This window comes from Barbus barbus (genome assembly GCF_936440315.1).
Source record: "Barbus barbus genome assembly, chromosome: 19".
Classification (NCBI taxonomy): Eukaryota; Metazoa; Chordata; class Actinopteri; order Cypriniformes; family Cyprinidae; genus Barbus; species Barbus barbus.
In genome coordinates this window covers 7,385,010-7,613,416 of record NC_136747.1, presented here as the reverse complement: position 1 = coordinate 7,613,416, position 228,407 = coordinate 7,385,010, and the positions used below count along the sequence as shown (strand labels likewise).

Sequence of the window (228,407 nt, the reverse complement as noted above, 5' to 3'; positions counted from 1 at the left end):
AGATCTACTGTGAGTTTTAAATCGATGTTATATGCTTTTGTTGAAGCCATCAATTTGCATTTTTTGAACTTGTTTTAAATAATCATGTTTAACAGCAGAGTTCCTGGTGAAAAACTACATTACCCATGATTCTGCTAAACATATGCACCAATCAGAGAGCAGCATCGCGACAAAGCGCTTGAAGTGAACTCTCCCATGAAGCACTGCAAATGACGTAAACGATATGGTCTTCCTACACTCTCAAAATATTTAAATACTTAAAATAGTTTCTGTATGCATAATCAACTACTGTTTTATTTCTCCATCGTTTTAATTCAGTAATGTAATTTGCAATGCTTCATGGGATTGTAGCTTCATTGTAGTTTCCCTCATTAAAGCTGTCAAGTAGTTTCAACAATCTTGGGTATTTGTCTTTTTTTGTTAGATTTTCAAATACGTGTTTGCTTTCAAAGATTGTAATGTGATTCACCTTGAAGCTGGTTGGTTTGGTTCAAGGCTTTTTTTTTTATCTCTATGGGAGAAATAAATGGAAAAACCAACACCGCTGAAAAAGTGGATGGAAAAGTTGCTCTCTAGCAATGTATGAAGCACCATTCACAAAGAAGTCATATTCAAAAACCAAGCAGCTTTCTGTTGGTTAACATGGAGCTCAATGCAAAATCTGCTTGGGTAGCTTAATGTTTCACCCACACCCGAAATTCCCAATCATGCAAATTCTGATTTAAATGACTGAATTTTGCCCTTGAAATTATGCCAAACAACAGTAGCCTAAATATGATCACAACTTCTTGTTTCAAAACCTTACAACTTACTTCTGTGTAACACAAAAGGAGAATATTTAAAGAATGTTCACACAACCCTTTTCATAAATGTATGAAAACATGAGAATCAGTAAATTATGACAGATCTTTCACTTTTGGGTGAACTCTCCCTTTAAGAAAGGAAAGGGGTGTTATATACTCTCCAGGACTTGACAAATTATTCTGCAAGACAAATTATTCACAGCTTCTGGGCCTGTTTGACTTTAGAGGACATTTGAAGACATAACTCTGCATGACGGAAGCTCTTGCTGACTGTGTGAAGGGCACAGACTGTGATGAGAAACTGATCAAATGTATTGTGGGGACTGTAGGATAGTTTTGCATTATAGGGTTTGTAAAAGCTTTGAGATCTAGTACAAAAGCAGTCTTAAACAGTGAGCACTGCACGTGAATCAACAGAAAATTATGTTTTACTATAGATGAAACATCTGACTAAAATATGTATACGTATAAATATGTATATGTATTCAGCAAGAACACATTAAATTGATCAAAAGTGACAGTAAAGACATTTATAATGTTATAACATCTCTATTTTAAATAAATGCTGTTCCCTTTCAAGGGAAGTTCGAACTGCGTCCTCTAGGGGTCGCTATGGGGAACGCCGTCAGCGTGACCCGTGTCTGAAGCATACATACAAAAACACCACATGTTGGCCGGCGACAGCCTATGACGTCACTACCGGCGCGACCACAGTATTAAGGGGTGCCGGGAAAACACGTCATTCTCTTCTTCATCTTCAGTGACTGTTTTGTTTGTGTGCATTCTACTGGTAAGAACGTTTTTTTACTCTTATCATGGCGAGCACTAGCAAGGCGTTTAAGAGATGTGTGGATCCGTGTCCTCGTTATTTGACACCTGATGACACACACGATCTTTGCGTCTTTTGTTTGGGCGAGAAGCACGCACGCGATGTCCTCGAGGGGGAAATCTGCGTTCACTGTGAGCGTTTTTCTATGAAAAAGCTCCACTCTCATCTGTCTCTCTTTTCAAGGAAGTAGGGGCAGCAGTCTGCCTCCCGCGGTTGCCAAGGCACGGAGGAGAATGAGCTCATGGGGCTCGCAGGCGGATCTGGCTGATGAATTAGAGAGGGGGCTTTCCTTCTCGCGCTCGTTGGCTGCGAACGAGGGCGAGCCGTTGGATGACATCATCTGATCCAGCGGCTAGTGCTCTGCTGGGTTCTGCCCAGGAAGAGCAGGAGATGTCTGAGGGCGAAGAAGTTGAGACTGAGCCCTCTCAGTCCTCCTGCCCTGCATATGATGAGTTGTTGGAGGTTATGGAACGCGCCACAGCCAGGCTTGACTTGCCGTGGAAGCGGGCCAAGATGGTGGCGCCGCAGGGTCATCTTGATGAGCATTATCTCTCTGGCAATAGCCCCCCAGCTCGAGTGAGCCTTCCATTTCTTCCTGATCTTCTGAGAAGGAATGGAAAAAGCCGTTTTCCTCTCGCTTTCATAGGTTCCAGCAATCTAGTTATGCTAACATTGAGGGGATGCGTGAAAGCGGCTATGAGCAGATGCCCCCTATAGAAAAGACACTAGCTAGCTATTTCTCTATGGGCGAGACATCCTCTCTCAAGGCTCCCTCCTTGCCATCTAACCCCCTTCAGGATACATCTCGCTTAAATGGCAGGGCCTACGCAGCAGCAGGTCAGGCTGTCGCTTCGTTGCACACTATGGCGGAGCTTCAGGCATACCAGGCTGATCTGCTGAAAGACCTGGATAAGGGTCAGGGCTTGTCACCTGATGAGGTTGCTGAGTTACTGTACGTCGCACCACAGATTTGGCTCTCCGTGCCACTAAGCAGGCCGCCACTGCTATGGGCAGGTCTATGGCGGCCATGGTGGTAACGGAGAGACATCTGTGGGTGAACCTGGCAGATATTGGGAAGAAAGATAAGGGTTTTCTTCTCGATGCTCCAGTCTTGCCATCCGAGCTTTTCAGTTCCTCCGTTGAGACGGTGGTCGAGAAGTTTAGGGAGGCGAAGGCGTGCTCAGAGTAAGATTTGTCCGGACCAGAGTAAGATTTGAACATCTACTTATCTTCCCTCAGGGGGCCTGTCATCTGCCCTTATTTTCCTCTCTCTAATTCCCCTGCAACCACCGTTAACTCCGCCTGACCGTGGTTAGGTAGGAACCTCCTGGGTCCACATTGCAGTCTCTATGCTGGACCTATGATGTTTTGGTCAGGTTCTATGTTTCATAGAAACTATCTTACTGATGGTCTGGACCTGAGGCCTCTTCGGACTTCGCCTCCGGGACTGATCTCATGCGCGGGAACCATGTATGGGTGAGTACGGTCCATTTCTAAATCGGTTCGCTGGTCGCTGTGTTTCCTAAATTGCTAGCCATTCTTTGCAGTATTTCTGGGACCTGTCATTTTGTGTGATTTTCACCTTGTTAGGGTAGGGCCTCGAACGGCCACCTCTTGCTATCGACTCGTCGATACTAGATCCAGGCTAGGATGATAGCCCTGTTCCCGGCCTCATACATCTGGATCATGTGGCCAAGTCGTAGGTTTCTGTGGGAGCCTCCTTGGTCATCAGTTCCCCAGGTCAGCACTGCAATTCCAGGACCTGCGGGTCTTTTTACAATCAGTTTCTATGACTGGGACGCCTGCCACTGTTGTTAGGTTACCCACTCAATCATCACGCATTCTCTGAGTGAAGCTCCTCTCACTGAGGTGCTGAGCGGCTTTACTCTTTAAACGCCACCCTGCAGTTTGTATCACACTGCTCTTATGGTGAACCAGTGTATCACCCCCCTATTGAGTGGGCTTGAGTACACCCATTCCCCGAGGCATGAGTGAGAGGTATTTTTTGTGGGTCCTAAGTGCTACTGGCTCTGAGGAGCAACATCTCTATGCATGATCTAGGCCCCATTGTTTCTAAGAAACGAGGACCGGGGGTGCCGCTGCTCGCTATGCAGCCATATTGAGTTGTTAGACTCATCTCTACCTGAATGTCTGATCCCCCCCTTTGAGCTGGATCCCATTTCTCCTTGAGCCCTACCTACACCCTGCTAGGGTTTTAAGTAGACAGCCCACTCTTTGTGGTCTGGGTAGTCTCAGTCAGTCCCTCTCTGTTAGCCTTCCTAGGTGCATGGCTATCTGAGAATATATTCTCAGGTCTATGTGCTAGCTCAGGGACTGCTCCCCTTCCTGGGGTTTTTAAGTAGCGGTCTCCCTGAGCCCTTGCCTAGACTGTGCTATCTCCCCTGCTAGGGTGTAGTAAATAGCCCACTGTTGTGGCAGCCTCATTGGAGGGCTTACCAGGGTTTTTCAGGCTAGCTGTGTGGGACCAGCTGCTGATAGCTTCGTAGGGTTTCAAGTAGTGGTCTCCTTAGGCCCTACCTAGACAATGCTGTCTCCCCTGCTAGGGTTGTAAGTAGACAGCCCACTCTTCGTGGTCTGTGTAGTCTCAGTCAGTGGCAGCCTCATAGGAAGGCATTTCCAAGGCCCCTTTCGGTCATTCCATCCTCAGGGTGTGGCAGTGCTCCCCTTGCTGCGGGAGGGTTTGTTTTGAGCTTGCCACGCCTGGGCAGAGCAGGTCTTCCTCCGTTTTACTAAGGAACGGGAGTTAGGAACCTGCCCCTGGGCCAGTGACCATTCACTTTACTGTAATAAGTGTACTGAGTTCCATGACAGCATCATTAGACAGCTGGCTGCTTGCTGTCTCCCTGATGGGTCATCCGAGTGGGCTGAGCCTGGCAATACTCTCATCACCCTGTGGGATGGCTTGAGCATTGGCTTCAGCCAGGCGCCGGAGGACCCAGTGGTGGAGCTCTCTTCAGAAGCAACCTCAGCCTGTTAGCCTTAGGCCTCTTCTGCCTCACTGTTGAATTGCTCTTTTCTGTTTAGGCTTAGTAGTGCTCCCCTTAACCAGAGGGTCACATATGAGCACTTCTTGCATAAGCTGAGCGTTCGAGTTCCTCTCCGTTTGGAGGGTTGGGCCTCCGCTCTCCAGAGCTCTGAACAGTTCATGCCTTCCTAGTGAACTGTCTTTGTTAAGCTAGCATCGCTCCCCTCACTTACAGGGTCATCTATGAGCATACTGCTCTCTTCCGATCATCCAAATTTCCTCCCCTCTGGTGGAATTTTATTCCCCGCTCCATGGTCTAATACACCGAGGAGCCCGGGGAGGTCGGGCCATTCGTAGAACCACTCCCTTAAAGTGGGTTGTTCTCGAAGTGAACTTTAGTAGTGCTCCCCTCATTTTAGGAGGGTCACCTATGATCATGCTATTCCTCTCGGAAGGTCCTGAGTTCACTCACATTGAGAGCTGAGTTCTTCACTTCCCAGAGCTCCTTGAACCAGCAACATCAGGGTTCTAGGCCTCTGCCTCCCTGATACGCGCTTACCCTTCAGCATGACTGTAGAGAATCTATCTCCCCCTCTCAGCTGAGAGCTGGGTGCTGTGTCCCTTCTGCTATGTTAGCTACTTTTAGCAACCTGGCTGTGACCATGATGGTGAGTTAAGGACCCCTCATATGACAGTTTCTTCTATGAGAAGCACCGTTCCCATCTATGTGTGCTCTATGATAAAATGAACTTACTAAATTTAAAGTGGTTGCAATCAATTTATTTGAGCTACATTTAAATAAACAAATTTTGTTAAGTTAGTTATTAACTAAATTTGTTTATTTAAATGTTACTAAAATAAATTGATTGCAACCAATTACCTTAAAAAAAATTAGTAAATTCAATAAATATTTTTTTCAGTAGTATTAAGCAGTGTTTTCAACACTGATAAGAGTAAACGTTTCTTGAGAAGCAAATCAGCATATTAGAATGGTTTCTGAAGGATCATGTGACTGAAGACTACAATAATGAAGCTAAAAATTCAGCTTTGTATCACAAATGTAAAATTACATTTTAAAATATATTCAAATAGAAAACTTATTTTAAACGGTAATATGTACTTTTAAATAAAGGAAGAATAAATAAAAAAATGTTTATTATTATTCAGTCGCCACTTTAATCGCAGTACAATGTAGCTATTTTATTAATCCCAGTAGGTTTAAAAAAAGGCTAACATTTAAGAGTTTATTTGCAAAAACAGATTTTTAAAAATTTTCAAAAATCTTGTTTTTTATTTTGTTTTATTGTGTTAGTTAGCTTTATTTAATAAAAAAAATACAAAAATTACCTCATCAAAATAACCCAACTGTAGTTTGATTGAGATTAATTGGAATGCACAATGAAAAAACATGATTTTTGAAAACTGTTAAAAACAAGAGTTATCTGTTTTTACAAATGAACTCTTCATATATTTAAACATATTTCTCTAGGAGTTCATGATCAGTCTATTGAGAGATGAAGGCACTACTGCAAACTGAATCTAATCAAGACAGAGGGACAAGTGGAAGGTCCAGATAATGCACAACAACATAAGGACGAGAAGGTCAGGGTCTCCATCAGCTGCTTCTGCAACAGTGAAGAGACGACCCTGAGACGCTTCATATGACTAGTAAATAAGAAGAGATAGACACGGCCAAAAATGATTAGATCGTAAATTATTAATTCAAAGTTAGCTAAAGCGATAAAATACTAATAGGAAAATAAATCTACCCATATTTTTAGATTCTTTTCCAACAGATAACGGAATAGTTAACAGGTAAGCTGACTCGTGATGGTGTTTTGTGTACAGCAGAGGGCACTGTTTCACGAAAACCAGATCAACCGCGGTGAAAGCGATGCTTTGGCTGTGAAGAGCTCGGTGCTGAATCAGTTCAGGGAGATTGTTAACAAAGATGCTGTGTTAGTGTATATTGAATCTGGTCCTGTCATCTTATAATTGCTGTATTGATTGTGTGTAGGAGGTATACAGTATGTGGCGTCTGGCTCAGAGGTCTTACTCTTGTACTGCAGTTTAAGATGAACTGCTGCTGAATGGGGATGAATTTTAGCTGACCTTACGTTTATGCTGCAGATGCTACAGTCAGGTCTATTCAGCAACATTCACCACTAACAAACTACATAGTCATAAGTCTTACGTTGTGTGTCTGTCTACAGTGTTTGCCTATAGCATAGTCAATCATCAGTATAGAAATATGGAGATAATTCATTTGATGAGGGTGCAAAACACCGTTAGACTTTCAAAATGCAGTCACTGCAGACATTTGACCTCATTTTGAATCATGCTACAAGATATTCAAACAGATTTGCATGGGAGGTTTTATTTGATGTCTGTCTGATGCATTGCAGCCTTTATTTGATCTGGAGTGCTTTCAATATGCAAAAACAAAAACATTATGATGCAAAAACATGACCTTAATGAGACATTAGTGCTGTCACAGCTCTGGTTAAGGAAACAAAACTGATGTTGTAATGCGTGCTGTACAAGGAATCCGTTAGAGCAAATATAACTCTAACAAGGCCACAAGGCTTTGATTTTTTATAATTATCTATCTATAATTACAGACTTTGATGTCACTCAGCTCTGGAAAGTTCTCAAAAACACAATGAAAAGGAACCAAACCAAGCAAAACAAAAGCAAAGCTAGGCATGGCAAATAAATAAAACAAAATGCTTTTGTTTGCATAACAGATTTCTCGAAAAGAAAGCCAACTAAAAATGTTTCTGATTTCTCAAAACAAAACAAACAACAAACAAAAGTGAATTCAGGCAAAACTAAACAAAAATGATCCCAAAGCAAAACATTTTTTTGTTTGTTTTGTTTACAGCAGCATTCTGATTGCTCAAGAACAAAATAAAACAAAGTCAACTCAATCAAAGCAAAACCAAAAAAATATTTACAGCATTCCAATTTTAAAAAATTCAGATTTCTCAAAGCAAAGCAAAACAAACAAATGTTCACAGCATTCTTATTTATCAAAACAAACCAAAGTTAAAACTTTTGTTTATAGCATTCTGATTTCTCAAAAATCTAGTTTCTTAAAAATATTGTATTTCTCAAAAACAAAACTAAACAAAACAAATGTTTGTTCAAATTATTCCGATTTCTCATAATCTGATTTCGCAAAACCAAAGCAAAACAAAAACTTTTGTTCGCAGTATTCTGATTCCTCATAATCTGATTTCTCAAAATGAAACAAACAAAAACAACAAAACCGAATGGTTATGAACGGTACTACAGGTACGGCGCAAAACCACACAGCCCCACAATTATAACATGAATTTCATCATTATACAACCAGATGCCCCCCTTTAAAGAGGGTCTGCAACAAGGAAATGAACACTGTTTCCTATCTAATCCCATTTCCATAAACAGACCTGTGACTGGTATTCTGGTAAGACTTCATCAGGGATCATTAATACAGCATACTATGCAAACGTCACAATGAAAACTATTTATTTCCAATGTTCTATTGTTCTGCTTATATTAAACATGCAATAAATATGGATGTCCCCATGACTGGCATTGCTTACAACAATAATAAGAGTAATAGTTGCACTGCGCATGCTAATTATAACAATAGTAAACTTGATGAATTGATCAAATGTTCTTTGAACTACTACTTCTAAAATACATTATAAAAATGCATATTAATACTGTGCTTCAAAATGCTTATTTTCCTCAATGTTGGCCGCTATTGCTGGTAAAACAATCAGACCAATTTTTGTTCAGGATCATAAATATAGGTTTCCCCGTCTGCTTTAGACTTTGCAACATCTATTCCTGGAAAAAATAAGCTTTCTTTGGAAGCGCGGGACTGGGAATTCTTATGCTTATCAATCTTTCCTGGTATTTGGATTTATTATTTTTCCCGGCAGTAAAAAAAATAAATAAATAATAATACAGAATGAAAAACAGTTTTTTTTTTCCGAATATGTTTTAAGGAATGGTGAAAGTCGGAGTGCTGGTCTATGAGTGAGTGTGAGGTCAATGTATGTGACCCAGGCTAGCAGGATCAACATTAGGAATTTTCCCCACTCACACAGGGATAACACCAGCATCAGCGAGAATTACTCATGTCCAGGAGCAAAAGCAAGCATGGCTGAACCTCTGCAGAGTGGTTGTTGCTTTAATTCACTCTGGCAGGTTCGAGCCTGGGCCACCATTAATCCAATAGTACTCACTTTCCAGGTGACTATCACTGCCTTGTCAGCCCATTTAGATCTTCATAATCCATAAACCTCTTAATCCAATTGTGTAGCAGCATCATGACGTATCCCACACTGCTATCTGCACAGAGAAAACACTCCACATAAAGAGGATCCAGATCTGGGCTCAGTGTAAACATAAGAATGTGTTTAGATCCTACCTTTCCGATTGCTATCACTTTGTCTATTTAAACGGGGAATCATCTCAATTAAATCCAGTAAAGTATGGCGTGCCACAAGGATCTGTCCTAGGCCCTCTGCTATTTTCAATACACATGTTGCCCCTTGGTAATATTATTAGAAAATACGGGATTAGTTTCCATTGTTATGCTGATTATACTCAACTATATATCTCAACAAGACCAGATGAAACTTCTAAATTATCTAAGCTAACAGAGTGTGTTAAAAATGTAAAAGACTGGATGACCAATAATTTTCTCCTATTAAATTTGGATAAGACTGAGATATTACTTATTGGACCAAAAAACAGTACACAGAATCTCATAGATTGCAATTTGCATCTAGACAGATGTACTTTTACTTCCTCTACAGTCAGAAAATTGGGTGTTATATTAGACAGCAACTTGTCTTTTGAAAATCATATTTCTCATGTTACAAAAACAGCATTCTTCCATCTTAGAAACATTGCCAAGTTACGGAACATGCTACCTGTTTCTGATGCAGAAAAGCTAGTTCATGCAATCATGACCTCTAGACTGGATTATTGTAATGCACTGCTAGGAGGTTGTCCTGCATCTTCAATAAACAAGCTACAGATAGTCCAAAATGCAGCTGCTAGAGTCTTTACCAGGTCAAGAAAATATGATCATATTACCCCAATTTTACATTCTCTGCACTGGCTACCTATTAAGTTCCGTATCAGTTACAAAATATTACTACTTACTTTTAAGGCCCTAAATGGTTTGGCTCCTGTGTACCTAACTAGTCGTCTATCACACTACAATCCATCCTGCTCCCTAAGGTCTCAAAACTCTGGACTCTTGGTAGTTCCTAGGATAGCAAAGTCCGCTAAAGGAGGTAGAGCTTTTTTGCATTTGGCTCCCAAACTCTGGAATAGCCTTCCTGATAACATTCGGGGTTCAGACACACTCTCTCTGTTTAAATCTAGATTAAAGACACATCTCTTTAGCCAATCATTCATATAATGTATCTCATAACCTTGTACTTCAGTTAGATCTGATCAAATGCACATTTTCATTCTTTTGCTTGGGTTGAACACATAATTTCTTTGCTTAGTTGGAACAGCAGCTATGCTAATTTTTCTCTATTACCTTCTTTGTTTCAGTTTGGATCCAGCCCTTACAAAGACCTGAGATGAACGAACACCTGAGAAGAGAAGATGCCAACCCCCCCAGAGGATCTCAGATGATGCCAACCCTCAGACAACATACAAAACTACCAAATTTTGCATTACATGACATTAACTAACTGCTTGATTTTTACCGTACTTAGTACATTTCTGCCATATGGACGTCGCCACTGTTAAGCAATTACTAAATATAATGTAGAAACTTTAATTTTCTGTAAAGCTGCTTTGCAACAATTTGCTTCGTGAAAAGTTTGAATTGAATTTCCCATGATTTTAAATACATAAATGAACATTCCCATAAATCACATTTCAGTAAATTAAAGAAAACATATTGTATATTTTTACTGTAACTTGAGTAACAGGGCTGAATGGTTGACAACATTATTCTATTCTGATTGATCAAAAACAAAACAAAGCAAAAGAAAAACGTTTGTTTACAGCGTTCTGATTAATCAAAAACAAAATAATAAAAAAGCAAACTTAAGCAAAGCAAATGTTCACAGCTTTCTGATTTCTCAAAAATGAAATGAAACAGGATTTTTACACGGCACATTTTTTACAATAACCTGGTAACAGGGTTGAATGGTAGAGCTTGAATTAATGTTATTCTAATATTACTGATATATTATTACAGTATTTGTTAATATTTTGATTTAAATTATATTTTATTTTCTTATAAGTTCTGGTAATTTTGTTTGGCATTTTTATATTAGTGTTTTTTATGTCAATATTGTTTTCGTTCAATTATAGTTTTAGTTTATTTGCAGTAATAATCAGTTATTTTAGTACTTCAACTAAACAAAATAAAAAAATGTGTTTTTACATATTTTATATTTTATCTTTATTTTATTTCAAGTTTTAATAGTTTTTGTCTTAACTATAGTAATTTTGGATGCAGTTAAAACTACAAATAAAAAAGTCATAAATATGTATATGTAGACTTTAATGTGAATTAGCCATCCTACATTATTTTTATGTAGAAAAATATATGATTACAGCGGGATACAGCGAAATATCACTTTTTAGGCAGTACATTTTAAATAAATACTTAATAAATATTACATTGAATGTAATATCAACTCAAAAGAATATTATAACCCCAAAATTATAAACGTTAAAGACCCCTTAAGTGAGAAAGGTCAAACCTTTAGGCAATCTTTATGGTTTCAAATCTGCACATGTTCCCATTTTCAGGAAAAAGAAGCCTGAGGAAGACAGTAAACAAGAATACTGTAATTGTGTGTGTCTGGTCAGGATGTAAGTTCATTAAGCCTCCTAATAACCGCGTGTGATTATGCCGTGTAACTCGTGTTTTATCCGGTCGTCTCCATGGTTACACACCTGCGGATCAGGTGTGTAACCATGGAGACGCGCGCGACTTGAGGAGGCTGGATCTGGAGCGCGCCGCTCGCTCGTCAGTCGTTCGACGCGCTCTTCTGTGGATGCAACACCGTCCAGACACATCAAACAAACCAAAACAATGACATTATCTGCAACGACACGACAGATACACACCATTATCTGACCAACTGAACCGATCCCGCGCCTCTTTCTGCTCGCCGTTTGCCGGTAAGTGTTTGGATAGGTTCGCATGATGCATTTAATAATTATTATTATTAAGGCAAAGCTGCATTGTCAGCTATCATGCTTGAGTCGATTATGTTTTATTTAAATGCATTTGTTAATAAAACTGAATTTGAGAAGCAGTGACATTCTGTGCATTGCATGAATGTTTCAAAACCTCTCGTGCTGCATTTATTTTCACTCCTGCCTCTGTGGTCTATTTCCATCAAGCCTCTGCTGTATGCCTTTTTTATTTCTAGTTATTCCCCTTTTAGTTTAAATGAGATCTGTTTTAGTTTTATGATTAATTTTGGGTGTAGGCTACTTTAAAATAGGACGAAATATGATAATGTCAGTTAATAAGAAGAGGCAATTTGCGTTAAAAGGTGCATTGAAGACCTCGCATTAAACTTAAAACCTTCATTTTGCCATTAAAGACATTATTTAAAAAAATAGATAAATAAATAAACAGGCAATTCCGTGCATATATATTCTGTAGAAGTTTATGGACGTTAATGTTCACAAATTGTTCCTTATTCACTGATATTGAACATATTTTAAAGTAGACATTTTAGCATCCTTGTGAGTTTTATACAAGGATGTATTGAATTGTGGCATGTGCTAGATAAATATTTACAGCATTGAATCTGTACACATAATAGCTTCCTTTTATGGAAGATCAACAGAATCCAAGCACTGACATTTTAAAATGAAACCTGTATCTCGGTGGCTGATAATGCACAGCTTATGAGCTGATAAATGTGATTGATTTATGGCGGATCTGTTGATTGTTTGGTTTGTAAAGTGACTCAATTTGAGCTGTTGTTTAGGTTGTCTGTATCTGTATGTCTATTACTGGAGTGGTGATCCCTGTGAGATACGTTTGAGTCGATACGTTAAATCCATAAAGTGTCTGAAGGCCGTAAGGGTGGGCAAAGGGCGGTTACACCTTTCACTGATTTAAGTACATGGCCCGTTTGAGAGAGCTACGGGAGGGCATTAATCCGATTTATAGGTCTGTTCACAGCTGCCAGACTATTTGGTGCCTACGCACTGATGTTCGGTCAAAGGCCATGTTGAGTTTAATAGGATCAAGAAATGCGAGGCTTTTCCCAGCAAATGAGCTCATTAATGCTCTAATATGTCCAGATACTGAGAAGTGCCATTCAAATACTATGGTAAAGCCAGGTACAAGCCCAGAAGGATGGAGAATGTAAGAATTGTTGTGGTTCTTTCCTGGGCCCAGATTTTGTGCTTTTTATACCAGGTTATACTTATTTGTGCCCTGGGCTCGGATACAAGCAGGCTCCTGATGGCAGTAAATCTGTGATTTATAGTTTTTTTTTGAGCTCGGTTCAGAGAGGTGCTGATTAGATTCTGTGGTACGTTTTGAGGCTGTGCTTCTGTGGCGTTTAGCGGCCATCCTGTGAAGTGTCTTTCTGTTCCTGTCAATGAGCCGTGATGTTCAAATTATGCTCATCTTTGTGAATGCACTTGGGCACTTTTTTGGCAAATGCTACTGTGACATTTTACTTTACATCTACAGTTTGGAAATAGACTATTGGTTACTTAAAATGAGTATGTTTATAGAGACAATTGAATAAAAAGTTACACTTTAGATTAGGGAACACATATTCACTATTAATTAAGAGTTTTCCCCTCAATAAACTCCTAATTTGCTTCTTATTGATGGTAAGTAAGGTCGTTGTATGTTTAGGTATATGGTTGAGGGTATCTAAAATATGTTCATGCAGAATTAATATGGCATTAATATGTGCTTTGTAAGTACTAATAAACAGCTAATATACTAATAATATGCATGCTTAATACAGTAGTGTTCCCTGATCTAAAGTATTACCAATATAAATTATAGAGATAAGACATATTTTATAAGTGACATGTAGGTCAAAACATTATACAATAATTTTCAAACGTTCGGAATCAGTAAAATTAATATTTTTAATGTTTTTGAAATAATTATGCTGATAATGTCTGCATTTAAATGATCCAGGAATATAGTGAAATATTTTTACAATTTAAAATAACTGTTTTCTATTTGAATATATTTTAAAATGTAATTTATTCCTGTGATCAAAGCTGAATTTTCAGCATCATTTATCCAGTCTTCAGTGTCACATGATCCTTCAGAAATCATAATAATATGCTGATTTGCCTATTATTGCTGATTAATTATTATCAATGTTTAAAACAGTTGTGATAATATTTTTGTGGAGACTGAGATACAAACCTTATATAACAGTATAAATGTCTTTACTGTCACTTTTAATCAATTTAACCCATCTTTGCTGAATAAAAGTATGATTTTTTTTAATAAGCTGTCCAATGCTGCCACTAGGGGTGCTATAGCAAACATTGTTATGAATTATTGTCGTCTTCTACAGTCAGTTTTCTCTTTAAGGTCAACAAATGCCATTAGTTTAAAGAGAATCTTGCTTGTTTAGTTATAATGTCAACATGTTTATCGCTAGCTACCTGAACATTAACATATAGTTTAATGGCAAATAATAGCCTAACTCTTATCGCCCCCATCAGTACTGAGATTGTGGTTCAAGAACATGTTAAAGTCAACCTGAAATGTTGTTGGCAACTCATTTTACTTCTGTAATCTGACATATTTTTGCGAACCAGGATTTTGCAAAACAAGAACGAGTAAATAGAGCCAAATTTATCAACCGTATACTTGAAATATGTTGGCTAAGCATTTATGTCTACATTTTCATGTGACTAAGGTGTTTTTATCCATACTGTTTATGCAATTAACCTAATATGACCACAAGACTCTTAGAAGCTTTTGGTGCACTTTGAATACAAATCATGTCTTTGTTTCCTTACAGTGAAAGGTAAACATGCCCCATCTTTCTCCAGTAATTGCAGCATCATAACACTAGGATTAAACTCACAACCAAAGGGCGCATTAAATATGCAGCTACTCTGCGGTCGACTGCAACCCTTATGCTGAGTGCTGCTTTAGTCCTCTATCATTTCCTCACTCGTGCATTTTCTGGCTGAATTTAGAGGGATTTGATAATCAGTGACGTACAAGGTCACATATAAAACATAGAGAGCGAGAAGAGAGTGTGAAAGTGAGAGTGTGAGAGATAGACGGGTGTAAATCAGTGTAAGTCTGCTGTGCGCTAACATGAATCAATGTTCCCCGACCCTCCACCTAAACTGAGGAGCTCACACTCACCCGAGAGAATTCACTTCATCACCCACTGCGAAAAAAAGAGAAGATGAGACGAAGAAGAGAATGAGGGAAGGAAGTGAAAGTGAATTATTGAACTGTTTTAATTTAACATTGTTTAACCAGGCTAGTCAATTAAGAACAAGATGCTTATTAACACAAGAATATTGTCATCCTGAAAAAGGAAAGGGAGACAATTAAAGGAACAGTTCACCCAAAAATGAAAATTACTCTTTACCCTCAGGCCATCCAAGATGTTGATGTTGATGAGTTTCCATCAGAACAGATTTGGAGAAATTAAGCATAACATCATTTGCTCACCAATGGATCCTCTGCAGTGAATGGGTGCCGTCAGAATGAGAGTCAAACACCTGATAAACACATCTCAATAATCCACAAGTAATCCACACCACTCCAGTCCATAAATTAATTTATCTTGTAATCTGAAAAGCTGCACTTTTGTTAGAAACTAATCCATCATTAAGGCGTTTTAACTTTAAACCATCATTACTTCATCACTTCTGGCAAAAATATGAGTCCATATTCCATAGTAACGCTTTCTCTAGTGAAAGTCCATCCCCTGTTGTCCTCTTACAGTATATCAGAATCAACCAACATGTTTGTTTAGAACTGTTTTAGACTGTTTTCGCTCATGAATTGTGCTTGACCTATGCATATTTCTCTCCTGATTCAGACAACGTTACTTGCTTAAAGTTAAAAACATCTTAATGATGGATTTATTTCTTATAAACACGCAGCTTCTTGTTTCACAAGACATTAACTGATGGACTGGAGTGGTGTGGATTATTGTGATGTTTTTATCAGCTGTTTGGACTGACGGCACCCATTCACTGCAGAGGATCCATTGGTGAGCATGTGATGTAATGCTAAATTCCTCCAAATCTGTTCTGATGAAGAAACAAACTCATCTACATCTATGACCCGAGGGTGAGTAAATCTTCAGTAAATCTTTTTTTTTGGGTGAACTGTTCTTTAATATTATATTATCTGCAAGTACAGCTTCTTTGTGTGACAGATTGAAATTGAAATTCAATGCAATAGCTTGGAAAAGAGCAGAAGGAGAAATATTGGGTTTGGAACATTTAGGTATGAAAATAATGAACGTTTTTGAGTGAACTGTCAATTTATATGAATGTAATACATCACATCAGACATCAAATAGAAGGAAATAAACAATGCATAATGCAAGAAACATAGAGTACTGTTTAATTGAGAACAACTAGATAAGTTACAATAATAAACAGAGAATATAAGAGCTGCCAAAACACAGTTTATATGTAACTCCTTCCCATTCTGTCTGATAACTGTGTCAGCACCATGGTTAAATGAGAAGCGAGAGATTTGGAAGAGGGCTGAGAAAGGAAGCAGTGAGGGAGGAGAGCAGGAACGTAGGATGACAGGAACAAGAAAAGAAACACGGAAGGACCATTCATTGTGCTCATTTGCGTGCTGCTACAGACGAGATTGGGTTTTCATTTTAACTAAATGTTCTGTATCTCTTTCTAGTTTTTGTTCTTTGTATCTGTGGACTTTTGTGGATTTAATGTCCTGACACGGCCTCTCTTTGTTCCCTTTCCCTCTCTTCCAAAACACTGTCCTGAGGTAATCAAAGCTCTCTCTTTCATTGCAATCCGAGTCAGTGTTGGGGAAAGTTACTTTTAAAAGTAATGCATTACAATATTGCGTTACTCCCTAAAAAAGTAACTAATTACGCTACTTAGTTACTTTTTATGGAAAGTAATGCGTTACGTTACTTTTTAAATATGAGCAGGGCTTGATTGTTTTTAATATAAGAAGTTCTAATTATAGCAAATGTAAAAGTCCTTTCACACCAAAAAGTGTAATGAATAAACCTCAGACTGAAGGAAAAGTAAATTCACGTCTGTATAGAAGAACGCAGGACAAGAAGGTTCAACACTCTTCCGCAGTAAAAAAAACAATGAAGCACAATTGTTAGTTTATCTAAAGTCATTTTTGCTTATTAGTATGGTTGAACTGGATCATCAAAGGTCAGCAGCAAAGACATTGGTTAATAAAATGGGATTAGATACATTTGTGTTGTTTAACATATTCAGACAAGGGACAACCAAGCTTCTGCTGGACGCTTATTTCTGTCATGTTGCACTGGGTAGCACAATGAAATCTCATTGGTTGAAATTAGCACTCCACTTAGCTGTATTAATGCTACATTTAATCTAAAGTTAGATGTGAACTATTCCAACTTGAAATCTCAGACTTCCAACCATAATGACATTCCATCTCTTGTGAAAAAGAAGTGTGCTTACAGTAATAGTTCACCCAAATATGAAAATTTGCTGAAATTGTACTCGTCCAGGCCATCCAAGATGTACATGAGTTTGTTTCTTTCTAGGAACAGATTTGGAAAAATATAGCATTGCATCATTTGCTCACCAATGGATCCTCTGCAGTGAATGGGTGCCGTCAGAATGAGAGTCCAAACAGCTGATAAACAATCACAATAATCCACAAGTAATCCACACCACTCCAGTCCATCAGTTAACAACTTGTGAAGTGAAAAACTGTGATTTTTTTTTTCTGGGGGAAGCTTTGTTATGGATGATAGACTGTTATTTTAGGCAGAAATGACTATTTAAAGTTAAAATACCTTAGGGATAGTTCGCCCCAAAATGTTGTCATCATTTACTCACCTTCTTGTTCCAAACCACTAATTCATGGAGACACGAGCATTGGGGCTGTTTTGTCGAAGAATGCTGGCTATCAAACTGGCTATTGCTGGTTACTATTAACTTCCATAGTAGAGAAAAAAAAAATACTATTGATGTCAATGGCTAAAACATTCTTCAAAATATCTTCTTAGGCAATAGCATTTTTAAAGATTTCGGTCCCACTTTATATTAGGTGGCCTTAACTACTATGTACTTACATTTTAATTAATCATTTGATACAATGCACTTATTATGTACATACATGTTTTTACATTGTACTTATATTTTTTAAATACCTAAATGTAGTTACATCTGTAATTAATGTCAGTAATTACATTTATAATTACTCTGTTGACCCATCCCTTACACCTTAACCCACCCTTAAACCTACCCATACCTCCAAACCTGTCCCTAACCTTACCCATATCCCACCCCAATAGCAGCAAAAGTGTTTTGCGATACAATAAGTACTTTGTACTTATTTTTTGATGTAAGTGCATAGTTGTTAAGGCCACCTAATATAAAGTGTGACCAAGATTTCTTTACTCTGTGAAACTTTTATAATAAGAGAAAATAGACTCAGTCCTCCGTTAAAGCCTTAATTGAGTGGGAAATATTTCATGTCAGTATATGCAAAATGTTCAAATGCTGGTACATGGTAGTTTTTCGGTCCAAACTATTCTTTTGATTCTCTCTCACACACACAGCTAATGGTGTGTTAATGGAGGGAGTGTTTTGGGCTCCTTTTAGCAGTGTGTGTAAGCGAGCATGACTGTAGCATTACTCATGCCGTGACACAGCATAGCTCGTGCGATGAGAGAAACCTTATACAGACAGCATGTAGAGGACGGTGTGTTTGAGTTTGGCATTCACACATCTACTTTCTCGCTCTTCTCTCGGCCTCAAGTGTGATGTAGAACCGACCTGGCCTGAAATTTCTGACTTAGAACAGGAAATGAAATATATCCTTTCAAAAAATATACAGAAATAGAGAAAGAGGCACCATAACAATCATGATGTGCATTGAAGTGGGCGGTTAAACAAAATCTTATTTCATGCTATGATTTTATACCACCGTAACTATGTTTCACAATACAGTTATTTTTGTCAGGAAATTCAGCCCAGTACTTTATATAGTAAATAAAAATATGGTAAAGATATTTTTAGATAGTCAGATGAGTTAAATATTTAGTAAATGATAACATTGTTGTTCTCATTTAATTATTTTCCCATTTTTGGACGCAAAGCATGATTACTCTGTTGAGTCTCAGTGGAAGCACATCAAATGAATTCTGTATGAATGCGGGAAATCTCATCAATGCTTGCCAACCACAAATGTAAATTCACCTTTTTTTGCAACGTCACACTGTGTATTTTGACATTCCTCCATGTTTTTTGGTTGCTCACATGTGTAAATAATTTAAAGCATTTCTGCCCACTTATAATTGATAGATCTGTGGTATAAACATCTTCTGATATTTACCATCATACTGGCCCTCCATTTCTTAAAAATAAATGGGTACAACTTTATTTTAGGGTCTCTTTAACTTGTTGCTTATTAGCATGCATATTACTAGAATATTAGCCAGTTATTAGTACTAATTAAGGACATATTAATGCCTTATTCTACATCCCTAATCCTACCCAATACCTAAACTTAACAACTACCTTACTAAGCAGCCAATTAGGAATTTACTGATGGAAAAGTCGTAGTTAATAGCGAATAAGTGTTCCCTATTCTAAAGTGTTACCAATAAATGTTCCAAAAGCGTGTTTTTTTTTGTGATGCCATAGAAGAACCAAAAGAGCCATTTTTAGAACATTTTATTAATCTGAAGAACCTTTTTCCATTATTAAGAACCTTTTGTGCAATGGAAACATTTCATTGATGTTGAAGGTTCTTTGCGGAACTAGATGCCAATAAAGAACCTTTATTTCTAAGAGTGTGCATTATTTTTGGTGACACCTCCAAAGACCCTTCCTTATGCTGTCAAACCTTAAAATGTATCATTTGTTTTCAATAAAATAAGCACATTTTTTCCTCATCCAGTGGACTGATTAATAACTGTAATTACATGTATCCATTGCCCAGAAACTGACGAGGCCTAAAGCAATTATGATTTCAACTCTATTAACTGTAATTTGATTAATTGGTTACTCATGTGCTCCACGCTCACCCTGACGGCTCAGTGAAATGCAGTTGGTAAGGATTCAATGAACACATACACTTCTCAAGAAATCATGATCTTTGCTTCTCAGTGAAGACAGAAGTGTCTTGGTTTTAAACAAAGAGGAGTCCAGATGGCTGAGATTTTTGTCAACGTCATCCCAAAGAGGTCATATAATTCATCTTATCTCTCCAACCCATAAAAAGAAACGTAAGGAGATAATGTGTTGAGCACAGGTCCAAATTAAGAAATTCCTGTGTGGAGAAGTGGGTTAACGGGCCAGTGATGGATGGGCCGCCCCGTTTTCTCCGGTGACTAATGACGACCTCTTCACTTCTCTGAGATTTGGGCTCCTCTGCTGTGGTGAGAGTGATTGAGCGTGTCTGGGGAGGGTCATCTTGGTCTTTGCTTCTCCGCTGAGCTACTTCTAAAGGACCGTGTTCTGCTGAAGTCTACAAAATTGTTAAAACACCCTTGAGATGACACCAGCATGCATTTCCAAGCTGGTTTTTGACAGATTAGTGTTGGTCCAGCTGGTGGATAACACGCAATGCCCCAGACAAAAAATGACGAAGGTGGCATTGACCCATAAAATTGAATATTTAGGGGATTCTTCTTTAGGGATTTTTTATTTGAAAACTGCAGATCACGCTAGTCATTCTCATAGTATTTAGTCTATTTAAATATCATTTGTTTAAAAACTTTATTTCAAGATTCGAGATTTTTATTTGTCACATACACAATTATACAGAGTATAGCCAGCAGTGAAATGTAGGTCAGGTCCACTCCAAGGACAGTGCAATTATATAGAATACAAATATTAAGGAAAAGAAAAGTAGAAAAAAATTAAAGAATAAAATAAAATATAAAAAATATAAATGTACAGTTCAGTATGTTGTTGACTTAAATAGTAATAAAGAGGAATGTGTAGTCCAAGTCAGGTTCTCGGAGATGTTTACACCGAGGTACTTGAAGCTACTCACCCTCTCCACAGGGGTCCCACTGATCATAAGAGGAGTGTAGGGCTGCTGCTGTCTCTTCCTAAAGTCCACGATCAGCTCTTTAGTTTTGCTCACATTCAGAGAGAGACAGTTGTCCTGGCACCATGATGTGAGTCTCTCTACCTCATCCAAGTATGCGGTCTCATCGTTGTTGGAGATGAGGCCCAGAATCACAGTATCATCAGCGAATTTGATAATAGATGTGGAGCTGTGAGAGGACACGCAGTCATGCGTGTAGAGAGAGTAGAGCAGGGGACTCAGGACACAGCCCTGTGGGGCTCCTATGTTCAGAGTGATGGAGTTTGAGGTGAACTGGCCAAATTTCACCACTTGAGGTCTGCCGGTGAGGAAGTCTTGAATCCAGTCACAGAGTGAGGAGTTTAGGCTGAGGTCAGTGAGTTTAGAAGCCAGCTTGATGGGGACTATAGTGTTGAAAGCTGAGCTATAGTCAATGAATAGCAGCCTTACATAATTCCCATTGTTGCTGTCCAAGTGTGTGAGGGAAGAGTAGAGGATGTAAGAGATGGCATCGTCAGTAGATCTATTTGGGCGAACTGAAGAGGGTCCAAAGTATCAGGTATGGAGGAGCAGATGTGGCTCTTCACAAGTCTCTCAAAAACCTTCATGACTATAGAAGTGAGGGCAACTGGGCGATAGTCATTCAGGCAAGAGGGTTTATTGTTCTTTGGCACAGGGATAATGATGTATTTTTGAATTAAAGATAGAAGTGAACAAACCAGCAAGCTGATCGGCGCAGGACCTCAGAACACGGCCGTTTATCCCATCAGGTCTGGCTGCTTTCCTGACGTTCACTTTCTTTAGCGCCATCCGAACCTCATCCTCTGACACGGTGATTACAGGATCATCGCTGCTCTGCCTGCTGCTTCCTGATGCGCTGGACGGCAGAGACGCGCCGCCGCCGTTGCAATCAAAGCGGCCGTAGAAGGTGTTTAACTCGTCGGCCAGCAATGGATCTGCTCTCACCTCCGCGGAGGATTTGTTTCCGAAGGCACAGATGGTCCTCAGTCCCTGCCACATCCGTCGAGAGTCATTGAGCTAGAAATGAGACTCAATTCTCTCTGTATCTGTGTTTGGCGGCTCTTACTGCGCGTCGGAGAGCATAGCACGATGCTTTGTACTCGCTCATATTCCCGGTCAAAAGACCCTCATTGTAAGCGGCAGTGCGTGTGTTAACCGCAGCACGGATTGTTCTGTCCACCCATGGTTTCTGATTAGAGAAGGTCCTTATAGTTATTGTTTCTGTAGCTTGCTCAGTTAGCGTGTTTACAAAGCTTAATGCTACATCCGTGAACTCGCTGACGTCAGAAGCGCGGAACATGTCCCAGTCGACATCAAGAGCCGCCTGCAGCATAGCCTCTGAGTGGGAGGACCAGCGCGTCACTACTCTCTGCACCGGGGGATCCTGAACGAGCCTTTGTTTGTATTCCGGTATGAGGAAAATAGCGGCATGGTCCAATTTGCCAAAAGCCGGTAGTGAGCGGGCTTTGTAGGCATTCTTGAACTGAGTATAGCAATGATCCAGTGTATTCGGTCCTCTAGATGGACAGGATACATGTTGATGAAAGTTCGGCATGACCTGCTTGAGGCTGGCTTTGTTAAAGTCCCCCGCGATGATAAAGGCAGCGTCAGGATGTTTGTTAATGTAGCCGATGAGCACATCGTGCAGTTTAGACAAAGCCAAGCCGGTGTCTGCCTGTGGTGGAATGTACACAGTAGCAACAATGATCGATGAAAACTCCTGGGGGAGATAAAATGGGCGGCAGATAATAGAAAGATGTTCCAGATGAGGCCAGCAGGAACGCGACAGAATGGAGATATTCCTGGGATCACACCATTTCTTGTTAATCATGAAACACACACCTCCACCCCTGGATTTACCGGCCCCTGCTGTTCTGTCCGTCCGAAAAACAGAGAAGTTATCACTTGGCATAACAGCAGTGTCCGGGACCATGGACGAAAGCCACGTTTCGGACAAACAAAGGATGTTACAGTCCCTAATGTCCCGTTGGAAACTAATCCTGGCTCTAAGATCGTCCATCTTATTCTCCAAGGATTGGACATTTGCGAGCAGAATGCACGGAAGAGGAGGACTGTGAGCCCTTTTCCTGAGTCTATCTCGAATTCCAGTGCGTTTCCTGCTGTGTTTCTTGATCCGTCACCTCGGGGGGTTAATGTTCATCTCTGCGTTCCGAAGAATCTCCAGAGGTCATGCTGGATTCGTGGCTAAAGTGTCCTGGAACAGGTTAGTGTAGCGGTTTCCAATGTCCAAAAGTGTTTCTTTGTTATAGGTGATCAGTGCCGACGTGAAATGTGTAAAAAGAGAAAGTAAAAGTAAGTAAAAAAGTAGATAAAAACACAATCTTAGCGGAGCGACCTGGACGGCGTCCAAACAAAGCGGCGCCATCTTGAATGACAACCTGTACAGTATGTGTTCAATTCTGTGCTATTTAAAAAGTATAATAAGATGTTGTAACTAGTGCTGTCAAACGATTAATCACATCCAAAATAAAAGTGTTTGTTTACATAATATATGTGTGTGTGTTGTGTATATTTATTATGTATATATAGATACACTCACATTTTGGAAATATTTACATGCATATACATTTATATATTTATATTCGTGTATTTTATATTATATATATATATATATATATATTTAATATATAAACTTAACATATTTTTCTTAAATATATACATGCATGTATTTGTATTTATATATACATAATAAATACAGTATACACAGCACACACATATATTATGTAAACAAAAACTTTTATTTTGGATGCGATTAATCGCGATTAATCATTCGAAAGCACTAGTTGTAACGTTTATCGATTGAACCTTGCAGTTGGATCTGGTATGGAAAACAATGACAAATATCAAGCCTGTTTATTGATATAATTATTATTTTTTTAATACCATTATTAATTGATTTCAATAACAAAACTATGCTGTGAATGTGTATCTTTAAGCTGAAATACTGTATGAACAATGAGCAAAAAGACTAAAGAAATTTCACGAATCTAAAGTGCACCTCACAATTGGATGAAAAATCACTTGCGGTTCAGTAAGAGAGTCAGTTGAGTAATGCCCATGAACGATTCACTGAATCTGATTCAACCCAATTACTCTCAGGCAGCAATTGTCATTTTCTTTTCCTGTAAATGTAGGCCCTAATAGGAATGCATTACAAATACTCTTATAAATATGAAAATGTATTTTTTGTGTGTAAATTAGTTGTAAATCTGTTGTACTGCAAACTCTTTCTTCACTACTGTAAGTGGCGTTACTGACAGTGCACAGTTATCAGCCACAATTGCAGTCCAGCCAAATGGAACATTTACTCAGATTTGGCAAAACCGGTACATTATGTGTTCATTTTGTGTCCCTCAGAGCTGAAGCTCCATTTCTTTTCATCTGGTACTGTAGACGTATTGTAGATTTATTTTGCATTGTCTAATTTCTTTGGTGTGAGATTTAGTTGGGTGGCGTAAGAGCATGAACCAGAGCCTGAAATTGAGTGTCTCATGCCATGTCTCATGTCTCATATTAATGTTTGTAACCTTTCATATAGACAAACATGGAGCATCACAGTCTTACTACTAGTTATGAAAAACAGTTTTAAAGTCTTAAAGGAGTAGTTCGCTTCCAATTATTCAAATTATTCCTTATAATTTACTCACCCTCATATCATCCAAGTTCATGTTTTTCTTTCTTCAGGCGAAAAGAAATTAAAGTTTTTGAGGAAAACATTCCAGATTCTTCTCCATATAGTGGACTTCAATGGTGGCTAATGGGCTGAAGGTCCAAACTGTAGTTTCAATGTAGCTTCAAAGGGCTCTACACGATACCATTTCCAGCGGAATAAGTGTCTTATCTTGTGAAATGATCGCTCATTTTCTAAAAAAAAAATAATTGTACACTTTTTAACCACAAATGCTCATCTTGCATTTTAGTTTTATTGCATAAACTATTTTTTTAAAGTTTTAAATAAAATAAAGATTATTGAAGTACTTTTAACAAGAAAATGCTATTTCAGACTTTCTACTTTAGTTTTTCACTTTTAATTCAATGTGGTATTTGGCGTTTCTTTATAATTATTTGTGAAATTTACCTGCAATTTTGTGAAAACTCTATAAAAGTAAAACATTTTCAGTGCTAGTGTAGATTCTAGATCTAGTTTTGATTTGTGACAGTGTAGTCAGTCACACTTTACACTGAGGATATTATCCTGACTCTCAGTCTCTAATGTTTATAGTTGCTGATTTAACACCAGCAGGTTTAAAGGCTCATAGCTGAGGCTATTTTTCTGCTTTTCGTGCTGGCAACACGTGGAACGGGGCCAAATTGGGCACTGGGTCTGGCACCAGCAGCATTACCAGCGTGTCTGTGTAAAGTGGTATTTGTGATTGAGAGAGTACAGTGACCCACAAGTCCTCGCTCTATTAAGTCCTGTCAGGACACTGTAAATAAACGGGACCCACTTCAACCGCTTCTAGTTGACCCCAAAAGTGTCAGGCTTTGTCTGCACGACGCGGGTCGACACGGGTGATGCCTTGCTGTAATACAGTCTGCACAGTGAGACGTTTGATAAAAGGTGCCCTCTTAATCTGTCTGTACTTATCAGCGCCCACAGTTTAGAGCTCGAGGCACGACGGCAGACAAAGCAGCTGAAGGCCACGGGTCGCTTTGATCGGCCAAGCTGCCACATTTCAGCCCATTGTTCTCCGCTCGTCTCTCCCAGCCATTCAGACCCCATATACACGCACCTAAATCAACATGATTGCTATGATAAAGACTTACCCTGCTTTCTTTTCATTTCATTTTCATTTCAAAGGAGTGTTAGTCCAGATCCAGCTCTAAATTATGATTATTATCACTCAGGGAGGCAGGCTGATTCATTTCCAAGAGGGAGCACTGCCACGAACCCAGAAACACTTGAGCTGATATGAGAAAGCGCAGATCAAAGCGGCAAGTGGAGAGCAGGGAGAAAGAGAATGGGAGTGCAGAAAACAAACATGCAGATGCTGTTCATGGAGAAGATAGAACACAGATTAGGCTACACTTTTTATCATTTACTGCTCAAATTCGCCAAGCAGCTGAACTTGAGGCAGCAATGCATTATGGGGAATTGTATGGTCACTGATTTCTGATTACTAGTGCTTTTAGAAGTCACGCCAGTCCTTCTTCTGAATCATTTATCAAGCTAGCATCATTCTGCACACATGAGCAAGAGCATTTCATGTCCTCATATGCTGAGCCAAGCCACATGAGAGAAATATGTGTGCTAATTTGAATCACGATTTGTGATGTTTGAAATCAACATCTTAGTGTTCATTTAAACGTTTATTATATTTTATGTTATTCTCACTTTAAAATTTAGTCGTTAGTGACATTTTTATAGCAAAACAGAAATTGTTATGGAGAGAGGGAAACAAAAGGATTGTTTTTGATTCACTAAAAAGAACTGATTCATAAGAGTCAATCGTTTCAGGAATCGCTCTGTATGGTTTTGATTCACTGAAAAGAAGCGACTCATAAGATGTCTCTTGCCATTATTGCATGGCAAACAAACTTTTTATTGCATCACGTTCAATACAGAAAACTCACGACTCAGGTAAATATGATTTGTGTTGCAGGAAATGCTGATACATAAATCCTTATGACATTATGAACATACTGATTCTATTTTAGTGAGTTAACTCAGGAAAATGGGATGCTTTGTAGAAATAGACTACCATTCAAAACTTTGTGGTCATTAACCTCTTGACTGTCAGCGTCACATTAACGGTGCTAATCATCCTAAATTAGATATCATTCAAAGGCTTAAACACTCAAAAGGAATCCTGTGAAAACTCACATCCAAACTCACATCCAAAATAAACGTTTATTTATTTATTATATTACATAATATATGTGTGTGTACTGTGTATATTTATTATGCATATATAAATACACACACATATATTTTGAAAATATTTACATATATTTACATGTATATACTTGTATTCATATAATTTATATTATATATAAATATATTTCATATATAAACATAACATTTTTTCTCAAATATATACATGTGTGTGTGTATATATATATATATATATATATATATATATATATATATATATATATATATATATGTAATAAATATACACAGTAAATAAACAAAAACTTTTATTTTGGATGCAGATAAATCGTTTGATAGCACTAAATTTTAGCAAGCTCCTTATGGGCAATATAAAGTGTCATACAAAATTTACTATATTTTATAATCAAAACCTTTTCTTTACAAAAAACATATTGTTGGAAACGTCTGAAAGCTCCATATTTGGTGACTACTTTGTGACAGAAGTAATGTTGTGACAGAAATGTAAAACTTTTGACACAAAAATGCTTTAAAAAAAATCAGTGGAGTTTGGGGGCTATTAATATAGGACGTAAACAAAATCTCAGTTTTTGTGATATCAACTTTAAATTTGAAACAAAACTTAGTTGACACATGGCTTTAATTTTATAACAATTTTAGATTCCAAAATATTTTTACAATTTTTATATTATAATTATTTATATTGAGTGTTAAGTTTTTTTATTTTTTGAAAGGAATTTTTTTGTTGTTGTTGTTGTTTTTTTTTTTTTTTTTTTACATTTGATTGTTTATTAAATTGACCTTTATTGAATTTCTTCATCACAGAATCCAGAAAAAAATGTATCGTAGTTTCCATATAAATATTAAGCATTGATAGTAGTAAGAATATTACTTGAGCAGCAAATCAGCATGATTTCTGGTGTGACACTGAAGACCTAATGATGCCAAAACTTCAGCTTTGCATCAAAGGAACTAATTACATTTTAAAATATATTCAAATAGAAAGGAGTTACTTTAAATTGCAATAAGATTTTACAATATTACTGTTTTAACGGTATTTTTGATCAAATAAGTGCAGCCTTGGTGAGCATAAGAGACTTCTTTCAATAACATTCAAAGGATTAAGGTCAGTAAGAATTGTTAATGATACACAGCCACTGAAATTAAGTATAGAGTAAAGACTCCTGGGATGAGATGTCAAACTGGAGTATAAAAAAGGATCATAGAAAGGATTGTTTCATAATTTAATTGTTGCATCTAACTTTTCACCCTCTGTCTTCCTCCCAGCCTCAGTCCAGCCCAGCGCCCAGAGGCTTGTGTAGGACCATGATGCTCAGCAGCTCAGTGGACGTACCCAGCCCAGGCGGGATGAGCGCGGTGGCGGCCCGGAACGTGTTTCGCAGTTCCAGCATCAGCGGCGCCATGTACAGCCTGGAGAAGAGCCCCAGCAGCATGGGGCCTGATGCTACAGGCCTGGCCGGAAACAAGAAGCGTCGCTCCAGCCTGGGAGCCAAGATGGTGGCCATCGTGGGTCTGTCACAGTGGAGCAAGAGCACACTGCAGCTCAACCAGCAAGGTGGGCAAGCTTTGAATACTCCAGCTACCCTGCTGTTCTCTGTCAGATATGCTTGCTGATTTCTTCACCTCTGTTTGCTCTCACTGTCGCTGCCTGAACAATTTCACGCCATGGTTTGTTATTTCTGGTGTGTAGTTTTTTCTCACTTCATTTCATTTTTCTTCACCCCCTCTCGACGTTCTTGTCCTTATTTGACTTTCAAGGTTTTATAAGGTTACCAAGTCTTGTCAGTCTCAGTCCTCAACTGTTTTGAGGGTCATATGCAAGACTGCATTATTACCGCATTTTCTGACTTGAGGATTTTTATAAGAAAATAGATATTATAAAACAATAAGCTACTTGATATTACATTAATGCAAATAACATTACAAGAGTCTCACACAACGATATCAGTCATTGTAATTTTATTCCAGAGGAAACACTCCAACCATTGCAAAAAAAATCATGCTTAACAATTTTCCTCCCTGTTTTCAGGTAGACATTACATTCCAGATACCATATCAAAGCAGCTGAACACAGCCAAGCTTCAAAACACACAAACTGAATAAAGTAAAAAATTTTCTTGTAAGTTATTTCAAAAAGTGAAACTTTCATATATTTTAGATTCATTACATGTAAAATAAAACATAAAAAAAAAAAAAATTGTTTTAATTTTGATGATTAGAGCTTACAGCTCATGAAAGTCAAAAATCAGTATCTCAAAATATTACAATATTTACATTTGAGTTTCAATTAATGACCATCCATACAGTATAAATTCTGGGTATCTCTTGTTCTTTGAAACCACAATAATGGAGAAGACTGCTGACTTGGCAATGATCCAGAAGACAAACATTCACGCCCTCCACAAAGAGGGTAAGTCACAGAGGGTCATTACTGAAAGGTGTGACTGTTCACTGAGTGCTGTATCAAAGCATATTAAATGCAAAGTTGACTGGAAGGAAGAATTTGGGTAGGAAAAGGTGCACAAGCAACAGGGATGACTGCAAGCTTGAGAATACTGTCAAGCAAAGCCGATTCAAACACTTGTGAGAGCTTCACAAGGAGTGAACTGAAGCTGGAGTCAGTGCATCAAGAGTCACCACGCTCAGACGTCTTCAGGAAAAGGGCTACCAAGCCACTTCTGAACCAGAGACAACGTCAGAAGCATCTTACCTGGGCTGTGGAGAAAAATAACTGGACTGTTGCTCAGTGGTTCAAAGTCCTCTTTTCAGATGAAAGTAAATTTTGCATTTCATTTGGAAATCAAGGTCCCAGAGTCTGGAGGAAGAGTGGAGAGGCACACAATCCATGTTGCTTGAGGTCCAGTGTGAAGTTTCCACAGTCAGTGATGATTTGGGCTGCCATGTCATCTGCTGGTGTTGGTCCACTGTGTTTTCTGAAGTCCACAGTCAACGCAGCCATCTACCAGGAAATTTTAGAGCACTTCATGCTTCCTTCTGCTGACAAGCTTTATGGAGACGCTGATTTCATTTTCCAGCAGGACTTGGCACCTGCTCACACTGCCAAAGGTACCAAAAGCTGGTTCAGTGACCATGGTGTTACTGTGCTTGATTGGCCAGCAAACTCACATGACCTGAGTTGTATTGTCAAGAGGAAGATGAGAGACACCAGACCCAAAAATGCAGATGACCTGAAGGCCGCTATCAAAGCAACCTGGGCTTCCATACCACCTCAGCAGTGCCACAAACTGATCACCTCCATGCCACGCCAAATTGAGGCAGTAATTAAAGCAAAAGGAGCCCCTACCAAGTATTGAGTACATATACAGTAAATGAACATACTTTCCAGAAGGCCAACAATTCACAAAAAATGTTTTTTTTTTTGGTCTTATGAAGTATTCTAATTTGTTGAGATAGTGAATTGGTGGGTTTTTGTTAAATGTGAGCCTAAATCATCACAATTAAAAGAACCAATGACTTAAACTACTTCAGTCTGTGTGCATTGAATTTATTTAATACACGAGTTTCACAATTTGAGTTGAATTACAGAAATAAATGAACTTTTCCACGACATTCTAATTTATTGAGATGCACCTGTATTTGTAGCAATAGCCAAAAATACATTGTATGGTCAAACTTATTGATTTTTCTTTTATGGCAAAAATCATTAGGATATTAAGTAAAGATCATGTTCCATGAAGATATTTTGTAAATTACCTACCGTAAATATATCAAAACTTATTTTTTGATTAGTAATATGCATTGCTAAGAACTTAATTTGGACAACTTTAAATGCGATTTTCTCAATATTTAGATTTTTTTGCACCCTCAGATTCTAGATTTTCAAATAGTTGTATCTCAGCCAAATATTGTCCTATGCTAACAAACCATGCATCAATGTAAAGGTTATTTATTCAGAGTTCAGATGATGTATAAATCTCAATTTCGAAAAATTGACACTTATGACTGGTTTTGTGGTCCAGGGTCACATTTTATTCCACCAAAAATTGTGAAAATATAGTGTTTTCTATCCGTTTTCTGAATTATGGAAAAGACAAAAATTAGATACCCAAAATTCCCTCTGTAAAAACTTTTGACTCTAATATGTCAAAAAAGTTAAACAAGAATTTTAAAAATGACATTATCCAGTGTTTAGATTTTTTTTACTAGAAATGTATGCAAATTAGCGCATATTTCAGGAAACAATGACTCATTTGCATATTTAAACCTAACATTTTAGAAAACTTGTAATACAAAAATTTTTTGCAATTATCAGTGTAATCAATCAGCTGGGTAAGGAAGGTGATAGCTATTAGTTATTTCTTTTACCCTATTCACCTGCGGTGTCTCACCATAATTACAAAATAAAAGTAACTGTAATCTGTTACAGTTACTGAGAAAAAATGTGTAATGAAATTACAGTTATTTAGGAAAATGTTAACGATTACAAAGGGGGTTACATCTGAATATTTTCACACACATACATACACACACACACAGATTTATCTGATTCCTTTCCCAAATTGCATTGACTGCTCTAACGTTTGAGACACTAATGTTTCAGGAGCTTAAGACACAGAATATGATTTTTTATTATTATAATCTTAATTAAAGTGAGGAAGGATTTTGAAAGTCTGACAGTAATCAGTGTTGAGTACTACTTTAAGGTTTACCCTGCCTGCATGTTTTAAAATGATTAACAGTTGAAAACATTAGTTAGAAATGTAGAAAAGTAATCAAATGTAATCAGTTACATTACTTTAATAATGTAATTGAAATAATTACACTACTTATTACATTTTAAATAGGGTAACTTGTAATCTGTAATCTATTAAATTTCCAAAGCAACCTTCCCAACAATGCTTTTTAGCACACAGTGTTACTCTTATGCGCACTTCCTCGTCAATAATATTAGCTAGAAACTATAGTGGAGCTTCATTGTGTTCCACAGTGATTTAATGAAAATATTTAATGGTAGTACTGGGAAAAAAATAGTTTCTGGATAAATATCTGAACAATTTGTGATCATGTTTCATTGGTTTCCATTATCTACACACATCTTTTTGGATCTTGCACCTATTACCTCTCTTTTTCAAAGCCCTAAGTATAAAACGTAGCTCTTAGCTTAAATCGTAGCTCTGCTCTGATAGCCTCCAAAACACTTCAGTACGGTCAAACACCTTTCACATTCTCCTCAGAAAGTTTATGAATTTAGTCATCAATTTGTGTTTAAATAGGTGCAGATGTACACGGAAGCCCCTTCATTAGCGGTTCTTCATCTGGTCTGCGTGTTTATTTGTGGCCGTAGGATATTAATGCTGTGTGTGAGTCAGCGGAGCATGTGTAGTTTGCACCCTGCTCTTAGTCAAGCGCTCAACAGGCTAACCTTCCCATCACCCTGCATGACTCATGGATGACAGCATGTGTGGCTGAGTAACACAGCATAACCTTGGCTTCTCCCAGGAATAAACCTGCATCTCAATTCTGTTTGTTTAGTTGGTGAGAAAGACAAGATTTCAACGACCTAGATTAGAGTCTGAGGACGCTTCTGTCATCCGCAGCCCACTGCTCTACCTATCTTTTTATATATTTTTGCTGTTGACTGTTTCTTCAGTTTCAGCACAGTTCAGAATTTAAGAACTGGCTCCTTTTTGATTCATGAGTGTGAATTTGAGTTGAATTGGCTACATAATAGGAATTCAAATTGCAATGACAGCACAGTCACCAAACAGAAGGATTTTATTTGTCCAACAGTTGTTTTTATTAATTTAATTATGCATGTTTGTTCCCTTCTATGAATAATATGTTTTTCTCAACTGATTAGATGTATTTCTCTAAACTGTCAAAACACTTCATTTGCTTTGACAAGCATTAGAGCATTCTGGGCAATGAAGTTTTATCCACCATGGGCCATTTTGTCCTATATAATTATTAATAGCTTATTAATATAAATTATATGTATGATAAATTGTATTACTAGAATAGTATTACTTGACTTAAATATACAGTGGAAACATTTTAATTTAAATTACATTATCGCTGTAACAATTGAGTGAAACATTAAACTGAAAAAAAGGATCCCATAGAAATAAACGTCTGTGATCACTGTGAAAAATGGAGAAAATTTAAGAATTGAGGGATGAATTGAGACTAGGCTAAGTATATACTGTTAAAAAAAATTTAAATGGTTAAATTATGCAGTAAAGTGGAATCAGAATCGAGACAAATGCACCTCTAAAGGCCTTTCCACAATGAGCGTGAAAAACCGAAATGAATTTCGGCCGCGATGACGTGCTGGAATAAAACAACAGCTTCCTATGGATGCTTCCACACAGACCGCGAACATTCGTGCACCGAAAAAGCAAATGGTTTTTTTTCGTCCAGTCCGACGAATCTTTTCAGTTTCGCAAAGCGAAAACACGGGCCGTCCAATAAGATTTGAGCAAGGATCACATGACCGGAGCAGCTGCTGTTGCATGAAAGGGTGAGAATGGTGGCGCTGTTTCGAAAACTAGTGTAAACAAACAAAGAAGAAGCGTATCCGGGGGATAAGGGAGTGGATGTTGAGTTCTTGTTATCGTTGGTATTTGAGAACAGATTTATTCTCACATGTTCTTCATACAGAATATAATTTCTAATAATTCTCCACTGAATCATGTGATCTGTTGAGCACCGTCCGTTTTCTTCCACGTTATGAGTCGTTCACTCTAGATCTTCCGTATTAAAAAATAAAATAGAGTGAAAAATTTTTCTACACATGAAATATGAATGTAAATACATGATTATGACGATTCTGTATGTGTTTTGTATGCAGCTCATGGTATTTCTATAGCAATAAAGGATGTTTATGACTAATATTAACAGTGTAGCGTTATTAAACATACAAAGAGTGCATATGTCTGCTTATTATTATAGAATCAAAATCAACTATAAATCACAATCGGAAGTCATTACAAGCATCCAGTGATGGTTTAAAGTGGGTAAGCAAATACATTAATTATTAAATACATTTTCAAGTGTAGCTTGATGCTAATTGTACTTCTAATTATATTTTAGGATGTAGCCTATTCTTGTAGATAGCTTGTGTTTCTGGTGTAGAACCAAACTTTATCTTAATTTAGATGTTAAAACCATATACGCAGATACATATCTAAGGTAAAATGCATAGTTGTTCGGCGCCCCCTAGCATGCAGGTGTGAATTAGCAGAAGGCAAACATTCATTTCGTGCTTGGTGTGAAAGCAACGTTTGCGGGCGATTCGCCTCGCTTTTTCGCATTGCGCTCAGTGTGGAAAGGCCTTAAGGCACTAAAATGCGAAAAGTGTCATTTGAAAGCAATAAAAATATCCCATAGAAATAAACGTCTGTGAACAGTGCAAAAATACAGTACAGTAAATAAAATTACCTTGGAGCAAATATAGGTGTTTTTACTGATGTTCTACATCATTTGGGAGTTACACACTGTTTAATCCATTATATTTTTGCAAGATTTTAAGGTTTTTCAGGGCCAATGCCGATTATTACAGATCAAGTAGACCGATAACCTATACTTTGAACTAATATTTATGTCTGGTGTAAAAATAAAAAAATTAAGGGCTCAGACTTTCTTTAAAAAACTTTCTTTAAATGCTTTTAAATTATTGTATCGGCAAATCGGTTCAGAAAATGACTGATACCCATAACCACAAAAATGCTTAATATCGGTGCCGATAATGTGCCAGATCGATAATTGGTCAACCCCTTTTTAAAAATTGGAAAAAAGGAAAAAATACTGCCTGTAACTTTGCTCTTTAAAGGCATCTCTCACCCAAAACTGCAAGATCTGTCATCATTTACTCACCCTGATGTCTTTCCAAACCTGTATGGCTTTCTTTCTTCTGTGGAACATAAAAGAAGATATTTTGAGTTTTTGTCTATATAATGGACGTAAATGGGGACCAGCAACATACTTCAAAATATCTTCTGTTGTGTTACACAGAAAAAAGTAGGTCATACAGGTTTTAAATAACATGAGGGTGAGTAAATGTTGACAGAATGTTAATTTTTTCAAACCTTGTGTCACTTAGAAAATTAGGATTTGTCAGCTTCACAAAGAGTCAGTTCTCTTTCTAGCTCTCTTTCTTTCTCTCTCTCAGTACCTTATGTTGTTGCTGCGTATGTGCGCTTTATAAAGGATGACCTTTTCAGTGCGCTGTCATCTCCCAGCAGGGCTGATGAGTCTCAAGGGCTGGATGTATTGTAGGTTTGGTGCTCCAGGGTTCACCTGTCTGGGGCATCAGGGCCAGCACCTCAGCACCCATCTGCCCTTATCCTGGATAACTGCTTTACTTTGCTCTGTCACATTTCCACTTCCACACACCATGGATTCCAGCCAAGCAATTTAATCCGATACTGTGGTGTGGGTCTTATTCAGCTCCGAGTCAGTGATGCAGTAAATGTGAGTGCATAAGCTCAGGGAGCCAAAAGACGGTGGAGAAATTGAGTGATGAAGGAGAATCGAATGGGTGATTGACTGACAAGACTGATAATAGACTTACTGTGTAAGTGCTTAATTTTACTTGGCTACAGGCCAGGATGCAGATGTAGATGTGGTAACAGTGTCAAAAAGATGTATATATATATATATTACAATAATATAATGTTAGTGGAATAAAAGGCCACTTAAATTACTTAAAGAGAGTATAAACTTATTTTGATGTATTGACTAACATACTAAAGCACATTTAAAGTACTTGATTATAATTTTACAGTTTTGTTGTTCAATATTTACTGTTAATATACTGTTAATATATTTGTTGTTAATATGAACTTTTAAAGTTAATATCCCAGGTTTATGCCAAGTTATTCATATTAACTTAGTTATTCATGCAACCAAGACGCTTACGTCCTTTCTATCTGACATGTATTTACAAACGATTAATTTCGAGCATATGGGTGAATCTCTGTCATGGCACCTTCACTTTCCAGCAGCACTGAACGGCTCTGGCAGGCAGGCATCACTGGCACCCGCTCCATCTCCATGACGACAGCAGGCGGCTTCATGCCACTCACCCGACCCTCGGTTTTTATTAAAACACAGCTGACAGCACTCCTTCCGAAATGAGCTGTCAATCTATTTGCTGTGGGGCCTGCAGGTCATGCTAATGAAGGGAGTGGACCTATATTTAGTTATATCTGAACATGACACTGAGAGGTAGAAAACACACACACACACACACACAGTTCCCTGCCTCCAGACTTCAGTCTTTTGATTACATGGTCTATCTGCAGAGAGGTCAGTCTGCATGTGTACATGCAGCAACAATTAAAAAATATCTCAGATGGAACTCAAGAACAAACCCTAAAACAGACTGAGAAACTTGATTGCATAATCCATTGTGTAAAAGAAGTGTGCTTAATCTTACTGAATGTGCAAATGTAGTGTACTTCAAAAATTAAAAGTATATCGGTATAGACCGATAGGTTCTAACTCAATCTCATATAATGCCATCATTATTTACATGGAGCAGATGATTGGTGTTTGCTTGATGTAGCAGTTGCAGTGTGCTTCAGAAACCCTCCACCTCCCCCAGCTCCACCTGTATAGATCTGCTACAGGGTTATTTCATGTATGTTATACACAGAGGTTATTTCATATATGTTATATGTGCAGCAGCAGTATTTCATAAATGCTCACAGAAGCATGTCTTTGGATGTTTTGGCAGTGGCAAGTCTCAGTACTTACTCTGCAGCAACGTAGAGCTATTTCCAACAGCCATATCACCCTGTAGCCCAAGACTGGTTGCCCACTGAAGCTAAGCAGGGTTGAGCCTGGTCAGTACCTGATGAGAGACCTCCTGGGAAAACTAGGTTGCTGCTGGAAGAGGTGTTAGTGAGGCCAACAGCGGGTGCTCACCCTGTGGTCTGTGTGGGACCTAACACCCCAGTATAGCGATGGGGAAACTATACTGTCAAACAAGCACCATCCTTCGGATGAGACATTAAACCGAGGTCCTGACTCTTTGTGGTCATTAAAAATCCCAGGATGTCCTTCGAAAAAGAGTAGAGTGTTACCCCGGCAAATTTGCCCATTGGCCTCCTAATCATCCTCATACACTGATTGGCTGCATCACTGTCTCCTCTCCACCAATAAACTGGTGTGTGGTGGGTGTTCTGGTGCAAAATGGCTGCCGTCGCATCATCCAGGTGGATGCTGCACATTGGTGGTGGTTGAGGAGATTCCCCCTTTCTATGTAAAGTGCTTTGAGTACCCAGAAAAGTGCTGTATAAATGTAACGAATTATTATTATTATTATTATTCCAATCTAGTGGAACAATACTAACATTGGAACACTAACATTGTCATATACATTACCAAACTCTCAGAGTTATTTTATTTTATTTTAATATTTTTGTAATTGCGGTTAATAGTAATTAAATAAAACTAAACATTACTCAAATGTAATCTTTAGGAAATATCAAAAACAATATCACTGATCATCATTTTTCATCATTTGTTGCATTTAACAAATTATTTTAGTTTTTAGAGTTTAATTTTTTTTTTGTCATTGATTTAGTCTATGACATTTTAATTCCTGTCATTTATAAGTTATCGGCCATGCTCCCAAAATCATTTTCAGGGTATTGTTTGGGCCACAATTATAATATTAAATCCATCCCTACCCTAATTATTATATTCCTGAAGATGTGGTTACATTTTTTTTGTTTCTTGAGATTCACCCAGTTAATTTGAATCCAAGTGTAGATTTTCACAGTATAAATGTATGCAGACTTTGCATCTCACATGTCCTACTTATAAATCATGCACTTTTGGTCTCCTGCATCATTTCCATCTCAGTCTTGTTTTATTCATAATTGCACTAATGCATTGTTCTCCATGGTTCACTGCAGCAGAAGCTAGAGAACAGCTTGTAGTTCTTAGGCAAGCAGACTTGTATTTTTTGTATTACATTATCAACCTGAAATTAGCCAATTACATGTTTTGTTCCATTTCTGTGGCTTAAGGTGTTTGCACAATAAACCTCCCACTCGGTTTTGCTCGGTTTCGCAGCCTTCGGTCAAAATGTGTCATTAAAATCAAATTGGACTGCTGTTACACACTCCAGATGACACGCCGATCAATATATTGATCACAAGGGTGAAAGCAGGTGTTGTTTTCTGTGTAGCGTCCTACATTTGTCTCCTGATAGACATCTCTTTCACAATGAGCACAGCTGGCCACAGCTTCACAGGGATGAACAGCCTCCATTCCCACCAGCAGAGGTGACATTAAGAAAATGGCATTGAACAGCTCTTGGACTCATTCATTGGCTTTGTAATTGTGGTTGGCCTGCTTCCATTAGGATCATGAATTGAATGTTTAGTGGCTCGTAGCTCCTCTTGAAAATGGCTAAACAAGATCATCAGCTAAACAAATGTATGGAATGACATCGCAAGGATACCAAATATTACACAAAGCAAAGCTAAGAACAGCTCACCCAAAAAAGACACTACTCCCTTTATTCAATATCAAGTCGTTTCAACCCCGGGTTACTTAAGTGGAACACAAAATAGTGCAGTGTTTCGTTCATTTCATTTCTGTGCACCTTGTTATTTCCACTTGAGTAACAGGTGCATTTCCTTTTTGGAGCTCGCCTTTATTCACTGCTATTCTTAGCAGGCATAAGAAGGTGCAATTGTGCACGGTGAGTTGGAAAGAGCTTGCTGGTATTGTTTTACAATGAGATTCAATTAAACTAATATTAATAAATGTTGTTAAAATGTATTTGTTGTTCATTTGAGTTCATGGCACCTAATGCATTAACAAATGGGGAGCATAAAACTGATAGTTCACCTAAAAAATTTAATTCTCACCTTCATGTCGTTCCCAACCCAGAAGACTTTTGTTAATCTTGTAAACACAAATGAAGATTCAAGATATTTTGAATAAAACCTGATAGACTTCTGTCCCTCTGTTGAAAGTCCTTTACACCAAAAATTTCAAGCTTCAAAAAGTCCATAAAGACAAAGTAAAAGCAAATCCATATAAATCAAGAGGTTTAATCCAAGAGACACAATCACATTTTATGATGAACAGATCTCAGCTTTTTTCAAATATAAGCATTGATTACATACATACAAGGAAGCTGAGACTTACATGTTATGCAAGAACCAATGAGGTTTGTTCTCGCATATCAAGCAATCAGCTTCATTAGTGTTTCAGAGATAAAAGTCTTACGGGTTTGGAATGACATGAGGGTGAGTAAATGATGAAGAACTTTCATTTTGGGTGAACTTTAACAAATCAGTTCAACAAATTGTAAAACATGCTTTATTGTAAAAGACACATAGAGACTGCATACAATACCCTGGCAAAATCCATAACTAATTAATACATTTTTCATTTTGTTAATTTTTTTACCTCAAAATGTCTCGATACTGCAGTGAAATGATCTCTAGTAATGCGTCCTTCTCCAATCAGTTTGTCTGATTAAACCCCGCCCCTTTCTCACAGTCGACTGCAAGCTTGAATTTAGATGATCAACACTCAGCACTACATTTTTTTTCATACTCAGATGCATGCCACAATATGGAGGAAAACATCTGTTGCTACTTCCATGTTTTTAAAACGTCTCTTTCTTTAGATACTGTGGTATATCATTTTAGCCCAATGACGAATGTAAGATTACTGCAAGTCTCAAGCAATACACATTATAAAGTTACAATTCTGTTATATCCTAAATAGAATACTTACATTGATCAGTGTAATAAAGTTTAAGAAAAAAAAATCAATGTGTTAACTGATTTCACAATGCATCTGTAACAATAAAAGCATAAAGTATTCAATTTTTTGCCATGTTTAGTCATACGGATCATTGCTTATTGTTGTAGTGAGTCATTACTCTCTGCTCCATATTCTGTTGACACAGGGCTCCACACTATTGTTAGAAGTGTTTCTAGTCTAAAGAGCTGAAATTCAGTCCTACTTGTGCCGTTCCCCTTGAAAGTTGGTTAGCATTCAGTGACATATTCGTAGACGTCATCTCGAAGAGTTGTACTCTCCTTGTGAGGCCCTTCACTGTTTTTACTGGCGTCCCTTACTGTCTGCAGTCTCAGACTCGCTGTGATGATCTTGGAAGCTGTTCTGGAGCAATTATTCCTCTCCATCCTCTTTCAGCCCTCCATCTTTTACTGTTCCCTTTATATGTTGACACCAGGCTTGACATGATAGCACAGTTCCAGAATTCGATAGCAATGGAATTTTTTCACTAGTTTTGACACCACAGCTAACTCTGCTAATGAACATACTTCTTCGTTTAATATCAACATATATTAACTTTGAAGCCCTGACATATTTCTCAAGCATTTTGTATGTGAGTGAAGGTCACAACCAGGGTCCAATAAGTGCATAAGAGTAGCATTTTGTGCTACCAATACTGTACAAAGACTGATATTAATTTTTTTTTTTTAATATTATTTTAGTATCGACAACTACTGAAGTACTGGTACTTCTGAAATCTCTAGATGATACATTTATGAGTTCCCGACACACTTAATATCTGTGTCCGACTCTTGCTTTTTAATCTTCTCAAGGGTGATGTGGACTTTACTGCTCATGCTCTTGCTTCCTGTCGCTGCCTCTTTCACTCCCTCTCTCATCTATCATTGATTTATCTTTCTTTTCTATCCCTTTGCTGTGTACTTAGCCCTCCTTTTCCCAGAGCACAGGTCTGTCTTATTGTGCTCTCATGTTGTAAATGTTTCATCTCTCTTCTGCCATTCTTTACTCCTCTTGCTTTGTTTTGCCGTCTATTCCTGGAAAGGCACATGCTGTGGGTGGCAAGGACCTCAGTGAGTAGATTAACCATAGGAAGAGCATTTTGAGGTGTCACTGAAACGAATATTGACAAACAGTAAGGAGATGTATTACACATTAATGCTGAACACACACACACACACACACACACACACACACTTTGATCTAAAGAAGCTTTTGTTCATAAATATACAGTACAAGCTCTGGAAAATGCTGACAAAACTCTACTGGGTGCTTCTTTGATGATGCCTAGTCAGATTTCATTAAATGTTACCTAATGATCCAATGTTTTCCAAAGTAGCGTTGTCTCAGAATTGAATTTAAAATGCCTTTTAAAACCCAATTTGAAGGTAGCAAACAGGATACAAAACTACACTTCAAATTTGAATGTAAGGAAGTAGAATTAAAATGACTTGAAATTTAAATAAATACATATACAGTAACTGCAATCTTGAAGTAGAAAAATAATGTCAAACTTTAAATGTTGGGTAACACTTCTTATTATTGACTAGTTGGTCATTAGCATGCATATTACTAGCATATTGGCTGTTTATTAATAATTATAAAGCACATATTAATGCCTTATTCTGCATGGCCATATTTTAGATCCCTTAATCCTACCCCACACCTAAACTTAATAACTACCTTCCTATTAATAAGCAGCAAATTTGGAATTTATTGAGGCAAAAGTTGTTACAAGTTGTTGATAGTTACATTGTGACTGAATGGTGGACTGACAAAATCTTTGTTTGAAAGTTTTGCCTTGAAACCTTGAAGTGTGAAAGTTTATAGGCCTTATGGACAGAAATAAATATGGATGCATGGATGTTTAAACCATGCAAATGCAAATGTACTGGAATTCAGATATTCACATTTCAACTTCCTGTGGGGCCTGCCCAATTCAATTCAATTCAATCCAATTCAATTCAATCCAATTCAATCCATGATATATAAAATAGAGCCAGTTCTTGAATTTTGTGCAACCCTGTTTTGAAAACTGTTAACATCATTAATCACTGTGAACAAAAGTAGCCACATTTTCTAAGGTAAACATTAAAACATTTTTGATATATTGATAATAATGGGAAATGTTTCTTGAGCAGCAAATCAGCATATTAGAATGATTTCTGAAGGACCATAATAGATTATGAAAATTTGACATAACAGGAATAAACTATATTTTAAAATATATTGCAATAGAAAACTGTTATTTAGATTTTTTATAATATTTCACAATATAACAGTTTTTACTGTATTTTTTTAATCAAATAAATGCAGTCTCGGTGAGCAGAAGACACTTCTTTCAAAAACATTAAAACATCATACCGACCCCAAGGTTTTGAGCAGCAATGTAAATGTGGTCTTTTGATTTAATGTTGACTTCTAGTTAGTGTTAAGAATAATAAAAGATGATTGCAGGCTCAGGTTGTGAGTAGAGAATGTGGCTGGCTGAGTCTGCGCTCTAACACAGAGCTGAGATCTGGGAATTGACTCAAGAACAATGCCACAATCGTACACAAAAGCGCTCGCAGGTGCTAAATATAGCGACGCAAGTGGCAACGAGCAAGAGATCCGCCAAACAGAATGAATCACTGCAAAGTAGCAGTCTGTCTGGCAGGCAGGAATGGCTCCATACGACTGTGATCACATTAGCAGACCTGCTTATGACAACTGAGGGCGCTGACTAACATAACACGATAAGCATCATTTCTCTCTTTAATGATGAGAAATTGAAACTAGGGCTGGAAAATAGTGCAATGCTGAGAACCAGAAAAAAGCTATAAATATATAGATATATAGATATTTGAAAGCTGAAAGCATGCCAGCAGCCTTGCCTGTCGACTGTGTATTGTATTTGCACTGGAGGTTTTGTTTTTGATCTTTATTGACTCCCAGTTTTCTATTTTTCGTGCTCTCTTCGTGTGTGCTCTCAACAGTGCTTTCCTGTTTTGCTCGGTCATCTCAGAGCTGCTGCAGTGAGATTGTTTAACTGGACTGACTGACCATATGTGAGGCTAGAGGACTGTAATGGGGAAAATAACAGGCTCTGCAATCATCATTTGCTGCTGTTGTGGCTAAACTGCTCCTTTTCCTGCACTTCAAGAGTTGTAGAAAGCATGCAAACATGGTAGGTGCCTGTGTGAATGTTACCCAATCTTGTGAACGAATAGACTTTTCTGGTTTTTGTACTTTTAGTTTTCTTATACAGCATAAACTTGATCAGCTGTCATGGTCCAAAAAGAACAACAACAGTACGGAAACAAAAAGGAAACAGAAAAAGTATTAATTGTCAGTGATACATTTCTGATACATGCGATATTAAAAGGTTAGTCAAGTTAAAAGATCACAATGGTTACATCTTGAAAGTATGCAGAACAATGATAAATATAAAAATTAATCAAATACATTACAATGAAAATGACAAATGGACTCTTCTACAAGTCACAGACAACATGATTACTCTTCTCAATACCCAACAGTAGTCCCTTGTTAAAAAAAAAAAAAAAATTGCTTAATTGTATCGAGTGTGCACTTCAGATAATAAAAGTGTATTTAGGTAAGTGGCATAAAGGCCACTTAAGTGTACACTTCACTATTTCATTCATTGTTTTTAACACATTTAAGAACACTTTTAAAAGGTACATTTTGTAATGATGTCCAAATAAACGTTTTACTTTAAAGTATTTTGATGTGTTGACTAATACTGAATCATATACAAAATAATGAGAAGATATAAATTACTAATAATTTGAACTGTATTGTGTTATTTGATAGTAATTAATATTACTAAATTGCAACTTCATTACAAATGTGTAATTACTATATGAATACATGACATATATACGTTTCAATAGAAATGACATTAAAGAATATTTTTGTTTATTGTAAATTCTTATCAGTACATTCAGCAGTACACTTCAGCAGGCACTGCAGAGAACAAAGAGCACACGTTTTTTTCCACACGCATTAATTTATTTGGAATGCCAGAAGAACACATATCCAAATCCGAACATATTCTTACACTAATTTGCGCTGCGCTTGGTATTGCGTTGGTTATTATGGAAGTAAGATGTTGTGTCTGTGTTCTTTAATTTGCACATTGTCAGTAAATCACTTTCCATGCCCATCAGTGTTGTTTTGGAATTGCGCTCTCGCGCTAATTTGCCCTGTTTAGTAAAACTAGCCCTGTCGATTCTTGGTTTTTAGTTACATGACTGGGGCAGAGACCTGGATGGCAAAACATCCATAGAATGGCAGCACAGGCCTGTTAATTTTCCATCTGTTTCAGGCCATGAATATTCGAAGATTAATTCTCAAAAGAAGAAAAACAAATACAGGGGTTGAACAAAATAATGTCAACACCCTTATTATAGGGGTTCATATAATGTGTGCAATTGCACTTTATTTTACAGTACGGGCACTTACATGTACTTACAGTGTACATACCTAAGAAAGTACTGGTAATATAAGGTAACTACATGGGGTAGGGTTATAGGTTTAGGGGTAGGTTCAGGATTAGTACCTAGTTTTTACCTAGTTATTGTAATTAATATAATAAGTACAGCATGTACATGAGTAACAGGACTGCAAAATAAAGTGCTACCATGTGTGCCATCTACAGAGAAAAACAAAGATTGTGATTATCTTTTCATTGTCTATATTCTCTAGGTTGTATATCAGTGTATATAGACTTTAGTACAAGCTCTTGTGAATTGTCAGATTTCCAAAAAAGACAAATCATGGAGGCCATTTAGCAGGAACATCTGTACAAGTATAACAGCCCAATTGTTTGGTGTTTTAGGAACAACAGGCTTTACGATTATGGCTGTGTACATAAAGTATGGCAAGACTTCATCAACAAAAAAGTGGGCAAAAAAACGAAAATGAACAAATAGGGATTGTTGTGCACTAAAAAGTTTTTGTCCAAACAACACAGAACTACTGCTTAAAGTGACAGCAAACCTCAATTTCCAACTTATAGACCCTGTTTCCACAAAAACATCCACAGAGAACTTCACAGACACCAGTGCTAAAATGTGAAAAAAATACGGTGTCATGATCATAAAACCTGGACAGTTTGTGCACCAAGATGAACCTCATCATCTGCCCTGGCAGCTCAGTTACCTGACCTGAATATTATCAAACGCCTGTGGACAGTTTTGGAGAGAGGAGTGGAAAGCAGATTCTTCCTTCAAGAAACTGGCAGATGGCTTTATAGACAGTATTCAACTGGAGACTATTAAAAAAAGATGTATCAGTCTATTCCCAGAAGGCTGGAATCTATATTAAAGGCAAATGGTGGTAAAGCACCTAATAAAGAAATATTGCCTACTTCCCAGGTGTTCACATTATTTTGTCCAACCCATGCATATACTGTATGAACAAACTGCAGGTTTTGGGCACTTCATATACAGCACCTGCCGCAGTATTTCAGTCACTAAAAACAGTGGGATATTCAAAATGCTTAAAGTAAAAACCGCTTGTATAAGTGATTTTAAAAGGTCAAATTAAGTGTACTCCTTATTAATGATGCATACTATATACAGGAAAGCAGATAAGGCCAAAATATGAACGCAATGCACTAAATTGCATGTATTTCAGTGTCTGTTATTACTCAAAACATCATAACAGCATGCAGATGTTGCTTTGCCAAAGTTCCTTCAATGCTGATGGTCTCTGTGTTTTATTTCTAATCATTTTTTTGGTACATCACTCTCTCATAACACCTTCATCCTCTTTTCTCTTTCCCCTACAAGGTAAGCGTGCAAAATAACTGATGGGTTGGATTTAGGAAATGAAGAGTGTTTGTTGTGAATACACCTTCCTTGTTTATCATAAATTGATGCGGATGCTTGTCGGCAGCTGTAGTTCAAGTTTACTGGCTGGTCACGCTTGTGTAACGTGGCACTTTGTTCCGAATGAGAACATATCTCTGGCTCAAGATCTACATTACTCACTGACGTTAATGAATCATTTAGGGCAGGCATGTAATTGCTAACAAATATCAATTCAATGTGTGTTTCACATCCCAGGGGCCGGTGGTCATTGATCCATAGTCGTATACATGGATGCCAAAGGAGTGAGTCAGCCAATGTGATTGCTCAGTTGCACAAACTAAATATATTTTGTTAGGTCGACCCGTGTGGAAAAAAGTGCACGGAATTGTACTGAATGTGCATTTGTAGTGTATTTAAAATCTTGAAAGTATGTTTTTAAAAAACAGTACGTGCAGTTAATATATGGTAACACTTTAGTTTAGGGACCTATTCTCACTATTAACTAGTTGCTTATTAGCATGCATATTACTAGCATACTGACTGTTTATAAGCTCTTTTAAAGCACATATTAATGCCTTATTCTGCATGACCATATTTTAGATCCCTTAATCCAACCCCATACTTAAATTTAATAGCTACCTTACTACCTAATAATAAGCAGCAAATTAAGAGTTTGTTGAGGCAAAAGTTGTAATTAATAGTTAGTTAATAGCGAGAATTGGATCCCAAACTAAAGTCTGACCTTACATATTTCAGTATTAAAAAAATAAAAGTCCACTTAAGTGTACTTAGAGTTGTCTTTCATGACTATGTTTCTTAACACACTTAAGTAGACTTTTAAAAAGTGCACTTTGTAATAATGTCAATTTAAAAGCTTTTCTGTAAAGTACAATTTAAATAATATCTTAAGCTTTTGTCATGCTTTAAAGAAGTATACTGTACATAATGCAATGTGTTGACTAACATACTTAAGCAAATTAAAAATTACTTGTTGTTATAGTTATCGTTATCATTACAGTTATTATCCATTGCTGTGGATTCTTATATAGTTATTGTTTTAGTTATCATCTGTTGGTCTGAATACAAATATAGTTTTCGTTATCGTCCGTTGGTGTGGCTACTAATATAGTTGTTGTTATAACTACAACAATAGGGATGTAGAATATGGTCATGCAGAATATGTGCTTTATAAGTACTAATAAACAGCCGATATGTTAATAATAGGCATGCTAATAAACAACTAGTGAGAATTGGTCCCTATACTGAAGTGTTATCGTAATTATAAATATATTTAAATGCATGATAAAGAATTTAATTTTAGTTCACCATAAATGCTTGTCAGTACATTCATCAGTACCCTTTAACCATATTTCAAAGATAGTATACATAATTATGAAATTAAGAAACTTAAGTCCTACTATAATGGGTCATAAAAGCACTCTTAAGTTTCAGGTAATTGCATAAATATAAATGCAAACCTATATATCTATTTGCATTAAACATGCAATTACATTGCTGAAAACATTACAATGTTACACTTAAGAATACTCATTTAAAGTAATATAATTCCCATTATAAGTCCTCTTTTTAAAAGTATTCTAGTGTACTTCTTTTTCCACAAAAGGTTTTGTTTAAGGTCTGGTGATATCTGGCTACGATTCTAATAGTTTCAATCCTCACAGTGAGGGATTGTCATACCACAAATCTGAGTTATAATAGGCTATTGATTTTAGAGATATGAACAGGCACAGAGTTGAAGAAAATTTAATTTTTTATCTCACTGGCTGACAGTACATGTAAATACGCCAGGAACTGACTTTGACCTCATGTCAAAAATAACATCCTGTACTCAGTGCTTTTACACACAAGAGGCCGGTGACTCAGACGATGCTGAATCATTTGTGACATTTTCTAAAAACACCCTGTTTCTGTAACCACATTTGGAAAAATAGCCAGTAGAATAAGCTTGGATTACTGTCGTTGAGTTTCTGAAAATCATTTCTAGTATATTAGAAGAATATACAGATATTTGTTTAGGACTTTCATGCTTAGGTTATTTTAGCAGTCACTTTTCATTCTGAGGAAGTACAAAATGTCACCTTAATTAATGAACAAATAAGTCTTAATGATTATGGCTTAAGCTGCAGAGCTTCATTTGTAACAGATCTATCCAGTGATAAATGCTGATGCAGCGCTATGATGCTTTGCAGAAGCTTTGAGTTATAGTACTGTGTGAGGCAGTGAGGAGGACAAAGCCAAATAGACAGTATTATTCCTAAACACAATAAGAACTAAAGATAACGTGAGGAAAGTTTGTCAAACGTTGATCTGTTTCTGCCTGTGTGTGGGGCACGTGCCTCTCTGCAGATCCTGGTTCGAAGTTTATTTTTAACAGTTTCCTGATCCTTTCTGTCTGATCTGAACTGTTTTTGTGGTGCATTTCAGCTTTGAATGTTTTGTGAATTTGTCACGATGTAAAGCAGCTTTGCAAATAAACCCTTCTAACATTATAAGGAGACCTTATGGAATAAAAGCCTTTAATAAAAATGACTTGAGAGAGAATGACTTTAGTGTAAATGCTTTCTGCCGTACAACAGATGTAAGACATATGAAAGACAGCAATGTTGCTTGCTGCAATAAATGTGAACAGGTTAGTGTTGATCCTAGTTATTGTTATAGTTATGTCCATTGGTGTTATGGGTGCTACAGATCACAAAAATCACGGTTCGGATCATATTACGTTTTTGAGTCACAGATCAAATAATTTTTTGGATCAGCAAAAAGAAAGAAAACAAATGGGGGAAGGGGGACAAATGTAACTTTGCTTTACATTTACTTGCTAAAGAACACTTAAAGGAGGCTACTTCTTTTCGTATTAATGTTATTAAAGTTCTCACCCATTAATGTGGATGCTAATATAGTTATTGATATAGTTATCGTCTGTTGGTGTGGATGCTAATATAGTTATCATTATAGTTAATGTCCATTGGTGTGGGTGTTAATATAGTTATCATGTTTTGTTGGTGTGGATGCAAATATTGTTATTGTTATATTTATTGTCAATTGGTGTGAATGCTTATAGAGTTGCCGTTACAAGTTGCCGTTTTCTATCTGTTGGTGTAGATGTTAATAGACAGTATCTCACAGAAGTGAGTACACCCCTCACATTGTTGTAAATATTTTATTATATCTTTTCATGTGACAACACTGAAGAAATGACACTTTGCTACAATGTAAAGTAGTGAGTGTCCAGCTTGTATAACAGTGTAAATTTGCTGTCCCCTCAAAATAACAACACACAGCCATTAATGTCTAAACCGCCGGCCACAAAAGTGAGTACACCCCTAAGTGAAAATGTCCAAATTGGGCTTTCCACCTCTAGAGGCTGCTCTCTCTCTGTATAATGACAGCAGACCCTTCTCAGCCGCTACAGCAACGGACGCAACCCGGAAAAACTATCGGCATGGATTTTTGCCGATAGTTCCAGCAATCAGCTATCGTGCCGATTAATCGGCAAAACCGATCAATCTGTCGACCTCTACTAAATTCCTTACGATTCCCAACTCTAGTGCCATGAGCTTTGGAAAACTGATGAGGGCAGCACTCTGAGGGGTGTGCGGTGCAAGGGGACGGGGACTAATGGGACACGGCAGAGGTGCAACATGTACACTCGCTAAAATGAAGCCTCCTCCTGGAACATGTTCAAAAACAATGGGAACAGCATCTCACTCCCATACACACTCTCACGTGCTAAATCCTGGCAAATGCTGCCATGACCGGTTGACATATGTGCCGAGAGACAGCGCTGCCAAAAAGAAGATCCATTTCACTTCATACCCTTTCTATCTCATTCCCTACTAAATCTCATCTGATTACGGCTCACTTCCTGTAACTCTACACCTTTTTTCGTACATTGAGCGTATCGTGTTTAATATGAGGTAAAATTATATGCTGAATTATTGGTTTCTACAGTAAACATCAATGTCATTAGACGTGTTGGCAGGTACTGCTGCCTGAGCGTATGTCAAGATGGTGTAGCCCAGAAACATGAGTGAATGTTCAACCGCCCGCAGCAGTAATGACTAGCGCAGTGCTTGCGCTTCCTACAACGTGCACAGATGGATAATTCGCCCTCCCCCTTCTTTAATTAACCCTGAAGTAATTATCCGCTATTTCTCATTCGTATCTTGTGAAGTCCCTATCGCCACCCATTCCCGCCCACAACCTGCACTCGATCACACACGCCCAAAAGGTTACCCAAACACCGGCTGACATTTAGTTACTGACCACTGTGCTGTAAAAGGTTGCTCAATGGTACGGTTTATATCAGTGCGACAACAAGATTTGCACTGTCCAAATGCCAGATCAGCTGCTGCTCTTAATGGCGACCATGCTTGTTGATTGAACACTATTTAAATTATATAACGAAGATGTCTAATTTGGAGATAATGTTCCCTCTACTGTTACACTCTCCGAAAAAAGCTACAAAGTTGTCACTGCGGTGGTATATTTTCAATACAATTTTGTACCTAAAGGGTCCATATTGGTCACTAATTTGTGCCTAAAGTTTACATATTGGTACCTAAATGGTACATATTAGTACTTTGTGAGAGGGTACCGCCACAGTAACAGCATTTGTACCTTTTTTCTGAGATTGCATGATTTAGTGAAGTTATGTCTGGTCACACGCAATAAGAGATCAATACATTGGCCAATATTTGTGTTTTTTTTAAAGATTATTGTTGATTTAAGATTATTGTTATTGGCTGGTAACATGAGGACTGAACAGTGATCTTTCTTTCTAGGCTTGGTTCCCGAAATTTGTGAATTTTGAGTAAATGTTTGTAAATTAGTAAATAGTAAAAAGTAAATATAGTAGGGCTGCATGATATATTGCATGCGATTGTCATGCGCATCTCGTCAGTAAAGCCGGTTCTGTGATTAGTAATAAATCTCCATCACCTGTTTTCAAATGGAGTGGCATTTAATACACAGAGCCGTAGTTCACCGACAAGCTACGCAATTCGCGCTCAGAATCGCAAATGAATCGCCTGCAATATTGAACGTGATACTGAGTAGCTTGTCAGTGAACTACGGCTCTCTGTATTAAATGCCGCTCCATTTGATGATTAATTCACATTTATTTTGATTAAATTCAGTAGATTTTTATTAGATTATTAGATTTTTAATATATATGAATTACAAATTTTGACTATTACAATATTTGGGGTTCGTACGATTTTTTTAAAAATTAATATTTTTATTTACATTATCATTTACATTGAGATCAAGCATTTTTTTAAACTCATTAGTATCGGCTCTCCTCAGCCTTATTTTATGTCAACTGTCATGCCAGTGTCGTGCAGTAGGTGGCAGATTTCTTTTTCCATTAGATTTGCCAACCGGCATTTGCCAAAAGGAAAAGAAGACGTTCAAATGTCCGCGTTCAGCCGTTATTAAAACAAAAAGACCAAGAAATGTGTGTGTGTGTGTGTGTGTGAGACACGCAAGAACCTATGAGGTCTGTTGTAGCGTGTCACACATGTTTGAGCTTCCGTGTTCAAAGTATTTGTTGCACACTTTTGTAACAATCACTCATTCGTTTATCGTTTACTTTTATCTGCCGTCAGACTATCTGATTCATCACTGTCATAGCGCATTGCTGTCGGATTTTCTAATTTGACTGACAGACTGGCATTCTGATCATGCTTTCTAAACTTAACCTTTATTTACCTTTATGCTGCAATTATTCTGCTTATTGTATATATAAAATACAATAATTTTGCATCAGTAATCGCATATTCTGCCAATGTCTTTATACAGTATGTGCAGAAATATCTAATAGGCCTATATATATACACACATATGTATATTAGTTTTACTCTCTGCACAACTCTGTATATATTGGATTGATTTTAATAACTTTTATGTAATTTTTGATTGTGCATCAAACACTAGGAATATCGGATCGGCAGATACTCAATATTCAATGACTCGGACTGGATCGGGGGCGCAAAAAACCTGATCGGGACAACCCTTTTAATAATAATTAGAAATGTTTTTTGAGTAGCAAATCAGCATATTAAAATGATTTCTGAGGGATCATGTGACACTGAAGACTGGAGTAATGATGCTGAAAATTCAGCTTTGATCACAGGAATAAATTACACTTTAAAATATATTAAAACAGTAAACTGTTATTTTAAACTGTAATAATATTTCAATACTTGTGTTATAAGCTTCCATTGCAAATTGCACAAAATCTCATCTGTTAGCCCAGGATAACTTAACCTTGGTGACACAACTGATTGAGCAGAATTTGCAATAACAATGTTCATCACAGAGCACCAAAGCTTTGAGGCATAATGACACATGAACAACAAACCTAAGATAAGTGACAACGCAGCACTGACTCAATATGGCAAGTGTCATCTGGCCCGAAACACTCTCACCCCCTACCATGGTACTGTACATTGAGTAATGCTGCAACACTGCCATAGAATAGCCGTGCTACATTACCCAGATGGACAGGAGGTGGTGAGTGGGTGGACTGGTCAGTGCCAGGCTGGAGGGGCATCAAAACACAGCATTAGGTCCAGAACATACGTTCACAGGTTAAAAACAAGACAAAGTGTGAATACTCAGGGTGTGTGTATTGGAGTCAAAAAGCGATTGTATATACAGTATAAATGGATTGAGAGCGTGAGGGAGTGAGGTTATCCTCCATGTTTACCTGTAGTTGTTTATCCAGTGTTGTGTTTGTGCAGATGATTACTCAACACTCAAGGAAACTGTTCCCTGATGCTTACAGATCAACACGCTGTTCGCTTTCAGCACTGGGAACATAAACAGCATGTTTTGGTACATTTCTTCACTGCATAAAATGATTTTACTCAGTCTTGTTTTAAAATAACATAAAACTAATTATATATATATATATATATATAATTTGTTTTATTTTTATTTTAAATATTATTTTATATTAAAGTGGCAGTCCATCATTATTTACTCACCCCCATGTTGTTCCAAACCTGTATTGCTATTGTCCTTCTGCAGAACACATGAGAAGATATTTTGAAGAGTGTTGGTAACCAAACAGTTTTGGTTCCCATTGACTTGTTTTTAGTCAACAACATTTATCAAAATATCTTCTTTTGTGACATGAGGGTGATAAAATGATAACAGAATTTTAATTTTTTAGGGTGAGTTTACACTTCAGGTCACTTAAATGCTGAATGAAAACAGCTTCACAACACTGAAACATCTTAATCTTATGAACTACTAAGTTAAAAAGTGTTTCTTTTTTCTTTCTGGTGTCCTTTCAAAAAGTAGGTGCATCATGCCCTTGAAAATAGACACAATGCATTTAAAGTTCTTTGTATGTGGCCACAAGCTCCACACCTTCACTGCATCTTTATCTTTGATGATGAAAGGCTCGGTGGGGATAAATCGATACGCCGGCTACCCATACGTACAAACACACTCACGCTATAACAGCTGCATCCCGCTCAGACCAACCACCTCTAATTAATGGTCTCTTAGAAACGACAGATGTTTTTATCACTACACCTTTCCTTGAATTTAGTCTGAGAGATTTAGTAAAGAGATCTCCATCAACAACTTCATGGATACTGTTGCTATGCGCAGTGCAATGTTGCTGTTGCAGCTTCAGCCAATAAGGGAGTCAGAGAGAGACTGGGCTCTAAAAAAGGAATCTATAACAAGGCTATGGAGAAAAGCTTCGGCAAATGTCAAGCTTGCCCAATTTAATGATATTGCTTGTGCTCACTCGTCATTAACATATGCAGCACGTCTGTAGCTATATAGCTACATCTGTGCTTTATATTACAAGATTTTGTATTTTGAACCTCTGTTGCAAACAATGTATAGCAAACAGCAGTAATGTTTAACATAGTAGTATAATTATATATGATATATTATGTAAATATAGTGTATATATGTCAGTGTTTTATATTTATATGCTACTATAATATATTAATATTTTGAATTAGCTTTTATATTTTCAGTTTTTATTGTAATATTAGTTGAAGTTTTATTCATTTGGTTGAGTGCTTGTCATTTTTGTTACCTTTCTTTTTTATATATTTCTATTTAGCTTATTTTTTTTTTATTCTATTTTAGTTTTTTTTATCTTCCAACATTTTTCTCTGAATAAACCTGCAATTATGAGTGAACTGGTCACAATTGCAATTCTGAGGTTTTATCTAATATTTATATTTTATTTCACCTGCATTTCAATTAACAATTGAAGTTAATGGTTTTAGTTTTAGTTTAACAATAACAACCCTGAAATATGTTAATATAACAATGTTATTTTTGCTGCAAATGTAATAATAAATATCTTAATAGCCATGTGGTAATATAATATAGACACAAAACAAAATATATAAATATGTATAACACATAAAACTACCATAATTCATAGCAAAGGTTTCGGTAGGGAACACTTATTCACTATTAAGTACGACTTTTTCCTCAATAAATTCCTAATTTTCTGCTTATTAATAGTTAGTAAGGTAATTGTTAAATTTAGGTATTGGATAGGATTAGGGATGTAGAATATGTTCATGTACAATAAGGCATTAATTTGTGCTTAATTAGTACTAATAAATGGCTAATATTCCAGTACTATGCATGCTAATAAGCAACTAGTTAAGAGACCCTAAAATAAGGTGTTACCAAAGTTTCAACTGCACAAGCCACATTAAAAAAGCTGGTCACACTTTATTTTAAAGATCCAATTTCTCGCCGTTAACAAACCATTAAATACGACTTTAGCCTCAATAAACTCCCAATTTGCTGCTTCTTAATAGTTAGTAAGGTAGTTGTTAAGTTTAGGTATTGGGTAGGACTAGGGATGTAGAATATGGTCATGCAGAATATGTGCTTTATTTATGTGCCATTATGTTAATAATAGGCCTGCTAATAAGCACCTAGTTAATAGTGAGAATTGGTCCCTAAACTAAAGTGTTACCAAAAAGCCCATATGCACCTGTGCTGATCAGTTGAATCCATTAATGTGGCAAGTTGTAACTTTTCTCAGCAATCATAAACAATAAAATTTTGGGTAACACTTTATTTTAGGGTCTCTTAACTGGTTGCTTATTAGCATGCATATTACTAGAATATTATCCAGTTATTAGTAGTAATTAAGCACATATTAATGCCTTATTCTACATCCCTAATCCTACCCAATACCCTAATATAACAACTTTCTTACTAACTATTAATGAGCAGCAAAATTAGGAATTTATTGAGGGAAAAGCCATAGTTAACAGTGAATAAGTGTTCCCTATTCTAAAGTCTTACCACATTTTGTATTACACGTCACTGTAACAAATTGAGCAAAATAACGTTATTCTGACACATTCTGCTCTGTATAAAGTTTTTACCGTCCAAATACCTTCACTAAAATATTTATATATTTTTTAATATTTTCCGATAAAATTGCTTGATTTAAATCGTGAATTTGCTTGTCTCATGTGTAATGCATTTTCCTGTTCATTTAAGTTCACGCTCTTAAAGCGCACACACTTCCAGCTCATTCATTCGTTCTCAGCATCTGTTTGGATTCTGTCCCCCTTTTCAGATTCTTTATTTTAAGTGGAAAGAGTCAGACCTCCCATGCCTTATGTAACCAGCCAACAGCGCAGATGCCTGAAATAACTCCAGCATACCATGACGTATAGATCTCTCAGAGGCATGTGCATGCGCAGCGCCACAAAATGAACACAAATACAATCATACTTCAACACACAACCACATTTTCACAATTATATCACATATATGCTCTCATGTGAACATCCATCGATTGAAATGTTTTTGTCAGTATTTATGCATTTATCACATATTTACTGTATGAGTAAGGAATACAGGATTTGACTGGTGATATATGCTCATATCTCCCGCAGGTTTGTGATCCAGTGCCGCTAGAGTCAGCATTGAGTCAACCACTTGAATATGCACACTCCTTGTATCTCATTGCCCAGCCTCCCGGCTGTCCTCCAGGGCTTTTATTACTAGTCGGAGCATCAGGGATAGATTGCTTTAATTAACACTCTCTAAATGCCATCGAAAAGAAAGCCCTATCTCATACTGCATGATATGGCACCTCTCTCCGATCCCTATTACATAATACTGATGTTTTACCCACACAACTGCATGATTGTAATAACATGGAGTCAGTACCACGCTGTACGGATGCTTCGATAGAGAGGGTGTCAATTATGTGGTATAGATGATGTAGTGAAATACCGTAATCATCAGCCAAAGGTAGCATTTACAGATCTTACTGTACTATAGTAATACATTTTAGATTTTTTTAGATTTATTTAATGCACTTTAACATAGGTTAATCCTGCTTTAAAGACACTATTGTTCATTAATAATTCATGTTTGTTCATAATTCATTAGTCCATTGTGAAAAGCTCAGAAAAAGGTTAATCCACGATTTCTACTCGAAGTATTGGGAAACACTTTATTTATATTTTTGACACGAAAATGTAGTAATTACACTATAAATGCATATAATTAAAGTCTGTGTTTCAGAGTCATCACATGTGGCTTTTTGGCTAGGTTTAAAGGAAAAGAGCACTTTTAGATAAACAAGGGAATAATAGATGGCAGGTGGAGGTATGGAAAGCAAAGTTCTTTATAAACCGCAGGATTGCTTGTAATAAAGATTTAAATGCAAAGGAAAATTCAGTATAGCTGACTGTTTCTGCCAATCATAAGTTAATTTAGAATATTTGTGATAACATAAGAAAAGTAGTGTAAATGTTTTGCCACGTGCTTGAGCAACTTAATATATAAATCTAGAAGTAGCCTAAATGCAAAAATAAAAAGCATTGAATAATGTTTTTCTGATATTTATTGCATTTAAACACGTCTATAAAGATTGTATTGCTGTAAAAAAAAAAAAAAAATCACAATGAAAAAGCATTTTCAGTAACAATGTTTGGAATTGAAATCAAAATAATGGATAAATGTTGTGTTTGTGGTAAATAGATGGATCAGTAGACTCATGTGTGAAATCAGGCTTGTGCTGTGTGTAAGCTTTTCTGCAACAATTGCACAATTGTAAAAATAAAAATGCACTGGATGATCAAACATTTAAAGCCCCCTCGTGAAAGAAGAAGGCTGCCGTGTTTACAACTGTGACGACGAACGCTTATCAGGGTCAACTAAACGCTGGATTTTCAAAAGTATGTGAAATATTTAATGTTCGTGGCATATAATCTTTAAAATACATCTGAGAGTTTCACACACCGGTTTGTTATTGTGGCAACATTTACACCCCCCGAAACATGACGCTAAATGAAACGAACTATGATTGGTTGTTTGACATGTCGGTCAAGAGGCCTCATGGGCGGGCCTTCGCCAATGGAAATGGCCATATATTCCAGACATTCTGGCTACGCAAGACTACAGCGTGCTTAACTTTACACGGCACAAACACAGAGAAGAGAAATGAGAGAGAGCAAAGAACTCTAGCAAGATATAGTCATTTTATGCGAATCCCCAGACTTTTATCTACACATCAAGTATTATAATTAGAAATGTATCATGGATTCACAATTCACCAGCACCCACTCCACAAAAGTGGCAAAATCCTCTCGGGGACCTTAACACTGCTCGCTCAGGCTTTTATAATAAAAGGTACAGTGCGAGTGGTCGGGAAAGTGTGTAAGGAGAGGGGAGGAAGAAACAAAACCAAAAAGAAAGAAAAATGCCACCAATCTTACTCAAGATAAGGGTCTGCTATTCTGTCACGCAGTGACTGTAGAAGTAAGCACTCGACGAAGAAGTAAAGTACTAAGTAATATTAAATAATAATACACAGGAAAACAAATGACCACATAAGCACAAATAATAGCAGACCACGGAACAGGGGAGAACACAAGACTTAAATACTAGAAAAGTAATCAGGGAGAACTGAAACAGGTGTAGAAGCCCTAAACACACTGCACGGTTTTCAGCTGTCCCAGATGAAAGATTGGTGTCGTGACACAATTGTGGCGATTTCTGTGGCCGTGGCTCCGAATCGGTTGTCCTGTGTCGTACAGTGAGAGAGGTTCAAAGACTGCCGTTGTCACAGTCTTGCGACCAATACGATTCAGCAGGATCATTGCACAGTGTGTTTGCTTGTGCGATCCACTCTTTCGCCGCTTCCACTTTTTTCAGCACACATAAAAACTACAACTGCTAAAGTGTGATTTATCGTGCTCTTTTTGTTTATCACTAGTGCATGCTGATGATGTTTTATTCTTCTATTGAAACATGCCTCGTAGCTTACGAGTCAATAGGTGTCATCATCGTACAGTCTACACACGTCGTAGCCAAGTTTATTAGATCCATGTCGCACAGTGTGACATGCAATGATCTTATAGGATTGCTAAAATCAGTACCGTTTCTAGGCATAGGCAAGCTAGGTGGTCGCCTAGAGCGCCACCAGCTGGAGGGGACGCCAATGAGCGCACGTACTGCCACTATATTTAACAGGGTTGTGATCAAGAGTGGTACGGACACCCTGAAATATGATTGCCGCCCCCACTGGATCCCCCGACATCATTGGGCTAGAGTACTGTCATTCTGACGATGCCTGTATGCCATTGGATCAGGGCGATGGCAATTGCTGCCAATGATTGTTGCATGCAAAGTTTGCGTTTGGATTTGGATCGCTCAACAATGCCATTAGATGGTTCTGTCAGTGTTTTGGCAAGGTAAAGCTTTTTTTGTGCCGTGCAAGTTCAAAGGGCAATTTAAAATATTGGTACATAAAAAGTGCACAAAAATCAGTATTTTGTTTAGGCAGTATTTGTGGCAGTCGAGAAATCGTGTTTCATGTGAAACTCGTCTAAAAGGTGTGCCATGTGCATTTTTGTACCAATGCATTTTTAAAGGTTTAGTGTGTCGTGTAATATTCCCATATGAAACTTTTTCAGCCAATGAAAAAATATTGGTGTAGTAAAATTCGCTAATTCACAAGGTCAATACATACTTTATTAAACTGCGGTTGAGGTGGTTGAGGAGAGACCCCCCCCACATGATTGTAAAGCGCTTTGGGTGTACAGCAATACACAATAAGGCGCTATATAAATGCATCATTCATTCATTCATATAGAGGGTGGAGCGTCACGTTATTTAAAGGGGAAGTTCATGCATCAATGAGTAATAAAAGCATTCTGATTACTTTTATGTCACTGATCAGGCTTTTATAGGCCTATGTAGTTTGGGGTAACAAAGGGTTTTATAGGTTTGACTGAAATAATAATGCATATTGTGCATAATAATGGGATTGTTACATAGAGCTATACAGGCAGAGGCTATAATGGTATCACAGATAACAAACTGTGCAAAATGTTTTATCTTAACAGTCAATTTACAAATAGGCCTAATGCGTTCAGATTTGTGGAACTCATAATGTCTCAAAAATAATTTCTGAAAAAGAAATCAGCTGACTGTGTCTGCTAGGATACTCACCAAGACGGGCATGTTGACATAACTTTTGTGTGAATTTGTCCATTCAAGCACAAGACTTGTAAAGAGAACTCAATATTCATATATCATTCGCATCTGTCTGGCTCTTGAATGTTTAAACTGGCAAGAATCAAATGAGTTTAGTTTAAACACAGGTAGCAACGTGTGCTGTTCAGGTCTCACCCACACACGCGTGCTATCAACACTTGAGTGATGACGGCATAAATTACATATTTGAGCATACGCCACTCGCATTGAACAAAGAGTGACTGGTTTGTTTTTTTTTTTAGGTTCATCGCTGTTGTTGTAATGTATTGGGAAGCCAGAAAGCTTATCCATAGACAGAAACATACATTAGCCAAACTCTGTCCATTTTACATGTTGTTATTTTTAGATGCGTTGTCAGATTTAAGTTGAACTACGGTGCAAGTGTGTGCCGAACCGTGGGTGGAGAATGATATGGTTCGAGTTTTTACCGATAACCATTGCACCCCTAATAGATAGATAGATAGATATATAGATAGATAGTTTCATTCATACTGGTAGCCAGAGGGCGCCCTCGTGCAGAAACTCCACATATGCATCACAGAAGTAATAGAACTGATAATGTTCCAGGAAATCCCTAATATGGATAAAGTCGCTATCACTGTAACTGAATAAAAAGAAGATAACACATATTGAATGATGAAACATAAGGACAATAAACACTCGCCTGCGACAATATATGGTTTATCTGTGTTCTTCAAGCCATCCAGGCTATTTTCATAATGATCATATATATTTGTAAGCCTTTGCTAATCGACATAGCCTTTATTACAGTATAGAATATACATTTCTGCCTCATTCTGTGATAAAAAGCTGCATCAGATCACAAAAGAAAGTTATTTCAAACACTCGGCTAATGTTGTGAAGTAAAAACAAGTTATACTGTTCTCTTTTGTTGGACGATATGGTTTAGATACGCTTCTCATTGCAAGTCATTTCAAGGGAGAGTGTGTTGCTTTTTCAAATGCACATTATAAGCGGGGAAGTGTTTCTTCATCTTGGCACTCAGGGTTGGCAAGTTTTCACAACAAAACCTGCCCAATTGCTACTCAAAACTAGCCCAATCATGTTTAAGGAAAAATTGCATTCTGGGGTGGTAAAATACACATTTTTTGGTGTTCCCCTGGTAAAATTTGCATTCCAGGGGCTAAATATCACGTTTTTTGGGGTCGCTTCAACCCACGGACATAAAAAACAAGGTAGCCCACTTGGCAACACTGCTAGCACGTGAACTCATTGGCACACACAGAAATTAAACACACAGAAATTATTTAAATGCAAAAACAAAAAAAGAAAGGTTCGATATTATATTCAGAATTGTGACATCCCTAATAGATAGATAGATAGATAGATAGATAGATAGATAGATAGATAGATAGATAGATAGATAGATAGATAGATAGATAGATAGATAGATAGATAGATAGATAGATACTTGGACAGAAAGATGGACAGACAGATAGGTAGATATACTATAGCAGTTCTTTAAGTGTAAAGGACTCATTAACAACTTTCATAAACGTTTGACATATTTCAAATGTCTTACTACCAAGCCGCAAGACAGGTGAAGTTAGAGAATAAAGACCGGTTAATGGGTGAGAGTTGTAGAAATGGAAGCAAACAAGCGAGCGAGAGGCCGACACAATGGGATCTTGGTGCATTGCAGACAGCATTACCATGGAAACGGGGTGGGGGAGAGAGAGAGAAAGAGTGTGCATGTGTGTGTGTGTGTGTGTGTGTGTGAGAGAGAGAGAGATGATGAGAGCATCAGAGGCTAGAGGATTAGAAAAGAAGGGATGGGGTCACTGCAGCTCCCAGGCTTCCTATGCACTCGGTGGTGGGTGTGTATGGACTGAAAGTGTTGGCTTGAAGAGGAAGACAGTGGGTGAAGCTAGTACATACTGGGCCACTGGGGGTTAATAAGATCAAGCTGGAGACGGGAAGTGCTTCTTGGTGGAGATTTGTGTGGTTGCACCTCCACACCAGTGAGAAAATAGAGCTGCTAAACATGATTATGTTTCACCAACCTGCAAAAAGCAGAAAAACCTTTTAAACCAGCCTAAACTGCTCTTATCTGACATCCTGACTGGGACAGGCCACCTAGCCAACTAAATACTCACCTGTGACATGAGTTAAACCACTTTAATTCTGCTAAGACCAGCTAATATTCTTAGATTGGTTTAAGCTGGTCTTTTCAGTAGGGACAGCCTAAACAGTCTTGAGTGAGCATTTAAAAATCAGATCTAATGTACACTGCTGAAAGTATGTGTGTTGCGTCCAGTGAAGGTAATTGGCTTGTACTCGCTGTCCTTTGTATATACACTGTTTGTGTCGGAAGACAAACAGAACAAGTAAGAGTGTAAATCAATGAGAAAACTGGTGCCTGTGTGTATATATTAACAGTGTGTCCTAGTGAAAGATGGAAGATGACTGTTTGCTCCTACAAATCAATGGCATGTTGCTTTTTACTTGTTAAGGCTGACAGGAACAGTTTTCTTAAAGAAATAGTTCACCCAAAAATTTTACGTACCCTCGGGCCATCTAAGATTTAGATGAGTTTGTTTGTTCTTGGGAACAGATTTGGAGAAATTTAGTGTTAGATCACTTGCTCACCAATGAATCCTCTGCAGTGAATGGGTGCCATCAGAATGAGAGTCCAAACAGCCAATAAAAACATCACAAGTAATCCTCACCACTCCAGTCCATCAATTAACATCTTGTGAAGTGAAAAGCTGCAAGTTTATGAGAAACAAATCCATCAAGACGTTTTTAACTTTAAATCTGTATTACTTCAGCCCTCTAGCCAAGTCAGACATTTCTCACAAAAATTGATTAACTGATAACACTCTACTCCCAGAAGAATGTTTTTGTACAATATGCATCGGAACAGGCCATGAACGGCTGAAGTGGTGAGATGTAGCCTGTCCGTGTCAAGATGATGACCACCTGGCTCTGAGCCTCTGAACCCACTGGCCATCTGCACAGCCTGACCTTCACTTCCCACAGCACAATGAGGATACCACAACCTTTCCCTTGTACCTCTACCTGGACACTCTCATTCCTTTCCATGTTTTATGGCAAAATAAGTACATTAATGCTTAGTTAAAATTAGTTAAATACAGCCTGTTGTTGTTTTTGGTACTATACATTTAAGACCTTTGATATGATGTGGCTAATCTCACTGCAAGTGAACATGTTCTTGCACAACATTGTGGCTCACACCATATTTAAAATGCTTTGTGAAGTTAAAGGAATAGTTGACCCAAAAATGAAAATTTGCTGAAAATGTAGTCACCCTCAGGCCATCCAAGATGTAGATGAGTTTGTTTGTTCATCAGAACAGATTTGGAGAAATTTAGCATTACATCACTTGCTCTCTAATAGATCCTCTGCAGTGAATGGGTGCCGTCAGAATGAGAGTCCAAACAGCTGATAAAAACATCAAAATAATCCACAAGTAATCCTCGCCATTCCAGTCCATCAATTAATGTCTTGTGAAGTGAAAAGTTGTGTGTTTGTAAGAAACAAATCCATCATTAAGATTGTTTCACTCTTATTCTTCTCCAGAGCAAATAAATAAATAACTCTCAGACAACTACTTTGTATCCGTGACTCTGTATTTACTGAACAGCTTAACTCAGTCACATCGCTCAGTGTTACACTTAAAAGGGTCCGTGATACGACATGAGTCAAATAACAATCACATTGTTACAAAGATGTTTAAACCATTGCTTCTGGCCAAAATATGAGCCTATAATCTATAATAACACTTCTTCCAATGATAAAGTCCATCTACTGTTGTCCCCTCACATCAAAATTTGTTTAGAAGTGTTTTGGATGGTTTTCACTTGTAAACGGTACTTGATCAGTGTCTATTTCTCTCCCGATTCAAACTTGCATTTTAGCTGGAGGCAATAGTTTGAAGTTAAAAACATGTTAATGATCGATTTGATTCATACAAACATGCAGCTTCTTGCTTCAGAAGCTGTTAATTGATGGACTGGAGTTGTGTGGATTACTTGTGGATTATTGTGATGTTTTTATCAGCTGTTTGGCCTCTCATTCTGACGGCACCCATTCACTTCAGAGGATCCATTGGTGAGCAAGTGATGTAATGCTAAATTTCACCAAATCTGTTCTGATGAAGAAACAAACTCATAATTTTCATTTTTGGTAAACTATTCTTTAATATGATATGGTGCGCAAACACAAGCGCTCAACACACACACTAGAAAGCTTCAGCCATTGTCCATTGTCTGCGCATTGTCTGAGCTTGTTGTCTGCTGCTCCACAGTTCCCCTTCCCTCGGCAAAGATATTCCTGACTACAGACTTAAAAATAGAAACCCCACCCTAGCACTCATCCCCTGCACCCGGTCTCTCTTTCTCTCTGTTTACTCTCTGGTTCCCCATCCCTCGCTGTCATCAACTTCATATATCAGTCACTGTCTCTCATCAGTGATGCTCATCGTCATGGAGAAGTGAGGAACAGTATATAATGTGTTACGGGTGTCTCCTGCTGAGATGAGAGGTCTAATGAGTCTCTTAGGCAGGCGTCAAGACAGCCGACGAGGCACAAAGCCAATTGAGAAACATACGCGTTCGTTCCCTGATGGAAAATGCAACATATCCTGCTATTGTGTCAAAAATGGACAAATGACCATGGCTATACTCAGAATAGAATTCTAGTGTAATATAACTGCATACTGCCTTACTGTTTTATAGTATTCAAGACTTAGTATGCTACATTGTCAAATCAGAAAAAAATTATATTATTTGACAAATTTTGTGTAAAAAATCTTTAACTTTTGACAGACTGCTCTGAATAAGATATATTTGGAGTGGAATACTAGCATACTGCATGCCGTGTTCTGTAAATACAACATGCAACATATTATGTTGTAATGATAAGTGTTTCAAGTATGCTTCACAATCAAACTGTGCATTTTGTTGGCAGCAAGTTACACACTGCACCATATACTGTATACATTCTGATATTATTGCTTCATAAAACAGTATGCAGTAAAGGTTTCAAACAATAGTAGTTACATTGAGAGAATACCAACATACTTTGCTGTGCATGTATATTGCGTACTATATTTACAAAAGTACTTGAAATGTGTAGTTTCACATTATTTTATAAAAAAAGCAGTCAGCACTGTAAACTGAGCAGTAAGGAGTTTTCTTACAATGTATCATAGTGCTATTCAAAAAAAAGTATTGTCGCGGATGCATTCTGTTTTACGTAGTATACAGTAGACCAGTTTTCATACCTTTTTGTGAAAAAAAAGTTTTGCGTATTGAACTGTTTACCAAAATAGGTGATAGAAATGCTAATTATTGTTAACATTTCCAATGTGTCAACACAATACATACTTACAATATTGTGTCAATACTTAAAATTTTAACGACAACAACAACAAAAAATAAAACAGTTTGGAAACACTTTTTTTATTGAGGCTTAACACAAATGAATTTGGTGCCACATAAGGTACCAGTTTCAATCGTCCCACTACTCGCTTCATTTTACATAGATTTGCGGATATCTGTGACCTGAAAGAAGAGAATTTGCAATATACACAAATTATATATGAAAAAGGCAGATTTCTTTTGTCATACACCAAAATGCACACAACAATACAAACATTCTTATTCGGAGTGTCTATACACTAAGTGCAAGTAGCCTGCCTTGTTGGCAGAGGCTATTTACACTAACTCCGCCCACCAACGTGTTTTCAACGTGTCAGTCTTCAGCTCCAGTGGTGCAGATGGTTAAACGTGTGTCATACTAGTTTTGACGCGATCGACCCGGGTTCGAATCTGCCTTTTGGCGAACTTTTGTTCTCCATTTCCAAATTTCAAATCACATCAGAAAAGCATTTTTTTTATATAAAAATTAAGGACATAATCAAAAAGTTGAAAATAAAGTATCGGGTAGGGTTAGGTGTAGGAAGGCCTTTTCTCCCAATAAGGTGGCATCCATTTAATAATTTGAATTAAAACTCAAATTGACTCTCAATAAGTTATTATTGCATACTGTTATTATAATGTATTACAATACTGAGGTGCAGATAATTGCCACTATTTGTAATAAATAGTATAAATTGCAGAAAATCCTGCTATTTTAACATAGTGTAAATATCACTAAAAAATACTGCTATTTTCACTGAGTGTGAATAGAATCCATTACTAAGTGCACTTAGGGACGACCTACTGCCGTCGCTCAATTTTATGTACTTAATAGGACTAGGTGTTACAATCTCCAACAATTCAGCATAGCGGTAGCCTTGACTACATTGGAGAAGTTCTTCTTAGGTTGTAGCCGCACTTCCGCTGGAAAAGAAACTCAACCAAATCTTCACACCAGTATGACACATCATCAGTAGTGTACCGCTCAGTATACTACACATACACCAGCCTTATACTGCATACTGCAAAAACAAAATGAGCAGTGTGATAGTATGCAATTCTGAACATACCAAAGTACCTCAGGTGAGCATATCATCACAGTACTCTCTCAGCAGTCCACCCTCATGATAAAGCTCCTGTCATATATTTCCTGATACATATTTAGTCTGTGAATAAACTGTTTATTTTGTGGAAGCCCCCTAATTAGATTCTCCTTCACATCAACGGCCGCTTCACATCACAGACCGCCCACGCTCAGATCTTCCTGAAATATCAGCCATTGATTAGTTGTGTCCTGTTGGGCGATAAGGCGGTATTTTTAGCTCGAGTTAATCTAAAATGTCTGTACCCCATGATATCTGTCTGGGGAGAGCAGGCTGTTGCCACAGATACCAGACAGAAGGATGTGTCTCCGGCATGCAGGGCACTTCTCTTTTTTAGAGATGCAGTCGGCGATGCGCATGACAATGTTGATGCGCTGTTCAGCATAGCTGCAGGTGGAAACAGGTTTTGTGTGAAGGTGAATATGGCGTGTTTGTGTGTGTCTGCTCACATGCGCTGCATTTCACTCTGAGAAACAGGTGGAGCACTCTTCGGTGCGCTGCCGTTCTCGGGATGGTGTCACGTGGACTTGGATGAATCTTTTTAGCACCTCTTGCCCTTAGCCCTTGTTCTAACCAACCCCATCCCTCGCTGTCTCCCTCTCTAAGCTGCATTCTTTAATATTTCATCAAAGTGTCCCAAAGGACAGACTCTCCCGCTGTTCTGGTATTTACTGTGGATCAGTAGCGAGAGGCTTCCTGGTGAAACAGGCAGAGTAGGCGTTTGGCTACAAGGGAATAGCTGTCGAATGACAAGGACTGAGGGGGGAAGAAATAGACAGGAGATAGAGCCATATATAGAAGGATATAAATGTGTTTTATAAGCATCTTGGAGAAAGCTTTCACCCCTCAGCATATGTTGCTTTCTATACATGGGCCAGGAATAATATGCATAGAGCTTTAGAATAATGGTCGGTTTAGTCAGAGCTGTGTATGTGTGGTTGTGTATGGAAGAATTTTGAGATAAAGTTTAAGAAGAAATAAAGTCAGACTGTGAGATATAAAGTTGCAACTGCAAGAAATAAAGTCACAATTGCGGAAAATCGCTTTTTTTTGCAGTTGTGAAATATAAGCTCAAAACAGAATCAAAATTCACAGTTGTGAGATTTTAAAGGTGCTGTATGTAAGTTTTTGACTCTACTAAAGCATAAAAATACCATAATATGTTTGCAGATATTTAACATCCCGGGTTGCCAGTTGGCCGAAAACATAGCATATTTAATGTCATCCATTGTCATGTGCTCTCGTTCCTGTTGGTGTCGTTAATCTGGCAACCTGCGTGTGCAGTCTGGAGGGGCCGGGTGAAAAAACCCCTGCAATATTTTGAATTTGGACTGCAATACCTAGTGTCAGCACCTTTAAGTCACCTTGTGAGATTTAAAGATGCAATTGCAAGATACAAAGTTAGTGAGATAAAGAGTCACTTTGCAAGATTTACAGTTTGGGATTTAAAATCACAGTTGTGAGATATAAAAATAAAATGTGAGATATGAAGTTATATTTATACAGTTACAATTACTTTTAGATCAAAAGTCGCATTGTGAGATTTTATGTGGCAATTGCATAATACCAATAGAGTCGTAGAGAGATATAAAGTCACGCTGTGAAATTGAATGTCATATTTTTAGATTTAAATATAGCAGTTGTGAGATTTAAAGTTACATTGTGAGATATTATAAAGTCACAATTAAAAGAAATAATTACCCTAGTTTACTCAAAGGCAGAAACAGGCAATGTGAGTAACAGTGACTGTCTTATGACTGTCATTTCTGAATTTCTTAATTTACTTTGGAGGAATAAAACAAACACATCGTAACCAGCCAATCAACCAATCAATATGAATTTGGGGCGGGAATATCTGTTTTATCAACCAATGGCAAATGGAGGAATAGTTGGGCAACTTGTAAAATAATTGCAAAAATAATTAAGACATGCTGGTTGAAACAAATTACACTCTTCATCTTTAAACAAAGACTCCACAAACACACACACACACACACACACACACAGAGACAGACAGACTGTTCCTGTTCCCTATAGGATCATCATCCCTGAACTCAGTGGCCACTTTATTCCACTGCAAACAGAGATTCAACTGTCACACATACGGTCCTGCCCGAGGGCTCAACACAGACACCGATCTCAGTGTCAACTGAATGTACACTTCCCTTTCACTACCTCACAGCCAGCCTGCTGTTAGTGTAAAATAACTTGTTCATATAAGTCAGCATCGTGCAGTTATTCCCTCCCACAAACCTGTTCTAAAATGTCACATATTATATTTCCCGAACATTTGCTTGCCACAGCGTCTGTGGTGTTTTAGCATCATCTGTCTTTCCACAATCACATGTAGTTCAGTTTTAATTGAACACCACAGTAAATGGTGACTGCGGTCTTGCAGTCTGCCTGTGCGTCTTCTTCTGCAGAAACGACACTGTTATGATTCATATCACTGTGTCAGTTTAGAACATAACATCATTTGCAGTCTAGCTGTTTTTTATATTATTGAACCTGATGTAGACATTAATTTCATATGTTGCTCCATCCTAAAGTTCTAGGGATGTTTAACCTGTTTCTTAAGGTTTTGACATCTCACTCTCCGAAATACTTGTTTCATGAGTAAATTGTGACATTCTGCAGTTATTTCATTATTTATATATATATTTCCCATTAATTCCCTTTAAAGGTGCCATAGAATGCATTTATGCAATATTTTAAATTGTTCTACATGTGCATTTACAAGGATTTCTCCCTAGAATGAAATGGTCTGTTATTGGCTTATTTGGAAGGGTCATGAATAATAATGTTGAGCTCTGCTCTGATTTGCTGTTTCACAGTGTGGCTCATTTCAGTAGCTCACACTCATATATTTCGATACTTTCTCTCACAGTTATATCATTGGGTATTTATACTGTATATAAAATGGGGGCATCAGACAGCCGCTATTAATATTTGGGGGACTGAAACTGCTTTCAAATGCACGATTGCTTTTTACTTTCACTTTCGCTTTCGAGATTTGCGATTGCACAAACTCTGTTTATATTATGGAGCGGCAGTACTTACCACACATTTTACAAGATCAGATGCTTGCCAGTGGTGCTCAGGATCTGTAAATCAGTCACCATCATCCTCAGTCATCTCTCCTTACTCTGTTTATGTGGTAAGTGAAGTCTTATGTACTGTAATGTAACAGGCTACCGCTAGCAAGCTTACCATGTCCCTTTAGTGCCTCGCGTTATTTTATTATAATGCGTTATTTGCTTTCCTTGTCTTTCTGAATACAGACACCAATCCATCCCTGTACTTCACATCCCCTGCACAGCCTGGAACATAACATTTACTTCCATTATTTTATTTCCGCTTGTTTCTTCACAATACCTGCAGAACTTCTGATGGTTCGGCGGGTGGCTGGCCTAGAACTTGGGTGGGTATATGCAAATGTTGGGGGCGTAACTATTAGTGATCCCGACTGTAACGTCACAGTCGTGTTATGTTCTGATTCGCCTATTTTTCAGTGGTCTTTTTTATTCACAAGATTTACATAAGAAGGAGGAAACAATGGTGTTTGAGGCTTACGGTATGTCATTTCCATGTACAGAACTGTTATTATTCAACTATGCCAAGGTAAATACAGTTTTCCATTCTATGGCACCTTTAAATGCTAAGAACAGTACTGTATGCATATATCAGAGTGTTGGTCCTGCGGCTCATAGTCTTATTGGCTCCTATCTGATCCTGGATGTAATTATGAAGTCATCATCACTCTCTGTTGCTCTACACCTTACATTACCTCTGAGATGTCATCTTTGGCACAGAATGGAGCACCATGTTTTTCTCTTTATCTCTTTCTTAACGTCAGCTGATCTGCAGCCTGTTTGTCTCTCTCTCGTCCAAACTCTCACTTTATATGGTGAGGTCAGCAGCTTGGCCGTCATTGCCAGGCTCTAACAGATTGCTGGATGCGCTTGTCTTGTGCATATTCCAGGTTTGTGAGCTGCTTGCCATCATTCTACAAACTCATGGACATCTGAAAGAGTTAGAGGCACGGTTGACAGAAAAACACCCCAGAGTCTCACACAGCCAGACCGTTGACTTAAGGCAGGGTACAACAGGGCTGACAGCACACCTCAAGAAAATGTGCTTTTCACTGTTCCCATAGTGTACAGTTACAGAAAAAAATTATGTTTTTATTGAACATTGATGGATCAACACATTTTGTGAATGCCTTTTTTATATAGCACTTTATACAATACAAAGTTCAAGTTCAAGTTTATTTGTATAGCAATTTTTATGATACAAATCGTTGCAAAGCAGCTCTACAGGAAATTAAGTTTCCACAATATGTTTATATACTGCAGAACCTTAATATATTTAACTTATGGCAAAATTTGGTAATTCTGTATGTTGTCAGAGCGTTGGCATCCTCTGAGGTCCTCTGAGGGGTTGGCATTATCTTTTCTCAGGTGTTCGGTCATCTCAGATCATTTAAGGGTTGGATCCAGACTGAATCTTCTGTAATTCCTAGTTACCATGGGATGTTAATCCCGTGGCAGAAACAGAGAAACAAATAGAGACATAATTAGCGTAGCTGCTGTTCCATCTAAGCAAAAATTATTCTTCTGCTACAGGTAACTACCCTTTCAGTAGTTTAGTGGGTACAGGATCTAATAAACACGTTGTTGGTTTAGATGCACTGATAAGTTTATTTAGCTCTTCCTGTCCTATAGTTGTAAAGCACTGCAGTTTTTCTTTGGGTGCGATGAATGAAGCTGAAGTACTAGACGCAGTAGAATCTACATTTGATATTGTATTTCTGATGTTACCTATTTTATCAGTAAAGAAATTCATAAAGTCATTACTATTAAACTGTGAGGGAATATTTAGATCGGGCGGTGTCTGTTTATTTGTTAGTCTAGCCACTGTGCTAAATAAGAACCTTGGATTGTTTTGGTTATTATCTATGAGTTTGCGGATATGCTCTGCCCTGGCAGCTTTTAGAGCCTGTCTATAGCTGGACATACTGTTTTTCCACGCAATTCTTTTATTAGGTTATTTGTGAATCTGTCTTTGGTGGCTGGAACAATAGTTCTGCCCGGACGATAACACGGAGCCATATAATTAATATCAGTAATACGCAGCATGCACGATACAAGGAAATTATCAGTAACATCATCACTTTGAGATACGATATCTATATCGGTAAGATCAATTCCATGCGATATAATTAAATCTAGCGTATGATTAAAACGATGAGTGGGCCCGGTGACGTTTTGCTTGACTCCAAAAGAGTTTATTAGGTCAGTAAACGCAAGTCCTAACGCATCATTTGTATTATCATCATGAATGTTGAAATCTCCGACAATTAGCAGTTTATCGACATTAACTAGTAGATCTGAGAGGAAATCTGCAAATTATTTTAGGAAATCTGTATATGGCCCTGGCGGTCTATACACAGTAGCCAGAGCAAGAGATAGGAGAGATTTCTTTTGCATATCTAACAGTGTAACATTAAGCAGAAGCATTTCGAATGAGTTAAACCTTCTGTATCCTGTTTTCTGAGTAACATTGAGAATATCACTATATATTGTTGCCACACCGCCCCATGACCAGTCTGACGGGGCTCATGTTTATAACAGTAGCTTGGTGGAGTAGCTTTTGGTTTAAGCCAGGTTTCAGTCAGGCAGAGTACATCAAAATGATTATCTGTGATCATTTCATTTACAATAACTGCTTTGGGTGCGAGTGATCTAATATTTAGGAGCCCAAGCTTTAAAAATAGTTTTTGTTCATTTATTTTGTGTTTTTCTGGTTTAATCACAATTAGATTTTTTCTAGATCCTGCATTAAATTTATATTTTGAGCTCGCTATTCGGGGAACAGACACAGTCTGTATAGATTGGACAATGCAAGTACTTCTATCTTTTAAGTGGGTAGAACAAAAGTCATCATAGTAGTCATTTGAGAATTGTCTTACTAGTCATATGGAGCGTAGCGTCCTGGAGATGTTGTCCGACAGGAGTTCCGCTCCGACTCTGCTGGTGTGCAGGCCATCAGCACGGAAAAGCCTAGGACGCTCCCAGAAAAGATTCCAATTATTAACAAAGAGCAGTTTCTGTTCTTTACACCATGACAATAACCATTCGTTTAAAGCAAACAGTCTACTGAACCTTTCGTGTCCTCGTCGATATGTGGGAAGCAGTCCTGATACGATGATCATTGTCGTGGGCGATGTGCTGCGTACCGTCTCGATCAGGCTCCTGAAGTCCCTCTTCAGTGTCTCCGTCTGCCGCAGCTTGGTGTCGTTAACGCCCGCGTGCAGCACGACAGCACCGATGCTCTCATTGCCCTTCAGGATCGCAGGTATCTGCGCAGAAACATCGAGAACACGAGCACCGGGGAAACAATGAGTGTGCACTTTACCTTCAGCTAACGTAGCACGGACGTGCCGGATGATGGAGTCTCCGACGATCACAGCGTCGCGTTCCGTCTCGTGGAGGGAAGCGAAGCGGTTCCGGGTGGAGATCTCGAAGACCGGAGGCGGCGGAGGGGGAGAGGTCGTCGCCCGGGGCCTGGCTCGCGTCTTCCGCTGCTGGTGCACCCAGGGTCCGTGGCGTCACGGTGCCGGAGTGAAGGACATCTGGGAAGATCGCGTCCTGGGTGCACAGGGTCTGTGCAGAGAAACACACGGAGTAGAGGTGGTTGGAGTGTTAGCAGCGTGCTGTATACTTACCCTGGACTTGTGAGCGTCAGCCCGGGATGTTTCCAGCGCGGCTCTCCGCTCTCTCAGCTGAGCCTGCTTCTCCACCAGGTCGCGGATCTGCTTCTCCACGGCCTCCAGCTCCAGCTGCACCGAATGCAGCTCGAATGTGTCCTCACCTGCACTCAAAAGGTAGACACAAATCCGCCATTTAAGCAAGTAAGAGTGAAACGATGGTAATGTGTGTGAATAGAGTATTAGCAATCTAAGCGAGATTAGCGGCAGCCACTCTGCCGATGCTAACGGGCTATAAGCTAATAGCAGACTCGAGAAATCAAAATAAAACTAGTAATAGCAAGGCGCTCTGATTGGTTTTGTTTTCCAGTGCTATAGGGGATATATTCACACGTTATAGAAACGAAAATGATAGTGTATAAGATTGTTTTTAAGATAGAATAGACGATAAAGAATCAACTTGATGGAGCTCAAACTCAAAACACGCAGTCACAAATCAGCGCATGCGTGACCAAGCACCAAACAGTTTCAAAGTAGCTTCACAGTAATAAAAAGGAAAATAACAGAATAAATGGTGCAGACAGTTTCAGATAAGAGACAGATGTTAAATTCTGCTCTAAAGCAGCTCTACAATGGCCACAGTGTAGTTATGCAGCAAAGTTCACTAGTATAAGCAAAAGGCACCCAGTATAGGTACAAAAACTGTACTTTAATGTTCTGAATAATATTTGAGTTAATAATTATTGAAAACAATCACTTCAGCAAACTTTTTACTATTTTCTGTTTATTTTGATAAATTTGGAAACATGTAATTGTTCAGTAAATACATACTGTCATTGCAATGTTCATTACAAATGCAAGAAAAAAATATTTTTTAAAAAGTAAAGATTCTGAAAGCTTTGATGGAAATCCCATAATAATTTAATATGACTTTACAGTAGTAACAAAAAAATGCATGTTTGTTATGAGTTATGATTTTTATGTTATATTTGTTTATATATATATACTGTATGTATGTATGTATGTATATATATATATATATATATATATATATATATATATATACTGTATGTATGTATATATATATATATATATATATATATATATATATAATATTTTTACATATTCTTCAGTTATTGAAAACCTGTTGATTGAATTACCTCAAACAAAACTGAAAATCATTAACAACACTTTTCTCTTAAAATATTTTCCATACTTTTATTGATTCTCATTTGCTACATTAATCTATTATATAAAAAAACATTAATTAGCTCAAATTAGGGCAGAATCAACTTTGTATTGCTGCCCATCCGCAGGGAGTTTGATTGACAGATTATCTGACCAATCAAAACACCAAAACATTTTTGACAAACAAACCAGACAGGAGAATAGATTATTGTCGGTGGACTTGACGTTGAAAAATGGTGTGTATTGATGTCTTTCCGTGTTTGAAACAAGTACCTTCTGATGTTCATTCATGTTTATTTAATGCTTTAACTGGTAAAGAGAAAGAGATGATCGGTTCACGTGTCGCTTTAACTGAGGCGCTACAGTGATCTGGCACGACACATCTATGAGCCACAAAATGGTATTTATTGTTTGAATTTCTTTTTTTTTTTTTAATTGTTTTCTTATCTTTCGGCGTGTTGTCAGTGTCGTCTTTGCTTCGTGATGTATTTTTCACTGCGTGAGAACCAGCCTGGTCTCATTGTTTTATACGTAGGTATTAATACGTAACATTTACAAGCACAAAACGTTTTTATTGATGCAAAAATGTACAATTTAGAGACATTTCAGCGTTTAAAATGTACAAATCGCTATGTATCTTTTATATCAAGATATTCGGATCAATCTTTTTATTATTTTATCAATAAGCGATTTAGATTTTAAGCCCTTATCCTACCTCCAAACCTTAACTACCCATTTTATAGCGAATATAAAAGGATGTAAAACGTGGACTCACTGGACTCGCTGCTCGGGATGGAGATGAAGATCGCCGAATAAAGGCTTGAATTTGGGTCTGTTCCTCGCAGTCGTATAGATTCTGAAGATTTGGATTACAGCGCACAAATACAATTGTTTCATCATGTAATTATGTTTAGTTTTCAGTGTATTTTATGGATCTGTTGTCAGTCACAGCATGTCGGAGAAAACGCAATTTGTGTCCCATGGCAAACAAAGTAAACATTACATGACAAGTAATGGTTAAACGATTGAAGAAATGTTATTTACTTTAAAAGTGTAGTCTTATGTAGCATTATGTAGGCCTTTTCTTGGAAACGAGCTGGCAGCAGAAATCACACAGAACAGAACGAAATATTATCGTTTCATATTAAGTAAATGAGTAAACAATTTAATAATGCAATTGAAAAAATAAGGCCATTGATATGACAACTAAAAACAACAATAATAATCAAATTAATGCCACGATTTCAATATTCATAAGGATTTATTTTTAGGTGGCATCAATACATCAGTATTGTACGTTTAAATGCTGAAAATACATAATTATTTGTACGTTTTAGTGCGTGAAAAAAACGGTAGTAAATGTGCGTTTTGTAGAACCACATTTTACGTAAAATGCATATGAATTATCATGAGATAACGTTGCAAGAACATGATATGTGGCACGAGAGTGGCATGGCTTGTCTGATATAGCAAGAGTAACTAAGGGTAACTTTGTGACGGGTCAATTGTGTCAAGATTCAAGCGAATTTTCACATGAAAGAATGTTTAGAAAAAAACACTGTGGTGAGTTTTTGTGTCATTTAGTGGTTTAAAGGAGAGTAAAAATCAAATGTGACCCTGGAGCACAAAACCAGTCTTAAGTCGCTGGGGTATATTTGTAGCAACAGCCAAAAATACATTGTATGGGTCAAAATTATTGATTTTTCTTTTATGCCAAAAATCATTAGGCCATTAAATAAAGATTATGTTCCATGAAGATATTTTTTCCTACTGTAAATATATCAAGACTTAATTTTTGATTAGTAATATGCATTGCTAAGAACTTCATTTGGACAATTTTAAAGGCAATTTTCTCAATATTTAGATTTGTTTGCACCCTCAGATTCCAGATTTTCAAATAGTTGTATCTCGGCCAAATATTTTCCTGTCCTAACAAATATCAATGGAAAGCTTATTTATTCAGCTTTCAGAAGATCCATAAATCTTCATTTCCAAAAATGTACCCTTATGACTGGTTTTGTGGTCCAGGGTCACAAATGTGGTTTTCAGCATGGTGCACCTTTAGCCCAGTTGAACCCCATATTCTGCCAAGTTTGATGTAAACATGAACTCTTTGAAAGATGTGAAGCCAAGAACCTGGTAAATAGCACTCATAATATCAACCCAATACTCTGCAAAAGTTTGGTTTCCCAGTGGGCAGATCAGAGCTTGCTATTTCCACAAGTGCTCTCAGTTTTTGTGTGCAGTATGCATCAGATGGTCAGTAATTTAGCTTTTTCTTATCACTTTTGGAGCTCAGCAGCATGGAGACCACCCTAGTGTGCACTTGGTAATGGATGTAGCACTTTATAACTCCCAGGTGACTTCCAACGCGAGCCCCTGGGAACATGAAACATGAAGGTTTTTAGTTTGAAAGTTAAATTTAGCATTGTTTATTATAACCTACTGTGTTTTTGATGAGCACTGTTACAAATTTAACCACCATTTTCATGTGATTTATCTCTTCTGATTTCCATATTTGGTGCTTGAGGACAAAAGCAAAAGCATTTGAGTGATCATCATGCTATGACTGGATTGATTGTTTGGCAGGAAAGTATGTCAGCTAAATTCAGCAGCTGTAAACAGCTGGAAGTCACGCAGAGTATGGGTACAGATGAGTTTACATTAGTACCCGAGTAAATGACTGCTGGTATGAAATATGACTAGACTATATAAGCTCAGCTGTCTTTTTCATAAACACTTGAGCTGTTCAAGCAGTGTGGTTTTACATGGCATTAAATTTTAGGAGTTTAAATCTGTGCCACTTTCCATTATACGTCAATATCTGTGACTTTTTTCAAGTATTAAAGGCATAAAGGTCTTGACTTTCCTGACTGTATTGTAATCATACATTACAATTTTAATATAATCGATTGAAATGATATTTAATTAATTACATAAAAAATATTTTTAACTATTAGCTAATCTCTCTTAACTAATTTCTCATTGCTTGTGACACCATTATTTAACATCATCAGATTAAAACGGTTTTCTTACACATTTTAGTGTTGATTGCATTCATGAAGCTTAGCCATTCAACTCTGCTACTCATAATTTGAATGACTTTTTAAAAAATGTTTATTGTAATTTTTGTTAGTTTTAGTCATTTTGTTGTCTTTGTCTTTTTATCCCATTTTTAATATGTAATTTGTACTCCAGTTAAACTAAATGAAAATGAGAAATGCTCATTTCACTTTGATTTTGAATCACGCAGTTGCTGCAGATTTGTCGGCTGCACATCCATAATTCAAATCTTTCATTCCACCACATCCCAAAGCTGCTCTATTGGACTGAGATCTGGTGACTGTAGAGGTCATTTGAGTATAAAACTTCAGCAGAATGTCTACATGCCTAAATGCATTGATTTGCTGCCATGTGATTGGCTGATTAGATGCTTGCAGTTGAACAGTTGTACCTAATAACCTGGCCAGTGAGTGTATATATTTTTAAGGAGTTCCAGCCCAGGAGTTTGGTGCCCTATTCATGTAAAATGCATATGTGTGTGTTTTTGTGTAGATGGTGGAACAAAGAAGCTGCGCAGCACCATCCGGCGGAGCACAGAGACGGGTATCGCAGTGGAGATGAGGAACCGTGTCACACGGCAGGGCAGTAAGGACTCAACAGATGGCAGCACCAACAGCAACAGCTCTGATGGGACGTGAGTGTGACCCACCACCTCACACATTTTATCACTTCATCCGAATGCGCTTAGATCTCACAAACCATGTCCACATTTCAAAAGAAAAAGAGATATAATATTTTGCATAAAATAAGCAGAAGCCTATTTTTAGTACTACAGCTGTTTAGTTTTATTTAGATCATAAATTAAAGCAGTACAACACTATTTTACAATTTTAATAATATGATATGATGACATATTTGTTTCACATTACAGCAGGAAATGTGTTTAATTGCCATGAAAATAATGTCACAATCTGGACTGCTACAACTAATTGATAAATAATGAGTAAATAATGTGTAAATAATGAGTTTTAATTAAAAAAGGAATAAAATGGTAACATTTTTATATATAAATATATATGTGCTGTCAAACGATTAATCGCATCCAAAATAAGAGTTTTTGTTTACTTAATATATGTGTGTGTGTACTGTGTATATTTATGATGCATATATAAATAAATACACATGCATACAGTATATATTTTGAAAATATTTCCATGTATATATTTATATTCATATAATTTATATTATATATAAATATATTTAATATATGAAAATAACATATTTTTCTTAAGTATATGCATGCATGTGTGTGTATTTATATACATACACAACACACACATATATTATGTAAACAAAAACTTTTATTTTGGATGCGATTAATAATTGTGATTAATCGTTTGACAGCACTATATATATATATATATATATATATATATATCCAATATATCAAAATTTTAGATTTTTTTTTTTATCTGATTAAATTGATTAATCAAAGAAAAAATCCACAGATTAATCAGTTAGCAATCTAGTAGCTAGTTGCAGCCCTAAATATGCTCAGATCTTGACATGTTTCATTAGACCCACTCATCACAGTAAATGATAAAGTAGCACTATATATTGTACTGGTTAGAAACAAACCTGCTTTGTATTGATGAGTTTGATTGATCACACATTTCACACATCACACCGGGTGTATTTCAGCTTCATCTTCCCCACCACTCGCCTGGGCCCTGAGAGCCAGTTCAGTGACTTCCTGGACGGTCTGGGTCCCGCTCAGATAGTGGGGCGGCAGACATTAGCCACACCGCCAATGGGTAAGACGCCTGCATACTGCCCAGAATACACTCAAATACAACAATTACCATCAGGTTCATAAAAAAGGGTTACTTTGCATTTTTATTCTGGATTCATATGAAAATGATTAATCATTATTACATGTAATAAGTTAATGTTTAAGTACATAATTATATTTATACATACATTTGTGTATTTTAAATAATAAATAGCTACTTTATCATTACACGTGCAATTAGTAATATATTCAAATACATGAGATACACGTTTCAATAGAAATGACATTAAAGTATATTTTAGTTTGTCATAAATGCATTCAACAGTACACTTTAACCATATTTAAAAAACAATAGAATTATGAAATGACATGAAGAAGAAGTGCTTTAAGCTAAATGCATTTAATTTAAGTATAATGCATTTTTATTGAATTGCAAGTACGATTAAGTGATTAGGTATTTGAAAACATTTAAGTTCAGAAACCATTAAGTTGATAATTAAATTAAAATCCTGTAAATAAAAATGGTTCATTAGCATTTTTGTTTTAATTGCATATTAAAATATGCAGTAATTGATTGGACTGCCAAACATAAAAAAATTTGGAAATAGACAAGAGCTCATGGTGACTGAACTGGAGTTACTGAGTTGTTAGACATAATAATATGTTTCTAATTCCTTCTTTTATGATCAAGACATGAAAACTCTCAGGAGTGGAGGTTGTATCTTGTTCTTTGTCTCCACCTGCTGTTGATTGATCCCATTGCAAGAAGGCTCTCATAAGCGTATGGTTTCCTCTGTGTAGGTGATGTTTACATCGGTGTGGTGGATAGAGGGGGTCAGTTAGAGGTCGAGATCATGCAGGCCCGAGGTCTGACCCCTAAACCAGGCTCAAAGAACATTCAAGGTAACCCACCGTTAAACATGCTTGAGTTGGATGATTTTATTCACATGACCTGTTAGGTAATAACACAGAACACTGTTTTATCATTCGGTGTTTTCTTCTCTATCAGCAACATATGTAAAGGTTTATGTCCTGGAGAATGGAATGTGTCTCGCTAAGAAGAAAACCAAAGTGGTGAAGAAAACCCTGGATCCAACCTTCCAGCAATCCCTGATGTTTGACGAGAGCCCGCAGGGGAAAGTGCTGCAGGTATTCAGTCAAAATCACTCCAGCTGTCCTTCACAAGCACTTTCTTCAGAAAACAGCATACTAACATCTAAATATACAGCGGTCCCAAAAAAGTATTTAAGGCCATAAAATGTTTTAACAGTCTTGCACAAGTCTTATTTGAAACACAGGTGTGTTTTGATACAACTGTCCACTGTTTTACACAATTCATATTTTGTACAGCCTTTGTAGTGTAAAATATAATCTTAAAATATTGAATGATCAAACACTAAAAAATAACATTAAAGCCTATATCAGATTAATTAACACAAATAGTAGTGTAATTTATGTGGTGTTAAAAGCTTGCTATATATATATATATATATATAGGGCTGGGCGATATGGCCAAAAAAAGGATCACAATAATTTTTTTCATATCAGTCGATATGAAATGTAAAATCTTTATTTCTTTCAAGTTTAAAGCCAGAACTTTACACCATTTGCTAATTTTCCTTAACAAAATAAATATCTAAATAAAAAAATTATTTCTTAGTTTCTGCATGTTCTAATGAGTGAAATTGTTTCAAATCAAGAAACCGGTTTGGGTTGCCTGATAATATTAATAATAATATCACTTTTTTGTCTCTTAGAAATGCACATTTGATAGTATCTTGAGTTAGGATGCAGAGGTACATTTTTGTTCATTTTTAAAATCAGTAACATCTGTAAAAATTGTACCAACCTCAGTTTTATGTGGTTAAGTTTTTTTTTTTTTTCAAATTAAGCTTATGATCTCCCATATTAGCATACATTTAAATCATGATAAACACAACTAAAACCACACATAAAACACCTCAATACCATGGTAAAACTATATGGTTTTTAGGTAGGGTATTTGTATGAAAAACAATAACAATAGTCTAAAACATTCAGTATAAATGCACACATGCTATAGCTTAATCACAAATACATACACTATAATTATGCACCATTACACCTGTAATACAATTCAACGTGAATATCCCACATTTCTGCCACAATACCATGGTGCAGTGAGTGTTACTACAGTAAATCCACGGTAAATGAGCTTGCGCCACGCGGCAGTTCGACTTTGATCCGAGCGAATAAATGGTCAATGTGACGCTGTTTCCTTCCGCTTTTGGCGCATAAACAATATATCGTACATTTATCAAACTCTTCATATCGTTTTATCGAGGAAAATTATATTGCGATAATTATCGTTATCGAATTATCGCCCATGGTTACTATATTGATATTAAATTTTTTTTTTTTTTTTTATAGTATTTTATGCTGACCAAGGCTGCATTTATTGATTAAACACACTGTAGAAAAGGTAATATAGTGAAATATTATTTAAAACAATTTAAAACAACTTTTATTTTTGAATATATTTTTAAATGTAATTTATTCCTGTGATCAAAGGTCTTCAGTGTCACATGATCCTTCAGAAATCATTCGAATATAATAAAAACATTTCTTATTGCTATCAATGGTGAAAACAAATGTGATGCTTAATATTTTTGTGGAAACTCTTTTCAAGATTTTTCAAGATTCTTTGATGATAAGAAATTCGAAAACAACAGCATTTATTTGAAATAAATGTTTTGTAACATTATAATATGTATTTACTACACCTTTTGCTGAAAGGGATCCTTGCTGAAAGTATACTTTCTTTAAAAAAAAAAAAAATTAATAAAAAAAAAATCTTACTAATCCCACATTTTTAAATGGTATTGGTTATTTACTTTTTATGGCGGAAACTTTTAATTTAAAATTATTTTAAAAAAAATTCGGACTGGTCAAAATTAAGACAAAACTATATTGTGACATTTTTAAATGTGTCCAAAAATGAAGACACACTTAAAAATGTAAAAAAAAAAAAAGTGTCATTGCATTACATAAGAAACTCAAATCAAAGTGCAAATGCTAAAGTATATTTAGGGCCCCTCTATATTAAACCTCTCCACATACTGATCTTTCATTTGTAACCTTTAACCTCTCCAGGTGATCGTGTGGGGTGATTACGGCCGCATGGACAGCAAGTGTTTCATGGGAATGGCTCAGATCCTCCTGGATGATCTGGATCTGACGTCAATGGTGGGCGGATGGTACAAGCTCTTCCCCACCTCCTCTCTGGCAGACCCCAGCATCGGCCCTCTGACGCGCCGGCTCTCCCAGTCCTCGCTTGAGAGCGCCACCAGCCCCTCGTGCACCTAGACACGTCCACGTCCCCTTCTAAATATGCCCGTCTTCTCTATCTCTACGTGTGTATCTTTGTTCAATATACCCCGTCACTGACCCCAAACACATGAACACACACCCTGATAGATACAGCCAACTCGCCCGGGGCTGGAACGCTCCTCTTTACCGATACAGATATTAAGAGTTGGATACAAATCAGGCGTGACACATATAACACACACACACACCCTCGCAGATGGATATGGGTGTAACCAGCAACATGCAGTCGTAGGGTTGTGAAAAATCAGTCATGGCTAGTTACAAACAGATCCACTGTCCGCAGGTCAACCAATAGGGGCATTTAATAAACCCGCCGAGAAATATTCCTGACAATGTAGCATTCGTGTTGACGTCACGTCACACAGGAAGCAGAATGGGTTCTCCAAGGCTAGTAGTTTCCAGACCCTCGAGGGTCAGTCATTTCTCTATGCCAAACCCGAATAAAGTTTTATTTTTTAAAAACCAAAGCAATTCTTAGTATCTGTAGTGTTATATTATAGAGTATGGATATGTAGCAGAGTCAGTGACTTAGATGAGATGCAAAAAACAAAGACATGCTAGAAAAACTCATAAGGTGCGGTCACGTTAGCGAAATTTTGTTGGCAAAGGAATCCATTTTCAGTTGTCGATAGTGTAGCGGCATATTAAGTCACTTTCATACCAAGCAATTTTTGGCGTGGCAATTTCGCGTGACCAACTTGAAGATGAACGAAACCTGCGTCGCGACTTTTTTTCGCCCCTTATGCGAAATGGATTCCTATAGAAATGACTGGAATTCGCCTGTAAAATTTCGGTAAATGTGATCGTACCTCTAGACTACATTCACAATTAAACTTATAAAGGGCAGGGCTTTACTCCACATGTCAGGTTATTTATTAGAAATGCACACAATTCCTGTCGCATAAAGTAGCGTATTCTTTTTTTTTTTCCTTTTCGGAGAGCTGAATAAATAAATATATAGATAGATATTTGTGTTTATGTATTTATCGACTGCATTCTGCACGTTAACTCGCAACCCTTGTTGAGCAAAATATGTAAAGTGCTACTTTAAGCTTGCCTTTAAAATTACGTAGACTTATAGACGGTAGGTTATTTATTTTGCTAATGTTTCAATCTCACTTTTTGTCTGAATAACACCATCTGCACCGAGTTGCAGACGTAGTCGAGGGTATCAAACCCTCTGAAGGAGAACCAACTGTCCTAAACCAGCAACCCTCATACACAGCTGCATTGTGGGATACGCCGAACGGTGTCCGCTGGCAAGCAAGAGAACTTTTCTTGTAGCAAGTAGCGAAGCTTTCTGGGAAGTTGGAGCCGCATTAGACTTTACCGCCTCAAGTAGTTTTGGGTTTCGTTCTACCAGCATTTGGAACTGTTAAAGGCCTTTCCCATTTCCTGTTTCTCTCAGGAGGTCACGCTGAACAAAAAAATACACACATGCAACAAAATGAGGACTGGTGATGGGGTCGCTCTCTCAACAGGATCTTGAAGCCCAAATCAAATGGTATTCTGTACCTTTTTTTTTTGGTCTGTCGACCCATTGTGACTATTCCTGTCCAATCAGCAGTCTTCTTTAGCTTGGTCTCCGAAGCGGAGTGGCTCTAGACAGTTTCTTCAGTCGATCTTCGGTGTTATGGAGACTTGTGGAAGGAAAGCAGCGCTGTAGGTAAAAAACTAAGTATTCATCCCACTCCTGTCAGTCTCCTAGATTTGTTTTCATAGCTGCTCTGAATATATCAGAGCCAGAGAAGGTACCTTACATATCATAGTATCTCTGCACCAGTTTATTCATGTCAAACCAGTCACATCTTCTGCAGAGGTGATGGCATTTGTGACTCTATCAGTAAGAACCAGAACATTATTCATTTCTAAATTCCCATATGGATAATTTGCCCAAATATTAGACGCTTGTGTAATTCAAACTCTCTTTGATAGAAGCGCGCAAACTCTATTGTTTGATTCTCTGGTTTGCATCATGATGATGTAGATAGATTTGCTTTCAAAGGCGGATTATGGGGCCGTCAGCAAACTGTTTCATCTGATTTATCATTTTGAATCGCATCAGCATTTGAAGTATTTTAGTATTGTGTTTCGTACATGCTGTTTTTTTTCTATTTGCCAATGTCACTGCTACACTGGTCAAGATGTACAGCAGAACATTTTTCCATTTATCTGGATGTTCATAAGAAAGTGTGCCTCACATTCAATACTTTCAAAATTTCCTAGGCCATTCCATCAATGCACTTTACATGCACACGTTTCAATGCATTTAATAAGATGTAGATACTATAAAACACTTCATTTTCGTAATGAATGGTCATGTTCATATAGAGATTTATCTTTAAATCCTGAGAAACATTTAGTCATTGCTTGTGTCTTTATTTATCTTTTCTCTGTTCATTTAGATGTTTTGCTTCACAAAGAGGCAATTTCAAGTTTTATTTTTTTTACGTGATTACAAAAACGGCTGAATCAGAAGACACGTTGTGCACACTAAATATATTTGCATTTTAATTGTTTCTGTAAGGCCAAAAGTATAAGTAGGACCAAAAAAAAGGGACTTTACACTTTCTTACTTTCATCCGAAACGGCAAAATATCTATTTTACCCATATCAGATTTAACATATTTACACTATTTTACTTTTTAGCCCGTCGCTGTTGTTCAAACTCGGGAGGTTTTGATTTTAAACATACAAAACGAGTTTCTGCTGTCTTTCACATACATGTCTTGCTTCTTTCGTATTTGCACAAGTTTTGTTGAAGATTGTGTTGCACCTTTGTGTTCTTCACTAACAGACAAATGTCTGTACATTAAATTAGGAACAAAAAATGACTTCTTAATTCTAATTTAAGATGAAATTGTATTACTGTACTGAAAACAAATTGTATTTGCAGCTGGATGTTTGTCCTTGGTAAACACATGAAATGACTATTAGATATTGATATTTTTTCTATGTGATTTTACGTACTTGGGAATTTGGGATAATATACGTGTCCCTTTACTGTACAATGAAGTAGTTACAAAATCTTACTGCTCTTGCATTTTTGAAAAGAGTCTGAATGCATGAATATTTGTACTGTACTGCTCTATTTTTTTCAGGTGTAGTGGATGGATGTAGTTTGTTGCAGTCCATAGCTAAACCAAATGCAACATTGACAAAAAAACTAAAAAAATTTTAGATTTGCCGCTTCCAGATTTCTGTGGTTTGGATACGTTTTGATATTTTAACATGGAAGGGGAACGATCAGATCTGTTTTGTTCTGACAGTAATCAGATACAGCTAGCAAATGCTTCTGTGATGTATTGATAATCTGAAAATACAAATCTTTGAGTATGATGTTGTAACTTCTGAATAAGAAACCAGAAAAAGTGGCTGGGATCTGTTTTGTTTAAAATTCTTGGTGTTGAACTACGTCATGCGAGACCACTTCATGCTTTTCAGTTCATACATGGTGAGGCCTGAAGAGTCTTTCTTGGCAGTTTTATGGCATGTGTAGTTTATGTGTGAGTGTAAGTGACACCAGCCTGACTGGGGAATGATCTTAATACACTGAACACAGATATCAATGCGATGTTATGATGGAAGCTGAATAAACCTGACAGAGCGTTTCTGTGTGGGCCAACAATCATAGCGGAAACAGTTGGAGGTGGTCAACCTGGTAGTCATGCTTACTTTTTTATTTGCATTCAGAAATGGACGGTAGATTGTAAAACTGAGAATGATATGTCAATTTGAGCATTTATTTGATTTGATTTTGCTTCGTCAGGTGCTGTATGATGTATATAAATGACAGATTGCTTTAATTTCAAATAGGAATGTAATCCCTTTACATCTTTCTGGGCCAGTTAAAGAAATAGTTCACCCAAAATGAAAATGTACTCACCCTCCGGCCATCCAAGATGTAGATTTTTTTCTTGGAGAAATGTAGTATCACTTGTTCACCAATGGATCCTCTGCAGTGAGTGAATGGGTGCCGTCAGAACGAGACTCCAAACATCTGATAAAAACATTACAATAATCCACAAGTAAGCCACAACACTACAGTCCATTAGTTAATTTGCATATTTCTCTCCTGATTCTGACAAGACAAAGAGAACTCATATTTTAGTAATGGTTTGAAGTTAAAAACATAATGATTGATTTGTTTCCTACAAACATGCAGCTTTCAGCTTCACAAGACATTAGCTGATGGACTGGAGTGGTGTGGATTATTGTGATGTTTTTATCAGCTGTTTGGACTCTCATTCTGACGGCACCCATTCACTGCAGATGATCCATTGGTGAGCAAGTGATGTAATGCTATATTTCTCCAAAACGGTTCCTATGAAGAAACAAACGCATCTATATCTCGGATGGCCTGAGTAAATTTTAAGCAAATTTTCATTTTTGGGTGAACTATTCTTTTAAACCCTTGTGAAGTCTTTTTTTGAACCCCTAATACTGTTATAATAACCCTAATACTTTGTTATGTTTGTGAACAAATATAAAGACTAATGAGGATATATTGAGCTTTTATCTTATTTTTGTAAAAAGAATGATCTTACAGAGTGGTTTGTTGGATGAAAGGCGGTGGCTTGTTTATTGCCTTACTTGAGAGATTATTATAAGGCTTAGACATGTTACTGAAGTGTTTTGCTTTAATATTATTAATGATACTGAAGTATCTCTAACTTGAATGTGCGTATTTAATATTTCATGTTATTGTATTATAAATCATATTTGTTTTACAGTGTCTGAGAGGGACAGAATAACATCTTTACCCGGTATGTGTTGATGTTTAAAGGCTTACATGAGCACAACATACCTGGTATCTAATTCAATCTGTTTGCTATCACAATTGATTTGAGCATTCAGTTTTGCTGAAAAACTAAGATGGATATCAGATATTAGTTGTGCCTATAGGTCAAATGTAACATTCAGTGCATGCCTGTTTTTAGTCATTTGCATTATTGAGATTTGTAAAATGATCTGGAGAAAGCATTGTGTTTTCTTTGCAGCATGTTTGTCTTTATTTTCTCAAAGAGCCATGTGGTGTCTTAAAATTAGGCTCTATTTTTTCTGATCACACATAACCAAGACATGGAATTAAAGGAAAAAAATGTACTTTTATTTGATTCCAATTATATGATTGCAAACTTGAATTTATTGTACTTTTGGGTCAGACTTATAAGACTCTCTTTGGCAATTGATTTATTTTACAAATGCAAAGACACTCATTTGTAGTCTGTTTTCTTATCCATGTAGCAAAGCTGTTAGCAGCTCTTTTGTTGTCACCATAAATCAGCCATTCATATTATTCATGACATTGTGAACAGCACAAGACATTGAGACATGCTCACCTTTGCAGACAGGTTTTCAACTTTCACAAGAGATGTAGCTACTTTGAAAATGATGTAACCCACTTCCGTTTAAGTCTTGCACTTTGAGAGAGCACGATCAAAGATTTATCAGAGCAGAAGTAGCCCCCAAAACTTAGAAAATGATTTGAGCTGACAGTGCGCTGCTGTTTTTGAATAACAGAACGGAAAAGAGAGCTGTATGGGGAAGCTGTAATTTTATACTTGTGCTTTGTAAATGTTTTCTATGTGCAGTATTTGATAATGTAAAACTGGTATTTTTGTGGTTTGTACGCTGCAGAACTGATTATTTAAGGTGCACGCAGTTTTGTAAGAAAAGGTTGGGAAACTTTGACAAAAAAAATCATTTTGACTGAAGCCTGTATCTGCATGCATATTGACTGCTGGAAGCTGGAGGTCAATAAATTTTATTTGAATCATCTCGTCTTTGTGTCTGAATGGAGTATAATTAAGGGGGGTTTTAATCGTATCCTGAACCATATACACTCTTAAAAATAAAGGTTCTTTATTGGCATCACAAAGAACCTTTACCATCCATGGAACCTTTTCATTCCACAAAAGCTTCTTTACAGTGGAAAAAAGGTTCTTATATGATTAAAATGTTCTTCACACTAAGAAAAAAATGTTAAGAAATGTTCACTGAAAGGTTCTTTTGGGAACCAAAACTCATTCTTCTATATGGCATCACTGTGAAAACCCCCTTTTGTAAGCTTTATGCTCGCCCACACCACCCAACACTTATAATAAGTTTAAAAACAAACTGATGTTTTATTTGGAAAATAAGGAGTTGGCAGATATTTTCAACAATGTAGAATAAATCAGTAAGATAGGCCTATGTACACTAAAGGTAAGTGTATGTTGAGTGCAATTTACTTGTAGGCCCATCACAACTGTAAGTAGGAAAATAAACGTGTGAATATGATCCACTGAAATCGGCGTGTGAAGTCTGATGGGGCCAGTCCCATGTTTTCCTCTTCCATGCTGAACCATGGTCTCCATTTGCGAGGCCCACAAATGAGTTTTCCAGGTTCCTAGTTGCACAAAGTGCAGGTCTGTTCCTCAGGGGGGTGCTGCTGTCCCGCTGCAGAAGGGCCTCTATTGAAAACGGGCTGCTAAACTTCTTTTCTGCCTCGGGGCGTTTGCAGGTTTCCCTGTTTTCCGTTTCATTCTTCACAGAGGAAATTTCCATGTTTTCATAAAAGTCAGGGAAGACGTCCCGCAAACCACTGAAGTGTCGTCGCAGTATCTTTGGGGTGATTTTACTTTCATCCACTTTCCAAAAGTTGCGCTTTGCATTTGGGCGTTCTGGATTTATAGGCACCTGCAAGTATGAAAACAAAACATTATTATAGAAGTAGCCTAATAATTACAATATGATGAAGAAGAAGAAGAACAATTACGTACCTTTACAAAGCAGTTGTTTGATGATAAACAGACTCTGATATTATTCTCAAGGCCTTTTCTGTCGCCTTCCACAAATAGCTTCACCTCATTCATTAACTGGTGGAGGAAAACAAGATACAATCAAACCAAAATATTATAGGCTAATAGCACGTTTCTGATTTTGATTTAATAAAGCACTCAAGAAAGTGCGTCATGCTTTTAAAATAAAATATGATAAAAGACAACAATGTTTGCATTGAATTAGAAAAAAAAAACTATTAGGCTACTCTATATTAGTCCACTGAATGCATTTCGGTTTGTAAAGGAGCGCAGTGATGGAGAACTCAACTCGTCCAATCAGAATTCGTAGCCAAACTATCTATTTTACACTGAGCGCATTAGCAGCTGTAATAAATTTGAACTTACCTTGTAAAACGTTAATTTCTTCTCAGGTGCGTTATGAATGACATAAGCGATCAGACCCAGGTAGGTCATCTTGTGCTTGGAGTATCTCTTGTATTTTCTTCTGACCAGCATGTCTGCGCGCTCTCGCTGCATCTCTGAGAATCTGATTCTGAAGCGACGATGAGAGTCTGTCGTGTAGTTTGTGGCCTCTATATGAAGCACACCGGCTATAGAAGATGTAGATGCCCATTCATCGTTAATGTCTCTTTTACATAATTGATGGAGGTGTTAACATGGGCGGACATGCCTGGACCACCACAGTCGATTGGCGATAACTGTTTTTTTATAGGCTATTGTAGGTCTAACATGCACAAGCATGAAATAGCTAAAGAGAATAAATACATAAAAATATAAACTCAATTTTACTGATAAAATCTTAAACAAACGTTTTATTAAATAACTACTTTGTATCATGCATTTCAATATTAGGCTATTTAACAAATAATAATAAAAAAACAATGAAATGATTGCTTTATGTAACCATTTTAGTTGAAATAAATACATATAGGTTAAAAAAAAGGCTAAATCATGCTCATAAGCACAATATTTTATTATCATCCACTTTCCAAAAGTTGAATTGTGCATTTGAGCACTCTGGATTTATAGGATCCAGTAAATATAAAGGGAGACGTTCATAATAAATAGCCAGGAAGAAGAATAATAGGCTACATATACATTTACACAACAGTTGTTTGATATGATAACGGTGATATCAGACTGATATTATTTTCGAGGACTTTTCTATCCCCATCTACAAATATCACCATTATTAACTGCATGGGAAAAACATACAGTAAAGCTAAAACATTGGTATACATGTTTCTGATTTGCTTCATTGAATAATGCAACTCAAATATTTTATAAATATAATTTGATTAAATATTTCATTAAATAATTACATTAATAATTAAATAAATAAACAGCTATAGGTAGATCATTAATAAATGGCGTTATATGATGCGATGCTTTAATGTATTATATTCTTAAGTGTTTTCACACAGTACTTTTTCCTGTTCCACAATTTGTATTACTCCTTTCTAAAACTCAAGGTCTTTTTACAAGCAGAAATTATGATTTAGACAAAAAGTTGATTTTTCACTAGTTAACAAAGAAATAAACCAATTGATTCAATCTGGTATAAAACTGCGAGTTCCCAACATCCCAGTGTTTATAGTCTTGAGACATGAATTCACACAATGGTGTTCATGTGCAAATTAAATACTTCATACAGTAACGAGTCAGTTTAACAGGCTAGTTCACAAGCTCTTTAACAGATCATCACACTTAGTTAATATGGACAAAACAAATGAACAGATAATACAGTGCAACAAAGTTCGTAGGTCGGGAAGGAGGAAGCGGGAACCGGCAAACATTTAAAGATTTAATAATAAAAATAAACAAACGGAAAAGTAATGCGGCAGCCCCTCACGGACGACTGCCGCACACCAAACACAAAATAAAGTCCAGGCCTTGGTCCTCTTTCGTCTTCCACTGTCGTCACTCCTCCTTTTATCCTTCCGGAGCTCCTCCGTGGGACTCGAGACCGGTGAGTGTCGCAGGTGTCGCTCATTATCATTAACTCCACCGGCCTCGCTCCGCTCCCACGGCTCTCGGCCCCGCCCCACTCACCACATACAGTAAATATTCTCTGTAGTTATTAATAAAGATATTATTTGTTTAATATGACTATATATCTTCTTACAGGCAGAACATTTTGATATTTACATTTATATACTTTAAATTTATTCCATATCAGCAGCATATAGATCCCAACTGTTCCCGTTTCAGGAACAAATACACTACAAAAACAAAAAAAACGTTCTTTGCTCAGGGCCCGGTTTTCCAAAGCAAGTGTCAAAAGTTTTTTTTTAATAAAAATAAACAACCAACTATTTGAGTTAAAACTGCTGTATGAACAGTTACTGTATCATTTAATAGTGTTTTAACACTATATTGCTCTGATCCTTAATCTCAAACAGAAATTAAAATGTTGCAGTGTTCTTCTACGGTTTTGAGTTTGACAGCTTCATTAGAAAATTATAACTGTCAGCACAGAATGTTACATCTGACCACCGCGCTAATAGTTACAATGTCTCTTTGACAGAGAGGGTCTAATTGTTAATATAGTTTACAGTTTGCAACTCAATCTGCACAAAGTACTAAAATGCATAATTGCAAGAGTGAAGCTCTCACGAGTGTTTGAATCGACTTTGCTTGACACTGACAGTATTCTCAAGCTTGCGGTCATTCCTGTTGCTTGTGCACCTTTTCCTGCTCAATTTCTTCCTTCCAGTCAACTTTGCGTTTAATATGCTTTGATACAGCACTCTGTAAACAGCCACACCTTTCAGTAATGACCCTCTGTGACTTACCCTCTTTGTGGAGGGTGTCAATGATTGTCTTCTGGATCATTGCCAAGTCAGCAGTCTTCCCCATTATTGTGGCTTCAAAGAACAAGAGATACCCAGAATTTATACTGTATGGATGGTCATTTATTGAAACTCAAATGTAAATATTCTAATATTTTGAGATACTGATTTGACTTTCATTAGCTGTAAGCTCTAATCATCAAAATTAAAACAAACAAACAAACAAAACAAAAAACTTTTGAAGTGTTTTACTTTACATGTAATGAATCTAAAATATATGAAAGTTGCACTTTTTGAAATAAGTTACAAGAAAAAAAAGAAAAAAAAAAAGAAGTGTTTTTCACAAAATTAAGAGACTGAGCTCATCCTCTTGGAGGATCCACTGGAGGGACTGCAGCCATCATTCATTTGGCCCAAACTGTAAGTAGGAAAATAAACGTGTGAATATGATCCACTGAAATCGGCGTGTGAAGTCTGACGGGGCCAGTCCCATGTTTTCCTCTTCCATGCTGAACCATAGTCTCCATTTGCGAGGCCCACAAATGAGTTTTCCAGGTTCCTAGTTGCACAAAGTGCAGGTCTGTTCCTCAGGGGGGTGCTGCTGTCCCGCTGCAGAAGGGCCTCTATTGAAAACGGGCTGCTAAACTTCTTTTCTGCCTCGGGGCGTTTGCAGGTTTCCCTGCTTTCCGTTTAATTCTTCACAGAGGAAATTTCCATGTTTTCATAAAAGTCAGGGAAGACGTCCCGCAAACCACTGAAGTGTCGTCGCAGTATCTTTGGGGTGATTTTACTTTCATCCACTTTCCAAAAGTTGTGCTTTGCATTTAGCATCAACTATCTAGGCTAAATTACACTGAGTGCATTGTCAGCTGTACAAATTTGAACTTACCTCGTAAAACGTTAGTTTCTTCCTAGGTGCATTTTGAATGACATAAGCCACTGGTCTCAAACTCAATTCCCGGAAGGCCACAGCTCTGCACAGTTTAGCTCCAACCCTAATCAAACACACCTGATCCAGATAATCAAGGTTTCCAGGATTACTAGAAACTTCCCAAGCAGGTGTGATTTGGAGCTGGTTGGAGCTAAACTGTGCAGAGCTGTGGCCCTCCAGGAATTGAGTTTGAGACCAATGACATAAGCGATCACACTCGGGTAGGTTATTTTGTGCTTGGAGTATCTCCTGTATTTTCTTCTGACCAGCATGTCTGGGCGCTCTCGCTGCATCTCTGAGAATCTGATTCTGAAGCGACGATGAGAGTCTGTCGTGTAGTTTGTGGCCTCTATATGAAGCACACCGGCTATAGAAGATGTAGATGCCCATTCCTCGTTAATATCTCTTCTTAACGGAGGGCGGACATCACAGTCCCATTGGCTTTAGGCTATTTAATCTTGTAACATTTAGCCTACAAGTTTGAAGATTGTAAGAATAAACTCCTAAATATAACAAAATGCAAATAAATGTACATTTTATTAAACAATTATTATTTAAATAAACCAAAAATATATTTTAGTAAATAATTCTTGGATTTATATGTATTAATTTGAATATTATCTAAATAAATAAGAGGTCCATAAACATTGCTACCAACCACAGAGCAATACAAAAGTTCTTTCTTCGCAAACAAAGCAGAACAATTTGATTCAATCTGGATCAAAACTATGAATTCCCAGCATTCCAGTGGTTTTAGTTATGAGACATGATTCACATGCAGTGTTAACCTGCAAATGAATGACTTAAGTGCTAAAGGGTTCATTTAACAGGATTGTCAACAGATTAAATTAAGACCCTTAACTCAATATGCTTTGCTTATAATTGATTTTCAACAGTAATCTAGCCTATTTTAAGCAACGCTGATAAAGCAATGTATTTCCATCATATGCACTTATCACAACTTTAGTTTTCGTGTATGTCTGCTAATGTTGTGGTAAATTCACCTTCCTCAAGGCACATCTTGTTTACAAAATGAAGCAGCATTGATTTGTCCTGGCATTTCAATGATTTGAGACGTCTAAAATGTTCAGGTTTATAGATAAAACATCTGGTAAAGCCATTCAATAAACGCATTGATATTTAGAAATGTCAAACAATGATTCATGTGACAAAGATTTGAAAACCCGCTTTAGTTTCCACCCTGGCCCTGTTTGGCCCTGTAGTCATGTGGCGGGTCATGACGCAGAATGAGATTGTGGGAGGACCAAATAATCCAGAGCGTGCTCGGCAGTTCGATTCATTTCACAGAATCGATTCATTTGAACACTTTTTAATTCATTCATTTTACTCAGTCTGAGAACATGTTGAAACTTGTTAGGCAAAGGGGAATTTCCACTATTTGTATTTTGAATGTTATTATTCCTCTTTGTCATATTTTAGTAATGTTAATTTGTTTAAACTGTAACATTCACTGTGTGTTCTGTTAATTGGAGCATGATTCTAATTATGAAGTAGATATAACAACAATCCATGTTATAAAACAAAGCTATTAAAGGTTAATGCACATGGCAGCTGTGTAATAAAATGGTCAAAATTGTTTGTTTTACCCCAAATAAATTAAAATATGAATAAAAATGCAAACTTTATAGACATGTTTGGATATTTGTTCAAGGATACCTTATTAGACTAGCCTACATAAAACTCCAATGGTACAGTAGGCTTTGTGTAGCCTAACTAAAGCAATTGAAATGGTTGAATAATTTGGATTTGCGAATCGGTTCGTTTGATTCATAGAAAAGAACGTTTCGAACAGAACGATTCTCTCGCGAATCAGACATCACTACGATCGCATGGCGAGGTTTGAGTCTCTCAGACACTCGAGATTATTTGCAGGAACCTTTCGGTAAGTAAAATGAAGGCGCAATCAATTTTAATAACGGCGCATTAGCCAAAACTGATGAAAATAGACTTGGTGAAGGACCAGAGAGCCGTGTATGATGAGCATTTAAGCGGATTGTGTGGCTGAGGGTGTTGCCCAAACCGGCTTTCTGTCGGAAATCATGGTTGGTGGTGTTATTATCAGTGTAGTTTTCGATTATTTTATTTGACAGTCGTGTAGATGTTAAGTATAATTTGCGTAATAATAGCTGTCTGTGGTTTGAATGTGCTTAACGTGGTATTTTGTGGTATATATAGAGACTAATGTCCGGAGGGACCAGGATAAACTAAATGTTACAGGATTTTACTAAAATTACAAGGACTATACACGGGTTTCCTATTAAAATGAGGCTAAATATGTTGTATTGTCAGTTTATAGGCCAGTTTTAGGGCGACATCTTGTAATTTTCTGTCCACGTCTCTGTATCGTTAAAGCTCCAGATGGGAAGCTACTGTTTGAGGTAACGTTACTTCTGAGAAAAATGTTATAAAACTGAAAAAATATTTTTTTTCCCATCATAATAAACCTTATGTGTTTTAGCAGCATTGCAAATGGAATAATCTTGAAGAATAACATCTTTGTATCCATATCCCATATGTGTAGCAGCATCTGGTTGGAATGTATTTCATCCAAGTCACTCACTTCATAGATTCATATTTTAAGGATTTGTGCCATTTACATAAGTCTTTTTGACTTTAGAGTGTCGCCGAAAAAGACTTTTTTTGGTATGCATTGCCTGTGTGTTTGTGTTGGGTCCAGCTGACATGATTGATGGGGAAAGTAAGACACCTATCCAACAGGTCATTCACAATTCAAATTTTTTGACACTAAATGATATGTGTTTGCACTTTAAGAAGGGGCATAAGATGTCATTTCAATTGGGTTGGGGTGTTTCTTTACAATATTTGAGTTTTTTTTTTTTTTTTTTTTTGCAAAGAATTCAGTTTCTGTTTATTCAATCACAAATCATTTTATATCTTCTGGCTACACTTTCAAGTATTTGTCAACTTTGCTAGTGTTGCAATTTAAAAAGATATTTTTCATTCCTCTCTCACGTTTTACTTTAAAGACTGGTGGCAAAGCTGTTTCCACAGAAGAAAATGTTTTAGCCGAGCAAATCAGCTGTTTTCATCAGAAATACATCACTTTATGCTCCCAGCCCATAAGCGATACATGTGGTATTTCTGTCTGCTTTGCACATTGTGTTTTTCATCCTCTGCAGTGGATCTCTTATGTGGTAAGAGAAAGACCAGCGAATTCTCAGGACCAAGAATCCTGCAGAGCTTTCCCCAAGAGGGTCCCGAGCCTCAAATAAATACTTCCACATGACCTTCAGTCCGTGTGCCAGAAAGAGCTGTTTCTGCACTCTGTGACGTACAGGATTCCTTGAGATGTCAGCCGACTGCTCTTTTTGCAGTGCGGTTTCAGCTATATGGGGCTCCCCTTTTGTTCGATTCCTTGGGAATTTTACTTGCCCTGGGCTGTGGTCTATAAAACTTGACCGCGAGGTTGTGGGGTGCGAGGGAAATTTAGATCACATCTGCCAAGCTGGATGACTATGACCAGGCACTAACTTCTTACATAAAAGGAAAGTCAAGTGGAGCTCCTTCCTAAAGCACCAAAGGTGGTTCTAGGAGATGGGGTCACAGAGCTCTTTAAGTCTAATCGTATCCGAAAAATCTTTGTCTATTCTCTCTAGGTTTGGGACTTTGGTACTTACCAGCCCCTGTAGAATGAAAATGAATAAACATGCTGCTATCTCCGGCTTTGAAGTATGTGCCAAAGTTGATGAGCATCAGCCAGCACTTGACCCAAACCGGATTCGGGTCATGCAATTATCTGTTTGATAAACAGTTGTTAGACACACACAGTGTGCCAGGGTGTATGCCAACTTGCATTTAGCTGTAGGTGATTTAGACTCATTTATGTTCCAGATGTTCCTCATTTATGAGCTTATTAGATGCAACTTTTGTGGTGCAGAACATTTAACATGCATAACACTTAGAGTAGCCTTAAAATCCCATTAGCTTAAATCAGACAGACTAGAAATATTATTAATATTAACTCCTATTGGCATTGCATGCATCCATTCTTGTGCATGATAACGTGCACAAAGACTTTTAAAATGACTGTGATTGACAGTTTTTTGCTGTTTCTCAGGTTTAGTTGCTGACTCAAAGCTGAAGTGGTTTTGGTGGTCCAGGTGGTTTATCTGGTGTTCGTTTGTGACTGAGAACTCTCTGAAGCAAGTATTCTTGCAGGTGCACATGAGCTTGGCGCATCCAGATGTGTTAAACTGGAAACCTCCAATTTCACACAAACAAATCGCATCACGCAAAACACACTCTAGCCGACTGGACTTCCATTGTGCGCTTAATTATTGGTCATCTGCCCATTAAAAGAGAACCAGTTAGGGACATTTGCTACCTAATTAGAATTGTACTGACTTCTGTTATTAATTTCCAAGAATATGTAATGTAAAATATATTAGATTATAGTTTTAAGATAACAAATAATTAATAAATGACCACATAATGAGGCTTTAGTGTTGCTTATCAGATTTAACAAAACAGAAACGTGCGTTATTAATTTATTCAATGTTGAATTGTTATATTGCAGCTCAGTCCTAATTTTTTGAGCAATCGTGCATGTTTCTTATCGCAAGCCTTCAACTTTGAAGATGTGCATGCACGGATGTGTATTTACAACATGCATAAACCTAATACAGTTTCTTAAGATAACTGTAAGAACATCCCACATCCTTTACATTACAAACTGTAAACCTTAAACTCTCAAACATGCAGCTGCCAGCAAATTTCAGCTGTTGCCAAGTAAACATAACTATGGTTTCGTTTTTTGGCAGGGGAGTCAAGCCATACGCTCCTGAGCTCCTACTGATGTGCTCTCACTTGTGCTAGAAGTGTTTAGCGTTGCTCTGACAACTCGTTGCCTACCTTAGTTGTGTTCTGTCTGCAAAGAGAACTAGAACTCTGTGTGACTTGTCAGTGTTTTCTACATGATCCCCCTCCCCAGACGTACCAACACAGTCAGCAATGAACATTTTAATAAATGCCACAAACTCCATTGGGGTTTTCTATCACAACATGTTCTCGTATTATAATTGCCCAGTAATTTGATGCATTCAGAGTTTATTTTACAGCGCCAGCTTAGTCTGCACAATATAGCAAAATTATGCAAGTATCACAAGCACAAAAGTGTACATATTACAAAGTGTTATTCTTATTTCAATACTTGAATGAGAGAAAATCAAAGTTTTAAGTTGATGCAAATAAGCAGATAATAGACTGTGCATGAAACTTATTTGGCATGTATGTGCACTTGTTTATGTACACAAGACGATGTGACGCTCTCATAGCAAACTAGTCATGATGTAAGCAAGCCACATGAGAAAAGACAATAAGAGGAAAGCAGAGCAGTGAACTCTTTCAGGTGTTTATTTACCTAGATGTTCTGAGGTTAATATAATTACCAAGTTGAACAAAGAGTTGGCGGTAGCCCTATTTAAGTTGTTTTCTAGTTTTTATTTTCATGTTAAATTGTCATTATCAGATTTGTGACATTACTTGTTTTGTAATGCTACACCAAAACAGTTGCAGAAATGCTTTCTTTTTCCAGAAACGATGTGAAATGTTTGTTGGTTTTATTATTATAATTTTTTTTTTATATACATTTCAATATATTTATAGCGGCTTCCCTGGTAACGGCTGTAAACAAAGCAGTGCTGCACTCATGCATGCTACTTTTTCAGACAATATCGGAAAAATGAAACGAAAATGATACTGAAACTTTTCTGAAAACTGTCGGTTCTCTTCAAAAAGCCATTCATATAAAACACCTGCACCGCGTTTTGATTTGATAACATCCAGTGCTCATGCATTCATTCAATGAGGTTAAAGCCTTTTAGAAAATCTAGCCTATTACCACTAAAAGTACACAATCGATACCAAGTCGATACCCCTGGAAAAAAATAACAATACTTCAACATTAACTCCTTTATTTAACATTACAAAACAGAACATTTTTGGCACATAGACACACACACCCTAATGCAAGCATTATTTTAAATTAACTGACATACTGGCAGGTTGAAAATATTTTTTAAACCATTAACATAAACAATTATTTAAACCAGTAATATTAGCCAATAATGTTAATAAGGATAATCCGTGGAACACAACGAATGAACAAGCAGTAAGCTGTCAGTCAGTCAGTAACTTTATGTGTGTGTCATGCACAGTGATCATGTGCAGCGCTCATGCTTTCAGCACTGCACGCTCTCATTTAAATCTCACACAATCATATTCATATATTGTCGCCATCTTCCACGTGTAGTTCTTCTGTGTGCTTGTAGGCATTTTTTCTTCTTTTCCCGTTGAGGACTGACTGAAACACTTCCAGGCATATGCTCTGCTTGCCCTCCACAGCTCCAGAAGAATTGCAGCCTCTCTAGTCGCTACCTTCGGTACCATCAATACTTGCACTACTGAAGAAAACAAGTACCGACAGGATTGTAAAATGTTTATACTGACTTGGTACCGCAGTATCGGTTCTCGTGATATCTCTACTTGCGATAAATCATGGTGACGGATCTTGGTAGGTTTATGTGTATTACAGCCACTGCACTAGCCATTATTTTTAATCGCAGGACCCGTAGGTGCACTCTAAAAAATGCTGGGTTGTTTTGACCCAGCATTTGGGTTAAATGTTTAACCCAACCTTCTGGGTAGTAACCCAACCGCTGGGTCAAAACAACCCAATTGCTGGGTTTGTCCATATTTTACCCAGCACTGGGTTGTATTTAACCCAGCATTTTTAGGGTGTGTGTGTCTGTATCTCTGCAGACATGTGCAGTGTAAATAAGGGGTTATCCAAGCATTACTGGCAAGGAAAGTCTCTTATACTTGAGTGTCCGTGTATGAGGTGTTTCTTGGAGGTTAGTACGTTAAAGAATGATCATGAGAGTTTTACGTACACCAGATGACATGTAAATGCAAAAACAAAAAAAACTGTTTCCATTGCAGTTTTGTGAAATATTCCTTTTTGAATTGCCTGAAAAGCCACCTCATGCGATCGTAAAAAAGTTTTTGCGATTTTATATGGGAGTTTCTGCAAAACTGACGTGTTTCCATTTGCAGTTTCAATTTGTGCAATTTGACGGGTAATGTAAACGCAACTAATAGTCAATCAGTTAGAAAATGAAATGCACAGTAAATTAAAGGAAACAAGTTGACAAAGTCTGAATCCAATATTTGGTGATAATACAGCATAATGTGAGATTTACAAGTGATTTTTAAAATGTATCATTTTTGAACACCAAATTAGGTAGAGTTTTTACACAGCACAAGGTTTTAACTAGTTCCGCAGATAATTTTTCCTTAATAGAAGTTGCAAACCTGTTGCCAACTCCCTAGTGGTCTTGCGGTTCAGTGAGCGAGAGTCTAATCCGAGACTATTCAGTCAGGAAGTGAATTTGTCTGACAGATTCAGTTGATGATATCATCCTTTGGCCATGATGCTACAGATTCAAGCACTGTGGCTTTCCTTAAGAGCACCTCAGGAAACACTGGTGGTTTCTTGTGCATCTGCTTTTAATTATGTTCAGCACATTAGTTGTGGACTGAGGTGCAGTAAGTGAAGTATTTGGCCAACACACTCCACATATCAGATAACAAACCTTAATCTGGATTTGCAGAGCTTCTGACTGAGCTTCAGCTTCTTCACCTTCATGAATCCATTGTTCCATGCATTCGATTCAGTAACCAAGATGACCGCTCTCATGACAGCCCTTGACTCTCACATCAAATGCGTCACCGTACAGAGGTCTCAAGAGGCCCATCTGGTTCAGGCTTGTTAGGGTGATGAGATGGAGCGTTAATTAATAGTTCATCATGTAAAGATGAATCATTCTGAACTCCAGTGTATTTACCATTAGTGGCCAGGATCTCAATGCACTAGGACTCTCTTGTGTCCTATAATCATTAATATTTGATTTTCAGTGTTAATGGAAGAAATATGCCCAGGAAATACAGTCTGAATCAAGGGCAGATGTGAAAGAGGACGTATAGAGGTTTTAAAACGTCAGCGAGCTTGTATCTCAACAAATCAAAATAAAAAATGAAACATGCTGTTCTAGTTTCTGGATCATACTTTGTGTTCATGAACCGTCCACAGACGTTTTCGTACTCATTGCGCACAAAAACGAAAAGAGTGGTCTGAATAAAAAAAAAAAAGTCAGATAGTCTGGCTACAAAGGTTAAGTAAAAACTAGCAACCAAAAGTGTAAAATGCATTAAGTATAGAATGCAATTTGCCAAATAAAATCTCCTCTAATTGGTGATATATAATCGCACATTATTTGAAAAGCCTGTGATCTCCACAGGAAGTTACACAACAGTGAACATAACCAGTGGTTTTGATTGTCTTGCATCCATTAACTTGAAACACCGGCGAAAGCAATCACTCTGTATGGACAGATCTACCTCCGATGTCGTATTGCTCTTTTACAGTGGCTTATTGTTCTCATCCCATGAAGTGGTTATAATAGAAATGCTTTTAATTAATCCAGTGGAGGGCCATGGGTGGCTGCCCGACTGCTGTGACGCAAGCCTGGGATTTAATCATGAGGAGACAGGGTGGGAAAACTCATTTGCCCCATGTCAGGCTGTTTTAAACAGGCAACACTTCTGGTGTTCAGTCAGAAAACTATTCACAAATCATGATGGAAGTTTAAAATGTATAAATGTTAAATATGAGGACCATGCTTAAAGTTTAAGTGTGTAAAATTTTGTATGCTACTTTCACAATTTAATGGGCAGTGTGTTTGGGGAAACCTGTTTGGAAACAGTCATTAGTGGTGATTGATATCGTGCTGTTTGTGCTACAGACATGATTGGTAAGATTTTTTTTTGGTAACATTTTAGTTTAGGGACCAGTTCTCACTATTAAAGGGTTAGTTCACCCAAAAATGAAAATTAGTTCATGTTTTACTCGCCCTCAAGGCATCCTAGGTGTATATGACTTTCTTCTTTCAGATGAATCCAATCGGAATTATATTAAAAATTGTCCTGGCTCTTTCAAGTGTTGGAATAGCAGTAGGCAGGTGTTTTTGTTCAACAGTCCAAAAGTAGTCAAAGCATGTGCATCCATAATAAAATGTGCCTCACACGGCTCCGGGGGGTGAATAAAGGCCTCCTGTAGCAAATCCATGCATTTTTGTAAGACAAATATCCATATTTAAAACAATATAAACCTCTTTTTCTTACTTTTGCTAATTGTCGTAGTTGAAGGCCATTCCGGCGGAGGATGTATGCGTCGTGCACGCGCCGGTGATTAGTGACAAACTCGGAAGCACGGAGGAGGGAAAACAAAACCCAATGCCGGTCACGAGTCAGAGGATTTTGATATAAGCCAAGAAGAGACTGCTTTTCCTTTGCTAAAGTAAGGACATTTTGCTTCCTTTGCTTCTGTAAACAAACACTGCTTTTTGCCAGATTCACAGGCGCATGTGCTACACCTGCGCCCGCCAGCATCCGCCAGAATGAAAAAAAGCATCGATTTGCTACAGGAGGTCTTTATTCACCCCCCTGAGCTGTGTGATGCACGTTTTAATATGGATGGATGCACTTTATTTGACTACATTTGGATTGTTGGACAAAAACACTCGCCCAAGCCATTAGAAAGCTTGAAAGAGCCAGGACAATTTTTAATGTAACTCTGATTGGATTCGTCTGAAAGAAGAAAGTCATATACACCTAGGATGCTTTGAGGGTTAGTAAAACATGGACTAATTTTCATTTTTGGATGAACTAACCTTTTAACTAGTTGCTTATTAACATATCAGCTGTTTATTAGCACTTATAAAGCACACATTCTGCATGACCGTATACTACATCCCTAATCCTACCCAATACCTAAACTTAACATCTACCCTACTAACTATTAATAAGCAGCAGATTCATGGAGGCAAAAGTCATAGTTAATGGTTTGTTAATAGCAAGAATTGGACCTTAAAATTAGGTGTGACTTTTTTTTTTTTAATGTTTTTGAGACTCATATAGTCACCAAGGCTGCATTTATTTGATCAATCATACAGTAAAAACAGCAATATTGTGAAATATTATTACTATTTAAAATAATTGTTTTCTATTTGAATATTTTAAAATGCAATTTATTTCTGTGATCAAAGCTGAATTTTCAGTGTCATTACTCCAGTCTTCAGTGTCACAACATCTTTCAGAAAACATTCTTATAAGCTGATTTTTTTGCTAAAGAAACATTTCTTATCAATGTTGAAAACTGTTGAGTGCTTAATATTTTTGTGGAAACGGGGATAGTTTTTCAGGAATCGTAGATGAATAGGCGTTGAAAATAATTTACTTGAAATGGAAACCTTTTGTAAAATTATAAATGTCTTTTACGATCACTTTTGATCAATTTAATGCTTCGTTCTTTTATTATTTTTTAGATTTTTGACTAGCAGGCAATAAACTGTTCCACAATCAGTTTAATCTGCTTTGTGATTGTACATTTTATATCTACTAAAATAAATTTGGGGAGAAAAAGATAATTGAATGTTAATGCCAAATTCATTTACTAAATGAAGGTCTCACAGACTCCCTTCCCCTCTCCTTTATAGTGGAGTCTGGGTCACTGACTGAACACAGACATTATCATGAGTCCAGCTCACACCCTGCATTACATTTGAAGAAAGTGTGTCATTACAAAACAATATCCACTAGGAAATTTGATAGCATGTTAGGATTACATTTAAAAGGAATAGTTCACCCCAAAATGAAAGTTCTGTCATTAATTACTTGCCCTACTACGTTCCAAACCTGTAAGACCTTCACTCATCTTCGGGACACACATTAAGATATTTTTGGTGAAATCCAAGAGCTTTCTGACCCTGCATAAACAGCAACGCAACTGAAACTTTCAAGGCCCAGAAAGGTAGTTAGGACATAATTAAAATGTGACTCATTTCTAAGTGAAACTGAATATTAAGTGTAAACATTTGTAGGGCAGTGCCAAAATGTTAATATTATTTCAAAATTGTCTTGTTTTTGCAAACACTGGTTTGCCTCCCCCATCTTTGTGTTTCCTTTCATTTTTATTTTTTGACTGTCCAGCTGCATTTCTCAGACAGGAAACCCTCTGACATCAGCGTGTTGTTTGAGAACTCCCAGCTGCAGACAGGGAATGTCCTATGAAAAAAAACAGCATTCAAAATATCCAGTTTGACTAGATAATGCGTTCTGACTTCCTTTGCTCTTGCTTAAACTGCTACTACTACTTTGTTAATCAGACTACGATAATGCAGGTGTATCAGGGTCATGCTGTCCTCTCACTGACCAGTGTTCATTGCGCACTGAAGTGTGTTTCATTGATACTTGCGAGACAGGATGAGGGATTTCCTGTGTTGTGATCCTCTTCCTTGCTCTGCCAAATGCGGGCAGTCCTGACCTTTTAGAGTTCTGTGAGAATTCGGATTCCTGCATTCAGACAGACCTCCAGACCAGACCGCTGGTGGTCTCCTAGGGGTTTACAGGAAGGCCAGATTGTCCAGCTTCTTGTGAAAGATGATCCCAGAGGACTATGGAGTTTTTTTAATGTGAATTTATGCTGCTTTAAAGCACTGAGAAATTTTAGGGTGCAATGAAATCTACTTTATCTGAAAGTGCTGAATATCAGTGAACCACTTTGCTAGCGGTTTAATTCTCACTTCAGCACATCCTAGTTTGTGCATGAGATTAATCTCCTAGTTGTTTTTATTGAATAAAATTATATGCCATTTCAGTCAAAATAAAATAGGCTTGAATGAATTTGGCATGACAAAATGCTGAGTACATTTTATAGAACATTTTCATTAAAACTATTAATAAAACATAAAAATGGTATATAAATGAATACTAATTTCTTAATTCAAAAGGAAGAGGTTTTTTTTTTTTTGGGCCCAGGTTGCTTACAGCAGATGTTTTCAGCATGTTACCTGCAGTTCATAACTTGTTGATTGCTTAATGTATCTTTTCATAAGGAAACCACTCGCCTATCTCATACACATGTTGTTCTGCTCAAATGCACCTGGAGGTTGTTGGCCTCTTCCTGTTTTCCTGTAAGTGGGCCTACTCGACGTCTTCAGCTGCGTTAAAAGACTGTTAGCAGCGAAACCCATGAGGTACATCTGAATGAGTCAATTTCCTTACAGCAGGAAAATGATAGAAGTGATGCAGTGGGGAAAAAAATTATTTGATCCCCTGCTGATTTTGTACGTTTGCCCACTGACTAAGAAATCGGTCTATAATTTAAATGGTAGGTTCATTTGAACAGTGAGAGACAGAACAACAACAAAAAAACCCCCCAGAAAAACGCATTTCAAAAGTTATAAATTGATTTGCATTTTAATGAGTGAAATAAATATTTGATCCCCTATCAATGAGTATGGTTTCTGGCTCCCAGGTGTCTTTTATACAGGTAAGGAGCTGAGATTAGGAGCACTCTCTTAACGGGAGTGCTTCTAATATCAGCTTGTTACCTGTATGAAAGACACCTGTCCACAGAAGCAATCAATCAGATTCCAAACTCCCCACCATGGCCAAGACCAAAGAGCTGTCCAGGGTTTTCAAGGACAAGATTGTAGGCCTGCACAAGGCTGGAATGGGCTACAAGACCATCGTCAAGCAGCTTGGTGAGAAGGTGACAACAGTTGGTGTGATTATTCACAAATGGAAAAAACACAAAATAACTGTCAATCTCACATCGTGGAGTTTCAATGATCATGAGAACGGTGAGGAATCAGCCCAGAACTACACGGGAGGATCTTGTCAATGATCTCAAGGCAGCTGGGACCATAGTCACCAAGAAAACAATTGGTAACACCCTACGCCGTGAAGGACCGAAATCCTGCAGCGCCCACAAGGTCCCCCTGCTCAAGAAAGCACATGTACAGGCCCGTCTTTTGCCAGTGATTCAGAGGAGAACTGGGTGAAAGTGTTGTGGTCAGATGAGACCAAAATCCAGCTCTTTGGCATCAACTCAACTCACCGTGTTTGGAGGAGGAGGAATGCTGCCTATAGCCCGATTCGGACGGTAATTGTTTCTCATATGGACGTCTGTAAAAATTAATTTACATATCACCTCAGTGATAAAACTCATGGATTCGGACGGCGATTTATTCACAGAGGAGGAGTGAGTTCTGTAAACCTGCGAAACAGAACGCGCTGCTCACGTGGCCAGTCACATGATTGTGTGCTGTAAATAAAATGAATTTTTTTGCCAAACGTCAGCCTCAAAACCTTAATGACTTGGAGAGGATCTGCAAAGAGGAGTGGGACAAAATCCCTCCTGAGATACCAAACCTGGTGGCCAACTACAAGAAACATCTGACCTCTGTGATTGCCGACAAGGGTTTTGCCACCAAGTACTAAGTCATGTTTTGCGACGGGGTCAAATACTTATTTCACTCATTAAAATGCAAGTCAATTTATAATTTTTTGAAATGCATTTTTCTGGATTTTTTTGTTGTTATTCTGTCTCACTGTTCAGATAAACATACCATTAAATTTATAGACTGATCCATTACCCTTCAAATTTGCGCAAATTGAAAATTCACCCAATAGAAACGCATCAATTTCACAAAACTCCCATATATCGCAAAAAAAGTTTTTGTGCTCTCCATGAGGTGGTTTTTCAGGCAATTCAAAAAAGGTATATATTGCAAACTGCAATGAATAGTTTTTTTTCCTCCACATTTACAGGTCACCTGGCATAACGTAAAATTCACATGATCTTTTTTTTTTTTTTTTTGTGTACTAGAACCTCCAAAAAACGCCTCATATGTGGGCGCTCTCAAGTATAAGGTGCTTTCCTTGCCATTAATACTTGGATAATCCCTTATTTACACTGCATTGTGGCTCCGACATGGCCACCGAAGCTTATCGCGGCCACTCTAGTCAATACTTGTTTATACCAGCTGCGCCACAGCACATGTCAGAAGCGTCCCAGAAGTGTCTCTCTGCGCTGATACGCTAAAGATGCATGCCTAAGTCTCCTTCGATTAAAAATAATGGCTAGTGCAGTGGCTGCGATTTATACGTAAACCTACCAATTCTGTCAAAAACGTTTTAGTCATATAACATCGGTTAATGGAAATGGAATCAATTCGCTATAGGTTTTTTATTGATTTATAAAATATCGCAAAAGCTTTGCGCAAATCTGTAATGGAAATGTGGCTTATGACAGTTGCTACAATTGCTGTCAGTTGCCACAAAAAAGAGACTTGTCCGTGAGTTTTAATGTATAAACCACCTCCTTATTCCTTAGGCCTAGTAGGAGTATGCAAAAAGAGTATTATGTGAAGTGATGCAACTAAACTATAAGTCACATGAAGCTGACAACATGATGAATGCAGTCCATCCGGATTTCATTCATACTATAAAGAACACATTCAAACTATATAGAACATACTGTCACAAACCAGTGGTAATTTTGTCGATGAATAGTTTGTCATTTTCATCAACAATCAAATGCCTTTCCCCATAGACTTCTATTAAATTGAGCCAGGAGAACTCAATAGTTCATCATGAAAATAAATGTCACATCATGTTATGTCTGTTAAATGAACAGCCCTGCCAATGTGCAGGTTGGTGTTATAGGTAAAAGGCCAGTTGAGGCAGACTGGGGTGTGATTTTGAAGCCAACATGGTGAAATGCAAACCAATATTCCTGAGACTAATGCAGACGGGGTAGTGTGTGATATACATCACTGTATAATGACTCTTAAGTGAAGGAGCCTTCTGCTTTCATGGCACCACAGTCATGACGACTCGCACGTAGCTGGACAAATTCCTGCCATGGTGATCCATGCGTCTGAGATTATTGGAAACAATCTGCACTATCCCTGTGGGAAGCACATAGCTGTGTACGTAGGCATAGAGGTGCAGATTTGCCCCAGAGGGCCCATCAGCTGCTGCGGCACAAGTACACCATATTCCCTCCAAATCTCATTTGTTTATCACCATGGATGGAGCTTATGAAGTTATGCCAGCATGGAGCTCCATGGATATGAGATGAAGATGATATGAGATGTCTTCAGTAAAGTCCAAGTGCTGTACATTAGTGGTCAGCTGATATCTGTACGGTAGTGAGAGTGATACAATGGCAGTCCATTAGGAAATACATTTGGTTTAATGCTTTAATGCTTGAGTTAATGAAACTAACCATTTTATAAATATGTAAACAATATTGTTTTATTTTTCAGAAATTCAGTTTTAATTTTTTTTCAATTAATACAAATTTATTATCAAAAATGGTCGTAATTAAATGACTACATAAACCTTCAACAATTGAATTAATCAAAATGTAATCAAATGAAATGAATCCCTTTCATTGTTTGGCAAACAACGTTCTGCGCAACAGAAATTTAGTTTTTAAATTAAAAAGTTTGTGATTTATTCCTTAAAATACTGTTTTAAGTTCTCTTCCAAGTGCAGCCCACATTAAATGGCCAACATGTTGTAAATGTAAAACATGATCTTGTTAAATATATTTGCAGAAAAGATGCATGAAATACAGTATGAAGGCACATGTTGTAGAAACTTGTCTTTAGATATATCCTATAAGTTCAGAAATAAAACTAAAATTAAAAAGTCTTAAATTCTCAGTCAATTCATATTCAAACTAACTAAAAGTATATCACATGTAGACATTTTTTTTTATCCCAACTGTTATTGTTAGCATATAGCAGAAGTATATTCTTCTATACAAAAGTATTATATTTCTGTTTTTTTTTTTTTTTACAGAGGTCGTGTTTTCGAGTCTCAGTACCAGCACATTATACTGAGAGCACGTTTTCTGCATTGTGGAAGCCAAATGGCCCAATAGTCACCACCTTGTTTCAGTAGCTGACACCAATACCACTGAAATATTGCAATTCTTGATACCAATTTCAATACCACAGCAAAAACTAATGCTCAAGTAAACAGTCATGGACTCTTCAATAAGATAGCTTGTGCGTTTCTGTTCTGATCTCATGTTTCCTGGTTAACTTCATCTTGTAATTTCCACCACAACAACTTTATGATGCAGTATTTTCCAGATCAACAGCCCAATGAATCCATAATTAATTACAGATTTTCCATCGCTCAGGATAGTGGTTGGTCTCTCAAACAAAGTTCACGAAGCTAAACTGAGTTGGAAACAAACCCCCACTCAGTTATCTCATATCCAGTGGCTCAGTCCGGTCAGGGCTAAATGCATCAGAAAACAGCTGCCGGAACTATTTATATAACATGCAGGTGACACGCAGCACATGGGCCAGTCACATCATCACTCGGAGCTGTTTGTGAGATACTATTAGCCTGGATTGCATGTCTTCAGAATCGGACCACAGGCTTGTCTCTGACACATTTCTAGTGTCACTTAAGTGGTGCTTTTACAAGGACACTGTTCTTCTGTTGTTGCAGAAAGGCACCATGGAAGTGTTTTTTTTTATGGCTTTCCCAAGTCTTCCAGGAAAACCATATGAAGGTTTGCGTGAGGAACTGGAATTTAAGTTGTTATTGACAGTCTTCCACCCTGCCACAGCTCTCATTCTCACTTTCATATCTTTAAACATCTTGATCGGTTGTGAAACACTCAAGAACAAATTATAACTGGAGGATGAATGTTTGTAATTATGGTATTTTCATTTTTAGGTGAACTATCCATGTTTCGTCCAATTTGGAGGAACAAATTGTTGGCTAAAAAAACGTTTAAAGTAGATTGTTCGTGTCATTAATGTCTCACTAATGTGCTCTCTAAATTGCATTCATGTCAAAGATTGTATTTATGAGTTGAATACACATGAACACAAGTCGTAATTATGAGTGGGAATATCTGAACTTTCTTTAAGCCCATAGTTTTAGTGTTAGTGGTGTGCCACTGAGAAAATATGGGTGACGCGATAGTTGCAGCATCTGTTAACAGTAAATTTATTAAGATTAATTATTGTTTTCCTCTAAAGTAAAACTAATTTGCATGTACATAATACAGTGTATTCTATAATGAAGAAATTGTAAAATTACGATACAATATATAACAATTTAGTTTACAGTACCTTCATAAATTGAATAAAAACTTAAAAGCAAAAAAAAAACACATTTTTTATCATTTTGTAAATGTAGTGTTTAAAAATTGTTAATAAAGAAAAGAGAGGCTGCTTCGCCGTCTTCCTCTGAACAAATCGGACATACCCAACATTGTAATTACAAATTCAAAAGTCGTAAATACGAACTTTCTCAGGAACGTCCCACCATAGGAAAAAACAGCTCTATTTAGTATGATTTTTTTTTTCACCTGAAACAGTGGAAAAAGCTTTAATTTAGTCAAATAAATTTGTCAGTTGATCTCGTTACGTGACCTAGCCTAATTAAGCAGGACTTGTATAAGACCAACGGCTTGATTTTAAGATCTGAATTATTTTCGCGCTCACTCAAGTAGACTCCCGTTTCTCAAGTACACACATGTCCTTCAGGAAGTTCACGTCTTCAACCTGACATTCAGAAGAGGCCATATTTTGGCACAGTCCAGACACTTGGTGACTGAATATAGCAACTCGACCTGCTCCAAGATGCTTCCGAGGGGCCAGTTTGTGTGACATGGAGAATCACGGCACCTGTTTATGTGTAGAAATTAGGGATGTAACGGTATGAAAATTTCTAATCACGATTATAGTGACCAAAATTATCACGGTTATCAGTATTATCACGGTATTGTTAAAATGTGCTGGAGATGTTCAAAAAGTACCGAAACATAAATCACTTCACCAAGTTTCATACTTAAAAATCAACAAAAAGCAAATAAAATGACTTTTTGTTTGCATAATCACTAAAACAATAACATTACCAATGAGGTCTGGATTTTAAATTACAATTTGACTGACACCAGTTTAATAGCATGTTCAAATAAATAATGTAAATGTTCAAATAAAGCTTTGAAAAAGTTTAACATAAAAGGTAGACCACACATTTCAGCCTTTAAAGAAAAGGGTTTAATTAAAATGATAATTAATAAATGATTATATGTATTTTATCGGCTCCATAAATAATCCTATATAGCATATCTGAATTGTTTAAATGTACATAAGTTTGTTTTTCATCAACCGGTTAAAATTTACAGCAGGTCATGCAAATTTGGTCAATTTTTTGGCCAGACAGAAACTGCACACAGGCTGAAAGTAAATAAGTGTCTGTAAATCCACTCTCTGGCAGCAGGTGGCGCTTTAGATGGAAAAGCTGAATTACAGCTGATTCCTGTGAACTCCGCGAACACTTCCTTTAGGTATTACATGGAGCGAAGATGAGAACAAAATGCCATCGAATTGTTTCTGAAGACAGTCAGATCCTTCAGAGGTACATTCATATGATTAATTCATTGATATATTAATTTGTATAATTCCCTTAGCACTCTTTTAAAACCTCCCAGCTTTTCCGCCCTATTTTCACTCAGAACGAAACTATTGTGCTGCTGTGCGCTCATGAGACTGTTACTGAAAACTCTGCTTGATGCCGGACAGTATTTATTTATCGCGAGTTGTTTAAATCACGGTAATCGAATACGGTTTTAATGATAATTAAAATATGAAACGGTAATACTAACCGCGGGGAATTTTATCATGATTTATCGTCAAACCGGTAATCGTTACATCCCTAGTAGAAATTAATATCTAGTCGTTGTGTTTTTAGTTCTTATGGGGGACCAACGTGACTGAGGACCATGTGTAAAGTGCCCTAGCTTGTTTTTAAACCCATATCGCCTCTTCATCTTTGACAAATTCCTCTCTTGCTTTCAAACATAAGTGTAATATATTTCCCCTTACTTTCCCGTCCCTTATTTGTTAGTGCCACCACACAAAGGTCCCAGTTGCCCACAGCAGCACTTACAATTGTCAGCACAAATATTTAACCAGTATTTGCAGTCTTATGGGACAAGAGCTGGTAATTGGCCTTTGAAGACAAGCGCAACACTGTCATGGTTACCCTCAGCACTGAAGTTCAGGGTTTAGCAGTGAATCTCACGCTGTTGTTACCTCAATAGCAATTGTTTACAGATCTTCATGAGTCTCTGTGTATCTCTGAATGTGTGTGACCTTTGTGTGCTGTTGACATAGCACAGAATCACCCAATTAACCTTACTCTGCATGAAGTAAACGAGTACAGCACCTCAGGGCTGGACCCCCGGTGGACCTGTCTTCTCAATGTTTGTTTTACATGCTGCTCATTGCTCCACACTCATATTACTACTTTGAGGGACTAATATGCACTCTTTAGGGTACATCGGTGTCTCATTGGCGGTGCTGTCCCAGTGACAAGCTGTTGTGCCCCTGAAGGTACTCCTTTTGACATTGCAGAAAAAACATAGTGAAAAATCCAGTGTATATCGACCCTCACAGCCTTGATTTTGTTCCTCAGTGAAGTTGTTCAAAGTAGGCTTATATTAACTAGTTTAAATAGGTCATTGTTGTTATTGTTTTATTCTTTCTATTGCTCCACAAAGTGAATGAAATGATTTGTTTGTGTATGAGCAATGAGGAATTTTAAAAGCGTGGATTACATTTAGGAAAAGTTTATTTTGAATAGAAGAAACGGAAATTAGGTTAAACTTCAGTATTAAAGTTTTAATTAATTACGAGCCATAAATGGTGGATTAGGATTACAGTTAAAGGCCTAATACAACTTCCCAAATTAAGTCTTTATGCGCCTGATTTTGAAGCATTTGCTCAGTGCTGCAGGAGCACAGAACTCAGATGACCATCTTTTACAATAATTCATTATTTACATTACATGTGCAGTACTTTTATAATAAGTTAGATATTTGAATAAATAAGTACTTGTTAAAAAAAAATGCTTAACACTGCCAAAATCAACACAAAAACACTGGAGGAAAGTGTGGACTCGGTGTGTTATTGTAAGTGACTAAGAAGGAATGTGACTGTCAAATTTTCATATTATGATGTTTTATCACAATATTGAATTGCATGACAAAAAAGGTTGAAAAGATAAACCTAAGTATTTTCCTCCTATGACTTAAAAAAAAAAAAAAAAAGCTTTGAATACTTAAATTTAAAAAATAGACTAAAAATGTAAACATGTTTCAGATATTTTAATATGCAAAACAACACAACTATAGAGAACAATATAAATAATCAGGACATCTTCAACCATTATCTAGATATCCTTTTCTAGACTAGCATGCGTTAGTCCAGATTAAAATGTAGAACTGTAAGTGTAAACAAATATTTGAAAATAAACTATGTATTTGGTGTTGAATGGCTGTTTGGAAACATGTAAATACTGTTTGACTTCTTTTGTTCTTCCATGACAAGCGGGTGTCAGAAACAAAGTTGTGCAGTGCTGTTTTTCCACTTTGGAAAACATGGAAAAATCTGAGCAAGTTTTCATGCTATTGAGAACATCAGACTGGGTAGTATATTGAGCTTTTACAATATATGCATATATTTTTATAGACCATATATAAGCAGGCAATGTCGATGTATATACAGTTTGATGTTGCAAGCGCGTGTCCATAATCCAAATTGTCCTAAATAAAAGACATGCTTTATATAAAGAGTTTCAAAATAGCTCATATATATATATATATATATGTATGTATGTATGTATGTATGTATATGTGGCTTGCCGTGTCAGGTGCTCTGACAGATACTTGTGATGTTTAATGCGTTTGAGCAATGTTTTCCTCAGTGCATAACAACTTCAATTTCACAGGTATATTCTCCATCTGTAAATGTTAGGAAGTCATGCAAATATTTGAATTTTCCTGTCAAGCAAATCTCCACTTATCTTCACAGACTTTAGTGAATGAGTGCCACTGTGCACATGCACAACAAACCAACATAATGCAATTAAAATATACATTTAGCTAAATATTTGTTGTTGGGCATTGTGTGTTGAAATTTAAACCTGCAGGTAAGTATATTTTATGATAGCACTAGCAGTAACTGTAAAGGGACCATTGTAATGGGGTAAATCAAATATAGGCTAATATAATTACTATACCTCAGGTGAGTGAATGTGTGTTCTTACCAGTTAACATGTGGCCTGTGCTTTTGTTTTTACTAATTTCCATTTTTAATGTAGTGATTGTAACGTCTGCTTTAAAAAGAAGTGGTTACATTCACTATATTTATTTTCGTAGCCTCCAATATACACGTTTTTAGGACAACATTGGGCAGAATATGAATTTTTTTTTTTTTTATAAATAAAATTTGCCTTTTTAACCAAATAGAAAATATTGAGAAATGTACCATATATTGCCATTCAGCCTAAAAAATGGGAGATTTTTTTTTTTTGTGAACAGATCAAAACAGCCCCTCTAAAGTTTTTTTTGGAGCCCAAAATATTTTGCTTCAGGACCTACAACTTTATGCTTTTAAAGGAGGATAAATTATTAGCAGCATTCCTCCCTTCCACCATACTTCTTGTCCTTTATTGGGGTTGTTTACAAGTCTTTTACGAAGCGCATACAGTGTTATAAATGTTAACCGGTTGATAGAAAAGAAACAAATGTGTGCTAACAGTACCATACGTATTCATTACCTCAACAAACCATATTACACCAAACCGACGTATGTCTAGGGACAAGTGTCACATACTGTAATTTTACTTAAGTGTGTGGTATAAATTATACACAGAGTAGTATGCGGTTTATATTTTATTCCAAACTATAATCAGTAAGCCACACAACGGCTCTTGCAGTGCTTTTATAGAAGCATTGTTTACAGTTAGTGGCATCGTGACGCTATCCGTATGGATGAGACTCGACTCAGTGCGTCTCTGTACCTTTAACTGCTGCAGACGCCACTGCTGAAGACACTCGTGTAGATCAGCGGGGAGCGCTCAGTAACTCTATAGAGTGCATGAGAGCAGCATTCATACGTTTGAATCTCTCAGCGTTCACCTGTACCAGAGCCAGAATGGATTGCAATCCATAACGCTAAAAATATTAAGTTAGCGACATAGTGTGGGTAAGTAACAGACTTTTTGATCAGAAATGCTGGAATCACTTTTTTTTTTTTTTTTTTTTTTGCAATTGTTGTTTGTTGAACATTTATTGCTTAGTTATTTTAATGATTCCTTTATAACCAAATTTTGCTAAGTTTTTAAATATCAAAAAATAATTTTAAACCAGCAGTGCATGTGCAAAAGAGTGGTGTTTAAACTCCTAAAACTAAATTAAAAGGTTTTATGAAGTTCATAAAAGCGCTATAAAAATGAAATGCTTTAAAATGCAAAAAAAAAAAAGTCTTGGAAATATACTCCAATTTTCTGCTTTCTGTGAAGCCTCATGTCCCTGTCAGCCTCTTGTTGCTCAATGTTTTGAGTATGCGTGAGTGGGATTGCGTGGGTGGGTTCGGGGACACTGTATGTAATCTGCGGTCACGCACTCACAGTTAACGTGAGCCGCGCTGTCATGCGTGTGTCATGTTTGTCTTCAGCAAACTGCCCTGCTTCTGTGTCTCAGTTAATTTTAGAGAAAACTAATTTCTTTTGTTTTTTTGTTTGTTTTTCTCCCCAATTCTTTTTCCAACAGCTCTGTCCTTCGGTAGTGGCTTTGTCCATGGCGTTCTTGCAGAGGACTGGAGATTACTGCCACGCTCAACATCTACGCGTCTAAACTTGGGGGGGAGAAAGAAAAAAAACGACCTCTAGATCCTTTGGATGCACGGAGACACTCTTTCTTCTGCCACCTGTGGTCCTGCCACCCGAAACTCCTCACAAATCTAATGGGGTGATCTTACCTCTCTGGCTACAGTAAGCCATTTGAGAGAGGATACAAGATATTAGGGACTTTGAACATCGAGGAGTCTTATTCAAGAAGAAAGATTAGAGACTGAACAAAACCGCAAAGAACATCCACAAAGTGAATTTGCTTGTTAACAGTTTGGAGGAAGCACAATGGCTCGGATGAACCGGCCGGCTCCCGTGGAGGTGTGCTACAAGAACATGAGGTTCTTAATCACACACAACCCAACAAACTCCACTCTGAGCAGCTTCATAGAGGTGAGAATTTGTATACCGTCTACCCCTGACACTTTACACCGTCTGTTTTCTCCCACCCTCTCGCTTGAATGCACACTCTTTTAGCCTATCTTAAGACGTCGTCACATGGCCCACTCATTCTTATCTTGCTGGGAAAGTGTGCGTGAACCATAGAGGCTCTAATGATAACGGCACATCCACAAAGCCTCCGTTTCCATGGAAACCCATCCCAGTGCTCCGTCACATGGCAGGGATGACGGACGGAGTGCGTTCATGGGCAGCTTACCTTACCCCCCCCCCATTAAAATAATTGCGTTTGTATTTTAGAGTGGAAAAATTATCTCAGAACGAATGGTGATTGTCTGCCTTTTTTTTCCTGAATTATTTTTTTTTGTTGTTCTCATCATGCTTTAGGATCTTAAGAAGTATGGTGCCACGACGGTGGTCAGAGTTTGTGAATTAACCTACGACAAAACTCCACTGGAGAAGGATGGGATCACAGTCGTGGTGAGTGCACATCTTCTTGATGAATTGTTGGAAAAAAAACTCCAACAGAGGGTGATCAGGACCCTGACATGCAGGGGAGGGGTCTTATGTCACCCTGAACAGGTTTATTGTATATTGAAATATAAACGCACCATTTACGTGATTAAAAGAGCACGAAAATCTGACTAAATCTCCTATGACGACATGCAGTGTTACATATCATTGAAGCTTAGAAAAGAACACGGCACTAAATTACCTGGGAAAACAAATTTTAGTGGTCATTATCAGTGTTGGGGGTAACGCATTACAAGTAACGAGAGTTACATAATATTACTTTTTTCAAGTAACTAGTAAAGTAACACATTACTTTTTAATTTACAAGAAAATATCTGAGTTACTTTTTTCCCATTTATTGACTGACAGTGCGCTGTGTGAACATGCTGTTACTGTAGTTCTATACTAAATGTGAATGTGCATTAATTCATCCCACTCGCAAAAAACAGATTTAGTATTCATCAAAATGAATTAAAACAGTGAAATGCAAACTCAGAATATGACGCAAACCTGCAATAATTAAATGTTAAACAACACAAATGTATCTAATCCCATTTTATAACCAATGTCTTTGCTGCTGACCTTTTATGATCCAGTTCAACCATACTAATAAGCAAAAATGACTTTAGATGAACTAACAATTGTGCTTCATTGTTTTTGTTTTTTATTGCTGAAGAGTGTTGAACCTTCTTCTCTGAGGTTTATTCATTACACGTTTTGGTGTGAAAGGACTTTTACATTTGCTATAATTAACTTCTTGTATTAAAAACAATCAAGCCCTGGTCATAATTAAAAATAACGCAAAAGTAACGTAACGCATTACTTTCCATAAAAAGTAGCTAAGTAACGTAATTAGTTACTCTTTTAGGGAGTAACGCAATATTGTAATGCATTACTTTTAAAAGTAACTTTCCCCAACACTGGTCATTTATACAAAAATATTTGACCCCAGAATGCCACCATCACCCAATCAGAATCAACCATTTCAACAAGCTGTATAAATAAATCATGTTAATCTGACATTTAAAGGGCCAGATGGTGAAAACGATGGTGAGGTAAGAGCTTCTGGTGCACTTCAGCAGTTATTGAAAGTGTTCTGTGTGAAAAGTGAAATAGCTCCCGGCAGACCTCCTTGACCCCCGCATACACTCTCTCTCTCTCACACACACACACACACACACACACAGACACACTATAGTCATTATAGTGAACGTTGTCTTCCAAGCAGCCACACGTGTTTCTTATTACCAACGTCAACGTTTCACTGTTGCTATGGTAGCTGCAGAGCCTGGTCTCTCCGTGTGGCCTCCGATCGGTCCCCGCCCACTTTCCCCCACCACCCAATCTTTCTTTTATACTTTTCCTCTTGACTTTCTCACAGCAAGCCTGAAAAGAAAAGAGAAACCCAAGGCAAACTGTTGCATAAGTCCCATGTTCACTGCCTTGTGTGTATATGAAGGACATGCTGGCTGTTAGACGCACCTCTGCAATCCCACAGCTATTTGCCAAATCCGATAATTCACTAAATATGTTAGAAGACACTTGCAAAAGACTGCTACGTGTATGACGCATTGGATGTCAGTTGCTTGCATTGGCCATCTAAATCATCTGCAGCTTCATGGTGAGCTCATGCAATGTCAGTCATGTGGCGAACGAGTTGCTGAGAAACTTTGTTGAAGCAAAAATCCCAGTGGGAACAATCAGCAGTGTTGTTTGCCTTTTTGTATTTGTGCGAGCACCTGCAACAAGGGAGTAGGGATGGGCAATATGGGCTTAAAAATATCACGATAATTTCTGGTATTTATTGCAATAATGATATCAATGACGATAATTCAGGGAATCTTATGCATCCACTAAGAGATAAAAAAAACGAGAGAAAAAAATCCTGTTTCTGTATAGAAAAGTATTAGGCTATGTTGGTGTTGTGAGCATTACTAAGTACACACATAATGTAATGACTATTTAATTCATACTGGAAGCCGGAGTACTGTACAGTCCTGACCAAACCAGTTCCAGACTGTAGAAGGAGCTCCTCGTTTAGCGATATAGTCCTCCTCAATTTCACATCAGTCTTCCGCGATGTCCCTCCGCACGGTCACGCACAGGAATATGTCAACAACTAGGCTCAATCGTTTTTATCGCTGGAAGGCTAATACTTATCGTTGTGAGAATTTTTACTGGTATATCGCAAATAAGATATCACCGCACCCTTTCAACTCAGACCGCCTGTACCAAGATCTGCGGGTTTGAGCAAGTGACCCTGCTACCTAATTCTGGATTCCCAAAGTAGGCCATGGCTGTTTACCCAACCTGCATTACATCAGCAGCCCTCCATCCTCTCCCAAAAGCTTTCTGAGGCATGTTTGCCCGGGAAATCAATAGGGCGGACTGGAGGGAAGTGGAGGAAGCGTGTGTGGCACGTCATTCGTGCTTCAAAGGCTTTTATATAAAGCCAGCCTCCTAGAGGCCTCGCCGGTCCGGCTTGTTTACTTGAATGGACTCACACCTGCTAGTGTTGAATGTCCCGTCCCTGCTGTAGTGTGACTGCATATCACTCATTGGTCCTTTGTGATAAGTGATATTTTGAGGCCTCTAAATGGCGACTTATGTGTCTGTACTGTGAGAAAGCTCTTTATAATTAAGGCCTGCCCTGCCAAGCCTCTCTGGACCACACGAGTGTGTGTTTGTGTGGGCATCTATGCCTGTGAAGACATGCCAGTTTGCATGCTGGTCTATGCTAGCCACGTCCCTCAGCAGCTGAACCACATCAAAGTTCCTCAGCAGTGTATAGGCAGGTAAACGGGAAGGGACGGGTGGAATTTTCCGGATGTCCTGTGAAGCATGATTGTGAATCGCCTCTCACCTTGAGGTCACGGGAGCACAGGAAAGCCACGAACGTATGCTAAATTTATGCCGTGTTCCACATGCCTCCCAGGCCTCACGCTTTGTCTCACTGACACAGAAGCATGTACCGCTTTTACCAACCAACCCTGGGAACAGGGACAGGGAATGATAGATGTAACAAGATGTACATTACTAGGGATGTGCTATACTGACAAATTATATCTCAATACTTTTTAGGATTTTTTTCGATAATGCCATTTTGCTTAGTGTGTTTTTATGATGGTACCTTGGCTGATTTAGGCCTGTCATGGATTAATATATGACACCAAAACCGGCAGTAGCTGGCGGCAAGTTTCTTAAACAATGATTCATTGAATCATTCACTCAAACAATTCATTCAAATCTGTGGATTTATTGAGAAACAAAGCAAGTGGTTGTCTTTATGAATGGATTGACTAATTGACTCATTCAAAAACAGATTAATTCATGATCGAAACACCACTTTGTTGCTCTGAGACATGCAAATGTTCTGCTCCGGCTTTGTTTGGGACTAATTTCATTGCCAAAACAGGAAAAAAAATCACACATACCGGGTCTCATTTATCAATCTAATGTAGAAACGAGCGCAGATCCGTACGCGCAAATCAATTTACGACAGATCTCACATGTGATATTTATGAAACATTCGTATGCCGCCAATCCCATCGTACGAAAGATCGTTGATAAATGTGACGGCTGAAAACAATCGTCATTTGAATATTACGCCCCTAAGAAGCCTCGCCCCTAGAGTTTACGACACGGAGAAACGTAACCTGGCCAAAAAGAGTAAGCAATCTCATGAAAGAGAAATTGATCTTACTCCAAAAACACCCGTTAACCTTATAATTGCAAACAATGGCATTAATTTATATGCATGTTAAATACCAGTAAATATAATGAAAAATTTATAAACGCTGTATAGATTTAATTCTCCTTAATCCACAACAAACCCTTTAAATTTAACTGCATTACAGAACAAGAATGAAAACAAAAATGAGTAGCTATAAAGTTTTATATTAAATTATGAAGTAAAACACAAATTAGGCTATAGTGGCGTTTATTATAAACGGAATACAACGTCAAGCTAAAATGAATTTATTCTAAACTAAACGGCATTGGGCTCACAAGCCTCTCATTCGTCATCCAAATGTTTCCATTTTTGCCGTGTAACATTTGGTTGCTAAACTGTTATCTATGATGTAAACAAGGCTTTGTACTTCACTTGAGTTCCAATATCCACGTAAAATATCATTTACATTTATGAATTTAGCAGACGCTTTTATCCAAAGCGACTTACATTGCATTCAAGTTACAGTTTTTACATTTTATCAGCTCTTACTTTCCCTGGGAATCGAACCCATGACCTTGGCGTTGCTAGCGCCATGCTCTGCTATTTGAGCTACAGGAAAGCTATCACCCTTCACATGTGCAATAAATGTTTGTTTCAGCGCTGAACGCTGATTTTAGAGTGGACCTTGTAAATTGTGCAATGTAAGATTTATGTTTGGTTGACTGCATTTTAGTTTGTTTAATGGCTGAATTGTCAATTAGTAACGCTGAAATGTTGTGTGCGTGTGAGGCACCTGCGTGATCGCCAATCAGTTAAATAAAATAATATATTATAGAAAACAAATAAAATGCATTGAGAGCGTCACAAAAACGAAAGTGGCCTATACTTGTCGCTCTGTTTTTTTTCTTTTGTTAATCTGTTAAGAGAAATATATTTTGTGTAGCCACATTTATTTTATTCATTTTATAATTTCTGTTTTTCTCCATTCACAGAAAGCGCTGCAGGTGCGCGATACGACGATGTGTGATTCCTCACGGTCTGTTGTTTATGCTGCTACTTGCGCAAATAAAGCTAAAGCCCTGAAAGGGAAAAAAAAAAAGCTTTTTTTGTCGACTTAATCAAAAATGCATTAACAAAATGCTGTAATTTATAGAATTCTCCGAAATCCTCTATGCTGCACGCAAGTTCAGGCTAACTCAAAAACTTGCGTACACAAGCTCAGACCTGACGTGAGATTTGATCGTAGCCACCGCTCGCGTCCATATTGATAAATTCCAAGTTTTGCGTAGAAACGACCATGCGCCCAAATTTCGGTCGTACGTTCGTTTCGTAAATGAGGCCCACTGTGTCTAAAATGTAACTCATTCAATATTAACTTCTTGTTTATTATAACAATATGGTAATTTCCAAAACCGTACTTCCAATGAATATTTGGAAAGAGCTTCTCAAAGTTGTGTGGAACTACTCTTGTCCTGTAGAGACCTGGTTAGAAGTACATAGTATATACAAATTTAATTCTACATCTATTAGTTTGTCCTTGTTGTTCCTTATGACGTAAGAGGGAACCAATGGTTGAATCAACCGTCTGGAAATACAGCAAAACACATGGAGAACAAAAAAAATAAAAGCCCTGAAATGCCATGTTTATTAATTACAGCAATAATCTGACATTAATCTAATCTCCAACTGATTAATTAGCAGAAGTTCTTATTCCACATTCCTGATGATATCATTAACAACAGTTCTTTATTATTGAATAAATGAGGTTTGAACAACAGATGTGCCAAAAAGTTACTACGGTGTCAAGAAACAATTGAAACTAATTACTCCAACAATGAGTTTTACTATGGTACACAAGCAGCCAGTTACGTTAATGTAGGGTGGACACATCCCCGAAAAGTTATTTCTGAATGGACCTCACTAACCCAGTGCTCTATGCTCCCTCAGCACCTTCACCATCTGGATAACCCATTTTTACAAAGAACCAAGTATAGAAGCATACAGAAAAAGCTAGCAGATTTCTTTTAGACTGTGAAGACTGATACAGTGGCCCCAACCAGTATTTAGACACTTAAGTCACATTTAAGAAGTCTTTGCATTAAATGCAAACCAGGTGGCATCTGTAAACAAATTCTGCACCAGCTCTTCTCAGAACTTCAGTTTTTTTGCAATTCACACAGGTGTCTTATTAGAGTAAACATGGGTGTGGTTCATCACATTTAACTCATGATCCACTAATGTTGGCCAATCACAAAGGGTTGCAATACTTAGCTTAAAAAGTGTTTGTAGTATATTTTGATGGCGATTTGTAGCAACAAAGTAGCTGTAGGTCATATATTGTCAAAGTTACCAAACTGAGGCAACATGAGCAAAAACAACCACTGGATACAACAAATCTGAGCAGTTTATCTATGCAGATGAGCAGCAAATCAACTACCAATGGGACTGCAGACAAAAGAGCTCTCTTGATCTGCTTCATGATGCAATATTTTGTCACTCACTTGAAATGGAACCATGAAATTGAAAAAATACTCCAAAATCAGAATGCATTGTTGCCAGTGTGAACAAGTCCAAAGTTTCAAAGTCAAAGCTTGTCTTTCTGTGTGAATAGGAAATGGATAGTTCACCCAAAAATGATAATCATTTATTCACCCTCATGTTGTTCCAAACCTGTATAAAATTCTTTCTTCTGTAGCACACAAAAGACGTTATTTTAAAGAATGCTCATAACCAGTCAATTGCCGGTAGCCATTAATAGTAGGGGGGGAACTATGCAAAGTCAGTGGCAACCAGCAACATTCTTCAAAATATCATCTTTTAGTGTTCAGCAAAAGAAAGCCATACAGATTTGGAACAACACAAAGGTGAGTAAAAGATGACAGAAGTAATTTTTCGGTGTGTGCTGATGTGAAGGTGTAACTTGTTCTTTTCTCCCCAGGACTGGCCATTTGATGACGGCGCTCCTCCTCCATCTAAGGTTGTGGAGGACTGGCTGAGTCTCTTGAAGAGACGATTTGTAGAAGAACCCGGCTGCTGCGTGGCTGTGCACTGCGTGGCTGGTTTAGGAAGGTCAGTATATGAGCTTACAGAAACACAATCGCATTGCCCTCAAGATGTAAACACATCTTTAACTAGCTGGTTTTTGCTCAGCCCTGGGAACTCAGGGGTAAATAGGTTCATTTCTTGTCTGGTGCCCCGTTCGAGACCTTAATCTGGAAAAGAATGTGCTCTATAGAACATTATGCACCTCTGGCCTCCCAAGAGACACGTCTCCTCTATTAACCGTGGATGAAGTTGATAGTCCCCTATGGGCTGAGCGAGAGGTACCTCTTCAGAGGCTTTAAACTGGTCAGAGTGCTTCGCCAAAGTCAACAGTCCCCAAAGTGCACTCACTCTGCTGCAGTCCCACTCTGGGGTGAGGGCCGAAGACAAAACAGGAAGTTGCTTTTTACAAACATGTGTTATTACTGTCTTCCTCAAAAGTGTGCTCTTTCCATGACCTTTATGCCAGACTGTCTATCCCACATGACTGGGATTCTTTAGCTATACGGGATGCTCCGAGTTACCTAGTGGTCGTCCCATGACTGAACCACGAATGGAAGCTGTTTTTACCATAACAAAATTCAGTGGGCACAATTTCATGGTAATGACAAAATCAGTCATTCTAAAAAGCAATATTGCACAACATAATGTGCTATTGCAGTTATAAATACGGAACAGTACGTCTCATAAGGAGCATCTACGGATGATGTATTTATGCTCTCTGTTGGCGCACATACGGCGACACAAAACACCCCAAACGTCGGCTGCAAAACAGCGAGTGACGTTAAAAGGAGGAGGAGGGGGTCTGGCCTTGCTGTTCTCATCTTTTGGGTGGTAAAACTCCATCTCTGACGCACTTCATCCACTTCCAAAGGAATCGGTCTCGACTTTTGAAAGACTGCCAGTGTTTTTTTGGCCTGACTCGTTTATTTTCATCTAATTCAGATGGCAACGCTGTTTAGAGCTGGAGTTATGCTGTAGGATTTGACTGTCTTTACTGTATGGTGTATGTTTGAAAGGGAAGCTTTGAGCGTTTAGTATTAAAATTTGCTCTGCTGTCTAAATCGACCTGAATGATCCCTCAGTTGTGGCTTGTTAAGGAGAGGTGCTGTTACTGTTGTAAGATATCAGATGTAAGATTTTCCACTTGGCGAGCGATAAAGTGGAAGGAAAGATCTTGCAGACGTTAAAGGGGGGAGTCACATGCAGAGACGAGAATAAAGTAGAGATTCGAGGGTGGGCTCTTAATATGACTTGGGGCATAACAACCACCCAGAACGACCTAGCAACAGCACTAACAATTGTTTTTTACACCTTTAGTATTGTGAAACATTAATTATTGTATGATGAATTAACTCATTGTAATCCCTCTTTCCAAAATGTGGCATTTCTCCATTAAACTGTTTTTCACTGTACAGTTTCTAAGATCTATCTGAGGTCATGGAACAATTGAGTTTTTCTAATGAGCCAATAAAGTTATGTGTGTTAGAGTTGCCAAGTTTGGTACCACAATAAAAGCTAATATGCTGTTAAACACTTTTTTTAAAAAATTATTATTATTAAATATTGACTGCAATTGATATAGATAAAATATTAAAATTGTTATACATTTATTTTAATTTACTTTAAATGTTTTAATTATTCATTTATACTATATAATATTTTTTTATTAAAGTAAATTCAAACTTCAAGCATAGCATTTGCTTAAATCTAGGGCAGGCAATTTCAGAGAGGCTAGCAATAGCAAGCTAGCTTTGAAAGCATAAGATCTCACTCTCCAAAGCCACGCCTCCTCCAAAACACATGACCGTACACAGGCAGACCAGAAGCTAACCAGCGTCACAATGAGAGACTGTGTCAACACGGTCAGATTACCTCATGTCTCATTCACCGGTGAGAAAACATTACAGTATGAAGCGCATAATATTATAATAATAACACCTTCCATTCTCGCCTGGTCTGCAGTAGCGTAATGGACCGTGCTGATGACGTATCTTGTCTGTGCGAACAGAGTGTGTGGAGGTATGCAAATACATACGTTGACAGGCAGGCAGGACAGCCTATCGTAATGTTCACACCGGATAATCTGATTGGTTCGAACATTTTATGATCCTACACCTTCCACAGATGATTTTAAATACATTTAGAGCACTAAATTTAGTGATTGCTATCGGGATGTGAAGAGACTTTCAACCAGCAGAACAAAAAAAACAATTTGAACCAAATTACCTACCCCACCTTTACTATTTGTACATTTAACACCACAAATATTAACAAACCGTTAAAACAATGGCAAGTATTTTTTAATTTAGTAAACTTGCATGTAATAGACAAAAAAACAATAAAACAAAGATGCAAATCAAGTGTTCAGTCCTTGACATGTTTTATAAAGCACGAATGCAAAAAGTACAAAAAATGGCTATTTTTACATTGCTAGTGTACTTCTGTGAGATCTCTCACAAACGTACAGCAGTCTGTTTAGGTCAATGTTGCACCTCTCTCAAATGTTTTTTTTTTTTTTTCTGCAGAGCTCCAGTACTTGTGGCCGTGGCACTGATTGAAAGTGGGATGAAGTATGAAGATGCCATCCAGTTCATCAGACAGTGCGTACATCTCTCTCTTGACTTCTTTCAAGAACCACGGACCTTGAGCTTGAGTCTTGACGTCAACTGCTACATTCATACGAGTGGATCTTAAACGCTAGTTCTGTCGCTTGCGCTTGCCAGAGTGCCTTTTGATAGCAAGGCCAAGCTGAAAGATTTCGACACTCAAAAGTTTCACAATTAACCCTTTAAGCTCCATCCTGTTTTATTTTCAATGCTATTTTCAGCCCAACGTGGGCTGGAATGAAATGAGATTGCCAGCCATTTTTATCTGCCTGGTTTCATTCGGTTGGAACGTGACGAATGTAAATCAACACGCTAATGCTTATTTTCTGTGTTCGCAGGAAGCGCAGGGGGGCAATAAACAGCAAGCAGCTGATGTATCTAGAGAAATATCGGCCCAAACAGAGACTGCGCTACAAACACCCGCACATTTTCAAGAACAAGTGCTGCATCATGTGACTGCACCCTCACCCTGCTGTTCTGAACCGAGCTGAACCTGACGGACTGGGCCACAACTGATGCACTTTGCTGATTTGCTATTAAAATACGAACTTATTCGGTCTGGATGAAAACCCCACTGGTGCCTAAAGTCCTCCTCACTCGGATTGTGGTGTGGATACTGCCATGGCTTTTCTGAGACTTGCGGCTCAGAGCTCTAAATGGCTAGATACGGTGAAGGCAACCTCTGACCTTTGACCCTGCACCAGGACTGACACCCTAATCTTGCCTCAAATGATCGTGATTGTCTGAAAGAGCCAGACGGTGTGATAATGTGAATCGGGGACAAAATTTGTGCTCTCTCACTCTCTCTTTTCTTTCTACCGCTTTCCTGCTCTGCTTGGCCAGGAGTGCGATTTTTAGACGACTACGGTTCCTTTAACACGTTCAGTTTTCCGCACAAATCTTTTTACAGGTGACCTTTTCCATGATGCTTTTGTTTTGTGAGCAAACAACGGTTAATTTGGACTAATGAAGGGCTCACATGAAAGATATTCCTATTCAGGTGAGTTCCAGACACTAAATGGTTTCTACATGAAGTCTGATGAATTTAACAATGGAAATGCTTATTATGCGTGCTTATGTGCTTAAACTCAAACCTTGTGTTTGCTGAAATGATTTTAATGTGTAAGGACTGCAGGGCTCCCTGGAGGCGATCTGGGATACTTGTCCATTCAGGTCAACAGAGATAAGATGGTGAAAAAAACGGCCCTATATGAGTGAATAATGAGACGAGACTGTGGTTTAAAGTTGTTGTTTTTTTGTTTTTTTTTTAAGAACACCTCCAGCTGCATAATACAAATAAAGGCTGTTGCAATCATGAATTTGGACTGTTTTTGTAATGCGGTGACCTCATAATGTGTAACAAGTTCACTGTTCAAATCAAAATATTGCCATACTGCCCTCTGCAGGACAAAGACTCAATGTTCTTGACCAGAGATGCCCAAATTATGAGTGACGAAAAATCTAACTTTCCTCTGTGGGCTGAAGGTGGAAGTATAAACTATATTAGAACTATAAATGTATATTATATATTAAAAGTTGAAGTTTTAAATGCATTTTTTTTTTTTCATTAAATGCAAAGATAGAACAAAATATATATATATATATATATAAAAAAAAAAATTCCATTGAAGCATATCTTTATTTGTAATTATTTTATTTAATATGGCCAAATGAAAGGTCATCACAGGCCAAATTTGCACTACTATATTTGCATTAACACTAAAAAAAATGGCTCTTTGGGGAACCAAAAATGGCATTGCTGCTAAAACCTGCTTTTGTAACTTTTGTTTTAAAGGGTGAATACTGCTTAACATTCATTACATGCCAAACATACAACCATTCTGCACTTAAAACATTGTTACATGTTTTCAATTCATTTAGAATGAAAACAAATTAGAATGTAAAATAAATTTCAAAACATGAAAACATCTAAAAAAATAATTTTGCATCACATTTTCACTTTATATATTAATAATTATATTAATAATCCCGTATACATTTCACGTAGACTCTTAATGATCCATATGCTCCGGAACTACCCTGCTGGCAGTTTTCAGGATGGAAAGTCTTCTAAACGCATACATATGAGCTGATCTGTACAATGAAAAATGACCAAAAATATTAGATGAGGCCCTAGTCATTCATTGACTGTCTAGCACATCAATGCCTTTATAGTGACTTCATATGAAAAAGTGTGCCTGCTTCAAATGAAAAACAGCCGTCAAGTACTTTACTGTGACTGACCTAAAGGTTCAGAAGAATAGAGATCAAGAATAAACCAGTTACATCAAAGCGGAAAATATGAACACGTAGCCTGGACATTGTAACCAAGCTAAATTTTACTTGCAAAATGAGCAAAGCATGAATATTCATATATGTATGCATATCTTTAATGTTTTTGTTACAACAGCAGCTTAAACAACAATATACAGTGATTAAGACCTAGCTCTTCTTTCCTCTATAAATTTTATTTAAAATATTGTTTAATATATAGCCTATGTTAACACAATATCTTTGACTCTGGCAAAGCTTGAAATCACTAATATGGGTTAACCAATCAATGGCTACATTTAAATGTTAATAACTGCTAATTGAGCAGTGCAGTGTAACAAATGTAAATGAACCCATCTTCCTATGTCTATATGCAGGCCAGTGTTTCTGTTTCAGTAGCTGCATCCATGCCAGAGTCCGTTCCTGATACGAAGCCTCCAGAGTCCTCGCTTTTGTTTTACTTTTGTGTCATTTCAATAATCTGTTCTTGGGGTCATTTATAAGCCTTTATTCTACACATTACTTGTTGACACAGCCCATCAACACTGAATTATGTGCCTGATCTTCACCAAACTGCCTGGTAAGTTCCGGGTCGCCTTTGTGCGGTGGAGAGATTTTGGGTGGATTTGAGGATGGCACGCTGGACTGGCTCTGCTGGGTGAAGTTTGCGGTTGCCGAAGAGGAGACAGACACAAATCGGTGCTGAACCGCACAGGTGTCACTGTGAGCAGAGGCAGAGATACATGTCTTTGCACACATGATATGCCTGTCAGATGTAGGCCATGCACCACATTCACCTGTAGGCAGGACAACAGCAGAAAATGATTTACATGTTATATATTATTATTTACATCTGTCATTATTAATGTTGTAGTTCACACCACAGCTATAACGATAAAGGCACAGAGAAACAATATCGTTGGAATCACTTCCAGAATTATTTTTTTTCCAGCTGATAGCGATCCAAACATTGACACCCAATCAGAATCAATCCCACTATCAGAATAAACAGGTGATATCATCTGCTGGTGTGGACTCTAATATCGTTATCTTTATAGTTATCGTTCTTGGTGTGAGCGGGGCTTTAGACTCCGTATCAATGCTTGAAGGCCATTTTGTCTAATTGGTACTGACCTGTTGGTATAAATGGGCCGTCCGTGCGATGCACAGTCTGCGTGTCTCATCAGTGGAGGCTTGCTTGGCGTCCCAGATTTTGTTCACACTCTGCTGGAAACAGTCAAATTTGCAGAGCTGAGAATGAACTTTTTTGAACTCCAGTCCATCCCTTAAAGTTCTGGTCGCCTTGAAATGTCCATCAAGCGTCTTTCTGTATAGCAGAGAAAACATGCAATGAGCAAAAATTAGATAATTGTAAAATGATTTACCACAAAAAAATGTATTTATATAATTAGCCTATAATCAACGTTTTTCTTACCTTAATTGCTTCATTTGGACATGTTTGATGTATCTCCGTAAAAGACATCCAAGACGCAGCTCAACACTCTTAAGTGTCTGATTGACGGTTCCTCTGCACAGGTTGTATATTCCAGAGGAAATGTTGTTATTTTGAAAAGCTCGATCCAGCTGCTGGAGGTTGTTTTCTTGAGCTTTGATGTCAATTACGAATGATGGGTCTTTCATGCTTGCATGAAGCAGTTTGTCACCGTCCTCCACGCTGTTCTTCATGTACTGCTCCTCAATGATGCCCGAAACTACAGAATCATATTTGCGAGTCTCTGGTGTGTTAGACTTCTGCAGTGATGGCTTTACTTGAGTCCGAATTTTGGGCAATTTCACAGACGAGGACGGACGGGTGTGGACAGAAGGCGGACTCTGGCGTTCTTCCACTAGCATAGTATAAACGTTTGTCTCCTCTACAGACTGTGAAATCTGAGGAAGAGCAAAAGATCTGACGAGGGACGGACGATGGAAGCTCTGAGGAAATGGACTCTGGAGGTCTTTCTGAACCATCGTCTCTTCAAATGATGTCTCTGTTCTAGCCATTGTCTGAGTATCAACTTTTGGTTCCTCCACAGACTGCAAAATCTGAGGAAGAGCAGAAGATCTGATGGGGGAAGGATGATGGAAGCTACGAGGAAATGGACTCTGGAGGTCTTTCTGAACCATCGTCTCTTCAAATAATGTCTCTGTTCTCGCCATTGTCTCCGCATCAACTTGTGTCTCTTCAAATGATGTCTCTGTTCTAGCCATTGTCTCCGCATCAACATGTGTCTCTTCAAATGATGTCTCTGTTCTAGCCATTGTCTCAGTATCAACTTTTGGTTCCTCCACAGACTGCAAAATCTGAGGAAGAGCAGAAGATCTGATGGGGGAAGGAAGATGGAAGCTCTGAGGAGGTGGACTCTGGAGGTCTTTCTGAACCATCGTCTCTTCAAATGATGTCTCTGTTCTCGCCATTGTCTCCGCATCAACTTGTGTCTCTTCAAGTGATGTGACGTTTTCCTTTTGCTCTATGGCAACGTTTGTCTCCTCGAAAGATCGTGTGATCTTGGGCAGAGCAAAAGTTTTGGCAGGGGCAGGAGGAAATGAGCCATCAGCAGATGGACTCTCGAGGTCTTTCGGAGCTGTGTCCGATGTTGCCACTGGTCTTTCTAGTGGCAACACTTCAACATTTGTCTCCCGTACAGGCTCTTTGACCTGAGGGAAAGCAAAATCATCTGCCTTGGGTTTCACAGGAAAGGCAGGCAATTTTTGCACCTTCTGCTGCTGAACTGCAGATCCATTTTGGTGCACAGGAGAAACAAAGACGTCTCTGTTCACATCTTGAGCCACCCTGCTCTCTTTCTGAGGTGTCTTGAGAGTCTTCATTTCCAAGCAGTGATCTTGAAAAGCCTTGTTGAGGTTTTCAATGGTTGCTGCTGATAGTTTTAGTGCCTTGCTCGTGGCTGGACTGCAGGAGGTCGATTTGGTGATGCTGTTCAACATGTTGATCAGGTTTGATGAATACGTTGTTGCAGCAGTTGAATTCGCCTTCAATTCTGCAACCGTGGGACAAGACGGCAGAGACTGGATACTTTTAACTACTTTGGCATCCAGATCTTTTCCTAGTTTACCTGAAAACAAACACATTTTACACTGTGAGCTATACCCTGACACAGAATTTTAGATCACATTGCAATCAAAGCGATTCAGATATGTTTTTTAATGAATGATGGGGTGTGTACGTGAGCTTACCTTTTGCCTTCACGGTCAGAACTTTTTTAGATGCAACCTCCTGCATTTTTCTGAAGTTTTCTCGAAGGCGGCTCACGTTGTATGCCATATTGGCCTGGAACTCATCAACAGTCTTCTGCAAGTCCTCCAGCCACTCCATGTTGACCATGGATTTCTCCACTTTTTCAATCTCCCATTGTAGCGATTCATCTGTAAGAAGTAAAACATAAGTATCATTAACTGTTATGTACAATTTAGATTATATTAAAAAGCACATCAATATATGGGTCAGGGCAGCACAATTAATCAAAACAACACTGAAATCGTGAATTGGCGACCGTCAAATCTCAAAAGCTACGATTTAATTAAATATACGCGCTGCTTATCAACAAAAGAGAAGTTTTAAGGGCTCTCTACGGCTTTCCGTCAAAAATGAAGGTTTAAGGTTGATTGTTTGTTTGCAAATTAAGAAAGAAACAATGAATATCATTATTAATTTTATAGTTTTAAACACTAAAATGATTAATAGTTCTTCTGTAATTTTTTTTATTTTACTAGCATGTTTTCTAATATAATAATACAATAACCCTAATTTCATATTAGGCTATATTCAACAATTATATTATAATAATTCAAAATTATTATTATATAGCCATATTGATATATATGTAATCACAACATTTTGTCCAAATTTTGCTGCCCTACAAACACGCACAGGAATCATGCCTTATTCTTTTTATTTATTTGAAGTGCTAGTTTTCAGAGTTTGTTTGTGAGGGCTTGAAGAATCAGGCCTGACCAGTGCTCTGAGTACTACATATACATAAATATATAACTAAAAACATATTACTAACGTATAGAGTTAAATCTCTCCAGCAGTGACTGAAACTCCTCCTGGCGCTCTCGGGCCCTGTATTGAAGGTCCAAGATTTTGTTCATCAGCAGTTGATGTTTCACAAGCCTGTCAATGTTACTGGAGGACACTTCCTCATCGGATGAGTCGAGAGATGGGTTCCTCAGCGACATCTCTGACATTTCATCCACAACTGAGGATGATGATGATGATGATGATGATAATGGTGTGTTTTTCTTAAAAGCCATCTCTGATCCTAAATGAGAAAGCTTCATATTCTACAGAGTACTGAGACGTTCAACAATTCTCGTTTACACAGTTCTGAGAGTGTTCACAGATCTCTGGTGAGCTGTTTGATATGATCTGAATGTCTGGGTTTTTATGAGAAGACGATTCAGCAGAATTGTCGAACTCGTTTAGATAGATATTCACTCTGCATGGTTCGCTGATATTAGTCGCATAGCAAGCGACAATGAAATAATGCTCCAATTCAGGTTTTATAGTGGCCCAGTGTGACATCATCATCGAACATTCCATAGTGACGGGTCTGGGTTACCATGGCAACCGGAGGCGCGAAAAACAACTGTAAAGCTTCCCCGCCGCCATTTTGGGATTTTAAATGATTAGGAAATCATCTAATTTTATAGCTAAAGTCTCCCGAACTTCATGAGCAGGTAAAGTAGCTAGTTCTTTAAAGTGTTTACCTGCTTAATTTAAAGTGTGAGCGAATTAAGTTCATCTTCATGAGCGGACAGACTAGACATTAGCCGAAATCTGAATATTATTATTATGTTTTGTGTTAAATGTTATATTATTGTTTTTTATTAGTAGCCTAGCTACTAACTATAACTAACTATATAATGTGCATCATTCAGCGCTAAAAAATCTTTGAAGCAGCGTGACGCAACATTATAAAAAACGTAATTCCTAATGTAAAAATGTAAAAATATTTGCACTTGTATTACTTTAACTGTTAGCTGTTGTTTCTCAGATTCTCCTGTGTGTGGACCCAACGAAACATTATATTTAAACATTTGTATCTTTGAGCAGCAGAGGATTATTGTCATATTTATTGTAACCAGATATATGTTCATTGTTAATGTTTCCTGCATAATAGCCAGCAGAAATACAATGTTGCGTTAGCTGAGTAAGTTAAATCAGGCTACCTAGGGTCATCTGTGTGCACTACATCGCTTAATTGTCCGCCAAATTACCATATGCATAACAGATAACGCTCGAAGTCTCAATAATTTGCAGGCATATTTATGATATGTGTATATATATGATATGAGTAAAACATACAGAAGTTGCTTTTTTGACGCGATCGACCCGGGTTCGACTCCGCCTTCTACCGAACTCGCTCTACTCTCTTTTTCACATCCCATATCACATCGGAAAGGCATTTAATTGCAATTAAAATGAAGGAAATAATGGAAAGTAACTTAATGGAAAATAACCTAAATATTGGTTAAGGGTAGGGTTAGTTGTAGGGGCAACATCCAGTTAATAATTTTAATACAAAATATAATTTGCACTCAATATGTTATTATTGTATACTGTTTTATAAATCAAATTCTAAACTATATCAGCCATTTCAGCTGGAAGATGAAAGCTGTGATATTAATTTTATCCACTAGGAACAGGATAAGGAATCTTCTAAGCCCAACCCCTTGAAAATAAATGCAATCAGTGTGTATAACCGTAGTTTCAAATTATTAGTGTGCATATAGAAATATGTGAAATGCTCATAGATCATTACATGTTTGTTCTTTTTTACATTTACCCCAATAAAGCACACTTGTCAAGTTTCCAGACATGATTAAATAGTGCTGTACTATGAAGACACCATTTTATGGTGTCTACTATACCTTCACTCAGTGTTGAAAGGTATAGTAGAGACACACTTTTCCAAAACAGAAAAATTATTTATTATTTATTTTATGATACAATTGTTGTTAGGTCTTAAGTAAACACATTTATAGTTACAAAGTAAGACAACAACAATATAGCCTAATAATAAAATAGTATTATAATAATAGCAATAATAATAATATAAAATAGCCTAATAATAATGATAATAAGCAATGAACCAAGATTACGTAATTCTTATTAAATCGTTGTCCCTTCCACTTCCAGCTTTCTCACGTAACTTTCAGAAGAGTGTATCAGTGCAGTATCATTAAAGTAACATTGAATGGCTGAGACAGAGATGAGAAATGATCATTCATCTTGTCCACCGATACTTCAAGAACTGGACAACATGTTATTTAAAAATAATGCAAGTATTAGGACATTACAGTGTGTATCACGTTTGGTGCCAATGGTCAAGAAAATCCGAGCCGAATTGGGCAAATATGTCGGCTCATCAAACGTGTCGGTGTTATAATACAGCAAAATGTACAGTAAAAAAAAACAAAAAACCGCTTGCCTATTGCCATTACCATGATATAAATTCTTGATATGAAGAATAATATTTTTTTACAAGTAGAAATGTAATTGCTGATGTCAAGAATTAAATATGACGTCATTGTTGATATCAAGAATTAACATTGTTAGTGGAAATCTAATTCCTGATATCAAGAATTAATATTTTAACTAGTAAAGATGGAATTGTTGATATCAAGAATTCATATCCTGAAAATGAATAAAAGTTAAAACGGCTTGCCATAAACCTGCACCGTCTGCGTTTTGACTGCCAAATCAGTTTTGGCCAATGCAAACAACTTATTGATCATGAGACCAACATTTAGGCAGCAAAACATTCAATCTACCTGAGGGAAGACATCTTTCATTGTAATACTGTTAAATAGAGAAAGAGAGAAAAAAATACATTAAAAAATAAATAAACTTCTGGTAGCCTATTCTTAAACGTGGACCTCATTATTAAAGTACAAATCCAGCACCACACTCTATAAGTTTTCTTTAACTGAAAAATATGCATTTTCATTCATTCAAAGGATATAGCTGCAATAATATTTTAGTTCAAAACTTTAAGTGCCATTGTTTTAAAAAAATATGCTTTATTGACTGACGTTTCATAGACCTTCAGTTGTTATGCTTTCAAATTTCATGCCATTTGTATGTAATATCACAGTATTTTCACCTCGTAAATTACTACACTTGTGAAGTCACAGTTCTATAATGTACAATTTACACAGGTCAATGACATTTTTTGTATGACATTAAAATTCTTTGTAGAATAATTGTGATTAAAGTAGATATTACTTCTTTTTAACTGCAGGCAAACAGCCTACATTATGGTACAGTACAAATATCTGCCTTATTCTGCGCCTTATTTTCTTAAAGAATAAACACATTTTCTACAAGAATACAAGACTATTTTCTCAAAGAATAAAAGATAAAGAATCACAATTGTCCCTTATTTTCCATTTCTGAAGTTACTCCAGAGCGGTATAATTCAAGGCTAAGTGTATCCCATCATGCACTGTTCTGGAAATAAATCGGGAGACTTTGTGCCGAGATCTCGCGAGAGGTCACGGAAACCTTTCCAATCTAAGTTAAATATTATAAATAATTAGATATTTCAAATAATTTGGTAGAAAAACAGTGTTTTTACATTTTATCGATGCAAAGATGAGCAGTGGTGATATTTATTTTGTACAACATTTGCAACTGCTTTTTATCATTTAATTAGAAGTACCACAAATGAAAATTATGTCATGTTATAGGGACTAATGAACAGACATTTAGAAGTTGATTTTAAAATGCAAAGTATTTAAAATTAAAATAAAGCTGTGTAAACACTTGCACACTAAAAGCGTGTCCCATTTAGGCAATGAGAAGTTGGACACACACTTGTGGTCTTCATCCTCACTTGAACACTTGGGCCAAACAAAGGAAATAAGTCTAAAATCATCCAAAATAAAAATGTAAAAAGGAAACAGAATCAAAACGTTTGTGATTAAGGCCTTTTATTGGAATCCCACAGCTGTAAACTATGACTGGATGAGGGGAAAAAGTTAGATTTTGTTCCTTTTGGATAGGTTTTGAATCGACTTTTAGTGTCAAATTAGCCATCAAACAGTAAAAAAAAATAATAATATTTTTCAGATATATATACTAAAGTACACTATACTTCAAGTAAAGCATCTTCTTAAATTAATGTTACAAAATATTTCTAAATAAATGCTATGCTTTTGAACTTTATATTAATCAAAGAATTCTAAAAATGTACTGAAGTTTACACAAAAACATCATTTTCATCATTTATAATATTCAGAAATGTTTTGTGAGCAGCAAATCAGCTGCTCAAGGTTTCTGAAGGACCGACTGGAGTAATGATGCTGAAAATTCAGCTTTGATCACAGGAATAAATTATATTTTAAAATATATTACGATTTAAAACACATTTTGAATTGTAATAATATTTCACAATATTACTGTATTTTTGATCAAAGAAATACAGCCTTGGTGAATATAAGAGAGTTCTTTAAAAACATTACAAAAGTTTTACTGACCTCAAACTTGTGAGCAGTAGTTTATTCATATTTCAATGAATAAACTGAGGTGAGTAAGTTTTATATAGGTGAACTATTTCTATAAAATTCCCTAAATCTCCATAAGCAGTGAAGACTAAGAGAGGAAGTAACACACACACCTGCTGTTTTCACAATTCAAGTTACTAAAGTACAGAAGTACTGATTTTAGCTGTCTTTGTTTTTTTTTCTCCCATCTGCATGTACTATTTGAGGAAGAGAAACTTTTTGGTTGGATACTGTGGCCGTCCTTCTGCAGTGATCTGTATTAAGTTCATCTGAGCTGGAAAAAGCTTTGGTATTTTAACCCAGGGGTCACTTAGGTTATATGCCCAAGAAATCAGCTTAGACTTTTTGCTAAATAAATGCTCTCTTGAAGTGCATACATTCATGTCAGATAATATGCATCCATCTTGCACAGACAGCACATTTGGGAGGAGAAAGTACTACTACTTCTCTTCAGAAAAGCTGAACTGGATGGAAAGTTGAGATTACTGTATGAAAACAGGAGGTCAGCTGGCCACAATAACAGGCAAAGATGATCAGGTAAGTGTACAGTATATTTACAGTGTGTTTTTAGATTTAAAAACAACTCTTGGTGAGTAAAATGTGGTGCTTGACTTCCAGAAAATGTTGATAATCAACAAGTTTTGTATTTTTGGACAACCCCATAACCAAAATAACTATTGAAAACACACATGGACACAATTACATATCAAATCTCATGAACCTGTCTTATTGTGTCCTTTTCCAGTCTAATTTGGCCTCAAAGCTGAAAGAACCGCATTGGATTGGACTACATGATTTGTATGCTGAAGGACACTGGATGTGGGTGGACAACACAACTCTCTCAGGAGAAGCGTACGAGTTTGAGTTCATAAATGCATCTTTTCCATGTTGTTGAGCTACTTCTTAATATCTGTATTGCAACTGAGAAATGTCCAATGGTTTGCTTTGACAGGTTCTGGAACAAAAGGACAACAGGTCTGTCTGAACCTGATAACTGGACACAGGAGGACTCAGATGGAGAAGACTGTGCTTTACAGATGAGGCTGTATGCTTGGGATCATTTGCAGCTCCTTTTTTTTCTTCACATTTTTGCTTTCCCATTACTTAGATAAAGGTTCATCTTTGTCTCATCGGTCCATAAACACAGTTCCAAAACTCTTCTGGCTCACCTTTGTGATTTGTTGCAAACTCTAATCTTGCCTTTCTATTTTTGGTGCTGGTCAGAGGTTTGCATCTTGCTGTGTAGCATCTGTAATTCTGTGTCAAAGTCTCCTGAGGACAGTAGATTGTCAGAGCATCACCCCAGCTTTCTGGAAGTTGTTAGTGATTTTACAGACATGTCTTTTAGGGTTCATTTTCACAGCTTTTATGATTTGTCTGTCATCAACTACTGTTGTTTTCTCAGCCGATCAGGTCGTTGTTGGTTGCTGGTGGTTTCCAAACTCTTCATTTCTCCATGCCCTTTGTTTTTGCTGTAGCTCTAATTGACTTCCTCTTTTCTTTTAGCATCCAAATTGATGGAGCATGGGATATGGACAGATGCAACAAGAGAAACCAAACACCTTGACACACAGGTACAAACACAAGGAACACAAACTTTAGGAGACTGAGAAAATGGTTCAAATTTAGTTTAGGGATCAATTCTCAATATTAAATAGGTCTTTACTGGCATGCATTTTACTATGGCTGTTATCTTACTATTACTAATAAGCAGCAAATTAGGAGTTTTTTGAGGCAGAATCATAGTTAATTTTTACATTATATTTAGGGCATTTAACAGATGCTTTATCCAAATATATAATGAGGACTATAGAAGCAATCAAAGCCAAGAAAAGAGCAATCATATGCAAGTGCTATGATAAGTCTCAGTCTGACACAGTAATAGTTAAAAGTGAGAATTGGACCCCAAACTAATGTGTGACCAAGAAAACATTTATATTTATATCTGTCATATGGAAGTGATTGAGTAAAGATCAGCTCCAGAGCAGCTGGAGTGTGTTTACACTCTAACTTCAGCTTTTACTTTATTTCCTCACTGAAGAAGAGCTGGGAGCAGATACTGTACAGAGAGGGGAGCAGATCTGATCATCATAAACAAACAGAGAGAAACAAGCGAGTAAAAGAAAGCGGAAGAAAAAAGTAGGCCTATTTTCACATTTGCAAACTCCCTTTATAATCACTAAAAAGCTGTGACGCTTCGTAGTTCCTGCACACTGAATCTATTATTTACATCGTCTCTACACTGTTATAATGAATGTCTGCTTTCTTGAATGAAGATCCAGCCTAACTAGTAACTACAGTACAACACTGCTCTCTAATGGTCAGAAACAAACATGCATATATTGAAACCAAAGCACTTTCACATTAGTGCTAAAAAATAACTACATCCAGCCTCTAATAATGTGTATTTGTAGTGTAGCCCACTGAATCGTTTTTATAGTATTTATATAAGTATTTTGCATTTTCAACAAAAAAAATATTTCGCAATTTCTGAGTAAAAGTGTATTCATAAAATTGACAATTCCAAACGATTTTAAATGTAGCCAATCCCTTGCAAAAACAATCTATTTGTATCTAAATTTATTTTAATATGGTTATGAAACTATTTCCACGTTACCAGCAGTGTGACGCCATGCGGGCGTGACTTAAGTTGCATGTCTCTGAAAGTTTGTGCCTTTGATCTGCTAGAAAAAGTCACTGTGTTTCTGCAGCTGTAGAAATGGCTCCGAAGAGACGCGTTTTCTCGTTTACATGAATCAACAGTTGAGTGAAGATTAAACCATTCCTGGAATTGTACTTTAATTGCACCCGTACTTGTACTAATGGTACGCGGCTACATCCATGCTCATGCTGAGGCTGAACTTCAGTCCTTTGATCCGGCTTTAAAGCTCATCCCACGATGAACTGCGCGACGTTTCCCAAGTATTCCTCGCTGGATTTGTTCTTCACGCTCATCGGCGCGTGCACGTTTCTGTTCGACATCGGCTCGGATCTGTGGGTGGCGACGGAGCTCTACAGGCGTGGAGAGTTCATGTGGTTCGGGCTGTTGCTGGGCTTCATGCTCATGTCATCTGTCCTCGTTCAGCTCTTCAGCTGGTTTTGGCTGCAGTATGATCGCGATCTGAAGGGCTTTGAATCTCAAGCGTCCTCCGGGAACGTGGTTTTGTTCAGTGGAGCGAAGAGAGTAAAATTGTTGTTTTTCCTGCATGTGTGTCAGCTGGGCTTCTTCATCAGGTGAGACTGCAGCTACTTCACGAGAGTATCACAAAAAGATTTATTTACCAACAACAACAAAAATTTCAGATGAAAACATTTCAATTAAGTGTTTTAAATAAAATGAATAAATTAGAAAATAAATCAAGTTTAGTGCAAGAATAAAATCTTTTATGTTTGTTTAAAGACTGATAAATCTTTAAAAATAAATTATTTTTGTCGCTGAATCTGGGACATTCCCATTATGTAACAGTCATGCTATCATTTATCTACTGCCCGATAACGGCGTGCACCAGCAGGTGCATAGTGACTTTTGTTATGTAGACTAGGTAGTGAGCTGATTTTCTTTCCTTTGAAATATTTTTTTGGTCAAAACATATGTAAAAAAAAAATAAAAAATCTTAAGATTTGCATCCTTAAATTCAAATAGTTAGATCTAGAGCCTACTTACAAAAAAACAACAACAAAAAAAGTGTCATTGAGCCTATATTCATATGCTTTCTCATAATATGGTACTAAAATGGACTAGAAACACATGGTAATGCACTGACCGCATAAATTATGCTGACATTTCCCCTGATTTCCTAATACATGTTGCTCTGTTTATGTCACACTGTTTAATTGAACATATTGTGACCCTGGAGCACATAACCAGTAATAAGTATGGGTCAAAATTATAAATTTTTCCTTTATGCCAAAAATCATTAGGATATTACGTAAAGATCATGTTCCATGAAGATATTTTGTAAATTTCTTACCGTAAATGTCAAAATGAAAATTTTGATTAGTAATATACAATGCTAAGAACTTAATTTGGGCAACTTTAAATGTGATTCTCAATATTTTGATTATTTTGCACTAGGGCTGCCACTAACGACTATTTTTATTTCGATTAATCTATCGACTAATTTTTCGATTAATCTACACGATTAATTTCCCGGAAAAAAAAAAAAAAAATTACTTAAAAATATTTTATTAAACCAAATGAAATCCAAATTTCTATGAAATCCAAAGCAAAAGTGAAGTGCAACAGAGTGCAAGAAGCAAGTGTCCATCTCATAGTCCAAATCACTGAAATCAAAGCTCAGTATTATAGTGCGAGAATGACAACACATCCACGTGTTCTAGTCTAATAATAATAACATTGTAATAAAAAAAACACTTTTTAAAGGAGCATTTACCAGAAATATTATTTACCAGAATTTATTTAGGTGAAAAATGTAAATGTGCAGTATTTCTGAAAAAACATTTTTTTTAAATATAAAATCAATTTATAAGATGCGTTTTATTATTAAAATTTAATGGAACAATTCAAATGGAATCCAGAAAATAATGGAGAACAGAATTTGGTACAGATAACACTGTAAAACTCAATTAGACATGCTTTTTGATTAATAAAATTTAACAGAACTGAATTTGGAAATAAAATTGATTTCATAGGGCCCTATAATTAATATTTTTTTGTGGTAATAAAAATGGATTTAAGTGAACAATAGCTTTTAAAATGACTTAAAGTTCATATATAATAGCAGTGATGGAATAATAATAAGTTCAAATAAAGTATCAAAAGCAAGAAATCATATGGTTTTATTGAACAAAACTGTTAAAAACAATGTATTCTAAACAATAGAGTTAATGTAGATTACGCGTTACAACAAAGGCCTGCAGGGGTGCCGACGGCCTGATGATTATTTTTACACATTACCGTTTAATATTGACCAAGCACCAATTCAAACGTACACTTAATCTAATATTCTTTAGGACAGAAAGGCTACAGCCACTGTAATTAAATGAATATGCGGACATCGAAACGTGTAAACTCAGAGGGGTTGAGCTATTATTTTCAAATCGCCATGTATTCTCCTGTGTTTGTGTAGATTTATAAATGATTTGCCTTACAAATCTAATGAAATGGCGCACGTTGCGTTCCCAGATGAACGTTATAATAAACAAACTCACAACAACATGCAGAGATGAGTATGAGACGCTCTACACATGTAAATGATAACAGTTTCTGTGGAGCTACTGTGAACGGAGCCGCTGTGAGACGCACAAACTTAACCTACACGCATGTAATTAAAGCGCATATACTGTGTGACAAATCGCGACAGCCCTATTTTGCACCCTCAGATTCCATATTTTCAAATAGTTGTATCTCAGCCAAATATTGTCCTATGCTAACAAACCATATTTCAATGGAAAGCTTATGTATAAATCTAATTTTTTTTTTTTAAATGACCCTTATGACTGGTTTTGTGGTCCAGGGACACACACACACACACATATATACATATATACATATACATATACATACAGTGGGGCAAATAAGTATTTGATACACTGCTGATTTTTCAAGTTTTCCCACTTACAAAGAATTGAGAGATCTGTAATTTTCATCGTAGGTACACCTCAACTGTAAGAGACAGAATATAAATAAAAAAATCCAGAAAATCACATTGTATGATTTTTAAATAATTAACTTCCATTTTATTGCATGAAATAAGTATTTGATCACCTACCAACCAGCAAGAATTCTGTCTCTCACAGACCTGTTAGTTTAGTGTCTTTAAGAAGCCCTCCTATCCTCCACTCATTACCTGTATTAATTGCACCTGTTTGAACTCATTACCTGTATAAAAATACCTGTTCACACACTCAATCAATCAGACTCCAACCTCTCCACTATGGGCAAGGCCAAAGAGCTGTCCAAGGACACTAGGGACAAAATTGTAGACCTGCACAAGGTTGGGATGGGCTACAGGACAACAGGCAAACAGCTTGGTGAGAAGGCAACAACTGTTGGCGCAATTATTAGAAAATGGAAGAAATTCAAGATGACTGTCAATCTCCCTCGGACTGGGGCTCCATGCAAGATCTCGCCTCGTGGAGTATCAATGATCCTGAGAAAGGTGAGGGATCAGCCTAGAACTACACGGGAGGACCTGATCAATGACCTGAAGAGAGCTGGGAGCACAGTCTCAACGGTTACCATTAGTAACACACTATACCATCATGGATTAAAATCCTGCAGCGCTCGCAAGGTCCCCCTGCTCAAGCCAGCACATGTCCAGGCCCGTCTGAAGTTTGCCAAAGACCATCTGGATGATCCAGAGGAGGCATGGGAGAAGGTCATGTGGTCAGATGAGACCAAAATAGAACTTTTTGGTATAAACTCCACTCGCCGTGTTTCACGAGTTCACACTTACATATAATAATAACGGAGTAAATGTATGTGTATTTGGCGTGCTGTCTAGGGGGAGGGCTCCGAGCTCAGTAATCATTCCCAAGCCCGGGGTACTCCCCTCGACCGGGGAGAGGGTACGAGCTCGGCATTTAGCCCGGACCCAGAGTGCTCCCCCAAAACGCTATTATTGCAGGGCAGCAGCCGAAGAGGGGCTTGATAACCCCCCAAAAAACTTGCATGGTTTAGGCTGAAGGGATGCTGGATACTGCTGTGGTAGTGGTACTTCTGTGGAGTCTGGAAGAGATGAGAGATGAGAGGGAGGTAGAGATGCAGGCTCTTGCGGGAGCAGTCACTGCTGCGGCAGTGGAGGAATATAGAAAAGGCTCCTGCGGGAGCAGTCACTGCTGCGGAAGTGTAGGAATATAGAAAAGGCTCCTGCGGGAGCAGACACTGCAGCGGCAGTGGAGAAATATAGAAAAGGCTCCTGCGGGAGCGGTCACTGCAGCGGCAGTGGGGAAATACAGATGGGTTTCCTGCAAGAGCAGTCACTGCAGCGGCAGTGGAGAAATACAGATAGGGCTCCTGCGGCAGCAGACACTGTGGCGGCAGTGGAGAAATACAGATAGGGCTCCTGCGGGAGCAGACACTGCGGCGGCAGTGGAGAAATGCAGATAGGGCTCCTGCGGGAGCAGTCACTGCTGCAGCAGTGGGGGAGTACAGACTAGGCTGAATGTAGTGCTGTTGGAATGAATGGAGTGGGGATGGGCCGTTAAAGGTGGATATAGGTGATGTTAAGAGGGGTTGGCTATGGAGGGTCTGAAGTTCGGGTTCCCAGGGATGTATGTCATTAGAGGGGTTGGCCGATTAGTGTTTGGTGAGGTTCCTTGATGTGGGAGCAGTCTGATCGAATATAGAGATGGGAGATGAAGGGGCGGCCTTGCGGGATGATGCGCATCGCAAAATTTAAATGCCCGAGAATGGATAGCAGTTCGCGTTTAGAACAGCTTGGGTTGGCTAAGAGAGCGGATGTTACTAGAATCGTCCTGTCAATTTTCTCTTTGGGTAGAGAAGCCTGGAATTTTTGTGAATCCAAACTGATACCTAAAAATTAGATTGAAGTGCTAGGGCCTGCGGTTTTATCTTGGGGGAGGGGGATCCCGAGCTCTGAAAAAAACATTTGAGTTGTCAGAAGATGCGCGGCTGGGATGGATTCGGGGGGTGAGATGATTAGAAAATATTCTAAGAGATGTACTAGATAAGGTATGTCGTAATTGTTCGAGAGGATCCAACAGACAGCTTCTGACAACATGTCGAAAATTTTGGGGCTGCTTCTGCAGCCGAAAGTGAGGCGGACGGAAAAGCAGATGCCGAATAAATGCCAAAAGTCTGGGTGGATGGGCATTACTTTAAAGGCAGAAGTGATGTCGACTTTGGCCAGCCAAGCGCCACAACCCGCGATTTTGATCAGGGTAATGGCTTGGTCAATGTCGTGATAGTGGAGGGAAAATTCTTCGAGCAGAATGAGGCTGTTAATGCTCGGGAACAGGGAATTGGGTGGTGATGATAAATCAATTATGAGGCGTTTTTTACCTGAAAATTTTCTGGTGGCTATGCCGATGGGGCTAACTCGGAAAATGTTGAAGGGGGGAACGTAAAAGGGGCCGATCATGAAGTTTGCGTCTATTTCTTTTTTGATTAGGATATTGACAGTTTCGGGTTCGGTGAGAGCGGACTGGAGATTGGGGCAGATGAGGCTTTGGGTGGGGAGATTTCCGCCGCCGGGGTGGAAACCGTGTGAGAGACCTGATATGACATAATCAAAGAAATAAGGGTTGGGGTGATGGAGCAGTTCTGTGGATAACCGAGAAACATTTACAGGAGTCGATAAATATTTTTTACTATTTTGATTTGCAGCTTTTTTAACTGGACAAATCAAGCGGGCGTGAGCACCGCCACAAAAATCACAAACATGCATAAACCGGCAGCGCTGTCTTGAGCATCTACCCGTATTGAACCTGATGCAGACCTGGCTGTCGGAGGAAAATGGGCGGTGGCGAAGTAAAGGAGATGGGTTGAATGAGACGTTTGGAATGCTTGGCACGTAGCTGGTGGATTTGGGCTGAGATGATTCTGGGCAGGGGGGAATGGATGGGTTGATGAAGGGGCATAAGGTGATGGAGTGGGAAATGGATCGGCAGACCGCGCATGTAATGTTACGGCAGCCTAAAAATATTCTGTTATGGAGTTCGGTGTCCAGGGCTCCCCAGTAAGGGGCTTGGTTCCACTGGGCCACTCGAATGGCGCATTTAGCTGCAAAGAGTTTGTGGTACGTATAGAAGTGGGAGCCTCCGTATGATAATGCGAGCTCGGCAACTATCGCGAGATAGTCGCAGAGCTCATGTCTCCTGTGGGGAAATTTGGTGCAAATATCTTCCGTGTAGCGGTTGAAAGCGATCGTGAATTCTGTGAATGATAAAATACGTGACGGGTTGTTAGCTGTGTTTTTTTAAGGTGACGGAGTTGGCTACGGGGGCTGGTTCCAGTGCGAGCGCATTTGGCGGGATGGGTAGGGGTGTGGCTGAAGAAAGTGAGAATGGACCTCGGGCGGAGGGAAGGGGAAAGTTAGCCGCCGAGGCAGCTAGCGGAGGCATGCTTGTGCTTGGGAAATTTCGAGGATCGGAGGAAAGGGAGGGGAAGAGAAGGGGAATGGTGGGCGCTGGGGCTTGCGCTGTTAGCGGCTGCATGCTCACGCTTGGGTAAGTTCGGTGAGCAGAGGAAAGGGAGGGGAAGAGAGGGGGAATGGCGGGCGCCGGGGCTTGCACTGTGGTTAGCGGAGGGATGCTCGCGCTTGGGTAAGCTCGGGGAGCAGAGGAAAGGGAGGGGAAGAGAGGGGGAATGGCGGGCGCCGGGGTTTGCACCGATTGCGGAGGCATGCTTGCGCTAAACGTTTGTGGTGGGGCTGCTGGCCATGGGTAGGGGAGGGGATTGGGAGTGGGGTGGGCCGGGGCTTTGGGTGGCTCCTCGCCGTTAGCAGAGGTGTGCTCGCTCTGACGCGGCGGCTTGTGGAGGCGAAGGCCAGCTCTTCGCCAGGATGGGTTACTAGCTCGGTGGCTCGAGGAGGAAGGTGGGGGCTGGTGGCAGCGGCATCCGGGGTGCGGCCGTGGGCTCGATTGTGATGTCCTGCGGAGCGCTGGTGTATTGGACAGCTGCTGGGGATGCAGGAGGATCCGTGGCTTCGAAGGAATTTTCGTTTGCAAACAGTTCTATTTCTGACATGTTTCTGCGAATTGGGTGTGCCAATGTTGGAAGACGAGAGATAATGACGGTAAGACTGCTTGGTTATTTATAGGGATTCTCTCTCGTGCTGATTGGATAGGTGGTGTAATTGCTGATGATTAATTGGCCGTGTTAATTATCTGCGCGTGCTTCTCCCGAAATTTGTTAATAAAACATCACTTGGAGGAAGAAGGATGAGTACAATCCGAAGAACACCATCCCAACCGTGAAGCATGGGGGTGGAAACATCATGCTTTGGGGTTGCTTTTCTGCAAAGTGGACAGGACGACTGCACCGTATTGAGGGGAGTATGGATGGGGCCATGTATCGCAAGATTTTGGGCAACAACCTCCTTCCCTCAGAAAGAGCATTGAAGATGGGTCATGGCTGGGTCGTCCAGCATGACAATGACCCCAAACACACAGCAAGGGCAACTAAAGAGTGGCTCCGTAAGAAGCATTTCAAGGTCCTGGAGTGGCCTAGCCAGTCTCCAGACCTGAACCCAATAGAAAATCTATGGAAGGAGCTGAAACTCTGTGTTGCCCAGCAACAGCCCCAAAACCTGAAAGATCTGGAGAAGACCTGTATGGAGGAGTGGGCTAAAATCACACTGCTGCAGTGTGTGCAAACCTGGTCAAGAACTACAGGAAACGTCTGACCTCTGTAATTGTAAACAAAGGTTTCTGTACCAAATATTAAGTTATATTTTTATATTGTCTCAAAATACTTAATTAATTTCCATTTTATTGCATGAAATATTCAAAAATTATAATGTGATTTTCCAGATTTCTTTTTTATATTCTGTCTCTTACAGTTGAGGTGTACCTACGATGACAATTACAGATCTCTCCATTCTTTGTAAGTGGGAAAACTTGAAAAATCAGCAGTTTATCAAATACTTATTTGCCCCAGTGTGTGTATGTGTGTGTCTAATATATATATATATATATATATATATATATATATATATATATATATATATATATATATATATATAAATAAAACTAAGCTAATAGTGTGCAGGGAGTATGAGATGCATAGATTAACTCAACATAAAGTGCAGTGTGCAGAGGTTTGAGTAACCTTACACCATCTGTTTCATAAAACAAGTTTACCATATAAGCCAGGCTTATTTTAGTAAGTCTGGCTTATTTTGAACCAAATCAACTGACAATAAATCAGACTAACTGAAATAAACCTGGCTTATTTGGTAAACTTGTTTTATGAAAGGGGTTAGGGTTACTCAATAAACCTCTGCATACTGCACTTTATGTTGAGTTAATCTATGCAACTCATACTCCCTGCATACTGTTAGCTTCATTATATATATATGGCCCCAGATCCCCAAAAGTGCAGTTTGTTTTCATGCCGATGTTCTAGCCATTAGGCTGCGGAAGCGTCTGCCTGATTGTAGCAGATTGAACAGTGGATTTCCTGGGAGGGTGAAGTCTTTGAGAATCATATCAGCCCTAGCTCTGCATCGCCTGATGTGGATGTCATGTAGAGAACGGAGATCAATTCTGGAAATACACTTAGCTGAGTGCACCACTCTTTGTAGGTCCTTTTATGGTCCTGTGCTGAGCAGTTCCTGTACCACGATAAAATGAGTCAGTATACTTTCTATAGCCTCGATATAGAACCTTTTCAGGATCACAGGGGAAACCTTGAATTTTCTCAGTAGTATCAGGTGGTATAAACGTTGTCTGGCTTTTTTTACTTGTGCATGAATGTGATGAGTCCAGGCCAGATCCTCAGTGGTGTGCACATTGAGGTATTTGAAGCTGCTCACTCTGTTCACTGGAATCCCACCGATGATGAGTGGGGAGTAAATCTGCTGCTGCCGCCCCTGAAGTCCACAACCAGCTCCTTGGTTTTGCTGACATTCAGAGAGAGACAGTTTGATTGGCACCATGATGTCAATTTATCCACTTCATGAAGGTAGGCAGGCTCATTGTTGTTGGTGATGAGGCCCATCACCACTGTGTCAATCCCAAACTTGATAGAAGTGGAGCTCTGAGGCCACACTGTCCTTATGAGGCCCCTGTTTTCAGAGTGATAGAGTTGGTTTGGATGTTTTTGATAAATCCCTAAAAAACCTTCATAATTAACGATAGTCATTTAAGCAAAAGAGCTTGTTGTTGTTTTTTGGCACAGGAACAGTGATAGATTTTTTTTAAAGGATGTGGGCACCACTGACTGAGCAAAGGACTAAAGATGGATGTAAACAAGCCAGCCAGCTGATCAGCACATGATCTCAATACACAAGCAGGAATGCCGTCTGGGTTGGCGGATTTCCTGAGGTTTGCATGCTTCAGAGCCTTACGAACCTCGTCCTCCGATATGGTCATCTTGCGCTCGTCACTGACACAGCTGTTCCCTTCCTCAGTGTAACGGACTCTTGGTAACACCAGAACAGTTTGCCTCGAAGCGCGTGTAAAAGATGTTCAGCTTCTGAGCTAAAGAAGAGTATGCAGTGGCAGTGGATGGTTTACTTCTGAAATCGTTACGCAGTCATTCAGTTGGAAATGAGACTCCACTCACACTCTTTACTGTTGTTTAGCAGCTTTCACTGTGCGCCAGAGAGCATAACACTCTGCTTTGTAATAGCTTGTGTCTCCCGACAAGACTGCTGCGCCATCTCTATTGCCTAAGCTTGTTGGCTAGTTTTAGCAGATCTTCCAGCCTCACTGTAGCTGGTTTAGCAGGCTGGTTTTCGAAGGGTTTGATCGCTTCTTTAGCTCAAACCAGCTAAACACCAGCTTGGCCAGGCTGGGAGACCATATCTTAAACCAGATATGTAAACCAGTTAAATGGCATAGGCTGGTTTTAGCTGTTTATTTTTCCTCCAGCGTGGCTTGAAGGCCGAGCTGTCACAGACAGCTGGATATTTCAATAAAAATATTATGGTATGGTTTAAAAACCATTGTGTTACTATTGTATAATGTACAAATAAAAGAAAACAAAACAAAACACTGCAATACCATTGTACCCTATTGTATGTATTTGTTTGGATAAAACTGCTGTTGTGAATATTCATATTTAGATCATCTTCTGTTTTTTGTTTTTTTCTTTCCATAGACACATATCAGCAATCTGGCAGGGTTTTCGTGTGTGGTGGCGAAAGGGGTGTGGGTCTGAGTATGCAGTTTATCTGACCCATGACCTTAGCATGCTGCGGCTCATTGAGACGTTCTGTGAGAGCACACCGCAGCTCACCCTCATGATGTACATTATGCTGCGCAGCAACCACGCAAGACTGGTCCAATGTGGGTAACCGCTCCACTTCTACTCTAATGATGCTTATAACCACTGCATTATAAAACATATGACATTCAATCAGCTCAAAAATGACTGTCCGCATGAGATTCATCCATTGTTTGTTAATACCATTTACATTAAAACTAAAAAAACTTCCTCCAAATTATGTCCAATTTCCTCTTGACAGTTAGTGGTCAAAGCACTTCCTCTTAGTTGAAGTCAGTTTTTTTCTAGTCTGATGTGAGAACATTGACTCGCAGGAAATGCAGTAATGTGTGGTTATCTGACCCACTTTTTAAGACAGGTTTAAGAGTGTACATTAGAATTCAAAGACTGTACCAATCTAGCTGATGTGTGTAGGGTGGGGGAGCAAAATGTCAGAGTGACAGTTGACCTAGTATCACAGTGAAGAAAAAAGACTCATTAAAAAAGGAATTCTTGAAACGAAAACCTGTTTCAGAAACGATGTTTCTGTTCTGCAGATGTGAGTCTGGGCGCCTCCACGACCTCTATAGCCTGGATGGTGGTGGATTACCATCGGTCGCTTCGTTCGTTCCTGCCCGACAAGGATAAGCAAGGTTGGTTGTCATCTGTGGTCTATTTCTTCTGGAACCTTTTTCTGATTGGCCCACGTGTGGCTGCGGTTGCTCTCTTTGCTTCTGTGTTGCCCTGCTTCATTGCGGCTCACTTCCTCCTCCTGTGGCCCGTCTTTGTGATATGGGCCTGGAGGCAGGGCACAGATTTCATGGACAGCCCAGCGGGGGAACGGCTCTACCGGGCCATCATAGGGCTCATCTGGTACTTCAGCTGGTTTAACGTGGCTGAAGGAGACACCAGAGACAGGAGTCTGATCTACCACATGTTTATAATCATAGACACCAGCATCCTGTTGACCACGTGGTGGTTGTACCGAGATGCAGAGATGACCCAGTCGTACGCCTTCAGTCTGATAATCTCCATCCCGCTTTGTTATGTCTTGGGCCTGTTTATAAAAGTTCTCTACTATTGCTGTTTTCACCCCAAACTGTGGCGGCCTGCAGATTTGGGAAAAGCTACATATGATATAACGGATGGAGTGGGGGCGCCTGTGGATGTTCAGGCTGACGGTGCTTCTGTTCAAACCATTAACAAGAGGATGGGTCGACATGCTGCTAACTTCTACACAACATACACCTCTTCTGCAGTTAAAACAAATGAATGTGAAAACTAATGCATCAGTACTGTAAAAATCAGTGGTATTTAGCTTGTTTGATTGTTACAGATACGTTATTACATTTGTAAATTCTTGGACATAGCGTTGTTACAAATGATGTTTTTTGGATAATGTTACTGTTAATCTGAGGTCCTTAATTTTATTTATATTAAATAAACTGCTCGCCCCAAAATAATTAAAAGAAAATTAAAGTTTGAAAGAACTCATATGTATATATATGTATGTATATGTATATGTGTGTGTGTATATATATATATATATATATATATATATATATATTAGTGCTGTCAATCGATTAAAAAATTTAATCGCGTTAATCACAGTCCTGGACTGTGATTAATCACAAGTAATCGCAAATTTAAAATACTAGGATTTACCTGTAAAAGTGTTGAAATAAAGAAATGCATTCAAGGAAGGTCCACGGACCAAGGAAACAGAACCTTACACATCTCCGCCAGGTATAAGACATAATCCTTATTCTTTTTTTCTTTTTTTTGCCATCAGCCTTTATACCGACAATAAAACGTTTACCAAGCCACATCTCTTCAATCCCAGTACACATTTACCCAACTATTATCAAGAGTATTTCTAAATAAATACAACAAAACATTTTCTTGTGACCTTACATGAAGTATTATGATAAAATACATTATGAAGAAGAATTGGACCTGTTCTGCAGGTGCATTAGAGCTAACATTAGCATCATGCTACAGACAATTTATGAGATTAATAGTACACTTTTACTCAGAACTCACTTTAAACCACCATCGAGTGTTTGTAATAACTTCCTTTTGCGATCACATGTGTATATATAGCCTACACTTTGGGTGGCCGCGGTACATTAGAAAAGTAGCCCAAAAAACCGCAACCCAGGCTCTGTAATTTTCCTGCGACTGTATTTTCAAAATAGCCCAATTGTGCAAGAAACCCGCGACCCTGGCAACACTGGTTCTCTGTTACCTTTATCACATATGAGTATACATATCTCTCTATCTCTCTCAATTCAATTCAGCTTTATTAGCATGACTGTGTAACACAATGTTGCCAAAATATTAACACATATAACAACAACAACAACAACATAATAAATAAAATCCATCTAAATAAATGAAAAGATAAAGTCAGTCAGTTTCTAGTTAATCATGTGTAACATCTAACATTGTGAATGGTTAATACATATTTAGCAGCTAGTGCAGCTGTGTTATCTTCTCCAAGTAAGAAGGGCATCTCAGTATCACTAAGTTCAGTAAATGATGGGATCAGGAAAATGGTTTTCCTCACATTGCGATATTTAGGACAAATCAGCAGAAAGTGTTTCTCGTCCTCTGTTTGCTGTAGATCACAGTGTCTACAGATCCTCTGCTCTCGCTCTGTCCATGTTTGTCTGTGTCTTCCTCTCTCTATTTCCAAATCATGGTTACTTAATCTGTATTTGGAGAGGATTTGTCTTTCTTTAAATGGTTTAATCAATAAATAATTGGCACATTTAGTGGTTCTGTTTAAGGTTGAGTAGCATTGGAGTTTATTTTGAAGGTCAAAGTGTATTTTTAGAGATTCATCATGAGTGTCTTTTAGATTTTTGTCAATTTCTTTAATAATGGTTTTGGGGTTGAAGCTGTAGTCAGTGAGGAGCTGGGTTTTATGGACTAGCTGAAGAGCGAGTGTGTTTAGAGGATGAGATTCTGCTGAGGTTTCATTGGCGAGGAGGACTTTATATCGGATTGAATCAGGATCAGATTGATGGAGGTAATGCCAGAACTGAACACATCTCTTCTGGATCTCAATCTTCAGTGGGTATACGCCTAATTCAGCTCTGCAGGCATCATTGGACGTACCTATGTGGACCCCTAAAAAGTTTTTGATAATTTCTAGTTGTAGTTGTTCTATTGAAGTTTTATCCCAATGTTTAAAATTTGTTATTGTCCCCAAATTTCACTCCTGTACAGTAGAATTTGTTTAATGATTGCATGATATAATTTAATCCATGTTTTAATTGGCCAAACCGTGACTTGATGGCATAAAATGCCCTCCGGGCCTTCTCATTCAAGACCTTCACAGCCAGACTGAAGCCCCTTGATGCAGAGATCTGGATGCCCAGGTAAGTGTAGCTGGGGCTGAGCTCGAGGAGTTCTCTTCCGTAACTGAACTGGTATCTGCTTTCCTGAGACCTGGCCTTCTTCTGGAACACCATGACTCTGGTTTTGTCCAGGTTGACCGTCAGAGAAAATGAAAAAAATGTAACTTTATACACTATAACTGTTATTCTCTCTCTTTCACTGCTGGTTATACCCTGTATAATTGTGTATGTGACAAATAAAAATCTCTCTCTCTCTCTCTGTGTGTGTGTGTGTGTGTGTGTGTGTGTGTGTGTGTGTGTGTATATATATATATATATATATATATATATATATATATATATATATATATACACACACACACACACACACACAGACATATACACACACACACACAAAGAACAAAAAAATAATATTTTTTAGAAATGTCTTATTGTTATCCATTCATACAGGTTGATTTTCAACAACATGAAGGATAGTAAAGGTGACACTAGATTTAAAATTTGGGTGAACTATTCCTTCGTTCAGGGTTTATACCATTAGGGTTTATTTTAAATTCAAAATTATTGGATTTTCCAATTATATTATGATTCCTTCATTTTTTTTTTTTTTACAAGAGTCTGTTGGTACTTAAGCAATGTACTTGTAAAAGATTGGATCTAAATGCAAATAAACAGTCTATAATGCTATATTATTGGTCTCATGTTATGTGAGTATTATACATTGTGAAATTCTGAAGGGGACTGTGAGTAAAGTTCATGCTTCTGGTCAACACCTCCAATCTAATTTTCACTATAAATGACTCACTGTTGTATAGAGGTCTTTTTTAGAAGTTCATGTAGTATTGTAACATTACCCAATAGTGAATGTTCCCTTAGGTAAGTTATGTATTTAGTTTTTGAGGCTCTAGTTTCACTTTGATGTCATTTATATGGAAATGCCTGCCATAACTAGTCTAGAGATATTGCTTAGCCCTTTCAAACATGTTTCTTGTCATGCTACATGGATGCAAACTAATACATCATGGGTTATGATGTTGCATCACTGTTCTATTCAGCAATAAGGGACTTTTTGACAGGTCTCCACTGAACGTTTTGTTGATGTATTAAACTCGGCCAGACTATTCAGTGTCCTGTATTGTGCTTCCATGTTTGTTTGTGCTCTTTGTTGTTTCCAAGTAACTATTGCCATGTGCTGCCTATAGAGTTACTTGACAGCAGATTTTGTTTACAAGCTTGATGAGAAGCGCAGCTGAGAATGTGTTTTCTAGATACTATAGGCTTAAGCAGCTAAAATAATTCAAATTATCTCTGGCACTTCTGGTATTCCTTTAGATCTCTGTTAGAGCAGTTAATATGTGCCTGAGGCAAGCTTCACTTTACATTAGGTTATGGCCATTCAATTTAAGTATTGAACTTTGGTGCATAGCTTATTTGTGCCATGGATATAAATGAGAACCCATATTGTGCTGATTACTGAGGATAGGTTTGATAATCCTTTCCTAAATAATTATTGATGATTTCTACCTGGTGGATAATAATGAACAATAATAAGGAAGAAATACCATTAAATTAGAGGAGGGTTTTGAGACCAAGTCGTAGATAGAGACACAGCAGTAGACTGTTTTAGGCCAGTAAATAACCACTCAGATCACCCACTTTGCATCAGGACTCTATTAACAGAGCATACTTTGTCAGATTTACATTTGTAAATTTTGTGCATTTGTTGCCTTTTATGCAAAGTTTGCATTCAAGATATACATTTTGGCAGTTCATTTTTGGCTGAGAATCACTGCATACCACCTGGGCTTTCTTTTTCCAAAATATTAGATTTTAGATTTAAATTAAACTTTGTGACCAAATATTTAGCTTTTTTTTCTCGCTAATCTCTATTATAGATCAGTGGGCATTTTCATACTTTGAACCGATCCGTGTGAGTCCGGTCACATGTTTAAGTGACTCACTACATTCTGAAACATGACTAATCATTAAAAGACGTGATTTGGGAGGAGTTATGAGTGAGTCTAAAGTTTACTTTCTGTTTCAAATGTTTTAGCGTTCTGTATGTATACATCCATGGCAAAGGGAGGTTTTTGTCTTTTTATTATCATGCTGTAAGGTTTCTCACACTCTGAATCATGGAGGAGAGCTTCCCTTTTCATTACTCTTTATTGGAATACCTCTTTACTTTGGTGGGACTCTTATTTTTCCTGCTGGATATAGCGCTGGACATTTGGACTGTTGTGTCATTTTATCAGGATGGGGCTTATGTGTATATGGCAGTGATGATCTTTCTGCTGCTGGGATCTTCAGTGCTGTTACAGGTGTTTAGCTGGCTCTGGTACTCTGATTCCCTGGATAAGATTGAGACTAAGGTGGAGAAATTTGCAAAGAGGCATTTATTGATCAAACCATTTCACTTCCTGCAGCTTGGAGTCTACCTCAGGTCTGTGACAGATTTACTTCTCTATTTTCCTTGAATACTCTTGTGAAAAAGAATACACAATAACTAAATACATATGGTTTGTTGATCAAAACTGATGAATTGATTGACAGTGAAACTGTCAAACTCTTCACAACTTCTAAACATTCTTTCATTGTGTGAGCCACCACATGCAAAATGATCCATTCAGTTATCAAAATCTGTCTGACGTGTATAATATATTCCATAAATATCTGACATGGAATGGTTTTAATGTCTGCTCTTAATGGCTTGCCTAATGGTTAGAGAGTCGGACTTGTAACCCAAAGGTTGCGAGTTTGAGTCTCAGACTGGCAGGAATTGTTGGTAATGTACTGCGCTCTTTCCACCCTCAATACCACGGCTGAGGTGCCCTTGAGCAAGGCACCGAACCCCCAACTGCTCCCCAGGTGCCGCAGCATAAATGGCTGCCCACTGCTCCGGGTGTGTGTTCACGGTGTATGTGTGTGCACTTTGGGTGGGTTAATTGCAGAGCACAAATTCCAACTATTGGAAATTCCATACTTGGCAGTAGGTCAATGTCACTTTCACTTTCAGAACATTTCCAGAAACTTTCCGAAATTTTTGGAAGCTTTCCAGGATTTTTGGAAACATTTGGAGTAGTACATTTCCAGGGTGGGTGGAATCGGAAATTTACCAGAAATTTCCACATTGTAATGAAATAGAATCACAGTCTTGCAATCAGCCAAGTTTGGAAGCATATATATGGAGTTTGTCTAGCACAATCACTACCATATTTGAACGAGGAATGTCACAACCCTAAACAGCAGCAGCTATAAATTTATATTTATACACTACATTTGTCTGTAGAAATTTTACATATAAACTGAAAATTTACAGTGTTGCTTGTTGTGGAATAGCAATAGGTAGATATGAAGAATGTGTGGTGTTGGTGTAGGTACAACAATAAAGTGGGTAAAATGAATAGGCAATGGTGAATAGTTTACATATAACACATTCCTACAAAAAAATGTACTGTATGAAAAAAAATATATATATATTATTTTTGTGTACTACTGTATTGATTTTTCAGAATATATTTTTATGTACTGTTGAAATTTCATATAAAAATGCAAAGTGATTCACAAACAAAAGTGACATTCTTTTATAGTGTAGAAAGCTGTCTGCCAGCATAGAAGTGTAATGAAGATGAAATTGCACAACACAATTTAATTTGTACATGAAATGCAATTTTGCATGAAACGTGAAAAAAAATATAAACATTTTGAGCAGTGTGGCTCACACAATGACAAAAACAGTTTTTATTTTGGTGGCATTGGCCAAGTCACTAACACAATAACTAGGTTTTGAAGCATGAATTAAGTATTTTGGGTAAATTCGTAAATTTTGCAGACATGCAATCATGTTCTGATGTTACAGCAAACAGTTGTGACAAATACACTTACAGCTTAAAGAATGCTGAGACCGTTTTAAAAATGTGCTAAATGCAATTAGATGTCTAGAGTGCTTTTTGGCCCACTAAGTCTTTATATGTATTTGAAATATGGTTAAATTAAGATTTGAATTATTGTACACTGCAAGTGCACATTCAGTACAATTAAAGGATTAGTTCACTTTTAAAAAAACGTTTGCTGATAATTTACTCACCCCCATGTCATCCAAGATGTCCATGTCTTTCTTTCTTCAGTCGAAAAGAAATTAAGGTTTTTGATGAAAACATTTCTCCATAAAATGGACTTCATTGGGACCCAAACGGTTCAAGGTCAAAATGACAGTTTCAGCGCAGCTTCAAAGGGCTTTAAACGATACCAGACAATGAATAAGGGTCTTATCTAGCGAAACGATCGGTCATTTCAAAAATACATAAAAAAGTTTGTTTTATAAGCACAAATGCTCGCCTTGCTCTGTTCTGTGATGCGCATTCGTGACGTCACGTAATACGCAATTACGTGGAAAAGGTCACGGTTGACTTAGGCGGAAGTACCGAGTCAGTGTTTACAAATGTGCAGAAGGAGGACCATATACACATATTCAAATGTCTTTGTGTCAGTTTATCGTTTAAAATGCCCATTTCGTGTGCGTATCCTGGGTGTTTTAATATTAAAAAGCCTACTGACTCGGTACTTCCGCCTACCTCAACCATGACCTTTTCCACGTAATTGCGTATTACGTGACGTCACAAACGCGCATCACAGAACAGAGCAAGGCCAGCATTTGTGCTTATAAAACTTAAACTTTTTTATTTATTTTTGAAATGACCGATCGTTTCGCTAGATAAGACCCTTATTCATCGTCTGGTATCGTTTAAAGCCCTTTGAAGCTGCACTGAAACTGTCATTTTGACCTTGAACCGTTTGGGTCCCAATGAAGTTCATTATATGGAGAAATGTTTTCATCAAAAACCTTAATTTCTTTTCGACTGAAGAAAGAAAGACATGGACATCTTGGATGACATGGGGGTTAGTAAATTATCAGCAAAAGTTTTTTTAAAAGTGAACTAATCCTTTAAAGGCATCGTTCACCCAAACTCTGTCATCAGTTACTCGTGTCTTTCTAATCTCTTTTTTTCCATCTTCGAAGCACAATTGATATTTTTAATGACACTTTTCACCCAAAACTTTGAGAAGTCAGTATGTTAATAAAGACATTGCAAACATAATTTATATGAATTAAGGAGTTTAATCAATTCTTTCTTAAGAGACACAATCACTGTATATGATGAACAGATTGAATTTAGGCTTTTATTCACATATAAACTTTGATCTATATGCATAGTTATAATCAAATATGGCAATTGGAAGCTCAAATATACATTGCTTGATGTATGAGAACTAATGATATGGCATTTATATTTGTATTTGCCATTTGTATTTCAAAGACACTTTGTGTTGCATGACACTTATGGGTTTGGAATGGCATGAGGGTGAGTAAATGATGGTGGAACTTTCATTTTTTGGTGAACTTTCCCTTCAATATCAACATTAATTCAAAATTAAATAGAGCTATTGTCCTTATCCCTAGTTCAAACAACTAATTTGGGTTATCATTTAAAAACAAACTCAACGGATGTGATTGAGAACTGGCATAGGAACAGGATTCAATCTGTTTACATGTCTAAATAAAATGTGGCCTCACTGTTGTTTATTTAATTTTTTTTTTTGTTGTATTAATTGCCACCTTGTGTTCACAGGTATGCTGGGGTGATAGAAATTTCCACAACACATTTTCTTCGGCACACTAACAGTTTCACAGAGGGTGTAGCTGTGTACCTCAACCATGATCTTCAGATGCTTCGTCTATTTGAGACATTTTCTGAAAGCGCCCCTCAACTCACACTCATGATGTCTATAATCCTACAGAGAGGAGAGCTGGAGCTTATGACAGGTCTGTCTCGGATCCAGACCACCTACTTTTTTTCAGATCATAATTCCTATGTTTCTAAACCACTTAAAGCAATAATTAACCCATAATGGAAAATTCTGTCATCAATTGACTGTCTTTGTGAGTCATTGGTTTATTCACTCAACCAATTCATTCCAAACATCGAGCAATGGCACTACTGTGTTGCTCAGAATCTCTAGTGATGGAGAAATAAAGAACTTTGAATTAATTGAAGCAATTGTTTCACAAAATGATTCACTTTTTTGAAGCAGCTGAAAAGCCACACAAAAATTCAGCTCAAACATACAATTGAAGAGTATGAAATATATGAGTATAAAAACTCCAATTAATCTCAATCAAACTGCAGTTGGGTTATTTTGACTGGGTAAAAAAACAAAACAAAAAAACCCGCTAACTAACACATACAAGACAAAGACTTAGACTGGAATTCCTTAGGAGACCTTTTAACTGCTCTCTGGTCATCACAGAACATGCCTCTTGTTCTCCATAGAACTACACAGAGACTTTTTCATATGCACCTAAAATCATTTTAAAAGACTTGTAACAATTTAAACTTATCTTACTTTAAGTCCTATTGTTACCAAAGGATTCTTTTCTTGGGTAAACTGGTTAAAACAAGATTACCCAAGAAAAGAATCATTTGGTAACAATAGGACAATTCAATAAAGCATGTGCCAAACATAAGTATCTCAGGGATTCATTGCATGTATTACTAAACATATAAACTTCAAACAAACATTGTTCAATCCTACAGCACAAATAACAGCATATTGGAAGGTAAATAAGTAAATTGAGTCCAAAAAGGCAAACTCTATTATGAGTGCTATAAAGGCAGAGATATCCAAATACCATCCATCAGAGTCCACAACAAAGAAGCAGTCCAAAAAAAGCAAAGAGTCCAGCAAAAAAGAAGAATTTTCAATAAGAGTCCCTCATATTCCAACTCAAAATAGTATACAAATATAAATAACATTACCATGACAAATATATAAACCAACAATTATCACTGCATTATTAGCAATGTTTGAAATAATTAGAATATCTGAAATGAACAGTTTCTCTGTTTTGTGGCCGTGTCACAGACTTTAATTTTCATTTTAATGAAACTGATCTATGCATAACTCCATATCATGTATGTAACCCACACAATTGACTATCATGTTAATCACATATTATGTATGTATTTTGAATCGTTATTGAATAGCTGAAGGATTCATATGCGTGTTTGGTATGTATGAGTTTGAAAAATCATGCTTTAAATGTTTCTTCCAATCAATCCAAACATGTTGATTTATTGATTGGGTAGAGGAACAGAGCAACACCCCAAGCAAGGACAGAATCTAATTGGTCAAGACGTCCAGATGGGACGGTCCGAAAGCTGAGTTTAAAAACTCAGGACACCATCAAACTCTCTTGGTCCTCTACTCTTCTCTCTCCTCTTCTTTTGACGCTGCTCTTTGAGCGTGCGCTGGCCCACGTGCTAGCTGCTACCACAATGAGAAGAAAACCAACCTAGTCTCTTTACATCCCTTAATTCTTTGACTTAAATTTATTTTCTTTTCCGTTGTGAGTTTCGTGTACTCAGTTAAGTTTTGCCGCCATGCCTTGTCTCCGAGTTCGAGTCTGTGACCGCCTCAAAACTTCTACCAGCCACAACTCCATTGGCTTCCCAAGACGTTCACGACTACTGAACTCTCAACCAATCAGCCACTTCGGGGAACCCCCTTTCCTGGTACAACATGACAAAAGGGATTCCCTTAGCAAAGCAAGCAAGTAACCTCCAGGTTCTAACTGAATCGGTGCAGTTAATATAAATGTTAGCCTCATTGAGAAACTCAATGCGAGGGTTAAATAAGTGATTGATGGTTGTTCAGGTCTATGCAATAGCACATATTGCTGTAAACTTGGGATATCACATTTTCATTCTCTTAAACTCATCCTTTCCTCGCTTTCTCTCTTTCTGCAGCGTGTGTTCATGTGTTAGATTCGTTTACATGTCTTAGATTTATCAAATAAAGCCTTATTTATATTGAAGAGAAGTATCTTGTGTTTTGTGCTCACAAGTTAATGTCTTAATCTGCCGATCTTGTTACTGTGCTATTTAATAGTGTTTTCACTATATTTTGGATTTTAATATCCAGTGCAGAGTTGATGTTATATGGCTTGGTCAATGAATCGCTGCCGCCTCAGTGATCAGCCGTGAAACAGTGATTCTGTTCAAATTCCCAATAAAATCATAAATGATTCCCTTTGAGCTAAATTAAACTATTTCTTTAAATTACATATTAATATTACTTTATTATGTTACAGTAACATGCAATGGTAATTTGTTTCAGGTTTAAAAATCCTCACATCGGCTGCTGCAATTGCCAGTAGCGTTGCTATGTACCACCGCTGCATGCGTGCCTTTCTTCCTGAAAAACACAAGATGAGTTGGATCTCCACTGGCGTCTACTTCCTGTGGAACTTGTTGGTGATTATTCCCCGTGTAACTGCTCTGGCACTCTTCTGCAGTGTATTGCCATGCTACATCATAGCTCACTTCCTGTCCCTGTGGATGCTGCTGCTTTTAGTGGCCTGGAGCCAGAAAACAAATTACATGGAACATCCTGGTTGGGAATGGCTCTTCAGAGCTGCTGTTGCACTCATCTGGTACTTCTGCTGGTTTAACGTATCAACAGGAAGCATAAAATCAAAGTCGATTTTCTATTATAGTTTCATGGCTTTGGACACAGTGATGCTGCTGGGCTTCTGGTGCTGGAAGGTGTTTGAGAATGCAGGCTGCTGGAGCTCCTTAAATCCTTATAAAGTGATCCCGACACTACTAGGTTTGTACGTCATTGGAATACTAGTGAAAATGATATACTACAGATGGTTTCATCCCAACGGTGATAAAGAGAAAATCACTGAACCCACTGAAGAAGGGCAGTTAAGACTAGCGGCAGCATGTTATGATATGGAGACAGACTCGAATGCTAAAGCTGCAGCTCCTGCTCCTGCTCAAACTTTCACTGGAGTTCCCAATAGACATAAGAAAATGGCTGCTAATTTCTATTCTTAGTTCTTGGTTCTACTTTTAAAAGACTATTCCCATATCCTCCTAATTTCATCATTTTTATTTGTAAAAATGTATTTATAGTCTATTTCTCTACACAGAATACCTCCTTTTTGTACATATGTTTTGATAAAATAATTTTAAATTATGTGAATATATTTTATCTTTCTGAAAAAATAAAACATTTTCTCATCTCTTTAAAGAGTGATCTAGTTTCTGTTGTGTAAATAGAATCAATAATATATGTTACCTTTGTTTGAGCCATTCCTGTTAGTAACATGCTTTTAGCTTTTAAAATGTCCAAAACCCAAAATGGATAAATGAACTGATTCTGACTATTGGCGTGCAAAGGGTACTGTAAAAATCATAAAAATAAAATAAAAATAAGAACAACAGAGGTAAAATGAAGAACTAATGTGCTGTCTTTAATTACTCCGTAAAGACCAGTGTTCTCCAACCCTGCTCCTGGAGAGCCACTGTACCCTCCTGCAGACTTCAGCTCCAACCCTTCCAAATTTTTGAGATATCTTTTGACCAGTAGGAGGCGTTGTCCTGAAACTACTCAGGTCATGTTTATTATAAATCATACCGTTTGGTCAGAATCCCCTAAAGCTTTGCAGAGATAAAGCCTCATGTCCATTTTTGCCCAAACTCATCAACTTTGTTAACGCACTTTATGAAAATGGTTTGGTATATCAAAAAGTTTTTGAGAATGCTCTGAAGATGATCTGAGCCAATTTTGGTGAAAATTGGACAAATAGTCTGGGATGAGTGTGAAAAAAGAAATTCTTCGGAAAATTCAAAATTACAAAAAATCTTGACCTGTAAACATTACATTTTTGGTATGCATTTGGTTTCTGTATGAGCCAAGGAATCAGAGTAAAAATAATTTTGCTTTTAGACCTTACGGTTCAAAAGTTATTAGTAGAAACAGAAGTCCAAATTTGTCCTGTCGGTAGCACTAGAGAGTTAGAGATACCACAATTTGCTGTGATTAATGATGAGACTGTCCTCTATCTATGGGCTAAATTTCATAAGCTTCCTGCAATCGGTTCTATAAGATTCATAAATTAATTCAACACATTGTGACATAGAAATACTAATTAGAAGGACAATAAATAAGGACAAGGGGTGGTGATGGCGCAGTGGATAAGACACATGCCTTTGGTGTGAGAGACCCGGGTTCGAATCCACTGTGAGACACCAATGTGTCCCTGAGCAAAACACATAACCCCCTAGTTGCTCTGACATATATAGCAATTGTAAGTCGCTTTGGATAAAAGCGTCAGCTAAATGAATAAATGTAAATGTAAGTAAGTTATATTGAAGAATATTGGTGACCAAACAGTTTCGGTTCCCATTAGTGGAAGTCAGAATATTCTTCGGAGGGAAGAAATTCACGTAAATGGACCTTTAATATCTCAATGTGTTCAAGTGTAACATCAAATAATCAAGTTAAATGAATAAATAATAAATAAATACACTTTAGGGTACCTTTAAAAAGAGTCCTTATTACTGGAATAATTGAATCTCACCCCCGTGTATTTTCAAACCATAAGACTTCAAAATGACACTGACGATATTTTCAATGAATCATTAGAGATTTTGTTGCTCTGTTCACTCAAAACTTCAAAATATTCCTAAAGACATTATCTATCTGAATCGAGGGGTGTAATTAAAGTCTTCTGAAGAGACAAAATAAGCAGATTTTATTTAGGCTTTTATCCAAATATAAACATTGATCAACACACATACATAAAGCTCATCAAATATGGTGAAAGCTCTAATTGACACATGGGAAACAATGTTTTGTTCTGTCGTGTCACACAAAAACACATTTTATCTTTCACAAGAACCAATGATGACAGATCCCTTTAATATTAATTTTGAATCAGAATCAAATAGAGCTATTTTCTTTATTCTTAATGTGAACAATTGTATTGGGCTATCATTTAAAAACAAGCTCTCAATTAATGTGAATGAGTATTGGTATGGAAACACTCTGGAGTCAATTTTACTACATAATGTAGAACTAAATCCAAACTGTGGCCTCACTGTTGGCTGTTGTAAAGTTTTGGTGTATTAAGTGTTGGTGAAGTAAATGCAAGAATGTTCACAGGTATGCTGGGGTGATAGAGACTTCCACAATGGAGTTTCTTCATCGCATTAATAAATTCAGAAATGATGTGCAGGATAGTCTCATAGAGGATGATGAGTATCTGAAGCTGAAACATGATTTTCTGATGCTTCGTCTACTTGAAGCGTCTTCTGAAAATGTCGTGGCACAAGAGGTTGTCTCTCGTCCGGATCTCAGTTAGTGCAATTAGAAAGGCTCAAAACAGCAGAGTTTCAAATGTGGAAGAAAAGACTTTATTATAACAAGATAACAAAGCCGAGAAGCAGCCGCCACATCAACTGCCTCTGAGTTCTGTGAGTGTCAGTACAGTATATATATGCTTTTTATTGCCCATATTTGGTAGTTCCTGTTTTTCTTATTTGGCCTTGTCCACTTTTAATTACTAGTCCACCTGGTCATTTTTCATATTCGCCATTTTTAAAAAGTAAAAGTTCTTCTTCTACTCCCATTGGTTGGCAGTGCTCCCAGAAGACATTCATCACAGTTGTTTACACGTATTTGTCATATTCTGGAAGTCACCCAAAGTTCCTCGGGTTATTCTAAGTTCACAGGCAACACCTGGACCGTTGTATGTCCCTCAAAACATTTATACTCAGTATGACCAGTAGATGGCACTCCAAGACCATTAATCAGCATCCAGACATCCAGTACAGTAGGATATCACACTTTTGCATAGACTAGTACATGTTTGCATAGAACAGTGCATGGATTACATTTTTACACATGTCTATCATTTTGAATAAGATAATGTTATAGTGAGTAAACAAAAATATACAATATATTCCTCTCTTTGAGACTTACTAAGTCTCACCATCACGTCCATTACCTAGAGTGCAGTTCCATGAGTCCACCCCTCAGTTCATACCCTCTTTCAGCCAGTGTATGGCCTCTCATAACCTCTTATCAAATGGTTTCTTCATGATACCGCACTCCAGAGGAAGCCAGACCCAAACATCTCTCCTCACCCTTGACTAGAGGAGAGTAAAAGAATCTGTCTTCCCATCTAAACATACTTTTGGGGATCAACAATTCAATCATCAATATGTGTGTAAGCATGTGCACAAAATGTTCAAGCCTTGCCCATGGTTGTCATGGTCATGTAGAATATATGAGTGATTAATCAACACATCTAGAAAATAGATTTAAAACACTGGTTTGTCCCACGCAGCCAGAGGAACTCTAGGCATTTCCGGTAGCCCAGAGCGCTATCTGGTGATGTTATCCTTCGTTGCCAGAGGAGCTTCCTCTAGCCCTATCTGGTGTTGGAGTAGATGGTGGGTTTTTAAACCCCAGTTGAATCTACTCATGTTGCCAAGCACTGAAGTGCTCGTCGATCCTTCATTCTTCCTTTCTGGCGGCATGTCCCAGTGTGTACAGCAATCATTGTTATAGTAACTAATGGAATGTTAGTGTAATAGCATAAAAAATAAGTATAGAAAAAATACATATTGATCTCTGAAGGCTGGGCTAAATGAATAAACACTGTTATTGCACTCCTGACTTGGGTCAGACCCTCAATCACCTTTCAGATACCAATTAATCCTTCTTTGTCATTCCCTTTTTCTGGTTGCAATGCCTCATAACATGGACAATGACCTGCTTCAGACCCTTATCGTCCCCTTTTTTCTTTCATTAATCACATTATACAAGATTAGTAAATAAATTTCAATATAAATGATATAAGGAGTAAATGACTTCAGGAAGGGGCATATGCCAAAGGAAAATACATAGTGCCCCTATCTCTCTCCCTACACTATCCAACACCTCTAATATATCTACAAAAGTGAAAATAAAGAAGTATATAAAAATTAAAAGGCACCCCTTCCCTACCACTCCGTTGTTCTTTCAGGAAAGGTTTCACAGAATAGTCTCTTCTAGGTCAAATTCGTCTAGTTCGTCCAGTCCAGGGCCCACAGTATATCCGTGAGCATATCCAATGTCAACTCCGGTTGGTCTTACTGATATGCTTAGCATCTGTTTGGCTGCAGCACTGGCTAGCATGGATCTGATGAAAGGTATAACACAAGAAAACAGTACAAAAAACAACAATAGCAATAGCTATTACGATGCCCACCTTAATCAACCACCCTTTCCAAGACCCAAAAATTGAATTTAACCAGTCTCCAATCTGCAGATCTGCTCCAGCATTCAAGGTTACTTCTTCTCTCAGATTTTTCAGTTTGTCCATCGCTTGGGTGAATGATCCATCTGGCGCTGTATTATTTGGGATATAGGTACAACAGTCAGAACCAAACATCACACAAACTCCCCCTTTCTCCGCCAATAGCCAATTCAATGCTTGTCTATTTTGCCATGTCATTCTGCTTGTTGCATCTAGTTGCTCTCCAAGAGCACTTAAGGCATCATTGGTGTAATTAATGAACCTCTGCTGATTATAGTAAATGTAATTAATCCATTCAGTGTTTTTGTTGGTGGCTATCCATATAAGTATAGACTCAAAACCAGACTTTACCTCATTTCTCGCTTTAAATTTTTCTGGTATTCCTCTAGGTTGGCCAATTGCATCCAAATATACATCTGGATCTGGAGCATACGCTCTCTTTGCTCTGCTTCCTTGTGGTTTGGGATCCTTTACACTATCTATGTCTCCTTCAATTATTGTTATTCCTTGCAACAATCTTACTCTAGTACAGATACCTTTCCAATCTTTTGGGAGTGTGATTAGTAATCTTTTTCCTCCACATACCCAATAGTCATCTGCCACTGCTTCTGATTGTTCGTCCATAATGATAATTAGGGGAAAGCTATATGGTAGCTTCTGTGCAATTATCCTTAACCGTTATGATTGTCATGTTTGTCTTTATAGTCTGATTTAAACACTTCTGGGTCTTGATACATTTCTCTATTTAAATGCCAAATAACTACATAATTTCCCTTGAATTTTCCCAGGTCATTTTTCCCTTTTGTCTTGTTGAAGCACTCAAAGTCTAATGTGCAATCAATTACATAAGCTACGGGGGGTTCAGATAGATACTTGACCAGTATTCCCTGCAAATAAGGAAACCAAAAACCTTGGCGCTTTACCTTTCTAATCACTTCCCCCCTCGCGCAATGGTCAAAACCATGCGCGTCAGAGATCAGGATTATATTAGCAGCACATGAAACACTAGTTAACAGCGTATGTGGATTTAGAATCTCAGCTGGCCAGTCCTCCACAATCTCATTCACTGCTCTCAGATCATGTACCAGACGCCATTTTAATTGATCTGCTTTAGCTACTGGGAATATTGGAGTGTTACTATGGCTATTAGTTTCAATGAGTACTCTTGCTGCCATTAATCCCTCAATTGTCTTTTTTATTCCTTCTACAGCTTCTGGTTTCAAAGGGTACTGTATTTTTCTGGGTATTTTAGCTCCAAGTCTAAGTGTTATTCTAATTGGATCAGATTTTACTAACCCTACATCATATTATCTGCTGATTGAAATATTAGAAGATTCTCTGTAGCTTACCATTCGCTTTTTTCTGCTTCATGCATCATGGGGCCTAAGTTTTTAGAAACACAATTTTTATTTACATACAAAGTAACATGGGGAACTGAATTGGACACCTCAAACCATTCATCAATTAATTTTTCTCTATCTATCTGCAGAGCTGCGCCTTTTGGTCCTATCACTATATATTGTGACATCATAGTGATTGTCAGTCCTTTTGTGTCTTTTAACCATCTTTTTTCAAAATCAGGGTCTTTGCTTTCATCATACTTCATAGTACAATTAACTTCAGTTTTTGGTAGACTTGGTTCACAAAGTTGTTCTCGTATGTATCTTCCCCATTTGCTAAGTGTTTTTTCTACATCTTCATTCAAATCACCTAACCAATATATGTTAGCACATGGCTCTTGTGTTTGTTGTAATTCTGTAAGATTCATTTGTCTCACTGCCCTATCATTTATATAAATTCCATCTGGAGTACACCATATTTGCATTTTCAATTTACATATAGCATCCCTACCTAACAAATTGACAGGTGTATGTTCTGAAACTAAAATTGGTAATCTTATTTCAGTGTCTTCTAAACTTATGCTTACAGGGGCCGTCATAGGAAGTAGCTGAGTCACTCCCGAGAATCCTACTGTCTTTATATATTTTCCAGACATAGGGAGGTGCGAGGCATATCTTGGATTTAAGCATGATTGGTTTTCCTTCGATATTAACTCTCAACATTGGTTCTTGATCAGCATCCGAAGATATCATTGGAAGTTGGTTCCTCCCCTCAGGATTCTCTGGGCAGCCCTAGTAACCTTGATTAGGACCACGCCACGGGTTGACAGTGCCCTGAGCTTGGGTCTGCACTGTTTGTTGTCCATAATTGACCCCTGATGTCATCAGTTGGTCTTGCATCCAAGGATTGGAGGGACAGTCTCTTTTAAGATGTCCAGGCTGATTGCATCCCCAGCATATTCCTGGTTTCTGTTGGTTGTTGTTGAACTTGCCTCTGCCACGTCCCCCTTGTTGTTGTTTGTTCCAGTTCCTGTTGTTTGCTTGCTCTGGTTTGAGATATATGACCACTGGTGGTTGTCCTTGTGGTACATTGCTTGGTCCAGCAGGTGGCGCCTGTGCTGTCACAATCTGATTTGCTGGTGCAGCCATATTCATTGGTGCTGATGGATTGACTGGCACTGACGTATTGACAGGTCATATTCTTCTCTTGTCATGTTGATAGCTTGCTTGATCTTTTCTCTTGTCCTGTTGCATCTTTCCTCCATCTGTGCCAGTTCTTCCCGGATTGAGTCAGCAGAGGGCGCTCCTCCTTCAGATGATTCATCAGACTCTCCTTCTTCACAGCTCTCCCTGCCTCTACCAGCTGATGTCACTTGCCTGTGGCATTCTGCCAATTCTTCTAGCATTGCTGACAGATGATGATGTGTGAGAGGCTCACCTGATTTCTTTTTCTCCTTGTAGTCTCTGGCCCCCCTTCCTTCAATTCTTGGCTTTTCTTTGTAGGTTGCTCTCTCTTTCTCTCTTCTTGGCTGTGGCGCTGGTGTAGATGTCCATTGCCCCTCCTCCTGTGGCTCCAGCCCCTCCTCCTGTGGCTACAGCCCCTCCTTCACGACCCTGCAAGCATATTCTTTCTCCCTACTCTCTAATGACAATGATTCTGGGCAGCTCTGCTCTTCTATTTCTTCTTCTGAGCTTGTTTCATGTACATACCCCTCAAATTCTATGGGCCCTTTTATATCTATTTTTCCCTGTATGATTGGCATCTGATTGACGGCCTGGTCACAGCAAGGGACATATGGAGGTGGTCTTTCTTCTTTTAATTCATTCTTTTTATTTTCCCTTTCCAATTTTAGTAATTTGATCCCATATTGTTTGAATACATTCAACACCCCTAATTCTTGTTCCCTCTTGTCATTTCGTTTTCTAGATTTGTCATTGGTCTTGTGATTTTTAATCAACACTTCCATTTCTTTACACATAGCCACATTAAATGTTCCCTCCACCGGCCACTTGGTGGCCAATTTCTTTGCTCTTTTTGCCCACTTTTTTGAGAGTTCCCCTATTTTTTCTTTACATGCTGGATTCTCAGAGGCCAATACCTCTACTGGAACAGACACTGTGAAACTTTATTTATCAATTTGCTTGGTAAATTGTTTTAATTTAATTATTTCTCTCTTTATTAGGTGATTTACCTCTCTAATCCCAGTTATTTAAATTTAATAGCTAATCTTCACCAAGCTCATCAGACGAGGACCACTAAAAGTATCCGACCCCTGATTACACCTGGACTTTTACTGGGCTGAGGATTTATCACCTTATTTATAGAATCCGATTAGTTTGCCTCAAATAATTCAAAATAATCCCAATATGTTTTCTGGTTAATAACTTAAAGGGTAACCCAATGCCTTTTGGTTATTTTATCTGAAGATTGTTTTTTGTCCGAATCATGTGTTCCCCCAAGCTGAAAGCTTCAAATCTCCACAGTCTCCTCTCATGTAAGTGAGAGATGGCATTAATTTTATGCAAAACCCTTTTATCTTGAATATACTAATGTTCAATTCGTCTATTGTACACCACATTGGGTTTAAGGGTTCCATATAATCAATCAATAACCTTTTTTCCCGCATTATTAGAAGTTTTCTACCCCTTTTTCCCCTTCTTTTTCCCTCTTTTCTTCTATCTCTGTCATTTTACCCCCCTTTTTTTTATCTTTTTCTAAATTAATTAATCTAATTAATCGTTAATGTCATTTACATTTAATTTATTTTCCAATTGGGAAGATGCTGGAGCACAGAGCCTAACTAAATTAGTTGCCAATTGTCAAATTGTTATATGTTTGTACACCACATCTTCCCAGGGTATTCCTGGCCATTCAATTGATTTTTCTCTCAAATTTGTAATTTCAATCAATTTCCTAAGAAAATTATTTTACTTGAATTCTGTCAACTTTTGTACCTGTCCATCCAAATCAACAAAACTTGATTCCAACCAAAAATGGTTGTGGATACCTTGTGTTCTTACCAAAGCATCCTGAAACTGATTTTCTCTTTCACTGTCACATTCATTTGGTTCAAGGTGTTTCTTTTTCTCTGTTCGTTTCATACTACTTCGGATGAGACAGGCACAAAATAATGGCAAATCTCCCTTTTATTCCTTCCTCCTTAGCTCTTCCTTGCTTCTCACACACACTTGCACTCTGCCCGGGCACATACGCACACACACAGTCAGTTTATGTATCCTTTCACACACACAATGAGCTCATATACTCCCACACACACACACTCACACACACACACACACAGACACAGCCGGAGCCGGCCCCCACCTTTTTTCCCTCCTTCTCTCCTGCTCAAAGAGTCAGAGCTCAACTGTCTTTTCTCTCTTTCCACAAAGGTTAATTAATTCTTCTCTCTCTTTATCAACAATTTAGTCTCACAATTTGGATCACAGCGTCGACACTGTGGAGAATGCCCAAACAAGCGGCACAACCAATTTTTTGGGGTGTTTCTAGTTCTTTCAATTCTTAATATGCCATTAACATACTCCATTCAATATGCTATTTCAATTTTTAAATTGATTTTTCTCTGCAGTTTTATCAAATAACTGTGCAATTGCAATTTTAGACAAACATATATTACTCAAGTGTACCAACACTCACATATAACATATAACAAACAAAGACTAACGGCTTCGCATTGAAGCAACCTGTCCGAGCAGCGCCCTCTCTTGTCAGGGCCGGTAACCACAGGTTCCACGCCTCTCAACTAGGCGTTTGCCGGCATTCAGCGCCCCTCTTAACTAGACGCTCACTTCTAGCCCTTCTTCACTAGGCTTCTTACTACTACTTTATATTGGCACCATCTGTGCTCTTTTAACTAATGGGCGTATTCTTTAACATTTGAAACTCATCAATCTTATACGCACCTTGCTTACTTTAATATTTTAAATTCATTGATTGGTGAGGCCCTATCCTTAAAACACCATCACAGGCTCAATCCCAGTCAACAACGCAAACAATCTTTTTATCCAATATATATATAAGCAAACTAGCTTACCTGAGGCCTCTCAATTTCGGATTGTTTGCGCGTTAACTCAGGTCCCGCCTGCAACGGTTCCCCAGGATGATGGGGGCCTCAATCCAATCCTGTTCGTGACGCCAAGCTCTGTCGTGGCACAAGAGGTTGTCTCTCGTCCGGATCTCAGTTAGTGCAATTAGAAAGGCTCAAAACAGCAGAGTTTCAAATGTGGAAGAAAAGACTTTATTATAACAAGATAACAAAGCCGAGAAGCAGCCGCCACATCAACTGCCTCTGAGTTCTGTGAGTGTCAGTACAGTATATATATGCTTTTTATTGCCCATATTTGGTAGTTCCTGTTTTTCTTATTTGGCCTTGTCCACTTTTAATTACTAGTCCACCTGGTCATTTTTCATATTCGCCATTTTTAAAAAGTAAAAGTTCTTCTTCTACTCCCATTGGTTGGCAGTGCTCCCAGAAGACATTCATCACAGTTGTTTACACGTATTTGTCATATTCTGGAAGTCACCCAAAGTTCCTCGGGTTATTCTAAGTTCACAGGCAACACCTGGACCGTTGTATGTCCCTCAAAACATTTATACTCAGTATGACCAGTAGATGGCACTCCAAGACCATTAATCAGCATCCAGACATCCAGTACAGTAGGATATCACACTTTTGCATAGACTAGTACATGTTTGCATAGAACAGTGCATGGATTACATTTTTACACATGTCTATCATTTTGAATAAGATAATGTTATAGTGAGTAAACAAAAATATACAATAAAAACACCCCTCAACTCACACTCATGATGTCTAGAATCCTACTGAGAGGAGAGCTGGAGCTTATTACAGGTCAGTCTCAAATCCAGAACACTTTCTTACTTTTAGGTCATAATTCTCATGCATCTCTGAACCACTTAAAGCGATAATTCATAGTTTTCAGTCATGTGACTGGTCACAAATTAGAATCTGTAGAACTTCACAACAGATCAATCAAGTTTCCATTTGTTCATCTCTCAAAAGAAGAAAAACAAAGATATGTGAACAAACTGCAAGTTTTGGGCAATTGTAATCCATGTACAGAACATCAATGCAGTATTTCAATAAATAAAAACAAGACAGGCGGCTTAATGTATTAAGTCCATAGGTGCCTCCCATTTTGTGTACTTATGCACTATTCTATGCCATTTTTAGTATAATTAGTGTGATTGTGAATGATTAGTGGTGATTAGTGTGTTCACATTGAAAATTCCAAAAAGAAAAAATGGTGGTATGGTAACAAGTCTTTATGAGTGAGTCATTGGTTTATTCACTTAACCAATTCATTCCAAACATTGATTCACTCTGCAACACCACTACTGTGTTTTGCTCAGCGTCTCAGCATCACCATGGCTGTGATTATATACCTCACTCGCATATTCATGAGATATTGTTTGATTACATGCAATGTTTTTTTGTTTCAGGATTAAAAATCCTCACAGCAGCTGCTGCAATTGCCATTAATGTTGCCTTGTACCACCGGGGCATGCATGTCTATGGTTCTAAAGGACGCAAGATGAGCTTGATCTCCACTGTGATTTACTTTCTGTGGAACTTGTTGCTAATTATACTCCGTGTAACTGCTCTGGCACTCTTCTGCAGTGTATTGACATGCTACATCATAGCTCACTTCCTGTCCCTGTGGATGCTGCTGCTTTTAGTGGCTTGGAGCCAGAAAACCGATCACATGAAAAGTCCTGGTTGGGAATGGCTCTTCAGAGCTGCTGTTGGACTCATCTGGTACTTCAGCTGGTTTAACGTATCAAAAAAAGGAAACATAAAAGTAAAGATGGCTCTCTATTATAGTTTCATGGCTTTGGACACAGTGATGCTGCTGGGCTTCTGGTGCTGGAAGGTGTTTGAGTATGCAGGCTGCTGGAGCTCCTTAAATCCTTATAAAGTGATCCCGACACTACTAGGTTTGTACGTCATTGGAAAAGTAGTGAAAATGATATACTACAGATGGTTTCATCCCAACATAGCTGAATCCAGTGAAGGGCCGTTTAGACAAGCTGCAACATATGATGCAGCCTCAACAGATTTGTCCCCGGAAGATACAGCTGCAGCTCCTGTGCAGCCTCTCACTGGACTCCTCAAGAGGAGCAGGACCATGGCTGCTAATTTCTACTTCTAGTACTTGGTTGAACTGTTTGAAGATTCCCCTCCCCTTTCAAAATTAAAGTTTGTATTTATAATGTATTTAAATTCACAGTAAACCACAGTGCAGAACCACAGAATTTACAGTAAAACAATATATTTTATTAACTGACGTGATGTTAATGTATTTTGATGTAATGTTAATGTATAATGTATTTTTGATCTGGAAGACTACTGCAGCAATATACAACACAGCAATGCTATTATAAGCAATGTTAACAACAAGGTTATTATTATAAATGATCTCAAACTGTTTTGTGATGACATGGAGGAGCTGACTTCTATATAAGTTGGCTCAGGGCACCATTCATCAGAATTTTTCTCCTTCAGCGATGAAGATCATCTCCTCGCTGGACTATGAAGAAAAAAGTCAAAGCAAGAAGCTCAGCCTGCTCGCCGTAGAAGAGCACCTGGCAGAGGAATATCACTGAGCAAGCTTTCCCCTGCGGTCATCCGGCGGATTAAAAAAAACAGCGATTTCCTGAGCAAATTTCAGAATCAGAATCAGAACAAGCTTTATTGCCAGATATGTTTACACATATGAGGAATTTGTTTTCGTGACAGAAGCTTCCTGTAACGACGAGTCAAAGGAGTGTGGATCCATTTGCAGCTTTATTAACACAACGATTAACACAGTACAGAGGCAGCGAATTCACAGTCATGAGAAACAGGCGAGAGATCGGGGCAGGCAGATTAACAATCACAAACCAGAGAACAGGCGTGAGGTCGGGGCAGGCAGATTAACATTCACTGTCCAGTAACAAGCAGAGGGTCAAGGCAGGCAGCAAGGATCAGACACGAGAGAACAAACCAGGTTCAAACACAGAGAAGGTAATCCACAGAAGAACGCTCAGAATTGACAACCGTAGCAAATCAAGATTTCGCAATGAGAGTGTGAATGAGCTGAGCTTAAATGCGTGTGTGTGAGCAGTGTTGCCAACTGCTTTCAATTCAAAGTAGCTAAAACTGGTAGCTAAATGTCACTAGATGACATTATAATGGTAAATTCACTGATCTATATAAAGATGAATATAGATCAGTTGGCAAGATGAGAACTTAGATAAGGTTTGTCCAAGAAGTTGCTATATCTGTCCCTAAACTTTTGAAAAAAAAGTCTCAAAAGGGGAAGTCGCTAAATCTAGAAACAAAATTGCTAAATTGGCAACACTGTGTGTGAGTGACTAATTGAATGCAGGTGTCAGTGCAATTAGTCCCAGATATGAAGGCTGATGGGAATTGAAGTCCAAATCAAAACAGTCAATATTCAGGTGAAGGCTCCCTCTGGTGGTGCAAGAGAGGCAGTACGGGAGCCTCACTTGTGACACTTCCACAGTGCAACAGAATGACAGTGACAGCCTGACAGGACAAAAACACAGATAATAAAAGAATAAAATACATTAGAATAAAGTAAATAGGGAATAACAATATACAAATTGACAATTGTATGTACAGGTATATTACAATAGACAGTTATGTATGTACAGGTATATTATGTGCAAATTCAAAATGTAAACTAAGTATGCGTGTTAGATAAATAAGTGTATAAGTGTATAAATAGTGTTGTGTGTTCCACAATTATTGCCAAGTGTTCATAAAATCGATTGCCTGAGGGAAGAATCTGTTCCTGTGCCTAGCCGTTCTACACTGAAAAAAAAATGCTTTTTTACTTAGATTTTTTTTCTTACCAAAATATCTAAAAATTCTTAAATTGAGAAGGATTTTCTAGACAAGTAAAAATTATTGTCTTGTTTTCAGAAACAAAAATGTCAAAATGAACAAACTACAAATTAGCAAACAAGCAAAGTAATCTGCTAATGGGGTAAGCAAAATTGTTTTCTGTTTGAAATAAGATTATTTTGCTTACCCCATTGGCAGATTATTTGGCTTGTTCTAAGCAAAAACTCACTTAATTTTGACTTGTTTTTTTTTCTGAAAATGCAGGCATGGATTACGCCGAATGCTCCCTGACAATTCAGCGGCTAGCGGCTCCTGGTCAAACATGGAGCAATGCTTTCACATCAACTGCCTCGAGATGATGCTATTTTCTTCAGCCCTGAAAGCTGTCCTACTGGCCCTAAAGGGTCACTACGTCCTGGTCCGCTTGGACAACATGTTGGTGGTAGCCTTTATAAATCACTAAGGCAGTCTCAGATCACGTTCCTTTTACATGATGGCGTGACGCCTCCTTTTATGGGCACAGCGCAATCTCCTGTTGCTGAGAGCAGTTCATGTGCCAGGCAGACTGAACCAAGGAACGGACATGCTGTCCAGGGGCAATGTAGCCCAACGAGAATTGAGACTAAATCCCCAAATGGTTAAAATCTGGGGAGGCAGAGGTAGACCTCTTTGCCTCAGAAGACAACTTTCACCGCCCAATTAAATTTTTTAAGCAGCAAGATGCCCTGGCCCACGATTGGCCCAGAGCCAAATTGCTCAAAAAGATGCACCATGTATCATCAACCTGAGGGGAGCTCGGAGACTGAATCCTCCTCGTCCTCATACAGTGCCAACCTGGGACTTATCTACAGTCTTCAGGGCCCTATGTGGCCTTCCCTTTGAGCCGCTCTAGTCGGCCAACTATAGTCCTCAGGGCTCTAGGCACTTGATGCTTAAGACCGCCCTCCTTTTGGCATTAGCATCGGTCAAGCGAGTAGATCAGAGCTTCATACCTTGTAACTGCAACTTAATGTTTTCTTTCTTTAAAGTATTCTTTTTCTTTAAAGTTTTCTTTCCCTGTTTACTTTAATGCAAATGTGGTTGTCAACATGTTTTGCTTCAGGAACAGGTTTTTACATTGGACTTTGTTGTACAGAAATAAACAGAATCAGGGACATGCAGAGAGTTCCTCAGGGCAGGGATTCAAATGTAAAATAGGGGCAATGCAAAAAACAACAAAAAAAGATAAATAAATAAAAATTATAGGTCAAAAGTTTGGATACATTACAATTTAATATTTTTGCAAGAAGTCACTTATGGTCATCAAGCCTGCATTTATATGGTAAAAATTTTAATATACTTTAAAATACATTTTATGTGATGCTGGTTCATTATTAATGTTGGAAACCTGTGATACTTTTTTTGTTAAATTGATAGAAAAAGTGATTGTTAAGATTTATATCGTTAGAAAACATCTCTATTTTGAATAAATGCTGTTCTTTTTAAACTTTTTTATTTATCAATGAGCCCCCAAAAAAGTATCACAGGTTCAATCATAAAGTACTGATAAAGTATCACGAAAAAAAAGAAAGAAAAGAAACCAACAAAACAGTTTCCAACACTGATAACAAATCAGCATATTAGAATGATTTCTGAAGGATCATGGGACACTGAAGACTGGAGTAATGATGCTGAAAATACAACTTTGCATCACAGGAATAAATTATATTTTAAGACTTTAAGACCTTTCTATAATAAGATAGAAAAACATTATTTTAAACTGAAATAATATTTCACAATATTACAGTTTTTAATCAAATAAATGCTGGCTTAATGAGCATAAGACACATTCATAATGCTGCACTAAAGTCCTGTCACGTCCTCACAAGACCCAGGGGGCGTGGTTGAATCTAGATCCAACTCCTCCAACTTTACATATACCTAAACATACCCGTCTCCACCCCCTGATCCCTAAACATACCCATCTCCACCCCCTGGATGTGGATCCAACCCCGCCCCCTGGACCTTTGTTCTGCAGTGAGGGGCTACTGGGAGATTACACTTAATTTCTAGTGATTATGGTCAATTTGATTACACAGATACTATTTAACTAAACTGAGCTAGACAATGACATCTCTGAATTCAATAATGAAATGCTTTAACTGAATATTAAGTGTTTAATATTATTAAACATTACTGACACTCTATCCTCTATTTGATAAGTGCTTTGACACAATCTGTATTGTTAAAAGCACTATATAAATAAAGGTGACATGACTTGGTGCTGCACGTAGGCTAGTTGTAGTCTTTTAGCATCCATTTTCTTAGCGATGCAATTTGATTTATAAAATGAGACAAACCGCAGATCCAGATCGCTCCACAAATGTAAGCTCGTCTGTCCCGTGTATGTTTTAACCGATTTATGAATAAGAACGGAAAATGACTGCTTCACTTCACATTTTTGTCCAATGAAATTTGAACTTGTTGTGCCAGATCATGATTGGTGTATTATAAACATGACAAACAGGTCGTTCTGGGCACCTGGCTTCTGATGCATGACTAATCATTCAAAGTAGCATATAGGAGGAGTTTGTGAGTTAACTTTACCTTTTGTTTCAGATCTTTTGTAAACAGTCTCTCTCTCTCTCTCTCTCTACAGAAAAACATTGCATGATCATGATGTAAGGTTTCTCACACTGGACTGAATCATGGTGGAGACTGAGGAGAGATTCACTTTATTTCATTTATTGGAATACCTGTTTACTTTGGTGGGACTGTTATTTTTCCTACTGGATATAGCACTGGACATTTGGACTGTTGTGTCATTTTATCAGGATGGGGCTTATGTGTATATGGCAGTGATGATCTTTCTGCTGCTGGGATCTTCAGTGCTGTTACAGGTGTTTAGCTGGCTCTGGTACTCTGATTCCCTGGATAAGATTGAGACTAAGGTGGAGAAATTTGCAAAGAGGCATTTATTGATCAAACCATTTCACTTCCTGCAGCTCGGAGTCTACCTCAGGTCTGTGATTCTCACTTTTCAGTACACTTTGGTGTGTATTTTTAAGAAGAGACCTCATTACAGAAATCATTTACTCACCCTTATGTATTTCCAACCCATTTAGACTTTTGTTAGTCTTCAAAATGAAGATATTTTTAATGAAACCTAAAGTCAGTCTGTTTACAAATCTAAATAAAACATCCAAAGTGTGACTTCAGTGTTGGCTATCGTAAAGTGTTGCTTGAGTAAAAGCAAGTACCTTGTGTTCACAGGTATACTGGGGTGATAGAGACTTCCACGAGGGATTTTCGTCATCACACTAATAGTTTCCGAGAGGGTATGGCTAGGTACCTGAACCAAGACCTTCAGATGCTTCGTCTATTTGAGACATTTTTTGAAAGCGCCCCTCAACTCACACTCATGATGTCTATAATCCTACAGAGAGGAGAGCTGGAGCTTATGACAGGTCTGTCTCAGATCCAGAACACTTTGTTTCTTTCAGATCGTATTTATGTCTCAAAACCACATAACGTGATAATTCATAGTTAGTCATCATGTGACTGCTGCAGAGACCTTGAGGGCAAAACATAGAATTCCACAGACCTCATAGGGCTTCAGACCAGTCGAGTTCCCATGTTTCAATATTTTAGATATTTGAACAAACTGCAAGTTTTGTAATCCATAGACAGCACCTCAGTGCAGTATATCAATCAATAAACAGCGGGTTATTCTAAAATGCTTAACCTGGCTTAATAGGTGCATCCTAATTTGTGTATTTATGCACTATTCTATGCAATTTTTAGTTTAAATAGCAATTAAATATGATTATTGTGTTAACACTGAAAATACATTGTCCTCATTTAATTGTAAAAATAGCATTCCATGCTGATACAGCCCAAAAGCATTTTTCTTTTACTCATTCGGGGGGAAAAAAGTACCTACTTGGAGAGTATGCAATTTTGGTTGCAGCTATTGTTTTTATGAATGAGTCATTGGTTCATTCACTCAACCAGTTCATTCCAAACATCAATACATTCAGCAGCAGCACTACTTTGTGTTGCTCAGTGTTTCAGCATCAGCATGGCTGCGATTATCTACATATATCACATGTGATGTTAAATTTCATGCAATGGTAATTTGTTTCAGGTTTAAAAATCCTCACATCGGCTGCTGCAATTGCCAGTAGCGTTGCTTTGTACCACCGCAGCATGCGCATCTATCTTCCTGAAAAACACAAGATGAGTTGGATCTCCACTGGCGTCTACTTCCTGTGGAACTTGTTGGTGATTATTCCCCGTGTAACTGCTCTGGCACTCTTCTGCAGTGTATTGCCATGCTACATCATAGCTCACTTCCTGTCCCTGTGGATGCTGCTGCTTTTAGTGGCCTGGAGCCAGAAAACAAATTACATGGAACATCCTGGTTGGGAATGGCTCTTCAGAGCTGCTGTTGCACTCATCTGGTACTTCTGCTGGTTTAACGTATCAACAGGAAGCATAAAATCAAAGTCAATTTTCTATTATAGTTTCATGGCTTTGGACACAGTGATGCTGCTGGGCTTCTGGTGCTGGAAGGTGTTTGAGTATGCAGGCTGCTGGAGCTCCTTAAATCCTTATAAAGTGATCCCGACACTACTAGGTTTGTACGTCATTGGAATACTAGTGAAAATGATATACTACAGATGGTTTCATCCCAACGGTGATAAAGAGAAAATCACTGAACCCACTGAAGATGGGAAGTACAGAAGAGCTGCAGCACACATGGACACAGACTTCATGCCGGAAGATACAGCTGCAGCTCCTGCGCAGCCTTTCACTGGTGTCCTCAAAAGGAGCAGGATCATGGCTGCTAATTTCTACTTCTAGCTCTTGGTTAAACTTTTATTTATACAGAGCATACCTGGTTTTGGTGGAAACATTACCTTATTTGTCTGGAAAAAAAAATATGTTCTAATGTTATTTTCATATGCCTGATGGGGTTTTGATGTTATTACATTCACACAAATTTCTGTGTGAATTTCTGTCTGTTTTGGTGGCTTTAGAAAAGCACAGAAATACATATGTATTCCAGTTGTTCTGTTTGTTCCAATTCTTTGCTAATTAAGTTAACTGTCACAATGGCTGACAAGTCAACTGAAATAACATTTTTGGGGTTTAAATGTGTCCTGGAGATGTTTTCATTCACACAATTATGAGTCAGAGATGAACAAGCCAAGCAGGTAGGCCAGCCTCAAAGTATTTAATGAACGTCACTTCCACAAAACCAAAAACAGTTTAGGTACAGATATTTGCTTGTTCAGCCAGTTTCAAAAAGCCAGAAGTTCTCTTACTGATCTAAAAGCTCAAGCTTAATTCCAGGGCTAGATCGAGCATTTATTCTCTGGCTAAAGGAGCCATTACATCCCTTGATTGTCTATGCATTAGTAACAAATCCCAGTATCTCACAATGATAGTGTCATGTATCTTCAGTTAGTGTAGATAATAGACAGTATACAGGGACTTAATCTTCTTTTTTTTTCCTGAAAAATGCAGGAAACAAAGTAGGACATAGAAAAAACAAAAAGCACCAGAAGAGCAGTTTTTATGATTCAAGTTAAAGAACAACAGCATCTGATTGGCTGAGCTATGGAGAAAATGATTTCTGCAGAAATGAAGTCAGAGCACATCAAAAGTACCAAACTAAAAGAAAATGACAGATAACAGCATAGGCCTATGAGTCAAAGGTAACACTTCACCAGAAAAACTAACAATACAAACATATGTTTGTCATATTTCAGTAATTCCCTTTAAGATAATACACTTACTGAATGGTGATTATAGATAAAAGGCACAATATAAATATATACTGGAAAAAAACACACAGACACACATCTATGCAAACAAATGAAGATTACACATTCTTAATTGTCAAAGCTGCTTGAGTAAAAATGCTTTTTCTTCAGGCTCAGTAATGTTCAGTCAAAATCTCGCAGAGGTTAGGGATATTACACCCAAACCTGCTCGTAAAACCACCTTCAACCAAAATTGAAACAATCAATTATCACTGACCAGAAATGTATTGCACACTATTACACAGTTTTTCTCCCAAACATGTACAAATGAAAGAAAACGGTCCCAGGCTGGGGCCCTGTAGCTTCAAATCCATGGGTAATTTTGGCTATATGCAAGAGGTAATTTTACAAAATTCCACTCAGCCATGTGACTTTCCTCAGGGAACGAGAATGCAGTTAGTTCATGTGGCTCATAATTGCATTGTAGACATTTAACATGGGACAGTATCAATCCAGAAGCCTATGTTCCCCTCAAAACATCACCTTAATATGGATTTCTAAAGAAATGGCTCAACTAAAAAAAAAAGTCATCGTTTTGTTGATTCCATCCCATAAAACTCAACTTAACAAAAAGTTGAGTTAAACTTTAGAGCTCAACAAAGGGAAAGACTGTTTGTAAATCATTTAAATTTAGGTCTGTACTCATAACTTCCATCAGATAACACACTAGATGTATTAGACTTATGGTGATTTTTGGAGCTTGAAGTCTCCCTTTCCATTCAAATTTCATTGGAAAAGAGCAGCATGGACATTCTTCTAAACATCTCCTTTTATGTTTCATGAAAGTTAGTCGGGATTTGGAATAAAAGTAACAATGCGAATTCTCCTTTTTGGGCGATTTATTCTTTCAAAGAAAAAGAGGGACAAACTGTACAAAAATAAACTGTTTCCATTAGGCACTCTGTAATTTGTCATATTGCCTAATTTAAAGCAGAAATGATGAAGGGTAAACGAAACTAGATCCCAGGAACTGAGGAACATTTAGAAAAATCCATATATAGATACAGTAAAAAATTAAGTGGGATCTATGCTAAACTTGGTTGGTACCATCTGTACACAGATATTAAACAGGCCATGTCTGCAATCTGTTTTAAAGGAAAACTCCACTTTTTTTGGAAATAGGCTCATTTTACAACTCCCCTAGAGTTAAACAGTTGAGTTTTACCGTTTTTACCTAAACTCTTTGGATATTTTTGATGACCAAATGCTAATGGTCTAATCTGATTCAATGATCTATGCTAAGCTAAGCTAAAAGTACTACCGCCAGACCCGGAGATCGGCTGAATGGATTCAAAAATGGTAAAACTCTACTGTTTAACTCTTGGGGAGTTGTAAAATGAGCCTATTTCCAAAAAAAAAAGTGGAGTGTTCCTTTAAGAACTGAAATAATCGCATCATTTCTTGGAGGGTTCTAAAGCATGTAACCTACCATCTCATAAGAACCAATATCCTGACCTTTGGAATGAGTGCAAATCAAAATGACTCCAACTTACTTTTCAGCCGTTTAAAAAGAATGCAGGAAAAGACTAAATTCAATCCTAAGTTTCTGTGCCAGTGCAGACCTTTGGTCATGGGCTGTTCCTTTGGCGAATCCAGTTATGTTGAAGTTGGTAAAGTACATCCTTTTTCCAAGAGAAAGATGCAGTAAGAATGGGAGACAGTTTTTTCCTCTTTTCCTTGTGTACGGTTGTATGGCGTCCCAGTGCAAGATTCAACCTAAGGGGAGGATAGCTGCCATTGAGGGAATGGAGGGCTTGTGAGGTCGTGTCACAGACCGTTTTGAGTTCTTGTCTATGACGACTAACGCCACAGAGTCTACGTCAGCTGCTCCACGGCTGCGCTGGATCAGGTTAGGGGTGGATGGGATTGCTGATGGGTGCAGCTGGAGAGATCCATGTCTTATCTCCAGGTCCATCTATAAGAAGTCCAGTTCCAGAGCTTGGTGAAGGGAAATCAGGTCTCCGTGAGAAGAGATTCGCCAAAATGGCATGTTGTGCTAAAGAGTGATGGTGCACACAGATTAGATCAAACACAGATTAATAAAGAGAACTTCCAATGAAAATGTAAAACAAATATACAATAAAGCAACCTTTGTGAACCTTTTCGTCAGGTGATCATAAAGTTTGGGAACCCCTGAATAGCAGTATCATCAGGAATATTTTGCAATGGCATAATAGGAGGTATTATATTGATTGGGGTATAAAATGTAAAAAAGCTGGTATTGAGATTGTACCTGCTTTGCTGCAAACTCTTCATCACGACCGTCCCCTATAACAACATAGGTCACTTTCTTCCCAAAGCGAGAGATGATGCGCTCAAAGCAGCTCTCTTTTCCTGTTAACAGGAGTTACATATAATGTGTTACACATAACAGGTACATTTATCCTGGTGCTCAGTTAGGGGTAAAAAGAAGTTTGAACAGTACACCGTTAGCAAATATCCTGATACTGCTGAATGACATTTAGATGAATGTGCAAATATGTGCTCGAATCTGTTTACTCTCAATAAAATAAACACGCAACAAAAATGACAGCGTGGGAATGCAGCAGTTAAGAAAGCATGTGATCATAGCGATGTGGATGTTTGCACAAGGTCTGCAATCAGCACTCCAGTAAAGTCACGTTGCATTTATTTTTTTATATTTTATATATTACACTTTATTCAAAAGCAAGTAGCATTATCAGGGGTGCAAGTTAATTCACATAGCACATTTCACACACAATGGCAAGTCAAACTGCTTTATAGGGAGAAAATGTTACACACTGCAAAAAATGCTTTTGTTGTTAAGATGTTACATGAACCTAGTCAGGGGAAATAAACCACTGTAGATCTTCATTTCAGCACTCGAAGTTTTGAAGCAGGCTGTTACAGGCTGACACTAGCTATGGCTTAGCACTGCCTGACTTGAGTGATACCAAAGTCTCTTTAAGGGTATTCTATAGTCTTTGGTGATACTAATATTACTGTACATTAAACGGTGTGATTTACTTGTAGGTTGAACAGTTCTCAAATCGACTTCATGTCAGAGTAATACTGATATGTGAGACAAATGTTGAGGTTGAGACTGAAGAGCATTTTTGCAAAGGGTAGCGAACTAATGTAGCGATAATGTAACTTACAATCTTCATAGCTATCGCAACAGCAGCCTCACGCAAAACAAACAAACAAACAAAAAACAGCAGCCTCACACGGTAATCACCATTTAAACTGGAACACCATAATTTACGATACTAATGCATTCTGTCCGAAATATGGACAGTTGCCTGCAGCGTCTGAAAGTTATTAGGATTCAGGAGTGAGATTGGTTGGATGAGAGAAAGAACATTAGTTCTCCTTATAATTTACTCACCCCCATGTCATCCAAGATGTTTATGCATTTCTTTCTTAAGTCGAAAAGAAATTAAGGTTTTTGATGAAAACATTCCAGGATTATTATCCATATCGTTAGTTTCAATGGACTCCTCAAGGTCAAAATTACAGTTTCAGTGCAGCTTCAAAGGGCTATAAACCATACCAGACGATGAATAAGGGTCTTATCTAGCAAAACGATAATTATTTTTTTTTTTACAGATCTACACGATTCACATGAATTACATATTTCAAGGTGAAAACAGCAAATTTCGCCGAAAGGTAATAAGTTTGCACCCCTGATTATAGTATTAAACATGAAATAATAGTGTCAGTGTCACATTCAGTTAGAATTACAACTCAGTATGTATAAAAACTGAATAATCGATCAAAGCCCACAGATTAATTGGTGAAATAATCAACGATTAATTGTTCTAATAATTGTTGATTAATCAAAATCAAGATAATTGTTGGTGCAGCCCTAGTGTTTAGTCATGCCTAATTTTCACAACCCATGTATTCCAGAGGATTTATGTCAAATGAAAATTTGTGGAAAGGTTTATTTTAGATTTTGACAGCTAGTTAGTATCATCATTTTTGCAGCCCTTGGTCACTGTATAGGAAACAGCATTGTGAACATGCTTCAAAAATTCATATTTTGTGTTCTGCACAACATTTGGCTTTGGAAAAACATGAGGGTAAGCAAATATTTAAAATGTAATTTTTGATAAACCAAACCTATTACCTATTTTAGTGGCGCTGTAGATGTTCTCAATGGGAAAGACGTCACCCAGGCCATAGAGAAGCACTTTAGCTAAAGCAGGAACCAGCTGAGTGGTGGTGACCAGAACATTCATACATCTGCCCCTGTGAACAAACACCAAAACATTAGCTCATTGTTAACGTGTACACTACATTAAAGCTGAAGGATTTGAAGCACTGAGAAACCTGCTTGGCGTGTAGCTCCAGCACATCACACACAATGTTTAATGCCTATAGGCGGATCTGATGATTTCCTCTAAATCATGTATGTTCAGGGAACAGAGATGGATCTCACCTCGACTGAATGAGCAAGAGAGATTTGAGGGCAGTGCTCAGCCAGGCATCTGTAATGGTCTCCATCTCAGAGCGCAGCCTGAGCAGTAGGTCTCTCTTCATTGGGCTCAACAGACCTGCAAGATCATCAGAAGATGCTGGTATTAAAATACATTATATATTAGGTTTGTTGATAAGCAGTAATTTAAAGATTATTATCAGCATCTCTCCATTATCTCTTCATGCCATTTGGAGCAGCACTTAAAACCTTCTATTGTGGACAACAGAACAAGCCAGTTTCATAATTTATGCTAAATCATTAAGTTCATAATAGTTTATTCATTTTTTATACTTTAGACAATCCACATTTGCGCATCAGCGTCTGTATTGTATGTTTTAGATGCAAAACATCATTGTAGGAAACTTGTCCATGAAAGGGAAATAAATATGTGTTATTCATATTCCACATGCAGGATCACAGAATGAAACCGTGACGAAAAAAAACCTCAATAACTTAAGTGGATGAAAGGTATTATTTAGCAATATGCTAAATTCAGGATTCAAGATACTATGACAAGCATTTGTTTGAAATAGAAATATTTTGTAACATTATAAATGTCTTTACTGTCACTTTATGCATCCTTGCTGAATTAAAGTATTAATTTCTTTAAAAAAAATCTTGCTGACAACTTTTGAACATTAGTGTGCATCAACAACAGTAATTAGTAATCAGTGCATGTCAAGTCATTTCATGACATCAACAAAAGTGAGGGAATAATGAACTGAGAATACACAGCTAAAGGCCCGTAGACACCAAGAACAAAAATAATAATAACTACAATGCTAACTGCTAACTAGCGTCCACACAAATGCACATTAATGTTTTGTTTATAATAAGCATGCACTATAGGTATGCCCTCTGTCGCTTTAAATGATCAAGCTCTTTAAGGCATGATGGATTCTGACTGGCTGTCAATGCTCTTATTCATAAGCTGGAAAAAATCCTTCTTTTAAATTTAGAAGAGCCCACACCACAATTATAACATTAAATTAATTATAACATTTATAACATTAAATTACTTAATATTAATTAAAATTTTTAAAACTACAACATTATAATTATCACCTTTGGTGTGACTTCATTCTCACTGTATCACTGATGTGTGTGCATCAGTGCTTCTGATACAGAAGAGTCATGTACGTACGCGTCGGCTTGTGAACAAGCTATAATTTGCTGGAACAATAAACCACCTCTTCCACATAACTACTGTCACTTCGATCAGACAGCACACATGAGGCTGTCATGAACTTCATTCCAGTGTTCTTGATTAGATATCAACCAAATATGTGACCCTGGACCACAAAACCAGTCATAAGGGTACATTTTTCAAAATTGAGATTTATACATAATCTGAAAGCTGAGTAAATAAGCTTTCCATTGATGTGTGGTTTGTTAGGACAATATTTGGCTGAGATACAACTATTTGAAAATCTGGAATCTGAGGGTGCAAAAAAAAATCAAAATATTGAGAAAATCGCTTTTTCAAAATTAAGTTCTTAGCAATACATATTACTAATCAAAAATTGAGTTGTGATACATTTACAGTAGGACATTTACAAAATATCTTCATGGAACATGATCTTTACTTAAAGTCTTAATGATTTTTGGCATAAAATAAAAATCAATAATTTTCACCCATACAATGTATTTTTGGCTATTGCTACAAATATACCCCAGCGACTTAAGACTTGTTTTGTGGCTATGCTAGAAGTATGCTAGAAGGCAAGACAGGGAACTACTACTCGACTAAGTAATAATGGTACAGTAACAGTGCCACCCAGTGGGAAAATGCAGCATGTTTGGAGCATAGATATGATACACTCTCACCTCCCACATTCCCTTTGAATCCGTTGTAGATCTCTTTGAGCCGGCGATATCTGAAAGCCAGCTTACGCATCCACTCCACTCCTCCCTGTACCGCGGTGGTGGACCCTGGACCACTGCCTGCACTGGGCCCACTGAAGCCATCGCTGGAGAAGCTGTAGTTGCTAAACCAGAATAATCAATATTAGATGTGTTATTGCAGATTAAACAAAATAACAGTTACTTTTGTGTTTTGAGATGTTACTGAAAAGCAATTTGCTAGTGTAAGTTGTAACACTGCTGGAAAACTTGTCATAAAGTTTGACTTGTTTCATTACCTCAAGTCCTGCCCATTGTCATCTGAGGCAACATCATCAACATGGACCTGATCGCATTCCTGTGTTGACAAGAGGGGTGAATGTTATTTACATGAACAAAGCAAACTGAACCTTGTGTTACACTCTGCTTACCTCCAGATCATTGAAGAAGAGATGAGTGTCTGCAAGCTCAAAGATCAGCTCCTCCATCTGAAGACCCAGATTGAGAACTGTCGCTGGATCCTGAATAAATAAAAGCATTCCAAGAAACAGTAAGAATGGGGGAAAGAAAACAGGCATTACTTTCTGCCAGTGTGTAAAAGCAATTTGCTGTACCTTGCCAAACTTCTGTGCAAATGAGCCGGTAAGAAGAGAGTGGAAAATGATGATGGTTTCATCCAGATCCCACAAGAAGATGCGCTGAGAAAAGAAAGAGTTCCTTATGTTTGTAACAACTGACCCAATGCATTATGCTCATCTAAGGATTCATTACTCTACTCTCCATTTTAATATTCAGCCAAATATTTAAAAAAGCTGATTCTCTGTTTAGCTGAGCAAGCTCAATTTAATGTATTTTTTTTTGTGTGTCTGCATTTGCATACTTTTTTGGACTTCAGAGTGTTGCTAACACTATCCAGGTTGCTTCCTTACCTCAAGGTCATTGTCTGTGGACTGGGAATCATCAGATTTCTTAGCTTTGCCTTTAGCTTTGCCAGGAGGGTTTTTGCGGTTGGTCTCGTCTTGGTCCCGTGCTCCTGTGGGGAGGGCCATCCCAGCAGGCAGAGCCACACCTGTTGGGATCGTCACACCTGGGGATGCATCTGATGGAACGAGCAAAAACATGAACTGCAGTGAGAGCCAGAAGAATGAGGGGCATCCACAATAACAACAACATAATCTAGTCCAGGACAGGGCAACAGTTTTCCTCCCATTTACTATTAAACTATTACTATTGAAACAATTAACACTCAAATTAATATATTAATTATATGAATTATATCTTACATCATAAATTAATCCAAATGCATTTTAATATAGAAATATTTGCTATTTTAGTATAATGTATGATAGCAGTATATATATATATATATATATATATATATATATACACTGTCTAAAGTTTGGGGTCAGTAAGATTTTAAAATGTTTTTGAAAAAAAGTCTCTTATGCTCACCAAGCATGCATATATTTATTCAAAATATTATTGAAAAAGAAAGAAATATTATTACAACTTAAAATAACTTTTCTATTGTAATATATTTATTCCTGTGAAGCAGAGCTGAATTTTCAGCAGCCATTACTCCAGTCTTCAGAAATCATTTTAATATGCTTTTTGTTGTGATTTTTGGTCCATTTAACGTGCTTTGCTACAAAGAAAAAAAATACTGACCACAAACTTTTGAATGGTAGTGTGTGGCTTTATGTGCAATTTCATAAAAAAACAGTTTTAAGCCATTTACAGTAGGTGGAAAAATGCTAGTACTAATATTTACAAAGTTCTAAATAAGTGAGAAGGTTTATTGTGAAGTTACAGAGGGATAATGCTAACCCACCTGTTGTGTTGGGCAGGTTTGCTGAGGCACTGCCTTCAGTTTTAATGGCTGGATATTCAGGTGCCACTACACCTGCTCCATCTCTATCACTGCTGGGCAGCCCAGCCGACAGGTAACTGGGAGGAGGAACGTAGTACTGCGAGAACTGACTCTGACCAAGAGAGTTGTAACTTGAAAACTCCTGGAGTAAAACAAATGAAGATTAAGAAGTTTAAATTGTTTGCTCAAAGCAATCTGACTATTTCAAGCTGTCCTTTCTATTGCCATACAACCTACATTTACAAAGTCTTTTACAATTTACTGGTCGAGATATTTAAGAACTGGTTGAAATTTAAGAATCTCTTATTTTTCATGTTTCTAAATCACCTTTCCATAAAAAAATAAATAAATAGTATAATCGCAACATATATCACTATCAAGAACATGATGATTTTGTATTTTTGCTCTTATCAGAGTTCAAAGTGTGTAGATAATGTAAAAGCAACTTCTGTTCATCTAATTCAAAAGCAGAGAACAGCGTCCTCATATTACTAATGGCGTCCTATCAAATACTGACTTCCTTCCTCTTTTGACTGCAGGTGTACTCACCTGATGTGCGCCAGCAGTTGTGGTCACAGCAGTTGCTGGAGGGATGTTAGTGTACACGCTGGATGTAGTGAAACAGGAACCTGATTGGGGATGAAGAACAATTATACAGAATGTCAAACAACCAAAAAGTACGGTCATGGTAATTATTATTGAATGCAATGCTGTATGAGCGTTAATGGAAGTGGTTTTGGCTGATGCAACTGGGCAGGTCTTTCTCCTCAGGGGTCCCGTATTGCTAAGGCTGTGAGGTGCAGAGAGCGCGTGGAGACACACAGAGAGAGAGCGGTAGCAGGCTTGCCTTGGCTGGGGTAGGAGTAGTGGATCTGGTTGGGTTGGGTTGAGGTATAGGCAGAGCTGAAGCTGAGAAACCCCGTCTGACCAGAGGGCGCCTCGGGCAGCCGCGACTCTGTCTTTAAGCCTGGCCACATGGCGCCTGAGGCCGTGCAAGGATAGATGAGAGAGGGCAAAGGGTGGAGGAGAGAGGAAATGCAGAGATGAAAGAGGTGATTAGAGGGAGGTTGAGAACAGGATGAGACATTGAGACATAAACTGATCTGACTGCCAGCGTACAGAGTGAATGCAGGGTGAGGGTTAAGTGGAATGAGTTTGGGTGAAGTGTTCAGATGAACTAAAGCACAGAGGGCAACTGGGTGAAGCACAGACCAAATGGTGGCAGTCCGTACGTCTGGCCGGACTGAGGAAAGCTGCTGTATACGGTCGACTGGCCCAGGGAAGGGAAAGCCACTTGACTGGCATATGCAGTGACAGCGGTGCTGAAGAATAATGGAGGACAGTTACTAACATTCAATAACACAGCTGAACTTAGGGAGACTGCTATAGACTTTAGATGGGTAGATGCCATATTTACTTTGACTTGAACAACTGAAGGTGTAGTCCATTTAATATGTATGATATTTAGTATGATCTTAAAGTTTACATGCATTCAAAAAATTAGCTTCATAGTTTAAGATTTTAAAAAATAGACTTTAAAAAATAACTTCTAATTCAAGTGAACTTAAAACAATCTTCTATATTATTTATATATATATATATATATATATATATATATATATATATATATATATATATATATATATATATATATATATATATATAATAAAACTATAAATTATCATATACAATAAAATGAGACATAATAAAGTTCAAAACCAAATCGCATTATGTACTGAAACAAAATGTATTAATGTATTATGCAAATGCAGACCAGGAATGTGTATTAAGCAAGCAAACAGGGTCATTGATCTCATATTGATCCTTTACATCGACCCATGATCGACTGTATTTTAAAAGATACTAACCTGTTTTAAAACATCTTTTGGTACTTACTTGCTTCCTTGGTAGATCTGTGAGGTATATTCAGTGGCTGTGGTTGTGGTGAGGTCTTTGCACGTCACTGCTGTTACGAAAGTAGGATGTTTTGTTACAAATGTATTATGCTTTAAATATATCTCTGAGCACGACAGCAATGAGCCTTACCATTGTGAACATATGCATTTTCTGAGACGCAGCCCTGGGATCTTGATATCATCGTCTCTTGATTTGACCGGTCTGGACCTCCAGGCACTGCCGGAGACATTGAGGGGTTACATTATGTTTACACATCTCAAAAACATGTAGGCACACTACAGTTCTTCGAAAAAATATCCAATATCTATTTAAAATGGCATAAAAAGTGTTTCAATGAGAGGTACTATCAATTCAACAAGAGACTTAGAACTCCAAATATATTTAAATTGTGTAATACAAGTATGTTTTCTACATTGTATTTGTTTAAAATATATTATATTATATTTCGGACAAAATTTGAAAGCTACTTACTCGTATGCAAGTGAATGATAGATGACGGTGGATATGAATTGACCTCTGACCGAGCTGTCGATTCGTTCCGGTTAGGGGAGTCACTGCTGTCATTAGCGGCCACACTTCTGCAAAATAACAACTTTTATAACCCTCTCCTGCGATAACACATTAACAATCATCGGTGATCACAATGGCCAACATATCTGAAATATGAAACCGATATGATTCTGATTTACTGGTTCTTGATTCAGTTCAGATCTCAATTCAATATTGATTCTGGTACATGCAATTTTTTTCTCAATAGTTAATAGTTAGTTAATAATGGATTGTAAATTTTAATTGCTTATAAGGCAGATTTTATAAAAACTATTTTATATCAAAAGTAACAACTGGATGGGAGGTACATTAACAAAAATAGTTTATTTTAGTTTTATTAAGTAAATAAAAAAAGACAATGACATAAAACTACAAAACTAATCTTGGGATTTAAGAATTGATACTGGTTTGTAGGGCTGGGCGGTATGACGATATTATCGTATATCGACGATGTCTTGTAAGTATCGCGATGTCGATGTCAACAGTCAGGTAAAAGACGATTATCAATTTTATTGAGAAAAAAAAAGACCTAGTAAATTGCAAAAAATAAATAAATGAATAAAAATTGACATGGCCCCATAGTCACCATACAGGTCTCTTTGCATGCAAGAATGAAATAATTTAGTAGGAGGGTTGGGAAGCGAAAAGCTGTTCCAATTTTTGAAATCAGATCAGATGGATCAGTCAGGAACCGAATTACTTGTTATGAAATTACATTTCGATTCTGCTTCTCGATTCCTGTATGCGCATTTATTGTGATTTCAAAAGATTAAACTGCAAGAAGACGAAAGAGAACTCGCTTCTGCACTCGTGCGCTGTTTTCCGTGCGGAAACTTTAACGTGGCAATAATTAAGACCAAACTGAACATGTGTGTTTATGGTGCATGTCGGCAATGTTGTCTCGGCCGGGGCGGGGCGTAGTAGAGGTGGGGCTTGGGTAGACTATATTAGCGGATATCGCGATATTTTTTACGGCGATTATCGATAAGATATTTTTGACACATCGCCCAGCCCTACTTGTTTGTTAAAATGAAGACTGATTAAAATCTGGAAATCAATACTTTCAACCCAGCCCTTAAGATAAGCCTTTAAGATGTTTGAAACTGGTCATCTTTAAAATTTCTTTAATCTTGCGCTGAGAATGGCTGAAAGACGCAGTGATTGCAGCCCTTCTGATGCCTTTTTTTTTTAAATGTCTTGACATTCTGCTAAAAGATAATGAAGTGTGACTGAAGATTGGCAATTGTCCAAAAGGAAATCATACTTCAATCTGACAAGACACTCTTTGTTCTTTATCTTTCCCTTCTTTTTTTACCTTGCTCAAGGGCACAATGGTAATAAAGCAAGATTACAATCTTATATTCCGGTCCTTGATCTGTACTACTTATAATGGTATCTTCACCCATTGTCCTAGCAGCCCAATCCTGAACTAGTAAGCTATAGCCTATATGCAAGATATATATGAAAATATAAAATGCACCTTAATGGACCTACCGTGAATCACCCTCCTGTCTCAATTCTGGATCATGCCGAGCTTTCTTTGTCTATTCAATCAAAACAACAGAAAAATAAAAAAAAAGACTTATGTCTTTCACGGTGTTGAATGATTAACAAACAGTAGCTGATGACATTTAACATAATAATGCGTAACATTTCAAGCAGTGACAGCAGCATCATTTAGAGTGACGTGTTATAAAAGTAATCAAAATGATTAAAAAGTGATTTAAATGATGGAGAAAATAGTGTCCAGTTACAGCACCGAAAACATACACTTTTCCTTTTTTAACAGAATATCTCAATGTCAAAAAAGAAGTAGTTCATTCTTTTTGTCAGCTCCACATGAACATTCTTTCCCGACTGGTCAGTAAGTGCAGTGTACTCACAGGTAGCTCGGGCACCTCTTGCGACTCGTCCATAGCTGTGGGAGAGGGCGTCTTCACCGTCCGCCCTGGTAAATCTGCACCGTCAGTCTCTGCTGCTTCTGCTTTGGCCAAGGCCCTGCATGAAAACACAAGTCAACACGGTGAGACATCTTTATATATGCTCCTCCACTTTGCTGGGGCTGATCCTTGTCAGGTGTGTGCATGTGCGTTCGAGGAGATGGGAAAGTCAAGGGAAAACTGGGTCTTGCGGATCCTAATCCCACAGTCACACTGGTAGCAGGTGAGCTCAGCCCAGCAGGTGAGACACGTGAGGCTCCTCCACAAAAGCACCAGATGTTTCCCCCGAACCCTCCCACTTTCCAGCACACATGCCTGGATTATATGGCCGCGTCTCCTTACATGTATACTAACCTACATTTGGTGAAAACAAGGAAGCTTGTATTCTTTCCTGATTATATCAAAGGCATTAGGTGTTTCTGCGCAAGCTGTCACATTCAAAGGGTGGGCGAGGATAAGATCTAACCTAATTTTATTCACCCTGTGCTTTCTTTAAACTGCATTTATATAATTGGAATATGAAGCAGGAAAGAGAGAAAGCAGGTCAGACGCTCGCTTACACTTGAGCCAATTTTGCAGACACTTCATTCACATAAACGTGAGACTACAATGTTTAGTAAATCACGTGTAAACCTGAGCGATGCTTATGCAATGTCCAGCTAGATGTCTCAGGAACGTGATTGGGTATGAAAAACAACTTTAATGTGGATGGAAAATGTGATAAAAAGTGACAAGTAACCAAAGATTAAAACATCTAATTTCGGTCAACCTACATAGACCATCTTTAAAAGGATAGTTCACTCAAAGATGTAAATTCTGTCATCATTTATTTACCAACTTGTCGCTCCAAACCTGCTCATGACTAAATATTCTTATTTTTTTTCCTTTTCACTCTTACAAAAGAACATTGGAGACCACTGATTGAGACATTTCTCAAAATATTGTCTTTAATCTTCTACAGATGAAATAGAGCTGAGCCACATTTTGAATATTGATGTGATTTCTCTTTGTCTCACCAATTTTGAGTATGAGAGCATCTCTAATTTACACTTTGGTTGCAAAAACAGTGCTGGCAAGTTTAAATCATTTGGATTCAAGGTTCAAACTATGCATTTCAATTCATTACATTTTTATTTGTTTTTCAATCAATCAATAAATAATTTTATTTCGGTCCTCACAGACAACTTTTCACAAAATAAATAAAAAATAAAGATAATTACAGAAAAAGGTGTAGGCCGAAGCCTTGCTTATTATGCCTACCCTTTATACATAATTAACTGATGAGTGACACTAAGTTAGATAATACAAGATAAACAATGTTACATAAACATTTCGCAAGATGTACATAGATGATTCAAAACAAACATGACAAAAATACACATTCCAGCCATTACTTCAGCATTTTAACAATACATTAACAATTTATTGATACTGAGTCATAATTATTTATCACCTTATTTTTTATAAATTCTTAAAATTGCTAAGTGAATTACATAATTTTAATTCCTTATCACATTTATTCCATAAATTTACCCCTTGTTGATTCGTAATAATCAACCATTTAACAATCCTAATAGCTTTCTTTTGTAACATACATATTGAATTTATATTGGTTTTATATGCATGACCCCACACCACCACAAAATAAGTAATGTATGAGCGCACAATACAATATATATATAAAGCTTTTTTATTCAAAATATGTTTTATTCTATTTAATATTGCAATGGATTTGGACATTTTTGTTTTTACATGATTAGCATGTGGTTTCCAACATAATTTATGATCAATTATAACACACAAATATTTATTTTCATACACTCTTTCTATTTTCTCATTGTTAATCCTTAATTTAACTTTGTTACTTTGCCTATTGCTAAATATTATAAACTTAGTTTTACTTAAATTCAGTGAAAGTCTGTTACCATCAAACCATTTTTTGAAAACCATCAGTTCAATTTCCACTGTATTCAGAAGCTGTTCCAAATTTTCCCCCAAACAATATAAATTTGTATCATCAGCAAACAAAACCATTTTTAAGTTTAGACACTTTACAAATATCATTTATGTACAGTACAAACAATTTGGGGCCTAGCACCGAACCTTGCGGAACACCACAAATAACTTTCATTAAATCTGATTTAACATTATTTGTAGGGCTGTGCAATTAATCAAATTCGATTATCATGCGCATCTAGTCAGTAAAACCGGTTTCTTTATTAGTAGTTAATCGCAATCGCCTGCTTTCAAATGGAGCGGGAATTACTAGACAGAACCGTAATTTACTGACAAGCTAGGCAATTTCGTGTTCATTTCGCCGGCATTTTTCAAATTAATGACGGTTGTTTACGGCGACGCAAAGAATTGTGGGTTATCTGTAGCAGCGAAGGATACACCAAGGAAATTACGAATTCCTGTGAAAGAAGGTCGCATTCGGAGTGTCCTACTTGCTTTTCTGAAATGAGACAGCCTCGATGACGCATGCACCCTTCGAATGAGACCTTCGGAGGACGCATCCTTCTAAATGAGACACAGCTTATGTTTATGAGCGGAGCTGCTTTGATTACAGCCACTACAGGGGAAACCGCTAGTTCTGCCGCTCTCACAGCGCCTCCTGCTGGCAGAGAATCAGATTGCATTTTCAAGAATAAGCCCGTCTCAAGCAACATGCTTTTGTTGTTGCTCAATTTTATTTATTTATTTTTCTGCAGCAACTCAGAGCACTATTCATACTCTTTATCCTGGCTGAAGCACATTTGCTTCAATCTATAAGAACAATCAGCCTACACTACCATTAGAAAGTTTTTGAACAGTAAGGTTAACTTTTTTTTTTTTTAAAGAATTCTCATCTGTTCACCAAGCCTGCATTTATTTGATCCAAAGTACAGCAAAAACAGTAAAATTTTGAAATATTTTTACTATTTAAAATAACTCTTTTCTGTTTGAATATATTTTAAAATTTATTCCTGTGATCAAAGCTGAATTTTCAGCATCATTACTCCAGTCTTCAGTATCACATGATCCTTCAGAAATCACTCTAATATGCTGATTTGCTGATGATCAATATTTAAAACAGTTGAGTACATATTTTTCAGGATTCTTTGAAAAGAAAGACCCAAAGATTAGCATTTCTCTGAAATAAAAAACTTTTGTTACATTTACACACTATTCCATTCAAAACCTTGGAGTCAGTATAATTTATTTATTTTTATTTTTTTGGAAAGAAATTATAGAAATTAACACTTTTATTTAGCAAGGATGCTTTAAATTGATCAAAAGTGATTGATAAAGACATTTATAATGTGACAAAAGATTTGTATTTCAGATAAATGCTGTTTTTCTGAACTTTCTATTCATCAAAGAAACCTGAAAAAATGTTTTCAACATTATAATAAATGTTTTTTGAGCAGTATATCAGAATATTATAATGATTTCTCATGTGACTGGAGTAATGATGCTAAAAATTCAGCTTTGAAATCACAGGAATAAATTACATTTTAAAATAGAAGAGAGTTATTTTAAATAGCAAAAATATTTCAAAATGTTACTGTTTTTGCTGTATTGTGGATCAAATAAATGCAGGCTTGGTGAGCAGAAGAGAATTCTTTATAAAAACATTAAAAATCATACTGTTCAAAAACTTTTGATGGTATGTTAGCCTATAGTTTGAAGTTAAAGATATTAATATTAATAAGGTGAGTCTGAGATGTTGATTTGACAGCGATTTCACATTTCTTGTTTGTCTGAAGGCTAAATACAAATAAAAGTTGAACATTATTTATTTGTGTGTTTTTTTATAAAATATATAGTTTTATAGGAGGTTATGTAGACTTGGCAAATAAATTTTTCATAGGTTTGTAGTTTGCGGTTGCGGCCATTCTTAGCAGTTTTTATTAGGTTTTTAAAAAAAATAGAATTCATATCGATATTGGAATTATATCGTATCGACCGAAATTAAGAAATATATTGTGATATAAATTTTGGCCATATCGTCCAGCCCTAGCAGAATACGATGAATTTTAATTATTTTTTTTTCATTGTAAATTTTTCATTTATAATGAAAAAAATGACTTGTTCATGAAAGAGGACAAATAAAATGAATAATCTTGCTTTATCAGTGCAGTCACAAGTGAAACTTAAGTTAGTTTATATAGTTGGAAATATACAGCGATAGAGACTCAAATGTAAGTTCACGTAGTCATTTTTAAAGCATTATTTATTGATTCTACAGCTTATTTATATTACATACGATCTGTATATATTAACATTCATTTAAAAGAAATTTATAATAACTGTTCAACTAAAAATGCTTGTGTGTAATGGATTAATAATAATATAAATCATATAAAATAACTAAGTAATTATCCTATCATTAAAGCCAGACATTTTTTTTTTAGTACAAGTGACCTTTAATTTGGAGCAAGACAATCTGGGGGAGTGATTTTTTTGTGTGTCAGACATGTGTCACTTTGCTCACATCTGATTGGTCCAATTTCAGATTGAGATCGCTAACTCAGAACATAACCTGCCCCGGAGCAGGTTAGCCGTAGAGTATAAGTTACTATGGCAATGAACGCAGCTAAAAGTCAAGCCACTGTCATGGTACCTAAATCCCAGGATTGGTGCAAACTAAACTGAGATTTACCTGGCTAGCCAGCTAAACCGGCTTCATGGTACAGGCCCCTGATGAACTTGGTTTAAGCTAGATTGCAAATATACTCCACCCATGGTCCCTTCAAGTTGTACAGATGGTACAGGTTTAGGTTTGATCTTGTCTGAGGTCAGAATAACTAATATTTTGAAAACAAATCTACAAATGTGTGAACAATATGCTATAAAGCTCCAAAGAGGAATGAAAGAAAGCTTCATTTGAAGTGTAAATAATAGGCTGCATTAACATAAGATCTGTTGACTGAAAGGGAACCCAAAATGTTTTCTATGGTGTGTATTAAAAACAACAACAAGCACACATTTGGCACCTTTATTTTAAAGAGTGAAACTCCTGCAAGCAAGGTCAATGCTCATGTTTTTTGTAAACCTCTTCACTGTTTTTTTTTTTGTTTGTTTATCAATTTAATGCATCCTTGCTAAACAAAAGTATTCATTTCTTAAAATAATTCATTTTACTGACCTCAAACTTCAGAAAGTGTATACTATTTTTAAATCTTCTGCATACACATCTTCCATCTTCAGCATTTACAAATTATGACAAAACTTGTTTTTAATGTTTAGGCTCTCAATGGCAGAGGCTGGAGTAAAGTAAATTTAACATACACTGAACCAAGGACGGGTGACCAATCCACATTGCTTTCAGAATCTACTTCTCTAGTATTTCGCTTACAATAATCAACGTCTTGCTCCTATGACACCGAAAAGTACAGCCTAGGTAGGAGGCTCGATAGGGTTTGAGACACAGACAGTGTTTCTCTTCAAAACTGTGGCTAGTTCACCGAAGATGTCCAAGATACCACACACATTAATTGTGTTCATCTTTGGAAACATGCATTTCACTGCTGACGTACATACTATAAGTGGACACAATTTAAGCCGTTTTCTAGTGGGAGCTTTGTTAATGTAGCTAACTCGTTTAGCACAGTTTGACCAGTTAGCCAACGTGTGTTATTTAGCTCGCGGCTCACTGACCTTTCCATTACACACTAAACCGTTCATCAAAGCGCTCAAATGCACAGTGTACAGCACACAAATGGGAAAGAAACTCTTACCATGTCACCAAGTGCTACTTCCGAGGAAACTTTATGTTTCCTTGAACTGAAATTCCCTCGGTGAGGTGCTGTGTGTTGTTAGGGACAACTATTTGGCAGGAAGTCGCTACAATTCGCAGCGCGCATGCGCAGAAACGACAGCCGTTCCGTCAATCACAAAACTCCTTGCAAAATAAACAAAGACAAAATAAAAATATTAACATGGTAATTTTTTCCTCTAGTTACTGCAGACATAAGAGATGACTGCAATCATCAATATATTATTTCATACTATATAATATAAACTGACTTTAGTAACCCCTACCGTTTGTGGTAAGATTTTGTTTCCTTAAAAAAACGAACAATATCATTCAGAAAGAGTGATTAAATTCACGAAATATGACGCTGCATTTCGCACTAACTTTAAACATGAATGCAATTTGTTTGCCCCAATTATAGCTATTACAATAATTTATTTATTTAGTCATTTAGCAGAAGCAATCAAAACCAACAAAAGAGCAACAATGTGCAAGTGTTACAAGTCTTGGTTAGCCTAACACAGTACAGATAATTATTGTTATTATTATTAGAATATTAGAATAGAGAGTGCTAGAGTTAGAGGGTCAAGTAAAGATGGAACAGATGAGTTTTTAGCTGTTACTTGAAGATGGGTATAGGATTCGGCTGCTCGGATTGAGTTGGGCAGGTCATTCCACCAGATGGGAACAGTTAATGAAAAAGTCTGTGAAAGTGTTTTTGTGTGTCTTTGGGATGGTACAATAATGCGTCGTTCACTTGAAGAACGCAAGCTTCTAGAGGAACCATAAGTCTGAATTAATGAATTTAGGTAAAGGGGTGCAGAACCAGCGGTGATTCTGTAGGCAAACATTAATGCCTTGAATGTAATGCGAGCAGCTATTGGTAGCCAGTGCAAATTGATGAACAGAGGCGTGAAGTGCGTTCTTTTCAGCTCATTAAAGATTAATTTTGCAGCTGCATTTTGGATTAATTGTAGAGGTTTAATAGAATTGGCTGGAAGACCTGCCAAGAGAGCATTGCAATAGTCAAGTCTGGACAGAACAACAGCCTGAACAAGGAGTTGTGTTGCATGTTCTGAGAGAAAGGCCCTGATCTTCTTAATATTGTATAATGCAAATCTGCAGGACCGGGCAGTTTTAGCAATGTGGTCTGAGAAATTCAGCTTATCATCAATCACAATAATCCAGTCTATACAGCATGAATACAAATTTTTATATCTCTAAAAAAAAAAAATGAAAACAACATAAATAATCATAATAATAGTATTTTAGTAGCCCTTAGTTTCCTCCTGAATATTTAATTGTTGGGCCAAATACCACCACTTCAGATTTTGAATCATTAAACTGAAGAATATTAAGAGCCATCCATCTCTTAATGTCATCCAAACAACCTAGCAGAGAGCATAGTTTGGAGTTATTTTTACACGTTAAAGGTTGATATAGCTGTAATCCGCACAGCAATAATATGCAATATTGACAAATTAATCCCAACGGAAGCATATATAAAGAAAACAAAACAGGGCCAAAAGTAGAACCCTGAGGAACCCCAAAGGAGATGGGGACAGAGAAGATAAAGCTCCTTTAAATAAGAAGGGAATCAATTTAATGCAAGCTTCTGGATTCCCAATGACTTAAGCGAGCAAGAAGAATCTCATTATCCACTATGTCAAAAACCACACTGAGATGAAGCAGCACTAAAATAGCACAGTTCCCTTAATCTAACAACATAAACAAATCATTAGCCACTTCGAAATGATCCGTTTCTGTGCTATGTTTTGATCTAAAACCTGATAAAAATTAGTCAATAATCTTATTTGAAAATTTAGAAAGCTCATTATAAACAAACTTCTCCAGTATTTTAGCTAGGAATTTTGCCAATTTTGAGATCTATGGTTATAAAACCAGGGCTTGCTTAAAATATAACAAAACATAATACAATCTATTAAACTCCTATTCACTCCTATTGACAAAGACAACATTCAAAACCTGAATTAAAAGACAAGAAGGAATAATATTTAGCCAACAGTAATCATCATATTAGAATTTTTTCTGAAGTATTATGCGATACTAAAAACTGGGGTAATGATGCTGAAAATTCAGCTTGCATCAGTTATTTGAAGCTGTAATAATATTTCACAATATTACTGTTTTTGCTGTATAACTAGATATATGTTTTATGTATATACAGTATAAAAGATTCCTCTCATCCATCCATTTTCCAAATTACTTGTTCTATGAGTGAAGATGCTGGTGCCTATCCCAGCGTGAACAATAAACAAAATCAATGCAGGTGAGAAATAAGTACACCAAGACATACAGATTCATGTTTACATATTTATTTTGCATTCATATAGATCATTCTCAATATTTCATTATTCTAAGAATTTAATACTCTGATCATTAGAGGTAAAATATGCAACATGTAAATAAATATACATGGAAAAATATAAAACAATATATGAATAACTTCCAAAAATGGAAGAAAATTTACTTTATCCATATTGCCATGTTTGCAGTTATCTAAAGAACCACGTATAGCGCATTATTGGTCCAATGATATGAAATATATTACAATTAAAACAGGGATGTGTTTCATGAGGGCATCCAAACCCTTCTCCTTCATTAAGTCGATACCACTCAATCGTCTCATGACAAATTGTTCACATCTCTATCAAGTCACCATTTCTATTGCACAGCATTCCATGTCCCTGTCCAACCCAGAGTGATACAGAAAGGAATGATAGACACGCATGGAAATGTATCACAATGTACATAAATTAGCTGTACAGGCACAATTTGAACAAAAAAAAGACAGTTCCTTCTGGGCTCCTACATAACTTCTGTACATGATGCAAAGGTTTCAATACAATCTAATCGACATGCTGTGTTTGCAATGGACAGCAATCGCTTCAGATAACAATGATAAACAGATGCATAAAACACACATCAATCTCACTAAATGTAACAGAATGTGATGTGCAACAACTAAAATGGCCTTCCCAGGAAACAGTGTCTGGCATTTTGTGTAAAAGTACTGGCATTGGAGAAAAAAAAAAAAGGAAAGAAAGTACTTGCAAGACAAAATATTGATTTTAGGAGGAACACAGGATGTCTTCTACTCATTCAGACAAATAATCACAGCTAAAACACTTGTTTGACTAATTTTCCTTCTAATATAAACCTAAACGTAGCTTAGGAAGTTTCAAGTAGGACTGAAGAGTTGAGCTAAACCACACTAATATAATGCAGTTATTAAATCAACATTTGTCAATAGGAAGAAGATAATAAATGTATTCAGTAAAAATGTATTGATATTTGAACAGCCTGTGTATCCTCTTGTACTGGTGGGGGTTGATATAAGAACCCCTTTTTCGGACCATTCGTGACTTTTGTACTTTTCTTGATCCTTTACCTCCACTGTGCAATGATGCATGTAAAATGCAATTAAATAAAACATCATCCAAAGACATTTTGATCAAATGTAAAAGATCACAAAAGGCGTTTTGCCTAGTAGCTGGTGCCATCGTCTCTGGCAAGCAATAGTTTGTTGTATAAATTTGCCTTGATTTTTTTCTACAGATCATCAGCTAAACTCTCAGGCACTTCTAAGCTCTCTCTCTAGGAGCTCAGGTCCTCTCTGCATCCATTGGCACACATGGCATCTTTTCTGGAAGTCGTTTCTGTAGTTTGTGTCCTACTACGTCCCACATTCCTCTTGGTAATGCACGAGTGTCCCTTGTGCTGCCAGGTCGTGCATGAAAATAAATCAGAAGAGGTAAATGTCCCACACTGTGGTCCTTCTTCTCGATGCGTCTACTGATGCTGGAATGGACGTTCTGGAGGGTCAAGGAAGCCATTACTGGAAGGCATGGTCAGCCGGGGGACCGTAAGAAAAGCCTGGGAATGCTCCGGCTGCCTCCCGTACGCTGCTGGTCACGTGCAGGTTATCGGAGTTGCATAGGGAGGTCGATACGGGTAAGTGGGTGAACTCTGGGTCAAAGTGCCGGAGATCAGTGGGACCAGTCTGTAGATTCAATAAAGAGAGAATTTATTAAATACCCAATCAGAAATATTAATCTTAATGTTTCCACCTTGTATTGACAATGATTTATGGTAAATGCTTTCATGTCATTTCTTTTGAAACTTGTATGTCATGTATTTAAATGTACACATTTGTAATAATGAAGTTGCTATTTAGTTAAGTTCAAATATATTAACTTTAAATGTAGTTAAATAGCACAATACATTATAATCAAGCACTTTAGTATGATAGTCAACACATCAAAATATGTGTCCTTCTTTAAAGCACAACAGAAGATTATTAAACATTTAAAATGTACATATGTAATTACTCATAATTTAACGTTTGCAGCTAAAGAGTTAACGTACCACTGTAGGAATGAAAGGAGGCATGATCTTTTTGGCCATGAGGTCGTCCCAGTTGATAGGAGAGAAAAAGCTGTGGAACTTCATTTCCAGCTACAAATAAGCAAAAGCTTGTATAAGATTCTGCGATCTCAGGAAAATAAACTTTATACATGTGGCACTTGATGTGTTGTGTCCACTTACAAAATCATCTTTGGACCCCAGTCTCTTGGTACGGTCCTTGTGCAGCAGACCCTCCAGCAGGTCACGGCCAGAGTTGGACACATTAGGCTTCAGAACTAGAGGCTTGTGAAGAATGTTGTTGTACATCTCGGCTGTGTTGCGACTGTAGAATGGAGGCTAGAAAAACAGACACAGAGAAATAAATTCACATTGTTTGGAAAATATATCTACAGCTACAGTTGATCTAGTCATTTTTCAGGCTAAAGACTTGATAGGTCTTCTCACCAGTCCATACAGCATCTCAAACAGCACCGATCCCAGGCACCACCAGTCCACTGTACGATCATATGCCTGTTTCTGAAGCACCTCAGGAGCCAAGTACTGTTGAAAAAGAGTTTTAAAAAAGTTTTTAAAAAGAGTAATTAAAGAACAAATGTGAATTTAATGTAATGTTTTTAGAATGATTAATTGCATGTTAATTGCAATTCAGTGAAAATGTATTATATTTTACATATATGCAATTAGCTAAACTTAAGAGTGCTTTATTGATTCACTTTTTTACAAGGGTTAATCTATTCATGAATGACTGACCTCAGGAGTTCCACAGAACGTTGTGGTTGTGCCATTGGGTTCCAGTCCTTCTTTGCATAGACCAAAATCTGTCAACACAATGTGGCCCTGAGAGTCCAGGAGGATGTTCTCTGGCTTTAAGTCTCTGTGAAATTTGACAGAAAATGATAAGACCCCACTATAATAAACAGAATCGAGAACAACTGTGTCTCCACTAGGGGCACTGAAGCCAATCGCATACCTGTAAACTATGTGCAGTGAGTGGAGGTAACCGAGTGCACTAGCGATTTCAGCAGCATAAAACCTCGCCCTGGGCTCCAAAAACACCCGCTCACGCTGGAGGTGGTAGAACAGCTGCAGGAGAAAAAAACATACAAAGTCAGTCAGCTATTTTGAGCTGAGGTGCGGCCTCTTTTAAGCTATATGAGAGTATGGTATGAATGCATTGTTTACAAACCTCGCCTCCATTGACGTAGTCTAGCACAAAATACAGTTTGTCTGTGGTTTGGAAAGAGAAGTGCAGCCCCACCAGGAATGGATGCTTGATATTTTTCATTAATACACTCCTTTCTGCCATGATATGCTTTTGCTGAAAAACATATTAAGCGTTAATTGTTACTATACAGCAATTGTGGCAAAGTGCTTTCACATCTGTATGAACGCTGCATTAGGACTTACCTCTTTCTTTTTCAGAATGATTTTCTTCTGCAGCACCTTCACAGCATAGTATTGTTCATTTTCCTTGTGCCTTGCGAGCAGAACCTGTGAAATAGGACGCTGTTAGCATTCTCACTTGAAAATATGACATAAGTATTGACATCTTATGAAAGCTGTTTGTGCCCACCTTTCCAAAGCTCCCCTTCCCAATGATCTTTAAGTAGTCAAAATCTGAAGGTTTGATCCTGTTAAGGAAATTAATCAACATTAGTACTGCAAACAACAAGCAGCCTGGCTTACTTAAATCCAATTAACCAAACAAACGAAGAGTAACTACGTACTGAGTCTCCTCAGCCAAAGAGCTTCTGGGATTGGTCAAACACAGGTGATTCTCCTCCAGCTCCTCATTCTGGTTCTCATCGATTTTTAAGAACGAACCAACCTCGGCACTAAGGAAAAGAGATAAAAAAAATGTTATGGATTTTATTTCAGAGTTCACTTTGTTCAAGACGCACTGTTTGTATAAAACAAAACACAACAATGGAAATCTATTGGAGCATGATTATGCAACCATTGCCCAACATACTTCCAATAAGTGGATTTGTTTCAAAATCTCTTTAAAAATAGTCAAAATGTTTGTTTTTGTAAATGCACAGTGTGTATTTAATCCAGAACTTTCCTATGAATTATTTCCTGTAATGCGTTTGCAGGCCGATAGATGGCTGTGTTGGTGAAGTTTATGAGGGGCTGTTTTAGGTTTGTTGGATATTCAAAAAAAATTTTTGACCTGACAAGACAAGACTGCTGTTGTTGTGCAAGATTATTAGAATGGATGCATCTACTAATAAAATTTAGATCAAATAGTATTTTATTGAAACCTTTCTCTCAGCCCAAAATGATGACTTTTAAACTATTGAGAGCTTATATCTCAACTCTTTACACCTTCCTGAATGAATATTGTGGAGCATATGAAGGGTAGAGATGACGTGGTGAGAAATTTTCCGTTGGTCCGACCTGAATGGCTCTAAGACCAAATGGGCCGCACTTAATTGAATTAGGCCCTTATCCTCTTCTAGGGGACATTAGGGATTTTCTCAAAGGTGCTTACTGCGGCCAAGCGGCGGCTTGAACAGCTGCTTTTCGTGGAGCACTATTCTGGTGCTTGGCTTTATCTTGCCTGTACAGATTAACCTACACAATTAGCAGAACGCACAGCTAAACTCAGGTGATGGGATTACATCCTCTAGTACAGTCACCTCAATGAAGGCCTATATAAATACACTACAGGTCACAGAGTTGCCTTTATGAATGAATGCTGGAATTTTCCTGAACCACTTTCTTACTGATTTTGAAACACAGAAATCATCTATGCTCTTATTTGTTGAAATGCCTTTTTCAGTTCACACATCTACTTGCAATTGTAAAAGCATCATGCAATTGTTTATTTCAGTGCTCATATTATTAAATATTGGGATACTTACTGTTGACAGATGGGAGGGTTGGAAACAAGCTTCTGGATGAAGTCGTTTAAACCCATCTTCCTTTCTTTAATAAAAGCTGAAAAAAAGAAACCCAAACATTTACAGGAAATCCACAGCTGACGTCACGGCATTTGAGCTGAATGAGCTGCCAATCATATGTGATGGGAAACCCTTCGAAATCTGAAAGGTTATCGGTGAAATAATCATTTGCACGTCGAGTCTATGCCAGAAAGATGCCGTGATCCAGAGGATCCGTGTGAAATGGTTTAATGTCAAGAACAGTGTCAGTGTGTTACACAACAGACCGCATTGCTCACTGTATCTGTACAGATCTGCTGTTTATCAATAACGAACATTTCTATCACTCTCATGGAACCACGCAATTTAACAAAACAGTATAAACATATTTAAACAAGAAAAACTCTGTTTTTAACCATGCAATCATTTTGCATGAATATATAGCCTATAAAATAAGATTAGTATAATAATAATAATAATAGTTGAAACGTTATGACTGTGCAATACACACACACGGATATTTATATTCTCTCATTTTTATTAAATTTTTTTCCCATATTTGACATATCGCATAGCCATATTTTGACCAAATAAAATAAAATAAACATATGCAAACGAAATCCATTAGAGACACCAGAATAACTCAAATCCGTTAAAACGTACCGGTAAGAACGGACACGATGCCCCTCATCCTGCAGTATGTCATGTCACATCCAGCCTGAGTAACTGCCATCACTATTATTATAAGTATGAGTCCACAGGAGGATTGTATTCCCTCGGTTAAGCCTGTGTTTTAATGCAAAGCGCTGATCTCTCAGCAGCAATCGGCTTGACGGAGCGCACTGCTGGGTTCTGATGCTGGCAGCGCTACTGTCTTCCCCCGCCAGCCCCGCACTGCTAGTTTTATACGGAGCACGTGGTTGTGGAGGAGGCGAGGCTCTGACATCACTCGAGGAACCGAGGAGACTTCACGGGGTCCCTCCGGTCTCCGTTCCGCCGGTAGAGGGCGATGCGAGGAACGGAACTGCTTGCATTCATCCGAGCCAGATTAAACACTCGGACTCTTTCTATCAATGGGAAATTACTACACAGCTGGCTCGTAAACTCATTTTAGTGTAACAGATTAACCTCTCATGCATATTAGTAATGACGAGGAAGAACGTGAAGCAGTGAAAAATTAGAAATGAAAAGCATGCAGTGAAAACAGGGCTGGAGGAGGATCATACCTGAGATTAGGCTCTCTGTTAATGGAAGACATTCCTGTGCTGAACAGATGTGCTAAAATATTCACCCTATTACTTAGTGTCTGGCATTTGACACACATTATTAATCTGTTAAAGCCTGTGTTTTACCAGATTCTCGTCTCTGAACAAGCCACCATCCGACCAGATCAAGGGTGTGAGGAGGCTTACGTAAAGCGATAGCCTACTCTCTGAGCCACATCATTTATTTTTCAGCCCGTTCTCCAAATGTGGTCCACTGTAAGTTATATAAGTGTACCATGAAGGACCATGATGCCATCCTGTCCTTTAGTAGGCTACAGAATTTGCCAGGTTAGACAGCAAATATAAAAAGGGGCCCAACTAAGGTATAAACCAAGGATTTCAAACTGGGGTCCACACAACATAGCCTATTTTAATTATAAAAATTTGGAATAACGTATTTATGTGTCCTTTTACATGAACATATTTTAGGAAAGTGGTCCTTAAAAATGGATCATCATATTTGAGATTGTATGGCATCAAAAAGTATAAAAAGAAAAACAAAATGTGCAAAAATTTACCTTTAGGGGTGCAACAGCTTGGGCAGTACATTTAAAAGTACACTTCTGTGCCTTCTTTAAACGGTGCATATTAGTACATGAGTAGCAATATGTACCCTTAATGAAGTAATGCACTCTTCCCTTTAGGGGTTAAGAAGGTACAAAGGTGTACTGCCCCAGTGACAAGCAGTTGTACCCCTAAAGGTACAATTTGTGCACACTATTTCTAAAAGTTTATAAAGTATACCCACAGTAAAATCAGAAAAAAGTGAAGAGAGAAATTAAATGGTATTTATACTGCATCCTTTAGTGCTATTTTATCTCATTGAGATACTAGTTTATAACATTTTGAAAAGTTTTATATATATATATATATATATATTGTCCATTTTCTTTTTAATTTCTTTTAAAGTTTAAGAAATGTTGTTGTGTTTTTGTCATTTTTTTATTAGTTTTTGTTTAATTATGTCTGTATAAGTTTGATTATTTTTTATTTCAGTTTTAGTTACATTTCTCATTTAAATGAAAACGAGAAATGTTGCTTTGGCAACTAGCAGAAATAAAATAAGGTTTTTTTTTTTATGTCTATTTTTACTGGTTTTGGTTCTAGTTTTAGTTACTTATAATAGCCCTGGGTCATGTGTAATTTGCATTTTCACTTGATAAGCCCACACTTTTTCTGGAATGCATAACCTGTTATATCTGTAAATCCAGTCTACATATGCGTAATGCCCTTGTCATCCTTTCATTTTACACAAAGAGCTTGAGTGCTTTCTGAGAGGTTTAAAACTGCCCTGCCAGTGGAGCAATATCCGATGGGCTACTGGAGCCTTGCCAGACTGTTTACATGATCAGGCGGCATGATATCAAATTACTTAAGAGTTACATGCTTTGTATTAACCAAACATCCTATCTCTCTGATAACAGTTAAGAGGAACCATAGAGGGAAATTCAGGTTTCAAATAACAAAATGATGGGGAAGATATTCAGTGGAATACCACCTATTTCAGAGGAAAACTGGATAGTGCTTATCTGGTTCCACTGCACAATCAATACATTTCAGCTCATAATTCAGAACCTGATGAATATTAGACTGAAAAAAAGAGAGAATAAAATATATATTATTTTATATATATATATATATTATTATTTCAGAACCAATAAGTTTGCTATAAAGTGAGTAAAGTAAAATGGTAGTTTTGTGGCTTTATTTGTTATTATTATTATTATTATTTATTATACTTAATTATTATTAATTTAAAATGCATTGTGTAACTATGTAACAGGTGGCAAAGTCTTTCCGCTGCTCATCGAAGTTCCTCTCAATGAGTCATTCTGTCATACTTGTCACAGATCCAATTATTACTATTTATTTCCTGTTACTATACTTGCCCTGTTACCGTGGAGACGCAGGTCTCTGTTGCGCGACTGAGAGTGCAAGAGAGTGTGCATTTGCATAACAGGCCCAGTGCCATTCGGTCAGGAACCGTCTGCCACACTCTGGTGGGCAGGAAGTGAATCATCCGAAGAGAAGGGGGAGTTTATTCTCGACTTCTGCACCTCCTCTCACTGCTCAAGGTCCATTGGACTCATAAGGCACTTTACCTCCGTGCTGGCTCGCCATCATAAATTAAGCACCAACTTCATGCCCACACGCTCATGTAAATCAGATCAAATCCTCTCTAGCTGGTGTTAGCCCTGTCGGACCCATGGTCTTTATGTTTGATATCTCAATTCTGTGATTTCTTGACTGATTTGTTCATGAGTTCCTCCCACTACTTCTGTTTTTTTATCTCTCTCTTCTCATCCTTCATATGCTTCATTGTTGTCTGTAGTGTGTTGGTATTGTATAGAGCTCAATAGGAGCTGTCTAATAGGGATTGACGTCTCTGTAAGTGGGTGTTCTTCAGCTCTCAACTCTAAACATTTACACTCATTACTATTCTATGAATGTTGATTATGAGGAAGACATGATTTAGAAAAAAAGCAATGTGAATATAAAAGGTCTATATAGGGTCTATACCAATTTATCAATGGTATAATAGGTCTGTACCATTGGTGGGCGGCGTGCAAAGGAGAAAACCTGTGTTAGGATGCTGCATAATTAAATAAGCCTATATCAATAGCAGCAAAAAGAAATTGAAATAATTTAATGAGGTTCAATTTGATAACATTAGTTAATGCATTATGTATCATGAACTAATGCTAACCAACATTTTTTACACATTTACAATGAAGATTAAAAACAATCTTCACTTATAAATTGCTATTACAATTAATGGCAAAGAAACAGCAAGTAACATTGAATTAAATGTGAAATTTTCAAGTAGAAAGACTGAAATATTTTCTTGTAAAATATACTCTAATAATCTTTTTTACTTTACAACTTCAAAAAAAATATATGTTTTACAGAGTAGTAGACTAGACTGCTGCTGGTTTATAAATATACTATTGTTAATTAATGTTCATTCTTCAACGGGTATGAATTATACAGTTTAAAATATTATAAAAGTATTAGTACTGTAAATATGTATAGGAATTGTTTGATTTAATATCAATTTTAGATTAAATGTATTTAAATAAATTTAAATTTAATTAAATAAATTATTCAATATAATTTTTAAATAATTAAATTCTAAATAAATTTAAATTAATTTTACTTACCATTAACCTAAATTAATGAATGTAAGAGTATTATTCATCTTTATTTCATGATACCTATTAAATTGAACCTTATTGTAAAGTGTGAGTGAGGAAATCCATTGAAAATGGCCTAAACAAATTATTTAAAAAATAATTCCATTAAATAAATAAATACATGCATACATACATACTATGTATTATATATTCCAATCCTGCTTTGCTAAATATGGACAGTGAAAGTCTGCTGAAAACTCTTCTGTGAATTAAAAAAAAAATTCAGTGTGTTCAGTTCAGGGGTTTCACGCTACAGTATTTCCCCTAAATTATCAAACTTTTTTTTTGTTTCTCTTTCTGATAAGCATCCATAACCCATTTTACTTTCTATTGTTGTACAAGCAACTGCTTCCGAATGAAACTGCATATGTAATGAGGAAAATTAAGATTTTGATCTGGAAGTAATCAAACACTCTTTTTTTTCTGTGGAATAATGTCCAGCATTGAATCATGTACAATTAGACAATATGTGTGTATTTATATGAAAGGCTTAAGTAGCAGGTTGAATGTAAAAGTGAAAGACAGTCCTGCCTAGATGACTGAATCAGACTAAAGTAGATTATGTTGTGATGGATGAATGAATGGATGGGCCGGCAAAGCTGAAGACAATATGTGTCTTGTTAAGGATTTTCTCTGTAATGTCTCTTTTCTTGTTGCAAAATGAAGGACTTCAAGTATTTACAATAGGCTAAGTGAGATTTAGAAATAAAATGATTTAGTGAGAGAGATTGAGTTGTTAGTGCAAATGATTAGTCTTGTGATGACTATCAGTGAATCCATGCAAGTAAATCCACAGAAAAGGATTGTTTGTATTCATAATTTTTAGATAAAAGATTCTCCTCTGGAATGCCATTTCTTCTGTATAAAGGTGAGCAGGAGCCCTAAAATCAAGCCCCGCCCTCTATAAAATATTCAGTTTCCCTTGGAAATACGTCACAATACTGAAGATGCAACTTGCGATTCATGCATACTTTTACATGGGAATTTTTTTGTGTGTATCTTACCTCAGAGGTTTTATCTTTTCACTTGAATCCAAAAATTAAAATCATATACAGCACCATAATACAGCATCAGCTTTCTATTATTATGACCAAAACCTGTGTCATACATGTGATTTTCTCTCATTTTCACTCTAAATAGTAACTTTAAAATCTAAGAACTAACATTTTTAATACCTTTTCTACTACATGAACAGAAGTAAATGGTCTTTTTTTTTCATTTTGTAGTATTAATTTAATTGAAGTATTTCTACATTCACAAAGATGCAGTTTATGAGATACAAAAAGTGAATATTTAAGTTGTGAAATTTACTTAATGTCTTCAGAGTATGTGAACTCTCACACAGTCAAACAGAACAGAGCAATACTCATAAACTCATATATAAAGGTAGATGGTAACACTTTACAATAATGCCCCATTTTTTAACATTAATACATTTGCTAAGAATGAGCAACACATTTGTTACAGTATTTCTGTAATCTTTGTTAATGTTAGTTATTAAAATTCAACTGTTCATTGTTAGCTCATACAAGCTAAGCTATTAACAGATATCCTACAGATTTTAATAATGTATTAGTAACCGTTGAAAGTAAAATGAACTAAGATTAATAAATACTTTATTCATTGTTAGTTTGTATTAACTAATCTAGTGTTAACAAATCGAAACTTTACGGTAAAGTGTTACTAGTAAAACTGACAAACTTTAGAAAAGTTCCTACCTATGAATGATTTCTTCCCAGTCTTCATGTTCATTTAACTGCGTATATCTCACAGTCCCGAGTGGATCCTTTTTCTCAATTGTGCTATGACAGAAATCCTTTTAAAAGCTGATTTTAGCACCGGTTCCTCAGCAGTTCATCATTTTGTGTGTGAACATGTATGTGTGTGGGAGTGTGTAGGTGTGTGTGTCTAAATGAGCCTATCTCTGTCCTGCTGCAGTATTGTTAGAAGCAGTCTCATCGCCTCAGATTCAAAGATCAGCAAATTATTGGCCTCATCACTCTTCGCTCTGTATCCCTCGCCTCTCTTTTTGCTCTTTCCTTGTCTTTCTCATAGTTCAATGATAGCTGAAACCGAAGACTAGTGACGCATCTACTTGCCCTCCCAGCTCCCTTGTTCCCGAGTCTCGCAAACAAAACAAAGCGACAGGTGTCGGATGGCAGCTCTTCTTACGAGCGTCCTGGTCCCGCCCTAGGGAAACCAGTTTCCAGGTTACAGCAGTCACTAGGGCAATACCTGCACTGACTTTTACACTCGTTTAACTGTGCCATAAGCTTCTAATGACTTCCTAAGTCCCTTGCTATGCACTGGAAACATCTTACATAAATAAAAAACTAATAAAAAACAATGACTTGGCAAGTTTTTCTAGATTCCTGCTGTCAGGAATTGCGTATTGAGGCAAATGTGCAGCTACACCTGGCCATCATGATTTGTGCAAATGGGCCACAAGAGAAGCTAGAGAACTACCTGAACTACCAGAAAACGAGGTGGTGGTTATGTAGGAATTGAGTGTGAATCGTAAGAAAACATTTTTTAGAAAAAAACAAAAAAAACCCGAAGTTCCATTTCTAAACATTTAACCGTCACTGGAGCATAAGCAGATTTACAGATTCACAGAATACAGATAACAAGGAACGTTTTCAAAACGTTGTGGCAAGGTTCTCTCAAAGTTCTGAACAAACTCCCAGTAATAGTAATGGAATGTTTGTTCAGAGTCATCTGGTCTTTATCAATGTTCTCAAAATGTTAGCGCAAAAACATTATTTATACATCGTTCATGGAACATTTTATTTCTGAAATGTTTATGGTTGAAGTTTATGTAACGTTTTGAACATTGAAAAATTACATTCCCATAATGTTTGCCTGTTCCCTTAATGGTGGTATAACCAAGATACATAAAATACTAAAACATTTGGTCCCAATTTATATTAGGTGGCCTTAACTACTATGTACTTACATCAAAAACTAAGTACACTGTGCTTATTGTGGTCATATTGTACTGCAAACACTTTTGCTGCTATAGAGGTGGGATATGGGTAAGGTTAGGACAGGTTTGGTGGTCTGGGTAGGTTTAAGGGTGGGTTAAGGTTTAAGGGATGGGTCAACAGTGTAATTATAAATGTAATTACTGACATTAATTACTGATGTAACTACATATAGGTATTTTTTTAAAATGTAAGTACAATGTAAAAACATGTATGTACACAATAAGTGCATTGTATCAAATGATTAATTTCAATGTAAGTACATAGCCATAAAGGGGGACCAAACATTTTAACAACTGGACATTTGGAATGTTTAGAGAACATTCAGAAATAATCATTTTCATAACTTAATGAAATGTTAGCAAAACGTTCTTGGAACATATTTTATTAGTGTTGGAGTTATTGGATCTTCATTAATGTTCTTAAAACGTTAGCAAAAAAACATTATACTTTGTTTATGGAACATTTTATTTTTTAAATGACATTAATTTAACATTTAAACGTTACTGCTTATTTCAGAAAGTTCAAAAGTTCAACATTTTGCTAAATTATGAAATAGAATGTTTGCTTAACGCTCACACACATAATAAAATAAATAAATAAAAACGATAAAAACCTTTAAAAAACTGTATGTTTTAAATGTTCAGAGAACATTCAAAGTAAAATTGTTATACTGTAGCTTAATCAAACCGGTAACACTATTCACTATTAACTAGTTGCTTATTAGCATGCCTGTTACCGCCATATTGGCTGTTATTAGTACATATAAAGCACATATTAATGCCCTATTCAGCTTGACCATATTCCAGATCATTTAACCCTACTACTCAAATTAACAACTACAAACAAATACCTTACTTACTATTAACAAGCAGCAAACTAGGAGTTTACTGAAGGAAAGTAAGTCTCTTAGTTAATAGAGAATATGTGATCCCTAATCTAAAGTGTTACCACTAGATCATTAGCAAAACATTATAGAACACTTTTTTTTAGTTTTTTTAGCTGTGAATTTGCCAAAAACCCAATAGCTTCAATTTACTATGAGACTGCATTGGAATTATTGTGATGGTAAAATAGTTTATGCAATTTATTTAAGAAGCACAAAAAATGGTTAGATCTAATTCCATATATTAAATGCATATCCAAAGACCTCAAATGTCCTAATGACCTAAAATGGTTACGATTTCATTCAGCCTTATTCAAATCAACACATGCAAAATCAAGAAAGCTAAACTCTGCGGTACTTCAATGAAAAGAACACATTTACTTTTGCGCTTAAGGCTTCCTCATTAAATCACAAAGACCATCCACAGATAACAATAATTTTTAAAGAGACAATCAAAATTTGTATTAATTATTTCCTGCCCAGTGCACATTCATCCCCCCTGTAGAGCAGTTTTCTGGTAATGGCCTTTTGGGTAATAGAGCCCAACTCAGCAGCATCCATAAATGGCATCTGCTAGGCCGTGCTTTCGAAACGGCTGGCTTAATGACACACAGGAAGTTTAATGAAACCATTATATCCTTATTATTGCCTACCCCTTTCCATAGGACACCTCAATATTTATGGCTTCCTATGTTCTGCAGACCAATTCAGTTAGCCTGGAATCAAAGGAAGGACACAAAGGTAATTTCAGCAATAGCACTGCAAGTGTCTCCACACACAACTATAAATCAGGATTTTGTTCAATGTTCATAATGTTCTAATTCAGCTTTTATAGAGAAAGAGAGAGACTGTGAGCAACAGGGGCATATAGTTCCTCAGGGTGCACTGTATCTATTGACGTCCTCATGATCACTGTATCTATATAAAAAATGCAGTGACTTTTAATATTCTCACTTTTAAACTGGGAACAGATTTGCAGAACTAATATGATCTGGTTGTCACACCTTAAGGTCACAGTGTGTTTTTCAACCACTCTGTACATAATTAGCGCATTGTCCCATGATGCTTTTAGCAGGGGAACTGAAAGTGCTGGTACTTTTTTTATCAAGCAATGGCAGTTATTTCCTGTTAGGTCTATGTGACAATTCAATGTGTTTTTTTTGCGTGTGTTTTGGGGGGGGGGGGGGGGGGGGGGGCACACACTGAAACTTTCCAAAGTTTCTTTCTAAAAGCAAATAAGTAAATAAACAAATAATAATAATAATTAATAAAAATTATTATTATTATTATTATGAACAACAACAGCAATAATAATTAATAATAATAATAATTATTATTATTTTTATTGAGCTACACTAAAAATGTTAACCTAAAATGTAACACTTTACAAATTTGTTTCATTTGTTAACATTAGTTAACTACATTAATTAACACAAAATAATAACACACAGCACTTCTACAGCATTTATTAATCTTAGTCAATGTTAACTTTAACATTTTAGTGAAGTCGTCATATATATTCATGTGCGCTGCAGATTGTTTTAAAGCAGCATCACATTTTAAACATCAATAATGAGACAAATTAAAATTCTGCTGTAAAACAACTAACAATATAGTCATTATCATTTGTTATATAATATATTTACTAATACATTTTGTGGTGTTTGTTAATTTAAGTTAATGAACTAACCTGAGCAAACAATAAGCAATTATATTTTTACTAACATTAAAAAAGATTAAAAAATGCTTTAGGTTACACTTTATTTTAAGGTGTCCTTGTTACAGTGTAATAATACATTTAAGTACTGAGTAATATTAAATAACTACATGTACTTACTATATGGTTAGGGTTTGGCTTAGGGTTACTTGCATGTAATTATGCATAATTAAGTGTTGTTATAGTAAGTACATGTAAATTGTGTAACAAGGACACCTTAAATAAAGATTTCCCATGCTTTAAAATATATTGCTCATTCTTTGTTAGCTAGTGCATTAACAATGTTGACAAACAAGACCTGCAATGTGTTAGCCATTTTATAATATTCTTTATTACAGAATACATTAGGTCACATGCATAAACAAGCTAAATTCATAGGTAGAGTTAGGTAGAAATAGCTCACTGAGCTAAAAATAACGTCACCCCTCTTTACAGGGTATTTATATTATGGCATTTTTTTAAGAATACCAAGACAAAGTGAAAGGTGATTTTCTCAAAACTCTCCACCACTATGCAAGGGTTTTGTGGGTAGTTCCACAGTATTGTTAGGGGGTTTTGAGGGGGTTTCTGTGCTGCTGATTACTGGCCTAAATCAAACAAGTTTACTCCCAAGTCTCTATGATATTCTCGCCCAGATAAGTCTTAGATAAGTCTTAGATAACAACATACCTCTTTATTAAGACACACCATCACTGAGTTGTCTGGAGCATAGATACAGGAGATGTTACACAACTAAGTTTAATACTGAGGTAGGAGTTGGTTAAAAATCCCTGAGTAATGAAAATAAAGAGGTCAGCTGTGTGCTGGGACTGTGAACCACCTACAGTGAAGATGTTGTTACATCATGCTATTACAAAGAGCAAACAGCTATAAATCAAAACAGAAGCATTTGGCAGAGAAATGCAATATTATTGTAATTAATCGTAATGTGATTCAGATTTTCAGACTCGTGCCATGATCATGTGACGGTAATGATTTGCGGAAGATAACAGGAGAATGTTATCTGCTGTGGAATGACAAGTATTTATGATAAATTGTGACCGAAGCTGATGACAGGCCAGCTGGAGATTCTTTATAAGCCCAAGAGAGTCACTTTTGTTTGTTATCAAAGTTCAAACAACAGCAGCTACTTTTGGTTCCTTCTGAAAGATACCGTATTGAGATCTAATGATTTAAACTCAGAGGAAGTAAAAGAGATGAAAAACACATTTTATTCACCAACAAAACAAAGTGTATTTGCACAATGTCCTTCTGACATATTTAAATGTAAACTTTGTGTGCAACTTAACTTGCACTGTTTGTTACCAACACTTAAGTGCACTTAATTGTATTGAATGTGCACATGTGGTGTACTTTAAATCTTAAAAGTTTATTTTTGAAAACTGTGCTTGCAAATAATATATATATACTGTGATATATAATATAATGAATAATGGGCAATTAAGTGGAATTAAAGAAAGTTCACTTTCATGACAGTTGCTTAAGTAGACTTTAAAAAGTGCACTTTATAACAAAGTCAAATTAAAAACTTTACATTTCGAACCATTACATTTTTAATCAGATTTTGTTGTGCTTTAATGGAGTACACTTATTTTGATGTGTTGACTTACATACTAAAGCACATGCTAAGTTCTTGATTATAATTTTAACTGTAGTGTGTTTTTTGAAATTACATTTAAAGTTAATATAATGTAAATGTACTAAATGGCAACTTCGTCATTAAAAATGTGTAATAAAAATATATTTAAATACATGATATTTCAATAGAAATGACATTAAATATATTTGAGTTTTTCATAAATGCTTGTCAGTGCATTCAGCAGTACACTTTAACTTTCAAAGACAAAAGTAATTAAGAAATTACATATAGGCCTGGTTCCACAGACAGGGTTTATAGACTAACCAGGCTAATCAGGATTATGCCACAGTTCAATTAGGGCATTTAAGTAATGCCTTAGAAAAACATTACTGCTGTGCATCTCAGTATATTGATAAATATATCAAAATAAGTGTACTTATTTAAAACACAATAAAATCATAATTATGTAAAATGTATGTTTAAGTAATACTTAATTATAATTATTATAAAGTGCATTTTTAAAAAGTGCATTTAAGTATGTTAAGACTCTCTTTAAGTACACTTAAGTGGCCTTGAATTTAGATTATATTATATTATCTGCAAGTGCACTTTTTAAAAAGTATACTTTTAATAATTGAAGTACACAAAAAGTGCACTTTTACTGCAATTAAGCACACTTCTTTTTCACAAGGGAAAGGCACTGATATATTTTAAGATCAGTCAGTTTCTATAGTTGAAATGGCTCAGAATTACATTTTAGTCTGAGATTAGGCTTAAATCATGTCTGTGAAACTGGGGGACAAAGCTGTACTTAAGTCCTTCTTAAGTGGGTTTAAAAAAATCGTTCAGCTTTTTTTTTTTTTGCATTTAATATAAATAAACTTATTTTCTTTTATTGCATTTAACATGCAGTTAAGTCCCCCAAAACATTTAATATGTAAGTATATAGTTATTTACAAAATAATACTCTTTTTAAAAGTATGCTAAGTGTACTTCTTTTTCACAAGGGCAAGAATGACCCAAATATCTGAACTTTAATGCCATATAGGCTGAGTAACTACTTAGCAACCGGTCATCCCACAATAGATTCCACCTAGCGACCGCACAGAACACCCTAGCAACTGCATGTTTAGAAACAACACCCACAACCACGATTAACATCGTGGAGGGTAAGCACCACTCATATTTTTCTCAGAAAATCCAGTTGTCTTTTAACACTTACTTGAACTGTGAACTCATGAATAAAAAGTAAACGCTCTGAGTGCTACACTTCAGCAAGCAACATCTAATCATTCAGTGTGACAATCATTCAGCGCTATATGGAGCTGTTTGAGGATTGCTCACTCATGCTTATTCATGATGAAGTGTGGGAAGCAAAGGAGAAGAGAGAGAAAGAGAGGGTCAACGATGATATTCTGAGGCTGTACACTGTCTAGGACACTCTTTAAATAGCCTTTGACCGTCTCTGAGTTTGTACTGATGAGATTTATGGACAGGATTGATTGGATTTATGGACAAGCACTTGAATCAGGCTTCCCTTTTTAGCAGCACAAAGCAGCTAACGCCAACAATTCATTCACTTTTAACTAGTCTGTTCAATTTGAGTTAAGTGTTTTATGAAACTGAGTTAGCAAACTAAAACAGACGTGTGGAGCTCAAGCTCTGTCCCAACCTCATGCTGACCCACATCTCACCTGATCTAGAGCTGCAGGACAGTCATGTGCCAGAAATAGTCTCATACCTTTTCTTGTCACTAAGATAAGCTGTTCCCTTTGAGAATAATCTAAGTTAACACACAGTCAGAGATCCATGTAAAGTCCTTAGAAGCACTGAGCCAAAGACAGATGTTAATTAAACATTAACTGCTTGACATGAGACAATGCAATATGGGCTGAGATTGCAGTGATTGCGACGTATACAATGATATATATAATTGACATCATTTATGTAATGTATATCATGATATAATGATATTTAACAGATAATATTAGGGTAAAAGAAAAAGGTCAATGGCCAATGAAAAAAGTGAGCTTAATTTTAGTGTACTTCAAATCTGAAAGTATTTTTGGTTGTAGGTTTTAAGGTGTATTTGTTACAGTATAATATATAAAGTATATAGCTTCCTAAGAGTAATAAAGTCCAAAATTGGTAATATTGGGGTTAAACAAAAAGGAGAAAATAGTATTTACTAATTTCAATCATATTTTACATATGCATGCTAAATGAGTAATTTTGGAAAGACAATTTTGAACCTGCTTTGCAGCAGCTCATGCTTATGCAGGGCATGTAAGGGGTTAAAATATAGCATTTTTCATATTAAATCAGTTGCCACTGCAATTTAGAATGCTGCAGTGGCCACTAGAAATATTTTGGGGATATTTATAGGCCAATATAGCCATGGCCTCATCAGACCCTTCAACGTCCCAAAGGAGTTTTTTGTAGAAATGCGATAAAGAAACGTTTTTGGGTTTTCAAAGAAGCTTTCAGGGGACCATTTTTAAAAGATCTATTCTTTTTTTCTTAGTGTTAAGAACATCTTAATTTTCTAAAGAAACTTTTTCCACTGTAAAGAGCCTTCTGTGAAATAGGTAAGGGTCAATGGGTGTTAAATGTTCTTCATGGAACCACAGATGCCAATAAAGTGTTTGGTGTATATGCTATATTTTGCATTTGTCAGTTCTCTGCACGTGCTTCAGGCTTATGAATCTTTCTGCTCGGGACATTGTTGAGTTCTAAGAAAGACTCGCCATTCATTCCAGATTAGGAATGAAGGATTATTGTAAATCCACGTGAGAAGCATGTGCTAGACGTCAGAGAGGTTATGTCTATATCATTTTCTCTTGTACTCTCTCACTCTGTCTCTCTCGGTTCAGCTTCTGTTTTGTCAGAATTACAATTTTGGGAACAATTTCTTTTAAACCTGTTTATATAATGCATTTTAAAGGCATTCGTAATCCATTCATTATTTCATTTTGTAAATAAATGTACAACAATTATAAAACATTGTATAAATATTAGCAGGTCAGTATTATTTTAGTGTCATTGAGATACTATTGTTGTAATCAGTTTTTATTAATAGTTTGAATTATTATTATTTTTTTATAATTTCATTCATTTCATATTTTTCAATTCATCCTTTCATTGTAATTTTTGTTGAAGTTTTAGTAAATCTGTTGTGTTTTTGTCATTTTTGTCAAAAAATTTTTATTGTCTATTTTATTGTTATTTTTATTTCTTCTTTTTTTGTTTTGTTTCAGTTATTTTAGTTAGTTTAGTTCATGACCAACTTTCTGTGCAATACTTGTCCATCAGTATAATGCATTATTTAAACAAAAATATACAAAAGCAGTGCTTTACTCTGAGTATAATCCCATATAAAGGGTGACACATTCTCTAAATACATCCTTTAGATAGCAGATCTATTTCCTGTAAAGTATCCTGAGGTTAATAGATCGGCTTCTAAGGGTTCTGTGCTGTAGGTGATTGCTGATTTCCATCATAGATGTACTGATTTTATAAAATGTATATTAAAGGTGTTGAGTTTATCCATCGTGGCATTTAAGGCTGTGTATATATATATATATATAAGTTTGTATGTATGCAACAGTTGGCTGATAAGAGTGTGATAGCAGAACTCCAACCGTTTCACCATTTGTATCACTCCGCTTGTGGTATTTCTCACAGCGAGTGTCATGGCGGACACCCAAATCCATTATAATTTTAGAAAATACTTTTTTTTTTCACAGAATGTAATTTTACGATTTTATTTTAGGCTAGAATGAACTTGTTTAGACAAACTTGCAGTTTGTTAATAAAAAAGCGTCTATATGAAAATTTGTTTCAACGTTTTTGGAGATGTGAGCTCCAGGATGTCAGCGGTCGTTCAGCGCTCCTAAACCTGCTGAGCACCTCGGCCAGATCTTCTGGAATTTACCACTGTCTCTGATGTCTCTGTAGTGGTTAAACGAGATATAATTCACTTTGGGTAAATTTAAAGGGCAGTCTTTGCTCTCATTAATCTATTATTTGTTCCACAAAAAAAAGCAAAAAAGAGGGTTTTTAAAGACACTCCATTGTTGTCTCTTTTTTTTATTTACGTCAAACTGTTGTATAAACGCAATATCACATGAGTAGTAGTGTAATATGGCTGAATATCAGCACACTACGATTACCTACAGCCGAATCACAGTCATGCTGATATTGCTTACACACACACACACACGTATATGTATATATATATATATATATATATATATATATATATATATATATATACTGTACACACACACACTCACACACACACTGCACTCCTGAGGCCTCTCCTGTCCATAAATCTGCTCCTGAGGCCTCTCCTGTCCACGAGTCTGCTCCTGAGGCCTCTCCTGTCCATAAATCTGCTCCTGAGGCCTCTCCTGTCCACAAGTCTGCTCCTGAGGCCTTTCCTGTCCACGAGTCTGCTCCTGAGGCCTCTCCTGTCCATGAGTCTGCTCCTGAGGCCTCTCCTGTCCACAAGTCTGCTCCTGAGGCCTTTTCTGTCCACGAGTCTGCTCCTGAGACCTCTCCTGTCCACGAGTCTGCTCCTGAGGCCTCTCCTGTCCACGAGTCTGCTCCTGAGGCCTCTCCTGTCCACGAGTCTGCTCCTGAGGCCTCTCCTGTCCATAAATCTGCTCCAGTGCCTCCAGAGGTGGCGGCTTCCGCCGCAGAACCTCCAGAGGTGGTGGCGCCCACTCATGAACTCACGGTCTGTCCTGTCACAGCCACGGAGGCCGTTCCTGAACTCACGGTCTGTCCTGCCATGGCCACTGAGGCCCCTGCTCTGCCTGCTCCGCCATTGCCCCATGCTCCAGGCCCACCTTTGCTCCACGCTCCACGTCCTGTTCCCCTTCACGGGCCTGGCCCTCCATTCCTCCCGCCATTCTGCCTCTGCTCCACCACCCTCCTGGACTTTTTTGGGTTCTGTTTCGGCATCAGGAGCCGCCCTTAGAGGGGGGAATATGTAAGGTCTGTTTTGGGTTTTGTTTCATGTTCTTGTTTTCATGTCTTTTATTTTGAAGTTTAGTTATGGTTCCTGTTTGTGTCATGCTTCCCTTGCCCTCATGTCTCTTTGCTATTGGTTGCTCTGCTCTATGTGTCATGTTCTGATTAGTTGTCCAGGTCATGTGTCTCGTTTCCCATTGGTTTGTTCTTGTCATGTGACTCTCTTTGTTTGTTATAAGTAGCCATGTCCTTGCATTTAGTTCTTGTCGTTTATTGAAGTTGTAACCTGCTGTCGGTGAGTCTAGTTTGTTCATGCCATGCCAAGTCTGTTTCAAGTCAAGTCAAGTCTCAGATTATGTTTGGATTGCACATTGTAAATAAACTGCACATGGGTTCATCACTACGCTTGCCTCCAGTAGACTGATTGTTACACCAAGGCAGCATTTCTCAATTTCTCATTTTCATTAATTAAAACAAAAATCTTTAACTAAAATTTAAATGAAAACTGATGATATCAGTTAACTCATTCAAAATATTAATCATAAGTCACAAGAATATCTCAATGATAAAAATGAAAAAAATAAAAAGGATTTAAAAATTTCCAGCATTTTCTTTTTAACTTGATCGAACCATTTTACTGTGTATTATAATGTATTATAACTTTGCTAATAATTATTTACAATAATAGAGTGTCTTTATTTGGCAGACAGGTTTGCAAGACCATTTTCTCCGTGTCTTTTTGACCTTCAAAAATCCTGCTGATGTACAGTGTGATCCTGACATGATGGAAACTTTCTTTTAGAGATGAGCATGTCTCTGAGAAGAGATGACAGTTTAGCACTATGCCATTCAGATTAAGGCTTTAATTTACTGTGCGTCGGAAGAAGAGCGCTGGGTTTAGCGCACAATGTAAAGGATGACCTGCCATTAAAATAGCCTGTGCCCACATGTTACTCATACGTCAGCAGCTCTCAGAAATCCAATAAATTCTCATACTGGCCTGATTAATAAAGCGTAACATTATTATTACATCATGGTTTTCAGATGGTCTGCAGAGGTTCTGCTGCTTTATCCCTCATGAAAAATCCCAAATATCTGCTTAGTATTGGTAATCATCTTGGCATTGGTTAAATATAATCTGCTAAATGCCGTCATACCATCCTGAATAGGCTCTGGGGTGAGTAGGGAGGGTCTAATGTAAAGCATTATGCAGTGTAATGGTCTTGATGTTATACAACAGTCCTTCAGCTATGTGCTCGTGTAGTGAATGGGATTATGGGTTTAGGAGGGTTAGTGAGTGAGAGAGCTGTGTCATACCGATGCTAGTGGCAAATGCACATGCTACTTACATTTCACTGCTGGTTATACTCTGTATAATTGTATATGTGACGAATAGAAATCTTGAATCTTGAATCTAGTGTCCCAGCCGCTCCTCATCACATTTGCATGCAGGCACTGAAACAGGTGTGTTGGCGACAGTTCAGATTGCAAACAGGTCACTTGATGTTATATCACAGAGTAAATGAAATCCTCAAGTCAGTATGCAATTAGCTCAACTGAGTTTAAACTATATCAGTTTTGGAGAACAAATTTGTTTGCACCGGTGTTATTTTATTATTATTTAAATTCTCTTATAGTATTCATTACTAGTTTAAATCATCAGCTTTATTATTATTATTTATTTTTTTGTTACACTTTATTTAGATTTTGACTTTATTTTTACCAAAATTACATTCAAAATAAACTGATTGGTTTTGCAATATTATGCAGTATTTTGATGTGATGCGTTGTGGTAAATATTGATTAAACCTGCCTGTCTGTTGACCATTTTTCACATTGTTGTCACCTTGAGCAGCTTGTTTTCTTTGGCAGCAACACAAATGCTCCATTGAGCAGAAGCAGGAAGACTTACTAAATCAAGCGTATCGGTGAGGGAGGAGACATTTAATGATGCCAATTACAATCTGTGGCTCTACAGTCTGCCTCAATGCACTCTGGGGAAATGAGACATCTCTCTTACTTGGCAGGTGGCAGGTCAGTGCATTACGTTGAGAGCACAATGCAAACATCCCCAGTCTGTTTTGACTTTACACTCCGCTCTTGCATAAGTTCCCATCAATGATGAACTAAAAAAAGAAAAAGGTTGTGACCCCTGCAGGTGCTGTGTGGACAGGGAAGGATCTATTTTGGAGACCCTTCATACACTCCACCCCTCAAAACAACTGTGAACATGTGGAATCTGACAGAGGGAGAGAGAGTCGTCAACTCTGGTAGTTGAGGGGATCTAGTTTTGACAGGCTGTGGTCTGGTTCCAACCCACCGGAAGTAGTCATGTGCAAACAAAGCATGCTGTTACCACAACACCAAGACTGAAAATAAAAACACTATGATGATATTGGTAGTAAGACTAAGAAATTAGACTTAAAATGAGTTGCATAAGACTCATTTCTTAGTCTGACTCACAGTTGGTGGCAAAACTTCAGTTTAAAGGGGTCACTTGTGAACACACACACACACATATATATATATATATATATATATATGTATATATATATATATATATATATATATTAGTGCTGTCAAATCGCATCCAAAATAAAATAATTGTTTAACTTTTTTGTTACTTATTTACTGTTATTATGTACATATAAATACACACACATTCAGTATATATATTGAAAATATTTACATGCATACATTTATATATTAATATTATTATGTTTTATATTATATATATATATATATATATTTGATATACAAACAACATATTCTTCTTAAATATATACATGCAGGTGTGTGTATTTATATAGGCATAATAAATATACACAATACACAGTCATATATTATGTAAACAAAAACTTAACTTGTCAACATATTTTAAATGCACTAAATTGCAACTTAATGATTACAAATGTGTAATTATAAATATATTTAAATGTGTGAGACACAATTCTCAGTAGAAATTATATTATAGTTTAACCAAACATTTAAATTCTGTCATCATTTACTGTACTCAAGTTGTTTCAAACCTGTATGAGTTTCTTTCCTCTGTTGAAACACAAAAGAAGACATTTTGAAGAATGTTGGTAACCAAACAATGGTAATGGTATACTTCCATAGTATTTTTCAATACAATGGAAGTCAATGGCTTCAACTGTTTCATTACTAACATTCTTCAGAATATCTTCAATAGAAGATCAAGACAATATAAGTAATTAAACTACATATAAAGATGCACTTATATTTGAGTCAGTCAAAAACACTCTAAATTTCAGCTAATTGCTATTAATATACACTTATACTAAAATATATTTTTATTTAAATGCTATTAACATGTAATTAATAGTTTGAAAACATCACATTTGGTTTGCATATGAGTATATATATTTTAAATATTTTATTTCCATAAAATGTACTAAGAAAGTATGCTTAAGTGTGCTTCTTTTTTGCAAAAGTTCACCCAATTCACCTGTCATCATTTTCATAATTTACAAAAACATTTGAAGCAAGAATATCTTCTTTTGAGTTCCGCAGCAGATTTGCCATATGTTTTATGCTCCTGAATAAAACTGTAAAAATACTGAACTTTGTTCAGAAAATGAAAGGGAGACAAAAAGAGAGGGGCTGTACTGGAACTTTCTGACAAAGAAAAGTGGAGAGCATCTCTTCATTATTCACAAAGGGAACACTGCGTTGCGATAACTGAGCCGGTAGAGCGATATCTCCAGGGGTATCACTGTTTCCGTTCCTCCCTCGGCCTCCTCTTGTCTTCTCACAAATAATTGCTATCGTAGTGAGGTCGTGTTTCACGTTCATGTGAAATATGTAGTTGGAGTCCCAGCGGAGGAAGAATGTACACGTCACAAACTAACGTCACATACACACACACACATATAAACATCATGTGGCGACAACCCTGGGGGTTTGAAAGTAAACACAAATGTACAGACGGGTCGTCACATGCACGCCATCTGAAATGGGCCTTTCAGGCATTCATGAAAACATCTTTCATTTAAACACCAGAACTTGACGTCACAGTGCTTGAGGTGCTGTGGATGAATCGTCACTCAGTGGTTTTTAACTCTCATGTGCTTACAGTTTCTTGTTATTATGCTGGAATGCTAAATGGAGATGAATGAGTGGAAACTAAGACACCCTTTGACACATTTAGGACTTTATGAAACTTGTTTCTACACTCAAACTGAGATTCTTTCCAAAGTTTTGCATAGTGTATACTATGTAATAGAAAATTACATGATAAATAAATAAAGAGCACTGTTCTATACAGATATACTCAGGTAATCCAAGGTCACGTACACACTGTAGTCTCAGGAGTCAAGACTGCATTTATATAAAGAATCAGAGGTCCCCAACCACAGGGTTACATGTGGTCGCTAGACAGTTGCTAGGCCTTTGATAAGGTTGTTAGGTTGTTGCCAGGGTGTTGCTAAAGTATGAGTAATCCCTAGGGCTTTAATAGGCAGAGGATGCTAAGGTATTCTTTGTTATTGCCCAGGACATTGCTGTAAGGTTGCTAAGGTACTTGAGATAGTTGCTAGGGAGTTGCAGTTGCTAAGGTGCTCTGGAAAATTGCTAGACAGTTGCTAAGGTGTTTTTTGGTTGCTAGAGAGTTGCAGTTGCTCAGGTGTTTTGGGTTGTTGATATAGCATTACTATGCTGTGGTGTTCCAAGTAATTACTAGGATATAATTAGGATATAATTAATTAGTGGTGGCTGAGGTGCTCTGGGTGGTTGGCAGTTGTCAAGGTGTTTTTTGGGTACTAGGGAGTTGAAGTTGCTAAGGTGTTTTGGGTTGTTGATATGGCGTTGATATGTGGTTGCTAGGGTGTTCAAAGTAATCACTAGGATATTGATAGGCAGTGGCTAAGGTCCGCTGGGTGGTTGCTAGGCAGTTACTAAGGTGTTTTTTTGGATACTAGGGAGTTGCAGTTGCTAAGGTGTTTTGGGTTGTTGATATAGCATTACTAGATGGTTGCTAGGGTGTTCCAAGTAATCACTAGGATATTGACAGACAGTGGCTAAGGTGCTCTGGTTGGTTGCTAGGCAGTTGCCTAGGTGTTTTTAGTTGCTTGGGAGTTGCAGTTGCTAAGGTGTTTTGGGTTGTTGATATGGCATTATCATGTGGTTGCTAAGGTGTTCTAAGTAATCTCTAGGATATTGATAGATAGTGGCTAAGGTGCTTTGGGTGGTTGAAAGGCAGTTGCAAAGGTGTTTTTGGTTGTTGTGAAAACACTGTTTTATAGTTGCTAAGGTGTTTGAAATGGTTGCTATGGCATTCTTGTTTGTTTTACCATTTCTATGCAGTTTCTAAGGTGCTCTGAGTGACCATTAGGATTGATAGATGGTTGCTAGGGCCTTAGCAGGCAGTCGCTAAGGTGTTTCTGGTTGTTGCCAGGACACTGCTATACAGTTGTTAAGAAGTTTGAGATGGATGTTAGGCTTTCCTTGGATGTTTCGCAGTATCTATGCCATTTCTAACGTGTTCTGAGTGACCATTAGGATAGTGATAGATGGTTGCTAGGGTACTGATATCAAGTTGCTAAGGTGTTTGAGATGGTTGCTAGGGCATTACAGTTGCTATGGTGTTATAAGTTGCTAAGTTGATATGGCATAACTATGTGGTTGCTAAAGTGTTCTGAGTAATCACTAGGATAGTGATAGGAGACTGATAGTTGATAAGTTAACAGTTATCGAAAAAGCACGTGTCCTATTCTGTGTCCTAAACTCCTGAAACATTGGTGTTAATTTAACTGTAATTTAATTACACTTTTTTTTTCTCAGTAACTGTAACTGATTACAATTACATTTACTGGTAACACTTTATTTTAAGGTGTCCTTGTTACACGTTACATGTACTTACTATTATAATAATTAATTAATGATAACAATTCATTAGGCATAATTACATGCAAGTAACCCTAAGACAAAACCTAATCCTAACCCTACACATATAGTAAGTACATGTAGTTAAGTAATATTACTCAGTACATACATGTATAATTACACTGTAACAAGGAAACCTTAATAAAGTGTAACACATTTATTTTGTAATTATGTAATTCTGTTACATCTAGTTACTCCCCACATCTGTCCAGCTGTATTATAGTGTGACTGTGGCTGTTTAGCTCGCGGACCCATCACATTATTCACTCACTGACAGC

At 37.4% G+C, this 228,407-nt stretch overlaps 8 protein-coding genes across 14 annotated transcripts; 5 read left to right on the top strand and 3 right to left on the bottom strand.

Moving 5' to 3' along the window:
- Positions 1-11,603: 11,603 nt before the first annotated feature.
- LOC306884965 (regulating synaptic membrane exocytosis protein 3-like) lies at positions 11,604-84,617 on the top strand. Its single transcript, XM_079441241.1, has 7 exons — positions 11,604-11,782; positions 28,039-28,327; positions 76,850-76,991; positions 77,999-78,111; positions 78,891-78,992; positions 79,099-79,238; positions 81,222-84,617. The coding sequence occupies exons 2-7, from the start codon at positions 28,078-28,080 to the stop codon at positions 81,432-81,434; spliced, it is 960 nt and encodes a 319-aa protein (XP_079297367.1). The 5' UTR covers positions 11,604-11,782; positions 28,039-28,077; the 3' UTR covers positions 81,435-84,617.
- Positions 84,618-93,777: 9,160 nt separating this feature from the next.
- LOC306885841 (protein tyrosine phosphatase type IVA 3-like) lies at positions 93,778-126,139 on the top strand. Of its 4 annotated transcripts, XM_079442622.1 has the most exons (7): positions 93,794-93,869; positions 101,207-101,363; positions 114,510-114,979; positions 115,373-115,465; positions 122,110-122,240; positions 124,742-124,816; positions 125,161-126,139. In XM_079442622.1, the coding sequence occupies exons 3-7, from the start codon at positions 114,875-114,877 to the stop codon at positions 125,276-125,278; spliced, it is 522 nt and encodes a 173-aa protein (XP_079298748.1). In that variant the 5' UTR covers positions 93,794-93,869; positions 101,207-101,363; positions 114,510-114,874; the 3' UTR covers positions 125,279-126,139. The 4 variants fall into 4 exon arrangements, with proteins under 4 accessions (XP_079298747.1, XP_079298748.1, XP_079298750.1 ...); XM_079442621.1 differs by lacking the exon at positions 101,207-101,363 and having other exon boundaries at positions 93,778-93,869; XM_079442624.1 differs by lacking the exons at positions 93,794-93,869; positions 101,207-101,363 and adding an exon at positions 110,230-110,311.
- A 1,446-nt stretch (positions 126,140-127,585) lies between these two features.
- LOC306884910 (uncharacterized protein) lies at positions 127,586-130,161 on the bottom strand. The gene is made up of 3 exons (XM_079441147.1): positions 128,529-130,161; positions 128,228-128,420; positions 127,586-127,890 (listed from the first exon to the last, which is right to left on the bottom strand). The coding sequence occupies exons 1-3, from the start codon at positions 130,037-130,039 to the stop codon at positions 127,633-127,635; spliced, it is 1,962 nt and encodes a 653-aa protein (XP_079297273.1). The 5' UTR covers positions 130,040-130,161; the 3' UTR covers positions 127,586-127,632.
- Positions 130,162-136,043: 5,882 nt separating this feature from the next.
- LOC306885198 (XK-related protein 8-like) lies at positions 136,044-149,965 on the top strand. The gene is made up of 3 exons (XM_079441588.1): positions 136,044-138,859; positions 148,377-148,564; positions 149,039-149,965. The coding sequence occupies exons 1-3, from the start codon at positions 138,525-138,527 to the stop codon at positions 149,764-149,766; spliced, it is 1,251 nt and encodes a 416-aa protein (XP_079297714.1). The 5' UTR covers positions 136,044-138,524; the 3' UTR covers positions 149,767-149,965.
- A 3,896-nt stretch (positions 149,966-153,861) lies between these two features.
- On the top strand, positions 153,862-160,942 carry LOC306885199 (XK-related protein 8-like). The gene is made up of 3 exons (XM_079441589.1): positions 153,862-154,289; positions 157,477-157,670; positions 160,025-160,942. Exons 1-3 carry the CDS (start codon positions 153,982-153,984, stop codon positions 160,747-160,749), a joined length of 1,227 nt encoding a protein of 408 aa, XP_079297715.1. The 5' UTR covers positions 153,862-153,981; the 3' UTR covers positions 160,750-160,942.
- Positions 160,943-176,865: 15,923 nt separating this feature from the next.
- LOC306885486 (XK-related protein 8-like) lies at positions 176,866-180,312 on the top strand. The gene is made up of 3 exons (XM_079442039.1): positions 176,866-177,238; positions 177,490-177,683; positions 178,364-180,312. The coding sequence occupies exons 1-3, from the start codon at positions 176,925-176,927 to the stop codon at positions 179,080-179,082; spliced, it is 1,227 nt and encodes a 408-aa protein (XP_079298165.1). The 5' UTR covers positions 176,866-176,924; the 3' UTR covers positions 179,083-180,312.
- On the bottom strand, positions 179,422-198,452 carry LOC306885485 (protein phosphatase EYA3-like). Of its 3 annotated transcripts, none has more exons than XM_079442036.1 (19): positions 198,333-198,452; positions 192,553-192,667; positions 192,164-192,213; positions 190,592-190,698; positions 190,250-190,336; positions 190,100-190,169; positions 189,416-189,525; positions 189,051-189,185; positions 188,753-188,832; positions 188,165-188,345; positions 187,263-187,432; positions 186,948-187,031; positions 186,765-186,854; positions 186,633-186,691; positions 186,319-186,479; positions 184,453-184,567; positions 184,141-184,262; positions 182,281-182,381; positions 179,422-182,043 (listed from the first exon to the last, which is right to left on the bottom strand). In XM_079442036.1, exons 2-19 carry the CDS (start codon positions 192,583-192,585, stop codon positions 181,963-181,965), a joined length of 1,836 nt encoding a protein of 611 aa, XP_079298162.1. In that variant the 5' UTR covers positions 192,586-192,667; positions 198,333-198,452; the 3' UTR covers positions 179,422-181,962. The 3 variants fall into 3 exon arrangements, with proteins under 3 accessions (XP_079298162.1, XP_079298163.1, XP_079298164.1); XM_079442037.1 differs by having other exon boundaries at positions 190,100-190,166; XM_079442038.1 differs by lacking the exon at positions 189,051-189,185 and having other exon boundaries at positions 198,333-198,449.
- A 2,217-nt stretch (positions 198,453-200,669) lies between these two features.
- Positions 200,670-212,225, bottom strand: LOC306885770 (serine/threonine-protein kinase Sgk1-like). 2 transcript variants are annotated; one of them, XM_079442564.1, is made up of 12 exons: positions 211,801-212,225; positions 205,606-205,681; positions 204,466-204,573; positions 204,312-204,369; positions 204,146-204,229; positions 203,925-204,056; positions 203,709-203,821; positions 203,489-203,612; positions 203,183-203,278; positions 202,919-203,074; positions 202,739-202,828; positions 200,670-202,373 (listed from the first exon to the last, which is right to left on the bottom strand). In XM_079442564.1, exons 1-12 carry the CDS (start codon positions 211,832-211,834, stop codon positions 202,206-202,208), a joined length of 1,239 nt encoding a protein of 412 aa, XP_079298690.1. In that variant the 5' UTR covers positions 211,835-212,225; the 3' UTR covers positions 200,670-202,205. The 2 variants fall into 2 exon arrangements, with proteins under 2 accessions (XP_079298690.1, XP_079298689.1); XM_079442563.1 differs by lacking the exon at positions 211,801-212,225 and adding an exon at positions 206,287-206,532.
- Between the last annotated feature and the right edge of the window lie 16,182 nt (positions 212,226-228,407).

Bases quoted from the DNA above. Each gene is read 5' to 3' on its own strand.
- LOC306884965 (XM_079441241.1), top strand. From the start codon at position 28,078: ATGATGCTCAGCAGCTCAGTGGACGTACCCAGCCCAGGCGGGATGAGC. The intron at 28,328-76,849 runs GTGGGCAAGCTT...GTTTTTGTGTAG, and splicing joins ACTGCAGCTCAACCAGCAAG to ATGGTGGAACAAAGAAGCTG. The intron at 76,992-77,998 runs GTGAGTGTGACC...GGTGTATTTCAG, and splicing joins AGCAACAGCTCTGATGGGAC to CTTCATCTTCCCCACCACTC.
- LOC306885841 (XM_079442621.1), top strand. From the start codon at position 114,875: ATGGCTCGGATGAACCGGCCGGCTCCCGTGGAGGTGTGCTACAAGAAC. The intron at 115,466-122,109 runs GTGAGTGCACAT...TTTTCTCCCCAG, and splicing joins AGGATGGGATCACAGTCGTG to GACTGGCCATTTGATGACGG. The intron at 124,817-125,160 runs GTGCGTACATCT...CTGTGTTCGCAG, and splicing joins GCCATCCAGTTCATCAGACA to GAAGCGCAGGGGGGCAATAA.
- LOC306884910 (XM_079441147.1), bottom strand. From the start codon at position 130,039: ATGTTGAACAGCATCACCAAATCGACCTCCTGCAGTCCAGCCACGAGC. The intron at 128,421-128,528 runs GTAAGAAAAACG...TCTGCTATACAG, and splicing joins GTCCAAATGAAGCAATTAAG to AAAGACGCTTGATGGACATT. The intron at 127,891-128,227 runs GTCAGTACCAAT...TCCTGCCTACAG, and splicing joins CGGCCCATTTATACCAACAG to GTGAATGTGGTGCATGGCCT.
- LOC306885198 (XM_079441588.1), top strand. From the start codon at position 138,525: ATGAACTGCGCGACGTTTCCCAAGTATTCCTCGCTGGATTTGTTCTTC. The intron at 138,860-148,376 runs GTGAGACTGCAG...TTCTTTCCATAG, and splicing joins CAGCTGGGCTTCTTCATCAG to ACACATATCAGCAATCTGGC. The intron at 148,565-149,038 runs GTGGGTAACCGC...TCTGTTCTGCAG, and splicing joins CCACGCAAGACTGGTCCAAT to ATGTGAGTCTGGGCGCCTCC.
- LOC306885199 (XM_079441589.1), top strand. From the start codon at position 153,982: ATGGAGGAGAGCTTCCCTTTTCATTACTCTTTATTGGAATACCTCTTT. The intron at 154,290-157,476 runs GTCTGTGACAGA...TTGTGTTCACAG, and splicing joins CAGCTTGGAGTCTACCTCAG to GTATGCTGGGGTGATAGAAA. The intron at 157,671-160,024 runs GTCTGTCTCGGA...AATTTGTTTCAG, and splicing joins AGAGCTGGAGCTTATGACAG to GTTTAAAAATCCTCACATCG.
- LOC306885486 (XM_079442039.1), top strand. From the start codon at position 176,925: ATGGTGGAGACTGAGGAGAGATTCACTTTATTTCATTTATTGGAATAC. The intron at 177,239-177,489 runs GTCTGTGATTCT...TTGTGTTCACAG, and splicing joins CAGCTCGGAGTCTACCTCAG to GTATACTGGGGTGATAGAGA. The intron at 177,684-178,363 runs GTCTGTCTCAGA...AATTTGTTTCAG, and splicing joins AGAGCTGGAGCTTATGACAG to GTTTAAAAATCCTCACATCG.
- LOC306885485 (XM_079442036.1), bottom strand. From the start codon at position 192,585: ATGGACGAGTCGCAAGAGGTGCCCGAGCTACCT. The intron at 192,214-192,552 runs GTGAGTACACTG...TTGATTGAATAG, and splicing joins AAGAGGTGCCCGAGCTACCT to ACAAAGAAAGCTCGGCATGA. The intron at 186,692-186,764 runs GTAAGCAGAGTG...TTGTCAACACAG, and splicing joins TCTTCTTCAATGATCTGGAG to GAATGCGATCAGGTCCATGT.
- LOC306885770 (XM_079442563.1), bottom strand. From the start codon at position 206,356: ATGGCAGTTACTCAGGCTGGATGTGACATGACATACTGCAGGATGAGG. The intron at 204,057-204,145 runs GTAAGTCCTAAT...TATGTTTTTCAG, and splicing joins TCATTCTGAAAAAGAAAGAG to CAAAAGCATATCATGGCAGA. The intron at 202,374-202,738 runs GTACGTTAACTC...TTGAATCTACAG, and splicing joins CTCCTTTCATTCCTACAGTG to ACTGGTCCCACTGATCTCCG.